This window comes from Geotrypetes seraphini, chromosome 8 (genome assembly GCF_902459505.1).
Source record: "Geotrypetes seraphini chromosome 8, aGeoSer1.1, whole genome shotgun sequence".
Classification (NCBI taxonomy): Eukaryota; Metazoa; Chordata; class Amphibia; order Gymnophiona; family Dermophiidae; genus Geotrypetes; species Geotrypetes seraphini.
The window spans coordinates 108,113,992-108,326,178 of NC_047091.1; the positions used below are offsets into that span (position 1 = coordinate 108,113,992).

At 45.7% G+C, this 212,187-nt stretch overlaps 2 protein-coding genes across 5 annotated transcripts; one reads left to right on the plus strand and one right to left on the minus strand.

Annotated features, from left to right (window-relative positions):
* Nucleotides 1–665: 665 nt before the first annotated feature.
* On the minus strand, nucleotides 666–86,172 carry HDGFL2 (HDGF like 2). 3 transcript variants are annotated; one of them, XR_004540430.1, is made up of 17 exons: nucleotides 85,926–86,172; nucleotides 84,560–84,636; nucleotides 84,325–84,463; nucleotides 83,800–83,988; nucleotides 74,088–74,204; nucleotides 73,807–73,881; nucleotides 72,989–73,124; nucleotides 72,602–72,677; nucleotides 71,789–72,092; nucleotides 70,308–70,405; nucleotides 69,891–69,961; nucleotides 33,260–33,330; nucleotides 32,535–32,636; nucleotides 25,085–25,295; nucleotides 8,228–8,357; nucleotides 7,046–7,156; nucleotides 666–1,052 (listed from the first exon to the last, which is right to left on the minus strand). XR_004540430.1 is itself a non-coding variant. In XM_033956254.1 (16 exons), the coding sequence occupies exons 1-16, from the start codon at nucleotides 85,995–85,997 to the stop codon at nucleotides 953–955; spliced, it is 1,962 nt and encodes a 653-aa protein (XP_033812145.1). In that variant the 5' UTR covers nucleotides 85,998–86,168; the 3' UTR covers nucleotides 666–952. The 3 variants fall into 3 exon arrangements, 2 of the variants coding, with proteins under 2 accessions (XP_033812145.1, XP_033812144.1); XM_033956254.1 differs by lacking the exon at nucleotides 7,046–7,156 and having other exon boundaries at nucleotides 71,789–72,086; nucleotides 85,926–86,168; XM_033956253.1 differs by lacking the exon at nucleotides 7,046–7,156 and having other exon boundaries at nucleotides 85,926–86,168.
* A 26,172-nt stretch (nucleotides 86,173–112,344) lies between these two features.
* On the plus strand, nucleotides 112,345–197,669 carry UBXN6 (UBX domain protein 6). 2 transcript variants are annotated; one of them, XM_033957216.1, is made up of 11 exons: nucleotides 112,372–112,929; nucleotides 122,691–122,854; nucleotides 122,982–123,043; nucleotides 123,424–123,555; nucleotides 139,884–139,981; nucleotides 155,359–155,434; nucleotides 155,513–155,597; nucleotides 165,164–165,383; nucleotides 184,440–184,570; nucleotides 191,014–191,159; nucleotides 196,196–197,669. In XM_033957216.1, exons 1-11 carry the CDS (start codon nucleotides 112,847–112,849, stop codon nucleotides 196,325–196,327), a joined length of 1,329 nt encoding a protein of 442 aa, XP_033813107.1. In that variant the 5' UTR covers nucleotides 112,372–112,846; the 3' UTR covers nucleotides 196,328–197,669. The 2 variants fall into 2 exon arrangements, with proteins under 2 accessions (XP_033813108.1, XP_033813107.1); XM_033957217.1 differs by lacking the exon at nucleotides 196,196–197,669 and having other exon boundaries at nucleotides 112,345–112,929; nucleotides 184,445–184,570; nucleotides 191,014–191,156.
* The last annotated feature ends 14,518 nt before the right edge of the window (nucleotides 197,670–212,187 follow it).

The window sequence follows — 212,187 nt, forward strand, 5'->3', positions numbered from 1 at the left end:
CCGGCAGAGAGATCGCGCGCTGACACTTGCTACACCTCTTGAAGCCTGTAGCAGGCCGGGACATAGACGGAAAAATAGCCGCCGCAAAGTCAAAGACCTCGGGCTGCGGCCGAGCGGCCTGTCCCGGAAAACGAACGGAAGAAGCAAAATTTTTTAAACTTAAATAATAGAAATAAAATAAAACAGTGATTCGTGAAGGAAAAAAACACAAACCACGGTTGAGAGAAGGCACAAAGTGAACGAAGTTAAATGCAGAGAGTCAAAGACGGACTTCTCGGCTACATGGAAAACTGAGAACTGAGGAGATGCGCCCTGTGCTGGGCGGGAAGGTACTCGCGCATGCGCAGTGTGGGTGACTCGAAACTTCGAGTTTCTTCAAGCAAGTCTGCTTGCGAGGCGTCCGCATCCGGGCTCCGTCGATGACATCACCCATATGTGAGAATACCTGCCTGCTTGTCCTGGGATAATTATTTTTCCACCTATAGTGGCCTCTGTTCATTCCAACTTTTGCCAAAACCACCACACAACATGGGAAAACAGTAGCTGTCGCCATGCAGATTTCATTGGATGAAAAGTAATGAGCACCACTTATTACCGTTTTAATTTTCTCACTCCTCTTCCATCCCCATTCATAGCTGACAAAGTGTTAGACAGAAAAACCTGTGTATTGTTTCATTAAAAAAACCTTTATATTTCATCACATGTTGGTTTCATAAGATATCAGGTGGAAAAAAACTCTGAATGAGAACAAACACAGACATCACAGAGCCTCAGAGAAAAAAAAAATAACACATTCTCTGCTTCCATAGGGTAGAGGAGAAGTGGAGAGGCCAATGCAGCTTCTTATATAGAAGTTGGTACAGTAGTTTTCTGAAGCACAGGGCCTAATGGAAAGCCCACAGCACAAAAACTTGGGCCTGGGGAATACAGCAGTAGTCAAGAGTTCAGCAGTTCAGCTCTTGAGGGTGGATTCTGACTCCATGTGGACAATTTCTGGATCCAGGTCTTGCCTGTCACTGCCTGACTTTTCCATCTCAGCATCAATTTGTGTGCTATAAAAAACAGAGAAGAAAAGTAAACTAAAAAATATTCTCATATTTCGTAATTAACTGCAGCAAGTTCCTCTTATCTGAATCAGAAGAGAATTCCAAATATGTGCTACTAAATAAACAAAATCTGAAGAATATAATTTTTTTAGACAAATACCTTTAGGATTTGGGAAATGTAATAAGAGGTCCCACAATCTCTTTGATCTAATAATATTTGAGAAACTAATCAAGTCAGACATGTATTTGGGAGCTTGGCCATAAAGAATGTTAAAGATCATAACACACAACTTAAATTTAATCTGTCTCTATCTTAGTTATACATTAGAGAATGACACGGGGAAAAAATCTGTCCCCGTCACCGGCCCACCATCCTCTGCACCGCCCCGTCACCGCCGTTCCCTTCACCGCCCCGTCACCGTCACCGCCATCCCTTTCACCGCCCCGTCACCGCCACTGCCATCCCATTCACCGCCCCGTCACCGTCCCCGCTGCATCCATATAAGCCTTAGTACTGTAATATTTAGCTTATTCCTTTCTTATAAATCAAAGTTCCTGCTGCTGAACTAGAGAAAGAGATGTTCAGCTGGCAGGGCTTTGTTTATAAATTTTTATCAACACAACTAATATACTATTTTATCCTAAAGCAAAAAATAAATAAATATAATTTTTTTTTCTACCTTTGTTGTCTGGTTTCTGCTTTCCACATCTTCTCATTGAATTCCTTCCATCCACTGTGTGTCTTCTCTCTGCGTCTTCCATTTGCTGTTACTGTGCCTCTCCCTTAACCCCCCCCCCCCAATTGGTCTAGCACCCATCTTCTTCCCTCCGCTCCCGCATAGTCTGGCATCTGTCTTCTTCCCACTCTGTCTTCCACATTTCCACCCTCTTTCAATGTCTGTTCTATTCCTTTCCACCACCACCCTTCCCTCCCTCCTTTACCATCTGTTCCTTTCTACTACCCTTCAGCTCCTCTCGCGTGGCCTATCTACCTTCCTTCCTCTTATTTTCATGGCACGTTACAATGTAATTTGTGCAAGCCACTGGAGCCTGCAAGCTCGGTCCCTGTCCCATCCCCACAAACCATCTCGCTTCTGTGCTCCTATTTTCTCCATTTCTAATATCTCCCCTATGTATCTGTCATTGCCCCCCCTTGTCCATATACCATCCCCATGGCATGTCCCCTTTATGTCTCTGTCCCTATGCCCCATGCACATAATTTCCCCTCTTTCTGTTACCTTCCTGTGTCCAGATTTCCCCTATCTTCCTCTTCCATACCAGTGTGTCTCTTCTTTTCAACCCCATCTAGCTTTTTTCCCTCTTTCTTCCCCCCCCCCTGCTTCTAGCATCTGGCTCACCTGCCAGTCCTTCCCTTTCTTTCCTGCTGTGGGTTTTTCTTTCCGACTTCATCCCCTTGGCCCAGAATCCTTTTCCCTTTCACTCCCTCCTTCCAATTTGAGCCGGGAACACTAGCGATCGCACGGTCCCCGCAGCCACTACCTGCCTGCCCAATCGATCCTAGTGTTTAGCCAGCTCTCTCCCTTCTCCTCACCTTAGTTTATAGGTTTTCTTTTTCGGCGACCTGCACGCGCGGCTGCTCAGTGTTCAATCTTCTGCTCTGCTGCAACTTCCTGTTTCCGGTTGCGTCAGAGCAGAAGATCGAAACTGAGCAGCAGCAGCGGGTGCGTGGCTCTCTGATAGCGTGCGGGTCGCCGAAAAAGAAAATCTACAAACTAAGGTGAGGAGAAGGGAGAGAGCTGGCTAAACACTAGAATCGATTGGGCAGGCGGGTGTGAGCTGCGGGGACCGCGCGATCCTTCATGCCTCACTGCGGGGACAAGACCATTCACCGCCCCGCGGGCGGTGAATGGCCTTGTCCCCGTAGCGACTGCTAGTTTTCTTCCCCGTTTTCGGCGGGTGACCCACGGCTAAAATGCGGTGGCCGCGGGTAAACCGCCACCGTGTCATTCTCTATTATACATTTTGGTGGAATTCGTTATACCACATTTACAAAATGGAAAGAGTAATTGCTTTGCAGAATGGGAATTATAACAATTTTAAAAAGATCTGGGGGCCATTGGCAAATTATTGTAATGATTAGACATCATTTTTCACTGATAGTATATTTATACATGGGGGGTGGGGGGATGGTATAAATTTCTTTTTAAAGGTTAATCATTTAATAAGTTTATAATACTTATATGATATGATATATTTGATTGAAATATTTAAGGGAAGGGTGGGTGGGGAGGGTTTAATTTATGTATTTATGATGACATTAGTAAGAAATTCAAGTGATGTGTCAAAATATTTAATGATATAATATTGCGCACTTGTTGTAAGATGATAAAATGAATAAAGAATTGGTAATCTGTGTCTCTATAGGCAGCCAGTGTAACTCAATAAGTAAACTTGTCTATTTTTTTTGGCAGAAAAAAAAAAATAATAAAATCGGTCTTGATGTTCTCAAAGGTCTCTTTTAGCAATAATTTGGAACTGCCCAAAGAAACTATATTACAATAAACTAATTGAGTCAGTACAAGACTGCAAAGCCAGAATGCAGAATGAAGGATCCAAATATGTTCTAACTCTTCTCAATTTTTTTAGTAATAACTATTTTTTGATCCCACATTGATTTATAATTCTGCAAAAAAAAAAAAAAAAAAAAGAGCCCATTAATGTTACCCCTATGGTCTTCACATTTCTCTTAAACTTAAAGTTGTAATTATTAAGTCAGAGATCTGAACAGCATGTTATTAAACTATTTACAAACATCACCCTGCATCTAGCTTCAACTTTCTTCACCCCCCACCCCAACCTCCCAAAATAATTTGGCCCTGCCGCCCCCTGTAAAACTGCATTATGTCCTTTCTTAGTAGAAAGCTGAATTTTATGAAAATAAAAGCACAATATGGCAACAATAAACAGTGCTTGTACTCCCTTTGTCAGATGTTTCCCCAACAAGCAGATGAAGACAGGGAAAACAGTTTTTCCAGCGATATCATCCGCATGCTAAAGCAGCACTGAAGCCTAGGTCTAGCCACTATAACAAATATCAAAGCTGAGGTAACCAAGCAAGGAAACCAACAACGACCATCTGACACCTGGAACCTCCTCCCCCTTCCACAAGCAGAATATGACCATTACAGCAAGAGAGAATCCCCTCTTTGACAGTTACCATCTTCCCTGGAGATTTCAGGACTAATCTATCAGAACTCAAAGAAAGAAAATTAACAGAGAATTATAGATTATGTTCTTACCTTCCTAATCTTCTTTCTTTTACAAGACATGGGATTCCATATGTTAGCTGTTACTTCCCACTAGTTGTGAATCTGCACTACATCCCGAATATCATGATCATAGGGAAAGAGTGGGATGCTGACTGTATCCCTCTAAGAAGAGGGTCCACCACATGAGGGGGTCATCAGAGGCCTCTTCAAAGTGTAAAAAAGAAGACACCTGAAGAATGAGCTCCTGCAACCCTTCGAGAAAAAAGCGTACAACATAAGCGTCCTCACCAACCGGCGCCTCAGAAAAATAATTTCTATTCCAAACATCAGACCCTCCAATGGATCTGGAAAATCCTCTCCAAGATCCAAGTCCCCAGAGGAAACAGATCAGCCATAAAAGAAACCTTGTCCCAAGACACCCGAGGCCACTTGGACGATGGCTGAGGGGGCCAGATAGAGGCAACCATAGCAGGAGACTGAACGGGTTGGCTGTGGAAGGGAAAGACCCCCCAAACTGAAGCAAGACCCCCAGCCGCCTGTAAATAAGCCTTGCACATGGCTAACATAAATCAAAACTCAACAACCCCAGTGGCAGTCTAGAAATCATAGAATGAGCAGAAGACACATTTAAGACCTGTTCCTGACTCTCTAAGGAAGGTTGCCTAAGGCAGTGGGAAATGGACACATTTCCTGCAAAACTGAGGGAAGCACCATTACTAAACTGGCACCTGAAATCAAACATGGCATCGAAGCCAAACTCGACCCTGCTGCTATAGAAACGCTGCTAGCAGCCCTAGCCACAGTGACAAGGGAATCCCCAGCCTCCTCAGCGGTCTGCAAGCCTGAATCTGCAAGACTGCCGGCAGCCGAGGAAACCCCAGCGTGGGCAGCGGTGAGGTCTGGGCGTCACCAGTGCCTCCCGCAGTGTGCACGCAAAGGGGAGCTGGACATGCCGACACTCAAAGCTAGTTATCCCTCAAGGCAGCTGGAACATTTTGTGCACCCGCCAGTCGCATCCACTGCTCAGCACCCACATAAAATGCACATGCTGCTTTTTTGAAGCACTCATACTGAATGCGTCAAAAACCCACATACATCAACACCGTACAAAAATGGCAGCTTCAGGACCACTTTATACTCCATTTATTTATTGTGTCTTTTTTTTTTTTTTTAAACTTCTCACAGCTCACCAACTGTCTCAAGTTAGAGCAGACCCCACCTGGAACTCTAAACTGTACTCAGTGCCAATATAGATGGCAAGGTGTATAGTTGAGGCTCCTCTAAACACAAAAAACCTGGGGAGGTGGGGGGAGGGACTCGACCCTTTTGAGTGTGGCATCCCCAAGGTCAGAAGGACCCCCAAAGGGTTCCCCCAAGCTTTATCCGGAGAGCTAAAGGGACCAGAAAAATTCCCTAACCAGATCCAACAGGCCCAAAAACAAACGGTACAGACTGCACAATCTTACCACTCCACCTGCTGGAGACTGAGAAAAGACTGATTGTAAGAGGGACTGCACAGCCCACTTATACTATAGCCAAAGGTTAGTGTCTCAGTCTCTACCTGCTGGCAGAGGAGCATAAACCCATCTGTTTCTTTGCTGGTCTGGAGGGACGGTAAGAACTGAAGATGATGGTTATACTTGCATAGGCATATCTGAGGAGTTAAGTTTACAAAAGTGGCCTTGGCTGCAGCCAACTCCATTTTACAATTGATACCGTACCCTCCTGTATGGCACCAGTAGCCATGACCTATTCTTTTAACAGTGGTGAGTTGTTTCTTCAGCTGCGGTAATACCGGGTGCATTTTTTGCTCCATCATCTTACTATACAGCACTACCTAACACACCTAGTTCTCTGAAACACTGGCTGTCCGCTTACATAGCCTTGACATCAACTATTATATGTTTTGGGTCAGCTTCAACTGTTGTCTGTATAGCTCTACTTATCACAACTACATAGTAACATAGTAAATGATGGCAGAAAAAGACTTGTGCGGCCCATCCAGTCTGCCCAACAAGGCAAACTCATAAGGTATGAAGTGATACTACATATGCATACTTGATCTTGATTTGTCCTCCCCTTTTTCAGGGCACAGACCTTAGAAGTCTGCCTGTTACTGGCCTATCTGTTCAGCAATAATCAGGGCAGACTTTAGAAGTCTGTCTGGCACTGCTATCATCTAATCACTGCTAAGCTTGTTTGGTTCCATGCCTTTCATACAGAATTCCCTAACTGCTTTTATGATGCTAGCTCAGCAGCCTTCTCTAGGACTCTGGCAATAGTTGTTGGCTGCATAGCTGTGGCAGCTTCGCCTGATTGAAGCTGAAAGAAAACATTGTGGCTCTCGATGGTACCTCCTTCAGTGGCACCTTGTGTCTATTCTGCTGCAGCTTTCTTAACAAGTACGCTTCCTTTGGACACTTGTTTGGTATCTTTCCAATCTTTCCTTTTGTGCAGACCTCCTCTTTTGGAGGTGTCTCAGGCTTGGTAGTTTAGCATGGCTTCTCATTGAGTCATAAGCCCTCGCCTTTTCATGTGTACATTGTCCATGAGCTACAGCCTTGCTGGTTATTCTGGGCCTATCGTCCTTTTTTCTGCTTTCCCCCTTTATCTCATCACTTCATCCATTGGTTTGTGCCTTGTGGATGTATAACATATTCAATGACATTAATTTCTGCTCTAGTCATTAGCCATCTTCATTGCTCTACATGATGGTTTTATTAAATACCTTTAGTGTTTCCATAATAGAGTAGGCTTACTCTTAGTTACCTTTGGAACGATCATTCACTGATGCTGCAGTTCGCTCCTTCTCCGTTTTTTTTCTTTGTCCCATCCTAATTGAGGCACTGTTTTGCCCCATCCCATTCATTCTGGACTGGTCTGGCATAGAAGTAATGGAAGGGAAAATTATGTTTTTTACCCGATAATTTTCTCTCTTTTAGCCATATTAGTGTTTTCTTCCTACAGGTAATAACTTCTGCTTTTCCTTTCCTTCACATGGATGCCTCGCATCTCCTGACTCGGTGAAATACCTGTGTGTCAGTTGAGTATCAGCCTCATTCTAAAATGTTAACAATATAGCCTTAGTTGGCTTTAGTCTTTTCCAATTGTCAGCTATAATTGTTATGAGCACCATTGCTTGGCTATTTGAAATACTGAACTTTCCTGGCTGCACAATACCCTTAAAGCTCTTGGGACTATTTTTTCTCTGTCTCCATCTGCTGGTAGATGGAAATAACCCATTCATTCCGGACTAGGCTGATATGATTAAAGAAAAGAAAATTATAACATATGAAATATAATTTTCCTATACATATATAAGTGTTCCTGAAAACATGCTACCCACTACACCTTTTCAACAGCAAGAAACTCTAAGGAGTCTAGGATGACTCATCGTGACCATTTCAGCTCGGCCAGTTTAGCGTGGCCGTTTCATCACTAAATCGGCCATGATGAATTGTCGTAAAATTACAATAGCTAGTCTCTTCTCCCCAAGTTGCCTACCACCATTCCCGCAGCCTTCCTTCTCCAGTGCCTCATCCCCTCAGTCACAACTTCTTCTTCTCTCAGGCATATTGCCTTCTAAACAGAAGATGTGTCTGGAATGCTGCAGGGCCTTGTTTGGAGGGGCAATGCTCCCCACACCCTCCACACTACAACCCCCACATCCCCCTAAACTACACCCGCTCCCCTCCTATGAGCAGATCCAGGCGTTCTCTCCAGGACAATTCAGTGCGGCTGCGATGAAACGTCCCACAATGATTCGTCCCATTCCGACTCTGAGATAGGTCTGGTTTTGTTGAGCTGAACTGGGGGAATCATTTCCAACACTCAGGATCCTCTCATTTCACCCCAACCCTTCAGAATGAATGTTTAATGAAAAATATCTGCATGCAGCTGTCTATTAACCCAGATTGGTATAACCCAAATATACAAGACTAAAATACTCACTCATTCTGTTTATCTTCAGTCGGCACCTCTCGCTTTACACTGCCCAAACTGTGGTCTTCTTCCCGGTCCTTGTCTTCGCCACTCTCGTTCTGCTGGGCTGCAGATTCACCATTCACTGGAGCAGAAACATCTATAAAGACAGAAATATGGTTTATACTGGTAGGTGGGCAGACAATGGAAGAATCATCACTTTTCCTCACTCCAGCAACAACAAGGCATGGAAAAAAAGAGAGAAAAATGTTATGTCCCATTTTTCTCCAAATCACTCCAGACCACTTCTCCTTCACTCCCATTCCACTCCCAAAGGAAGATACAGGATGAATCACCAACAGAAAGATAAGTCTCCTTCAAGATTATACTTCTGTACTATTCCTCCAGCTAGTAGGGAGGCTACTGCAGTTTCTGCCCTCTACCCTTCCAGGAATTAATGTCTCTCCTCTGAAACGCAGACAAAGCTGCAAGCTGAACCTAGAGGAAGGACCAGGCAGGGCCCCTATCCAGACCATTCTGCAAGAACTCCAAGATATGAGGCAAAGAAGCGCAAAGAGAAACTACACCACAAGTGGAACACCACTCCTCAAAGAGACATTAAATGCGCACATAAGTCCAATAGGAGAGATCCCAGCAAGAAAATGTCCCCACAGCTCGCTAACTATACCAGCCGAGCCACAGCCGCTGTCCTTCAATTCTCCCCAGCCCTAGAAAAATACTAGAACTCGAAGAAAAAACAAAATTTGCACGTGCAACACCTACAAGAACAACACAACAATAGACAGGGTGGGGTTCTATGCTGGTCTGCAGAGGCTAAAAGAAAATAAATTATCAGATAAGAACCTAATTTCTCCTTCTTTAGCAACTCTCCAGACCAGCATAGGCATCTTACAAGTGGGACGTACAAAAGCAGTCCCCGTCATGGGTGGGACCCCTGAAGGGCCACCACCAGAACACGCTTACCGAACACCGCATCCCGATAAGCCTGAATGTCCACACAGTAGTGTCTGACAAAGGAATGCAAGGAAGACCAAAAAGCAGCCTTACAAATATCCACTGGAGGCACTAGCGAAGTCTCAGCCCAAGAAGCCGCCTGACCCCTAGTGGAATGAGCCTTTAGAAATTCCAGAACAAGCTTTTTCTGAAGAAGGTAAAGTGGAAGCAATAGTCTCCTTGATCCAGCACGCCATGGAAGCGCCATCCCCCTTACGAGGACCCACTAAAAGGAGAAAGAGACAATCTGACTTTCTGAACTCCTGAGTTCTTTGGACATAAGAGTGAAGAACCTGAGAAACATCCAACTTGTGCAACTGATTCTGCTCTGCAGATCCATCCCAAGAACCCAACACCGGGAGGACCACTGACTGAGTGACATGAAAAGAAGAAACTACCTTAGGCAGAAAGGGAGAAACAGTCCACAAAATAGCCTGATCCCTAGAAAACTCCAGGAACAGAGACCTATAAGAGAAAGCCCGCAACTCAGAAACACATCTAGCAGAAGTAACTGCTATCAAAAAGACCACTTTAAGAGTAAGGTCCTTCAATGTGCAGGCCCCAAAGGCTCCAAGGGTAGGCGCACCAGCAAAGACAAGATCAGATTAAGATCCCAGGAAGGAAGAGACGGTCTAACGGGAGACTTGAACAACTTGGCTGCCTGCAAAAAATGAATATCAGGAATGGCAGTCAGACGCTGACCCCGTAATAACCCCCGAAAGGCTGACAAAGCTGCAAGCTGAACCCAAAGAGAAGACAAAGCCAGGCCCCTGTCCAGGCCATCCTGCAAGAACTCTAAGATGTTAGGCAGGGAAGTGCGAAAAGAGACCACTCCTCAAATGTACCCAAACCCACACATAAGCTCGAGAAGTGGAAAGTCTCCGGGACCCCAAAAGAGTACAGATGACCATCTAAATCTTATCCCTTCTTACCTAGGTGCTCCCTTTCAAGAGCCAAGCCATTAAGATAAAAGGGACCCGGATCGAACATGGGAATAGGACCCCGAGTCAGAAGGTCGAGTGAGAGAGGCAGAGGATCCATACCAGATGCCTCACCAGGTCCACTTACTACGGACGTCTGGGCCAATCCGGGGCCGCCAGAATCACAAGGCCCGGATGACGCACAATACGAAGAAGAACTTTGCCCACTAATGGTCGAGGGAACACGTACACCAGACTCTCCATTGACCATGGTTGGACCAGAGCATTCAAACCCTCAGCCTGACAGTCTCTGAGACGACAGAAGCGGGGTGTTTTGGCGTTGACACTCATGGCCATCAGGTCCATGAGGGGCTACCCCAAGCTTGCACTATCAACTAAAAAGCCACGTAACTTACTAGACACCACTCTCCTGGATCTAATACGTGACGACTTAGAAAGTCCGCTTGAACATTCTCCACTCCAGCTATGTGGGAGGTCGAGATATCCTGTAGATGAGACTCTGCCCAGACCATGAGCAGAGCCATTTCTTGCGCCACCAGAGTGCTCTTGGTGCCACCCTGACGACTAACATAGGCTACAGCTGTGGCATTGTCTGAAAGAACCCGAACTGACTTGCCCATCAAGAAGGATTGGAAGACTAACAGCGCCAGACGGATGGCTCTGGTTTCCAGAACATTGATCGACCAGATCGCCTCCTTTGTGGACCAGGTGCCCTGAGCTGAGTGACCGAGACACTGAGCTCCCCAACCAAGGAGACAGGCTTCCATGACCATCATCGTCCACTGTGGCTGATCCAGACTCACACCTTGGACTAGATGAGCGGTCTGGAGCCATCAACGAAGACTGCAGCGAGCCAAACCCTTCAGAGGAACAGGAAGATCCAGACTGTGCCTCTGGGGTGACGACCTCCGAAGAAAAGCATACTGAAGTGAACGCATGTGGGCCTGAGCCCACCTCACCACGTCGAGGGAATCTGCCATCGACCCCAAGACTTGGAGAAAATCCAGCGCCCGAGAACACCGGGACGGCATAAGCAGGCGAATTTGAGATTGCAATTTGCTTACCTGGGCTTCTGGGAGAAAGACCTTGCCTAAGGAGGTGTCGAAAAGAACTCCAAGGTGCTCCAGGTGCTGAGATGGGGGTCAACCAACTTTTGGAAAGGTTAACAACCCAGCCCAGCGACTGCAGAACTTCACCACCTAAGCTGTGACCCGAGTGCTCTCCTGCAACGGACTTCACTCGAACCAACCAGTCATCCAGGTAGGGATGAACTAGAACCCCCTCTTTGCACAATGCCGCCACGACTATCACCATAACTTTGGTGAACGTCCTCGGAGCTATGGCTAGACTGAAAGGAAGTGCACAGAACTAAAAGTGCTGATCCAAGATCGCAAAGCGAAGGAAATGCTGATGGGAGGTCCTGATTGGAACATGCAAGTAAGCCTCTGTCAAATCGAGAGTAGAGAGTTGCACGGGGACAGAAATCCCACCCGTCCCCGCCAAAGTCCCACCCGTCCCCGTGAGGACTCCCACCCGTCCCCGCGAGGAATTCCCTACGTCCCCGCCCGTCCCTGTGAGGAATCCCCTAAGTCCCCGCTCGTTAGTCCCTGTGAGGAATCCCCTACGTCCCCGCACATTAGTAGTATTGTTAAAACTACCTTCTATAGGTTGCGGAAAATTCGATCTATTTCTAAATTTCTTTGTCCCAAAGCACTTAATATTCTTATTCACTCTCTGGTGATGTCTAAAATCGATTATTGCAATTCATTATTTACAGGAATTGCTTTACAAGAAATTAAACGATTACAAATTATTCAAAATGCTTCTATCAAATTAATAACAAAATCTAAAAAATTTGATCATGTGACACCACTCCTTAAAAAGGCTCATTGGCTCCCAGTCATTCATAGAATTACGCATAAATTATGTACAATTATTTTTAAAACATTAGAAAATAAGACTCCAGCATTTTTATTTAGGTTACTTATCCCATATTCAGTTAAAAGAACCTTACGATCTAGTGAACGGAACCTTTTATCAATTCCCTCGCTAAAAATTATTAGTACAAGAAGACAATTTATCTTCTCATGTACAGCTCCCTAGATTTGGAATGCGCTTCCCATGTTTTTACAGGAGGAGAAGGTATTTGGGAAATTTAAAAGCGAATTAAAAACCTTTCTGTTTAAAGATGCATTTGCAACTTAATTAAATTTTATTATAAAATGTTATTTTAGTGAATTATTCTGCTTTTTTTTTATTTTTTTATTTTTCCAACTTCCTTTTGTATTTTCCCTGTATGTCCTTTCTTTACTATAAAAATGGATTTCATCCCCTTTTTCCTTTTGTTTATATTATAATTAATTAAGTGTATGTAATGTTTTTGTCTCCTTATGTATGTATATTTTATTGTACATCGCTTAGAAATCCGATTAAGCGATTGAACAAGCCAATTAATAAACTTGAAACTTAATTATGCTACTGAATTAAAGGCTCTGGTAGAAACCCATTTAAAAATAAGCAAAAAGACTTTATTAATTTGGAAATATTAATTGGGAAGAATACATACTTTGTAAACGGGTTTCTACCAGAGCCTCTAATGTTTATATATTTTTATCAACACAACTAATATACTACTTTATCCTGAAGCAAAAAAAAAAGAATTTTTTTCCTACCTTTGTTGCCTGGTTTCTGCTTTCTTCATGTTCTCACTCAATTCCTTCCATCCACTGTCTCTCTTCTCTCTGTGTCTTCCATTTGCTCTGTTACTGTGCCTCTTCCTTTCTCCCCCCTCCCAAATTGATCTGGCACCCATCTTCTTTCCTCCGCTCCCCCCATAGTCTGGCATCTCTGTCTTCTTCCCTGCCAGCGTCTTCTCCCCACTCTCTCTTCCCCATTTCCTTTCAGCGTCCTTCTCCCCCCTCTGTCTTCCCCATATCCTTTCAGTGTCCTTCTCCCCCCGTCTTCCCCATGTCTTTTCAGCGTCCTTCTCCCCCCCTCTGTCTTCCCCATGTCCTTTCAGTGTCCTCCCCCCTGTCTTCCCCATGTCCTTTCAGCGTCCTTCTTCCCCACCCCTCCTGTCTTCCCCATGTGCTTTCAGCGTCCTTCTCCCCCTCTGTCTTCCCCATGTGCTTTCAGTGTCCTCCCCCCCTGTCTTCCCCATGTCCTTTCAGCGTCCTTCTTCCCCACCCCTCCTGTCTTCCCCATGTGCTTTCAGCGTCCTTCTCCCCCTCTGTCTTCCCCATGTACTTTCAGCGGCCTTCTCCCCCCTCAGTTTTACCCATTTCTCTTAAGCGTCTTTTCTTCTCCACTCCACCTTTCCTCCCTTTCTCCCTCCCTGCCCCTTACCTTTGTGGCGCTTCCCCACCCGATCGACAACAGAACAGGCCTGGTCGGGCAAATCTCCCTATCCTGTAGCCTCGAATCTAAATTACCTTCTTACAGCAGCTGGAGTAGTGAAGCTGCTGTAAGAAGGTAATTTAGATTCGTGGCTACAGGGCAGGGAGGTTTGTCGGCCGGGCCTGTTGTCGGTCGATCGGGGGACCTGACCGGCTGTGCACATTCCCCGGGGCGGACCGCCCCCCCCCCCTCTTTCGTACGCACGCCATTGCCTTCTCCCTACCTGCCCTGCCGCACACAGCCGACCGGAAGTCTTCCTGATGTCAGCGCTGACGTCGGAGGAAGGGAGGGCTTTGCTTAAGCCCTCCCTCCGACGTCAGCGCTGACATCGGGAAGACTTCCGTTTGGCTGTGTGCTGCGACAGGGCAGGTAAGGAGGAGGAGACTATCCTTGCGGCTCGAGTGCACTGCGATCCAACCCCGCAGGAACCCCGCAACCCTAGGGGGCATCCCCACGGGATCCCCGTGACCCTAGGGGGCGTCCTCACGGGATCCCCGTGACCCAAAGGGGGAACCCGCGGGTCCCGCGGGATTCCCGTCATCCCCGTTCCCGTGCAGCTCTCTAATCGAGAGTCAGAAACTCCCCTGGCTAAACTGCCAGAATCACCGACCTCAGTGTCTCCATGCGAAAAGAAGGAACCATGAGAGCCCTGTTGACCCCCTTCAAATCTAAGATGGGTTGATAAGTCCCCTCTTTTTTGGGTACCACAAAGTAAATTGAGTACTTGTCGGAGAAACACTCCTGAGGAGGAATTAGAACAATCTTTGAAGGGTCTGACGAAAAGCCTGTTTCTTCCACGGTGCCTGACAAGGCGAAGCTAGAAAAAGATCTGGCAGGGAGTGAGCAAACTCCAGGGCATAACCGTCCCGAATCACTTCCAAGATCCACTGATCGGACATGATTTCTGCCTATCGTGGACAAAAATCGCAAGGCCGGGCACCCACCGGAATCAGAAGGAGCGCCAGCAAGTAGTCATTGGGCAGGATGGGGCGTAGTAGCAGCAAAGGGATTCCCAGCTCCTCGATGGGCCCCCCAAAAGGACTGCATGCACTGAAAGAAACGACCCCTGGAAAACCCAGAAAAGAAGGAAGCAGCTCCACACCCAGGGCGATATCTGCGGAACTCCCACAAATGTCCCTGAGCAGTGCCATTCCTAACAGCCAGGCGAGCACGGTCTTCAGGCAGGCGGGGCACTTTAGAGTCTGTCAGAATCTGAACAAACTTATCCAAAGACCTCCTAAAGGGAAATTTAGTAAGTTTAGTCTTGGACGCCACATCCACCGACCAAGCACAAAGCCACAAGGTGTGACGAGCAATCACCGCAAAAGCCATAGACTTCTCCTGTGAAGTGCTCATTGCTCCATATGCGACCTAACTAAAGAAAAGTGCCGGTTAGTTGAAAAATACAGTAAAATACATTAAATTTAAAGGGAAAGGAACTCTTCAGACCGGCACTTCCTCAGGATTTTTTTTTTTTTTTTAACACAGAACAGACTCCACTGGCTCTCAAAGCAGTATGCCTTGCTTGAATTATGGGAAAGGCTTACTGCTGAGGCACCTCTAAAAAAAAATGTTGGGGAGATGGAGGGACCCAGCATGAGACCCGCCGGGCTTGACACCACCGATGTCGGACGGACTCTGAAACAGGGCCCACCCAAGCTCAGTCCAGCACAAAAAAAAACGGGGACTAGGAGTCCTAAACAAAATCCAACAGCCCTACAGAAGGGAGATGGGTACAACTCACTCACACCTGCTGGAGACTGAGAGAAGACTGAGGGAATGAGAGGAAGTAACCTATTAAGTACAATTCCAAAGTTTTGCTCTGTCTCCACATGCTGGCCATGATGAGTTATAACTCGCTTGTAAGATGCCTATGCTGGTCTGGAGAGTTGCTAAAGAAGTCTATATTAATAACCAAGTTTGCAACTCCTCTCAACTGCCTGTTATCCATATGTATAGACCCATACTTTAACCATATGCATGTATAAACAACCAAAGCTTTTCCTCTGCTACTGCTTCCTATCCTGCATAGGTCATGATGAATTACCTATGCATCATCTTTCTTTCCCCCCCCCCCTCTGAGAGACAAAAAATCAGACTGGATTCTCTTGGGCTCCGCAGCATCCATGCACTTGTGTTTTGTACCTTCATTTCAGGAACCCCTGCAGTTACCCAGCCCTAGAGGACTCAGAAAAGGCTGAGTCCAAGACTCCTGCCTGTCTCTCGCATGCCCCATGGTATGAAGTACACAGATGCTCCTCTGCTGACCATCCAGCACAAAACTGGCAGAACAGGCTAAGTAATTTGTGCCAAAAATGGCCCATGGGGGCACTACAGTTCAAAAAATTCAGGGAAAGGGGATTTGGAGGGGGACCCTAGTTCTGTCCACAGAAACCTAAAAATAACTTTTTCTGAACCCCCCCTCCTCCCTGTTTTTCTCCATAGGGAATAAAGAGCTGTACTCACTGTACTTTGCTGGTGCCTACCTGTTGTCAGCTTTGCTTCAGCCTGACTGAGTGGAGAAGACTTTCTGCCTCAAAACCTTGTTGGAATAAATCCACAACTGGAGATCTTCGGGCTGCCAGTCGGACAGCCCCAACTTAGGACTCCACCCTCACCCTACTGATCCTCGCAGCACGATGAGGGTTGGCTCCCTGAAACTCAACGAGATTCACACAGGGGCCGCACAACCTGCACTCAAGCCTCTAATAAATTAGGTGAGCTGGTTCTCAAGGGAATGAACCCGAGCCTCGAAGAAGCCCAAAGCAGTCTGGCTCATCAGGTACACCTGAGGGTTTCCCTACAAGCTGCAGCCCACCCTTGTGGAGTCTGGGTCCTCTCCCAGACCGAATAGCCCCAAATATGGGGTCCTTTTGGCACCAAAGCCTAATGAAATGGAATAAAAATACCCGAAAATCATAAAAACTAAACAGAGCAGACCAGAACATACCTCAGTTTGCTTGCAAAAGGAAAAACTGAAAAGGGCACTATACTCCATTGGTGAAAGAGGAGGAGCTTAAAAATATGAATGACATCCTTCTGCAACAGTTCACAAGCATGGATTGATACCTAAAGTACAGACTCCTGTGTTTATGTAACAGAATTCCTACTATTGGTTTTAAAAGTATTTTCCTGTTACTTCAAGTGTTCCTTAAGTCTTTGTAATTTTTCATGGAGTAAAAAAAAAATCAATTCACTTGTAGCCGTTCTATACCATTCAGGATTTTGTAGACTTCAATCATATCTCCTCTCAGCCATCTTTTCAAAGCTGAAAAGCTCTTACCTCTAGTTTTTCCTCACATAAATAGGAGTTCTATTCCCGCTATCATCTTGTTCGCTCTTCTTTGAACCTTTTCTAATTCCGTTATATCATTTTTGTGATATGGCGACCAGAATTGAACACAATGCTTAAGGTGAGGTCACACTATGTAGTGATAAAGAGGCATTATAGCATTCTTAGTCTTATTTACTATCCCTTTTCTAATAATTAATAACATCTTGTTTGCTTTTCTGAGCCGCCACCGCACGTTGGGAGAAAGGTTTCAGTGTATTGTCTACGATGACACCTAGATCTCTCTCTTGGGTACTTAACCTAGCATCTGGTAATTATGATTTTGGTTATTGTTCCCAACCTGCATCACTTTTCAATTGTCCACATTAAATTTCATCTGCCATTTGGATGACCAGTCTTCGTTTCCTAGGTCTGCCTGCAATTTTTCACAGTCTTCATGCGTTTTAACAACTTTAAACAGTTTAGTGTCATCTACAATTGTAATCACTTCCCTCATTGTTCCAATTTCCAGATCATTTATAAATATGTTGGAAAAGTCTACCACTATATCTATAACAGACCACAACCTACTGCCATTTCAGGAAAATATTAAAGACATATCTGCTCTCTTTGTCATTCTCATGATTGCCATCCAAATGTAGATCCAGAATTAGAGAATGACACGGGGACAAATTTTTCCCCTTCCCACAAGTTTTGTTGCTGTCCCTGTCCTATTCCTATAAGCTCAGCCTTAACCTCACAAACTTCAAACACTTATGATTTTAAAGTGTTTGAGGCTTGTGCAGATGAGAATAGAGCTTGCAGGAATGGGGCATGGGGCAGGAAATATTTGGCCCCATGTCATTCTCTATCCAGAATTGCTCTGGAACTTCTGAAAAATCTTATCGTAAGCTGCAATGAATCCTTGTAGATATTTTGCAGGATTTAAGAAATTATATGTTATATTAAATCTGAATCAAAAAAACGAGGGTAATCAAATTATCAAAGGTGATATGTAATATATGCACTATCATTGATCACCTAAAAATATTTTATAAGTCTCAAAATATGTTCAATTCATAAAGGAGAAATTAGGTTCTTACCTGCTAATTTACTTTCTTTTAGCTTCTCCAGACCAGTAGAGGTTAACTTTACGAATGGGTATATATCTAATCATGACCAGCAGGTGGAGACTGAAAACAAAACTTTGGGACAGTATATCCTAGCCCCTCCTCTCTATTTCCCTCAGTCTGCCGAATAGCCAAGCAGAACCAAGAACTGGACAAAAAACAGAGAGAAAACACAATACTCCGAAAGGAGTAACAAATAACATACCCAAAAATGCTGTTGGAAAATGCAGAGGAGAAATTCCCGAAGGAAGAATGTCCCCACAGCTCGCCAGCTAAGCCAGCCGAGCCACAGCCGCTGTTCTTCAATTCTCCCCGGCCCTAGAAAAATACTAGAACCCGCAGCAAAAACCAAAAACTGCCCGCGCAACAGCCCCAACAACAACAACAACAGACAGGGTGGGGACCTCTACTGGTCTGGAGAAGCTAAAAGAAAGTAAATTAGCAGGTAAGAACCTAATTTCTCCTTCTTTAGCACTCTCCAGACCAGTAGAGGTTAACTTTACGAATGGGACGTACCAAAGCAGTCCCTCTCACGGGCGGGACCCCCGAAGGGCCGATACCAGTACACGCTCACCGAACACCGCGTCCCGACACGCCTGCACATCAACCCGATAATGACGAACAAAGGAATGCAAGGAGGACCAAACCGCAGCCTTACAAATATCCACTGGAGGCACGAGCGACGACTCAGCCCAAGAAGCCGCCTGACCCCGAGTGGAATGAGCCTTGAGAAACTCCGGAACAGGCTGCTGTTTCAGAAGATAAGCGGAAGCAATCGTCTCCTTGATCCAGCGCGCAATAGTAGCCTTAGAAGCGCCAGCTCCCCGACGAGGACCAGCCAGGAGGACAAAGAGATGATCGGACTTCCGGAATTCCTGGGTCCGCTGCACATAAGAGCGAAGGACCCGACCGACATCCAACTTGCGCAGCTGCCGTTGCTCAGAAGAGCCCTCCCGACCACCCAAGACCGGGAGAACCACCGATTGATAGACATGAAAAGGAGAAACAACCTTCGGCAGAAAGGAAGGAACAGGCCGCAAGACGACCCGCTCCCTAGAAAACTCCAAGAAGGGAGCCCTACAAGAGAAAGCCTGTAGCTCAGAAACACGCCTAGCAGACGTAATGGCCACCAAAAAGACCGCCTTCAAAGTAAGGTCCTTCAAAGAACAGACGTCCAAGGGCTCGAAAGGCGGACGCACCAAAACAGAGAGAACCAGATTAAGATCCCAAGAGGGAACCGAGGGCCGTAGGGGAGGCCTAAGCAACTTGGCCGCCCGCAAAAATCGAATCACATCAGGAAGAGCCGATAAACGCTGACCTGACACCAACCCTCGAAAGGCCGACAGGGCCGCAAGGTGAACCCGGAGAGAAGACCAAGCCAGGCCTCTATCCAGGCCATCCTGCAAGAACTCTAGAATGATAGGCAGAGAAGCGCGAAAAGAGGTCACTCCCCGCGCCCTACACCATTCCTCAAATAGACGCCAAACCCGCACATAAGCCCGAGAGGTAGAAAGCCTCCGGGACCCCAACAGTGTAGAGATCACCTTGTCTGAATATCCCTTCTTGCTAAGGCGACCCCTTTCAAGAGCCACGCCGTAAGACAGAAGGGAGACGGGTCGAACATGGGAATGGGACCCTGCATCAGAAGGTCGTCCGAGAGAGGCAGAGGAAGAGGATCCGTCACCAGGTGCCTCACCAGATCCGCATACCACGGACGGCGAGGCCAATCCGGCGCCACCAGCACCACCAAACTCGGATGGTGAACAATGCGAAGAAGTACTCTGCCCACCAGCGGCCAAGGAGGGAACACATACAACAGTCCCTCCGTTGGCCACTGCTGGACCAGAGCATCCAGACCCTCGGCCAGACCGTCCCCGCGACGACTGAAGAAGCGGGGCACTTTGGCATTGCCACCCGTGGCCATCAGGTCCATCAGGGGCTGCCCCCAAGCCTGCACTATCAACTGAAATGCCTCGGCGCCGAGACACCACTCTCCTGGATCTAGAAAGTGCCGACTGAGGAAGTCTGCCTGAACATTTTCTACTCCGGCTATATGAGAGGCCGAGAGGTCCAGCAGAGGGGACTCCGCCCAAACCATGAGCCGAGCCGCCTCCTGCGCCACAGGAGTGCTCTTGGTGCCCCCCTGACGATTGACATAAGCCACCGCCGTGGCATTGTCCGACAGGACTCTGACCGACTTGCCCAGCAAAAGGGAGTGGAAAGCTAACAGCGCCAGCCTGACCGCTCTGGTCTCCAACACGTTGATCGACCAGGAGGCCTCCTCCGCGGACCAGGTGCCCCGAGCTGAGAGGCCCATAAACTGAGCCCCCCAACCGAGGAGACTCGCATCCGTAAGGAGCACCGTCCACCGCGGGAGATCCAGACCCACCCCCTGAACCAGGTGAGGGGTCCGGAGCCACCAGCGCAGACTGCAGCGCGCCAAACCTCGCAGGGGAACCGGAACATCCAAATCTTGCCTCCGGGGAGACCACCTCCGGAGCAGAGCATACTGAAGAGGACGCATGTGGGCCCGCGCCCACCTCACCACGTCCAGGGACGCCGCCATTGACCCCAGGACTTGGAGGAAATCCTGCGCCCGAGGACCCCGGGACGCCAAAAGCAGGCGAATCTGAGATTGCAATTTGCTCACCCGGGCCTCTGGAAGGAAGACCTACCCCAAGGAGGTGTCGAACATAACCCCAAGGCACTCCAGACGCTGAGCCGGGACCAACCGACTCTTGGAAAGGTTGACCACCCAGCCCAGCGACCGGAGAAACTCCACCACCCGAGCCGTAACCCGGGAGCTCTCCTGCAACGACTTTGCCCGAATCAACCAGTCGTCCAGGTAGGGGTGAACCAGGATGCCCACCGACCGCAAGGCTGCCGCGACGACCACCATTACCTTGGTGAACGTCCGAGGAGCCGCGGCCAGACCAAAGGGAAGCGCACAGAACTGAAAGTGCCGCCCCAAGATCGCAAAGCGAAGGAAGCGCTGATGAGAGGCCCGAATTGGAACCTGCACGTAGGCCTCCGTCAGCTCGAGAGACGTAAGAAACTCCCCCGGCTGAACCGCCAGAATGACCGACCGCAGCGTTTCCATGCGGAAAGACGGAATCTTGAGAGCTCTGTTGATCCCTTTCAAATCCAGGATGGGCCGAAAGGTCCCCTCCTTTATGGCCACCACAAAGGGTCTGACGAAAAGCCTGCGTCTTCCATGGAGTCTGACATGGAGAAGCGAGAAAAAGGTCCGGCAGAGAGCGGGTGAACTCCAGAGCGTAACCGTCCCGCACCACCTCAAGGACCCACTGATCGGACGTGATCTCGGCCCATTTGGGGAAAAATTTGCGCAGCCGGGCCCCCCACCGGAACCAAAGGGGGCGCCGGCAAGGAGTCATTGCGCAGGACGGGAAGCGGGGGAACCGGCGGAGGGATTCCCTGCCCCCCGACGGGCCCCCCGAAAGGGCTGCATGCGCTGGAAGAACCGACCCCGGGAAAACCCCGGAGACTGGAAAGAAGCAGCCCCCACGCTCAGGGCGATACTTGCGAAATTCCCGCAAACGCCCCCGGGCCGCACCCCCCCGAGACGCCGGGCGGGCACGGTCCTCCGGCAGACGGGGAACTTTCGAGTCCGACAGAGTCTGAATCAACTTATCCAAGTCCTCTCCAAATAAAAACGACCCCCGAAAGGGAAATTTAGTAAGCTTAGTTTAGGACGCAGCATCCGCCGCCCAAGCGCGCAGCCACAACACACGCCTTGCGGCCACGCCAAAAGCCATAGACTTAGCCGAGATCCGCACCAAGTCATAGAGAGCATCTGAGAGGAATGAGGCCGCCATCTCAATCTTCGCTACCTCCTGATCCACCAGAGACCAGTCGTCAGACTCTCGATCCAAGACCCGCTCCGCCCACCGAAACACGGCGCGAGCGACCAGTCCCCCACAAATAGCCGCCTGGACCCCAAAGGCAGAGACCTGAAAATTTTGCTTAAGGATGTTCTCCAATTTGCGCTCCTCAGAGTCCCGCAAGGCAGAACCGCCCTCAACAGGCACGGTATGCCGCTTGGAAATTGCCGAGACCACCGCATCCACGACTGGTGAAGCTAACGTAGCCCGATCCCCTTCAGGAATGGGATACAGGCGAGCCATGCTGCGCGCCAGCCGAAACGGCGTCTCCGGCGTTTTCCACTGCTCCAGAATAATATCCCGAATATCCTGATGCATAGGAAAAGAGCGGGAAACGGAACGGATCCCCCGTAACAGGGGGTCCCCCACACGCGGAGTCCCCGGCGGCGCGTCCTCAAAACGCCAAACCGAAGAAACCTGCTGAATAAGGTCAGGCAGCTCATCTTTCTGAAAAAGGCGCACAACGGACGCCTCGTCACTGGAGAACGGGAAATCCGACAACCCGCCGCCAGCTTCCGTCCCCTCCAGAGGGTCCTGGAATTCCTCCAAAGGGTCCAGGTCCTCCTCCAGACCGACACGTTCCTCCGACCACAAATTCTCGTCCCACTACACCCGCGGACGCTTGGACAAGGGAGGCGGCGGAGGGGACGTCACGTCAGACGAGAGAGGCAAAGCCGCAGGGAGTGCGGAGGAAACCCCACCCCCCGAAACCCCCTGGGCGCAACCGGGACCCCCAGCCGCCTGAAAATAGGCTCTGCATAAAGAAAAGAAAAAATTCAGGGGAAAACCCCCCGAGGGTCCCAAGGGACTCCCTGCCACAGCAGGGGACCCAGCAGAACCTTGCCCCTGCATAGTCAAAACAGGGGGAAGGTCACCTGAGGTGGAAGACAAAATGGAGGGGCCAGACAGAGAAGATGGCGGTTTTCCCGCCAAAAAAGCTCCCTCCATAGCCTGAAGCGGCTGAGAAACCTGAATAGTCTCAGCCGCTAAAGCAGGCAAGCCGGCATCAGCTGTCAAAAAAATCAGCTGAGAGGGAATCCTCTAAAACCCGACCGTCGGCGGCTCGGGGATTCCCTCCGTGGGCGGACAGAGAAGACCGGGCTTCCCCACCGTTCCCTGCCGACTCGCGAGGCACCATCGGCGGGGAGCTCTGGGCGCCTGCAGCCGCTGCCGACGGAGCTCCACCACCTCACCGACCCAAACCGCCGAGTTCAGGCCGGCCGCGAGTGCCTCGCGGCTGGACTAAATTTGTGTCCTACTCCCCCGGAGAAGGGCACAATTGCTCCATAAGTGACCTAGCTAGAAAAAAGTGCCGGTTACATGAAAAAATACAGTAAAATACAGTTTTCTTAAAGGGAAACAACCCTTCAGACCAGCACTACCTCAGGATTTTTTTTTTTTTTACAGAACAGACTCCACAGGCTCTCGAAGCAATATGCCTTGCTTGATTTAGGGGGCAAGGCTTACTGCTGAGGCTCCTCTAAAAAAATGTGGGGAGGTGGAGGAAGTGGGGGGAGGGACCCCGCTCGTGACCCGCCGGGTTTGACACCCCCGAGGTCGGACGAACCCCCAAACAGAGTCCGCCCAAGCTCCGTCCGGCCAAAAACAGGGACAATAAACCCCATAAACAAATTCCAACAGCCCTACCAAGGGAGATGGGTACAGATCACTCAACACCTGCTGGAGACTGAAAGAAGACTGAGGGAAATAGAGAGGAGGGGCTAGGATATACTGTCCCAAAGTTTTGTTTTCAGTCTCCACCTGCTGGTCATGATTAGATATATACCCATTCGTAAAGTTAACCTCTACTGGTCTGGAGAGTGCTAAAGAATATGACTTATACAAAGTGAACATTCAGACCCACAACTTTATCCCAGTGAACAAAGATCACGGAGTAGCTGTGCAGAGAGACCATCATAATGTTCACAGTCTCACCCACCAGAACCAGTACAGAGCATACAATAAACCAAATCTGTGTAGAAAAAAACTGTAATAACTTATCTTGGTTTATGGTGGGAAACAATCAACAGCTGCTCCGGGCACCTCCTTAAAGTTACAACAACATGCAAACAGATTCACCGACCCCCCCCTCCCCCCCCCCGATCTTTGTTCACTGGGATAAAGTTGTGGGTCTGAATGTTCACTTTGTATAAGTCATATTTATGAATTGAACATATTTTGAGACTTATAAAATATTTTTAGGTGATCAATGATAGTGCATATTAAATCTGAATACAAAAATCCTCTAATAGAAACCCAGAAATATGGATAGCACTGCAAACGAACATACCACTTTCCAAAAACTGGAAAAGCAATCAATATCAATCAATATATAATTAATGTGGGGCCTCAATGCTGTAGTAAAAGCTATGGTGCGCTGTTACCAGTGCTCCTGGCTTACCATCTTTGAAAAGAGGCTAACTCTCAAGCCTCGTTGTGCACTATCACGGGCCCCACAGTGCACAATTAATAGTGAATAAATTTATTTATTGCACTTGCACTTTCTAATTCACTATTAATTGCGCACTGTGGGGCCCGTGATGGTGCACAATGAGGCTTGCGAGTTATCCTCGTTTCAAAGATGGTAAGCAAAATCTAGATATACCACCTTAACTGGCTCACCTTTATCTACATGTTTATTCACACCTTCAAAGAAATTCAGCAAATTGGTGAGGAAAGACTTCCCTTGGCTGAACCCATGCTGACTCTGACCCATTAAACCATGTGACAACTGTAGCCTTAAATACTACTCCTTTCTTCAATGCACCAAAATGAACGAAAAGCTTATTTGACTTTCAAAAATCTTTGGTCATTTCCAACTGCCCTGTGATTGCTTAAGGAAATGAGGTATATCAAATTCAGAACCGTAAACTTTAAAACAGCGTCACTCAGATATTTAATGTCCAAAAAGTTTCAAGGTAGAGAAATGATCTCCCTTAACTCTCCTCTGAAAGGAAGAAAGGTCCACTGACTGATTCAAATGGAATGGAGAGATCACTTTTGTTCAGAAGGATAGCACTGTCTGAAGAGAGTTCAATAAAAAAGTACGCCCTACAGCTCTAAAAATGCATGTAGCCATTTTCAATGATGGGAGAGATATGTGCTGAAGCTCTCCTTTGTTCACGTGTTTTCTCTGCACATGCAGAAAGTCAATGATATTAAGTCAATGAAAACCCTTTCACAGGAACTGTTGCTAGAGAATAGCTATGAGGGATTGCTGGTTTGTAGGTTACCTGCACTGGGCTCCTTCCTCTCTGTCTCATTCTCAGCTTCCTCTCCTGTCAGTTTCTCATCGTTCTTCTCAGCTTTGTCCTTCTCAGTCATGCTGTTTCTGTTTGTTTTCTGAAGTGGCCCCATCTTTGGTCCCAGGACACGGGATTTCAGGCGTGAGTAAACCTCAGCAGCCTTCTCCATCACATCCTTGTTGGCTTTGTAGCGACGAATCTGTTGCCGCAAGTGGACGGAAAAGCATGCACATACATTTAGACAGAAAGACAAATTAGGAACAAAGCAGAAATTTCATACTAGAAACTTTTCAAACACATTTGGTATGGAACCCAGCCCAGCTTATTTAGGTTTTAGATTTATTTTAGAAGCTTTCCACAATCTAAGTGGGTACATTCAGGTAAACAAGGTATTTCTTCAGTCAAGTGTGTTTATGATCTGTGGGTGAAGGGACTTTCTCAAGGTCAGTGGGGGAAGCTTGGTTTCCATGGTTCACAACTTGCTTCTCTTCCATTCAATACCTGAACATTATTGTATACGGGCTGTCCTGAGCTGCCAGCTCTTGAGAGCTGTGCAAAAGAAGGAGGCGATGACAATGCAGACTCTGGCCAGGAAGAAGTATGGTGGAGAGGCCATTAAGGGGTGTAGGATAATTTCCACTGCAGGTACTTTCCCTTTTTCATGACACAGTTATATAAAATCCTATTCTAACAGATTTATATTTCTGCTTTTTTGTGTACCGATTAGGGGTGTGCATTTGGTTCATTTGGGCACCTAAAAATGTAAAGTGCATGCACACCTATGAATCAACACACCTACAGAGAAATTAGTTCTTACCTGATAATTTCCTTTCTTTTAGTCCCCCAGACAGGCACAGATGAGTGGGTTATATCCCTCTACCAGCAGTTGGAGACTGACTTGAAGAATACCTACTGTATAACTAGGCTATGCAGTCCCCCTAAAGCCAGTCTGAATACCCAAGCAGGAATTCAGTTCAAAGTGTACATATGTATCCCTCTCAGTGCTGATGACTCCCTAGCTAACCTCTAGAACCAAATGCTCCTGTGTTCATAACCAAACATGAAACACACTATTTGTAAACAACTGTGTTAAATTTTGGAAAAATTAAAATAAAACCAATTACCAAGCTCTACGGCTTCAACTACCAAAAACACTTCCTGACCGATGAAGTTTCACTGAAAATACACACTAAGTTCCAAGACATGGGTGGGTCCTGTGCCTGTCTGGAGGGACTAAAAAAAGGAAATTATCAGGTATGAATTAATTTCTCCTTTATACTGTCCCTCCAAACAGGCACAGATGAGTGGGAAGTACAAGAGCAGTGACCATCAATGGTGGGATCCCACAAGCCCCAAACTCTGCCTCCTTTCTGGCCTGAGCATTGAGTCGATATTGATGTGCAAAGGTATGCAAGGATGACCAAATGGCATTCCGAAAGACACAACTCCTGAGTCCTATGTACATAAGCACACAACACCCAAACATCCAACTTATGCAGATGCTACTGCTCCACTGAACCATTTTCCTCTCCTAGCATTGAAAGCAAAACAGACTGACATGAAAAGCAGATGCCACTTTAGGCAGAAAGGGAGGGACCAGTTGCAAAATCACCCGCTCCTTAGTGAACACCAAAGACAGCTTGCAACATGAAAGCAACTGCAATTCCAAAATGTGCAGAGCAGAAGTGATAGAAAGACAATCTTCAAAAGTACAAGTGCTCCATGGGCTCAAAAGGCTCTGATACCAAAAACATCAACACCAGGTTAAAATCCCAAGAGGGGACCAAAGAATGAACCAAAGGATGAAGAACCAATGAATGAAACAACTGAACTGCTTGCAGGAAATGAGACACATCCAGGTAACAAGACAACCGCTTACCCTGAACAACACTCCGGAAGTCAGATAGAGCTGCTACCTGCATGCATAAAAATGACAATGCTAAATCTTTCTCCAAATCAACCTGTGAAAATTCCAAAATTTGAAGCAAAGATGCCCGACAAGGAGCAATTAGATGAGAATCAGACCAACCTTCAAAAATATGCCAAACACATATATACGCCATGGAAGAAAAATGCTTCCTGGAATCCAGAAGGGTCAAGATCACTCGACTAGAGTACAATACAATACAATTTTTATTTGTATAGCGCCAATACCTCTTCGAAGTTCACAGCAGTTCACAAACAATAAAGCAATCAAATATTAGGTGCTTAGAAAAATATCCCTAACTCTCCCATAGGCTCACAATCTTCTTGCACCCTTGTTTCTGCAAATGCGTCCCTCAAAACGGAGCTGCATCAAACATTCAAACTGGACCCTGGGACAGCAGATCCACCGAGACAAGGAATCCTGAGAGAAGACTCCACCTTCAGGTAAACTAGATCACTATACCACAGCTGGCAGGACCAATCTGACACAATTAGAACAACTAGACCACCGTGGCAAGCAATCCTGAGAAAAATTCAGCCTATCAACAGCCACAGAGAAAAGATATACAGCAGTCTAGTGGATGGTCAAGTCTGAGCTAAAGTTTCAAGGCCTACTGCCCGGGAGTCCTAACAACAACTGAATAACCATGGTGCTTTTGTATTGTTCGTTGTACCCATCAAGTCCATGACTAGAAACACCCACCTGCAGACTATCAGATGGAAGGCACTGTCTTCCAAGCAGAACTCCCCAGGACCCAACACTGCTGAAAAAAAAATTGGCTTGAAGATTTTCCACTTCTATGATATGAAACAATGGGTCGCGAGCTTGAGACCACTGACATGCAAGAGTCTATTGAGGAATCTTGAGACGAAGACTCTTAAACAGAGTAACATGCACCGTGGAGGCCGTGTGACCCAGGAGTACCATCAGACGTCTGACTAAGACTGATGGGAGAAGATAAGTCTGTTCGCAAAGCTGAATCAATGCTGAGGGAGAAACAGTCTGGAATAAAAAGGTGCGTAATAGAACTCAAAAAGCCGATGGAGTAAAAGTGTGACAAATGTTTATTAAGGAACAGTTGTAGGGAAAAAGACTTAAAGCAAATGGATGTCTTCGAAAAGGTACTGTATAAACATTGATGGAATAGTGGAAGACATGTTGCAAGAAAAAAACCTGGTTGATCCTGCTTCGAGGATAAAACATTGGAAGATTCCAACATGGTGGGAATCTAACTTACAGACTCTACACACCTGTTAGATCCCGCCATTTCACGTATAATTGTATCGAAACAACAGGAAAAAAAAGCCACCTTACAGGCTATAAAGGCACAGCGGCTAAAAAGTTTTTAGCCACTGTGCCTTTGGCTCATGCTCCACTATGCAAATTTTTTCCTGCTTCTACATCCCAGTACTACTACGAAGACTACTATGAATACTACGTTTTCAGATAAGTGTGATGCTATTGTGACATACTACAGAAGACAGTGATATTTAGTAATACTTTTCCACTTATCTTGGAGTTTTTGACCAAGGATGTGTCTGCCTGTCTCAAAGTTAGTATTTTGAGAGTAACTTGTCTATATGGGAAGTGATTTTTTTGTACCCCCTACTAGACATTGAGGTCTTTTCTCCATTTTTGATGTATGAATGTCTGTAGTGCTGGGTAGATATTTGGATGTAGTTTAGTTGTATACAGAGTCCTCCTTAGACCATGGATAAGTGGATTCAGCCCAATACATTCTAGATAGAGGAATGCATTGCGAGATATGATGAAATTCCTGTAGATGTTGAGAAAGAACATAAGAACATAAGAAACGCCTTCACCGGATCAGACCGAGGTCCATCTAGTCCGGTGCTCTGCACACGTGGCGGCCCATTTAGGTACTCCTTTTTGGAGACCCGACTTTACCGTATCCCTCAATATGATATGCAAGAAGGTGTGCGTCCAACTTGCGTTTGAATCCCATCACAAGAAGGCAATTTCCAAACAAGATGCTTCACATAGCATCAGATACAGAAATTGTGATGTGATACTCTGATCATTAAAATGGAGTACTAGTACAAGGGACAGTCAAATGTGCCCATAGTGCACTTTGCACGCGCTGGTGGCACTGAGGCATAGTGTCTCAATGGAGTAGAGTTGTTGCTGTTTTTTTAATCAACTCTACCACTAGTAACTGGTTATATATAAAGTAATTTGGAGACCCCGTAATGGTAAGGGGCATTTCCAAGCTCTGATGAAGAGAGTATCCCTCTGGAATGGCCTTTAGAATCCAGATATGGTTATCAGTTTCCAACAGGGATAATACAGTTGGAGCCGAGTGTAGGGGTATATTCTTTGTAAGCTTATTTTGCTACACAAGAAATAACAAAACATTTTTTCTCTTTTTATCTATAACAATGACTGCTTGTACTGGCTGTGGAATTTCCCTCCCCCCCCTCCCTGCTTGCCTATAAAATGAAACTTCGTTTTCCTCCGAAACGAAAAGTAGCTTTCCTCAGAAACTACACCCATATCTAGCTTGTGAATGCGCATGCACAAAGGGGCGGACTATAAATATATGCTTGTTTACTGAATAAACGGGACATCTCTTTGGATATGCAAACAGTCTGCATGTGTGTTTATTCTTTCTAAAGAGATCGTCCCCAGATGCATCTATACTACTGAAGACAGAGTATGTGTATGAGGCTGTAATTGGGACCAGAACCTTTTCACCGAGTAGGAATATTGGTTAGAAGGCAGAAGTTATGGAGAAGCTCAGTGTTTCAGCTGCTGCTCCATCTCATAGATTCTCGTCACCCTTTTAAGAAATTGAGGAGAAAGAGAGGAAATTGGAAAAGGAAACCTCCCCCTTTAAGACCAGCAAAGAAGAGGACTGCACAGACTCACCACCTCAACACCTGCTGGAGACAGAGCAGACTACCTTTAGGGGAACTGCACAACCTAATTATAGGTATTCTTCAAGTCAGTTTGTTCTCAGTCTCCCCCTGCTGGTAGAAGGATATAACCCACTCGTCTGTGACTGTGATTTCTACTCTTACAAAAGGTTCTAGAGTGTATAAAATGTACATAAAAAGAACAAATAAGTAAAACAGAGGAAGCGAATTGGTATATGGTGGATCAATTTTTGGTATGATTACTGGTAAGCATTGTCCCGTAATAACCCATTGTTGCCTATTAAATGCTTCTATCCCGGGATATTCTCCCCAGGAACATCAACTTGCAGGATTCCTATTTACAGTGGCATGCATGGCCTTAGCCTGCTGTTGGCGGTCTCCCAAGTTCCCTACTACACAACATCTGATATGCAGAATGGACTATGTCCAACTGATGTGCAAATTAGTAGCCACTAGAAGGCAAATGTTGGAATGTTGGCAAATCTGGAATATTTATGAAAAATGGAGACTTCCTTATAACAGTTACATTTGAATTGTGAAGATGGTATCTCCCTGGCCTCTCTGTCGATTGCACTGTATCTCTTCTGGGGGGTGGCTGTAGGATGGGGGGTTAGTGTTCAAAGGAGTTGGTTTGTCAAGCTTGTTGTATTTGCTGCAGTGTGTGTATTGGCTGATTTACATTTGGAGTCTTATGTTATTGTTCTTTTCCATATTCAATACATTTTTTTTTTTTAAAGTAAGTAAAACAGAGGAAAAAAATACCCAAACTGGGGAAAATTATTTTAAAATGAGCATGAACCAAACTTGTTTTTTAAACTTTATACCCTATACTGAGGAAATGTGTTAGCAGATTCACATAAACAAGTCACTCCTGGAATAGCTTCTCCCTTATAGCATCAACTACACTGTATTTAAAAAAAACAAACAAACCCAGGAGGCAGTGAGACCAAAAAAAGTCAAATCCCAGAAAAATAATCTGAAACTACAGTTGCATTACAACCTCAAATATAATTGGATGAGAGAAAGACATCAGAAGCCCTTGAAGAGATTAATAATAAAATATCTCAGCAGATTTTAGCTACTGCTGGGGAATTTGTGGAGGGTTTTTTTTTCTGATCAGTGATGCAGTCTGTTCTTTATCAGACAGAGTGTTTTGTCCTGGGGTCTTTTGTTTCTCCACATTTTTTTCATATTGTATATATATTTTTGCTTTCTTTGTGTAATTAAGTCCCCTATATATCCCTCAAGATAGTTGATTTCCATACAAAGATTGTCACTGCTTGTGTGTGGGCTGATATTTTGGATGTTCAGAAAAATAATTCTCCTATAACCATTTTTATATAGTCTTTCAAGTGCTCAAATTCCTACACAAACTCTGTGTACCTAGTAAGTACAATTTAAATCTTGATTCCAATTCAAAATATATCTCTATCATATAATCTGTGCTGGGTATAAAAACTATCAACATATAGTAACATAGTAAATGACAGCAGATAAAGACCTGAACTGTCCATCCCGTCTGCCCATTAGTTATTCTAATTAAAAATACATGATTAAATAAACTTGTCTTTTCTTTGATATTTCTGGGCCGCAGACTAAAGTCCACCTGGTATTGTCCTAGGTTCCAACTGCTAAAGTTGCCATCTAAGCTCACTCCAGCCTATCCAACCATCCTATTGTTTGCAGAATATCTACTGTAAAGCCTGGCCAGCAACATCCTCATGTTCCAATTTGTGGAATTCCCATTGATGCCCTCCCCAGCCCATCCTACACCGAATCACCATATATGGGAAACAAACCATACAAGTCTGTCCAATACCAACCTTAGTTCTTTAATTTATACCATTTGCTTTCAAAATAGAGATCCTCTGTTTAACTCCTGCGTTTTTGAATTCCATCACTGTTTTCCTTTCTACCACCTCCCCACGGGAGGGCATTCCAGGCATCCACCAACCTCTCCATGAAAAAAAAAAATTTCCCAATGTTACTCCTAAGTCTTCTTCCCTGTAACTTCAAGTTATGCCCTCTAGTTTTACCATTTTCCCTTCTCTGGAAAAGATTTGGTTCTATATTTTAATACCTTTTAAGTAAGCAAGAAAATCCCGGGCCACCATTTCACCGAACTTTCAGGATTCTTCAGGGGTGTAAACCAAATCCCTTCATTTTTTTTTGAACACTTTAATTAAACAAACATGTTTTTTGTTCCCAAACCTAGCTTCTCTTATTTGTCACAATCATTCAGCATGGCGTCTAGCTGCTGAAGAGACAGCTCCGTGTTTAGTACCCAGCACAGATTGGAATCAACATTTAAATTGCACTTACTAGGTTTACAAAGTTTGTGCAGGAAATTGAGTACATAAAAAACTATTTAAAAATGGCTCTAGTTCTTTTTATGACCAGTGAAAGATTAGTTTATTAATTTCTGCAAGGACTTCTGAGGTCTTTTTATCCCATCCAATTATATTTGGAATTATAATGCAACTGTAATTTCAGATCTTTTTCTGGGGTATGGCTTCCCTTTCCAAGATTCATTCAACTCAGAATTATGCCCACACAATCATAAGAGATGGTCTTGTTTGAAGAAAACAAAACAAAAAATTTGCTCCATGTATACCTTTTTTAATGTGGCCACCACATCTGTGTTCTTTTGCAGAATATGAGATGTAACCTGTAGATTTCCAAGCTCTTCTAGGGATGTCAGACACTTCTTGACATCCTTGTCAAAAAAGAAAACATTTAACTCAAAAGATGAAATGAAAGACAGCAACAACTCAGTCATCGGTGATCTTGACAGACCATGTGTTGAAGCTTAACTGCTATATTATATCGCCAAATAAACTCCAAATACTGAAGGTACAAAACTGCATTCTGCTATAAGCCACTCATGCAAGATTCCATAAGAATAGCTTTGCTGGGTCAGACCAATGGTTCATCTAGCCCAGTAGCCTGTCCTCACAGTGGCAAATTCAGGTCACTAGTACCTTGCAAAAACCCAAAGAATAGCAACATTCCATGCTACTAATCCAGGGCAACTTTTTCTGCGAAGTTTTAGTTCTCTTTCATCCTTTCGCAAGTCCTTGAAAACCATCCTGTTCACCAAACACTTTGGTAATTTATTCCTCTCCCACTTCTGCTATGTTACTATGTGCTTAATTTAATTACTGTTTCTATATTTTCATTATCTTACCTAACTATTGTAAACCGAGTCGAGCTTTCTTGGATTGAAGACTCGGTATATAAAACTAAGCATTAGATTAGATTAGATCTAATACCTACCACCTACCAAAAACAATTCTGCACTGCCTTCACTATCCCATCTAAACCTTCATTTGTACTCACAGGGTTATCAACCTTCAGTGCAAACTTGATCTCGCTGTGGAGTTTCTGCAGCTTCTCTTCCACAGATGGCTCTAGGGAATTATAAGACTGTTAAGCACTAGAGGCCAACCAAATTTTGCACCAAAACAGGATTAAAATCCAAGTTCAGGTTTCAGCTGAAAATGCCTGTGCATTTTTGACCGAAATCAAAACTCCCTACCCATCCTACCTGATCACCTGTAGCCCTCCCCACTAATAACATAACATCATGTTTCTTAACCGCGTAACCATAAGTTCATGTTCCATGCCTTTTCTCCATTTCAATTACTGACGATACTACTGCAAGAGATACTGGCAGCCATTTTGCGATTACTGCCTGTGCTGTTTTAATTACAAAATGGCTGCCAGGACTTTCCTTAGTAGTCTCAGCAGCCACCGAGACAAAGCAGTAGAATAGGGCAGGAAAGTGCAGTTGCTTACCTGTAACGGGGCTCTCCGTAGACAACAGGTGAATGCAGTCATACTTGTTGATGAAATCCTCTGACTGAGCCTTTGTGTCAGTGCTCTCCCCTAGCTATAGTAAGCCTTTTGGCTTACTGAGGATGTACAGGGACTACTGCCATCCGTGGCTTCTCCCCTTGATATTCAGTTTTGTTTCTAGCTGCAAAAGATATACATAGATATCATAGAGAGGAAGGTGAGAGAGTTAGGTGTGACTGCATTTCTTTGCTGTCTATGGAGAAAGTAAAGTTGCTTACCTGTAAAAGGTGTTCTTCATAGACAGCAGAGGAATGCAGCCACACTTGAAGGTCAAGTCCCTTGACTGAGCCTTAATGCCGGAAATCTCCCCTAGCTAGGTAAGCTTTTAAAAGCTTACTGGGCATGTGCAGGAGTCCCTACACTCACAGCCCCTCCCCTCAGCCTGTCAGTTTAGTCTCTAGCAAGAAAAAATGTGAGACAAGGGGACAGAGGGCGGGCAATTGTGGCTGCATTCCCCTGCTGTCTATGGAGAACACGTTACAGGTAAGCAACTTTGCTTTCTCCGTAAACAAATAGGGGACATGCAGACACACTTGAAAGTGAGTCCCAAGTTAAAAACAATGAAAAAGGGTGGTGGAAACATAATTACAGTAGAGAATGACACGGTGGCTGTTACTCGCAGCTAGCCGTGGGTAACCCGCCGAAACGGTGGGGAAAAAAAGTGGTTGCCGCAGGTACAGGGACAAGGCCATTCAACGCCCTGTGGAGCAGTGAATGGCCTTGTCTCCACAGTTAAGGGAGGAAACGTGCGCGGTCACCGAATGCACGCAGCCCCCTCCTGTTGTGGTCCATCCGATCACCTCCCTCCCTTCCCCTTACCTTCATGTCGATTTTTAATTTTCTTTCAAGCTGGAGCCTTGAAGTCACGTGTGGCTGCCGGAAAGTTCTCCTCTGATGCAACCGGAAACAGGAAGTTGCATCAGAGGAGAAGTTTCCGGCAGCTGCACACAACTTCAAGGCTCTGGCTGCTTGTTGAAAGAAAATTAAAAATCGGCATGAAGATAAGGGGAAGGAAGGGGGGGAGAATAGATTGGTGAAATGGAGTCTGTGTGTGTGTGGAGGCAGGGGTGGAGGTGGGCAGAGGTAGGAATTGTTAGGCACTGCCTGGACCACGCAAAGGGTGCTGAAGGGGGATGGAGAGGAACAGACACTGAAGGGAAATGGGGAAGAGAGAGTGGGGAGAAGATGGAAATGGGGAAGAGAAAGAGAGGAGAGAAGACGCTGAAGGGAAATGGGGAAGAGAGAGAAGGGAGAAAACGCTGAAGGAAAGTGGATGGGAGAGAGTGGAACAGACACTGAAGGAAAAGAATTGAATGAGGAAAGCAGAAACCAGACAACAAAGGTAGAAAATAAAATTTTCTATTTCTTTTCTTTTTGCTTTAGGATCTATATCAACAATGCGGAGCCAAGCAAGGTGACGCATGGCCACCGCAAAAGCAGAAACTCTGGAAGAGAGCTCAAAGGCATTGTATGTGGCTTGCAGCATGAAGAGTCGAAGTTGTGACTGAGTTCGAATAATCTGTTTGAATTCTGGAAGACACTGTTCCTCAAGAGCCGGATAAAAAACTTAGGAATTATTTTGAGAAAGTGATTAAAATAAGCAGTGAATATGTAATTGTAATTGAGAATTCTATTTGCCATCATGGAATTCTGATATAGTCTACGGCCAAACTTGTCCATGGTACGGCCCTCTCTGCCTGGAGGGACCACAGCGTAAAGCTTAGATGGTTGAGCTTTCTTTAATGAAGATTCCACAACCAAGGACTGGTGAGATAATTGGGATTTCTCAAAGTCCTTACAAGGTACGGTGCGATACCTGGATTCCAGCTTAGATGGTATGGCCGTAATAGAATATTCCATATTCCTGAGGAAAGTTTGCTTTAAGACAACCTAGTCATAGGAAGCCTCACTGTCTCCTTGGGTGGATGAGATAACTCCATGTCGGACAAGTACTCAAGAGTATACTTGGAATCTGAGTGGAGATCCAGCTGAAGAGCTTTCCCCATGTCAAAAACAAATCTCGCAAATGAGGCAGACTTCGAGGTAGATGGTCCCTCAGGAAAAGGAGAGCGAGACTTAGGAGCCACCAAATAGGAAGGAGAAGCCTCTCTGGAATATAGAGAAGGAGGCTCAGAATCCAGCAGCATAGTCACCGAGGAATCTCCACTACCTGTGACAGGAGGAGTCAAAGAGTGCTTGCATTCAAGAAGCCTCGATGGTGAAGTTCCCGTGGTCCGAGGAACAGAACGAGTCGAGGGAGGAGGAGAATGCTCCCTCGGAAGCGATCTCAATAGAGGAGTCTTCGACCTGGATGGACTTCGTGGAGAAGCAGCCAGTGTAAAAATTTTGCAAGACTGAGACTTATGTGTAGGTTTTGAAGAAGTCTCGATGGTCTTTGATAAACGAGGCATAGAAGACTCAGTATCCAGAGGAGGAGAGGTCTTTTGCTTGAGAAAAGACTCATGACTTCGCTTGGAAGCAAGATGCCTCAAATGCCTCGAGTGATGCCTCGATCGAGGTTCAGGAGACTCTGTTCCAGGAGGAGGCGAAGAGTCACTGGATGATAATCGACGAGACTTCCGAGGCTTGCCTCGAGGTGCTTCAACAGGAGGCTCAGGCTGGCTCATAGGAAGCACCGGGAAGCCGGGAAGAGTTGAGCCATAACCTAGGAAATCTGAGTGGTCAGAATGGCTTTCAACATGTTCTCGAACATAGGCACCGAGACAAAAGGATCAGGTCTCGAAGGTGCAGCAGTGCATTCCAAAGAGGGCGACCTCGAGGATGAGTATTCCCTATGTTTGGAGGCACGCTTAACTGGAGGTCTCAAAGAGGCTGGCACGTAGACACGGCCTGAGATGCCTGAGACTCTGGAGACTTCTTAGGAAGAGTACCTGAAGGAGAAACAGGAGACTTACCCACAGATGATGACTTGGAAGGAACAGCAGCCGAGGCCTTCGAGGCCAAAGTTGTCGTGGCCTTGGTCGAGGGTGTCAGAGTCGAGGTCTTGGAAATCGAGGCCGTCCCCGAAGTCGAAGTCGAGGCCCTCTCAGCAGACTGCTCCATAGTGCCAAATAGTTGAAGAATTTTAGCACAGCGTCTGCAAAGGCCTCGAGGTTGAAGGGTAGCACAGCGCGAACAAGTGTCGGGGCAATGTTCAGGACCCAGGCAAATAATACACCAATGATGAGGGTCGGTGATTGAAATTACCCTGCTGCACTGGCTACACTTTTTGAATCCTGTAAGAGGCCGGGACATAAAAAAAAGAAAAGGCCGACGAAGAACGAGGTTCAGCAGCCAGGCCTAGGCCGAAAGGCCGCCGGCCTAAAAAGAAACAAGAAAAAGTTTTTGTTTTTTAGAAAAGATAAAAGACAAAAGACACGCAGACACAGCGACTAAGGAAAAAATAACAAAGCTGCGGTGCGAGAAGGCAATGAAGAGCTGAAGTGAACAGGACTTCTCAGCTCCACGGAAAACATTGAACTGAGGTACCTCATAGGAGACGCGTGCCCTAACTCGGGCGGGAAGGCACTTGTAAGCTCTTGCAAAGATCTTCAAGCAAGTCTGCTTGCGAGACTGTCTGCTGCGGGGCTCCGTCGGTGACGTCACCCACCTGTTGAGAATATGCTTGTCCTGGGATAAAGTAGTATATTAGTTGTGTTGATAAACATTTATAAACAAAGCTCTGCCAGCTGAACATCTCTTTCTAATTCAGAAGCCAGAACTTTGATTTATAAAATGACTATTGTACAGAATATTGTTTCTTTTTATACTTTAATAAAATAAGTTCAGTATAAAACTATTTGAGGCTTGTGTGGATGGGATCAGATGGTTTGCAGGGATGGGGACCGAGCTCATGGGGACGGGACGGAGACCGAGCTCGCAGGGACAGGATGGGGACAAATTTTTTCCCTGTGTCATTCTCTAAATTACAGTGCGAACAGGTTCCATAAGACTGATTGGACAAATTGCACATCTTGAGCGAAATTCTAATCCAAGCAGTAGTGCTTTGTACCAAAGACCAGGTTGCAGCCTTGCAAATATCTTGGATATGAATGGATTTCAAATATGCAATTGTAGAAGCTGTAACTCTGACTTTATGAGCTCCATTTTACCAGATGAGTGCAGTTACACTTTTGTGTAGCAAAAGTTGATGCAATTTGCTATTCAAAAGGATAGAGCTCTTTTTGACGCTGGTTTTCCTAGGGTAGCTGAGTTGTAGGAAATGAAAAGCTTGTTTGTCTGCCTTAAGGGAGCAGTCATTTTGTGGTAAAAAAGCAATGCTCTTCTGCAGTCCAAGGTATGAATTGTTTGCTCCGCTGAAGAGGAGTAAGGAGAAAAAAAAACAAAGGCATAGTAATTGTTTGGTTGATATGAAAAACTGTGATGACTTTAGGAAGAAATTTGGGACAAGTTCATAAGTGTACTCTATTAGGAAAGAATTAGAGATACGGATAGTACGTTACCAGAGCTTGAAGTTCACTAACTCTTCTGGCTGAAGTTAAGGCTGTCACAAAAACTGTTTTCCAATAAAGAAAAGAAAATGAAGCATTGTACCATGCAACTACTATCAACAAAACAGTCCAGAAAGGTTACACATGACTGCGAAGGCTAAGACAAATCAGAAAATTCTTTGATAGAACACAATTCAGACTCCTGGTTCAGGCACTAATACTAGGCCTACTAGAATACTGCAATATCATATACCCTGCCCCACCACCATGATAAAACAACTACAAACAGTGCAAAACACAGCCCTCAGACTGATCTACTCACTGAAGAAGTTTGACCACATCACTGCCGCTTACCCACTACCGGTACAAGCAAGAACAATTTTTAAATTCTACTGCATGCTCTTCAAAACCCTACATGGCAATGGACCATCCTAACTGAACACTCGCCTAACTCGGAACAACTCTTCCAGATCAAGTAGAACTCAGACACCTTTCACCCACCCCCTAAAGACATTCAACGTAAAAAAATACACGACGGACTACTCACCACGCAAGTAGCAAAACTAGACAGCCACATCTCCAATTTACTGATTTCAGCACCAAACTACAGAATCTTCAGGAGGGAAATAAAAACTAGGTTGTTCAAGAAATACATCAAGACAAACTCCTGATACAACCAATATCCTCACTCCATCACCAGACTCCAGAATCTCTTCTTTTTGTAATCCGCCTAGAACCACAATGTATTGGCGGAATAAAAGAAATTAATGTAATGTTATGTAATCCCAATAGTTCAAAAGGGTTGTGCATTAAAATATCCAGCACTAAATTCAGGTCCCATGCTGGAGGAGGATCACTCACTGGAGGTCTAAGATTATTAAGACCTCTGATAAATTTTGAAACGAGTGGATGATGCAAAATTGGTTTGTTGTCCACAAAGGTATGGAAGGTTGAGATGGCTGCCAGATGAAAGTGGACTGAGTTAGATTTGAGGCCAGAATCTGACAAATGCAGCAGATATGATAAAATATATTTGACTGAACAAAAAAAAGAGGATGCTGCTGGTGTTTCTGTGACCAGATAGAAAAATTTGGAATGATAGGACTTTCTAGTAAAGGGTCATCTGGCTGCTAGAAGGACAGACTTCAATGGTTGAGATTAAGGGAAATATGTTAGGTTTGAGCTCTCAACTACCAGGCTGTCAAACTGAGATTGCGGAGATTGGGATGAAGTAACTGCCCATTCTGTTGAGATAGAAGAGATGGGTGGGTTCCCCAGGGGAATTGGGGGAAAGTCTAGAAGTTTCAGGAGTAGTGGATACAAAATCTGCCTGGGCCAATGGGAAGCAATGAGTATGACGTGAGCTGCATCCCTGGAGACTTTCTGAAGTACCTTGGAGATGAGAGGAACATATCTCTTGCTATGGCTTGAGGAGCTGGCCGAAGGGAACAGAACTGGCTGCATTTGGCATTGTGTTGAGAAGCAAAGAGATCCACTGAGGGAGTTTCCCAGAGATGAAAGATTTGGTTCAGGAAAGCTGGATGGAGAGACCACTTGTGAGGGTCGAGTTTCCTGCTCAGGGAGTCTGTGAGGATGCTGTGTTCTCCTGGAATGTAGACCGCTTGTAGATGGACCCATAGAGTCAGAGCATAGGTTCAGAGGCGGAGAGATCCCGAACCTCCCTGTTTGTTTACATAAAACATCGTCACTTGATTGTCTATCTGTATAAGAATGCGCTTACCAGAAAACCAAGGTCAGAAAGCTTAGAGCGCATAATACACTGCCCGTAGCTGGAGGTGATTGATGTGTAGGGATCACTCGCTGTTCGACCATTGGCCTTGTGTCCGCAAGTGGAGAGATGCGCTCCCCAGCCTTGATTGGAAGCATCCGTTGTTATAGTGAGAAGAGGTGGCAGAGGCTGAAAAGGGCAGCCCTCCTGTAGGAATGGAGAGGAAATCCATCAAAGGAAGGAATCTTGAATCTTTGCAGGTAATGAAATCATTTTGGAAAGAGAATGATGCCTTTGATCCCAGTGTAACTTTAGATGCCACTGTAAGTCTCATGTGAAGTCTGGCATTTGGCACCAGACTGAGCGAGGCTGCCATGTGCCCCAAGAGACTTAGAACAGTACAGGCTGGTAGGGCTGAAGATTGCCAGACGTGTTCTGATAGAGCAATAATGGACTGATTTCTGTCTCAAGGAAGATAGGCCCTTGCTGTAACGGTGTCTAGAAGTGCTCTGATGAACGTGAGGGAGCGAGTTGGAGTCAGCTTGGACTTTGGATGGTTGATGAGATTGCAATGTGTGGTCTGAATCGTAAGAAGTAACTGGTCCTTGGAATGGGGTACCAGAAGCCAGTCATCCAGGTATGGAAGGACCATATGGTGTGCTGCCACTACCGCAAGGCACTTTGTGAAAACTTGGAGCTGACGAAAGGCCAAAGAGCAGGAGTTTGTAATGGAAATGTTGACTCAGGAATATAAAGCATAGGAAATGCCAGTGGGAAGGATGAATAGGAATGTGAGTATATGCATCCTTGAGGTACAGGGCAGCTAGCCAATTGTATTGCTTCAACAGCGGTAGTAGAATTGTAAGAAGTGAAATCATTCTGAATTTTTCCTTCTTGAGGCAGGCATTGAATGGATGAAGATCTAGAATGCGACGGAGACCTTGTGTCTTTTAGGGGATAAGAAAGAACCTGAAATAGAAACCTTGGTTTATCTGAGTCTGGGGCACCTCCTCTATGGTATTGTTGTGTAGAAGGGAGACTTCTGCTGCAAGTTGAGGAATGTGAGAGTGTGGCACATTGGAAGGAGGAGGAGGGTGCAAGGGAATGGTCTCGAAAAGGAAATATCCCTGGGAAATGATGCGAAGGACCCATTGGTCTGTTGTTATGGCCTATCATGCTGAGGTGTAGATGCCTGTTTCCTATCTCTCGGGCGCTGCTTCTGGATAAGGAGTGGACTGTGATCTCTGTAGTGGAGGACGACTGTAAGGAACAAATCTACGTAGTGGATAGTATTGTTGAAAAAAGTGCTGATGGTAAGCTCTTCTATAAGAAAAAGAAGAAGGGCATCAAAATTGATGAGAATATTCAGAAGAGTGTGCTGAAAGTTCTCTACTTGTTGAGGAGTGTTCTCTAAGCTGAGATACTGTAGCTTGCACTTTTTCTCCAAAAAGACTGTCTACCAAACAGGGAGCATTTGCTAACCAGTTGTGCAAATCCTCACGAAGATCAGATATTCTGAGCCAAGCTGAACTTCTAGAAGCTATAGCTACCCCTGCTTTGTGAGACATCATGTCATAGGCATCATAGGTGGTTTTATAAGATGATAGGTGAATTCCTGAAGAGCAGGCATGGTTTCTGGAGAAGCTGCCTCTATCTGTTGTAGGATGGAGTGTTGAAAGTGGAGAATCTGAAGTTGGTGGAGCGAGCAACTATTCTAGAAGAAAGCACATATCCTTGATATACCCTACGACCTATGGAGTCCAGGAAATGAAGATCTTTCCCAGGAAGCGCACTTAATGGTGATTTTGATATCTTAGCTTTAAGAGCCGACTCCAAGACCATTGAGTGGTGAGGAAGCTGTTGAATGTCATTGACCAGGTGCCTTCTGGACCTTATACTTTAAATTCCAAGCGCTTAGAAGCCATGGAAACTGAAGGTCTTGTAAAACTTGATGTACTGGCAAGGAAATCAATTCTTTTACTGGGGTCCGACAAGACTCGAGAATAGCTTGAACATCATTACTACTCGTAAATATCGCTGCTTGATTAAGGCTTAACAATGAAGAGACTTTCTGTAGAAACTTTGGATAGGAATATTCTTCTGTTGGAAGGGAAGACTGGTCTAGAAGGTTTGGCTGAAATAGGCATGACCTCCTGAACTGACCAGTTTGGAGGCGAAGATCTTGTGCTGGTGAGGAACAGACTGGAGTGCATGGCCCCCAGGTTATATTTGGAGATTGATGAACAGGAACTGAAAGAAGAGGATCCTCTGAAAAAATATGGTCCATGCAGGCTAAGCACTGCTGGGGTTCCAGGACTGGAGGACTTTGAGGAGCAAGATGAAGTAAAACTGAACTTTATTGCATCAGACGTTGAAGGAGTAGGAAAAAATTGGAGACTGCTTGATTAGGATTTAAATCCTGTTGCAGAGTAGATGGAGAGGCTCTTTTAGCAGGAGGAGGATCCTGAGGGGAAGGTGGAGAAACCCTCCATTTGGATTTTGTCAAAGTTTTACCAATTTAGAAACATTTCCCTGAAGTAGCAAGAGACTTCTGCTTTTGGCCAGGAGAGGACCGCGAGGCCAAGACTGAGCCCACCGGAGCCTTCACTGAAGCCAAGGAGGAATTGGAATCCGCTTCTTTTTCTGTAGAATCCCTCACTATAAAGGCTGTCACTGTTGGCGGTGTTGAGATTTTTTTGTTGTAGTCCACCGATTGTGCCGGTTTCTTTTTTTTTTTTTCCACGCGGCATCAATGGCAGTTGGTTTCCCTCCCCTTGCGGTTCTGAAACAGGGCCCTGGGGGAAGGGAGCAAGTGACGTCGAAGTCTGCTTTGATTTCTTCGGCACTGCAGGCTGAGCCGTCGCTACGCTGGAACCACCATCCATTGCAGCTTTTTAGTCAGCTGCCAAGAAGCATCCTCTAGGTCCTAGTGCCTACCTGAAAATTGAAATTTAGCGCTCCAGAGAAGAAAACACTGTCCTGGCGAATCCAGGGAAGTTGTAAGAAATGCAGTGCTCTGTGCTGCGGAGAGGCGTCTGGCAGATTTACAGTAGAGTTTTTTTTTGTTGTTTTTTTTTAAATTTTTAGCTTCTCTCAGAGTTAAGTTGGTAAGCTTGCTTTCCTCTTTTTTTTTTTTTTTTAAGCACAGAAGAAAAAGCAATGTTACTTACCGTAACAGTTGTTATCCAGGTACAGCAGGCAGCTATTCTCACTAGTGGGTGATGTCATCCGACAGAGCCCCGATACGGACGTCTCACAAGCATGTCTTGCTTGAAGAAACTCAGAAGTTTCGAGATGCCCGCACCGCGCATGCGCCAGTGCCTTCCCGCCCGATGGTCTGGGCGTGTCTCCTCAGTTCAGGTAGCTAGCAGAGAAGCCAACCCAGGGGAGGTGGGTGGGAGGTGAGAATAGCTGCCTGCTGTCCCTGGATAACAACTGTTACGGTAAGTAACATTGCTTTATCCCAGGACAAGCAGGCAGGTATTCTCACTAGTGGGTGACCTCCAAGCTAACCTCAATGGGATGGTGGGAGAGTTGGCAACTTAGGAGAATAAATTTTGTAACACAGTTTGGCCAAACTGTCCATCCCTTCTGGAGAAAGTATCCAGACAATAATAAGAGGTGAATGTATGAACCGAGGACCAAGTGGCAGCCTTACAAATCTCCTCAATCGGTGTCGATCTGAGGAAGGCTACATAGGCCGCCATTGCTCTGACCTTATGGGCTGTGACCTTACAGGGAAGGGGTAATCCAGCCTGGGCATAGCAGAAAGAGATACAAGCTGCCATCCAGTTGGAGATGGTGCGCTTCGATACAGGTCGTCCCAACTTGTTTGGACCAAAGGAGACGAAAAGTTGAGGAGCAGTTCTGTGTGGCTTGGTGCGATCCAAGTAGAAAGCCAAAGAACGTTTACAGTCCAGAGTGTGATGAGCTGATTCTCCAGGATGAGAATGAGGCTTTGGAAAAAACACTGGAAGTACAATGGATTGGTTGAGATGAAATTCAGAGACCACTTTAGGTAGGAATTTCGGATGAGTGCGGAGGACCACCTTGTCATGATGGAATACATGTGAAAGGTGGGTCCGCCACCAAGGCCTGAAGCTCGCTGACCCTGCGAGCAGATGTGAGGGCCACCAGAAAAAACACTTTCCAAGTGAGAAACTTTAGTGGAGCCTTTCTCAGAGGCTCAAAGGGAGGTTTCAAAAGCTGAGAAAGGACAACATTGAGATCCCAAACCACTGGAGGCGTTTTGAGAGGAGGATTGACATGAAAAAGTCCTTTCATAAATCTGGAAACCACAGGATGAAAAGAGAGAGGTTTCCCTTGTAGAGGCTGATGGAAAGCTGCAATAGCACTCAGGTGGACTCGTATAGATGTAGACTTGAGACCAGACTGAGACAGGTGTAGAAGATAGTCCAATACAGAGGAAAGGGAGGCTCGCTGAGGCTCCTTAGAATTGGAAACACACCATCTAGTCCATTTTTGGGAGTAGCATTGACGAGTAGCAGGCTTCCTCGAAGCCTCCAAGACATCCCTCACCGCCTGGGAAAACTGGTGAGGAGTTACGTTGAGAGGAACCAAGCTGTCAGGTGGAGAGACTGCAGGTTGGGATGAAGCAGAGACCCCTGATGCTGAGTAAGCAGTGAAGGAAACACTGGAAGTAGGCACGGTTCCCTGCTGCTGAGTTGAAGCAGAAGGGAGAACCAAGGTTGTCTGGGCCACCGAGGAGCTATCAGAATCATGGTGGCATGGTCGGACTTCAGCTTGACCAGAGTCTTTTGAATGAGAGGAAATGGAGGAAACGCATAAAGAAAGCGATTCCCCCAATCCAGCAGAAAAGCATCTGCCTCGAGGCGATGAGGAGCGTAGATCCTGGAGCAAAATTGAGGCAGCTTAAAATTGTGGGGAGCCGCAAAGAGGTCTATCTGAGGAGTCCCCCACTGAGCGAAGATCTGATGAAGGGTCATGGAATGGAGTGTCCATTCGTGAGGCTGGAGAAGATGACTCAGGTTGTCTGCCAGGATATTGTTCTTCCCTTGAATGTAGACAGCTTTGAGGAAGGCGTTGTGACGAACCGCCCAATCCCAGACTCTGAGAGCTTCCTGGCAGAGGGAGGCCGAGCCCGTGCCCCCCTGCTTGTTGACATAATACATGGCGACCTGATTGTCGGTGCAAATGAGGACCACCATGTCGTGAAGCAGATGTTGAAAAGCTTGAAGAGCATTGAAGATGGCTCTGAGCTCCAGAAGATTGATTTGATGGAGTCGGTCCGCACTGGTCCAGAATCCCTGAGTGCGAAGCCCATCCAGATGCGCTCCCCAGGCATAGGTCGAGGAATCGGTTGTGAGAACCTTCTGGTGGGGAGGAGTGTGAAACAGCAAACCTCTGGATAGATTCGAAGAGGTCATCCACCAAAGTAGAGACTGCCGAAGAGCAGGAGTGACGATGATGTGTCGAGTCAACGGATCCGACACCCGAGTCCACTGAGAGGCCAGGTTCCACTGAGGAATTCTGAGATGGAGTCTTGCCAACGGCGTCACATGAACTGTAGAGGCCATGTGGCCCAGGAGGACCATCATGTGTCTCGCCGAGATGGACTGGCGAGAAGATACAGACTGGCAGAGATGAAGAAGAGCATCCATGCGCTGAGGAGGAAGGAATGCTCTGAGACGTATGGTATCCAGGACCGCCCCGATGAAGGGGAGCGACTGTGTAGGCTGTAGATGAGATTTGGGAAAGCTGATCTCGAATCCCAAGCTCTGCAGGAACAGAATCGTGGACAGGGTCGCCGAGATGACCCCTGAGGCCATGGGAGCCTTGATCAGCCAGTCGTCGAGGTAGGGGAATACCTGAAGACCTTGGTTCCAGAATGCCGCGGCCACTACTACCAGACACTTTGTGAAGTCTCTGGGGGACGAAGACAGGCCGAATGGAAGCACTCGATACTGTAGATGGAGATGTCCCACCCGAAATCTGAGGAATTTGCGAGAGGCCGGATGAATGGGAATATGAGTGTAGGCCTCCTTGAGATCCAGAGAGCATAACCAGTCGTTCTGCTCGAGGAGGGGGTAGAGAGAAGCAAGTGTCAGCATGCGAAACCTCTCTTTGACTAGGAATTTGTTGAGGACCCTGAGGTCCAAAATGGGTTGCAGGTCGCCAGTCTTCTTCGGAACAAGGAAGTACCGGGAGTAAAACCCCTGGTTCAGTTGGTCCGTCGGGACCGGCTCTACGGCACGAAGCCGGAACAAAGCCTGAGCTTCCTGAAGAAGAAGGGCGGTCTGTGTCAAGTTGGAAGGATACTCTCTTGGAGGGTGGTCCGGAGGGACCCGATGGAAATGAAGAGAGTATCCCTCCCTGACGATAGTAAGGACCCAGAGGTCGGTGGTTATGGCCTCCCAGCGATGATAAAAATGATGGAGGCGCCCTCCGATGGGAAAAACAGGGGGAGGCAGAACGAGGTTGGTTATGCCCTCGACGAGACAGTCAAAAAGGCTGAGTGGCCTTAGGGACAGCAGGCGACTGAGACTTTGGCTGATCCTTCTGAGGAGGCTGTCGCTTCGCCGGTTGCCTCGCAGGTGGAGCTTGCCTCGGCTGATAATGCCGCTGATAAATCAACGGCGGACGAGAGGGTCGAGACTGCTTCGGCCTAAGAATGGATTGGAAGGACTTTTCGTGATCAGACAACTTCTTCGTGACAGTCTCGATGGATTCGTCAAAAAGATCCGCCCCAGCACACGGGACGTTCACCAGGCGGTCCTGAAGATTTGGGTCCATGTCAATGGTCCGCAACCAGGCCAAACGACGCATCGCCACCGAGCAGGCCGCCACTCGGGCCGAGAGCTCGAACGCATCATAGGCAGATTGCATCAACTGAAGCCGAAGTTGGGACAGCGAAGCAACCACTTCCTCAAACTCAAACCGAGCCTGGGACTCGATGTATGGCGTGAATTTCCGAAGCACAGGCAGAAAAAAATTCCAAGTAGGCGGCAAAGTGGAAATTGTAATTCAGGACTCGGGACGTCATCATAGAATTCTGATAGATGCGTCGACCAAACTTATCCATGGTTCTGCCCTCGCGGCCTGGAGGCACTGAAGTATAGACCAGGCCAGGATGAGACTGCTTGAGCGAGGATTCGACCAGGAGGGACTGGTGAGAAAGCTGAGGACCCTCAAAGCCCTTATGATGCACCGTGCGGTACCGAGCATCCAATTTTCCAGGGATAGAGTAAGGAGACTCAAAGCACCTCATGAAGGTCTGGTCGAGGAGCTTGTGCAGAGGGAGGCGCAAGGACTCGGCTGGAAGACGAGGCAAGTGCATGGTATCGAGGTACTCCTTGGAGTATCGAGACCCAGCATCGAGGGTAATGTCCATGTCATCCGCCATCTGTCTGAGAAATGAGGAAAAAGACAGTTGGTCCGCCGTCGCCGGTTTACGAGAAGGACTAGAAGAAGACGAGGCTTCAGGCTCCATAGAGGCCTGTGAGCAACAGGGCGAGTAGAAAACCTCGCGGTCCTCGAACTCCGGGCCCGGAAGAGGAGACCCAGCCGAAGCAGCAAACCCCATCCGAGGCAATTTCTTCTGAGGCGAGACGGTCGAGTGTCGAGAGGAATGTCTGGATCGATGCCCCTCTCGATGCCTGGAAGGGGATCGAGCCCGTCTGTGAGAAACCTGGTCAGAAGCCTCCAAGGAGTAGATCGGACTCGAGGCCGTCGATCGTAGAGGCGGAAGAGTCGGTGCCTCCCCCAACGACGCCCAGGCTTGATAGGGGGTTCGGAAGAACTCGTCCTGCTTCCTGCTATGCCCAGGACTGGGAGGCCTTGAAGGTGGACGCCGCACTGCGTCATGGGGCAGAGTAACAGGTTCCAATGGAGGCAATTCGCTAAACGAAGCTTTCCTCGAGGGGATAGGCTCCAAGGGGGGCATATCACTAAGGGAGGCCTTCCTCGAGGGAATCGGTTCCAAAGGAGGCATAGCACTAACCGAGGACCTCCTCGAGGACCCGGACACCGCTCGCCGCTCCTCCTCGCCGAGCAACGAGGTCGTGCGGCGCGGCAGAGGAGGAGGGGGCGGCCCGCCCCTCGGAATCGGAACTGGGTGGTCACCTTGGATCGAGGCAATCAGCCGGGGTCCCATGGTGGTCGTGAGTTCCACAAACTGAGCCTCCAGAATGGACCGCAACGAAGCCGATATGGAGGGATCCGCACCAAAAGGGGGCCCTTCCGCACGGTCTCCGCGCTCTTTCGGTGCCGCGTGCTTCTGCTTGCCAGCCTTCGGCACTTTAAGCACCACCGGTGGAACTGTAGGGGTCGATACCTGCTCCGAGGAGACGGAGGAAGGCACCGGCGCCGAAGTCGAGGCCGAAACCAGCGTGAACGATGTGAGGTCGTGCGGCGCGGCGGAGGAGGAGGGGGCGGTCCGCCCCTCGGAACTGGGAGGTCATCCTGGATCGAGGCAATCAGCCTGGGACCCATGGTGTTCATGAGTTCCACAAACTGAGCCTCCAGAAGGGACTTCAACGAAGCCGATATGGAGGGATCTGCACCAAACGGGGGCCCTTCCGCACGGTCTCTGCGCTCTTTCAGTGCAGCGTGCTTCTGCTTGCCAGTCTTCGGCACTTTAAGCACCACCGGTGGAACTATGGGGGCCGGTACCTGTTCCCAGGAGACAGAGGAAGGCACCGGCGCCGAGGATGAGGCCGAAACCGGCGTGAATGAGGCTGGTTTCAGAAGGCCCGAAGCAGCCAGGGAGGCAGAGGGCTTCGCCGATGGAGTCGAAGCACCAATCGATGTCGAAGCTGAAGGATCCAACGAAGCTTCCATCTTGAACATGGACTCCCACAGCAGACAGCGGCGCTTAAACGCTCTCGCTGTCAAAGTGGAGCAAGGCCGGCACGATTTCGGGAAGTGATCCGGTCCCAGACACTGTAAGCAGCGTCGATGAGGGTCCGTGAGCGAAATCGCGCGCTGGCACTTGCTACACTTTTAAAAACCGGTGATCGGCCGGGACAGAGGCCGGAAAAGCTCCGCCGCAAGGTCGAAGGCGCGGGGCCCCAGCCACGCGGCCGACCCGGTGTTGGAAGAAAAAATGTTTTTTGTTTTTTTAAAAAGAAATCAAAGAAAGAAATTAATGCACAGGAGAGCCAAAATAACTCAACCCGCGGCAAAACAGAAGGCAAAAAACAGATTCAATGTGTGCAAAATTGAAGATAGACTTCTCAGCTCCGCGGAAGAAAAAGAACTGAGGAGACACGCCCGGACCATCGGGCGGGAAGGCACTGGCGCATGCGCGGTGCGGGCATCTCGAAACTTCTGAGTTTCTTCAAGCAAGACATGCTTGTGAGACGTCCGTATCGGGGCTCTGTGGGATGACATCACCCACTAGTGAGAATACCTGCCTGCTTGTCCTGGGATAAGTTGTAATTAGATAGAAAAGAAATTCTCTATGAAGAAAATCTGGAGAGCCGCAACCTGTCAGGAGCGGTTGGAAAAAACCTTACAGGCTGAGGGGATGGGCTGCAAGTGTAGGGACTCCTGCACATGCCCAGTAAGCTTTTAAAAGCTTACCTAGCTAGGGAAGAGCTCCGGCATTAAGGCTCAGTCAGAGGACTTCACCTTCAAGTGTGCCTGCATGTCCCGTTTGTCTACAGAGAACCCCCATTACAGGTAAGCAACTGCACTTTTTCCAGAGACAAGCAGGGATATGCAGTCACACTTGTTGGTGAGTCCCTAACAAAAAAGGGGTGGTGGTGATACAGTAAAGCACAGTTACTTACCGTAACAGGTGTTATCCAGGGACAGCAGGCAGATATTCTTGACTGATGGGTGACGGCACCGACGGAGCCCCGGTACGGACAATTTTAGAGTGATTGCACTCTAAGAACTTGGAAAGTTCTAGCAGGCCGCACCGCACACGCGCGAGTGCCTTCCCGCCCGACGGAGGCGCGCGGTCCCCAGTTAGGATAAGCCAGCTAAGAAGCCAACCCGGGGAGGTGGGTGGGACGCAAGAATATCTGCCTGCTGTCCCTGGATAACACCTGTTACGGTAAGTAACTGTGCTTTATCCCAGGACAAGCAGGCAGCGTATTCTTGACTGATGGGTGACCTCCAAGCTAACAAAAAGAGGGATGGTGGGAAGGTTGGCCATTAGGAAAACAAATTTTGCAAAACAGATTGGCCGAAGTGACCATCCCGTCTGGAGAATGCGTCCAGACAATAGTGAGATGTAAAAGTATGAACTGAGGACCAAGTAGCAGCCTTGCAGATTTCCTCAATAGGTGTGGAACAGAGGAAAGCCACAGAAGCTGCCATGGCTCGAACTCTATGGGCTGTGACAGAACCTTCCAGTGTCAGTCCGGTCTGAGCATAACAGAAAGAAATGCACGCTGCGAGCCAATTGGACAGCGTACGTTTAGAAACAGGATGTCCCAATTTATTCGGATCAAAGGACAGAAAGAGTTGAGGGAATGATCTGTGGGGCTTAGTACTGTCTAAATAGTAAGCTAAAGCCCGCTTACAGTCCAAAGTATGCAGAGCCTGTTCTCCCGAATGAGAGTGAGGTTTCGGAAAGAAGACAGGCAGAACAATGGATTGGTTGAGATGGAATTCAGAGACAACCTTAGGGAGAAACTTTGGATGTGTACGCAGAACCACCTTGTCATGATGAAAGACGGTAAAAGGTGGGTCTGCTACTAGTGCATGGAGCTCACTGACCCTCCTGGCAGAGGTGAGAACAATCAGGAAGAGAACCTTCCAAGTGAGAAATTTGAAAGAAGCCGTGGCCAAAGGTTCAAACGGAGGTTTCATTAAGGCTGAGAAAACCACATTAAGATCCCAGATCACAGGAGGTGCTTTAAGAGGTGGTTTCACATTGAAAAGACCTCGCATGAATCTGGAGACCAAGGGATGAGCTGAAAGGAGTTTCCCATGGACTGGCTAATGAAAGCAGCAATAGCACTGAGGTGGACTCTGATGGAAGTAGACTTGAGACCAGAGTCAGACAAAGAAAGAAGGTAATCCAACAAGGTCTCCACAGCAATGGACGTAGGATTATGATGATGAAGAAGACACCAGGAAGAAAACCGTGTCCACTTCTGATGGTAACATTGCAGAGTGGCAGGTTTCCTGGAGGCATCCAAAATAGAACGAACGGACTGAGACAAAAGAGTATCATTCGAGTCAGCCCGAGAGATACCAGGCTGTCAGGTGCAGAGACTGGAGGTTGGGATGCAGAAGGGTCTCCTGATGCTGTGTAAGCAGAGAAGGAAATTGTGGAAGTAGAATAGATTCCCTGGAACTGAGTTGAAGTAGAAGGGAGAACCAATGTTGCCTGGGCCACCGTGGTGCAATCAGAATCATGGTGGCCTGTTCCCTCTTGAGCTTGAACAAGGTCCGGAGCATGAGAGGCAGAGGAGGGGAAGCATACAGGAAGAGATTGGACCAATCCAGGAGAAATGCATCCGCTGCCAGATGGTGAGGAGAGGAGAGTCTGGAGCAGAAGTGGGGCAGCTGATGATTGTGAGGAGCTGCAAAGAGGTCTATCTGAGGAGTGCCCCACTGAGCGAAGATGGACTGTAGAGTGAAAGGATCGAGTATCCACTCGTGAGGCTGGAGAATTTTGCTGAGCTTGTCCGCTAAGGAATTCTGTTCTCCCTGAATGTAGATAGCTTTCAGGAATAGATGGTGATCTATGGCCCAAGCCCAAATCCTCTGGGCTTCCTGGCAGAAGAGGCGAGAGCCTGTCCCACCCTGCATGTTGATGTAGTACATCGCAACTTGATTGTCTGTGCACAGCAGGAGGACCTGAGGAAAGAGAAGATGTTGGAATGCCTTGAGGGCATAAAACATCGCTCTGAGTTCCAGGAAGTTGATGTGATGTTTCATTTCCTGGGCTGTCCAAAGTCCTTGAGTTTGGAATTCATTCAAATGAGCTCCCCAGGCATAAGGGGAGGCGTCGGTGGTGATGACAAGTTGATGAGGAGGTAGATGGAACAAAAGACCTCTGGAGAGATTTGAGGATATCAACCACCATTGTAGAGACTGACGAAGAGATGATGTGTCTTGAGCAAGGATCCGTCGCTTGGAACCACTGGGTCGCTAGGGTCCATTGAGGAGTGCGCAGGTGGAGACGTGCGAAGGGTGTGACATGAACTGTGGAGGCCATGTGACCCAAGAGTATCATCATTTGCTTGGCAGAGATGGAGCGTTGATGAAACACCTGCTGACACAGAGATTGGAGAGTGTGAAGACGGTTGGACGGCAGAAATGCTCTCATGAGGACTGTGTCCAGCACCGCTCCAATGAATTGAAGTCTCTGAGTGGGGATGAGATGAGATTTGGGTAGATTGATCTCGAACCCCAGAAGTTGTACAAACAGGATGGTCTGGTTGGTGGCCTGGAGTACTGTCTGAGAAGAAGTGGCCTTTATCAACCAATCGTCCAGGTAAGGAAACACCTGAAGGTGGTGGGAACGTAATCAGACATTTGGTGAACACTCTTGGAGAGGAGGCAAGACCGAAGGGTAGCACCTTGTATTGGTAATGACAATGGTTGATCATGAAGCGGAGGTACTGTCTGGAGGCCAGATTGACCGGTATGTGAGTGTATGCTTCTTTGAGATCTAGGGAACATAGCCAGTCGCCTTGATTGAGAAGAGGATAAAGAGTAGCCAGAGAAAGCATCTTGAATTTCTCTTTTACCAAGCATTTGTTGAGATCGCGAAGATCTAAAATGGGTCTGAGATCTCCTGTTTTTTTTGGGGACTAGAAAGTAACGGGAGTAGAATCCCTGCCCCTTTTGATCTAGAGGAACTTCCTCTATGGCGTTCAGAAGAAGGAGGGATTGAACCTCTTGAAGAAGGAGGGAAGACTGAGGAGTGTTCAAAGCAGACTCTCTTGGCAGACTTTGGGCAGGAAGAGTCTGGAAATTGAGAGAGTAGCCGTGGCGGATGATGTTGAGGACCCACTGATCCGAGGTGATGATTTCCCAACGGCTTATGAAATGAGTAAGGCGTCCTCCTATGGGCTGCGGAAGATGGGCAGAAGGAGGGAGACTGGCTTTGTCCTGGAGAACCAAGTCAAAAGGGTTGAGTTGATTTCTGTGAAGGGGGAGGTTTCACCTGCTGTTGCTGCTGTGCTGGTCTAGCAGCTTGCCTCTGTTGTTGCCTCTGACGCCTGGGTTGTTGCTGGGCCTGAGGTAAAGGACGAGCCACAAATCTACGTTGATAGGCCGATTGCTGGCGAAAAGGCCTGGTAGGTGGGGTCTTCTTCTTTGTCTTAAGGAGAGTATCCCATCGAGTCTCATGAGCTGAGAGTTTCTGAGTAGTGGAGTCCATGGATTCTCCAAACAGCTCATCCCCCAAACAAGGTGCATTGGCCAGTCGATCTTGATGATTGACATCGAGTTCTGAAACTCTGAGCCAGGCCAGTCGTCTCATAGCCACCGACATAGCCGTGGCCCTAGAGGTCAGCTCAAAGGTGTCATAGATTGATCTGACCATGAACTTGCACAGTTGTAAGAGCGATGAAGAAGTTTGGCGAAAGGCGGATCTTTTACGGTCAGGGAGGTATTTCTCAAAAGATGACAAAGTCTGAATGAGATGCTTAAGGTAAAAAGAAAAATGGAAAGCATAGTTCCCTGATCTATTTGCTAGCATCGCATTTTGATACAACCTCTTGCCAAACTTATCCATGGCCTTACCTTCTCTGCCAGGAGGGACAGAAGCGTATACACTAGCCCCCGTGGATTTCTTTAAAGTAGATTCCACCAGTAAAGACTCATGGGGGAGTTGCAGCTTGTCAAAGCCTGGAATAGGTATGACTTTATATAAGGAGTCCAGTTTGCGGGGAGCTCCTGGGATGGTCAAGGGTGTCTCAAGATTTTTGTAAAATGTCTCTCTTAATATGTCATGGAGAGGCAGTTTGAGAAATTCCCTTGGAGGCTGGTCAAAGTCCAGAGCATCTAGAAATGCCTTGGATTTTTTGGATTCAGCCTCCAAGGGAATAGAGAGAGAGTCACACATCTCTTTGAGAAAAGAGGTAAAAGAAGTTGAATCAGGTTTAGAGGAGAGATCTAACCCAGAAGGATCCTCTTCCCCTGATGAACACTCTCCCTCCGAAAGGAGAGGGTCCTCCGAATCACCCCACAGATCAGGGTCCCTCACCTGAAAACTGCGGTCCCGGGAGTCCGGTGTGGAGGGTTCTAGGTGTCGAGTTTTATGCATCGACTTACCAGACCTCTGTGAAATGGTACCGGGAGATGTTAAAGGCTGTGTCGGCGCCGAGGTTTGAACAGCCTGGTGTAAGGATCTCGGTTCCGGCGCTAAGACCGGCATTGATACCGAGGAAGTGGTATGCATCGGTACCGACAAGGTGGATGCCGATAAAGGAGGCTGCTCCACTGCCGGTACCAGCGGCTCAGACCAGACCGGGACTGGAAGGCTCGGTGTCAAAAGAGCAGGAAGCAGCTGTTGGAGTTGTTCTTTGAGCTGGACCTGCAGGACGGCGGCAATGCGCTCGTCCAGTGAAGGCACCGGTACCGCTTTTTTCTTCTGCGGTACCTTGGGTGCCGCTCTACACTCCGAAGAGGAACCCGATGTCGAGGGGCTAACCTCAATCGGAGCGGAGCGCTTCCTTGGGCGCCTCGAGGTCGGCAGGATTGGGCTCGCTGCCACTGAGACCGGTGGACGCTCCAGCAGGGAAGGCTTCTTAGCCGGCTTACCTGAGGGATGCGACGCCGGCGCGGTATCGCGCGGTGTCGATGAAGTAGGTGCCGACTGCGTCGGGGCCGAAGCCGGAACCGGTGCCGCTGAATCCGACATCTCAGTACCAAATAATAATCGCTGTTGGATTTGTCGATTTTTTAAAGTTCTCTTTTTAAGTGGCACAGCGGGTGCAGGTGGACGCTCGATGGTCAGGACCAAGACACTGTAGACACCAGTTGTGCGGGTCTGTGAGTGAAATTGGTCGAGCGCACCGCTGGCACTTCTTAAACCCGGGTTGAGGGGGCATGAAGGTAAAAACGGCTTCAGCCAAATCGAAGGCCGAGGCCTCGATGGTGGCAACAGGCCCCGCTGGGGCGAAACCGAAAAAATGAAAGAAAAAACAAATTAAGTTTTTTTTTTTAACAAAGAAAAGAAAATAAAATGAGGGAAACAATATTTCCCAACGAGTTTACGCGAGTGGGAAGGCGAAAGAGAAAAAAGTTTTCAACAGCCGTTGAAAAGTGCGTCTTCTTAGCTCCGCGGAAACTAAGAAACTGGGGACCGCGCGCCTCCGTCGGGCGGGAAGGCACTCGCGCGTGCGCGGTGCGGCCTGCTAGAACTTTCCAAGTTCTTAGAGTGCAATCACTCTAAAATTGTCCGTACCAGGGCTCCGTCGGTGCCGTCACCCATCAGTCAAGAATATGCTGCCTGCTTGTCCTGGGATAAAGAGCACTGATGACAGAATGTCGAAAGTGTTAAAAAAATGAAGGCATTTGGAAACGTGTTTGGGTCCAAGTCAGAAAGGTCAGGTGAAGATTAGGATGTCCCGTATCAGGTTCTAACTGTGGTGGACCTCTAAAGAAACTGTTGCCTGGAAGTGATGTATGCGATTATTGTGTGAAGAAGTAGTTGACCTGTTTAAGAGGAATAGAACGTTACCTGAATGGTAAAGCAAAATGGAAAACAACAGTGGAATTTGTGTTTTCCATTATGAGGTGCTATTTTATCAGGCCATCAGTGCTGATCTATGCACAGTTATTTCTTGTTCATGGTTCATTGCAGCCTAGGATGATTTAGTTTTGCCATTTTACAACAATGTGATTTGTGGCTCCCCAAGAAGGCTGTCCTGTAATTTAATGAACAGCTGAAAAGTTGACATCTTGCCTTTACAGCATACTAGTGTCTATGTCAACTCAGATCCAGTGGCTGCCGAGAAGTAGGTGGGTCAGCAGTGCCTTTTCAATATGTTATTACATTCCCTTGGAGAAGAGGAATATGTCTCCAGTGGAGCAGCAAGGATAGGTGGCGTCCCCCCGCGCCCTGCTCTCTGTTCCCCCCCCCCCCGCACTTTCTATGCCACTACGCCATACTCACGCCCATCCTTCCCACCCCGTACCTTATTAAATCTTTGCCAGCGCGAGAAGCTTCTTCAGCCTGCTGCTTCCGCTGGCTTTACTGGCGTCACTTCCTGGCCCCGCGACTCAGAAGTAATTTCAGAGGGAGCCAGGCTGACGCAAGCAGAAGGCTAGAGTAGTTGCTCACACTGGCAAAGATTTTAAAGATGTAAGTGAGGAGGGGGGGTTAGGGAGAATGCAATTGTGGTGGGAGGGGTGGAGATGTGCCAACGCCCCCACCAAGATAGTACCTAGGGCGGTCTGCATCCCCCCCTTTAATATGCCACTGTATGTCTCAGTATTACAGCTCTATCAGAATTGTAGAGCTGGTATTGACAGGTGCGACTTCCATGTGATGACCACAAGCGTGTTAGTAATGCTGTGAACAGATGTGATCATAGATAGCATTTGCACATGTGGCTCAAACCAGTGCTGTGAAATTAACTGTATATGTATGGTATGCAGGTTTTTTGTGGGTTGAGTAGTTGAGCATTCTGGGAAAGCAGTGGCTGCTGTTACTGAGGTCTACATGTGCTACAGCAATCGCTTGTAATGCGCCAGTTGCCACAATCTATTATTTTTTTTCAAAGTAGTGGTTGTTATTTAAGCAAGCTTTGAGTGCTTTTTTTTTTAAGTAGATAGCACCATCTAACCCAGTGGTCTCAAACTCGCAGCCCATCAGGTACTATTTTGAGGCCCTTGATATGGTACCATTTTTCTAGAATGTTGCCCACCTCACTGCTGTAACCTCACGCAAGCGCTTTCCTGCATCTGTACGCGATTGTGAGGTGGAGTGGAGAGGACAATCACGTACATCTGTACATGATTGTCCTGAGGCCCCACCTGGAATACTGTGTGCAATTCTGGAGGCCGCATTACCGTAAGGATGTGCTGAGACTGGAGTCGGTCCAGAGAATGGCCACCCGGATGGTTTCGGGACTCAAGGATCTCCCGTACGAGGAACGGTTGGATAAGTTGCAGCTGTACTCACTCGAGGAACGCAGAGAGAGGGGTGACATGATCGAGACATTCAAGTATCTCACGGGCCGCATCAAGGTGGAAGAAGATATCTTCTTTTTCAAGTGTCCCGCGGCAACAAGGGGGCATCTGAGGAAAATCAGGGGCAGGAAACTGCACGGGGACACCAGGAAATTCTTTTTCACTGAAAGGGTGGTTGATCGCTGGAATAGTCTTCCATTTCAGGTTATTGAGGCCAGCAGCGTGCCTGATTTTAAGGCCAAATGGGATAGACACAGGGGATCTATTCACAGAGAAAGGTAGGGGAGGGTCATTGGGGTGGGCAGACTAGATGGGCCGTGGCCCTTATCTGCTGTCTGTTTCTATGTTTCTATGTCCTCTCCACTCCATCTTACAATCGCGTATAGTAAGGTAACCACTGGAGGCATAGCAGCTTGTGTGAGTGTATGTAATCTCGTGAAATTCGGCACCTCTCCTGGTGGTGACTGCTCCATGTAAGATGGTGGTTGTGTCCGGTGCTGGAAGAGATGAGACTTGAAGGTGGTTGCGAACACAACCACTGGACACTTAAGGCACAAGTTTTCCAGGCAGAAGTTAGATATTGATTCTCCCCTCTACAAAAAAGCCTAGAGGAGTACACCAAAATCTTGTCTCTTGCAGCTGATAGTTTAGAATCTAAATCACAATTTTGTGTGAGGTAAAACTCTTTACAGTTTATAAATCTTTCCTTAATTTGCGTCTGATAATTTCAGCTATGCACAGCTGAAAGCAGTGCAACACGCAGAAAGTGAAAAACTATCTAAACTTCACTTTCTGCATGTTGCACTGCTTTCAGCTGTGTAAAGCTCAAATTATCAGAAGCAATTAAGGAAAGATTTATAAACTATAACGAGTTTTACCTCATGCAAAGTTGTCATTTCTTTAATAAGACATTAATTACTTTTTCTGCAGCCCTCAATACCTACAAATCCAAAATGTGGCCCTGCAAAGGGTTTGAGTTTGAGACTGCTGATCTAACCCATCTGTTTATTTGTAACATTGGTTGTTTAGATGTTTGTTTTTAAGACCCGTTTACTCCACTGTGAGAAAAGGAGAAATTAGGTTCTTACCTGCTAATTTACTTTCTTTTAGCTTCTCCAGACCAGTAGAGGTTAACTTTACGAATGGGTATATATCTAATCATGACCAGCAGGTGGAGACTGAAAACAAAACTTTGGGACAGTATATCCTAGCCCCTCCTCTCTATTTCCCTCAGTCTGCCGAATAGCCAAGCAGAACCAAGAACTGGAAAACAACAGAGAGAAAAAACAATACTCCGAAAGGAGTAACAAATAACATACCCAAAATGCTGTTGGAAAATGCAGAGGAGAAATTCCCGAAGGAAGAATGTCCCCACAGCTCGCCAGCTAAGCCAGCCGAGCCACAGCCGCTGTTCTTCAATTCTCCCCGGCCCTAGAAAAATACTAGAACCCGCAGCAAAAACCAAAAAACTGCCCGCGCAACAGCCCCAACAACAACAACAACAGACAGGGTGGGGACCTCTACTGGTCTGGAGAAGCTAAAAGAAAGTAAATTAGCAGGTAAGAACCTAATTTCTCCTTCTTTAGCACTCTCCAGACCAGTAGAGGTTAACTTTACGAATGGGACGTACCAAAGCAGTCCCTCTCACGGGCGGGACCCCCGAAGGGCCGATACCAGTACACGCTCACCGAACACCGCGTCCCGACGCGCCTGCACATCAACCCGATAATGACGAACAAAGGAATGCAAGGAAGACCAAACCGCAGCCTTACAAATATCCACTGGAGGCACGAGCGACGACTCAGCCCAAGAAGCCGCCTGACCCCGAGTGGAATGAGCCTTGAGAAACTCCGGAACAGGCTGCTGTTTCAGAAGATAAGCGGAAGCAATCGTCTCCTTGATCCAGCGCGCAATAGTAGCCTTAGAAGCGCCAGCTCCCCGACGAGGACCCGCCAGGAGGACAAAGAGATGATCGGACTTCCGGAATTCCTGGGTCCGCTGCACATAAGAGCGAAGGACCCGACCGACATCCAACTTGCGCAGCTGCCGTTGCTCAGAAGAGCCCTCCCGACCACCCAAGACCGGGAGAACCACCGATTGATTGACATGAAAAGGAGAAACAACCTACGGCAGAAAGGAAGGAACAGGCCGCAAGACGACCCGCTCCCTAGAAAACTCCAAGAAGGGAGCCCTACAAGAGAAAGCCTGCAGCTCAGAAACACGCCTAGCAGAAGTAATGGCCACCAAAAAGACCGCCTTCAAAGTAAGGTCCTTCAAAGAACAGTCGTCCAAGGGCTCGAAAGGCGGACGCACCAAAACAGAGAGAACCAGATTAAGATCCCAAGAGGGAACCGAGGGCCGTAGGGGAGGCCTAAGCAACTTGGCCGCCCGCAAAAACCGAATCACATCAGGAAGAGCCGATAAACGCTGACCTGACACCAACCCTCGAAAAGCCGACAGGGCCGCAAGATGAACCCGGAGAGAAGACCAAGCCAGGCCTCTATCCAGGCCATCCTGCAAGAACTCCAGAATGTTAGGCAGAGAAGCGCGAAAAGAGGTCACTCCCCGCGCCCGACACCATTCCTCAAAGAGACGCCAAACCCGCACATAAGCCCGAGAGGTAGAAAGCCTCCGGGACCCCAACAGTGTAGAGATCACCTTGTCTGAATATCCCTTCTTGCTAAGGCGACCCCTTTCAAGAGCCACGCCGTAAGACAGAAGGGAGACGGGTCGAACATGGGAATGGGACCCTGCATCAGAAGGTCGTCCGAGAGAGGCAGAGGAAGAGGATCCGCTACCAGGTGCCTCACCAGATCCGCATACCACGGACGGCGAGGCCAATCCGGCGCCACCAGCACCACCAAACCCGGATGGTGAACAATGCGAAGAAGCACTCTGCCCACCAGCGGCCAAGGAGGGAACACATACAACAGCCCCTCCGTTGGCCACTGCTGGACCAGAGCATCCAGACCCTCGGCCAGACCGTCCCTGCGACGACTGAAGAAGCGGGGCACTTTGGCGTTGCCACCCGTGGCCATCAGGTCCATCAGGGGCTGCCCCCAAGCCTGCACTATCAACTGAAACGCCTCGGCGCCGAGACACCACTCTCCTGGATCTAGGAAGTGACGACTGAGGAAGTCTGCCTGAACATTTTCTACTCCGGCTATATGAGAGGCCGAGAGGTCCAGCAGATGGGATTCCGCCCAAACCATGAGCAGAGCCGCCTCCTGCGCCACCTGAGTGCTCTTGGTGCCCCCCTGACGATTGACATAAGCCACCGCCGTGGCATTGTCCGACAGCACTCTGACCGACTTGCCCAGCAACAGGGAGTGGAAAGCCAACAGCGCCAGACGGACCGCTCTGGTCTCCAACACGTTGATCGACCAGGCGGCCTCCTCCGCGGACCAGGTGCCCTGAGCTGAGTGACCCAAACACTGAGCCCCCCAACCCAGGAGACTCGCCTCCGTCAGGAGCACCGTCCACTGCGGGAGATCCAGACCCACCCCCTGAACTAGGTGAGGGGTCTGGAGCCACCAACGTAGACTGCAGCGCGCCAAGCCTCGCAGGGGAACCGGAACATCCATCCCGTGCCTCTGGGGAGACCACCTCCGGAGCAGAGCATACTGGAGAGGACGCATGTGGGCCCGCGCCCACCTCACCACGTCCAGGGACGCCGCCATCGACCCCAAGACCTGGAGGAAATCTCGCGCCCGAGGACACCGGGACGCCAAAAGCAGGCGAATCTGAGATTGCAATTTGCTCACCCGGCCCTCTGGGAGGAAGACCTTCCCCAAGGAGGTGTCGAACAGCACCCCTAGGTACTCCAGACGCTGAGCCGGGACCAACCGACTCTTGGAAAGGTTGACCACCCAGCCCAGCGACCGGAGAAACTCCACCACCCGAGCAGTAACCCGGGAGCTTTCCTGCAACGACTTTGCCCGAATTAACCAGTCGTCCAGGTAGGGGTGTACCAGGATGCCCTCCGACCGCAAGGCTGCCGCGACAACCACCATCACCTTGGTGAACGTCCGAGGAGCCGTGGCCAGCCCAAAGGGAAGCGCACAGAACTGAAAGTGCCGACCCAAGATCGCAAAGCGCAGGAAACGCTGATGAGAGGCCCGAATGGGAACATGCAAGTAGGCCTCCGTCAGATCGAGAGAAGTGAGAAACTCCCCCGGCTGAACCGCCAGAATGACCGACCGCAGAGTTTCCATACGGAAAGAGGGAATCTTGAGAGCCCTGTTGACCCCTTTTAAATCGAGGATGGGCCGAAAGGTCCCCTCCTTTTTGGGCACCACAAAGTAAATGGAGTACCTGCCCGTGCCCCACTCCGGAGGGGGCACCGGAACAACTGCCCTGAGATCTAGCAAGCGCTGAAGGGTCTGGCGAAAAGCCTGCGTCTTCCCCGGAGTCTGACACGGAGAAGCGAGGAAAAAATCCGGCAGAGAGCGGGCGAACTCCAGGGCATAACCGTCCCGCACCACCTCCAGGACCCACCGATCGGACGTGATCTCGGCCCATTTGGGGAAAAATTCACGCAGCCGAGCCCCCACCGGAACCAAAGGGGGCGCCGGCAAGGCGTCATTGTGCAGGACGGGAAGCGGGGGAACCGGCGGAGGGATTCCCTGCCCCCCGACGGGCCCCCCGAAAGGGCTGCATGCGCTGGAAGAACCGACCCCGGGAAAATCCCGGAGACTGGAAAGAAGCAGCCCCACGCCCAGGGCGATACTTGCGAAAATCCCGCAAACGCCCCCGGGCCGCACCCCCCCGAGACGCCGGGCGGGCACGGTCCTCCGGCAGACGGGGAACTTTCGAGTCCGACAGAGTCTGAATCAACTTATCCAAGTCCTCTCCAAACAAAAACGACCCCCGAAAGGGAAATTTAGTAAGCTTAGCTTTGGACGCAGCATCCGCCGCCCAAGCGCGCAGCCACAACACACGCCTTGCGGCCACGCCAAAAGCCATAGACTTAGCCGATATCCGCACCAAGTCATATAGAGCATCTGAGAGGAATGAGGCCGCCATCTCAATCTTCGCAACCTCCTGATCCACCAGAGACCAGTCGTCAGACTCTCGATCCAAGACCCGCTCCGCCCACCGAAACACGGCGCGAGCGACCAGTCCCCCACAAATAGCCGCCTGGACCCCAAAGGCAGAGACCTGAAAATTTTGCTTAAGGATGCTCTCCAATTTGCGCTCCTCAGGGTCCCGCAAGGCAGAACCGCCCTCAACAGGCACGGTATGCCGCTTGGAAATTGCCGAGACCACCGCATCCACGACTGGCGAAGCTAACGTAGCCCGATCCCCTTCAGGAATGGGATACAGGCGAGCCATGCTGCGCGCCAGCCGAAACGGCGTCTCCGGCGTTTTCCACTGCTCCAGAATAATATCCCGAATATCCTGATGCATAGGAAAAGAGCGGGAAACGGAACGGATCCCCCGTAACAGGGGGTCCCCCACACGCGGAGTCTCCGGCGGCGCGTCCTCAAAACGCAAAACCGAAGAAACCTGTTGAATAAGGTCAGGCAGCTCATCTTTCTGAAAAAGGCGCACCACGGACGCCTCGTCACTGGAGAACGGGAAATCCGACAACCCGCCGCCAGCTTCCGTCCCCTCCAGAGAGTCCTGGAACTCCTCAGAAGGGTCCAGGTCCTCCTCCAGACCGACCCGTTCCTCCGACCACAAATTCTCGTCCCACGACACCCGCGGACGCTTGGACAAGGGAGGCGGCGGAGGGGACGTCACGCCAGACGAAAGAGGCAAAGCCGCAGGGAGCGCGGAGGAAAACCCACCCCCCGAAACCCCCTGGGCGCAACCGGGACCCCCAGCCGCCTGAAAATAGGCTCTGCATAAAGAAAAGAAAAATTCAGGAGAAAAACCCCCCGAGGGTCCCAAGGGACTCCCTGCCACAGCAGGGGACCCAGCAGAACCTTGCCCCTGCATAGTCAAAACAGGGGGAAGGTCACCTGAGGTGGAAGACAAAATGGAGGGGCCAGACAGAGAAGATGGCGGTTTTCCCGCCAAAAAAGCTCCCTCCATAGCCTGAAGCGGCTGAGAAACCTGAATAGTCTCAGCCGCTAAAGCAGGCAAGCCGGCATCAGCTGTCAAAAAATCAGCTGAGAGGGAATCCTCTAAAACCCGACCGTCGGCGGTTTGGGGAATCCCTCCGTGGGCGGACGGAGAAGACCGGGCTTCCCCACCGTTCCCTGCCGACTCGCGAGGCACCATCGGCGGGGAGCTCTGGGCGCCTGCAGCCGCTGCCGACGGAGCTCCTCCACCGCACCGGCCTGAACACCGCTTGCACAGGCCGGCCGCGAGTGCCTCGCGTCTGGAGCACAATGAGCACTTTTTCCCTTTAGAAGTGCTCATTGCTCCATACGCGACCTAGCTGCAAAAAAGTGCCGGTTAGTTGAAAAAATACAGTAAAATACAGTTTTCTTAAAGGGATACAACCCTCCAGACCAGCACTACCTCAGGATTTTTTATTTTTTTTTTACAGAACAGACTCCACAGGCTCTCGAAGCAATATGCCTTGCTTGATTTAGGGGGCAAGGCTTACTGCTGAGGCTCCTCTAAAAAAATGTGGGGAGGTGGAGGAAGTGGGGGGAGGGACCCCGCTCGTGACCCGCCGGGTTTGACACCCCCGAGGTCGGACGAACCCCCAAACAGAGTCCGTCCAAGCTCCGTCCGGCTAAAAACAGGGACAATAAACCCCCTAAACAAATTCCAACAGCCCTACCAAGGGAGATGGGTACAGATCACTCAACACCTGCTGGAGACTGAAAGAAGACTGAGGGAAATAGAGAGGAGGGGCTAGGATATACTGTCCCAAAGTTTTGTTTTCAGTCTCCACCTGCTGGTCATGATTAGATATATACCCATTCGTAAAGTTAACCTCTACTGGTCTGGAGAGTGCTAAAGAACTGGGGGCTGACAACTTACCTGTTGGAATAACTTATTAATAGAGCAAAGTACAAAGTAGATGAAGGTACGGCTCACTGCTTCTACCCAACAGGGAAAATTAATAAAGGACATTGTTGTAGAACATACACATTCCGGAACCTGAATTGTTCTTGGAAATGTTCTTAGTACTGGTTTTTCTGACCAGATATGATCAGGGCACAAGCCGTAGAAGTCTGGTTGGTACTGTCTTTGATTCTGTATCGTGTTATCATCTAATCACCCTTAAGATAGATTGGTTCACTTGATGCTGTACAGGATCCCTGTGCCTATGGTATGATGCTATCTCAGCAGTTGAGATGAGGTCTGTGGCAGTAGGTACTGGTGCATGGAGCTAGCGTTACATCGAAAGTTGTTTTTTTTTTGTGGTTTTATATTTTTTGCTTCATTCTGGCTCAAGATGGTACATCTTTCAGTAGTACTTCTTCCTCCGTATTCACGGTTTCAATTATTCACGGTTTTTAGCTTGCTGGTTCCTCCCTCAAAATTACATCAGCTTGCATAGAGAAATCGTAGATTCCAAGCATTTACAGAGAAAATTGCCGATTCCCAGCACTTTCTTCACCGTGTTTTGCCTCTCCTTCAGGAACAGGCCAGGTCTCCCACCATGCTATTCGCGGTTTCACCATATTCACAATGGTTTTTAATAGAAAACAGCGAATAACATATGAAAAAGTTATTTGTGGTTTTTCTGTATTTGCGGTTCTGTTAATCCCCTTTCACAGCAAATATGGAGGGAGAAGTGTATGTTATTGTAGGGTTTTTATTTTTATGAGCACATTGCATTTGGAAACTTGCTTGGTGTCTTTTTAGTGTTATATTTTTATGCAGATGCTCCTTGGAAGTATTTAAGATTTGGTAGGTTAGCATGGGTCTTCTTGAAACAACAACAATTTATTATTTCTATAGTGCTACCAGAGGCATGCAGCACTACACATGGTACATGCAAGAAATGGTCCCTGCTCAGAAAAGCTTACTATCTAATTATGACAGACACACAGGAGTCAGATATTTAGTGACCATAGTAGAATGGTAAAATTATGGTCATACCTGTTAATTTTCTTTCCTTTAGAAGCAGCAGATGAATCCAGAGACTAGTGGGTATAGCTCACATCGACCAGCAGGTGGAGATAGAGAACTGATTAACAGTTGGCCTTAAAGCCTGGTGTTCTTTCTGTTTATTCAGTTATGCACTTTGCCCAAGCATCCCGAAAGGAGAATGAGCAGCCACAAACTCCATTCCAGTAAAAAATGTGTCTTTCTCTTCTGAATCCCATTGATATTTTCTCGTTTGACGTTTCTTGTGTTTTTTTTTTTTTTTTTTTTTCAGACATGAAATAATACACTTACCAACCATAGCCCCGGCTAACCTAATGACCTAAACACCCTACACACAGCCCGTGCACTTGGGGAGGGGCTCTGGATTCATCTGCTGCTTCTAAAGGAAAGAAAATTAACAGGTATGACCATAATTTTACCTTCCATAGCAAAGCAGCAGATGAATCCAGAGACTAGTGGGATGTAGCAAAGCAAACTCAAACTGGGTGGGACGCCAATGCCGCCTCTGCCAGCACTGCCGCGCCAAAACTCGCCTCTGAACGGGCTGCTACATCTAACCGATAATGCTTTGAAAAAGTATTCCCTGATGACCAAGTGGCCGCCCGGCAAATCTCCTCTAATGACATCCCCCCGGACTCCGCCCAAGATGTAGCCAAAGCCCGAGTGGAATGAGCATGAAGGTGCTCCGGTACCTTCTTCCCTGACAACACATATGCCGAAGCAATAGCGTCCTTGACCCAACGCGCAATGGACGCTTTAGACGCCGCCATCCCTTTGTTTTTACCCGCGAACGCGACAAAGAGATGGTCCGACCGGCGAAAAGCATTCGTCACCTCCAAATAATGGAGAAGCATACGGCGGACATCCAGGAGCCGTACCGACAAAAACGCTTCCCCCAATCCTCCTTCCTGAAGGATGGCAGAAACAGACTCTGGTTCACATGAAAGGACGAAATAACCTTAGGCAGGAAGGACGGCACCGTACGCACCGTCACCCCAGCCTCCGAGAAACGCAAAAAGGGTTCCCTGCAAGAAAGCGCTTGCAGCTCTGATATTCGCCTTGCTGAAGCCATCGCCACCAAAAAAACTGTTTTTAGTGTGACATCTTTCAAAGTGGCCGCTGATAGGGGCTCAAAAGGTGCCCCCTGCAATTTCCCAAGGACGAGTTTAAGGTTCCAAACGCGACCCCACTTGAGAAGAAAAGAAAACACTCACCCGGTCAGCCGCTTACCCCCGAAGCCAGGCAATCATTGGTAAGTGTACTGTATGCCGAGTGAAGCACAGCACGGCTCAGTACAAGCAGGAAGGCCTCTTTTTTTTTAAACTGGAATGAAGAAGCCAGCCACTCCTGCACCTGGAAAGGAACCCCTCTATCCAACGGAGGGGAGGGTGGAGCAGGGACCTGGGAGGGCCCAGGTGTACCTCCCAAAGCCGGCACCAAACAGCCAGGCACCCCCACCTACTGAAGAGAACTAGTCTCAACAGAGGAATCCTACCGGAACACCACTTCAATCTATCCTGCAGCAGGCAGAGACCAGGAGCTAGAAGGATAGCTCCAACCCTGCTGGGAGATAGAGCAAAACTGAATAAACAGAAAGAACACCAGGCTTTAAGGCCAACTGTTAATCAGTTCTCTATCTCCACCTGCTGGTCGATGTGAGCTATACCCACTAGTCTCTGGATTCATCTGCTGCTTTGCTATGGAAGTGAAGGCAGGTGGTTACTTTACTGATGTTTTCAAAGGGAATGGAAAGTAGAGCAGGTACTGAAATTGCCTTTGCTCAAACTTAATGTGCGTAGCAAAAAGAGATACCATTCCCAGCCATGTGGAGAAGGTTCTTCTGATGCAATTCTGGGGGGATCGCATGACAGGAACTGATGAAAAGTAGTATTTTAAGGTTTTGGCTGATTCAAGTAACAAGCTAAAGCTGAGATCCTTGGGAGGTACTTCAGATGAATCCAAAGCTGAGATCCTTGGGAGGTACTTCAGATGAATCCAAAGATCATGGTAGAAAGTTGTAGAATGTGAATCTGACACCACCTTTTGAGTCTTGTCATATAGATGTAAAAGATATGAGAATGAAACTTTCTAAGTGAAAGCTTGAAAAATGAGATTGAAAGTGATTGAACAGAAGATTCCATCGGATGGGAAAAGTACAACATCAGGGTCTCAAACCATTGTGGGAAGCCAGAGAGGCTGGTTGGAATGAAGAAGGGCACACATGAATTTAAAAGCTAAAAGATGAACAGACAATTGAGTTCTGTCTAATGATGTATGGAAAGTGTTGATAGCATTGAGGGACTCTGATCAAAGAAGGTGGAAGAGTAGAGGTGGAAAAGGTGCAGAAGAAAATCATACATCAATGGTAGAAGGTAAGTTATCAGATTCAGCGAGCGAGAGGTACATGTAAACCATTCTGAGCTCCCCTGGAAGAACACAGAAAACTAAATAAATAGTTCAAGGGAAGGGAAAAAGCATTAGGATTTGTATACCGCCTTTTTGCAGTCATATAAGCACACTCAAGTGGGTAACACAATCAATGAAATGTAGCTGGGACAGGGGTAGATGAAGTGACTTGCACAGGAGCAATACAGAGTTTTAACTCACAACCCCAGGGTGCTGAGGGTGTAGCTTTCACTACTACACCATAAAGGAATCCAATCCAATTAAAAAGATAGGAGTGCCGAGTGAAAAGTTTCTTAGAAGTGCCAAATGAAAAGTTTCTTAGAAGTTCCACTGATAGCTGGAACTAGTGCAGATAGAGGGTAAGCTACTATGGCATAGAAGAAGTGGTTTGAGTTAAGCTACCCCTTTGGTTATCTGAATGGATTGTTAAGTAGTCATATTGAATCTACCTAATTGCTGTGCTAAAAGGTAGCATTCTATCTTTGGTATGAGGTGATGTTGTTAACCTTCAAATGGAAGGAGAATGGAATATTGATAGAGAAGGTCTTGGTATGAAGTTATCAGTACTGTAAGAGCTAATCTAGTGGGGTCCAGGAGACTTAGCTCTGCTCATAGAGGAACTTTGTTGATGTGTTATAAACATATATATATTTATGGAATTTGAAGTTATAGAGGGTTGTGGAAGATGAGTATGTTGACATTCCGGGTTAGGGATTGATATAAGGAAATTGGTTGTAAGAGAACAAGGTCTTTTACTGGTGTATTATTCTGAACTGCTTAATTTTGTTTGTCTGCTCATAATAGTTAGAAGAGGAAGCAGAGTACTTGGAAAGAGTCTGAAGTAAAAATGACTCGTCTTTGTGAGCCTGCAGGAGAAGTCATTGCAGGTTTGGTTTGGTGAAAGCAGGGATCCCTTTTGCTGGCTTTTCCCCAGATGAGGTCTCCACCCTCTCATCAACAAAGCTAGGTGAAGGAGGGCAGTAGGAAATGAGATTGAAAGGTCTCTTGGTTGCACTCCCCCTAACATGCCTAAACTGAGCCCATGGTTGAGGGGAGGAAGAATGCTATTGATGAGGGTGCTAACCTTTCTTTGAAGAATACTGGTGTTTTGAAGCGAAAGAGAAACAAAGCATGGCCTTCAAGAGTCCTCCTAGGCTGTAGTTAGCTTCTATGACATGGGAAAGAACCAAGAGGCCAAGACTTGGCTCATGGGAGCCTTCCCTGTTTGTGCTTAGGCGGTGTTAGTGAAGATGATTCACCTCTCCCAGAGGGCCAAAGCAGGACCCTGGAGGGAGGAAGTGGTAATTCACCTCTAGGCCGAAACAGGACCTTGGGAGGAGGGAGAAAGAGGAGTGGTAACCTCATTTGTTGTTCTCTGCTGTGGCAGCTGCTTCCTATGATTGCCCGCCATTTCTAGTGTTTTTTCTTTGTCCATCGATGTCAGGGACTGTCTGCTTCTCTTCCTCAGTGATGCCAAAAAAGGGCCCTGGGGGGAGAGAGTGAGAGGCACAGTCTATGGCCTCAATGATGCCAGGTTAGCAGTGGTGTGAAGAACCGCTGTCCATCATATCGGGCTCCAGGAGCGTTGAAATGAACCTCACAGTTCTAAAGGTAGTTGGTTTTGACACTAAAATAAAAATTGCCAGCTCTAAGCTGTTTCTGCGTTTGTTAGTTTGATTTGTTTTAAGTAATTATTGACTTCTCTTCTTCTGGGGGTGGGGTGGGGTTTCAGTGTTTATTGAATGGGGACTTAAATGTAAGTAGTGGATAAATTTCTAATTAATTTTTTTTTGTGAATAAGAGAGAGGGGAAAACTGAGACCTAACAGGAGTGGCAGAAAAAAAACCTGAATATCATGGGGAGGAGCCACAGATGGCAGGAGTCCCTGCACATACTCAGTAAGCCAAAAGGCTTATTTTAGCTAGGGGACAGCACCATCACACAGGCTCAGTCAGAGGACTTCACCAACAAGTGTGATTACATATTCCCTTCTTGTCTCTGTAGAATGAGTGGTATTCATTCCTGCCCCCAGAGAGGCCACTAGACTACCAGGGCTTGCTAAGGTAGGCCTGAGAAGGGCCTATGGGATGGTTAGATGGTATGGCGGCAGTTTGTTTCTACTGAAACCGAGAAACCAATTTTGGCTGCGATTTGGTTTCAGAGGAAATCAAAACCCCTGAGCTCTAACCACCAATCCCACAATGCTTCACACAGGTGCACCAATTACAGACAACACTGTTGAGTGTCAGGAAAAATGGAATGCCTTGAACTTTATAGTGGCATTGTTGTCAACAGATGTATACTTAGAATAGTATGGTACCAGTCATGCTGTAATTGTGCCTGTTCCTCAATACTTTCCTACCCAAGCGAACCTGCTTCTCTCTATTCAGCCCACCATGCATCACCTCTCTCTCACCTTTCTTTTTTTCAACTCTCTTGTCAGAAACTGGGTCAGGCTTTTTCCTTGCTTTATCCACCTTTGGAGGTCTGAAAAACAAAGAACATCACAGAGGCATCAGCAAGAGAGAAAGGAGTCTCCTTCTTTTGTACTCTCCTCAATCCATCTTTGGAGGTTCACTAAACCCCAGCCCTACCTTTTCATTTTCCCACCATCTGGATCAGAATTTCCCGGCTCTACTTCTATTTCAATGCAGCCCTGATCTATCCTCCATGCTCTGCATATGCCTGCCTCCACCCCATGTCTGTGTCGGAGAATCCATGACCTTCCAATTGGTTTCTCTCACTCACTCCCACCTCCGCCTCCAGGGGAATGTGTACTGCTAGGATTTCTCTCAGCAACCCTTGCTCTCACCATGTTCAGTAGATCCCTGACCTGCTTCTGGTCTTTTCCCCCTCAGCACGGCCTCTCTTTTCCTTCTGATTTGGTTTCCTTGATGACTCGGACTGCTGCTTCTTCACTGGCTTCTTCACCTTAAAACATACAAAATGACAAGTGACACAAAGTAACTTTCGACAAATTTGAAACCTATTCTCTCTTTTAATGGACAACTCTGCTGGCAAATCAAGATCACCAGTGTCAGATGCAAAAGCATGCCAGCTGAGTACTGGAAAAGAAGCTTCCTCTAAGACAGAGATTTTCAACTTTTCTTGTCTCATGGCACACTTAGCACTGAAACTGTCAAGGCACACCCCCACACATGGTCTAGTATTTTATCTCCCATACTCCCTTCTATACATGGTCCAGCATTTTACCTTCTTTACCTCCCTCCATGATCTAGCATTTTATCTTCTCTTCCGCCTCACCCCCAACAAAAAGTCCAGCATCTCTCCCTCCTGCTCCCTCTCCAGTCAGTAACCAGGCATGTTCACCTTCTCTCTCTCGATATCTTCCCCATGTGAACCTCTTAAAAGTTTTCTGGTGTCCAGCAGTTGGCAGCAGAGAGCAGCAATTCATACAGCCTTCTCGCACTAACTCCAGAGCCTTCTCTATGATGCTTTCCCATCTATGCAGAAGCAGGAAGTTATATCACAGAGAAGGCTCTGGGGTTGGCACGAGTAGGCCATATGAATCGCTGCTTGCTGCCACCAACTTCTAGAGACAAAAAAATGCACTCTATTCTGGCACAAACTAAACTGAACTAACTCCCCTGGCACACCAGTTGGAAAACACTGCTTTAAGACCAAACATAATGGCAATAGTAACCCCTGCAGTAGCAGGCCGCCTCCACCTCTGCCTCCATATAGCTCAAACCTCTTAAATTAGTAATCCATCTACACTTCCCCCTCCCCATTCGCGGTTTCTCCATTTGTGGTTTCATATAATCACAATTTTTTTCTGGTGAGGGGGAATATAATAAAAGCAGTCTTAATTTTAAAATAACACATATTTTTTTCCTCTCTGCCGCCTTCCTGGCCTTACCTGGTGGTCTAGAGGGCTTTCGGGGCAGGAGCGAGCTTCCTAAGCTCCTGCCCCATGCAGATCGCCATGAGGAAATGGCTCTTGAGACTATGTTGGGAACTCCCTACAGCCATTTCCTCATGGCGATCTGCACGGGGCAGGAGCATAGGAAAATCGCTCCTGCCCCGAAAGCCCTCTAGACCACCAGGTAAGGCCGGGAAGGCGGCAGGGAGGGTCAGAGCCGGATAATCGCGGTTTTTTGCCATTCGCAGTCCGGCTCTGCCCGTAGCCCCGCGAATGACGAGGGAGAAGTATACAAGAAGACAATAGGATTTAAGTCACTTCTCTTCAGCATATAATGGTACAGCCAAATCACTGGACAGACAGAAGCATCTCTTCTTCAACCTATATTTTGGAGATCCGCCATACATCCCACATCCTCTCTTCCCTCACACCTGTTTCTCTATTTCTGAGTCCGAAGAAGAGGAAGATGGGTCTCTGGCTCGAGCCTTCTTCCCTTTCTTGGTAGGCACTGCCTCCTTCACGTCATCACCACTGTTGCTGTCACTATCACTGTCCTGCTCTTTTTCCATCTTTTCTCTTTTCTTCTTCTCCTCCTCCTCCCTCTCCTGCTCCCGCAATCTCCGGAGCTCCTCCTCCTGCTCCTTCTTCCGCCGTTCCTCTATTTCTCGACGTCGTTCCTCATCCCGTTTCTTCCACTCACTGATTCGGTCTACATCACTGTCACTGTCACTGTCACTGATGGGAAGAAAAGAAGTAACAAACACTAGAATCTGGAGTCTTTATAGGCTCTGATAGTTTGTAATGGATCAAAAGAAGAAACAGCCTAAGAGGAGGCAAATTATATTTCTTGGTAATGCCTAAAGAAAGGTGTTACGTGTTATGAAAACTCACGCATAAATCGCTGTTTTTTGATTAAGTCTGCTATCAGTCAAGCCTAAAAAGAATCCAGTTTTCTCCATGACAAAAAACATAGATATTAGAACTTGCAAACAAAAGTGAAACAGTTCTGTCTACAAGTAGTAGACAAGCACCTGCTATTCAGATGTTTCTATTACCTTCTGCACAAATTTATCTTCAATTTAAGATCATTGTAACAACAGAAGTTATCACATGCACAGAGGGATATTGGCAGGACACTGCTTTGCTATTTTAAGTCAACTGACTAACTAAAAAATTAACAATCCAGCTCCATATTGAAGAACTTTTTTCCCTCACCTGTTTAGGAGCTCTTCACCCACACCCACCTGTCACTGCTGGAACTGGTCGGCACCCTCTCTGGCTTTGGCTTCCTGCCGCGAGGCTTGGGAGGTGGCTTCTCGGCTGAAAGATACCAGGGTGCAATTTTCAGATGAAGTAATGAGAAACTGAAGAATCCGCAGGAGTGCTCTTAAAGTAAATAACTACAGGAAATATTTTTGTTTGAACTATAGAAAAAAAATTACTTCTTTGTAAAAATAATCTAAAAATGACTAACCAGGCTCTTTTTAGGTTCAAAATTAAAAGGATTCCCTCATCTAATTTTCAAGTATGTTTCTAGCACACTGACTGTGACCCCTAAATCTGAACATGGTGTAAGAGGGTAAATTAGAGGCCTATCAGCATCTAGATTAGGGGAGTACTTGCATTCATACCTGGCTTCCTGCTTTGGGGAGGTTTCTTCACAGGTTCATCAGAGTCCGAGTCAGAATCGGACTTTTTAACTTTTGGTGTCTCTTTTTCCTCATCAGAATCTGCCTTCGAATCGGAGTCAGACTCTGAATCCACTACCTATGAATAAAAGTGAGAGACAGGGGACAGTGCTGCCTAATGAAGCCATACAAATGTAATAAGAGGGACTGACATTCAGCCCCTAAGTCATCCTTGATAAATAGGGGAGGACAATCAGAGCAACTGCCATCGGCCCACATTTCTAGAGGTCCCTGCCTCCAACATCACTCAAGAGCACAGGGGCAGGTCAGATCAGTTGTGAGCTATGTGACTGAGATATTTGTGCAGATGCTAATCTGGAGGTACAGTTTGTCCTACTCCCTTTCTCAGAATCTCCAGTGGGAGTGGGGGATGAGGGGGCAGGGCCTAAGGTCACAGATTTCCTCCATTCCTCTCCCCCAAGTCAGCCCTGCCCAATCTAATTGTTCGAATGACATGTTTGAAGCTGGTATGAAGTATCAGGACTTCCCATCAATTTATCCTGCCCATTTCTTCCATAGCCTCACCCTGCATATTTTCTCCAATGCCAACAATTTTCTGTGCACAAGCAAATAGGACCATCATATTGGGTTTGTTTCATTATATTTCTACAGCTCAGTTCATTCAAGCATTCAGACTAGAAGTAACTAGCAAACTTCATTTTCTTTCCCCAGAATCAATCAGGACATTTATTTACTGACTGCCTTTATGAGAGATTCACACAAGGTGGTGTACAGCATGTCATCTTGATGTGCTTACCTACCTTCTTTTGTTTCCTTCTACCAGCAGTCACTTTTCGTGGACCTCGGGACACTGTTTTCTTCTCTGGAGTGAAGTCCTAGAAAGGAACAAAAGAGAGCATCACTAAATGAATGCCTCTCCTTTGTGTCAGGAGACTGGTAAGCACAGCAGATTTACAGTTGGTAAAATGGCCAACTTGTGTTTGTTAACTCTAGAGATTATGGTAAATGGGGAGGGAGACCCACCAAAATTCCAGCCTCTGTTTCTACTGAGGTCTCTGTCCAGCAAGAAGTGAGAACACACCTGGTCACTGTTTTTCTCTGACCCTGAGGAACTTTCTGAATTCTCTTCAGATGCAGAGAGGCTGTCTTCCTGATCCCCTTCACTAGACGACTTCCGTACACGTTTTGTCACTGGTGGCTGAAAATAAAGAAAACATCTGTGCCATGGCTGTAACATATTTGTTATAGATGAATATACTATTTACTTCTTTATAGCAGTGAGAACTGAATAAAGCAATACTGATTGGTTTCCAATAAAACATGGTACCTGTTCAATTTGTACGATGAAACCATCTTCAGAAAATCAAATTTGGAAGGAGAGTGTATCGGTTTCAAAGTTGATGGCCAAAATATAAACAACCTGCGCTATGCAGATGATACAATGCTCATCACCAGCAACAAAGAAGAAATGTTGTATCTACTGAGAAAAGTCAAAGCCAAAAGTTATAACATGGGATTAGAACTGAACATAAACAAGATGAAGATCATGAACACGGAAAACGATGAAGATTTTGAGCTTGAAGGCGACAGAATAGAAGTTGTAAAGGATTTCAATCTCCTGGGCTCTTTTGTAAACAAAGAAGCAACTAACAGGGAGGAAATACTCCACAGAATAGCACTTGGTTGCTCTTCAATGAAGGCTCTCGATAAAGTATTCAAAGGCAAGGAGATAACATTCCAAAAGAAGATCAGACTTGTCCATACACTCATTTTCTTAGTGGTCAGTTATGGATGCGAAAGCTGGACAATATGGAAACAAGACAGAAAGAAGATTGGCTCATTTGAGGATTTTAGGCATGCCATGGACTGCCAGAAAAACTAAAAAATCGATTCTGGAAGAGATCAAACCGGCTTTGTCACTCGAAGCCCAAATGATGAAGTTATAACTATTTGTTCATACCATCAGAAGAGAGAGATCACTAGAGAAGGACATCATGTTTGGGAAGATCAAAGGAATCAGGCGAAGGCTGATTATCTATTCTCCTTAACTGTATCTTGGCTATTTATATTGTAAGCTATTTCGAGCAGGGACTGTTTTCTTCTTCTTTGTGACTCTGTGCAGCGCTGCGTGCATCTGGTAGCGCTACAGAAATAATTAATAGTAGTAGTAGTAGAAGAAGGCAACCTGCAATCAGATGGCTTAACACGTTGAAAACAATTATGGGGATGACGCTGGAGGACTAGCACAAAACAGATTTATTTTTAGATCTGCAATTCATCAAGTTGCTAGGACTAGAGCATGAGTAGATGATACCTAACAACAACAGCAACAACAACATAGCAGAATTAGAAAAGGTACACAGAAGGACGATGAAAATGATAAAAGGGATGGGACGACTTCCCTATGAGGAAAAGCTAAAGCAGTTAGGGTTCTTCAGCCTAGAGAAGAGATGGCTCAGGGGAGATATGATATAAAATACTGAGTGGAATGGAACGGGTAGATATGAAGGAGAAATTAGGTTCTTACCTACTAATTTTCTTTCTTTTAGACTCTCCAGACAGAGAGAAGATTATACCAGACCAAGCCCCTGTCCAGGCCAGCCTGCAAGAACTCCAAGATGTTAGGCAAAGAGGCGTGAAAGGAAATCACTGCTCAAAAATACACCAAACACACCCATAAACCCAAGAAGTGAAAAGCCTCCAGGATCCCAAGAGAGTATAGATCACTTATCTGAATAACCTAGGTGTTCCCTCTCAAGAGCCAAGCCGCAAGACAAAAGGGACCAGAATCGAACATTGGAATTGGACCTTGAGTCAGAAGGTCATAAGAACATAAGAATAGCCTTCCTGGGTCAGACCAATGGTCCATCAAGCCCAGTAGCCCGTTCTCACGGTGGCCAATCCAAGTCATTAGTACCTGGCCAAAATCCAAGGTGTAGCAATATGCCATGCTACCAACAATACAGGGCAAGCAGTGGCTTCCACCATGTCTTTCTCAATAACAGACTATGGACTTTTCCTCTAGGAACTTGTCCAAACCTTTCTTAAAACCAGCTACGCTATCCGCTCTTACCACATCCTCTGGAAATGCGCCACAGCCTCTAAGAAGGCGAACAGGATGCTAGGTATTATCAAGAAAGGTATTACAACCAGAACGAAAGAAGTTATCCTGCCGTTGTATCGGGCGATGGTGCAATCGCATCTGGAGTACTGCGTCCAATATTGGTCGCCGTACCTTAAGAAGGATATGGCGATACTTGAGAAGGTTCAGAGGAGAGCAACGCGACTGGTAAAAGGTATGGAAAACCTTTCATACGCTGAAAGATTAGAGAAACTGGGGCTCTTTTCCCTGGAAAAGCGGAGACTTAGAGGGGACATTATAGAGACTTACAAGATCATGTAGGGCATAGAGAAAAGTGGAGAGGGACAGATTCTTCAAACTTTCAAAAACTACAAGAACGAGAGGGCAGTCAGAAAAATTAAAAGGGGACAGATTCAGAACCAATGCTAGGAAGTTCTTCTTCACCCAAAGGGTGGTGGACACCTGGAATGCACTTCCAGAGGGTGTGATAGGACAGAATACGGTATTGGGGTTCAAGAAGGGATTAGTTAATTTCCTGAAGGAAAAGGTGATAGAAGGGTATAGATAGAGGATTACTATACAGGTCCTGGACCTGATGGGCTGCCGTGTGAGCGGACTGCTGGGCATGATGGACCCCTGGTCTGACCCAGGAGAGGCACTGCTTATGTTCTTAACTATTCTCTGAGTGAAAAAAAATTTCCTCCTATTGGTTTTAAGAGCACTTCCCTGTAACTTCATCAAGTGTCCCCTAGTCTTTGTAATTTTTGACAGAGTGAAAAATTGATCCATTTGTACTCGCTTAACTCCACTCAGGATTTTGTAGACTTCAATCATATCTCCCCTCAGCCATCTCTTTTCCAAGCTGAAGAGCCCTAACCATTTTAGTCTTTCCTCATACAAGAGAAGTTCCATCCCCTTTACCATCTTGGTCGCTCTTCTTTGAACCTTTTCTAGTGTCATTATATCTTTCTTGAGATAAGGAGACCAGAATTGAATGCAATACTCCAGATGAGGTCGCACCATGGAGTGTTACAGCGGCATTATAACATTCTTAGTCTTGTTAACCATCCCTTTTTTAAATAATTCCCAGCATCCTGTTTGCTTTTTTTAGCCGCTGCCACACATTGAGCAGAAGGGTTCATCGTATTGTCTACAATGATACCCAGATCCTTTTCTTTTGCGCTAACTCCCAAGGTGCATCCGATAACTGTGATTCAGGTTATTCTTCCCAATACACAATAAATTCCATCTGCCACTTAGACGCCCAGTCTTCCATTTTCCTAAGGTCCACCTGCAATTTTTCACAATCCGCATGCATTTTAATAACTTTGAATAGTTTAGTGTCATCTGCAAATTTAATCACCTCGCTCGGGTGAAGGGGGCAGCGGAAGAGGATCTGCCATGAGATGATGAATCAGATCCGTGTACCACGGGCACCTGGGCCAGTCCGGGACCACCAGGGTCACGCAACCGTGGTGCCGAGCAATGCAAAGAACAACTCTGCCCACAATAAACCAGGAAGCCCTCCACCAGCCAAGGCTATACCAGAACAGCCCGGCATCGACTGAAGAACCAGAGCATTTTGGCACTGACATTCATGGCCATCAGGTCCATGACCAGGCGATCCCAAGTCCGCACAATCAACCCGAAGACTGCGGGACTGAGACACCATTCTTTTAGATCTAGCATGTGATGACTGAGGAAGTCTGCCTGGACATTCTGCACTCCTGCTATGTGGGAAGCCGATATGTCCAGAAGAGGAGTCTCTGCTAATACCGTGAGCAGAGCAGCCTCCTGCGCCACTAGACGACTCCTGGTACCCCCCTTACGATTGACGTAGGTCACCGTCGTGGCATTGTCCAAGAGAACCCAAACAGACTTGCCCATCAACAATGTCTGAAATGATAGCAGAATATGATCAACCAGTATGCCTCCTCAAGATGACCAGCTGCCCTGAGCTGAGCGACAAAGACTCTGAACTCCCCAGCCAAGGAGACTGGTGTCCGTGAAAAGCACGGTCCACTGAGGCTGACTCAGACTCACTCCCTGCACCAGATTGAAAGAATGGAGCCACCAACAGAGACTGCGATGAACCCACCACCGAAGAGGAACGGGAGAGTCCATATCGTGTAACTGGGGCGACCACCGCAGCAGAGCATACTGAAGTGGGACATGTGAGCCTGGGCCCACCAAACTACATCTAGGGACCTGGAGAAAATCCTGCCCCCGAAGAAACCAGGAAGCCATAAGAAGATGAATCTGCGATTGCAACTTGATCACTCAGGCCTCCGGCAGAAAGACCTACCCCAAACTGGTGTCGAAGAGACCCCAAGGTACTCCAGGTGCTGAGACGGAGCCAACCGTCTCTTGGACAGGTTGACTACCCTGATCAACCAGTCGTCCAGATATGGGTGAACTAGAGTGCCCTCTTTGCGCAAGGCCGCCACCACGACCACCATAATCTTTGTGAACATCCACAGAGCCATAGCCAGACCAAAAGAAAGTGCACAAAACTGATAGTGCCGTCCCAGGAACCGCTGATGGGAAGTGCGAATCAGAACATGCACGTAGGCCTTCTTCAGATCGAGAGAGGTCAGGAATTCCCCCAGTTGAACCGCCAGAATGACAGATCTCAAGGTATCCATGCAAAAAGATGGAACTCAGAAAGCCCTATTGACCCCCTTCAGATCCAAGATGGGCCAAAAAGTCCCCTCTTTCTTGGGCACCACGAAGTAAATAGAATACCGGCCAGTGCAACATTCCTGAGGAGGTACTGGAACTACAGCTTTGAGATTGAGCAGCCTTTGAATCATCTGGCAAAAGGTCTACTTCTTCCATTCTGCCTGGCAAGGAGAAACGAGAAAGTGATCTGGCAAGGCATGGGAAAACTCCAGAACAAAACCGCTCTGAATCACCTCCAGGACCCATTGATCCGTTTTGATCTCGGCCCACCCCTGGTAAAACTTCCGTAACTGTGCACCCACCAGTGCCAGGGGAGGCACCAGCAAGGAGTCATTAGGCAGGGCAGGTGGTGAGGGTATCGGTGGAAGGATCACCCCTCCCCCAGACAGGCCCCCCCGAAAGGACTGCATACGCTGAAAGTAACGGCCATTGGGAGACCCAGCGGCAGGAAAAGAAGCTGCCCCACGACCAGGGCAGTATCTGCAGAAATCTGCAAACACCCCCAAGCAACACCATCCTGTGTAGGCGGGCAGGCACGGTCTTCAGGAAGACGGGGCACCTTAGAGTCCATTAAGGTCTGAACCAACTTGTTCAAATCCTCGCCAAACAAGAAAGACCACCCCGACATGGAAATTTCATCAACTTAGCCTTAGATGCCGCATTCACTGACCAAGCCCGGAGCCACAGGATACAACAAGCGGCCACCTCGAGAGCCATGGACTTGGCCAAAGCTTGCAACAGATCATACATGGCCATACATGGCATTTGAGAGATAAAAAGCACCTATCTAAATTTTAGTTACTTCCTGTTCCACCAAGATTCCTGGTCAAGGACACACTCGGCCCACCGAAAATAAGTCCGAGCAACTAAACTGCTACACATCACCGCCTGGACCGCTAGGGCAAAGACATCAAAACTCTGCTTAAGAAGATACTCCAACCTACACTCCTCAGAATCTCTCAAAGCTGAGCCGCCCTCAACCAGCACCGTATGCCGTTTTGCGATGGCCGAAACCACCACGTCCACCACTGGCGACTTCAAGGTATCCCTATACCCCTCCAGGATGGGATACAGGCGAGCCATAGAGAACACAAAACGAAAAGGCTAATCTGGCATCTTCCACTGCACAAGTACAATTTCCCGAATATCCTGATGTATAGGAAAAGAGCGGGAGGCTGAGTGGATCCCCCAAAGCAAGGGGTCCACCACATGCAGGGGCTCCTTCACATCTTCTTCGAAGCGCAACACCAAGGAAACCTCAATAAGCTCCTGGAACTCTTCCCGCTGAAAGATGCGCACCACAGAAGCATCCTTGCCAGCTGGCGGAACTAAAAAACCTCCATCCTCCAGAGAGGATCCTGGAGGTACATCAAGTGGTCCAGGTCCTCATCAAGCGAAAACTGCTCCCCGTACAAAAAATCATTGTCCCAAGAGACCCTTGGCCACTTGGACGAAAGATGATAAGATGGGGATGAAACCGTTGCCGAGGGGGGCCGAACCAGAGTGGACACAGAGGAGGGAAAAACCCCGAGACCCCAGTGGCTGAATCAGGACTCCCGGCCACCTGAAGATAAGACTTGCACAAGGCCAAAACAAAATTAAGGGAAAATCCCCTGGCAGCCCAATGGGACTCACTGCCAAAGCAGAAGACTCAGCAGAAACCTGCCCTGTCTCTCCAATACAGGGTGAAGGTCACCCGAGGCTGCAGACAAGATGGACGCGCTTCACACCAAAATTGGCACTAATCCCACCAAGAAAACACCCCCGAGGCCTGAACCGCTCCAGGAGCTAAAGCAGGCAAGCCAGTAGCAGCTGTAAGGGAGTCCCCAGCTGCTTCCCTGACTGTTGGAGACTGAGAGAATTCCCTTGTGGGCGGTGAGGAAGCCCAGGTTTCCCCGCTGTCATTTGCTGGCATGCGAGGCACTCGTGAAGGGGATCCCTGGACGCCGGCACCCAAAGCCAACGAGGATTTCCCTTCACAGCGGCCGGCACACTGCGAGCACAGGCCAGCTGCATCGACCTCGTGTCTGGAGCACAATGAACACTTTTACCCTTTAAAAGTGCTCATTGCGCAATACACAACCTAGCTGAAATAAAAGGTGCCGGTTAAGAATAAAGATACACGTACACTAAATAGAGGGCTCTCTTTAGACCGGCACTGCCTCAGGATTTATTTTTTTCAGAACAGACTCCACTGGCTCTTCAAGATATATGCCTTGCCGGTATTGGTGGCAATTTACAGCTGAGGCACCTCTACAAAATTTGGGGAGGTGGAGGAAACAGAGGGAGGGACTCAACTCATGACTTGTCGAGTGTGACACCCCCGAGGTCAGACAGACCCCTGAAAGGGTCCCTCCAAGCTCAGTCCAGCACCAGACGGGGACAAGAAGGCCACTAAACAAATTCCAACAGTCCTACACTGACCAAGGGAAAACTAACAGCTTACCACACCTGCTGGAGACTGAGAACACACTAGTTATATTAGGGGGAAGCACAGTTACTTGTATTACAGACAAAAGTTTTGTCTCAAGTCTCTACCTGCAGGACATGATGAGCTATTACCCAGTGAACTGTGCTGGTCTGGAGAGATGCTAAAGAAAATAAGTTTTATTTTTCTATCCTGTATTTACAGGTAAGTTCAAGATGGATTACAACACTCCAAATGCAATAGTTCAGGCCCAGAGAGCTTACAATCTAAATGGGTACTAAAGGCAACAGGACATAAATAACTTGTCCAAGGTCACAAGGAGTGCTAGTGGGAGAAATGGGATTTGAAACCAGTCTTCCTGGTTCTCCAGTCTTTTGGTAGCTGGGAAGCTGAAGTGCTCAACATGCTAAGAGAAGTGATCTCAACTTAGCATTCCTACATAAAAAGATTTCTCATTATCTCACACAAGTTTATTATAGGAACTAGGGAGTTGTGTATATTATAGCTCTAGATCCATTGGCATCATTTGATGATTTATCAGGAGTGATACAAAACTCATGTAAAGAGAAAAAATAAATCCTGAATATTGGGAGGGCAGTTTTCAAAGTGTAATGTAGCCTGTTTGAAAATTACCTTCACCCAATCCACCTACAGAGCACATAGCCTTTCAAGATATGTGCGATATTAGCTGGGTTAACCCTTTCAGGACCAAGGGACATATTTGTCCCATAACTTTAAAATCCTATAAATTTTGATTGGGATAGTCTACAGTTCTAAATTTGATATGTACGGATTCCATATGATACTGCCTTTATGTAAACAAACTGGTTCCGACATTCATTCATTAGCGTCGTTGCCAGATTGACGAGAAGATTCACTTGCCACACTGTCCATAAGCCAGAAGTTTGATTTTTTTTTAAAAAAATAATGATATTTCACAAAAAAAATCAATTTTTTGGCATCTGCAAGACCTTTTTACCATAAAAATGTCGTCAAAACCACAAAAATTGGCCTACGATCCTTATGGTCCTGAAAGGGTTAACAAGAAATGCTCATAGGAGTATTTAAAGCTGGGTTTTACTAAGTAGAGTAAGAGCATTTTACCACAGGTTGATGAAGTAAATGCTCCGATGCTTATCTATCTAATATAATAAAACGCTAGGCCGCGCATGCGCACTCCCATCTGCGTGCACCCGTTTTCTGTGAGCTGTAGGGCACCGCAGGTAGGAGTGCGCATGCGCGAAGTTCTCTCTCTCCCTCCCCCCCCAGGCAGATGTCGACCGCGGTGGCCCGAGTCGGATGTCGACTGTGGTGGCTGCTGGCCGCAGCGGCTGTCGGCAGCTGCAGGCCGCCGCGGCCAAACCCGGACAGCATTTTAAAATAAGTTTATAAACGATGGCTTTTCAACCCCCCCACCACCACCACCGACACCGCCGACGCCGCAATACCTTTTAAAACCCTCCCTCCCAGCTTTGTGCTTAAGGCCTGGCTTCTTCGGGCAGCAGCAGTGTTTAAAATTCGATGCTATTGCCGCCTTTACGCCTTCCTCTCTGGCGGGTCCTGCCTACTTCATGTTTTCATGAAGTAGACAGGACCCGCCAGAGAGGAAGACCTGAAGCCGGCAACCGCAATTAATTATAAATACTGCTGCTACTGCTGCCCGATGAAGTTGAGGGAGGAAAGGGAGCAGAAGGGGAGAGAATGGTAGGGCATGGAGTTAAGGAGGAAGGTATGGGGAGGAGGAAAATACTGCACAGGGAAGTGGGGTGGGAGGGAAATGCTGCAGCACATGGAAATGGAGAGGCAGAAAAGGGGTTGATGGACAGGGGAAGAGGTGCTGATGGACAGGGGGAGCAGAAAAATGAAGACAGGCCTACTGCTGGACAGGGGGAGCAGAAAGGTGATGATGGACAGGGGGAGGTAAAACAAAGGGAGAAGGGCTTCTGCTGGATAAAGTGAGCAGTGATGGGGTGGTGGAGGACACAGGGGAGGTAAAAGGAAGGGAGAATGGACAGGGGGAGCAGGCAAGGGGTGGTAGTGGACAGCCAAGGAAAAAAAAAAAGAGACAGAAATACAGAAAGTGGCTAAGGAGAGAGAAAAAAAATAAAGACAGACACATATATTTTAGCACCCGTTAATGTAACGGGCTATAAGACTAGTAGGAAATAATAAGCACTGGAGCATTTACCTCACTAGCCTGCAGTAAAATGCTCTTATGCTGCTTAGTAAAAGGATGCTCCATGTTCACTAACACTTTATACCAGCTAATTTTCAAATAGCTAGAAAGGGCAAAAGATCTTCATAATTAGGCAGCCTCTTGAAAATTGTATCCAGCATGGCTAATCTGTGCAACTGCAGCAATTATAGACATCCTGCTGTAAATAAAACTGAATATAGATCTACTGAAATGCTATCAGACAATTAATCAGACAAAGATTTGGTTTAAGCACTGTCTTTGTGGTTGCAAACTTTTTTTTTAACCTGCAGAGTAAGCTGGAACAAGCCTCTTTCTTCATCCTCATATTTAAATAATCCATCAAACTGAGGGCTCTTCAAATAAGAGAGAGTTAGACTGTTTTAAAGACAACAAATAAACCATACCTTCAGGGCTGATGCTTTTCGCTTTGCTCCACTAGGCTCACTTCCCTTATCCGACTCATTGTCATCCTCATCACTGCTTTCCGCTTTCTTAGGTACTGGTGTGACTGCGACTATTCCTTCTTCTTCAGCCATGTCACTGCCCACCATGGGCTCGCTGTCAGGAACCTCACTGTCAGATGAGCTCACTTCCTAATGGCAGAAAGTTAACAAAGGAAACAGAATCACTAGTAAAGTTCAAGAGCAGTTCTTTTCTTTTAAGTAGGTGGCTAAATGAAGCTGGAAACAGGAAATAAAACATCCATAACAACAAAGAGAGAGAAGAGACAGAAGTGAGAATAAGGAAGAAAGACAAAGAAAAGCGTGGACAATGCAATAAGTGATTTTCAAAATTACATAAATACAAAGAGAAAGAATGACAACATTTAAAAAAAGGTGGGGTAGCAGATTGAACAATAAAAAGCAGTTAACAGAAGAACCAAGGAGAGATGCAAGTTTCCTATCTTTGCAAAGCAAAAACACACTCACTTGGGGAGCCGTGTAGCTGGCGTGGGGGTTATTCTGAATTTCCCATAATCCCTCATTAAAGCCTTTTCTCTTGTTTGGTTTGCCATACTTGTCTTTGTACTTGTCATAGAGAAACAGGTCTTTGTGTCCCAAGAAGGCTCTGGGAAAATTAAACACAGCCAAGACCACAGTGAGACTAGGAATGCTATACCTCAAAGATATGATATAGAGCAGCCTGCAAAAGACATGAACTTACGTTTCATGGGTGCCAAAAAAAAATATAGGGTACTTGTTGGGAGGAGGCTTCACTGCTCCATCAGCAATGTCATCAATCTAAAAGTAAAATAAATTAGTAAAATCTTCAGTAGAATTAACATTTTCTTTATTAATCATAATATAATAATAAACATTAACAAGAAAATGATTCAGACATACTGTTTTGAGATACAAGAAAATGTTTCTGTGTTGTCTCATAGCTAGGTTATTTTACCAGCAGGGCAAACTTCTTCATTAGCACCGGGACCATGAGCATCCACACAGCAGCACCCATCTTCTCCCCCCCCCAACCCACTGGTATCAGCACCAGGACTGTGAGTTTCCCCACAGTAGTGTTCTCCCCCATCATAAACAGGGCCTTAAGCTTCCTAATAGCAGTGTACTACCCACCTATATCAGTACTGGGGCCATGAGCTTCTCAGAGAATTGCCTCTCAGTATCAACACCAGGTCACAAGCTTCCTCACAGCACAGCCCCAAATCCATCAGCACCAGGGTTGTGAGCATAAGAACATAAGAATAACCTTACTGGGTCAGACCAATGGTCCATCTAGCCCAGTATGCTGTTTCCAGTCATGGCCAATCCAGGTCACAAGTACCTGGCTGTGGGCGGTGAGGGAAGCCCAGGCTTCCCCGCTGTCATTTGCTGGTGTGCGAGACACTCGTGAAGGGGATCCCTGGACACTGGCACTCAAAGCCAACAAGATTTCCCCTTCACAGCGGCAGCACACCGCGAGCATATCAGCTCCCTGAGCCGTGAGCTTCCTCACAGCGGTGCCCCCTCACCATATCAGCTTCCCGGGCTGTGAGCTTCCTCACAGCGGTGCCCTCTCGCCATATCAGCTTCCCAGGCTGTGAGCATCCTCACAGCAGTGCCCTCTCCCCATATCAGCTCCCCGGGCTGTGAGCTTCCTCACAGCGGTACCCTCTCCCCATATCAGCTCCCCGGGCTGTGAGCTTCCTCACAGCGGTGCCCTCTCGCCATATCAGCTTCCCGGGCTATGAGCATCCTCACAGCAGTGCCCTCTCCCCCATATCAGCTCCCTGGGCTGTGAGCTTCCTCACAGCGGTGCCCTCTCCCCATATCAGCTTCCCGGGCTGTGAGCATCTTCACAGCAGTGTCCTCTCCCCATATCAGCCCCAGGGCTGTGAGCTTCCTCACAGCACTACCCCCTCCCCATATCAGCCCCTGGGCCGTGAGCTTCCTCACAGAAGTACCCTTTTCCCCAATCAGTATTAGGGGCATGCACTTCCTCACAATTGTGTCCTACCCGTTCGCAAGAGGAGCCCTGCAAAACAAATCTTACTACAGCGGCCCCTCCTCCACCCTCCCAGTCCCCTTCTCACCCTCGCCGGCCAGTGCGGGTATCCCTTCATCTTGGCGAAGACTAGGTCTCCAGCTTTGAAGATGTGCGGCATGGTAGAGGCGATGCTGTGCGTGACTCTGACAAGCTCCTGAGCCGTGCGTGGTGCCGCCCGCTGCCAGCTCCCTCAAGGCTACACTCAGAAAAATAATAAAATTAATTTAAAAAAAAAAAAAATTAAAACGAACCCGCAGGCCGCACACACAGGCCCGCCGACGGGGACTACAAGCAACTGGTCCTGAGAAGACAGGAAGTCCCACCCCTCCCCCGGTCCCGCCGCTGCCCGCCCTCGCGCGTTTGTTGGCGGAGAGTCTGCCACTTCTCAGGGGTAGGTTGTCATTCAAGGGCTGGAGGGAGAGGGGCGGAACAAGAAGGAAGCAGTTGGTCAGAGGCGTGCGACTGGTGTTTTTGTTTAATCTAGTTACCCAAATCTGTTCTGCGAATCCTTAGAATCAGTATATGCACATTTTATTTCTGTATTTTCTTATAAACACTTGCAACCCCGAATGCTGTAAAAGTGCTATACATTTAGGTGCAGTAGGTATTTGAATATGCATTAAATATATTTATGCACATTCATAGTAGATATCCTGAACTGAGGTATGGGTAGTCCTGATCTAACTTTTCTTTACTGCAGCGGTGTGTAGGGTTTGTCTGAGATAGAATATAGATGGATGAATCAAAGGGGTACCGATAAAGTATAGGGCTGCATGTATGCAGTAAACATAATAACGAGTGGGGTGGAAGGGGGATGCATAGGATTTGCAAGCGGGGAATGTACAGTAAACGCGGAATGGGATAACATTCTGTTTTAAGAGGGTGAACAGAACTGAGAGCTATATGCTGGTGATGTCATCCGATGGCACAACGGATGGATAAGCGGTACTGCAGTTTAAAAAAGGACTAAAAGCCAGCCCCCTACCACAATGCCCACACCTTTCTTCTTCATTCTATTCTATCTGCCTTTGCAAAATGTTGAGTGTCTGACTCTCCTCCATTTTTTTTTGGGTTGGGGTCTGTTCAAAAGTGTATGCTTGTTGCTCTTCTTTCCATTTTCTTTCCCCATGTGGACACTACAAACTGGCTGTCAAGAAGATCTGCCCTTCTGAGGAATGTTTGCAGAACACACAGAATTCCAGCCATAGGGAAGCACATGAAAGGAAAGGGAACTAGGATGCACAGAATAGATTAAAAAAATTATATAAGGAAAGGGTTAAATAAGGACCATGTACATTTAACAGGAAGAAATAATATAAGACAATAATCCATGGGATAGTTGTGGGGGATGTAAGGGTAGCCAGGAAAACTGTTTACATTCTTGCCAGGATAAATCACATGTGGACTTCAGGAATTTCAATCAATTGGTCATTCATATGTAAAAGTGAGCTCATTGCTAAGAAGAACCCTCACTTGCTGTACTGAGTATGCAAGCAGAACATATAGTACTGAAATAATAGTGCTTCATCACACTATTTATTTATTTTAGTATTTATATTCTGCTTATAGCCTAAGCGGTTTACATTCAGGTACTCAAGCATTTTTCATATCTGTCCTGGCAGGCTCACAGTCTACCTAATGTATGGGGTGCATTCCAAACTGTCTTCTGTATTCACAACAAGCAATGTCCTGCATATATAGCAAAAAAAAAAAAAAAACTAATAATGTGTTACTTCAGGAACCATACTGATCAAAATCTGAAGCAGGGATGTATAAAGGGAGGTGCAGCACACAAAGCTGGACTAAGGTTATCTGAAGCTATATCAGCAAACAATCAGCTATGCACTTACCCTCATCCCTACCCCTACAAGGGTGGCTCTAAGACTCTACTTGTTCGACATCTACCCTTCTCTCCTGTAGTCCTACATCTCTCACATTTCTCCTTCCTCTCTCTAAACCCCCCCCCCCCCTCCAGTGGCCAGCAACTCCCCTTCTCTAAACTCTAAACCCCTAGGTGGCTAGCATCTCCCCTTTCCCTTTATAACCCCTCTCAAGATGCCCAGCTTCTCTCCCCCCCTTACACAGATAGTCAACAGCTCATATATCCTTCCCCAACCTCACCCCCACAGCCCCTTCTACCTCCTCTGGCCCAAAACCTACAAAAGATTGAGCCACTGTGTGGTCCATATAACTCAAGTGCTGCCATGTCCACTTCCCTTCGAAAGAAAGCCTTCCTTGGAGGTAGGCAAACAGCAGTGCTTCAGCGCAGCCTGTGCTTAGAGAACCTATGCAACACTCACTGTTCTTTATGCTTTGGACCGGAACAAGACTGTTTAGGAAGAGATAGGGGTTGTGGCCTCAGGATCTCTCATGTGCTAGAGCTATATTAACACTCCTCAAATTCTGCCATCTTAGTTGGATGCCTAGTCCACCTAATGGCAGGTCCAGCCCAGGCAATACAGAACAGTAGACTATGAACAAGATGGTTTACAGCAAGCACAGAAAAAAAGGTAAAATAAACAAATGCAGATTCCGTTACAACTAAAAAAACATTACACATCTTGTTGATACTATGATGTGCTAATTCAGAAGGCCTCTATACAAAAAGGCACAATAAGGTAGCATGGCTTATCCACTGGAAATTGTATAAATACTTATCATTGGTTTACAATTAAAATATTTAGAACAAAACCTTAAGAGAATTGTGGAGAATGAAGAGGTTATCATCACTTAGGTCATTCTGGTTCCAACTGACAAGAAGACTGATACAGTGGTAAAGGAGACCAATACAAGAAGAGCACTGTTAACAGAAGACATGTCTGTACCAAGTGACAATTCTGTACAACTCATGGTTATGCTGTTCTCCAGCTGGAGGATGCATAGACTAGATCAATACAGTTTTCTGCACAAGGTATCTGGAATATATCTGTTTAGCCAGTAATATTACAGAGTAGGAGATGATGAAAGCGAGTAGTGATTAAAATCCCTTATATGCATGCCCTAGGGTGACACATAGAGCTCACTCTTATGACTCAGACACTTGAGAGCAAATGATTTGGCCTGCAGAACTCTCCCCAGTAGGATCAACTTTCTCAGATTTGTGAAAGCAAAGCTAATTTTTCATTGCAGAGCATTTGATAAGCATAAGGAAAACATAACTTTCTAAAATGGGAATGAAGTAGCCTATTTAATAAATGAAGAAAGACTTTTCATTCAATATATGCATGAATTGCCAAAATTAATGTGCAGGTACTGCAAACCCTATGTTAACTGCTGGGAGCATTTCCAGTATCACTCTATACAATTTTTGGCAGAGAAGTCTTTGTCACCTGTTAATGACACTGCAGATAGTCCAGCATAGTTAGCTACACTTATTCAACTAGCACTAACTGCTCGCATTATCTGCTTTTAACAGTTTATGCACAGTGACATATGCACGTTTTATTTATTATTTAGATTTAGCTCACGCCTTTTCAGTAGTAGCTCAAGATGAATCAATGTTTCACAAGCACTTCATTGCCAGTCAGGTTTTCAGGATATCCAAAATGAATATGCATGAGATTTGTTTGCTTGCATTGCCTCTATTGTATAAAAATCCCTTTCATACATATTCATTGTGGATAAGTTACAGGGAAATACTTTTAAAACCAATAGGAGGAAAAAAAAAATTCAGTCAGAGAATTTTTAAGCTCTGGAACGCATTGCCAGAGGTTGTGGTAAGAGCGAATAGCATAGCTGGTTTTAAGAAAGGTTTGGACAATTTCCTGGAGGAAAAGTCCATAGTTTGTTATTGAGAAAGACATGGGGGAAGCCACTGCTTGCCCTGAATCGGTAGCATAGAATGTTGCTACTCCTTGGGTTTTGGCCAGGTACTAGGGACCTGGATTGGCCACTGTCAGAATGGGTTACTGGGCTTGATGGACCATTGGTCTGACCCAGTAAGGCTATTCTTATATTCTTATGATATTCAAAATTTACCTTACTAGAAAGGGAGTACTCCAGGACTGACGTGGGAAACACTGAGATTAATTACTTTCAGGTACACTTGATATTTCCCTGCCCCAGGTAGCATACTAGCTCTTCTGCCTCTGCTGAAGAAGCAGGCAAAAGCTTGGCTTTTCTCCCCAGCTCCTAATCAGAGCTGATTTTAGATATGCTGGGGCCCAGGACTGAAATTAAAGATGGGGCCCCCGATCCCCTCTCCTCCCCACCTACCATTACTACCACACATAAAACAACTGGAGGGGCATTTTCAATAGTGCATTTAAGTCCAACTTTGGATGTTTCCCACAAGACATCCAAAAGTCAAGGCAGGGAAACATCCATTTTCGAAACTGCTAGACGTACACATTTTTTTTTAATGACCTATTTGGACGTCTTAACCCTTAGGACATCTAACTTTATTGGCCATTTTTAAATACAAAAACGTCCATGTTCAAAATGTCCAAATCAAGTCCATTTGGATGTGGGAGGGACCAGCATCTAATGGATCGGCCACACAGACATCCCAGTAGAGCAGTGAGACTCCTTAGGGGGCACTGCTGTGACCTTCACATAAAGGATGCCAAGTACATATTTCGCCACAAACCCCTTTTTGGTGTATGGTGAGCCTTCTAAAACTCCCCCCAAAACTACTATACCCACCTGTCTACCACCCTTATGGTTGCAGATGTCACCTATATGGCAGAACAGTACGTTTTGGGTAGGTTTTGATGGGATCTCACTTTCCCCCATAAATGTAGTGGTTAGAGTGGCTTATGAACTTGAATCCTTCTCTCTATGGTTCACTAGCCCACAAACCAGGCTACTTAAGACATCTGTGTGCTGCTTTACTAGGCTTTCCCATACCAGGTACTGCTGTTCTAGAGACAGGTATGTACTGTTTCATGTACATCTTTGGGGGGCGAGAGGAGGTCAGTGACCACTGAGGGTATGTGGGGGCATAATTTAATCTCTCCAGTGGTCATCTGGTCAGTTTGGGTACTTTTATTGGCCCTTATTCGCTTTTAAAAACAGGTCTAAAGCCAAACGTCTAAATCAGTGTCTCGCAAACTTTCTCAAGCCAGGGCACACTAAAGGTAGTGGCCACGGCTTGAGGCACCCAGAAGTGCACAGACATCTTTCCCAGTCTCTGGCTGCAGTTCCTTCTGTCTGTGCTCTTAACTATGTATCCAGGGCCACCTTATCCATTTACTGTTTTCTCTCCTTCACTTTCTGCCATACATCCATCTGTGATCCAAACAGACCAGGGATTTTAAGTTACAATCCACTTGAGAGGAACTAATAAATTAAAAATGGAACAAAAGAACAAAATATCCCCCTCTCATCAATGCTTGGCAAGTCTCTCAAATTGTTATCACCAAATAACACTTAAAGTCTTTTAAAATATTAAGGGGCTCATAATCGAAAGAGAAAAACGTCCAAAAACCGGCCTAAGTCAGCACTTGGACGAACATTGTCAAAATACGTCCAAGTGCCGATATTGAAGAATACCCCAGTGGGAATTGATGGTTTGCTTGATCTTAAATGCGTTATGTGAATAGGGGAGAACACACACAATAGGCGTCTCTCTAGTCTTAGCTGCTGGAGTTAATAAGATGTCCCGCTGAGTATACAACGCTCTCTTGTATGACTTTTTAATTACAAAATTAGGATACCCCCATTCCTTGAAGCAATCATTTATCTCCTCAGCTCTCTCCATTAATTCTTGTAAAACCAACAAATGCGCTATTTTTACCAAAAATTATATCCGCTGAGGGGATAGCTCCATTTTCTGCAGATGATATTGTAGACAGGTTTGTATTGGCGAACATATCAGCAGGATCATCACACAAGTACTAGAAGCCCCACTAGTACAACACTGGATCGTTGTATGCGCGCATGCACCCTTCTGCTGGTTACGGATCACACAGGTAAGAGTGCGCATGCGCACTTAGCATTTTATTATAGTAGATGAGTCAAGATGACAGTTTTTGCATGCTAATTGTCATATAGCATGATGTTTGTTACGTGGGTTGTATGTGCCTGATGTCCCCATGTGATGACGTTGGTCCATCAGCTGTTATTTGAAAGAGATTCACAGCATTCTTTTTGCCATTAAAACTAGTGGAGGAAGGAAACCTGTGGGTTATATCTTTAAACCGCTTGGTATTTTTTGGTGAATGCCTTTTGTAAAGCTATGATTTTTGTTATGAAACTTAAAAGTCAGTGCATTCTAAATAAATGGACTTTTTAAAAAAATTTTGTGCTTCAGAGACAAAACCACCTTTGATATAATGTTTTGAATTAAGGTTTTGGTTCCCTGACGCAGGATCGAAATAGGCCACGTCGGAACCTGCAATTTAAGATAAGTTTGTTATTTTGAACTCCTAGCATTATGAGAACGTGATTGACTGTGGGTACACAGCATATTTAAATACTTGATATCAACTGAAATATATTGAATATGCAATGATTGGGTGGTGAGGCAACATTCTTGGGGTTCGCTCCTTGTTTTTGCCTCCATGTCTCTGAGCACATGTTTCATTATAAGTTGATATGATCTTAAAAAAAAAAAAACAACAGCTGAGCATAGTAGAGTGATTTTACATCAGTTTTGCTATATCAGGAAGTTGAAAAGATTAGCTTTTTATATTAGTTTTGTTTGCAGTGTGCAGTGCATCAGGCCTTTCACATACATACACAATTTTGAAAAAAATACGTCTTTTAATATTTAAAAAAGCCTTTAAGTGTTATTTGGTGATACCATAACATAACATAATTTTATTCTTATATACCGCCATAATCAAACAATTTCTAGGCGGTTTACACAGAAGAAGGCTGGATAATCAGTGAAATACAGATAATTAAAATACAAGTTTCTTAAATATGTTCAATGTAAAATTTTGTTAACAGTAATATCCACATTTAGGAAATGAATTTATCAAACAACGCTGACTTAATTACTTTTCGAAATGCACCATAAAACAGCATAACTCCACCAATACAATTACCCCACCAGGACTGCTGCTTACTTGCTTGAAATGCAAGAGTCCTATCCAAAAAGTCTTGTATCTGCAGCTAGTAATTTTTAGATAAGCAAATAGATTGGAATTCCTAGTTATCCTCATTGATTTGTATAACACAAAATGAAATAAAAGGTAAGTTGGGGCAAATCCCCAAACCAGCTTAAAACAGATGCAAGATAATTTGAATAGTACTCGTGCCTCCACCGGGAGCCAATGTAGCAGTCTGTAGCAAGGACTAATATGGTAATTTTTCTTCAACCTAAATATAAATCGGAAAGCCGTATACTGTACTATTCTCAATTTTCTCAGGATTTTCTTTGGAGCTCCCAAATAAACAATATTGCAGTAATTCAGTATGGATAAGACTAGTGCCTGCAGGAATAGTCTAAAGGATAGAGGATCGAGGATAGATTTGAGAGACTTGCCCAGCATTGATGAGAAGGGGGTATTTTGTTCTTTTAATACATCCATCTTTAGCATTAACTTTTAACATTAGACTTTCTTCCATTTTTTTGCTTTCTTCTCAAAATCTACTTTTCCATGCCTTCCCTTCCCATCTATCTATGTATACCATCTCCTCCCTCTTTCTTCTCCCCTACTCCCATTTCCTCTTATCTCTTTCCTGTCGCACCCATTGCTGTACACCATCTCCTTCCTCTGTCTCCCCTTCTCCTCCATCCCTATGCACCATCTCAGTCCTCTCCCATGGTCAGACATCTCTGTCTTCGCCCTTCCCCCTCATATGGTCTAGCATCTTTCTCCTCTCCTTCCCATAGCCTAGAATCGTTCTCCTCTCCCATGATTTGACATCTCTGTCTCCTTCTCTCCCTCCTCCCGAGGTCTATCATATCTCCCCTCTCCTTTCTACGGTCTGGCATCTCCTCTCTCCACTCCTTTCCTTCCATTCTGTGGTCTAGCATTTCTCTCTCTCTCCCCTTCCCATTTCCAGTGGTCTGACATCTCTCCCTTCTTTGGGTCATCTCTCCTCCCTTCCTCCTCTCCACCACTATGATGTCTAACAATTCTCCCTCTTTCTTCCTTTCCCCATAAACATCTCTCTTTCCCTTTCACGCCACATACCTATGTCCAACAATTCTCAGTTCCTTTTCCCTCCCCCACCGGCAGCATTTCTTTCTCTCCCTTCCCACTACTCCACCTGTGCAGCATCTCTCTTTTCCTCCTTTCCTAACCACCCCCAAGCCTGTTCATTTGTCCTGTCCCAACCCTCTCCCAGTATGTGCAGTATCTGTCATTCCCAACTCCCTGAGTAACTGCCTTCCCAACCCCCTGCACCCAGCCTCTCCCTGCCAGGCTCCAAGTACCCAGCCACCTCTCCTCCCTCCTCCATCAGTCTCTGCACCCAACCCCCTACTCCTCCTCTGCCAGGCTCTGCACCCAGCCACCTCCTCTGTCAGACTCTGCACCTAGTCCCCTCTCCTTACATCTCCCCCGCCAGACTCTGCAACTAGCCCTCTTCCCTTTCTCCCTCCCCTGTCAGGCTCTGCACCCAGAACCCTTCTTTCCCTCCCTCCCCTGTCAGACTCTGCACTCAGCCCCATCCCCTCCCCTGTCAAACTCTGCACCCAGCCCCACCCCCTCCTCTGCCAGGCTCTGCACCCAACATGATCTGATCGGAGGATGATTGGCATAGAGGTTAGTGAATCGGGTCAGTACACGATCGCAAACACGCCCTAGAAACCTAAGCCTGGAACAAACTTATCTTTTCTTTTTCCCTACTGCTGGTAATTCCTGAAAGGAGTATGTTTTGTTTTCATACTTTTGAATTCAACTTTAAAAGACTGGGTTTTTTTTCTCTGCTAGCTCAGCATTGATTAGCCACACAGGTGAAAACTCAAGGGCTGCTAGAAGCCAGGACTGAGATAAGCTCACTCCTGCTGGGAAAGGAATGAGACTAGTATTTGCAGTAAAGCTTAAGTGCTGGAAATTGAAGTTGTGCAGGAGAGCACAAACACAAACAATCCGGAAAGACTGTTTAAAGTTCTGGGGTTTTTTCTTCTATGCCTGCTGAGGCACTTATATATTGTGGAGCATTCTGACACTGTTTGAATCTTGTTTTTCTTCTTGTCTCACAAATTGCTTTTGTGAGACATTTTGGTTTTTGTTTCTCATAAATAAATTTTTGGAAAGTGGTTGTGCACTGTTGTCTCTCTGGTCTCCCAAAAATCCCTGTGCAGCTCATAATGGCCCATAGGATAACATGACCATTTATTTTTTTCATCAAAATGGGACATCTATTAATATTCAATCCCGCCCCCAACCCCGCCCTAGCCACACCCCCAATCCCACCCTAGCCCCACCCCAGCTCCGCCCCCAATTTCTTCCATTCATTTTTATGTACACATAATATCTTATTAATTAATAATGGTAACCATAAAATTTTTTTAAAAACCACAAAGCACACTATACGCAGAAAAAATGTTAATTATTTATATTTGGGGGGTCACCTTACCATAGGAGCCAAATTCCTGTCACAGGTAGCTCAAAGCCCATTGCTCTGAAGGTGCCTATGACAACATCTCAGCAGTAGTGCCTCAGGGTTGTGCACTGCAACTCTTTTTAACATCTTTATAATTCCTTTGTATATCTTGTTAGGGACTATTGGGATTGATTATAGGATCTACTAGTCTTTTAGCCCGTTACATTAATGGGTGCTAGAATATATGTCTGTCTGTCTTTCTGTCTCCCTCCCTGCCCCTGTGGCTTTCTTCCTTTCTTTCTGTCTCCCTCCCGCTGTCTTTTTACTTTCTCCCTCCCTCCTGCTGTCTGTCTGACTTTCTTTCTATCTGTCTCTCTCTCTCTGTCCCCTATGCAGCAGCAGCATTTCTCTCCCCCTCCCCCACTTCCCTGTGCAGCAGCCACAGCAGCATTCCCTCTCCCTCCATTTCCCTGTGCAGCAGCATTTCACTCTCCCCACCCCTTCCCTGTGCAACAGCAGCAGTATTTCCCTCCCCCTACACGTCCCTGTGTATCAGCAGCAGCATTTCCCCCTACCCCCTTCCCGCGGTCTGGCCTCCTCCCTTAGTCCCTTGCCGCCCCCCTTCCCTTTCTGTGGTCTGGCCGGCTCCCTTAGTCCCTTGCTGGAGTTTATTTTTAAGTTTAAAGGTGCCGCCGCGGCTCCTCTCACGATCACCGCCTGCGTCGGAAGCCTTCTCCAATGCAGGTGTGGCAGCGGCAGATTTTAAACTTAAAAATAAACTTTGGCCAGCTGAAAGGGAGCCAGCAAGACCGCACATCACCTTGGGGGTCTGCGAGAGAGGGACCGTTGTATGCACGCATGCGCACTCCTGCCGGCCACGGACCTACGGATCATGCAGGTAAGTGTGCACATGCACGCTTAGCGTTTTATTATAGTAGATGCCAGTGTTCTTCAATGCAAGGCCCCCCTAGAGATCTCTGGAGTGGCCCTCATTGTCATTCTGATTTTTCCCCAATATTCTCTGCTTCTGTATCCAAGCTTAGGTCAGAAAGTGGGAAGTGGATAGGAGGAAGAGCTATATACTTGAAGGATATTTCTCAATAGAAAAAGAGAATAAATTTGGAAACATCCACCCCCAATAAAAAGTTTGAAGGCAGGCTGGAAGTGATGGACACACCCTAGCAGCTCTCCTTCAGCTCATTTGAATGCCAAGCAACCCAATATAAAAATTAGTGACCACTGATCTATGTGGATGACATCCAGTATATCTTTAAAATGCAATACAATACTCCCCCAATATTTGTGGGGGTTCCGTTCCAGGAACCCCCGCGAATACTGAAAAACTGAATACGGTTTTAGCAGGGGAGACTGGAGAGAGCAGCTGGAGAGGCAGGAGAGGGCAGCCAGAGTGCCGGCGAGGGCAGGAAATCACTTGTGGTATGCTCTAACCGCCTCTTCCTGTACTAAAGTCAGGCCTCACCAATCAGGAGCTGTGGGTCAAAGCAGCTCCTGATTGGTGAGGCCCGACTTTAGTACAGGAAGAGGTGGTCAGAGCATACCGCGAGTGATTTCCTGCCCGGTCATTCGCGGTCAGAAAGTACTGCGAATGACTGGGACCGCAGACCGCAAATTTGCGGGGGAGCACAGTAACTGAATACAAAGACCACTGTCTGAATGTTTATTTTTTTGCAAATAATAAACCATTGGTTAAAAAGTAACATACTAAAATTGACCCTTAGTTCCACAGGAGATGCATCTCTGTTGTTTAAGTCCTAGATATATTTTATGTGGATTATCCAATTGTACATTTTTAAATAAAGCCTGCATCTTGAACATCACTATCTCCACAGAGCTGTTCATTTTCACATACTAAAATTGAACATGAATAAGATGCAATTGATGCTATTAAGTACTTATCCCATTCCATAATTTTCTAAATCATGTTCGATTGAAGATACTGAACTTTATTTTCTCCAGAAAATAAACTTTTTGGTGTAACATTATTAATCGCTTACTATGCAGGAATATATACATAAAACAGTTGGATCGATTTATACAAAACTTTGAAGATGCAGCAAGTTCTGGGAGGCCTCAAATGATGTCAGCTCCTGAAATTGCTGACCATATCCATGACCTAATTTTGGCAGATCAGCAAATATCATCTAAAACAATTGCTGAGACACTACAGATATCCAGGGAACTTGCTGGTCATATTAATCCATGAGCAGCTGGGTATGAAGAAGCTGTCAGCCAAGTGGGTGCCCAAATGTTTGAATGCTGATGAGAAATGTTAAGTGGACACTTCCAAGATGATGTTGCAGCATTTTCAGCAAGCTGGTGCCAATTTTTTTGGAACCACTAGTTACTGTTGATGAAACATGGTTATACTACTATGATCCTGAGACAAAACAACAGTCCATGCAATGGCAGCACTCAATTTCTTCAAGGCCAAGGAAATTCAAGACCCAAAAGTCAGCAGGAAAGGTGATGGCCAATGTTTTGGGATCAAAAAGATGTTGATATGACTGACTATCTTCTAAGGGGCCAAACAGTTAGGGGTAAATTCTCTATTACTGCGTTTAACTTAGGCATGCTTTAGACGTCCGAAGTAAGTGAATAATTACGGAGTTAAGGGTCTTAATTAGTGTTAATTGGGAAATAAATGGCACATAGACGTCCCTAAAAGGTAGTTGACGGACTGACGTCTATAGAAAGCATAGTCGCGTCTCCAAATCTGGACGTGGGCGTGCCGTGGGCGTGACGAATGGAGATGCTAGATAGGCGCTACCTGAGCGGCGGACTGCGTCTAAATATCGTGTATTATGTAGGCGTAAGAAACCCTGGTCTAACTTGGATTTCAATGCCGTTTCAACATTCGTAATTGCGGCTCTTTGTTAGACGCGAGGCAGACGTCTGCTGTGTTTTTTCATCAATAATTCCAATAGTGAGTTTGAATAGGTAATTTTCATCTTTTCTCTGTCCTAATAAATATAATGACACCATATCAATGGAACACATTATATTGCATGGATAACAAACCACATTTCTGCCCAAACAATAATATAATTTACACATGGCTTTTACAACCCCCTTTTTTTTCTCAACAAACAGCTCTGCAATCGGCTCTCTTTTGAAAGCAAAGAAAAAACAGCACACATTATCAGCACTTAAAAAGAGAATAAACAGATACACACCTTAACATTCAGCTTCCCTCATTGCAAAATGGAGGTCTTCAGTTGCACAAAACTGACCTCATTGTGACCTCATCAATCTGCACCTTCAAAATAGTATGCCACAATTAAAAGATGTGTAGAACTCACAACCTATGGATGTGAATTAGAAGCACAGGCTCCTAACACATAGAGCTACAGCTGCTTCTACTTAGGTCCATCTCACCACCCTTTCATATCATACTTGACTGAGCTGCCTATGCCTCAAATAAGTTTAAGCAAAGGAATGCCTAAAGATTTGGAAGGTTTTCAAGTAGAAAACAAATATTAAATATGTATTAAAGAATTGCAGCACAAATGACGCTGATCGGTAAGGGCAAAAAAAACACTTTTCCGGGTATGAGTAATAGAGCACATTAACCAGGTGATCCACAAATGTCATCTTGCTGGCAGAGGAAAGGTTTCCTCTCATCACTGCTTAGGATGTCCGAGCCATGGTAAGTTGAAAATAGGTTTGCCTGGAAAGGGAAATGTGCACCTTACAAATGGCAAAGTCCACCATGTAGACCCTGTTATAAGAGCTAATAGGAAAAAACTAGGACCTTATTAAAATGAGCAAAGGTGGGAGTCGAACCAGGGAGTTTCAGAGGTCAGAGGTCGGAACAGGAGTATTATCGTGTTGAGCTAGAAATGCTTTCTTGTGCTTATAGCAGTTTTGATTTGCTTATACCGCTTCTTATAGGCAGTTAATTCTGCTAGGAGACAAAACACTGCAGTTGTATATTATTGTTTCTTCACGATTTCAGAAATGTATACTTTACCATGATAAAAACTAACAAAGTATGCCATGTTTAAAGGAGAAATATAAGATGAGTTGAACTCAAATTCTTAGCATGGAAGGGGGGAAAAGTTTATTTTTCTGCTACACAGCAAAGTTGTACAGTAATGTTATATTCAACTCCTATAAGAAGTGGAAAGCATCATCAAGGTGCACCTGGAAGGTAGATATGCCACAAGTAAAATACAGGCTGGGATTTGAACCCTCAAAGCCCAGAAGATTGGTAGAGTGCCTTTACTCACTGAGCTACAGCACCTTTTGCTCCAATGTCTCTGGCTCCCTTGTCATATCATATCTTAGTGAAGTGCTAAGGGAAAAGGAGTTTAGCTATAATCTCATAGTAGGCTGAGACAAAAGAGTGGTAGCTCAATGGTTAAAAGCGCTGCTTTCACTGAGCCCCAAACCCATATTCCCAAGTATGGTTGAATACATGTGAGGTGGAGCTCCATTTTTCTAATGTCCAACCCAGACCATGCTCACACGCTAATCTTCATTCTAAGCACCTTCACTTTTGTTTCCTTGCATCCTAACAGTTCTCAGAAGTGGTGGAATTTGCTGTTTCTCCTCAGCATTCTGCAGCCACAGGTGCATGAGATACTTTCATTTGCTCCTAACTACAAGCCATTCTAGTAGGAATGTGTTTCTTTTGATGCAATATAGGCATTGGCCAACTGCTACGAGTTAAATCAAACTTCAGAGGGCTTGGACAGGTGTTGAAGAATTATCCAGTTAGGGGGGGATGTTTTTGGTGGGGGAGGGTGTTCAGCATGAGAGAGAACATGTTGCATTAAATATTAGACAATGGCTGCACATAATAAAAGCTGAAGCAAAATATTGATATGTAAAGGCAAGGCTAAAGAGTTACCAGGTGTCCTGGCTGAGAAATGAATATAAACTATTTGCTAACCTTACTCAAGACTTGAACCCCTGATGTATGGAAGATGAAAAGCAATGCCTTAAGGCATAGAGCTATAGAGGTAACTTTGTTTAGAACATAGAGCTTCGTATTAAAGCTTAGAGATGTGAAGGAAATGACTACAACGTCACTACAGCTGTATATGGCAAAACGACATCCAATGCACATCCAATTAGATTTGAATCCTAACGGTTCCTATGACGTCAGACGCTAATTAGGCGTGCTTAGTATATAGAAAGCTTTGGCACAGCCATTTTTCCTATGTAAGACCCCCTCATGTGAGTTGGTGTTTGTGGTGTTCCGTTTCCTCAATGATGAAACTTTGTGCTATGACTTGCCTGTTCTCCTTTATACTCCCTTCTGCCTTTGACACTCCTCCCCACCCCCATTATCTGTATTTCTTTAGTTTATGGATTTTTCTGGGTGTTGGTGTGAGGGATTGTTGAGGACTTAGGTTTTGTGTTAAGTGTGGAGGGGAATCAATTGTTAGGGAAAAGAAGGGGCCAGGTCAGGTTACACACAGATGCCCACACCCACCACTCTCCCTGCTTTCATAATGTCATGGTCTGCCCCACCTCCATTTTCCATATTAGCAGAGTACACCAAAAAGAAAGAGCAGAGGGGGCCTACAACTTTCAATTAACTCCAAGTGGAATGGATGGGAACCTGTGTTTAAATATGGGAAATATGTCATCAACCAAGGCAGCTACTGCACCAAATGGGATACATATTAATGAGATTCTTAAGTTGAATGCAGGAGAGGTGTCTAGAAATGGCCAGACTTGGGGGAGGGGGGAGAGATATGCTGGATAGTAGTCTGGAATGAGAAAAGATAAAAGCAAGAGGTGGAGGATGTCATGGAGGCAAGGAGAGATTAGGGATGCAAGGGTATTTGCAAACAGAAAGGGTGAAAGGTTGACACTGGGGATGGAAGGAGGTTAGGGAGAAACACTAGGTTTTGAGGTGGAATGGAGAGATGGCATGTAGGTTCCAGCCCTCCCCTCCCCTCCACTGGTATGCATCAAGGAAAATAACAGAAAAGAGAGGGACAGATGTTGATGCATAGGGAGCTAGGTTGTGAAAGGTGGGATAAGAGGATTGTAAGGGATAGCCCTAATGAGCATGCATGAGAGACCTGCATCTAATGGAGGTGTCAGCCATCAAATCTACCACTATGCATATCCATTAGGAGTATCCTCAAACCCTAACTGGCCTAGTGGTCGTTCATGACACTGTTGGGACATACCTCTGTAAACCATATGATACAGCAATGTAGCTCCGTGAAGCACCTAACGAATACAATATAAGCTGAAACACAAACACACTGTCAGCTATATATGTTTCATTTATTTGATGGATTTTATGGTAAAACATAAATCCATTGACTTGCTGTTGTACATAATAGATGGAAATATGCATAATATAGGATGCAACCACAAAAAACAAAAGGGAACAAGCCTGAAGAAGTATTTAATACCTTATTTAACTCAGATGGTGCTCAAAATCCACAGATGGAATAGAAAAAACTCAGGATGGGGAACAAACCCCTAAAGAGATTGGTAATTGAAAGTGCTTCATTCTGTTTAGCATGTCCATAACATAGGTGAGTATTCAATGATTCAAAAAAATATAGTTTCAAAAAGTGCAAGCAAACTTAACTTCAAAGTCCATACAGCGATGGTCCGGCAGGGTTCTGACACGTTTCGCCAAGGAGGCTTCTTCAGAGAACCCGCTGTGCTGTGTGCAATTCAAAATTAAATGCTTCCTGGTTCAAAGGAAGAAGTCTTTCATTTCCTGTGACAAAGATGAAGTCAGGCAAATGTCCAGGCTGCCAATAGATGGCACAGGTTGCACCTTAAGATGAAGTCAGGCAAATGTCCAGGCTGCCAACAGATGGCACGGGTTGCACCTTAAGATGAAGTCAGGCAAATGTCCAAGCTGCCAACAGATGGCACAGGTTGCACTGCTTGCAATTGGAGTGGTGAATGAAGGTAGCAACATGGCTCCTGGAGAGCTACAGATCCTTGGAAGGGTGTAATAGTTATTATCCAACTATGATGCCCTCGATGGGAGTTGAAGCTGATGAAGATTGGCACTCAGGCCAGGAGGCTATCTGGATGAAAGATCTGCAGTGACTGAACCGTGATATAGAGGCTGTGGCATGTACATGCAGAGGAGATCCAGCGGAGCACCAGGGTCAATGCGGCATGATTGTCCTGGGAGTGTTCAGAGGACATAGTGGGTCCTAATGGGGGTCCTTTCCTTTTCCCTTTCCCCGGCCATGGGTGGCCGGGGGGGAATCCTGCCTGGTGGGGGCCTGGCTGGAGGAGGTCTGGGAGGTGGATTGAGCTCCAGGATCCCCATGGGAGGCAGTCTGGGTGATGAGCTGGGGGAGAAGGTGTGAAAGAATGCCACACATGTCCTCCAGAGCACGACGTGTCCCTGCCTGCTCTTCCAGCATTGCAGCCTGCAGAGCACGTGTTGCAGCCTGCTCAGCCACCAGGGAGGCCAAGTGCTGGTTCATGACATGTGTGGCTTCTTTTATCTCAGCCACCTCCCTGATGAGCAATGTTTGTCTATGGTGGATGTGGTCACCCACCCCCACCAATTGACAGGCGAGCTCATCAGGGGGGGCCTCCAGCTCATCACCCTGATGGAAATCCTCCTCCCCCAGGGTTCCGACCTCACCCAACTCTTCTTCCCCCTCCAACTCTTCCCCCTCCTCTACTGCCCTGTTGTCATCGTGGGGATGAAGGGGGGGCACCGGTGCAGGTTGCAAATGACTGTTCTGAGGAGGAGGGGTGGCGTATGATGTGCCAGCCACTGCTTCCTCCTCCTCCTCCTCCTCCTCATCCCCTTCATCCCTATCAGCAGCAGAAGGAGGATGGGACGCCTCTGCAAAAAGACAAGAAAATACACATTGGTATTAGTTGAAAGCGGTAACATCTGAGAACATCATTTGAATTGCATCGCAGGTCACAATACTGTACATCTGGTCATTTACAAGGTATTATGCAGGCTAACATATGGAACATTAGCAACTTATTCCACATGTTAGGCTTCCAAGAGTATCAAAACAGGCAATGGCTTTTATTGTATTACTATGAATTGCATTGGTTGTATAGTACTGTTGTAGTTTAGAAAGATATAAATATGAGTTAAAACACCAACAAGTCAATGGCTTCTATGTAAAGTGATTTTACCTTGGTGCCCCAGGGAAGTATCAATGGCTCCCACAACAGGTGTTATTCCAGGACCCACTATGTCCATCATCTCACTCTCAAGGACAGTCAGTTGGAGGTTGCCGCAAGGACCCTGCGCATCAATCAGTTCCTGCTTCTGCCGGACCTCTCTCCGCAGGGCACGCCACCGTTTTTTCAGAGCCTCTATATCACGGCCCTGATGGTGTACAGCATCTATGTCACTGCAGATTCTTCTCCAGATAGCATGCTGGCCTTCTATCCCAATCCTATCAGCTTCCCTCCCAAAGAGGGAATCATAGTTGGCCCCGACTTGGGCCACAAGGATCTGCAACTCTCCATGCAAAAAATTCGATTTTCGTTTTGGAGCCATGTTGCAAGGTGTAGCCATCTTTTCAGGCTACTTGTAGAACACGTTCAAACACACCCCCATAGAACACCCAATGAAGTGTGATGGGCGTGGTTAGGAAGCGGGACAAGCAACCGCACCCGAACGGCGCCCAATAGGCATAGAGAAAATTTTCCCGCCATGCTGACGTCAGACGCTACCTAGGCGTGCATGGGTATAAGAAGGTCCAGGTGAGCAGTGTTTCCTTTCTATTCTGTCCTATTGCTTATGCAGATGTTTGAGACTTTACTCTGTCTTAGTCTTTTACATTTTTTTTCCTATCTCTGCCTCCCATTTCTCTCTATTCCACAGAGCCATTAACAAGCTACATGTCATTCTAATATGTTGTTTTATCTTTTCTAGAAGCAGCTCAGATAGTAAGTCCAGGTGAGAATGATATTTTGTAAGCTACTTAGGTGTCCTTATGATAGAACTAAAGAACTTAACCAGCAAAAACTGACTTCTCTTTATGGGCTTTCATTGTGTGCTATTGTTTATAATAGTTATTTTATTTCTGATATCTCCTACTCTCCATTCCACAGGGCTGACAAAAATGACTGAGAAGACTGATAAAGACCATGCTGGTAGAAATTTTGCTGGTAGAAAAATGGATATGTAAGTAAAATGGATGTGTTCACACATCTGAGAGGGTTTACTCATAGAGCTAAAGTTAATTCTTTGTAGAATCAAATTACAGGCAAGTTAAAATCAGGTGAGGATGGTTCTGTGTACTAACTCATTGATAAGAATAGGTCGGGTGTGTTGGGGGGGGGGGAAACACCGCCATTCAGTGGACATCCAATCAGTGTACATGGTTCAGGTGGAAAACTCCTAATGAGTGCCTAATGGCTGCCATTTTTAATAAGGAGTCTAAAGGTATGTTAGCACCTCTGTTACTTCTAGGTGTGTGTTCTGCCACAACTTCAGTGTTTAATTTTGGAGACATAGGTCTTTGTTAACAGTTTTTCTCTATTCTTCATTTCAGGTTAACTATGCTCATCACCTATGTGTTTGCCAGAGAGAGACCAGACGAGCAGCTCAGCACACCAGCTTGCACCTAGCCAAACAGTTGTGGGTGAGAATGATATATGGTAACCTTTATTTGCTTACTCTACTATTCTTCACTTGAGTCACTCTTCTGATGAGTGAAATAAATGTTCACAAAGCTAACATGTTTCACACTTCTATTGTTCTCTTCACATAGGTATCCTTGATGACTTTCAGGAACAATAGTAAATTGATAATGTTGGCCTCATAGAACACCATGGCACGCATTCCTGCTGTTATATGCACACAAACTTTTTGTTTTCAGTTAGTCTATTCCCTCACATGAGTTCTAAACAGTAGCAGTGGAGGATTACAGGTGATATTAACCCACACCATCAGCGAGTTAAGGCTATACCACGGTGACATCTAAGCAGCTCAACATAAATGAGGTTAACACATTGCATCAGGGAAGGGAGGACAGATATGGACCTTGGGGGTTGAACCCCCCTGTTTGTGAATCTTGTGTAAACCAGCTTCTCCTCTTTTCTGTTTTCAGGTGTCTTAGACAGGCAACTGTAGTTGTTCCTGCAGTATTGTCAGATGGAGTTTTGTATTAATGAGAGCAGTGCAGCTGTGAGCATCTTTGTGGTTTCCACACCTGCTTAACAAAATAGTGCCGCTCAAGAACCAGGAGGATAGATTGAGGTATCTGGCCTTTACTTCCATCACCTTCAGTGAAAGGAAGAAAAACCCACATATCTCATTTGGATTCTCCTGGTGTGGAGCCAACTCTTACTAGCAGTAACCCTATTCCTCAACAACAAATCTACCACAGTGACTTATATTCTCTTCCTTATGTAGCCATTTACTTTGGAACAGGGACTGGCTTACTTTGCACATCATAGCTGAGATGTCATCATCTACTTACAGTTGTATATACCCTTGCATTCACTTGCTTCTTTCCTAGATTCTGCAATGATTTGACATCAGCGTGGCTAGCAGGTAATAGAATGAATGACAGACCCCAATAAAGATTGTCAAACTTTCTATATGTCACCTTGTTATATTGAAAAGGGCCCATTCAGCAGTCCCTCCTGAACCCCTATCTACCTTGGACTCTGTCCACTAAACTGCTGATGCTACAAGGTTAAAACCACACAGGAAAGTTTAAACCATAAACAATTTTTTTATTAAAATATAAAACTTTTAAAAATTTAAACTTTTGTAAAAACTATTTACATATAACACATAACGCAGGGAAAGAGGGTGGGTGCCCCCCAAGAGCAGCTTGAGCTACCTCAGGCGAGGGGGGCGGAAGAGGTGCAGTCATTCAGAGGGTGTATGGCTGCTGGCACCATGCCCTCTTTTGGCTACCAGCCGCAAGAGGGCATGTTCCATCCTCTCCACACACCCTCTCAATACCTGCACCTCCTCCAAGAGGGCAGAGTACGGCTCCATCTCCCTGCCCGCCCACTCCTGAGGCTGTTCGGGCTGCTCCTGGGGGGGGAACAGCAAGGAAAGGGGGTGGGATGGGATCAGGAAGGGCAGGAGAGTGAGGGGAAGGGCTATGGGTGGGGGAAGGGGAAGGTCCAACAGGGGATGGTGGTGGGGCAGGCGGTGGGGGTCCAGGGGGTAGTGGTGGGGCAGGCAATCCAGGGGGCAGTGGTGGGGCAGGCGGTGGAGGTCCAGGGGGCAGTGGTGGGGCAGGCGGTGTGGGTGGTCCTGAGGGCTGCCAGGGAGAATAATCTCCCCTCCTCCTCCTCCCCCTCTCCTTCTTCTTCCCTCTCCTCTTCCTCCTCCTCCTCCGCAGAGGACCAGGGTGGGGCTCCCTCCATTAGCTGCGGTGCCTCCTGAGGGGGTGCCTGCGCTGCTGCTTGACAAGAGAGAAATAGGATACAGTCAGATATGTCCACAACACTTTTGAACATGACATTCTTTACTACGTTATTTTCTTCAAATGCTAATAACAGGATGCAAAGCATCTACTCCACTGTAAACATCAAAATGTAGGGTAAGTAAGTGAGGCAAGTAGAACACCATAAAACCATTGTGACATGATATCACAATAGCAGCTTTACTGCAGATTTTATGATTAAGAATGGTTTACAGCTACTCAAGCATTTTCATCTATTTATTCTGGTAGGCTGATCACAAAGAAACACATGCTGGACTCATTACTCACCGGCTTCAGCGCGCAATTCCTCCATCACCCCCTCAAGGAAGGCCAGCTCCTGGCGCCTCAGCAGCCGACCCCTTTTCCTGAGATCCTCAACCTGGATAATAGAGAGAGAGAGAAAGAACAGAGAGGGAGGGATATGATGAGTGCCATCTAGCACTGTGGCATAACATGTTAACTTAAGTATTGATCTCTATAAGCACATAAAAATGGAGTATGCTGCCCTCCAAGAGCCCCTATCCGCTTTGCTGCCTGCCTCCACCCCCTTCTGCCACATGTTTTACATGAATGTATTCACGTACTCCAGCATTTTCCCCTTTCTGTGCTGGAGGCATTGCTATCTCTCTACTGTACCTGGGACAGTGGGGGGGGGGGGGGGGAGGGGGTTGAGGTGACATGGCCAGTATCACAAGGAGGAGTGTGGGATTGAACTCACAACCCCAGGGTGCTGAGGCTGTAGCCTATCAGCACTGCCCCACATTACAGCATGTCCTGGTGAGCTTACAATCATGCAGCAGGGGCAATAAAATAGTTTGGTCAGAAGGAGCAGCGTGGCTTGAAACCCCTGACGTCAGGGTACTGATGCTGTCACTTTAAACGTCATGCCACTATCTCCCTAGACCAGCAGATTGATACAGGAAAGATGTAGGTACTTGAATTGACATAGCAGCACTTTAATATATTTGTTTTCCTTTGGCAAAGTTGATTTCAAGATGTTTCTATTACAAATGCGATGCTCGTGACCCAAAAATTAGTTGTGTGCATGTTGTGAATGGAATAGATGCCTTATAGGAGCTGAATTTGTCATTAGAAATCCTACTTCTGCTCCTTTGGGATGTGCTTTAATTTCAATATTCAATGTAAAAGATTTATTATGCACAATTGTAGTTTTTAAAAGGAATCAAGATTTACCCACAAAAACATGACCAATTTGATTGAGACAGGTTTCCATCATCATTACATTTTACATGATTATTTGTGAGGGCCTGACTTGGAATACTTACTTCCCTGGGACATGAGGCTCTTCTGTTATACCGCCGGGTCAGGCGGGTCCAGGAGTCCCTGAACTGAAGGTATGACCTGCGATGGCCTGCCACTCTAAAATAATGGTGTTCATGTGGCAGGAATAGCCTGGCCAGCAGCCTGGAATCCTCGGTGGAGAAATTTGGCTGTCTCCTGGCTGCCATTTTAGAGGAAATAATTGCGTATGAAGAACGGGCGATTCTATGACGTCACAACGCAAAAAAACGCGATGACGTCTTTTGTGCCGCTTGGGCGTGCTTGCAGCGGCCGTTCCGCTCTACATTAATACTGTTGATTACATCCTCAACCACGCTGATATCGCTGTTATACAAAAAAGTATAGCAGAACGCTTAGAAGCTTACCATGTAAACCTAATGAAACCACCTCCCCCAAACACAATGACAAGTTATAAATGAAGATTGGGAAGTAATAGGCATAATCTCAGGAGGTTCACATATTTTAGCTTAGCTATGCATGTTTGGGTGGGTGGAAAAAAAAAAAGAATATTATGTCTTTGGTAACCTTAGTCAGGAATTGAACCCCTGACCTTTGGAAGATACATGCAGTGCTTTTAAGCACTGAGCTATGTTGGGGATTTGGGAATGGGAGTCTCCAGAAATGGCTTTAGGTACAAGCTTTGACAAGGGGCAATCATTGCAAGTATCTACAGGTGTATTTGATCTGAGAACACCCAATGAACGTCCAAAACGATTTCAAAATTCTAACGGCTTCTATGACGTTAGATGCTACTTTATGGTTAGGGTTAGGGCTAGAGTTAAGTAGCTCAGTGAGTAAAAGCGCTGTACCAATCATCCGTAGGTTGTGAGTTCAACTCCAGGCTTGTCTTTTACTTGTGGCATATCTACCTTCCAGAAGCACCTTGATTATAACATGAGGGGTTTATGCTGCAGGAGCGTGTTGTTGGGGTGTTGCAGGGGTGTCTAGGATGACAGAGAACAGTCACTTGCATTTTCAACAACGCATTTGAATTTCTTAATACGAAACCTTAGTGAGCCGGGGGAGGAAGGTCACCGCAGCCTCGCGCCTCAGATGAAAAGGTTAATTTTTTAGGGACCGTGTAAGCTGATCTGGGACAGTCTTCAGCGACTCGGAGCCCTCCTCCTGGCTGGGCAGAAGGAGGAGGCTTTGGCGGTGATGATTTTGGTGGTGAGTGAAGGCGGGAGGGGGGAGTCGCCTGGCTGCTTGCTTCTGCACTCCTGCTGGCCACAGACCTACTGATCACAGAGCAGAGATCACAGAAGCACGCAGGTATGTGCGCATGCGCGGCTAGGGTTTTATTATATAGGATATACACCTATCGCATCTCATTTTCATCACAAACACATTAGCGAGACTATACACAATACATTACAAAGTTGAGCTTGGGTTTGATAAAATAAACAGCATAATTTTGACTCTGTATTACATTTATTGAACCATACTTAAGAATATGGGTGTTGCATCCGTGACAACGGTGCTTTACACCATTGAGCTACCAGTCTTTTGCCTCAACTGACTGTGATATGATAGCTAAGTAGAGTATACTTTAGCACATCACTAAGGTATGCTATGACAGGGGAACCAGAGACACAGGTGTAAAAGGTGGTGTAGGTCAGTGAGTAAAAGCACTATATCGATCATCCGTAGGTTGTGAGTTCAACTCCTGGCTTGTCTTTTACTTGTGGCATATCTACCTTCCAGGTGCACCTTGATGATGTCACAATGAGGTCAGCATTGTGCTGCTGGCTACTTCCTCTTCATGTGAACTAGAAGCCACATTCAGGTCTGATCTGTGTTTTGATTCTGTTTCTAAGTTGGGCCAGTGTAAGTTATGGGATTTACCTTTGTTCTGAAGAATGAGCTGATTGTAGGAATGTTTTAAGACCAGGAGAGTGTTCTTTCGAGCAAGATATCACTTCTAAACTATCCTCTCTGAAATAATGTCTCTGGGAAATCGAGAGAAAGCTTATTGGATGACTTAGGGTGCCTTTCCTGCCAGTCTTTGTGGAACTTAAACGAAGTTTATAAGAAGTCTATATGGTGTTCAAAGTCCTATCCTTTCCACTTCTAATAGGAGGTGAGTATGACATTCCTGTACAGCTTTCTGTGTAGCATACATCTACCGGTTCCCACCTTCCATACTGATAATGTAAGTTCAACACCCACTCGGTACATTTCATCTTCTAGTTCTCCTTTGAAACATAACATATTTTTTTTCCTTGTATTAATGGTAAACTGTACAATTCTGATATCCTAGAGGAAAAAGATACAACACAGCAGTGTTCTCTGTCTGCCATTCCCTACCTCACTGATATTGCCAGATCAACTAATATATAGTTTACAAAATGGTATACTGTGTTTTGGTTATCTTTTTCATCATCCTATACTTAGAAATGCTGAATGACTGATAATAAATCAGTAAAGAGTATAAAAAAGTATAATCTAAAAAAAACCAAACAAAAAAAACCCAAAAAAACATCGTACCGACGTCTATCGGGCGTCTAGGAAGGGTCCATTGCAGACGTCTCAATGACGTTTCAGAAACCTGCATCTATCTTGCGCCAAGCAGTTGTAGAGACGTCTACCGCACGCCTAAGCACCGTTTGATTGACACTTCCGTTTTCCGGACGTCTAAAGCACGCCTAAGTTAGACGTACTAATAGAGAATTTACCCCTTAATGCAGAATACTACTATAACTTGCTGTGCCGTTGAAATAAAAAAGGAGAGGGAAGCTGTAGAAAGTTCTCTTTTTGAAAGACAATGCACCGACACACAAAGCTGGCAAAATGATGGATGTTTTGACGCAGTTGGGGTTTCAATGAATACTCACCAGATCTTGCTCCATCTATTTTGTGTTTCAAACCTTAAAAAGAGTTTGAAAGGGTAGCAATTTTCAAGTGATTTGAAGGTGATTGCAACAGTGAAGCAGTATTTCAGTGACCAGATAAGATTTTTTTTTTTTTTTGAAGGTTACAGAAACTTCAGACATGATGTGCCAAATGTGTTCAACTTAGGGGTAAATATGTCGAATAACTTGTAAGTCTAATGGCTCGTCAAAACTTTTCAGCACCCCCTCGTAAGTCCACATTTATACACTTAATTTTAGGCATGGGCATTTACACAAGCCAAATGGCTGGTGTAAATTCTCATGCTTACTATAGGCTTTTAAATGCGTAAATACAAGTATTCTATAACTTGCACATGCAATTGCCAGACACGCTCATGAGCCTTTGCAGTTGTGTGCTCTGGAATCTGTACACACTATTTATAGAATACTAACTAGAGGCAGTTACATGGTAACTGCTAATTACTGCCAATTAACATTGGTTAAATCTAATAATTGGTCATTAACTGATTAGCAGCTTGTTGTGAGAAATAACAGAATAATCATTAATACATTTGTTGCAGAATGTAATACCCTATAAATCACAGTAGAGGGAATTTGTTTTAACACTGTGTGCATATAGCAGTAAGAATTATTGCTGCATCAGGAGAAGGGAGGGAGGTATTCCTGGCATAGTCCTTGTAACTGTGTGAACACAATGCCTACAGTCAGTGAACATGGAATCTGATGAACTAACCATAAGGGCTTTTGTTCAAGTAACCAGCCTGAGGACGTAGCATAAGGGGTGAGCATGTGAGGGGAGGAGTAAGTGCCCAAATATGGGCAATTGTAAATAGGGTTGGAGGTCTAGGAATAACAGTAATGGGAGAAGTAATTAGGGGTGGAGAGAAAGTAGTTAAGAAATAATCTGATAGGTTGTGAACTGTCATTGCTCCATCCAAATGGAGCGTGCAGGCAGGAGGGACTAAGAAACGTTTGGACTAACTATATAATGAATGGATGTATTGAAAACTCCGTGTGCCTACTTTGTTATATATCTATGCAATTTGGACACCCTTTCTGGCAAGGAAGAAAATAAAAGATATTCTGCTTTACCATAAGACTTTCTGGAATTTCTTAGTGAGCTGTGTCTTCGTTCCATACATTGTTAAGTTACATGCATAACTGATTCTATTCTTTAAATTGTCAAGCAGCTGTGGTAGGCTAGTCACAAAATTGGGTACACTTTATAGCATAGGCCGGGGGTAGGTGACATCTATTGTCCCAGGCCCTTAGTTATGAAAGTCCGAGTAAAGAGCATTTAAAAGAAGACTTAACTCATTATTTATTGTTCGTTTACTGTTTGAGGACTTACTTTAGTGTTGCCACAGCAAAGCGGTTTATAGGCTTAAAAACAAATGGGAAAAGAACACAAACATGGGGAAAGAGGCCTCAGTTCTGAGAGAAGATTCCCTTGCTTAGGTAGTTGCCAAATAAGCAAAAGAGGTGACACAGAGCTGTATTTGACAGGGAAAACTGGCAACAAATAATTCAGCGTTGAAAACTGCTCTTTTTACCGCAGACTTCATATCAACGTTGATATTAATGAAAGCCTTCAAGCCCCACAAAAAAAGGAAGTGACAGAAGAAAACAGACTATGACATCATCAGCCGGCAGGCTGATCTAGTGTTAAAGAGATCAGTTCTGTCTTTGCCCAGCCTCCGCTGACAGAAACTCATTTAAACTGAAATCCGAAACTCTGGGAAAAGTTAGTTTCTTTTCCATCAATGCGTAGGGCTGGAAGAAAGAAGGACGGAAACAATAATTGCGCGAGCGAATCAGTGTGGCGCTTACTCTCGAAGACGCACAGCATTCGACTGCGTCACTTCCGGCTCAGGGGCATCTCTTCCGGTTGCTTGTAGCTTGTTGCTGAGTGGGTGGCCTTTGGCAGCTAGTGGCTTGGTTGTTGTCTTTGCGGCCGTGTTGCAGCAGTCTGAGACATGAAGAAATTTTTCCAAGGAATGAAAGCCGACATGAAATTTAAAACCGCCGGGCCGGGTCACAAACTGACGGAGGACACGAGGTGAGGGTGCTGGGACGAGAGTGTGATAGGGTGTTTTGCTCGTTTATGACTTAGCTGTTTGTAGGTATCAAAGAGGAGTTTATTTAAATTAACAATCGTAAATAAATGGGAGCGCTGATTTGGGGGTGTTTAGGAGAGGAGAAGGAAGGTATCTACAGTGGAGATGTGGGTGGGGATTTCTCCTTTGCGATTCTCTTTAAATTCTTAATATGTGTACTATAATACAATTATATACTTTTCCATTTACAGTCTTTTCTAATGCTAGCTATGTTGCTAAGGTGTGATATGTTACTATAATTCATGAAAATTTATGTAATATTAATATGTTGTTTTTTTAGGATGATGTAGTAAGTACTGTCTGCTTGGTAAGGATGAGTGGTGCAGCTGGGATTGAATGTGCCTTAGGTGGAAACATTAAGATAGGCCCTATAAGACATCCTATATGTACAGTGTAGACAGATTTTGCAGTTTTGTTTTATTCCTGTTTTAATATATATGGTTGCTATTGATATTTGGAAATGTTATGGATTTTTTTATTGTACAGGCAGTCCCTGGGATAAGAATGTTCTTAAGTTGAATTTGTATGTAACTCAAATCATGTGAGAATCTCTGTATTTATGTTCTCTTGTACACACAGTATATAAAAACATTAAAGAAACAGCCCTTTTCTCCCTCTCAGCTCTCTCTTCCCCGTGTAGCTCTACCTTATTCCTCTCCCACCATCGTGTTCAATAATTCTCTTTCCCTCCCTATGCCCAACAATTCTCCTCTTTCTTCATTTCCCCATGTTTACCATCTTTTTTCCTTCTTACTCAGACACCCATGCCCAACAATTCTCCCATTCTATTCCCTCCCCACCTCAGCATTTCTTTCCCTCACTCCCTTCATTCTTCCATCCTATGTCTCAAGTTCATGCTTCCTTCCCTTCCACCCTCCATTTTGTGTCCCAAGTTCATGCCCCCTCCCTCATTCTTTCCTTCCATCCATCCTTTGTCCGAAGTTTGTGCTCCTTCCCTTCCTTCTGTGTTCCAGTGCACCTCTCCTCTCTCATGTTTCAAAGTGCTTCCTCCCTCCATTCTGTGTCCCAAGTTTCTCTTCACAAAGCTGCGGACAGTGGCTCACAGCTGACCCAGAAGCCTTCACTCTAATATCGGAGGGAAGGCTTCCTGGTTAGCTGTGGGCCGCGTGTAAGATCCGCTGCTTGTGGCTTTATGAAGAGAAACAAGTGTGGCTGGAAGGGAGGAGGAGAGAGCAGAACAGGTACCTGTGGGAGGGAGGCATGAACTTTGGACACGGGAGGGAGAGGGGCTCGTTGAGGGAGAGAGAGGACCCCTGTTCATAACTACAAGTCCGACCTAAGTTGAACGTTCGTATCCGGGGACTGTCTGTAATCCACTCATCTCCAAATTCCATAATATGCTCTCCCTTCCGGTTCTGTACCCGCTGCTGGACGAGGGGGATGGATGTGCTCCCTTGACCTGAAGGAGGCTTATACCCATGTTCCGGTGCATCCTGCCTTCCGCAAATTCCTGCGTTTCCAGGTGGGGGAGTTGCACCTACAATACCGGGTCCTCCCCTTTGGATTGGCTTCGTCCCCTCGAGTCTTCATGAAGTGCTTGGTGGTTGTCACAGCAGCCCTGCGGTCCCGGGGCCTTCAGGTTTTTCCCTACCTGGACGATTGGCTGATCAAGGCACCGTCCAGGGAGGGGGTTATCTTGGCGACCCAACAGACTATCATCTTTCTTCAGCGTCTGGGGTTCGAGGTGAATTTTCCAAAATCCCAGTTGTGCCCCTCTCAATCTCTACAGTTCATCGGGGCCGTGCTGGACACGGTTCGCTTCCGTTCGTTCCTTCCTCCTCCTCGATTGGAGACTCTTGTCCGCATGAGTTGGCAGGTTTCGCTGCTGCCCTCGGTCTCGGCAAAACGCCTGATGATTCTGCTGGGTCATATGGCTTCTACAGTCCATGTCACGCCGTTTGTCCACTTACATCTGCGGATCCCTCAGTGGACGTTGGCCTCTCAGTGGCATCAAGACCGTGACCCGATCTCCAGTCCCGTGATGGTGACTCCCTCTTTGAGAAGCTCGCTCCGTTGGTGGACCAACTCTTCCTATCTTTCCAGGGGTTTGCTCTTTCTCGCCCATCCGCACCACAAGGTCCTAACCACGGACTCCTCAGAGTACGCTTGGGGGGCTCATCTCGACGGTCTGCGCACTTAGGGAATGTGGTCGGCGGAGGACCGTCGTTGTCACATCAACGTTTTGGAGCTTCGAGCCATTTTCCTGGCTGCTCGGGCCTTCTGCCACCTGCTTCATGATCAGGTAGTTCTAGTCCTGACGGGCAACCAGGTGGCGATGTATTATGTGAACAAACAAGGGGGGACAGGCTCTTGGTCCCTGTGCCAGGCGGTCCTTCGCCTCTGGGAGTGGGCAATTTCCCAAAACATCTTCCTTCGGACAAACTCAGCCGCCTTCTCCAGCCGCACGAGTGGTCGCTGCACTCTTGAGTCCTGCACCAGGTGTTCGACCGGTGGGGGACTCCTCAAATAGATCTGTTCGCCTCCCCCGGTGAATCACAAACTGCCTCTCTATTGCTCTCGGATGTATTCCCCAGATCGTCTCGAGGCCGACGCCTTCCTTCTCGATTGGGGAGGGAAGTTCCTCTATGCGTTTCCTCCTTTTCCTCTGATCCTGAGGACGCTGGTACATCTCAAGTCTGTACGGGCCACTCTGATTCTAATTGCCCCTTGTTGGCCCCGCCAGCTGTGGTTCTCCCTGCTTCTTCAACTCAGTGTCAGGGAACCTCTTCTTCTGCCTGTTTTTCCCTCTCTGCTGTCTCAGAGTCGGGGTTCTCTTTTGCATCCCAATCTTCAGTCCTTACATCTGACAGCTTGGTTTCTCTCCCCCTGACTTCTGTTTCCTTATCTCAGTCTGTCTGGGAGGTTTTGGAGGCTTCTCGCAAGGTCTCGACTCGGCTTTACTACTCCCAAAAATGGACCAGATTCTCCTCTTGGTGTTCCTCTCATCATCTGGACCCGGTGTCGGTTCCTGTGGCTTCGGTCCTGGAATATTTGCTTCATTTGTCTCATTCTGGTCTGAAGACAACTTCTATTCGGGTGCATCTTAGTGCAATTGCTGCTTTTCATCAGCATCTTGAGGGAAAGTCACTGTCTCTTCATCCTTTAGTTTCTCGTTTCATGAGGGGTCTCTTGAACGTCCATCCTCCCCTTAAGCCTCCTCCTGTGGTTTGGGACCTTAATGTGGTTCTGGCTCAACTTATGAAACCCCCGTTTGAGCCTATGGATAAATCTCATCTCAAGTTTCTGACTTGGAAGGTGATCTTTCTGCTTGCGCTTACTTCCGCTCGACGGATTAGTGATCTGCAGGCCTTGGTAGCGGATCCAACCTTTACTGTATTTTATCATGACAAGGTGGTTCTCCGCACTCATCCTAAATTTTTGCCTAAGGTTGTGTCTGATTTCCACCTCAATCAGTCCATTGTTCTTCCGGTGTTTTTTCCCAAGCCCCACCCTCATCCCGGCGAAGTGGCGCTTCATACGCTTGACTGTAAAAGGGCATTGGCTTTTTATCTTCAACGCACTCAGTATCATCGGACGGTACCTCAATTGTTTTTGTCCTTCGATCCTAATCGGTTAGGACGTCCTGTTTCCAAGCGCACCTTGTCCAACTGGTTAGCTGCTTGTATTTCTTTTTGCTACGCTCAGGCTGGTCTCGTGCTGCATGGTCGAGTCACGGGGCATAAGGTCCGAGCTATGGCAGCTTCTGTTGCTTTCCTACGGTCTACGCCTGTTGAGGACATCTGTAAGGCTGCCACGTGGTCTTCGGTTCACACTTTCACCTCCCACTACTGTCTGGATACTCTGTCCAGGAGCGATGGCCGGTTTGGCCAGTCGGTGTTGCGTAATCTGTTTGCTTAAATTGCCATCCTCCCACCTGCCCTTTTTTGCTTGGCTTGGAGGTCACCCACATGTGAGAATATGCTGCCTGCTTGTCCTGGGATAAAGCACAGTTACTTACCGTAACAGGTGTTATCCAGGGACAGCAAGCAGATATTCTCACAACCCGCCCTCCTCCCCGGGGATGGCTTATTTGCTGGCTATGGAACTGAGGACCATGAGGTGGGGATGCGCCTTCTAGTGGGCAAGAAGGCATGCACATGCGTGGTGCAGCATAGCAAGCTTGAAACTTCTTCAAGTTTACTTGAAAAGCTGTCCGCGTCGGGGCTCCGTGGATGACGTCACCCACATGTGAGAATATCTGCCTGCTGTCCCTGGATAACACCTGTTATGGTCAGTAACTGTGCTTTCTATACTGCCCACCTGCCCCTTGGAACAATTCCTCCGAACTCGTCTTTGAAACCATAACAAACGCCTTCCTCAGATTTCAAAGATTATTGATCATCGGAGACATCAATCTCCACCTCGACGATGTCTCCAGCAATGATGCATCCGAATTTAATAGCTTCCTCTCCACTTTAGGCTTTCCCCCCCCACACTCTCCCCAACCCTCGAAAAAGGCCATACACTAGACCTCATCGGCTTTCTAGATCTTACTACTCACAAAACCTCAACCAACGACATTCGTTGGGTCCGACCACTACCTAAGGGCCTTCTGCCTCCCCATCTTCATGTCGCATCTCGGGCCCCCATCCTGCACCTCAAATTCTATTACCTTCCGTAAAAAAATCTCGAGCAACCTGTTCTGGAGCAATTTCCTTGACAAATATTCCCCCATCTCCAAACCTGCTGAACCAGAAACTAACTGGCAAAACTGGGTCGCCCTCTCCGAGTCCACCTTCCACTCCCTCGCCCCTCTCTCCACTAAAACCATTTCCTACTCCCAAAAGGCCCCTTGGTACCTCCCATACCACAAAGAACTGAAGCAGAAATGCCGTGCTCTGGAACAAAAATTGAAAAAATCGAAATCCCCTACAGACAAACTCTCCTGGAGGGTCAACATCAAAGTCTACAATACCGTTCTAAAAAAAGCAAGAAAAAACTTCTACGGAGACAAAATCTCTAAATCCAACAATCAAAGTTGCACATTGTTTAACATTTGGCGTTCCTTAACCTCCAAAAATGACTCCATCCTTCCCTCCTCCCCCTCAGCTGACTCTCTAGAACAGTTCTTCAACAATAAGGTCTCCACCTTGAGGCGCTCCATCCCACCTGCAATCTCCTACAAATCCCTGATTCCAATCGACCCCAACCCACTCCTAACAGACTCCTATCCTATCCCAGCTGACAGATCCTGGTCTTCCTTCGAACTTGTTTCCGAATCCCTGGTCTATAATCTCTGCCTCAAACTGAAATCCTGTAACTGCACCTTGGATCCTATCCCCTCCTACCTTTACGAGAACACTCCCCCCCAGGTCATCTCATCTTTTACCATTCTCATAAACTTTGCCCTCCATTCGGGTCTCTTCTCCCCAGAAATGGGCCATATCTCCCTAACCCCACTACTGAAAAAACCTGAGCTAGACCCCGCTCTACCATCCAGCTAACATCCAATAGCTAACATTCCCCTTCTTCCCAAGATGCTAGAGTCCATATCCACTCAACTCTCCTCCTACTATGAGAAATTCACCATTCTTCAACCCTACCAATACGGCTTCCGTCCCAATTTCAGCACCGAATCCCTTCTGACCTCCTTAATCTCAAAAGTTCAATATCTCCATTCTCGCAACAAATTCGCCGTCCTTCTCCAATTCGACCTCTCTGCAGCTTTTGATGTCGTACATCATGATATTCTAATTTACCAACTCACTGAAACAGGCATCAACTCCACAGTCCTTGACTGGTTCTCGAAGTTCTTACGCTCCCGCTCCTACATAGTCAACATGAAGGGCACATCCTCCTCCCCCTGGAACCCGATCTGTGGAGTCCCGCAAGGCTCACCTCTCTCTCCTATCCTTTTCAACATTTATATGTCCTCCCTTAAACTCCTCCACCTCTTCCCCCTCGAAACACTCTACACCAGGGGTGCCCAACGCGTCGATCGCGAGTCGATCGCAGAGCCCATCCCGAGCTTTGTGATAGACTCGTGTTGCCGTCCCGATCTACCGGGCCTATCAGCCTTCCTCTCCCCGACGTCAAAGACGCTGATGCCGGGCATTAGGCTGTTTTTGTCATTTCGGGGAGGGGGGGGTGTGGTGGCGTGGCGGCGGCAGCAGCAACAGCCTGAAAAAGAAATCATCCTGGCCCGGGTCGGTGTCATACTCCGGAACTTCTACCTCTTCCAGCAGCCCTCTCCCTTCTACCTGCTTCCGGCCACACCCCCTGCTCCGCAGCTCTCTTCGGCAACTCATCAGCAGCGATCGACACAAGCTTCTGACGTCGGGGCCTACCCTCTGCGAGTCCCGCTTGTTTCAACTTCCTTTTTCTATAAAGGCGGGACTCGTACAGGGAAGGCCTCGAAGACGGCAGCTTGTCTTGATCACCGCTGCTGACGAGTTGCTTAAGAGACCGCTGAGCAGGGGGATTTTGCCAGGTACAGGTAGAAGGGAGAGGGCCAGATGCAGGACTCGTGGGTGAGGGAGCAGAAGAGAGAGAGAAAGAGAGAGAGAGGGGAGGGAAACAAAAGGAAATATTTCATGCTGGGCCGGAGTGGAGGGAAGGTGGAAAGATTCTGGCTACAGGGTGCATTAACAAAGGAAAAGGGGGGAAAGCTGAAAATGGAGATAGTGACACAAAGAAGGGAAAGAGTAAGCAGGACCTACTGAATAAGGATAGAGATACAGAGGGGACATGAAGAGGAGGTGAAATAGAGACATAGAAGTAATGCTGAAAAAGTGTGGGGGGGGAGATAAAGACATTGAAAGGGCAAATGGTGAACATGGGGTAAAGACAAGGATAGAGACAAATGAAGATTCTGAAAAAGTGGTGAGATAGGGATATAGGTGAGATGGACACAAAGAAAGGTGATGCTGGAAAATAGGTGGAATGGTAATTCTGACAGACACAGAAGGGAAATGCTGGATCAAGGAGAGATGGGGCTCAGGCTGGATGGAATGAGGAGAAATGCCTTGTTGGCCCGGAACTTCCTCTCCTACGTCAGAATTGACATCAGGGAGCGGAATGCTGGTCAGCGTGACGCTTCTGCAGGGAAAGCTTGGGACGGCGGTGGCTTGGGGGCTGTTCCCCGATGGCGGTGGCAGCAAACCGAGTGGCTTGGGGGAGGGCATGGAAAAAGAAAGAAAGGGGGCAGACAGGGAGACAGAAAGAAGGGGGAACAGGGAGACAGAAAGAAAAAGTTGGGGGAGAGAATGAGGTCTGGAGGAGAGGAAACATACAGGAGGCTGAAAGAAAGGAAGAAAGATTGGATGCACAGTCAGAAGAAGAAAGTGCAACCAGAGACTCATGAAATCACCAAACAGCAAAGGTAGGAAAAATGATTTTATTTTCAATTTAGTGATTAAAATGTGTCGGTTTTGAGAATTTATATCTGCTGTCTATATTTTGCACTATGGCTCCCTTTTACTAAACCACAATAGCGTTTTTTAGCGCAGGGAGCCTATGAGCATTGAGAGCAGCACGAGGCATTCAGCGTAACTCCCTGTGCTAAACCTACTATTGTGGTTTAGTAAAAAGGGAGGGGGTGTATTTGTCTATTTTTGTATTTTGTTACTGAGGTGACATTGTATAGAGTCATCTGCCGTGACCTCTTTGATAAAACCCGGAATATGAATAATTAACATTTTCTTTGCCTTTCAGTGTGCTTTGTGTTTTTTTTTAAATTTTATTGTTGGTAGATCATTTTGACTTAGTCATTATAAAAGTAGCTCGCAAGCCCATAAAGTGTGGGTACCCCTGCTCTACACTTACGCAGATGACATCTTTGTCCTCCTCGAGACGGACCGAACCCTCACAAACCTCTCGGCGAACATAACCTCATGCATATTGAACCTTCAATCCTGGGCTCACACTGTGCAGATGAAACTGAACTAATCTAAAACAAAACTTCTCTGGCTCGGCCCAAAACTGGACCAACTGCCCACCTCCATCTCACTGTCCTCGGGCCCCACTTTACATCTGGAATATTCAAGTAAAGTTCTGGGAGTCATCATTGACTCTACACTTTCCCTCAATGATCACTTCAGCTCCCTAGTAAAAAAATGTTTCTTCAGCCTCCACATGCTACGGAAAGTGAGATCCTGCTTCGCCGTCCTAGTACAATCCACCATCCTTTCCAGACTGGATTACTGCAACTCTATCTACCTAAGCCTAACAAAGAAAAACCTTCAAAGACTCCAGCGGATTCAGAATACCGCTGCCAAGCTTATCTTCTCAAAAAGCAAATTCGACCATGTCTCACCGCTTCTGTCCAAGCTCCACTGGCTGCCAATAATCTCCAGAGTCCACTTCAAATGTGCCTGCCTCACTTTCAAGATCCTACACGGCATCCTCCCTCCCCTCATCCCTCTCGCTTGGAACTCCTCCAACCCTAATTCCACCAGATCCACCCAAAAAATGAAACTTTCCTTTCCCTCGCTAAAAGGCGTTTCCCTTGTAGGAAAACTCGGCTCCTCTCTCCCTTTCAGAATCACTGAGCTCTGGAACAACCTTACCTCCCCTCTCAGGATTCAGAGCTCTCTCCAACTCTTCCGTAAACATCTGAAAACCTGGTTATTCTCAAAAATGTAACTCCTCCTCCCTCTCTGGTCATTTTAGTCCTCTAATTCTTTTCTCCTCTTTTTGCCCCCACTGGAGTTCCTTTCTACCCTAACTCTTGTTAACTGTGTCGAGCTTTACGAATGTAGAGATGATGCGGTATACAAACCTAAGGTTTAGATTAGATTAGATTAGATTAATAAAGTATGGAGTTACAGAGCTTTGAAATTTCTTATGTGTTAGTGCTAGTTGCACACAGCAGGTTGGTTCATTGATACGTCTGTGTTGCAATTTCATGCTAATGATTGTTCTTATTCATGAGTTACAGAGCAGAACAGAAATGTATGTTATTTCCGGGGAAGTTCCCAGTGTCCCTCCTTCTCTTTTCTCCTGATACAGTGGAGCTCAGTTGCTTTGGTATAAACTGAAGAGAGAGCTATTCTGAAAGATGTGATTGACACCCTTCTGCAAGTGGTTCGTGAGCATGGATTGATCACCTAATTTACGGACTCCTGTGTATATTAATAAACAAGATTATCTTGGAGAGAACCTAAACTTTCAGTAGTGGAGATAATGATGGTATTGTACTTTTCTTAAGTCAAAGACAAACAAGGAGGATTTCTAAGAGAGAGGCAGAAATAATTGATGATATGAATGGACAGACTGGATAGCTGTATGTTATAAAAATCTGCTGGAGGTTTAAAAAAAATCTGCTGTAATTTTCTGTTTAGTTGCAATAAATGGTGGTTCCTTTTTCAGGACCTAGGAGGTCTTGACAGAGAACAGTAGCAATATATAGAGCTTCATGTACTTTTTGATTTTTGTTCAAAATATTTAGCAAACTAATTTAAATCATCCTTAGGTTATGTTATTTTTAATCTTTTGTTCACCACATTGAACTTACGGTTTTGCAGTTTATAAATACGATGTTATGTTATGTTGTTGAATATTAGGAGCCACATTGGCTAATCTTAAATTTTCAGAGGTTCCATCAAGACACCAACTGACTACCTAATATATAGGTCTGCAGTGCCTAGAATTGCTGTGTTGTAGTAATTCATTCTCATGATTGCTCCTCAACTTGGTCTCATTTTCTTATGGGTTCTCATAGTCATGTTCTGTCTCCATTCAGGGATAAAGTCTCCAATGAGAAGCTGACAAGTGAGACCCCAAAACTCCGCTCAGCACCCAAAGATGGTGCTCAGGTTGCAGCTGCTGCTGCAGCTATGGCTAGGATGGAGCAGAACCAAGCCAAATGCAAGCCCCTTACATCCTATGATGTTATCAAAGCCCAAGGTAAGCATACTAAACCCATAAAATTTATTTTATACATATGAGTAAACAGTTGCATCCTAGTATTACTCTCTACTATGGTCTTTTCCAGGTTGGCTGTGATTAATGTAGTGTTTTGTTTTTTTGTTAGTGAAGAAGGAGCTTGAGGCAGAAGCAGCTGTACATGAGTCAGAAGCCTCTGTTGGTCACAAGGTAAAAACTGTACTTGAAGAGGTTTAGTGTGGGTCTCTCAGTAACTTAAGGTCTGAAAGTCTCAATCTCAAGAAAATATAGTACTGTATAAAGAAGACATGAAGTTTTTTAGTACATAAGTAATATCTCTATTGTGTAAGTGTTCAAAATACTTCAGGATTGAAACTTTCACAGTTCATTTGATCCTGTACTGGACTATTTCCCAGTAGGCTCTCCTTAATAATTCAAGGAGAAGCAGTGATTACAGGAAAAACAGTACAGTACTATTAAAATTGATTTAACTTATTTGTAGGTGGCCATTGAACTTTTGAGCTTTCTTTTGCCACCTTCTACAGAAATATTCTCTTCCCCTTAGGTACTGATTTCAACTCTTTCTTCAGGGTCCTGTGATGTCAGCTGAGAAACATCATGCTAATCTCTCAGTATCTGGTATTTACTTCAAATGCCCATTGACTGGAGCCACCTTGACAAAAGAACAGCGGGAAGCACACCTCAGAGAAGCAATTCTTCTTGTAAGCACATTATTGCAGACAATTATGTGATTATAATCTGTTCACCATGCTTTTTTCTTTCTTATGCTAACTCCAACTACACAGAATTCAAATAAACTTGGCTGCTTTACCTTTCCTGTTATGAATTAACTGTGTCGGAGGCAACTGAATTTTGGTCTTGGCTTTAGTGCCAAAACTGGCCCAAAATTGTATTTGGCCATATTTTAAATTTGGCTGAAAATGTCAGTGCATTTGTGGCTGAAACTGCCCTCCCCTCCACCAAAAGTAGTGACCATTCTCCATTCCTACCCTCCCCCTAACCAAAAGTGCTGCCCTCCCACCAACTTTAGGCCCTCCCCAGGCCTACCCTAGAAGCCGTGATGGTCTAGTTAGGGCAGGAGTTATCCCCAATTGCTCCTGCCCATGCTAGCTCTGCATTTAAAATGGCTGCTGCACCCTGGCCACTAGACTAGCAGGGCTTTTAAGGTACACCTGGGGAAAGCCTATGGGTGGTGGGAGGGCAGTGTTTTTGGTTGGAGGGGATCTTTCTGTCGGGAGTGGGGACATGCCATATCGGTTTCAGTTTTGGCCAAAACTGTGCGGGAAATTTTGGTCACAGATTCAGTTTGTCACTCTCTACTCTGTGTAGTGCAAGATCTAGAAATTTTACAATAAATTGGCCTTGTCTGGACTTGCTGCTAACAAAGGAAAGTCTGCTCATTTTTATTTCCTGTCAAGCGAATGGAATTTGGGGCATTTTGCAGTAGTTGAAAGTTGTTCATCATAAGTAGGTGTCTAGTGCAATAGGTGTGTCATTCTGGACAGTGGGGTATTCTTCCCATGCTCACAAGCTGTGCAGAAGGAATCCACTTCTGGTTTTCAACTCCACCTCCTTCTCCATAGGGTTCTGCTGCCCATTTCAGTTTTTCCTTCTGCACACAAGCCGGAAGGTGTATTTCTGATCTGCTCTATATATTTCTTTACTATTTTCGGTGGTTTTTTTCACGGCGTTCAGTGCTCCAGAGCTCCCCAGTGTGGCAGAAAGCTCTGCCTGCCTGGAGAAGAAGAAGACTGGTCTGAAGGCAGGTTAATCCCTTGGGGACCTGTTTGGCCAGCCTGCAGAAATCTTTGTGGAGCATGGGTCCATATCCCTAGTTGCTTAGCTCGCCTACTGAGTCACAGGGGTTTGAGGGTGGTCTATTAGGCATCTGCAGAAGGCTTTTCAGGGTGCCAGCTGTGATTTTGCCTCCCTCCCTTCGTGTGCGAGGTTCTGCAGGGAGTTGAGGGTCAGACTGACTTCGGTTGGACTGACAGCCTGAGGATTTTGGCGTTTGGAGGACAGGCTGATTGAAGTAAGGTCTTTTCTTTCAGATCCAGCTACAAGTTAGAGCTGAGGCAGGCTGCAGGATCTTCAAAGCAGATGGGACATTGCGTAAGGCTGTTATAGCCTATGGGCAAAATCAGAGGGAAGGGGGTTCAGAAAAATCTATTTTTGGAGGTTTCTGCCACATCCTATAGGGCCGTCCTTCTCTAAAATCCTGTTTTTCAGAGGTTTGGGGTTGTTTTTTTTAACTTTTAGTGAAGGGATTTTGGGGGTTTTGATTCTAAAATGCTGCCGCAGTGGTCATCTTAAATATTCAGATTTTTTTTTTTTTCAGTCTCCAGATCATTCAAATCACCTTGTTTTGTATTATTTAATATTAGTTTGGTGGAAGGGAAGGGGATAAATTTTATTTATTGAGAATGTTTGTGGAATTTCAAGTGATGTATTAGTTAAATTGTTGTTACTTTCTGTGCACTTGATGTTAAACATAAAATGAATAAAGAGTTTTGCCTCAAAATTGGCAGGGTTGGAGTCTTCAGGCTCTTTTATCCCTACTTCATGCCAGAATTGCTGGATGGCTGCCAGAGGAGCGCTCTTGTGCCACGTGCTGCATAGCACGTGAAGAAGAGGTGGAAGCGTCGGGCTTAGTCTCCTCTTTGATCTCTAGAGCTGAGGAACCTTTTGGGGGGCCTGTTTCCTCAGGAGAAAATCTTTCCTGGAGACACGGACCAGCGGCATACCTAAGTGTAAGAGCGGGGAAGCTTCAAAGCCCAAGAAACTTAAGGCGGAGTTACCTAAAAGAAACTCAGAGCTGCCTAAATTTGTTAATTTGATGTAGCGAGCCTCTTTGAATAGCAGAAATCCTCATAAAAGGTCTGGGGGCAAGCTAGGGATCGCGTAAGGGAGCTTGTGCCCCTAGGCCACATCAGGGTCATTGGCAGAAGCTGTCCAGGACCTTGGGGACCACTCTGACAGGGACTTGGAAAGCGAGTGATCAGTCCTTATGCCCTTGATGTTGCAGAGTGAGTCTTCCCTGCTGGGCGATATAGGATTGCAAGCGGAGCGAGTGCATAGGAAGCAGTAGGGACTCTCGAGGATACCACAGTATGCCAGCTGTTTAAGCCTTTGGTTCCTTTAGAGCTTATTACTGACTCCTTAAATGTATTCTTACTTTCTTTAAAGATTGTAGTTCACCCCTCTTCCCTTTGTATCGCTAATTACTTGTGTATATACATTGTATGTTTATTTGTATAAATTGTTTTATTTTTGCCGCCTCATTTTAAATTGTCATACGCATTGAAGTATTTGATATTGCGTGTACAACAAACTTTTAATAAACTTGAAACTCCCTGCAGGAGTTTCCCAACAGGCCCCTTCCACTCTGATTATCTTGAGCAAAGTACGAGCACAACCTATGTCTTTTCCCTGGCATCCTGATATATTTTAGTTGCGGAGCACTGGAATGCTCCTGAGGGTTCTCTAAAGGTAGTCAAAACAATGACAGGCTGGGTGAACATATGTTGACACTCCTGTGCCATAGGATACAGCCTAAAGGTGCATTCCTTAGTTGCTCGGGTAGTCAAGCGCATGTCCTACCAAGTGAGGGAGGCATGGTACTAAAGGATACACAGGATCACAGAGTGAATGTGGTCCTAAAAAGACAGTTCAAAGCTTTGGCCTTAGGGATCAAGGTAGCTGCAGCTGCCTCTTTTGTGCAATGCACTTGTCATACCAAGATGCATGGGCTCACTCTGGAAGAGGGCGAGCCTTTGCCCCAACTTTTGCTGGCAGGGGTGAATTAGCCAATGATTGCTATGACATCATCAGAGTCTTGGTCAAAGTCTCAGCTTATTCGATTTCAGCAGAAATCTCTGGATCATAATAATAATAATAATAATAACTTTATTTTTCTATACCGCCATAGTCAGGCGACTTCTAGGCGGTTTACATTGTAAGAAGGCTGGACATTCAGCGAATAACAAAAGGTCTTAATACAAAACAATAAGTCTACATACAATACAATACAAAATAGTACAGTACAATACAGTGAGTCTAAATACAATACAATAAAATAAGACTAGATACAATACCATGCAATGTGTCTAATACAATATAATAGTCTAATGGGAAACTAACGTGCTAATTGGAGTTCTATGGGTAATGAATACCTGAATACTTTAGAGCTTACATATGAGTAGGAGTTCTATGAGTAGAGGAAATCTGGATAGGTGAGGAGCTTCTTGAGAGGAAGAAAAAGGCGTTTAAGGGGAGGGGAGTCCTAGTGAGGGAGGGTCCTCGTGAGGAAGGGGACAGTTTTAGTCAACGAATTTAGCGAATAGGGCGGTTTTGATCAATTTACGGAAGGCACTGTAAGACAGATTGGGTTCGTTTATGTAGTTTTTCAGCCAAACTTGCTGTCTGCTTGCTTGGAACTTAAAGGTTCTGTCCAGGAATGATTTGTAGCTGCAGCCTGTAATCTTTGGGTATGCAAAGAAGTTATTGTTTCTGGTTGCTCGTGCGGGGTTGTGCAGGATGAAGTGAGTTTGCAGGTATGAAGGTGCTAGTCCCCAGGCTTGCCTGAAACAGGTGCATGCAAATTTGAATAGTATTCGCGCATCTATTGGAAGCCAATGCAGTTTTTTATAGTAGGGGCTGATGTGATTGTTTTTTCTTAGTCCGAAAATTAGGCGAACGGCGGTGTTTTGTATTAATCTCAGTTTTTTTATTGTTTTTAGTGGGATGCCCAGGTAGATGATGTTGCAGTAGTCAAGAATGAATAGGATCAGTGCCTGTACCAGCAACCTGAATGACGTCGGGTCAAAGTATTTTTTTATGGTCCTTAGTTTCCATAGCGTGTAAAAACATTTTTTCACTAGTGAGTTTGTGTGGTCAGTCATAGTTAGATGAGTGTCTAGGGTGATACCGAGTATTTTTATGTTTTTGGAAATTGGATATTCGTGATTGTTTATTTTTATCGATGTTCTCGTGATTTTGTCATTAGGACTAGCCAGAAAGACTTTTGTTTTCTCTGCGTTTAGTTTTAGTTTGAAATTAGTGGTCCATTTGTAAATTTCTGTCATTATGTTAGAGAGGTTGTCTACAATTTCTTTTGTGATGTCATTTATGGGGATTAGAATGGATATGTCGTCTGCGTAAATGTAGTGTATTAAGTTGAGTTTTTGTAGGAGGAGACCTAAGGAGGCAATGTAGATATTGAAAAGGGTGGGCGATAGGGGGGAACCTTGAGGTACGCCTGAAGGGTTTTTCCATGGTTTGGAGTAGTTTTCGTTGCTGATTACTTGGTAGGATCTGTTTATTAGGAATTCTTGGAACCATTTCTTTGCCTTTCCAGAGATTCCCATTACTTCAAGGCACAGCAGCATGATTTCATGGTCTACCAAGTCGAACGCGCTGCTGAGGTCTAATTGTAGGATCAGTGCGCTTTTGCCCTTGCTAAAGAGATCATAAAGGTGATTCAGTAAGGAGGCTAAGACAGTTTCTGTGTTGTATCCTTTCCTGAATCCTGATTGGTGTTCACTAAGGATGTTAAATTTATCCAGGTAGTTTACTAGTTGAAGGTTGACCAATCCTTCCTGTATCTTTGTGAAGAGGGGAATGCTTGCTATGGGTCTGAAATTGGATGTCAGAGCTGAAGAGGTTTTCCGATCTTTGGGGATTGGAGTGATTAGTATGTGACCCATTTTTTTGTTTAATGTTCCGCTTGTGAGGGCGGATGTTAGCCATGCGAATAGTTCCTTTTTAAATTCTGGAGGGGCAACTGTCATGATTTTTGGGGGACATGCGTCAAGTAGGCAGTTAGATTTGGTGTACTTATTGAATAAGTTTAGGAACTGATGCCAGTCAGGGTAGTCGAGGTGGTCCCATATCATGTCTACTCTGGTGTCTTGGTCATGGGGTTCGAGGTAATGAAGAGCATTTGTTGTGGTTGTGGGTAGAGTTGCTCTTAACTCCGCGATTTTATTTTTAAAGTAGTTGACTAGGGTTTGTGCCGATGGGGTGGGCTCATTGTCCTTTTTCAGTATTTGTGTTGTATCGGTTATTGTTTTTACTAGTTTGAACAATTCTTTGCTGTTTATTTTTGAGGTACCAATTTTTTTCGCATAATGCTTAGTGCGTTTTTCTTTGATCAGATTTTTGTATATTTTCATTTTTTGTTTCCAGTTTGTCTTGTCTGATTCTTTGTTTGTTTTTAGCCAGATTCTCTCCAATTTTCTTAGTTCCTGTTTGGTGGTTAGTAGTTCACTGTCAAACCATTCATTTGGCGGTCTATTTCTCTTTTTGTATGTTTTATATGGTGCTATTTGGTCTAGGAGTTCTTTGCTGTAAGTTTCCCATCTTGTAGGGAAATTCTGAATTTCTTTGGTTGTGGGATGTAACTCGTAGTGGGTCCAAAATTCGATTGGGTTAATAATGCCCCGGCTGGTTATTGTGTTCGTGTTGACGTTTTTGTGTTTTTGCTGTGTATTCTGTTTTAGCCAGTGTAGATTGAATTTGCCAATGTAGTGGTCTGACCAGATGCATTTTTCCCAGGGTCCTGGGTAATATTGTATTTTGGGATCTATTGTTTCTTTGTGGGAGAAGGTGATTAAGTCTAGTTTGTGTCCTTTTTCATGGGTTATTTCTGCGTCTGGGTTTGGAAAGTCCAGTGACATTAGGAAGTTGGCGATTTCAGTTATTTCTGGTTTAGTCTTTTGCTCTAGGTGAGTATTGATGTCTCCCAGAAGCAGGTTATAAGATCCTTTTAGGGTGGATAAGGTAAGGAATTCGGTGAATTCCTCTTTAGCGTTTGACCATTTTTTTGGTGGGATATAGAACAAAGTTGTAATTAATGATTCTTCTAACTGTGTGTTAGTGATTTTGCAAGTTAGTATTTCAAGGTTTTCTGACGATTTGGAGTCGATCTTGATGTAGTTGAAGTGTTCTTTTAGGATGATCGCAAGTCCTCCTCCTTTTTTCCAGTTTCTTGATAGTGGGATGATTTTGTATCCCTGAGGTAGGATTTCTTTCATGATAGTGTCAGTGTCGGAGTTCATCCATGTTTCTGTCAGAAACAGGCGGTCCGGTTTTGTTTGTAGTATCCAATCATATATTATGTGGGCTTTGTTTCTCACGGAACGGGTATTTAGGTAGTATCCCTTAATGTTTTCGTGACTGTTTGCTGTAGGGATTTCAGAATATGTTAGTTTTTTTGTGTTTCTGTTGCAGATCTTGTTCCTGTGAGGTTTGCGGGTGGTGTTTAGAACTGTGATCTGATGAAGGTCTTGTTTTGGCTGGTTGTGTAGGAGTTGGAGAGGGTTGGAGGGCTTAGTTAGTTTGACTGGCCTGAGCCAGGAGATAGGGTAGGTGTGCATAGGTTGGGGGGGTTTGTCTTCATTGCCCCAGCATTTAGAGCATAATAGGTATAGTATCCCTAATAGTAGTTGTTGTTTATTGAAGATTGCCATGTTGTGTGATAGGGTGTGCGGCTTGGGTTGTGAGGAGTGCCTGACTGGGTGAGGTAGTCAGCGAGCAATAGAAATGGGTAAAGGTAGAATGAAACTGGTTGAGTAGACAGTGTATTAGTGTGAGGAACTGAGTTGAAAAGGGGGAACAGGTTAGGTATGGGGATAGCTTGCGGAGTGTAAGTGGTTAAAGCTTATATCTGGGTAGGGGGGTAATCATACGGTATATAGTGGAAACAGGTTAAGTATAGGGGTAAGACAGCTGTGGCTGAGTGTACAAGTAGTACCCAGTCATACAGTAACAGACAGTAATTGGTTGTGCAGTAAAATAGACAGTGATTGGTCATGCAATAATTGGTCATGCATTAACTGCAGGCTATTCATGCAATAGTCGGTTACAACATGCGGTTACATATTATACCTAATGAACATGCGTTATCCGGCTGTACATGCTGGCAATACGTACTGAATCGGCAATATATATGGTTGTATATATAGACTAAACATGCAGATTCTAACTGTAAGGAGTACTTATTGTTTGTTCCGGATTTGGGCTTTTCGCTCAGTTGCTTAGCCGGCGCGCAGAGCGGCTGCGCGCCGTTCTCTCTGGCAGATAAATGGTATCGCCGAGGGGGGGGTGGAGCTGGCTCTCACGCCCGGATTAGAGGGGGCGGTTTCACTGTAGGCTCCGTGGAGGAGCCTACCCCGAGTCAATACTTTGCTGCCGATTGCAGCCGTGGGTGTACACCGAGGGTCTGAGTAGAAGCGGCCCGGATGAAACTGAAAGAAAAAAAAGGACTCTGCCGACTGCAGGCTCAGTTCTGGGCGCGCCGTTCTCCCAGTGCTGAAAACTCCCAGTGCTATCCCCGCTGGCTCGGGGGAGGGGCAGAGCGGTGCTCGCACGCCTCTCCCGAGCGGGCCGCTGAGGCAGAAGTCGGCCCGCTGCTGCAAGCTCTCTTTTTTCTCTCCCTGCTGGATCAGGGGGAGGGGCAGAGCGGTGCTCGCACGCCTCTCCCGAGCGGGCTGCCGAGGTAGAAGTCGGCCCGCTGCTGCAAGCTCTCTTTTTTCTCTCCCTGCTGGATCAGGGGGAGGGGCGGAGCGGTGCTCGCACGCCTCTCCCGAGCGGGCTGCCGAGGTAGAAGTCGGCCCGCTGCTGCAAGCTCTCTTTTTTCTCTCCCTGCTGGATCAGGGGGAGGGGCGGAGCGGTGCTCGCACGCCTCTCCCGAGCGGGCTGCCGAGGTAGAAGTCGGCCCGCTGCTGCAAGCTCTCTTTTTTTCTCTCCCTGCTGGATCAGGGGGAGGGGCGGAGCGGTGCCCGCACGCCTCTCCCAAGCGGGCTGCCGAGGTAGAAGTCGGCCCGCTGCTGCAAGCTCTCTTTTTTTCTCTCCCTGCTGGATCAGGGGGAGGGGCGGAGCGGTGCTCGCACGCCTCTCCCGAGCGGGCTGCCGAGGTAGAAGTCGGCCCGCTGCTGCAAGCTCTCTTTTTTCTCTCCCTGCTGGATCAGGGGGAGGGGCGGAGCGGTGCTCGCACGCCTCTCCCGAGCGGGCTGCTGAGGTAGAAGTCGGCCCGCTGCTGCAAGCTCTCTTTTTTCTCTCCCTGCTGGATCAGGGGGAGGGGCGGAGCGGTGCTCGCACGCCTCTCCCGAGCGGGCTGCCGAGGTAGAAGTCTGGCAGAGGGCGAGCCTTTGCCCCAACTTTTGCTGGCAGGGGTGAATTAGCCAATGATTGCTATGACATCATCAGAGTCTTGGTCAAAGTCTCAGCTTATTCGATTTCAGCAGAAATCTCTGGATCAGGCAGTGGGCAGGGGATTCCTCCTCCAAAGCTACTATTTGCAGACTTCCTTTCAAAGGACAGATGTTGTTCGGAAAGGGTCTGGATGATCTGATGGCTAGCGTGGCAGATCGCCAACCAAATTCTGTGCCTGATAGCAGACACACAGCCTCTAGATGTTCTGACGGTCTAATTTTCCTAATTACAGGTGCTTTTGTCGGTACTCTGGTGGCGTCTCATCTCTGAGATCAGGGCCTAGGTAAAGCCAAACCACAGGTTCTCGCTCCATTTCATTCTCCAAGAAGGCACAATGGTGCCAAGTCCGAAGTCTTCCACTTGAAGATAGGAGGAGTATGCGGAGACCTGGGAGCAGATCTCATCAGACCGCTGGGTGCTGGAGATCATTCGGGGAGAGTATAATCTTAAGTTTGCCCTTCCTCTAACAGGCTAGTTTGTGGCCTCTCCGGTGGGGCACCCAGAAAAATCATGCAGAGTCTTAGTAACTTGTAGAAATTCAGGCCATAGAGCCTTGTAGAAATTCAGGCCATAGAGCCAGTGCTACAAAAAGAATTGGGCTCAGGCAGATACTGCTTATACTTCATAGTTCCCAAGAAAGGCTCAGAAGATTGGAGACCCATTCTGGATCTTGCACACATCGAGGCCCTGAAGGTTCCACGCTTTTGCATGCAAACCATACAGTTATTCCAGTGGTGGCTTCAGGGAATTTCTAGCTTTCCTAGACCTGAAGGAAGCCTACCTCCACATTCCTATATTTCTGGAATACAGTAAATTCCTGAAATTCTATGTGCTAGATAGACATTATCAGTTCTCGGCACTCTCCTATGGATTAGCAATAGCACCCTGCACGTGATGATGGTGGTAGCAGCGCATCTCTACAGGGAGGGTTATATTCCGAGGCTCTCTTTCATCGATGTTTGTCGCGGCCATGTGCAGCTGATTGTGCAGGTGCCGGTTTATAGCAGTGCGCATGAGATGGGACATGTTTGTTCCGGCGCTGTGGGAAGCACCGCACCGTTCTTCTAATTATTATCTGAGTCTGATTTTCTTTCTATGCAGGCCGCGGCAGGGTAAATTTTGCGGAGCTTGAATCCGACTAAAGTAAATTCCTGAGATTCTATGTGCTAGAGAGACATTATAAGTTCTCGGCGCTCTCCTATGGATTAACAATAGCACCCTGCACATGATGATGGTGGTAGCAGCAGCGCATCTCTAGAGGGAGGGTTATAAGTGCACCCATATCTGGACTACTGTCTAATCAGGGCTCCGTCGTTCTCGGAAGGAGAACAAGCAGTGGCTCAAGTGGTCCAGGTCTTATAGAGCCTCAGCTGGATAGTGAATTTTTAAAAGAGCCAACTGGTTCCATTCCATTCCCTGGAATACCTGGGAGTGCTATTTAACACAGTAGAAGGCTCAGTTTATCTTCCAGAAGCACACAGACAGAAGCTTTGCACCCAGATAATGGAACTGATGGCCAAGAACATATGAATATAAGAATTGCCATACTGGGACAAACTGAAGGTCCATCAAGCCCAATATCCTGTTTCCAACAGTAGCTAACCCAGATCCCAAGTAGTTAAACAGATTTTATGCTGCTTAACCTAGGAATAAGTAGTGGATTTCCCCAAGCCATTTCAATAATGTCCTATGGACTTCTCTTTTAGGAAATTATCCAAACCTTTTTTAAACCCTGCTAAGCCAAGCCAGCTTCCGTCTGCTTGGCACCATCTTCAAGTGCTGGGCTCTATGGCGGCCACTATAGATGTAATCACTTGGGCAAAGGCTCACATGTACCCTCTCCAAATGTGCTAGAAACATAGAAACATAGAAAGATGACGACAGAAAAGGGCTATAGCCCATCAAGTCTGCCCACACTATTTACCCACCCTCTTAAGTCTACTGACCCCCTGAAGTATAATTGTAATTATACTGTCCCTCTACTGACCCGCTCATTCAAGTCCTAGTGACCCTATCCCTTGGCATGACCTCGTAGGGATCCCACATAGGTATCCCATTTGTTCTTGAAGTCTGGGATGCTGCGTGCCTTGACCACCTGCACTGGAAGCTTGTTCCATTGCTCAATCACTCTCTCCGTGAAGAAGTACTTCCTGGTGTCTCCACGAAACTTCCCTCCCCTGAGCTTGAGCGGATGTCCTCTTGTGGTCGAGGGTCCCTTGAGAAGAAAGATATCATCTTCCACCTCCACCTGTCCCGTGATGTACTTAAATGTCTCAATCATGTCTCCCCTCTCCCTACGCTCTTCGAGAGTGTAGAGCTGCAATTTACTCAGTCTTTCTTCGTACGGGAGACCCTTTAGCCCCGAGACCATCCTGGTGGCCATCCGCTGAACCGATTCAATTCTGAGCACATCCTTACGGTAATGTGGCCTCCAGAATTGCATACAGTATTCCAGATGAGGTCTCACCATGGCTCTGTACAATGGCATCATGACTTCAGGTTTCCTGTTGACGAAGCTTCTCTTGATACAACCTATCATCTGCCATGCTTTAGATGAAGCCTTCTCCACTTGAGTGGCTGCTTTCATGTCAGCACTGATGATTACTCCTAAATCTCGTTCTGCCATAGTCCTGGTTAAAGTTTCTCCATTCAGGGTGTAAGTTCTGCAAGGATTTCCGTTACCGAGATGCATGACCTTACATTTCTTGGCGTTGAAGCCCAGCTGCCAGATCAAGGACCAACTTTCCAAAGTATGCAGGTCCTGCTCCATAGCATTCTGTAGATTATAGCCGTTTACTATATTGCATAGTTTGGCGTCATCAGCGAATAAGGTTACCTTGCCTTGAAGCCCTTGAGTCAGATCCCCAATGAATATGTTGAAGAGGAGTGGGCCCAGGACTGAACCCTGTGGCACTCCGCTAGTCACCTCCGACATTTTAGAGAGGGTACCGTTAACCACCACCCTCTGAAGTCTGCCACTAAGCCAATCTTTAACCCATGCAGTTAGAGTCTCTCCTAATCCCATCGATTTCATCTTGTTCAGCAGCCTGCGGTGTGGGACGCTGTCAAACGCTTTGCTGAAGTCCAGGTACACGACGTCCAAAGACTCTCCTGAGTCCAGTCTTCTTGTTACCCAGTCAAAGAAGCTGATTAGATTGGACTGGCATGACCTACCCTTGGTGAATCCATGTTGGCTGGGATCCCGGAGATCTTCCTCGTTCAGGATCGTATCTAATTTATACTTAATTAGTGTTTCCATGAGTTTACACACTATTGAGGTGAGGCTTACCGGTCTATAGTTCGCAGCCTCAGCCTTGCAACCCTTTTTATGTAAAGGAACGACGTTGGCTGTTTACCAGTCCAACTGAACTTTCCCCGTACTTAGTGAGAGATTGAAGAGCACTGCCAACGGTTCCGCCAGAACATCTCTCAATTCTCTGAGCACTCTTGGGTGTAAATTGTCTGGTCCCATGGCCTTGTTTACCTTTAGCCTTGCCAGTTCGTTGTAGACATCCCCAGGTGTGAACTCAAAATTCTGAAACGGGTCATCCACGTCTTGTTTTATCATCAACTGTGGTCGGTGTCCCGGTGCTTCGCAGGTGAAGACTGAGCAGAAATATTCATTTAGTAGTTCTGCTTTTTCTGAATCTGCCACCGCGTAGTTTCCGTCCGGTTGTCTAAGGCGTACTATACCGTCTGTGTTCCTTTTCCTATCACTGATATACCTAAAGAAGGATTTGTCCCCTTTTTTAATGTTTTTTGCCAGAGTTTCTTCCACTCGAAGTTTGGCCTCCCTAACTGCTGTTTTGACCGCTGCAGATCTGGTCTTATATTCTACTTTAGTTTCTCTTCTCTGCGTACGTTTGTAGGAAAGAAATGCTTTTTTCTTCTCCTTAATGAGTTGCGAGATCTCTTCAGTGAACCATTGGGGTTTGTTGTTTCTTTGCCGTTTATCTACCGATTTTATGTAGCGATTAGTTGCTTCGTGTATGGATGATTTCAGGTATGACCACATAGTTTCCACATTGCCGGTCTCTGCTTGGTCCTGCAGCGTCTGATGAACGAAATCTCCCATGCGTGCGAAGTCGGTGCCCTGGAATTTGAGCACCTTTGTTTTTGTAATTGATTTAGGGGATCCTTTCCCAAGGTTGAACCATACCATGTTATGGTCGCTGGAGGCTAGCGTATCTCCCACCGAGACTTCTGAGACGCTTTCCCCGTTGGTGAGTACCAGGTCTAGGATCGCCTGGGCCCTAGTGGGCTCCGTTACCATCTGTCTGAGATGTACTCCTTTTATGGAGGTCAAAAGCCTCCTGCTGCTGCTGGTTGTTGCTGAAAATGTGTTCCAGTCTGCATCAGGCATGTTGAAGTCCCCTAGCAGTACAGTGTCGCCCCGTAGAGTTATATGCTACTATCTCAGTGGTCTCCACAAATAGACTCCCTTCAAATGACTCTCCCGTGGACTCTGGAATCCCACCGTAGTATGGGTTGATGGCCTCATCTACAGTCATTATTGTCGGGCATGCCCCTCAGGATAACTTATTTGGCTGGGGAGGCCATTGCAATGGACGCCCAGTACAGGGGTGGTGATCAGTCTTCTGGAGAAAGTGGCCCATCAACAGACTGGAGTTCAAACCATTCATCTGGCGTTATAGAAGCTGGAGAGGAGTCTGGAAGGACAGGCGATCTGAGTTTTCTCAGATAGTGCTACAGTGGTGGTATATTTAAGTCACCAAGGCGGCATCAAGAGTGGGCAGCTGAGCCTGGAAGCCCACTTATTGCTCCAATGAGCAGAGCTACACCTACGGTAATCTCTGCAACACATGTAGTGGGAGTGGATAATGTCAAGGCTGATTACCTCACCAGGCAAACCTTAGACCCAGGAGAATGGATGTTATCTGCAACAGCATTCCAGTCCATCATTCTTTGATGGGGTCAGCAAAATTTTGATCCGATGGCTTTAAGGCAAGGAACAAGAAGGTAGACTGTTTCTTCCAACCATGGCCAAAGAGCAAATTCTTGTATGTTTCTTCCATGGCCCATAATAGGGTGAATACTTCACAGAATAGCAAACCACCCTGGGAGAGTGGTCCTTGTAACACCGGATTGGCCACACAGGCCATGGTATACGGACCTAGTGCGTCTTCAGAGGGACAGGCGTCTCAGACTGTAGGTGTAGTTCAGTTTTCTATCTCGAGGGCCCAGTTGTCATAGAAGATCAAGATTGCTTTGAACTTACGGCATGGCTCCTAAGCCAGCGGTATTAGAGTACATAAGTTACTCAGAGGTATTCATTGCTATTCTCCTCAGAGCCAAGAAGCCTCCGTTTACACTAAGGCATAGGAGACTATTCAACACTGGTGCATGAAGGAGAAGGTAGAGCCATGTAGTGCTCTATCTCGGTGGTGTTAACATTCCTCCAAGCAGGTCCTGACAAAAGTCTCGTGGTGGCGTCTCTTAGGGTCTAACTGGTGGGCCTCTCGTGCTTCAGAGCCCGTGAATGCAAAGCTCCCCTGGCTTCTCATCCTGACATAGCCAGATTCAAAAAAGAGGCACTGAGGTTCAGATCACCCGTAAAACAATTGTTTTCATTGTGGAACCTTTAATGTGGTTTTTTGCAAGTCTTCAGTCAGGCTACATATGAGCCTATTCAGGAGGCATTCTCGGTGGATCTTACTATCAAGACCCTTTTCCTTGTGGCCATTACATCAGCAAGGAGAGCTTAGAGCTTCAGACCCTTTTGTGCAGGGAGCCGTTCTTCAGGATCAAGGAGGTGGGAGTGTCCCTTGTACATGGTTCCGTCCTTTTTGCTGAAAGTCATTTCAGTGTTTTGTCAATCAAGAGGTAAGATTATCAGTATTCCAGACCAAAGAGTCAAAGAAAAAAGACCATATTCTGAGAAAGCTGGATATGAGGAGTGTCCTATTTTATTTAGAGGTCGCCAATGAGTTCCAAATGTCTGATCATCTGTTGTGCTTACCAATCAGGCTAGACACGATAGACTGGCCTCTAAAGCTACCATTTCAAGATGGATATGAATGACCATCTCATCAGCATATATTACCTGTGGCAAGCAATTGCCAGTGTCCTTCAATGCACATTCCACAAAAAACATAGCCTCTTTGTGGCCAGATGCTTGGGTGATTGCACCTGGAGAGATTTGTAGGGTAGCCACCTGGTCCACTCTGCACATATTCTAGAGTGGACGTGGCAGCATGGGAGGACACCGTCTTTGGGTCCTCAGTGTTGTTACAAGCAGTCACAGAGGTCCTGCCCTAGATTTCTGGGACTGCTTTTTTTACGTCCCTGCTGTTCAGAATGACACGCCTATTGCACTAGAAAAAGAGATTAGGTTCTTACCTTGCTGATGTCATTCTGGAACCCTGCTTTGTCACTTATTTCTCTGCCTGCCTATTGTCTCAATCAGAAAGTTAGAGCCAAAACTGAGATTTTGATGATAGACTTCAAAGGTATGAAGAATAATCTATTGCTATAATACATTGGGGGAATGTTTGAGCTTCATAAATGTTTCTGATTGGTATGATTATTTCGATGTTTTGATTGTTCAAATAAAATGTTTAACATGTTTGTTATACTTTCAGAGCAGAACAGATTTATAGTGTGTGGAGTCTCCCCATACCCCTCCTTCTTATCTGTTCTTTTTTTTTTTTAAATTCTTTATTCATTTTAAAATCTTCCAGCAAGTATACAGGGATATAGCATTAATAACAACAATATAACACTTTAAATTGTTTCTATTGTAATCATAATAACATAAAAATTATAACCCGTCCCACCCACCCTTCCTCAATGAATACAATCAAACATATCATAAAAATAAACTAAACACATTATTTAGTAAAGTTTCCATAACCACCCCCTTCCCCCCTATATGTAAATATATCTATCAAAGGAAAATGATGTTTACACATTACAATATCTTTCCAATGGCCCCCAGATCTTTATAAAATTATTATAATTCCCTTTCTGCAAAGCAATTGCTCTTTCCATCTTAAAAATATGACATAGTGAATTCCACCAAAACATATAATTAAGATTAGTATAATTTTCCAATTATTAGTAATATTCTGAATAGCAACCCTTGTCATGATTAATAAAAGTTTATGTGATGATATTTGACTTTTTTTCTTCATAGACATGCCGAACAGAATAGTATCATAAGATAATGCAACATGGTTTTCTAATAGACAATTTACTTGGGTTCAAATTGAATTCCCAAAAATCTTAATACAGGGACAATAGTAAAGTAAATGATCCAAAGTCCCCGCTTCTAGATTACAATGCCAGCATCTATTAGACTTAGAGCTATCTAACTTTTGTAAATGAACAGGGGTCCAAAACGCTCTATGCAACAGAAAGAACCAAGTTTGCCTCATAGATGCAGACACTACATCTCATTCTCCAAGACCAAATTCGTGGCCATTGAGATGCAGAAATTTGCTTCTTATCTGTTCTTATATAGGGCTATTGCCTGCTTTGGTACAAAATGAAGGGGGGCAGCAGAGCCCTCTGGAAAAGGAGGTGGAGTTGAAAACTTGGAGTGGATGCCTTCTGCACAGCTTGCGAGCATGAAGAGAATACCCTACTGTCCATAATGACACACCTATTTACTAGAAAAGATATTAGCAAGGTAAGAACCTAATTGTTCTCTTCTGTAAAACAAAAGCACTGATATGTTGCATTTTCATGTTTCAGAAAACAACACATAAAACTAAAGAATGTTTTTGTAGTTTGTTTTTATTAGTCACTTCTGAAAGCTGCATTTTCTTCTTCATCCTTGGTTTGCTTTTTCCAGCATTTCTCCAAAGATCCTGTAACTGCTTCCATCATGCAGATTCACACATTTAACAGAGACCGAGAGAAAGTGAAAATTGGAACAGAGACCATAGCGAAGTAGGTGCTGTGAAAAGACAATACATTTCAGAGTCCAAAAAGGGGTAGAACCTGAGTGTTCTGTATTTTTAGTACCATTTATATAATTTGCTCTGGAGCTAATACCTTTCATCAAACAGGAATGTTATATGCCTATTTTGGCATACTAAGTTGACTGGGTCTGTCATACCAGATTGTGATAGCAATACCAAAATAGTAAGAGATAATGGCTCCAATATAAATTAACTGAAAATGTAACTATAGATTTCACAAAGAACTTTTTTTTTCCTTCGTGTTCCACTTATTCATTTGCATTTAGTAGTACAGTACAGGAGAAAAAGTCTAGCCAGTGATTTAGCCACAGTGATTTAGCCAGTGATTTAGCTGACTGATCATGCTTGAACATTTATTATTGCAAGTTTACCAGCCGTGCTGTAAAGGAGAGGATACAACTTGACAGGTTGAAAATTTCTTTTCTTTTTTTTTAAATCTTTATTCCTTTATAAAACTTATACAAGCGCAAGCAAGTATACAATCAGAATATACACATATCAGCACTTATCTACAGACAACTATTAACCAAACTATTTTTCTCCCCCCCCCATCCTCTCTGGATGTGCGTAAGGACAGACAGGTTGAAAGTTTCAAAAGTAATCAGATAGCTGGTAACAGTCTGATTTAATTGTTTAAAAATGTCATTAAAAATGCTTTATTGCATGATGTTTTGACCTGGGCATGGGATGAATCATTACAAAAATAGTGTAATAGTTAGCAAACCATGCACAGAAAGCTGATGTGAGAGACAGTGTAATTTTCAGTGTTTACCTGGAACAAAACCTACACAGCAGAGTAGATTGTTGGTCTTGAAAATGATACAGCCCCCTCCCCCCCCACTAAACGTTTGTGTGCTGTTTTCATAATGCATAATCCATTAGTAACATAGTAACATGGTAGATGACGGCAGATAAAGACCCGAATGGTCCATCCAGTCTGCCCAACCTGATTCAATTTAAATTTTTTTTTTTTTAAATTTTTTTCTTCTTAGCTATTTCTGGGCAAGAATCCAAAGCTTTACCCGGTACTGTGCTTGGGTTCCAACTGCTGAAATCTCTGTTAAGACTTAGTCCATCCCATCTACACCCTCCCAGCCATTGAAGCCCTCCCCTGCCCATCCTCCACCAAACGGCCATACACAGACACAGACCGTGCAAGTCTGCCCAGTAAATGGCCTAGTTCAATATTTAATATTATGTTCTGATTCTAAATCTTCTGTGTTCATCCCACGCTTCTTTGAACTCAGTCACAGTTTTACTCTCCATCACCTCTCTCGGGAGCGCATTCCAGGCATCCACTACCCTCTCCGTAAAGTAGAATTTCCTAACATTGCCCCTGAATCTACCACCCCTCAACCTCAAATTATGTCCTCTGGTTTTACCATTTTCCTTTCTCTGGAAAAGATTTTGTTCTACGTTAATACCCTTCAAGTATTTGAACGTCTGAATCATATCTCCCCTGTCTCTCCTTTCCTCAAGGGTATACATATTCAGGAAGCCCTGAATATGTATACCCTAGAGGAAAGGAGAGACAGGGGAGATGCTTAAAGGGGATTGCTTAAAGGAGGCATTCTGATCAGGAATAGAGAATAACCCATGCAGACTGTATTTTCAAAACTATTCATGTAATTTTACCTGAATGAAACAGCAAAGCTATCTATAGCAAGGTGTTCTCTGAGGACAGCAGGCCGAGGATTCTCACACAAGTTGGTGAAGTCCCAGAAGGATCCCCAATTGCAGTCTGTCCTTGATTGCCCATCAGTTTATTTTTAGCAGGCTTAGCATATTTGGTGGACACCCTCTACAATCTTCTTTTTATGTCAACTTAGCAGATGGCCTTTAACAATAACATTTATTCAAAAAACATTCACCAACAAGAAAGAATGTACAAATATTCTATATCCAAAACAACATCCAATATAATATGGTACACAACAAAAAAGGAGAAAAGACCTCAGTGTCTAATAGGGGTTCCAAACAAACTACCCACATAGACAAGCCAGTCTCAAAAACTCAAGTTTGAGACAAGCAGACACATCCTCGGTCAAAAACTCCAAGATAAGTGGTATTATATTATAAACAAAATACAGTCTTTCAATATCCTCACTTATCTGAAAATGTGGCATTCCAAAGGTTCTTTGACATAGTGCTGGAACGTAGAAGCAGGAAAAAACCGGCACAGTGGAGCATAGATCAACAGCACAGCAGCTAAACAATCATCACCGCTGGCATAAAAAATTCCACTGAGGTCTTTTCTCCTTTTTTGTTGTCTTTAACAATAACAGCCAGGTGTTTTTTTTATGGCTTAAGTGTTGGGTAGCTGATACAGTTTCCAAGCTGCCTTTTAGAGGTAAGCTACTTTTTGACAATGATATAGAAAAGCTGGTTAAAGTTTTAGGAGATAAATCAACACTTCCCAGATGATGAACCTAAGCTCTTCTTCCTTCTAACCAGTCTTACTTCAGGTTCAGAGATGTAATGTATTAGCTAGGCTAATCTTTTACCTTTTAGAGGCCTTGTTTTCAGCAGAAATAGTCATTTCAAAGGGATAAGTGGAATAGGTCATTCTGCCTATTCCTCCAGCACCTGTGCCTTGCAGTGATGATGTACAGGCCCACTCTTTGTTCATTTTGATAGGCAGTTTACTATTTTTCGAGGAGTGGACCAGATAACATCAGATTGGTGGGTTGTTTAGGTCATTGAGTAGGGTTACAAACTAAAATTTTGTTTGCACTTGCATATTTTTTTTGGTCTCCCTCCAAAGCAGTACTAAAGGGTTAAGCAGTGCTTTCAACCTTAGATGCTCTCCAGCAGTTGGAAGCAGTATTTCCAGTCCCAAAATATGAATGGGGAACAGGAAGATATTACATTTACTTTTTAGTTTCCAGAAAGAGAGTGCATTTTGATTGGTCTTGGACCTCAAACATGTCAACCATGTCCAGAGTCTGAAAACATAAAAACATAATGGCAGATAAAGGCCAAATGGCTCATCTAGTCTGCCTATCCGCAGTAACCATTAACTCTCTCTGAGAGATCCCACGTGCCTATCCCAGGCCCTCTTTGAATTCAGACACAGTCTGTCTCCACCACCTCTTCTGGGAGACTGTCCCATGCATCTGCCACCCTTTCTGTAAAAAAGTATTTCTTTAGATTACTCCGGAGCCTATCACCTCTTAACTTCATTCTATGCCTTCTCATTGCAGAGTTTCCTTTCAAATTAAAGAGACTCAATTCATGCGCATTTACATTACGTAGGTATTTAAACATCTCTATCATATCTCCCCTCTCCCGCCTTTCCTCCAAAGTATACAGATTGAGATCTTTAATTCTGTCCCCATACACCTTATGATGATGACCACATACCATTTTAGTAACATAGCCTCTGTTCAACCAGGCAAGTATCTTGCTTTTCTGGAAGCTTCCACATTTCAGTCTGGCTTTCTCATTTGTACTCTCTATGTATCACAATTCTCAGACAGCATTTTCAGTTTCAAGTGATGCCTTTTGGGCTTTTTATTGTGGCCAGAACTTTATCCAAGAATATGATTTTGGTTGCGGCCTTTCTCTGCCATGAGAGTATTTGAGGGCATTTAAGTTCACCCTTACCTACCTGGGCCACTTCAACAAAAGCTGTATTACCTTTATGTTATGGTATGTCTGTACTATGAATACTGCAATATCAACTATGCTATGTCCGCCAAGTCTGTACTTCCATTTAAATCTTGTACTGTCCAAACTGTGAATATTCTCTTGTAACCCATTCTGGGCTCCTTTGGGGGGATGGGCTAAATAAATAAATGAATGAATGAATAAATAAATAAATGATTACAGTGTTCTCCCCAGAAATTTTTTCCAGCCGGGTGGCATGAAAAAGTAGCTGGGTGGGGCAGGATGGGAAAATTTGGTGGTAGGGAAAATTTAGGGCTCCTTTTACTAAGCTGAAATAGCGTTTTTAGCGCATGCAAAATTGCTGTGCTACACGGCTAGAACTAATGCCAGCTCAATGCTGGCGTTATCGTCTAGCACGTGCGGCAATTCTGCGCAAGCTAAGCGCGCGGTAAAACCGCTATCGCAGCTTAGTAAAAGGAACCCTAAATGTGTACTATTTGAATTGGCTAATTATTATTGGTTATTTTCCAATGCTCAATATGACTGCCTTTCTTAAGGTTTGACACTTGTTCCATAATTTTTTATTAAATTTAAGAAGTATCCAATTCTAGAAGTGAATAATTAAGTTCAAACAATTTTTATTGATGCATACAACAACAAATACAACATTAAAACTTGTATAACAATGATGATGCATCAAATATAATAATATGATGAACATATTGATGTGGTCAATATTACATACAATACCAAGGTGCTTAGTATAATAATGAGAAATATTCCAGTATAATAATCTTGATACACTCCAAATTCATAAGGAGGAATGAGATACGCGATCCTCAGAGGGTCAAAAGCCCAAAAGTTCAAATGGGTAACAACCCATAGAACCCAATCTTCATGGGATCCAAATGTATCTTCTTTATTATATTATTCTTTTTATACTTAATCTTCTATCCAAAAATAGATCATAAATAATTTTTACTTAGCTTGTATTTAATTCATAACAGGGAGCGCCTCCACCAACATGTCCATGTTTCAGACACTTTCCTCAGGGTCGAGGCTCCCAAAACATACCTACAAAACATTTGAATATCAAACATTACTCCTCGGCTGTAAATGATTCAATTTTAGTAATTTTTGATTATACATCGTTTAACCAAATGATAACATGTCTAATCAAGACAATTTAAAATCGTGGGCAACTTACTCATGCACACGGTAGAACTCGCTCCATTCGAGAAAATTTCATAGTGAATCGGGAGCGTCTGATGTCAGTTCCGGTATTTAAACCCTAGACTAGCTTACTCAGCAACTCTCATACCGGAAGCGGTCAGGATACCAAAAGGACACGTTATTCCATTCAAACTAAAGACATCCAGTCAATTTCCTCGTTTAACCCATTGGGTGATAAAGCATTCAATTCAAATATCCATCTTTGCTCCTTGATGTTAAGAGCTTTTTTATAATTATTGATCGAGTAACAACAGGGAAGGAGGGTGGGAATTATAAAAAAGCTCTTAACATCAAGGAGCAAAGATGGATATTTGAATTGAATGCTTTATCACCCAATGGGTTAAACGAGGAAATTGACTGGATGTCTTTAGTTTGAATGGAATAACGTGTCCTTTTGGTATCCTGACCGCTTCCGGTATGAGAGTTGCTGAGTAAGCTAGTCTAGGGTTTAAATACCGGAACTGACATCAGACGCTCCCGATTCACTATGAAATTTTCTGGAATGGAGCGAGTTCTACTGTGTGCATGAGTAAGTTGCCCACGATTTTAAATTGTCTTGATTAGACATGTTATCATTTGGTTAAACGATGTATAATCAAAAATTACTAAAATTGAATCATTTACAGCCGAGGAGTAATGTTTGATATTCAAATGTTTTGTAGGTATGTTTTGGGAGCCTCGACCCTGAGGAAAGTGTCTGAAACATGGACATGTTGGTGGAGGCGCTCCCTGTTATGAATTAAATACAAGCTAAGTAAAAATTATTTATGATCTATTTTTGGATAGAAGATTAAGTATAAAAAGAATAATATAATAAAGAAGATACATTTGGATCCCATGAAGATTGGGTTCTATGGGTTGTTACCCATTTGAACTTTTGGGCTTTTGACCCTCTGAGGATCGTGTATCTCATTCCTCCTTATGAATTTGGAGTGTATCAAGATTATTATACTGGAATATTTCTCTTTGGGACAATTTATGCATATATATTGATTCCAGTCTTTGTATAGCCATTCATTCAAGGACTCTAATATAATAATGAGGCATCGAGTAAAATACATCCCATATAAACCTAGAAAATACCTTCATCCCCCATCAAACCCCACTCAATCTATGTATGACTACATGTTTTAAATCATTTAATACCCTCTACCATCCCTCCCCAAACCCTCCCTTCCCTTCCCCTTTCAAAGGTACTCTCCTTCATCCCCCATCAAACCTCAACAGGACTACATGTTTGAATCTATTTAATACCCTCTACCTTCCCTCCCTTCCCTTCCCCTTCCAATGATACTCTCTATCCCTTCTCAATCTCAGTTAGGACACCCATCTTAGGAAATAAGGCTTGCAAATATGGATCCCATATTTGCATAAACAACATCTTTTGCTTCCTCATACTTCCAGCATCTCTAGCTTCCCAGATGGCCAACTGATGCAACTGGTTTTGCCAATGCCAAAACTTTGGAGGGTCAGGTATCGTCCAATATTGAAGAATACATTTTATCCCAGGACAAGCAGGCAGCATATTCTCACATGTGGGTGACGTCATCCACGGAGCCCCGATGCGGACAGCTTTTCAAGCAAACTTGATTGAAGATTTCAAGTTTGCTAGTGCTGCACCACGCATGTGTGTGCCTTCCTGATCCACTAGAGGGCGCATCCCCTCCTCATGGTCTTCAGTTCTTAGTTTTCCGCGGAGCCAGAAAGCCCTGTCTCTCTTCTCTGCGTTCTTATAAGTGCCTTTCTAGCACCGCGGCTTCTTTATTTTATTAGGGAGTCGCTGTGCGTTTGTTGATTGATCGTGTATTTCTTTGTTTCAAAAAAAAAAATAAAAAAAAAAGGACTTGTGCCTCGACGTCGACTGAGGCTGGGGGCCTCATTGTCGGCTGGAGATCTGTGCCTCGTCGTTGCCGAGGCTTCGTGTCTTGCCGTCGACTGGAGCTTTGTGACTTGACGTCGCTTGGGGCTTTGCCCTTTGGTTGGCGGTGGCCTTGTGTCTCGATGTCGACTGTGGCTTGGTGCCGCAACGTCGCTGGGGGCTTTATATCTCGGCAGCGGCTGAGGCTTTGGGCCTCAGCGTCGACTGCGGGTTTGCGCCCCGTTATCGACGGGGGCTTAGTGTCTCGACGTCGTCTGGGGCTCTGCCTTGGCGTCTCCGGCTCCTGTTCGAAAGGGTTCCCCGCTTTCTCTTCGGTTCATTCCGGGCAGCCGTGACGGAATCTTGTAGTATGGAGTTTGGTTGCCTGGAGGAGACTCTCTCCCTGCTCCAGCTCTATTGCTCCTGCCATGCGTTATCTCGCTTGGCGCAGAGTGTGGCTGTGGATCCGAACCTCCAGGATTGTCTCACCACTTTTACTTGCGTGAGTTCTGCGCTTCTTGAGGCCTCTCTTGCGGTGGCCACTAACCGCCTCTCAGAACGCGACCGATCCTTCGCCTATCGGGACGCCTTCAGCTGAATCCCGTCTACCTTGGTGGTTTGGACTCCTTCTCCAGAGGGGCCCTCCGGATACCTTTCTTGTGTTCTCGGCCTCCTTCGCAGCAGCCGCAATAGCTGCAGCAGCGCCGGGTTATGGTCCAGTCGCCGGCTTCGGCGACTCCTGGCCATCTTTTTGACTATTCTCGCATAGCCTCCGGGCTGCTCTCCTACTGGGATTCCTCCCCTCCCTTCGGGAGGGGTGTCTCCGTGTCTACGCACCGGGAGTATAGCCTCGCTTCTGTCGGTTGGGCATTCCTATCCTCCCATCTGCGTCTGGTCCAGGCCCTTCGTGACCTGCACTAGTTCTAGTCCGGGAGTGGTTCAGACTCTGCCCGCCCCAGTCTCGGGAGTCTGTCGGGGCGGACCTGGACCCAGTTTGTCTGTGCTCCTTCTTGTCTCGGCCTCAGGGGGTGGCCCTTGTTTGTTTATGCTGGAAGGTGGCCCCTCTGTCCTCGGTCCGCCTCCGGTCTTTTCTGCCTCGGCAGGCCGCCTGTCTGCGCTTGAGTCAGCTGGTGTCTCCGCAGTCTTCGGCCTCGGCCGAGCTGATGCTGATCCTTTTGGGATCATGGGTCTCCACGGTTCATGTCCCGATGTTCGCCTGGTTTCATCTTCGTGTTCCCCGCTGGACCCGAGCATCTCAGTGGTGGCAGGATCGGGATCCTGCTTCCAAGCACATTGTGGTGCCTCCCTCCTTGACACGCTTGTTTCGTTGGTGTGCCACCTCTTCGTATCCCCGCATCAGAAGGTTCTGCCGATGGACTCCTCGGCATAGGCTTAGGGGTGCGCCTTGATGGCCTTCGGACTCAGGGTCTTTGGTCGGGTGCGGGCCGTCGCAGCCGCATCAATCTGCTGGAGCTCCGGGCCATTTATAATGCCAGGGTGGATTTTCGTTATTGGTTGCAAGATTGCGGGGTCCTGGTGCGTCCCGACATCCCGGTGGCGATGTATTCTGTGACCAAGCCAGGGTGTACAGGTTCCCTGTTACTTTGCAGGGGAGCCCTTCGTCATTGGCAGGGGGCGTTACACCACTACTTATTTCTTTGGGCGGTGTATTTCCGGGGCGAGCAGCATTGTCTGGTGGACACGTTGAGTCGCCCTTCTCGGCCGCATGAATGGTCGCTCCATTCTCAGACTCTGCGGCATGTGGTTGTTCGGTGGGGAACCCCACAGGTAGTTCTGTTCGCTTCACCCCTCACTCACTGGTTGCCTCGATATTGCTCGAGGATGTTCTCCCGGGTTCGCATCGAGGTGGATGCTTTCCTTCTCGATTGGATGGGCAGGTTCCTCTATGCGTTCCCTCCCTTTATTCTGATTCTCAGATCTTTGATGCACCTCCTGTCGGGCTGCGCCACCATGATCTTGCTGGCTTCTCTGTGGCCCTGACAGCTGTGGTTCTCCCTGCTCCTTCAGCGTGTCAGGGAGCCTCTGCTTCTACCTATGTTCCCTTCTCTGCTGTCTCAGTGTTGAGGTTTCTGTTGCCTCCCAATTTGCAGTCTCTACACTTATTACATTACATTACATAAGTGATTTCTATTCCGCTTGTGCCTTGCGGTTCTAAGCGGATTACAAGTTAGAAGACTGGACATTTCCAGTAGCATTGCAGTACATATAAACAAGAATGCGTTAAGTTACAATTGTTGTTCTGGACTTTTCCAGGATAAATTGGTAGTAGATAGTAGATAGTGATAGGTTGTTTAGACGAATAGAGATAATATTGTCCGGATTCTGTTGTTTAGACGAGTAGAGATAATACTGTTCGGATTCGGGTGTTGCTGGTGGTGGTGTTTGGGTAGTCATGAGAGCATTATCTTAAACTTTTGTGAGGTTATGATGATGGGAAGTGTTTTTTGAAGAGATGAGTTTTATCAGCTTGGTTCCTCGCAACATGCCTCCCTCCTTCTGTTTCTCTCAGTCGGTGGGGATATTCTCGAGGCTTCTCGTATGGGCTCCACTCGGCAATGATTTTCCCAGAAATGCTCCTGATTTGCTGCGTGGTGTGCTGAGCACTGCATGGATCCACTCTCTGTCTCCTTCCCTTCAGTGCTGGATTTTCTGTTCCACTTGTCTCGGTCTGGTCTCAAATCGACATCTATCCGAGTCCACCTCTGTGCGATTGCTGCCTTTCCTTGGCCGCTGGATGGGAAGCTGCTCTCCGTCCATCCGACGGTTTCCTGCTTTCTGAAGGGTCTCTTCAATGTTCATCCTCCGCTCAAGCCCCCTCCGGTGGTTTGGGATCTTAGGGTGGTCCAGGCTCAATTGGTGAAACCTCCGTTTGAACCCATTGATAACGCTCTTTTGATCTGTTTCACCTGGCGGGTGGTATTCCTGGTTGGTCTCACGTCTGTTCGTAGAGTCCGTGAGCTGCAACCTCTGGTTGCGGACCCGTCTTCTGCTGTATTTTATCAGGACGCAGTTGTCCTGCGTACTCATTACAAGTTCTTGCCCAAGAAGGTTTCGGACTTTCATCTCAATTGTTCCATTGTTATTCCGGTCTTTTTTCCGAAGCCCCACTCTCATCCTGGCGTGGTGGCGCTTCATACGATTGACTGTAAGAGGGCGTTGGCTTTTTATCTTCAACGCACTCAGTCTCATCGGACGGTTCCTCAATTGTTTTTGTCCTTCGACCCTACTCGGGTGGGACGCCCTGTTTCCCAGCGCACCTCGTCCAACTGGTTGGCTGCTGGTTTGCTACGCTCAGGCTGGTCTCGCGCTGCATGGTCGAGTCCCGGGACATAGAGTCCGAGCGATGGTGGCTTCTGTAGCTTTCCTCAGGTCAACGCCTATCGAGGAGATTTGCAAGGCTGCCACTTGGTCTTCGGTTCATTCTTTCACCTCCCACTACTGTCTGGATACTCTGTCCAGGAGCGACGGCCGGTTTGGCCAGTCGGTTTTGCGTAATCTGTTTTCTTGAATTGCCAACTTCCCTCCGTCCCTTTTTGGTTAGCTTGGAGGTCACCCACATGTGAGAATATGCTGCCTGCTTGTCCTGGGATAAAGCACAGTTACTTACCGTAACAGGTGTTATCCAGGGACAGCAGGCAGATATTCTCACAACCCGCCCGCCTCCCCAAGGTTGGCTTCTTTGCTAGCTATCTAAACTGAAGACCATGAGGAGGGGATGCGCCCTCTAGTGGATCAGGAAGGCACACACATGCGTGGTGCAGCACTAGCAAACTTGAAATCTTCAATCAAGTTTGCTTGAAAAGCTGTCCGCATCGGGGCTCCGTGGATGACGTCACCCACATGTGAGAATATCTGCCTGCTGTCCCTGGATAACACCTGTTACGGTAAGTAACTGTGCTTTTTGGCCAGTAGACTCATTTTCCTACACAGCGTCCTATGCCCCTTAGGCAAATGACAAAAAGCTTCTGGCAAATCCAAAATAAAATGGGATGGAGAGTAGCGCAAAGATCTTCCAATTAACTCAGATATATTCCCTCTTTCAAATGGTATAGACCAGCGTCTCTCAAACTTTTTTAACTCCGGAACACTAAATGGAGCAAATGTTTTTTTTGTGGCACACTAAATGCAGCAAATGTTTTTCATGGCTGGAAAAAATTTCTGGGGAGAACACTGTAGCCATTAGTTTTCAAGGTCCAATCACGTCAAAGAATGATGCTTATCTGGGCAGTTGTTTAATAAAAAGAATGGATAAGATAACATGAAAAGTGAAATTGTCATGAATCAGAGGGATACATACCCTGTAGGTCCTAAAAGCAGGCTTGTGGATTAGATATAAGGCAGTGGTGTACCTAGCATATGTGACACCCGAGGCCCATCATTTTTTGACACCCCCCCATCTGTATGAAAAACAATCCACACATCACACAAGAGTGTACCTAGGAAAAGGCAGCATCTTACATACTGCAGTGAGCAGTACATCAATACACCCATTGTAAAACTAAACAAGCCAGACTAGTATAGATCAATCCTACACAGTCAATCCTAACTGAAAACCATGTCTTTCGAACACACAGAACATAGAAAACACCTTCGCCTAGTATGGAATATGTAATCACAAACTAACCCCTCTCCCTTTTATAAAGCTGTAATGTGGTTTTTAGCCATGGTGGTAACAGCTCAGACTCTCATAGAATTCTGAGCAATTACCACCATGGCCGGTGCTAAAAAAATGCTCTACAGTTTTGTAAAAGGGGGGATTAAATAGAAAAACGTAGACAAAGGTTAAATTGAACCACCAAGAAGCTGGACTGCATACAATGCAACACCACAGAAACAATGATGCATCTCCCCTAAAGCAAAAAAATAAATAAATATAATTTTTTTCTACATTGTCTTCTCTGGTTTCTGCTACTTCTATAGTCTTCCTTTCATCCACTGTCTACCCTCTCTCTGCCCCTTCTATATGGAATCTTTTCTCCTTGTATTCCCCTTCCATCTCTCCCTTCACCCCTATTATTCTGGCATCCATCTTCTTCCCTTCCCTCCTCCAATGGTCTGGCATCTCTCTCCTCTTCTTCCCTTCCCACCCCCATGGTCTGGCATTTCACTCTCTCCTCTCCCTTCCCCCCACTTCCATCAGCATCTGCCCCCTTTCTTTCCCTCCAACCCAATTCCATCTGTTATCCTTCCCCCTTATGTCGCTCTCTCCTTTCCCTGCACACCAATTACATCAGCATCTGCCCCCTTTCTCTCCCTCCATCACCCTTCCATACCACCCTGACCCCCCTTTTTCTCCCTCCACTACCCTTCTATGCTCCTCTCTCCCTCCAAACCAGCAAGGTCCCATGATGACTGCTTCTGTTGCCTCTGGAAGATGTAAGTGACGTTGGAGGAGATGGGCCGTCAGACGCAGAAAGTTGCGGCAAGGTTCCGCAATGACTGCAGCTGCCGGTCCACCCCTTCCAACGTCACTTACATCTTCCAGAGGCAGAGGCGGCAAATGCAGTCATCGCGGGACCTTCCTGCACTTCAGTGCAGCTGCCGACTCTGCTTCGGAATAAGTACGGCAGCCACGCTGAGGTGCAGGTGCCATTTAGAGCAGCTTGAAAGGTTCTGGATCCAGCCAGCTGTGTACCCCCCCTAGGGTTGGCACCTGGGGCAGTCTGCCACTGTATGAGGGGACAAAAAATAATAAAAAGAATGGATAACTTGACCGATTTAGACATGTCATACAATTATAACCACAAAAATATGTCATAAAATGTAATTCTAAACTAGAATTGAATGGACTTCAGGACCCAAGGCAGGTCTGATTGATTTCTTTGACTTGGTGACCAAACAGTTGGATATGGGAGGGAATCTAGTTATGGTGTACTTAGATTTTAGCAAAGCCTTTGATTCTGTTCCACATAGGCGTTTGATAAATAAATTGAGTGCCCTTGTATAGGACCTAAAGAGACAGATTGGATTAAAAACTGGTAAAATGGAAGGAGACAGATGGTAGTGGTAAATGGAGTTTGCTCAGAGGACAAGGATGTTTTTAACGGAGTGTCACAGATAATCTGTCCTTGGGCTAACTCTTTTTAACATCTTTGTGAGTGATATTGCAGAAGGGCTGTCCAGTAAAGTTTGTCTTATTGCAGGTGATTCCAAACTCTGTAATAGGGTAGCTACTCTGGAGGGTGTGGATGATATAAGGTGGGTTCTAGCAAAGCTTGAAGAATGGTCAAGTAATTGGCAGCTAAGATTTAATTCTAAAAAAATCCCTGGTCATGAACTTAGTATGCTAACATTCAAGAAAACAGTATAGAATAGGGGACAAAGTACTTCTGTGTATGAAAGAAGAGTGGGACAGTGTGATTGTGTCAGATGATCTTAAGTAGAAAAAGAGGTAGAAAGGTTGATGGTCAAAACCAGGAGGATGCTCGAGTGGATAAGGAAAGGAATGGCCAGTAGGAAAAATGAAGTGCTAGTTACATTGTATAAGTCTCTGGTGAGACCCCCATACCTTCAAAAAGATATAAATAGGATGGAGTCAGTCCAGAGGGCCACTACAAAAGTGGTTAGTGCTCTTTGTCATAAAGCGTATGGGGACAAGCTTATAGACCTCAATGTGTATACTCTGGAAGAAAGACAGGAGAGAGAGGATATGATTAAGACATTTATCTCCATGGCATTAATGTACAGGAGGTGAGCCTTTTTCAAATGAAGGAAAAATCCCAAATAAGAGGGCATAGGATGAAATTGAGAGGCGATAGACTCAGGAGTAATCTGAGGAAATATTATCTTTTTTCAGAAAGGGTGGTAGATGTGTGGAATATTTTCCTGGTACGGGTGGTGGAGACAAAGACTGTCTGAACTCAAGAAAGGTACGTGGGATCTTGTGTGGAGAGGAGGAGATAATGGATGCTGTGGATGAGCAGACTGGATGGACCATTTAGCTTTTATCTGCCATCATGTTTTTATGTTTCTATCTTAGCTTTTCTCCAAAACAATTCTAAGAAAGATTTAGCCTTGAATCCCTTGAAAATCCAGTTAGCGACTCTTGCTTGCTTTAGAGGCCACTTTCAAAATTCTTCTCAGGCAGTGTGCTTGGACATTGTCTGCCTTTTGAGAGGAATGAATCAATTAAAACCTTCCTTTTGTTTGTATTTTTCCAGAATAGACTCTTAATTTAGTACTTAGATCACTCCAGAAAGTTTCATTTGAGGCTCTTAAGTAGCTAATTTAAAGGATCGTACCTTGAAATCAGTTATTCTAATAGCTATTGCATCTGCTAAGAGGGTCTCAGAAATTCAAACACTTTCTTGTAGAGACCCATTTCTTCATTTTATGAAAACCAGAGGTTCTATCAATTCTTCTGAAAGATAGTTTTCACGTTTCACCTAAGCTGCCATTAATGTACTTTTCCCAAGCTTTCTTGAATTCAGGTACACTTTTTTGTCTTCATCACCTCTGCCAGGAGGCTGTTCCAAGCATTCACCACCTTTTCTGTGAAAATATATTTTCTGTGGTTATTTCTGAATCTGTCCTGTTTCACTTATACCTATGGCCCTCTCTTTCCAGAGTTTCCTTTCAATTTCAACCTTCATCTTCATTTCTCTCTTTTTTTTTTTACAAAGAAGAATATGGAGGAGATTGTAATTCCTTGAAATTATTGGATATTAGGTATTCACTCCCTAAGGTAACTTGAAGTCGCAAATGACTTTCATCGCTTGGATCACCCCTTTATCTTTTTTGCTGATTCAAAAAAAAGTTTGCCTTGCTGCTAAGGTTGCCATCACTCTTTGGTTAAAAGCAATTATTTCCTCATTATATATTCTTGTGAGCAAACTGCCCCCAGCTCTTTCAAAACACATTCTACCAGAGGTCTTACTGAATCATGGATAGAATCACAAGCAAAATCTTTGGAAGAAATTTGCAGATGGTCCTCAAGACATTATAGATTGGATGTCTCAACCAGGTTGGAATCTTCCTTTGAGGCTTCAGTGTTTTTAGCAGGGGCTTCAGTTTTCCACCCAACTTGAGGACTGCTTTAATACATCTCACAATTTTTTTGGACTAATCTATTTTTGATGCTAAGGAAGGAGAAATAAGATCTTGCCTGCTAATTTTTTCTTTTTGTCCCAACTGATCAATCTAGAAACCTGCTCTTTTCTGTTCTTAGTGGTATATTTGCCTCTCCAGTCTTCTCTGTTCAGATACATTTCATCAGTTCAGCTGTTCTAGATTTGAAGATTTCTTGGATAAAATTTTCATGTTTCTAATTTGTTCAAATTTCATTGCTTTGTTATATGTCTAACTGATAGTAGATAAGCATCACATACAATTTCTGGACTGATCTGTTAGGACCAAAGGAAAGAAAACTAGCAGGTAAGATCTAATTTATCCTTGTGACATACTTCGGGTTCCCTGAATAAGGGAAGAGAGTTTTAAAAAGACCAAATAAATTCATTTATGGATCCTAGCAAGCTGAATTAATGTCTTAGGACAAATAAATATCACATGGTATAAGTTTTGCAACATCATAATAATGCTTCCATACATGTCCTATCTAAATTACTTGAGACACAGCTGAAAGGCATCTGTACCATGTAAAATAACTTCTGTTTGCTGATTTTCAGGTACTTGGAGAATATCTGTAATCACCCTGATGACGTGAAATACCAAAAAATCAAGCTTTCAAATCGAATTTTCCAGGTAAAATTCAATTCATAGGTTGCTTACAGGTGGTTCAAGGGCATTGGATCTTATAATGTGTTTGTTTTCCATTCCTAGGAAAGGGTAAGCTGTCTTGAGGGAGCCAAAGAATTTCTTCAGGCCATTGGGTTTGAGGAAAAAACATTACCTCTTTCAGAACAAGGTAAGACAGAATGCCATGGCTTTAGGAATTGAACTGGGATTAGAGGTGATCTACTTCTGAAGAAATTGTGTAGCATTGTTAGATGAAAGCTGAAAATACTAGTGGTGTAATAGTATGCTATTCATTCTCAATCTAACCTAATTACAGCCAAAATACAAATGCACTTGTAGGTCAGCAAGAGGAATTTAAACTGTATTCGGAAATGGATGGGGAGCCAATGAAGCGATTTGAGGAGAGGGGTAATGTGAGAATAGAGGCTCTCATGGAATATGAGTCGTGCAGCAGCATTTTGAATGAATTGATGAGGTGAGAGACAGGTGCGTGGGAGGCCCGAGAGAAGTACATTGCAGTAGTCTAAGTGAGAGGGGACAAGAGCGTGAACAAGGGTTTGGTTGCATATTCAGAGAGAAGAGGATGGATTTTGGTAACGTTATAGAGGAGGAAGCGATAGGATTTGGAGGTCTGTTGGATCTGAACAGAGAAGGAGAGAGAGGAGTCAAAGATCACCCCAAGGTTGCGAGCCGACAAGACAGGGAGGAGGATAGTGTTATCCACTGAGATAGAGAGGGGGAAGCAGGTTTGTGGGGAAAGATAAGGAGTTCAGCTTTAGCCATATTCAGTTTGAGATGGTGGTGAGACATCCAAGTGGCAATGATGAACAGGCATATCTAAATTACAATTTCCTCCACCCTTAATAGAATGGCAGAGGTTACAGAAACACTTCTGTGCTTGTCATATTCCACAGCTATCCGAGGTCTGACAATTAAGTTCACAAACTCATCCTAGAAAAAGTGCTACATACTTCATTGCTGAATATCGCTATGGTCACCTTCGAAGTACTCCCCTTGGGAAGCTAGTGCCTAGTCCACCCTTCAAAGCAATTTTGGAATTCTTTTTCTGGAATACGCATCAGAGCTGTCATCATATCATGCTTGGATGTCCTGAATGTCATCAAAATGTCTTCCTTTCAATATTTCCTTTATCTTCGGGTACAGAAAAAAGTCATTGGGGGCCATATCAGGTGAGTAGGGAGGGTGTTCCAATACAGTTATTTGTTGTCTGGTTAAAACTCCCTCATAGACAGTTCCGTGTGAGCTGGTGCATTGTAGTGATTCAAGATCTATAAGTTGTTAGCAAAAAGTTCAGGTCGTTTTCATCTAACTTTTTCAAGTTTATTTAAAATTTGATACAAACACTTATAAAAAATTTATAAGCAGTGTACATAATAAAATAGGGGCAAATAGTAAACTTGGTTAACTGTTTGTCCAGTTGGTACAAATTCATAATGAACAATCCCCCTGATGTAAAAAAAAAAAAAAAAAAATTAGCAACATCGATTTGACTCTTGATTTGGACAGGTGGAACTTTTTTAGTCGTGGAGAATTGGCTGACTTTGTGCACTTTGACTCTTTGTTTCATGGTCGTATTGGTACACCTATGTTTCATCACCAGTGATAATGTGGCCCAAAACATCATCTTGCCTCTCCAAAAGGTCTTTGCAAACTTCGACTTTCCTTTGCTTTTGTTCATTGGTGAGCTCTTTTAAGCCCATTTTTGCACACACCTTTCTCATGCCAAGATTTTCAGTTAAGATTTTCCTGTTTCTCTATTGATGTTTACTTGGTCTACTATGCTTCTCAGTCAGCCGACGATTTTGACGCACAATTTTTGCAATGTTTTCATCGGTTCTGCATGTTACTGGCCGCCCTGACCTTTCTTCATCAGTAATGCTTTCTCTCCCCTCAGAAAATCATTTAATCCATTTGTACTCTGCCATTTTCTTCATGGCATTATCCCTATAAACTTGGAGTAGCATATCCCTGATTTCACTTCCATTCTTGCCAAGTTGAACAAGAAATTTAATGTTTGTTTGCTCTTATTCAAGCTCTGACATTCTTTCGACAGCACACAAGAACACGCAACAACAATAATGAATGCCACTCAGCAAACCACCACCCACGTCAGTACGAACACAGCTGTGAGACACTGATATACCAAGGTTATGAAATCTTACCGAGTTGGTTGTACAGTGCTGCCAACATACTGTGACAGAGACCCTGCAACCCCAGAGCTGGAACCCCAGGAATATGAACCTAGTCCTACCAGTAGCCCAGGAAGGGAAAGTTATCCCAGGACAAGCAGGCAGCATATTCTTGACTGATGGGTGACGGCACCGACGGAGCCCCGGTACGGACAATTTTAGAGTGATTGCACTCTAAGAACTTTAGAAAGTTCTAGCTAGGCAGCACCGCGCGTGCGCGAGTGCCTTCCCGCCCGACAGAGGCGCGCGGTCCCCAGTTTCTTAGTTTCCGCGGAGCTAAGAAGACGCGTGTTCCAACTGCTGTTGGAAAATTTTTTTCACATTTTTTCTCGCCTTCCCGCTCGCGCGTTATTTTCTTGTCGTGATTTATTCACCTTATTGTTTTCTTTCTTTAAAAAAAAAAAAAAAAAAAAGAAGTCCATTTTTTTCGACTTTTTTCCGGTCGGCCCTGGCGGGGCCTGTTGGCACCATTGAAGCCTCGGGCTTCGATTTTGCTATGGCCGTTTTTCCCTTCATGCCCCCTTCACCGGGTTTTAAGAAGTGTCAGCGGTGTGCACGTCCTATTTTTCTTTCCGACCCGCACAAGTGGTGCCTTCAGTGTCTGGGTCCGGACCATAGAGCAGAAACGTGCACCCGCTGCAGTTCTCTCCAAAAGAGAACTCTAAAGAATCGCAAAATTCAACAGCAAATTCTTTTCGGTGCCGCCATGGAAGTTCCCCCGGCATCGACACCGACATCTTCTTCCAAATCGGCACCGGTGACTTCGACACCGCAAGATCCATCCCCGGTGTCGCACCCTATGGGTAAGCCGGCTAAGAAGCCATCCCCTACTGTCCTTGGCACGCCAGTCGAACAAGCAGTGAGCCAAGTCCTGCAGACTGTGCGCCGGCCCCGTAAACGCTCCGCTCCTATTGAAGTCACTGCCTCTTCATCGGCATCGACTTCTCCGGAGCGTCGAGCTGCACCGCAGGTACCGAGCAAGAAAAAAGCGGTACCGGTGCCATCGGGACCGTCTTTGGATGAGAGAATAGCATCCATCCTTCAGGTCCAGCTTAAGGAGCAGTTACAACACTTGCTCCCGGCTCTGCTGACTCCGAGCCTTCCAGTGTCGGTACCTACTGAGCCTTCGGTGCCGATTGTCGAACAGCCTGTTTTATCGGCATCGACGTTGTCGGCACTGCAAAAATCTGTTTCTATGCCTGTTCTCTCGGCGGAACCGAAGTCTCCTCGACGCACTGCTTACTCGACTTTGGAACCGGTACCGTTCTCTGACACCCGTACTGCTGTACAATCACCCGGTACGGTGTCCATGAGGTCTGGTAAATCGGTATGCAAAACCAAGCACACCGAACCTTCTACCCCACTTTCTCAGGGCCGTCTTTCATCGGTACGGGACCCTGATTTGTGGGATGATTCTGATGACCCCCTCGGTACCGAGGTAGATTATTCCTCGGAGGAGGATGTTACATCGGTGCAAGATCCTGCTGGTAAGCCAGAGCACTCGTCCTTCACCAAGTTTCTTAAGGAGATGTCGGACACCCTTTCCATTCCTCTAGAGTCTGACTCTAAAAAATCCAAGGCATTTCTTGATGCTTTGGATTTTGACCAGCCTCCGAAAGAATTTTTGAAGTTACTCCTCCATGATAACTTGAGGGAAACTTTTTACAAAAATTTGGAAACTCCTCTCACCGTTCCAGGAGCCCCTAGGAAGCTGGAATCATTTTACAAAGTGATTCCTATTCCAGGGTTTGACAAACCCCAGCTGCCCCATGAATCTCTGCTGGTGGAGTCCACCCTCAAGAAATCGGCAGGCTCTAGTGTTTATGCCTCTGTCCCTCCTGGCAGAGAGGGGAAGGCCATGGATAAATTTGGTAAAAGACTTTACCAAAATGCAATGCTGGCCAACCGTTCAGGTAATTATGCGTTTCACTTTTCTTTTTACCTGAAACATTTGATTCAGCAAGTCTCTTCTTTTCAAAAGTATCTTCCTGACCGTAAGCTTCCTGCATTCCAACAATGCACTTCCAGTCTCCTGCATCTCAGGAAGTTTATGGTCCGGTCCATCTATGATACTTTTGAACTCACATCCCGAGCCATGGCTATGTCTGTAGCGATGAGACGTTTGGCATGGCTCAGAGTCTCCGACCTTGATGTGAACCACCAGGACCGCCTTGCCAATGCTCCCTGCCTGGGTGATGAGCTCTTTGGAGAATCTATGGATACCACCACTCAAAAGCTCTCTGCCCATGAGACGAGGTGGGATACCTTGCTGAAAAATAAAAAGAAGCCTCCTCCTCCTCGTCCATTTAGACAGCAGCCATCATATCAGAGGCGGTTTTCTGCTCGGCCAGTTCAGCCTCAACCTCCACAACCTCGGAGGCAGCGGCAACAGCACCAACAAGCACGTCAGCAACAGCCGCCTACCATAAAGCCTGTCACTCAGACTAAGCCGACTCAGCCCTTTTGACTCCCTTCTCCTGGGCATTGCCAGTCTCCCTCCCTCCTGAACTCTTCCACAGCCCATAGGAAGTCGATTAACCATTTTTCACTCTCGATGGGAGGTCATCACCACCGACCAGTGGGTGCTCTCGATCATAGCCCATGGTTACTCCCTCAATTTTCAGACTCCTCCACCATTAAGCCTGCCAAAAGAGTCTGCTTCCAACAAGTCTCAGTCCCTCCTTCTCGCTCAAGAGGTTCAATCCCTCCTTCTTCTCAGTGCCATCGAAGAAGTTCCTCAAGATCAGCGAGGTCAGGGATTTTACTCCAGGTACTTTCTAGTTCCCAAAAAGACTGGAGACCTCAGACCCATCTTAGATCTCAGAGATCTCAACAAATGTTTGGTCAAGGAGAAGTTCAAAATGCTCTCTCTTGCCACCCTCTACCCTCTTCTCGCTCAGGGCGACTGGCTATGCTCCCTCGATCTCAAAGAGGCTTACACATATATTCCTATCCATCTAATGTCCAGGCAATATCTGCGCTTTCTCATCAATCAACATCATTATCAGTACAAGGTGCTACCCTTCGGCCTGGCCTCCTCTCCCAGGGTATTCACCAAATGTCTGATTGTGGTAGCGGCCTATCTCCACTCTCACAACTTTCAAGTCTTCCCTTATCTGGACGACTGGTTGATCAAAGCTTATTCCCCTCAGGCGGTTCTGCTTGCCACCAATCAGACTATTCACTTCCTTCGACTGTTAGGGTTCGAAATCAATCTACCCAAGTCTCACCTCATTCCGACCCAGCGACTTCAATTTATTGGAGCCGTTCTGGACACTGTTCTGATGAGGGCGTTTCTTCCATCCAACCGCCTTCACGCCATCCTCCATCTCTGTCAGCAGGTGTTTCAACAGATTACCATCTCTGCAAATCACATGATGGTGCTATTGGGGCACATGGCTTCGACAGTACATGTCACCCCCTTCGCACGTCTCCACCTGCGTACTCCTCAATGGACCTTAGCGAACCAATGGTCCCAGGCGACGGATCCTTGTTCACAACACATATCTGTGACCTCGTCTCTTCGACAGTCACTTCTTTGGTGGTTGACATCTTCAAATCTATCCAGAGGTCTGCTGTTCCATCTACCTCCGCACCAACTAGTCATCACCACAGATTCCTCCCCCTACGCCTGGGGAGCTCACTTGAATGATTTCCAAACTCAGGGGTTTTGGACTGCCCAGGAAAAGAAACACCACATCAATTTCCTGGAACTCCGAGCGATGTTTTATGCCCTCAAGGCGTTTCAACATCTTCTCTTTCCTCAAGTACTACTCATTTGCACAGACAATCAAGTTGCAATGTACTACATCAACAAACAGGGAGGAACGGGCTCTCGCCTGTTGTGTCAGGAAGCCCAACGGATTTGGTCTTGGGCGACAGCTCGTCACTTATTCCTGAAGGCTGTCTACATTCAAGGGGAACGGAATTTCTTAGCGGACAATCTCAGCAGAATTCTCCAACCTCACGAATGGACTCTCGATCCCGCGACTCTTCAGTCCATTTTCGCTCAATGGGGCACTCCTCAAGTGGACCTTTTTGCAGCTCCCCACAACCATCAGCTGCCCCTGTTTTGCTCCAGACTCTCCTCTCCTCACCGTCTGGCGCCTGATGCATTTCTCCTGGATTGGACCAGTCTCTTCCTATATGCATTTCCCCCTTTACCGCTCATGCTGCGGACATTGTTCAAGCTCAAAAGGGAACAAGCCACCATGATTCTCATCGCTCCACAGTGGCCCAGGCAACATTGGTTCTCCCTTCTACTTCAACTCAGTTCCAGGGAACCCATACCTCTTCCACTGTTTCCTTCTCTGCTTACTCAGCATCAACAGTCCCTTCTGCATCCCAACCTGCAGTCTCTGCACCTGACAGCTTGGTTTCTCTCGGGCTGACTTCGGCTCATTCTCTCCTTTCTCAGCCTGTCCGTTCTATCATTGATGCTTCCAGGAAACCGGCCACTCTTCAGTGTTATCAACAGAAGTGGTATCGGTTTTCTTCCTGGTGCCTCTTACATCACCATAATCCCATGTCTCTAGCAGTGGGACTGGTGTTGGACTATCTTCTTTCCTTGTCTGACTCTGGCCTTAAATCTACTTCTATCAGAGTTCATCTTAGTGCCATTGCTGCTTTTCATGAGCCGGTTCATGGAAAACCCCTCTCGGCTCATCCTTTAGTTTCTAGATTTATGAGGGGCCTTTTCAATGTGAAACCATCTTTCAAGCCCCCTCCTGTGGTTTGGGATCTCAATGTGGTTCTTTCCGCTTTAATGAAACCTCCTTTTGAACCTTTGGCCACAGCACATTTCAAATTTCTCACTTGGAAAGTGGTCTTCCTCATAGCTCTCTCTTCTGCCAGGAGGGTCAGTGAGTTGCATGCACTAGTGGCTGATCCACCTTTCACTGTTTTTCACCATGATAAGGTGGTTCTACGTACACATCCAAAGTTTCTCCCTAAGGTTGTGTCTGACTTTCATCTTAATCAGTCCATCGTCCTACCTGTTTTTTTTCCAAAGCCTCATTCTCTTCCAGGTGAACAGGCTTTGCATACCTTGGACTGTAAACGTGCTCTGGCTTACTATCTTGAACGCATCAAACCTCACAGATCATCTCCTCAATTGTTTTTGTCATTTGATCCTAACAAGTTGGGTAATCCTGTATCTAAACGCACCCTATCCAATTGGCTTGCTGCTTGCGTTTCCTTTTGTTATGCTCAGTCGGGCCTGACACTGGAAGGTTCTGTCACGGGCCACAAGGTTAGAGCTATGGCAGCGTCTGTAGCTTTCCTCCGTTCAACTTCCATTGAGGAAATCTGCAAGGCTGCTACTTGGTCCTCAGTTCATACTTTCACATCGCATTATTGTCTGGATGCATTCTCCAGACGGGATGGACATTTCGGCCAATCTGTTTTACAAAATTTGTTTTCTTAATGGCTAACCTTCCCTCCATCCCTCTTTTTGTTAGCTTGGAGGTCACCCATCAGTCAAGAATATGCTGCCTGCTTGTCCTGGGATAAAGCACAGTTACTTACCGTAACAGGTGTTATCCAGGGACAGCAGGCAGATATTCTTGCGTCCCACCCACCTCCCCGGGTTGGCTTCTTAGCTGGCTTATCTTAACTGGGGACCGCGCGCCTCTGTCGGGCGGGAAGGCACTCGCGCACGCGTGGTGCGGCCTAGCTAGAACTTTCTAAAGTTCTTAGAGTGCAATCACTCTAAAATTGTCCGTACCGGGGCTCCGTCGGTGCCGTCACCCATCAGTCAAGAATATCTGCCTGCTGTCCCTGGATAACACCTGTTATCCAGTTACGGTAAGTAACTGTGCTGTTTAGAACCCCCAAGAGAAAGTCAGAGACAAATTAAAAGTCACAGATACAAAGCTGTCCCTTTAAAGCCTGCAAAAGCTAAGTCCTAGTTTAAGAGTGCAGGTCCCTTTAAATCTCAAAGCCTGAGAGAGGGGGTGGGGCCCTGCAGCACTGGCTTTAGAGAGAAACTTTCCTTGTCAGAACAGACACATCACCTGGCCCAGAAGGAAGAAGGCAGTTCAGAAAGGGAACTGCTGAGCTGCTGAGAAAACTGCTGGTGAGAGAAAATGAGCAGGTAGAACTTTCTGATGTTGAAATGCAGGAAGTGGAATGTCCAGGGGATAATTGGGATCAAGAAGAGGAAGTAATGGAATGGTAGCCAGACTCGGAGACGCTGGAAAATTCAGAGGAAATCATGGATTGAATAGTACTCGGTGGTAATGGGAACTGTAAGTAGCTGTAACAAGTGTTTGTGGGTATTTTTTTTTTCTTCTGATAAAAGTTACTGCTTGGGGATAAACACTAGAGACTGAAGCTGATGTGGTTTTTCTTCTTTATTTGGCTGAATGGGGGCAAAACTAACTTTGTGTTTGTGACATAAAGCCCAGGGACTGAAACTTGTGCTCCCTGTTTTCTTATGCCAAACCTTTTTGGGATTCTTTGTTTTCTTAAAAGAACTGTGCTCTGTGGAAAAGCTAAGGGCAAGGACTATGGAGTGTTGGTAGCCTCATACTTTTGAGAGGGTGGAAAGATCAGTGGGAATCGTCTCCACCTCCTTGAGTGGGCTTGTATTTTCACCTGGCACAAAGCCCTGCCTTGCTAAGGTCAGAGCTAAAAGAGAGCATTTTTTTTCTTGCTACATTTTGCTTTGCTTGTCAGTGCTTCTCCAGGAAGGGAGGGGCTTAGTGCTCAAACTGGGAATTAAGAAAAGGAGCAGCACTGGAATGAACTCTGTTGTTTAAGCACTGTTTGCATTGTGTGCAGATGAGCTTTAAAGGGGAGTCCTAAGCAGGATATTTGCACTCTGTTGTCAAGAACAGGGGAATGGACTGAGACTCCTGAGCCAGGCTCAGGCCCCAAAGAAATTTTGTTTTGTAAAGCATGTGGGACAATATAATTGTGTGCTGAAAACTGCTTGTGCTTTTTTTTTCCTTTTGTGTGTTTTGAAAATTCTGACAATTGCCATTCTGTGAGAAAAGGACAGAGAGAAAGATTGTTGAGGTTTTTTTATTTTCTAATAAAACCAGCCTTGTTTTCTTTTCCAAGAGACTTGGTGTGCATTGGGCGAAAAGAAATTCTAAGTAAGACCAATTCATCATTCTTGCCTTGTGACCCTACACAGGCATTTTCTTTGCCTGTTGCAGGACCTTGTCACAGTACGCATGCATGGAGGCAAGTTTTCAAACGCAACTATCAGACCTTGTAATGTATGTTCCTTTCACGATAAAGGTTAAAGTCGTTAAAGTCTGTCTTCCAAAAATCAGATCTCAAGTTAGTTTAGCAATGCAGTATCATAGTAAAAGAGGAAGGATGAGATTGCACACTAATGTAAGATCTTCTTATCAGCTGTTATATACATCCCAATATCTATGCTGCTCAAAGTATCTCTCCCTGATTCTACAGTTCTTCGTTCATAAAACAATGGCTGATATTTGTGTACAGGTACCATCTATATGCCCCATCATGTTTAGAGGAGGGGAAATAAGTAGCTTTGATTGTGTTGCAGAGACAACAGAGGACTTTTATATGCTGAAGGAGGAAGTTTTGGCAAACCTGGACCAACTCAATCAACATAAAGAGAGACTGTTGAATGCAGAGGCAGTTAAAGCAAAACTGGATCGACAGCCTTGTGTATTTCTGCCTTCAGCACAGGCATCCCAGTTTGAGCTCCCTGATGACTTCTACAATCTCACTATTGATGAGATAAAACGTGAACAGAAACAAAAGTGAGTGGGCTATATCTTGAAGAGTCAATTAGTGAGGATATTATAGATTTAGGAAATGGTGAGAATCAGGAGCATAACACTATTAAATCTTGAAACCGATTACTTAGGAAATTTTATAGCTTAAAGGACAAGTTGTCTTGGAAACATGCAAGGTGGCCAGTGAGCTATATAATCCTTACAGAAGCAGTGTAAGGTATGATAATCCAATCTCTATCTGTAGCTACATTACATTCTCTAACCAGCAGGATGAATCTACTACACAAGTGGGGGATATCGGATAGTGGTGATACAATGCTTGACTTCCTACTTAGCTGTTACCTTACCAGCTTTTGTATTTGTATTTTTGTGCCCCTGATAAGAAAATAAAGTTGCTTACCTATGGTGGGTGTTCTCCAAAGACAGCAGTAGCCTCACTGGTTGATAATGTCACAAACAAAGCCAACATGCTGAAGCTGTCACCTAGTTAATGACATGTTTCAGTAGGTAGTGGGCTAGAAGAGGTGTTTGATATCAGAATGTCGCATAGCTGGTAGGTTCAGTAGTTAATGGGATAGCATGGCTGCATTTCCTTGCTGTCTATGGATAACATCCATTGCAAGTAAGAAACTTCACTTTTAGCAGCCGTACCAGTTGGTGATTTTCCTAGCTGTGAGTCCTCTATGAACATAAGAACAGCCATATTGGGTCAGACCAATGTCCATCTAGCCCAACAGTCCAACAGTGGCCAACCCAGGTCACAGTAACTGGCAGAAATCTAAATAGTTGCAAAACTCCATGCTCCCGATCCAGGATAGGCAGTAGTTCCCCCTAGAGAATGACACGGTGGCGGTTTACCCGCGGCTCCTGCGTTTAGACGCGGGTAACACGCCAAAAACGGGGAATGAAAATTAGCAGCCTCTGCGGGGACGGGGACAAGGCCATCACCGCCCCGTGGAGTGGTGAATGGTCTTGTCACCGCAGTGAGGCATAAAGGATCGTGCGGTCCCCGCAGCGCCCACCCGCACGCCGGCTCGATCGTTTAACCAGCTTCCTCGCTCCACCTCACCTTAGTTTACCGGCTTTCTTTTTCGGCGACCGGAACGCTTTCAAAAGAGCCGTGCACGCGCGGCTGCTCAGTATTCAATCTTCTGCTCTGACCCAACCGGAAACAGGAAGTTGCAGAAGATTGAATTTTGAGCAGCCGCGCGTGCCGGTCGCCGATAAAGAAAACCGGCAAACTAAGGAGAGCAGTAGCATACCAAAGGGGGGGGGCGCGGGAGGGGCGAAAAAGGTAATGGCGCCAGGCCTTGGCAGACCGCTTCTCCCCCCTCCCAGCCGAACCCCTGCTGACCCTCCTTTCTCTCCCCCCCAAGTGAACCTTTCCGACCCTCCCAGCGGAAGCAGCAAACCTCCCTCCAGTAGCGTCGGCTTTCTCCTCCATCTGCCGCATCACTGATGACGTCATCAGTGACGCGGCAGAGGGAGGAGAAAGCCGCGAAGGAGGTTTGCTGCTCTCGCTGGGAGGGTCGGAAAGGTTCACTGAGGGGGGGAGATAGAAGGGTCAGCGGGGGTTCGGCTGGGAGGGGGGAGAAGCGGTCTGGCTTCAGGCCTTGTTCTCTGCCGGGTCCTGCCTACTTCCTGTTTTCATGAAGACAGGACCCGACAGAGAGGAAGGCCTGAAGCGGGCAACAGCAGTGAATTGTGAATGCTGCTGCTGCCTGATGAAGTTCAGGACATCGGGGAAGGAGCAGGGAGAAATCGGCTGCTGGCTTGGGGGTGAGGGTAGGGAAAGAATCGTGGAAGTGGAGAAAGTGGCACGATGGCTTTGTGGGGGCTAGGGGGAGAGAGAAAGAAAGGAAAAAATAAAGAGGGGGGGCCAGGGGAAGAGAGAAAGAAAGGCAGAAATAAAGAGGGGTCAGGGGGAGAGAGAAAGAAAGGCAGAAAGAAAGAGGGGGTCAAGAGGGAGAGAAAGAAAGGTAGAAAGAAAGAGGAGGGCCAGGGGGAGAGAGAAATAAAGAGGCCAGGGGAAGAGAGAAAGAAGGGCAGAAATAAAGAGGGGGTCAAGGGGGAGAGAAAGAAAGGCAGAAAGAAAGAGGAGGGCCAGGGGGAGAGAGAAATAAAGAGGGAGGCCAGGGGGAGAGAGAAAGAAAGGCAGAAATAAAGAGGGGGGCCAGGGGGAGAGAGAAAGAAAGGCAGAAATAAAGAGGGGAGCCAGGGGGAGAGAGAAAGAAAGAGGGGGGGGGGGGCAGGAGAAGAAAGAAGAAGGACCAGAGACTCATGAAATCACTAGACAAAAAGGTAGGAAAAATTATTTTATTTTCAACTTAGTGATCAAAATGTGTCCGTTTTGAGAATTTATATCTGCTGTCTATATTTTGCACTATGGCCCCCTTTTACTTAAACGCAATAGCGGTTTTTAGCGCAGGGAGCCTATGAGCGTCGAGAGCAGCGTGGGGCATTCAGCGCAGCTCCCTTAGCTAAAAACCGCTATCGCAGTTTAGTAAAAAGGGAGGGGGAATATTTGTCTATTTTTGTATAGTTGTTACTGAGGTGACATTGCATAAAGTCATCTGCCTTGACCTCTTTGAAAACCCGCGGAATATAAATGATAATTAACATTTTCTCTGCGTACAGTGTGCTTTGTGTTTTTAAAATTTTATTGTTGGTAGATCATTTTGACTTGGCCACAAAGGTAAGGGGAGGGGAGCTGCTGAAAGACATCTAGTAATCCTTGCAGGCTTGACTGTGCAGGGAATTATTTTTGTAAAATCATGTTTTGTTATGTGACTGGCATTATCTAGACTAGTGATGGCTAACCTTTTTGAGCCCGAGTGCCCAAACTGCCGCACAAAACCAAAGAATTTCCTCAAAGTGCCAGCACGTCAATTAAACCTTAATAACAAGATTTTAGTATCTAAAAACTCTTTATAAAGTTGCCTGAACTATGTAACATCATTTTTAAAGGTTGGAATCTTTGTATTGTCAGAGAATCAATTTGATTCACAATCCTTTGGTTTTCATTTCAATTTATTGGCAATTTATAATGTTTTAATTATGTCATTCAATTTAATGAATTTAGGAAGAATTTGATTCAGTTACACAATATATTTTAAATGTATTATTCACATAACATGTCAAATGTATCCTGAGTAAAAAAAAAAGATAAACTTCTTAAAACTGTGTCAAGACTCGGTGTGTATTCCCAAAGAGTCTATACATGTTTTTTTGTAATATTTACAATCAAATTAGAAAATAGTTAAATCATTACATTTCTAATAATATGATGTAAAGAAAACAAAAGAGCTTTCAATTAAACCAACCGTTTTTATTGGAAATTCCAGATTGGAATACAACAGGGCCATGTAAAGTCCCTTTTTTAAATAACATCTTTAAATAATATTTAAATAACTTAGAAAGTGTCTTAACTGCAAACTGAAAACACTGCTTCATGTAAACATATGCATTGGGCATGCTCTGAAAAAAATTAATGTGATTTTTGTTGTTGCATGCATGCTGATAACTTGTCAATCCTTGGCTCATAGTGCGTTAATTTCAGAGCAACACATGCAGCACTCATGTCATCCGTTAATCTGTTTCTAGCATCAGATTTTATATGATTCAAAGCCGAAAACAGCTGCTCACAAGCATAGGATGACCCAAACAAAGTAAGAAGAGCAATCCCAAGTGCTTTCATGGACTTAAAATTGTCTGGCAGAGAATTCCACGCTTTTAGGATTTCATTTTCAGAACTGCTAGCAGTGATTTCATTTGTCACCCTTTCACACTCAATACGTTCAAGAGCCACACGCAGGTCATTGAATTTACTTTTTCAGATAGAGCTTTCTTGAAATTCCAGTAGCTCCATTTCCAAATTTTGAATATCCAACCACTGTAAGCAGGAAAGATCAAGATCTTCAAATGTGGACTTTTCTGGGGAAGTTATAAATGAAAGGGTTGTCTCCATCTTACGGAACTGAGAAAATCTTTTACTAAAATTCTCCTTTGCTTCGGCTACAATGGTGGAATATGCTTTGTGGATTTCCTGGTGTTTTTTATGACTGTCCACAAATGTTGTAGAATTATCCAAATGTATTTTTAGGTTGGGAAAATATTTTAGCTGTCCACTCTCAAGGTCTTTTTCAAAAACATGCAATTTTCTCTCAAAAGTTTTGATGTCACTAAACATGCTTTCTGCTGTTTTTCCCATGCCTTTTTTTGTTTAGTACATTAAAGTGGTTAGTAAAATCTGTAAAGAACATGAGGTTGGTAAGCCAGGCCATGTTGGTGAGTTGAGGATAGTCTTCCCCCTTTTCGTTCATAAATAGCCTAACTTCTTCCAAGCAGGCCTCAAATCTCTCTAACACTCGTCCTCTGCTCAGCCACCGGACATTATTGTACATCAGTAAAGTGTTATATTGTACCTGAACCTCATCAAGAAGGGCTTGAAATTGTCGAAAATTAAGAGCACACGCCATGATGAAGTTCACCATTTTTGTTACATCTTTGAGGACATCGTCAAGTTTTTTGCTGCTTTCTTTGGCGCAGAGAGCCTCTTGATGTATTATGCAGTGAAATTGAATCAGTGGATGTTTTGCTTCCTTAGCAAAGAAATGAATGAATCCTGATGTTGTCCCCACCATGCTAGGTGCTCCATCGCTAGTAACTGAAACCACTTTTTCTGGACTTATGTCTAGTGATGAAAAAGCCTCCATCACAGCATTGTGGATATCTATCCCTTGTGTTCTTCCAGGCAAAGACAGCAGTTTTACCAGCTCTTCTCTCATGATGTCACCAGTAGCATAACGCAAAATGAGCGCTAGTCTTGCATGGTTAGTAATATCTGTACTTTCATCCAAGCACATGCAGTAGAAGGGTGCTTTTTGTAAGTCGCAAGTAAGCTGTTGACTAACATCAGCAGCCATTCGCAGAACCCTATCTTTTGCAGTATTTCTGCTTAGCGGCATCTCAGAGATGCGCTGCACAATTTTATCCTTGTTTTGGAAATCATGGAAGAGTGAATTACTCCCAGCCAAAATTGCCTTTTTGATAAAATCTCCATCAGAGAGGGGCTTACCATGTTTTGCCATGCACAGTGAAATTTGAAAGCTGGCAACTGTAAGATGATTAGTTTTTGAAAGATAGTTGCTAAAACTAAGAGACTGGGAGTGATATTTCTTTAATTTTCCTACAAGGAACTCTTTTCTTTGAGCTAAACCAAGTTCAGCAACACTGTTATGGTTGGTGTCAAAGTGACGTTTGACACTTGATGTGCGAGACACAACACTTTCATTACACATAATACACAATGCTTTCCCACTGCGTTCAATCACTCCATATGACCTCTTGGAATGGTCTTCCACTATCTGTTTTTGCTTTTTTTGCTGTACTCATTTTCTTTGTTCAAGACTTCAAGTCTACAAAAAGATAAAATTTGTATAAAAAAAAAAATCTAATGAAGTGCTGTATACAAATCCGTCCCCATAAAAAAATATGTGATTGGGGAATTTTACTAATTGTAGACATCCGTTTTGGTCAAAAAATATACTGTCCGGGTGAAAACCGGACTTGTGCAACCTGAGTGTATGGGCTCATTATTGGAGCCTTTGTTATTTTATTATGATGTTTATAAAAGCACTGTGAAGGGCCACATATACACTTTACTGTTTTTTGCTATATTGAGTTTGCCATAAGGTACAGCGCAGAGGATTAGTGTGTTGGTTGTTCACAGAGAGCCCACCCTCCTCTCAGCTTATTGAACTTCTCTATGCAATCATCATAAGCAGCTTTTTTATTTCCTCAAATTTAGCATGTCCCCCATGGAAGATACAGAGGTTTTTACAGAGGAGCACATTTATTAGACACATTAACATCCCCCCATATCCTCACCTCTCTAGCATGGGAGCACTAGGAACTGTTCCTGATTATAGATGTCACATGTGGAGTCACACTACAGCCTCACTGAGTTCCTGTGACAGACTCAGTGTGAAGCTTCTCTTCCTCCCCCCACTTCCCCCTCACACACTGCCTGGCTCATAGGACACTAAGGGGAAGACAGGCAGGCTAAACATCCACTCACAGGACTGCAGCCAGCACAGGAGGATGGGCCACGGCCCACCGGGACAATGCCCGGTCCTCCCAATGGCCAGTCCGGCCCTGTTGCCAGGTGAGCTGCAAAGCAGACACCGGCACACTCGCCTCCCGCCGCGCCGCATATCTTAATTGCGGACTAGAGAGTTGCACGGGGCCAGAAATCCCACCCGTCCCCGCCAAAGTCTCACCCGTCCCCGTGAGGAATCCCACCCGTCCCTGTGAGGAATCCCTCCGTCCCCACCCGTCCCCGCGAGGAATGTCCTCCGTCCCTGCCTGTCCCCGTGAGGAATCCCCTCTGTCCCCGCCCGTCCCCGTAAGGAATCCCCTCTGTCCCCGCCCGTCCCTATAAACTTCAGAAATAGTTATTTCATTTAATTATGCTCTGGTAGAAACCCATTTACAAATAAGCAAAAAGACTTTATTAATTTGGAAATATTAATTGGGAAGAATACACACTTTGTAAACGGGTTTCTACCAGAGCCTCTTTTGTTTATAAATTTTTATCAACACAACTAATATACTACTTTATCCTGAAGCAAAAAAAAAGAAATAGAATTCTTTTCCTACCTTTGTTGCCTGGTTTCTGCTTTCCTCATGTTCTCATTCAGTTCCTTCCATCCACTGTCTCTCTTCCTTCTGCGTCTTCCATTTGCTCTGTTACTGTGCCTCTCCCTTTCTCCCCCCTTCCAAATTGGTCTGGCATCCATCTTCTTCCCTCCGCTCCCCCCATAGTCTGGCATCTCTATCTTCTTCCCTGCCAGCGTCTTCTCCCCACTCTCTCTTCCCCATTTCCTTTCAGCATCCTTCTCCCCCCCCCCATCTTCCCCATGTCCTGTCAGCGTCCTTCTCCACCCCCCCTTCTTCCCCATGGCCTTTCAGCGTCCTTCTCCACCCCCCATCTTCCCCATGTCCTTTCAGCGTCCTTCTCCACCCCTTTGTCTTCCCCATGTGCTTTCAGCATCCTTCTCCCCCCCCCCATCTTCCCCATGTCCTGTCAGCGTCCTTCTCCCCCTTCTGTCTTCCACAAATGCTTTCAGTGTCCTTCCCCCCCCAACCCGTCTTCCCCATGGCCTTTCAGCATCCTTTTCCACCCCTTTGTCTTCCCCAGTGCTTTCAGCGTCCTTCTCCCCCCTCCTTCTCTCCCGCCCCGTGTGCAGCACAGCCGGCCAGGTCCCCTTACTTTTGTGGCGCTAACCCGACCGACCGACAACAGCCCCGGTCTGACAAACCTCCCTGCCCTTAACCGCGAATCTAAATTTCCTTCTTACAGCTGCTGTAAGAAGGTAATTTAGATTCGCGGTTAAGGGCAGGGAGGTTTGTCGGACCAGGGCTGTTGTCGGTCGGTCGGGATAGCGCCACAAAAGTAAGGGGACCTGGCCGGCTGTGCTGCACACGGGGCGGGGTGGACCGCCCCCTCCCTTGGTAGTCACTTGAGCTGCGAGGCTACTCCTCCTTACCTACCCTGCCTGCAGCACAGAGCCGAACGGAAGTCTTCCTGACGTCAGCGCTGACGTCGAAATGAGGGAGGGCTTTGTTTAAGCCCTCCCTCCCCTCCGACGTCAGCGCTGACGTCGGGAAGACTTCCGTTCGGCTCTGTGCTGCAAGTAGAGCAGGTAGGGAGAAAAGCCGCGCGACTTAGTACATCCAGCCCCGCAGGAACCCCGCGACCCTCGGAGGCATCCCCACGGGATCCCCGCGACCCTAGGGGGCGTCCCATGCAGCTCTCTATTGTGGACCTTCCCACGTGCCAGCTGCAAGGCCTTCGCGTGCCACAGCTGGCACGCGTGCCATAGGTTCGCCATCGCTGATCTAGACTTTAATTTCTATGAATGAATAGAATGAAAATGATATAAAATTACTTGCTTGCGGGGACCGCATGTTCCGGCTCACACAAGGAAGGAGGGGTGAAAGGGGAAAAGTTTCTCTTCCTTGGAAATAGATTCTGAAGTGACCTCATGAAAGAAGATCAGCACCAAATGTACAAGAAATCCCTTAAACAATGTCAAAAGAGCCCAAAATAGAAAACTGCTACTGCCTTGAGACTCCATTATTGAAGGAATCAACTTGAAATCACAGAAGAGACAGGAAAAGGTTAAATGCCTCATGGAATCCTCAGGTACAAAACACAAACCAAATTGTGAATGAAATCAGAGCAGACAGTAAGAATTATAAAATTGATGTCATTATCCATCTGGAAAAAAAGGCGTACTAGAAATAATGCCTCAGCAATACAATTTTCAGAAGTTCTATTTGCTCATGGTAAGGGAAAAGAGAGACTGCTAGTGATGGTGGGGGGACTGATAGAAGATATGAAAGAAGGGTGGTAGAAAGGAACAGATGGTAAAGGAGGGAGGGAAGGGTGGTGGTGGAAAGGAATAGAACAGACATTGAAAGAGGGTAGAGAGGAACAGACCCTGAAAGGAAATGTGGAAGGCAGAGTGGGGAGAAGACGCTGGAAGGGAAGAAGACAGATGCCAGACTATGGGGGAGCGGAGGGAAGAAGATGGGTGCTAGATGGTGACGGTGACGGGGCGGTGAATGGGATGGCAGTGGCGGTGACGGGGCGGTGAAAGGGCGGTGAAGGGAACGGCGGTGATGGGGCGGTGCAGAGGATGGTGGGCCGGGGATGGTGCAGTGACGGGGACAGATTTTTTCCCCGTGTCATTCTCTAGTTCCCCCCATGTCTGTCTCAATGGCACACTATGGACTTTTCCCCAGGAACTTGTCGAAACCTTTTTTTAACTGCTATAACCACATCCTCTGGCAACAAGTTCCAGAGCTTATCTATTCTTTGAGTAAAAAAATATTTCCTCCTATTGTTTTTAAAAGTATTCTCATGTAATTTCATTGAGGGTCCCCTGGTTTTTGTACTTTGTGAAAGGGTGAAAAATTGATTCACTTTTACCTCTTCTACACCACTCAGGATTTTGTAAACCTCAAGTCATATCTCCCCTCAGCCATCTCTTTTCCAAGCTGAAGAGAGGAGTTCCATCCCCTTTATCATTTTGGTTGCTCTTTGAACCTTTTTTTTTTTCTTTTTAATTCCACCATATCTTGTTTGAGATACAGTGACCAGAACTGAGTGCAGTACTCAAAGTAAGGATGTACCATGGAGCGATACAGAGCCATTTTAATAATCTCTGTCTTATCATCCCTTTCCTAATAATACCCAGATTTTTTTCTTGGTGTGCTGACTCCTAAGGTAGACCCTAGCATCAGGTAACTATAATTTGGATTATTCTTCCCAATGTGCATCACTTTACAATTTTCCACATTAAATTTCATCTGCCATTTGGATGCCCAGTCATCCACTTTCCTAAGGTCTTCCTGCAATTTTTCACAGTCCTCATGTGTTTTGACAACTTTGAATAGTTTTATGTCATCTGCAAGTTTAATTACCTCACTTAAGAACATAAGAATTGCCACACTTGGACAGACTGAAGGCCCATCAAGCCCAGTATCTTGTTTCCAACAGTGGCCAACCCATAAATATGTTAAATAGCACTGGTCCCAATACAAATCCCTGCAGCATGCCACTATTTACCCTCCTCCATGAAGAAAATTGGCCATTTAACCCCTACCCTTTTTTCTAATCCACAACAGAACATTGTCTCCTATCCTGTGACTCTAATTTTATTAGGGGTCTCTCATGAAGAACTTTGTCAAAACCTTTCTGAAAATCTAGATACACCTTCAAAGAAATGAAACAATTTGGTGAGGCAAGACTATCCTTGACTGAACCCATGCTGACTCTGTTTTATTAAACCATGTTTGTGTTCTGTAATTTTATTTTTTATAATTGTTTCCTCTGTTTTGCCCAGCATTCTGTCTCTGCTGGCCTATCCTCCTTGCGTGTCCCTTTTGCTCCTTGATGATCCAATAGGTCCATGGATTCCCTCATAGGTTTTTTGTTTCTTTTGTACTTGAAAATGTTGTTACTAGTTTTTGTCTTTTTGACAAGTTTCTCTTCATATTCTTTTTTAGCCTTTATCATTCTGTTACGCTTCTTCCAGATTCCATACGCAAGGTATTCAATCCCTTTCCACAATCTGGGAGTTGCAGAAATACAAACATTTTTCTGAGCATGTGCTTCTCCTATCTTAGAGAGTGAGTTAGAGCCCCCTACAGTTTCAATTTCTTCAAGTAATCAGTGTAGAATTCTTTTGCTTTTTTTTTTTTTTTTTCGGATTTTGTTTCTTTTTGCTGTTTTCGGTGCCGTTTAGGTGCGAATTCAGGGCTATCTTGGATTTTAATCGATCTTTTTTCAAAGTTTTAGTTCTGCCTCAAAACCCCTTGATTTGATAAAATCATTTGGGATGGACTCCCCAGCCCCTAATCTGTTGAATGTGTACCTTGATTGCGCCGGATTGGTGCCGGATCTGCGATCGTATACTGCGTGCCTGGGGGAGGGGGTGGGAGCTTCTGGCTTTGCCTCTTTTGGGTCCTACAGAGTTGGGGAGCCGGCCTGGGTTTGTGATTTTGGGGAAATATCTCGCCCAGAGGCCATTCTGGAGTTTGACGCCAAATGCCTACGTTCCAAGTCTGGGGACTCTTTTGGCATGGTCAGGCTAGTCAGCAGGGCCCTGCAGTGCATATGGTGTGAATTGTCACCAAACGGTTTTTCGGCGGGAAAGTATATTCTTCGGACCCAGCTCGTTGGACCCAGCCGGTGGGTGCATCTGTTTATTCTAGACCAGTTGCGCCAGTGGCAGAGGTTCCTTTTCTCATCTGGCTATGACTGAGCTCGATTATATTGTGCCATACAGATATTATGCTTCTTTTGTGTCCCGACACTGCTTTTATTTTGGATCCGGCCGATACCCTTGCTGGGACTGGTCAACCTGGTTGCCCTGAGAGTTTGGATTTGGATGAGGACCCCTCCATCAGGTCTTTTCAGCATGGCTTTGTTCACCTTTTTATTGCTGGGGTTCTGCAAGAGCAAATAACCCCTCTTTTTCTATCTACAGCTTCTTGGTCTGGTTACAGGACAATAGGATGCCAAGGCTGCTCTTTCCGGCTTTCAAGCTATGTCTAAGCTTTCTCTGCTGGCTCCTGCTTTCAGCAGTTTTAATAATAATAACTTTATTCTTCTATACCGCCATAGTCGTTAGACTTCTAGGCGGTTTACATTGAAGAGGGCTAGACAGTCAGCGAGTTACAGTATGCAGAGATAAGAGAAATACAGTATGCAGAATCTTAAAAAATACAATAGTTTACAATGAAGAGAGCTGGACAGTCAGCGAGTAACAATATGCAGAGATAAGGGAAATACAGCATGCAGAATAAATTATTGTCTTATTCGCAGGAGTGGACATGTTTGAAATATTAGAAATTGATTTAGAGGATTGAGTAGATACTTTTTAGTTGATATTTGTGTTGAATAAGGCAGTTTTTATGGCTTTTCTAAAGGTGTCATAAGTCAGTCTTGCTCCATTAATGTAGTTGTCTAACCCAGTGTTTTTCAACCGCTGTTCCGCGGCACACTAGTGTGCCGCGAGATGTTGCCTGGTGTGCCGCAGGGCCGCTGGGCCCGGAGCTGACAGGGGGCCCGAGGCAGGGGCGCCAGTAGCTCGCCAAGGCAAAGTGAGTCGATCACCCAGGACTCACTTTGTCTTGGCGATCTAATCTATCGAGCCGATAAGTCTTCTTCTCCCCGACGTCAATTCTGCAGTCGGAGAGGAAGTTCGGGCCAGCCAATCGCTGCCTGGCTGGGCGGAACTTCCTCTCCGATTGCAGAATTGACGTCGGGGAGAGGAAGACTGATCGGCCCGAAGCAGGGAGAGCATGCGTCGGCGTCGGCTTTGGGGCCTGTTATCCATTGGTGGGTCCTGTTCCCCGATGGCAGCGGCAGTGGCAGTGGCTTGGGGAACGGCAGGGAGAAAGAAAGAAAGGGGGCAGGCAGGGAAACAGAAGGAAAGAAGAAAAAAAAGAAAGAAAGGTCAGGGAGAGAGGAAGAAAAAGTTGGGGGAGGGAATGAGGTGTGGAGGAGAGAAAGCATACAGGCTGATAGAAGGGAAGAAAGATTGGATGCACAGTCAGAAGAAGAAAGTGCAACCAGAAATCACCAGACAAGGTAGGAAAAATGATTTTATTTTAAATTTAGCAAAGTGGAGGCAGTATTACCACAGTTTTCAAAGGAATTTGCCCAAATAACTTAATAGTTAACTGGGTAAATTCCCAGAGATGAAACTTCCCTTCACTTACTATGCACAGTTCTGAATTTATATCTGCTGTCTATATTTTACAATATGGTCACCTTTTACTAAACCGCAATAGTGGTTTTTAGCGCAGGGAGCCTATGAGCGTCAAGAGCAGCGCTGGACATTCAGCGCAGCTCCCTGCGCTAAAAACTGCTATTGTGGTTTAATAAAAAGGATGGAGGGTATATTTGTCTATTTTTGTATGCTATAAAAACCAAATACAGAGAGAGACTGAGAGCTGTTGACGAAGAGCTACGTGTGTGTCTTTCTTCGATTCCAGCCAGAATATCAGCTTTGTGTTCAGCCAAACAGGCCCAGGTTTTGCACTGAATAAAGTATTTTATAATTTTTATTTCGTAATAAAGTAATTATAAAATACTTTCTTTGTGTTTATTTGATTCCTATTCAAGAGAATTACTTTATATATAATCAATATAGGCAGAGAGTTAAATTTTTTAACATTTTCTAATGGTGGTGTGCCTCGTGATTTTTTTCATGAAACAAGTGTGCCTTTGCCCAAAAAAGGTTGAAAAACACTGGTCTAACCAGTGTTGTTGTTTGTTTGCTTGATACATAAAAGTTCTATCCAGAAAGGTTTTGTATTTGCAGCCGGTAATGCTTGGGTATACAAATAGATTGCTGTTTCTGGTTTGTCTTGTAGGGCTGTGAGGTAGCAGGTAGGTAGGAGCTAGTCCTCAGATCAGCTTGAAACATATGCAAGAGAACTTGAATATTATTCGCGCCTCCATTGGCAGCCAGTGAAGCAGTTTGTAGTAGGGGCTAACATGGTCGCTTTTTTTCAGTCCAAATATCAAATGGACCGCTGTGTTTTGAACAATTCTAAGTTTCCTCACTGTTTTTTTTGGGTATACCCATATATACGATATTGCAATAGTCCAGTGTAGAAAGCACTAGTGATTGCACTAGTAGTCTAAATGATAATGGGTCAAAGTATTTTTTGATGGTCTTTAGCTTCCATAATGTCAGGAAACACTTTTTTACCACTATGTTTGTGTGTTCAACCATTGTCAAATGTGTGTCTAATGTGACTCCCAAAATTTTTATTGTTTTGGTAATCGGGTAATTGCAATCTTTTACACATAACGTTGTTATGGTGATTTTGTCTGTTGGGCTTGCAAGGAAGACTTTTGTTTTTTCTGTGTTTAGTTTCAGTTTGAAGTTTACAGTCCACTGTTCTATTTCGGTCATAATATGAGAAATGTATTCTGAGGTCTCGTTTGTTATGTTGTTCACTGGGATTAAAATGGAAATGTCATCTGCATATATGTAGTAGTTTAGGTTTGCCCTAAGGTAGATTCTGCCATGGTGCAGGATATCCGGTACATGGACCGCTCTAGTGTTGGAGGAGTAGTGTTTAAGGACTCCCAGGATTGCACAGAGGTGGTTTTATTTATATATATATTTTAAAAAAAAACCACCAAACCACCCCACCTTTTTAAAGTGGCTTTTCAAGTTGCCTGTCACGTGAGATTGTGCAGGGTGCCCTCTGTGGAAGTGGAGGTCTGTCCCCAGCTAGTGCTGGACGGTGTGGATTATATGGCAGACACCCTTTCTAATCTCATTCAAGTTCTTACTGCTTATGCGATGTCTGCATGTCGGTCTCTTTCGTTCTGTTTATTTGGCTGGGGGTCAGCTTCTTTTTGGGACAGGTCTGGATGACCTCAGGGCCGGTGTTGCTGATCGCCACCCTAAGTCTCTCCCTGTGCACAAGTCTCGCTGCACTTTGAGAGGGGACGGTAGTAATTTTCGTCCCTCACACTGTTTTCGTGAGAGATCCTCAGGCTCTTCCTCCCAGAAATATTTCCAGGGATATGGTCCCCGTGACAACTCTTCCATTCCAGCTGTCTCCATACATCTGGATCCCGGGCAGCTACTGCTCCTAAAAAGCTCTCCAGAGGGCCGCCTTGCTCAGTTTTACTAGGAGTGGGCTCGCCTGTTCTTGGAAAAATGGGTGCTGGACAGCATTCAGAAGGGGCACAAGATTGCTTTCTTTTGCCTGCCTCTGGCTTGTTATTGGACTCGCTGGCAGGTCATCCGAACAAGGTCCACGCTACTTTTGCAGTGTCTCTTGGACATCCGAGCACTAGAACACATTCCTGAACACAAATTAAGCTTTGGCAGATACTCTTTATACTTCATCATGCCAAAGTACGACTCGGAGGACTGGAGGCCCATTCTAGATCTCAAGTCGATCACTCGCTTCCTGCGGATTCCTTATTTCTGAATGGATGTCTAAACTGGGCCTAACTTTAGACGCGCTTTGCAGAATCAGGGCCCAAGTGTTTATTTCAGTAGGATTTAGCATACCCTAGATTATTCATATTTGACTTGAAATTACTGTTTGGCCCAAATACGAATAATGCAGTTAGGAGACTATTTGGGGCCAAATTGAATCAAATACAAATATTTGGTACAGCCCTATTCTTAACATTCATGATAAGACAGTTTAGGAGGACAGGTAACACCTAGCATTCAGAAGACTCATGGGCAAGCTGATGACTTCCCCCCCCCCTTTTTTTTTTGAATGATAAAAAAAATTCACTTAGGCCTAGGTGATGAAAACAAGATAAGACCCCTCATACATTTCCAACTTCTCACAGTTCTCTGACCATGAAGGCAGCAGCAGTTGGTAAAAGTCCCTATGTGTGGTTTTCTAGGAAGCAAGAAAGAGCAGACCTGTGAATGCTCATCCATTCACAGACCTCATGCTAACTGCCAGTACTGGCTATAGGTTTAAAGTGGAGGTCTAGAGCTAAAAGGAGCACCTTCATGTCTGTGACTCTATTTGGGGTTCTAGCACATGGTTTGGAAACTATTGGGTCAGTGTGTTTTGAATAGTGTCACCTACTTGTGTGTCAGATTTATATTGCTGTCTAATAAGAATCTCCATTGTAGGTAAGCACAGATAAATAGGAGGACTAATATGTATTTTTCTGCCCCTATTTCTGTCTACACTGTTGAGGCTCTATTGTATTTATTATATTTGATATATCACTTGTACATGAGTATTAAGGGGTTTATAAAACTAAATACGTTAGGCACTTTGGACTTCACTCTCTGTCCCGAACAAGCCACAATCTAAACTAAAGCGCCTAAGAGAAAAAGAACATCATTCAAATATTGAAAGATAAAAATAGAAGATGAGAAGGAAGAAGTTGCAGTCAGAGTGTGACCAGTTGTAAGATCTTTCCTTATCCAAGATGGATTGTTTTAGAGAGGGATAAAGCTGTTGCATGAGCATTCCAAGTAGTACTGACTTGATACACAGTTCAGACACAAGAGAAGCTCACATTCCAACTTTGTTTCCCCCCCAGTGAGAGGTTGTAAACTGAAAAAACACCATGAACATCTTCTCTCGCACCAAGCAGCATCATGGGGTAAAGACCTAGAACAATTGCTTTCGCCCACTACTTATGAGGAATTTAGGAAACGTCTGAAAACACACCTGTTCCTAAAGTATCTAGACAACTGATCCTCTCTTCTCTCTCCCCTCTATAGCGATTAACTTGTTCTATTGATCACTCTCTCCTCAAAAATGGATTTCCTGTCCTATTAACCCTCTTTCTTCCTCCCCTCTTAAAGTCAATCAATTTGTACCTTTGCTTAATCTTTGTAAACCGCATAGAACTTCACGGTATTGCGGTATATAAGCTGTTATTATTATTATTCAGTTAAACCTGCATGCATTCTCTTGGTTTTCTGTTCTTGGTTTTCTATTCTAAGAAAGATATACCAGTTAATATCTGGTATGACAAGGAATTAACAGAACTAAAAAAGATGGAAAAAGTCTGAATTAAATCCGGTAAGGATGAAGACAAGATCCAATAGAGAACAAAAGTTAAAGAATATAAAACTAAGATCAAGGAGAAACTAAGTAAATACTACCTGCAAAGAATTGGCGAAGTAAAAACCAACAATAAAGACCTGTTCAAACTGGTCAATACTCTGTTTGAAGTTAATTAAAAAAAAAAAACGAACAAATATGGAATGCCCTCCAACTGCTGATAAACTGGCAGACTTTTTCAAAAACAAAGCACACTATGAGCCAGTTTTTGGGGCCAGACTAACGACATGCTAAATTTAACTAGACCAGTTGATAATATTAGAGTACATATGATCTGGGACCAATTTGCCACCCCTGATTGGAACTTTTTTCCTAAACTGTTTTCTAAATATACGAAAAAGCACTGTCGATTAGACAACTGCCCTAGCAACGTACTGAATAATGCACCCTTTTCTTTCAGAGCAAACCTTTTCAAATGGGTCATTTTCCAATTGCAAAAAGGTCGATTTGGGCAGGAACTAGGACAAATTATAGTCACACCCATTATAAAAAAAACCCAAATTAATCAACTAAACAACCTTCTTTAGCTTAGGTACCAGTGCCCTGATTCTCCAACTAGCTCTAAGTAGTGCCTTCGATCTGGTAGATCATGATCTACTGTTGGGCTGCTTGAATTCAATTGGAATCACGGGTAATGTACACAAATGATTCCAGGGCTTCCCGGAAAACAGATCTTATCAAGTATACAGTGCAGGTAAATACTCTCCCCTATGGACAAATTCCTGTGGAGTCCCGCAAGGCTGTCAACTATCACTAACGCTGTTCAATATATATTTAGTCCATTTGGCTAATTTACTACAAAGTCTCAATGTGATATTCTACATCTGCTCTGATGATATCACTATACTAATACCACTACAATCATTCTCAACAGAACTAAGTATCCTAATCTCAAATATTCTGGGAAAAATAAAACAATGGATATTGCAGTCAAAATTGAAACTCAACCCTGAGAAAACTAAGATCTTTCTTGCTAGCCCCAATGACAAACTCAGGGAAACCTCCATTCAACTCAGTGGTCAAAATTTTGAGATAGCAAGTCACATCAAAATCTTGGGACTTACTCTAGACCGACACCTAATGTTCGAGAAACACACTGACCAACTGACTAAAAAATGCTTAGCTATTTTATGGAAACTAAGAACCATAAAAAAATATTTTGACATGGAGTCCTTTAGGATACTAGTTCAATCCACCATCCTGTCTACCTTAGACTATTGTAATATCACATACCTAGGGTTAACCAAGAAAATATTGCTAAGACTTCGTCTGGTTCAAAATGCGACTGTTCATCTGATTTTTGGATTTAAAAAGTTTGACCATGTAAGCTCTTTTTACGTGCAACTTCATTGGCTCCCTTTCAAAACTAGTTATTTTTAAATTCATAAAAACATAAGAACATAAGAATTGCCGCTGCTGAGTCAGACCAGTGGTCCATCCTGTCCAGCAGTCCACTCACGCGGCGGCCCCCAGGTCAAAGAACAGTGCTCTAAATAAGTCCAGCCTCACCTGCGTACATCCCAGTTTAGCAGGAACTTGTCCAGCTTAGTCTTGAAACCCTGGAGGGTGTTTTCCCCTACAACAGACTCCGGAAGAGCATTCCAACTCTCCATCACTCTCTGGGTGAAGAAGAACTTCCTTACGTTTGTACGGAATCTGTCCCCTTTCAACTTTAGAGAGTGCCCTCTCGTTCTCCCTACCTTGGAGAGTGTGAACAGTCTGTCTTTGTCTACTAAGTCTATTCCCTTAAGTATTTTGAATTTGATCATGTCTCCTCTCAGTCTCCTCTTTTCAAGGGAGAAGAGGCCCAGTTTCTCCAATCTCTCACTGTATGGCAACTCCTCCAGCCCCTTAACTATTTTAGTCGCTCTTCTCTGGACTCTTTCGAGTAGTACCATGTCCTTCTTCATGTATGGTGACCAGTGCTGGATGCAGTACTCCAGCTGAGGGTGCATCATGACCCGGTACAGTGGCATGATAACCTCTGATCTGTTCGTGATCTTCTTTATCATTCCTTGCATTCTGTTTGCCCTTTTTGCCACTGCAGCGCATTGTGCAGACGGCTTTATTGACTTGTCGATCAGAACTCCCAAGTGTCTTTCCTGGGAGGTCTCTCCAAGTACCGCCCCGGACATCCTGTATTTGTGCATGAGATTTTTGTTACCGACATGCATCACTTTACACTTATCCATGTTGAACCTCATTTGCCTTGTCAATGCCCATTTCTCGAGCTTGATTAAGTCACGTTGCAGATCTTCGCAATTCCCCTGTGTCTTCACTACTCTGATTAACTTTGTATCGTCCGCAAATTTAATCACCTCACTCGTCATACCAATGTCCAGATTATTTATAAAGATGTTGAAGAGCATGGGTCCAAGCACCAAGCCCTGCGGCACCCCGCTGGTGACACTCTTCCAGTCTGAGCATTGTCCATTTACCCCCACTCTGTTTCCTATGCTCCAGCCAGTTTTTAATCCACGGTTCCATTTGTTATAAAGCACTCTTTGGACTACTACCATCATATTTATCCACCCAACTAAAATTATTCTCATCAAATAACACAAGAAACTTGGGTATGTTTATGTACTCCGCTCTGAAAGCCTGTTGTTTTAAAAGTTTCTTAGACAAAACTCTGTCTTTTCAAGCTGGGAAAATGAACTCTTGGCTGTGTTCTCTAATTGCCCAATCACAATGTTACCTTGAATTCAGAAAATTGATAAAAACCTATTTGGTAAATTTATGTGATGATTTCACATTATATTACATTGTATTGCATCATATTGTATTTCACTGTATTGTATTCCACTGAATTCTACTGTATTTTGTGTCTTCGCTGATATGTCTCAGTTCTCTTGCTGTGAACTGCTCGGAACTTCCGGTTGGGCGGTATATGAGAAAATAAATTATTATTATTTATCAAAGAACAGAAGCAGTAGAAAGGAATGCGATGTTAAGAACAAAAGCCATGAGGGAGAAAGAGCAACAGAGAGAGATGCAAAAATACAACTATACTCTGCTAAGAATTCGACTTCCAGATGGACTCATTTTACAAGGTAAAATAAACTTGAAATGCACATTCATTATGACATGATAAAGGGCATATCCACATGATTCAACAGTAGTGGATTCATGTACAGTATTTGTGTATAGATAGAGGAGGTGTATTTGGGGCATGAGGTGGTCATATAGCACAGTTTCTTACTGTAACAGGTGTTGTTCAGAGACAGCAGGCAGATATTCTCAGATGTGGTGTCTTATCATGTGGGTGACGTGACAGTGAAAAGTGCACTGGCACTTTAAGAAATCAAAAGCTTTTAGACTGCCTGCTACCGCGCATGCGCAAGTGCCTTCCTGCCCAACGAGAGCTCGCGGTATCTCTTGTATGTGGTGAGCGTGTTGTTGGGGCAGTGGCTCACTTAGGAGAGGAGAGAGGTGAAGTTGCGCATGCTCATTCAGGATGGCGGCCGGTTTAGATGGGAACCGGGAGTGTGCTGACGAACGGCAGAGGCATCGCCGAAGCAGGAGGGCAGCCGCATGGGGACCCCGAGGCAAGGAAGGCACCACTTTCGAATCGCTGTGAAGCACCCGCAGGCAGGTACTCACCCCTGGGCCACCATTGCAAACTTCAGTTGTGGAACGAATCTTCTGAGTTTACATTAAAGACTATGAGGAATTTTGCTTTGCAAAACGAGCATTTTGGATTACGAGCATGATCCTGGAACGGATTATGCTCGTAAACCAAGGTACCACTGTGGTGAGTCAGAGACCAAAGTTTGAAGTTCACTGACTCAATGAGCATAAGTGACAACGATCAAGAACAACATTTTCCAAATGAAGAATTTAAGATGAATAGACACTAGTGGCTCAAATGGAGGTTTCATTAACTTGGCCATGACCACATTAAGATCCCAGACAACTGAAGGCAGTTTCAGTAGAGGTTTGGAGTTAACAAGTTCTTTCATAAACCTCGAAACCAGAGAATGAGTTGCCAGAGGTTTATCATTGATAGGAGTAAGGAAAGCACTAATAGCACTGAGGTAGACTCTGACCAAAATGTTTTGAGACCAGATATAGAAAGATGAAGAAGGTAATCAAGAACTGAAGGAAGTGAAAGGATGAAAGTTCTTGGTGATGGAGAGCACCAGGAAGTAAAACGTGTCCACTTCTGATGATAGCTTTCTAATGGCTTGAACAGGATCAGAGAAATAAAAATCTGATTAAACTACACTAAAAGATATCAAGCTTTCAAGTGTAAAGATTGCAGATTGGGATGTAACATAGATCCATGACTCTGAGTAGAGATGGAAAAATCTGTAGTGGAGTTGGATCCTTGACAGTCAGTCGAAGTAGAAAGGAGAACCAAGGTTGTTTAGGCCACCAAGGAGCTTATCAGGACATGGTGGCCTATTCTCTCTTCAGTTTGACCAGGGTATTCAGAATAAGAGGAATATAGGAATTTGTTTGTCCAATCCAGAAAGAATGCATCTGCCTCGAGATGCTGCGGCGAGTATTGCCTGTAACAAAATTGAGGCAGCTTATGATTCGAGGGGAGATGCACATAGGTCTTATCTGAGGAGTTCCCCATAACTGGAAATGTAACAGAGTACTCTGGAATTGAGAATTCACTTGTGTGGCTGGAGGGATATGCTGAGCTTGTCGGCTATAACATTTGTTTCCCTTGAACATATATAGCCTTTAGAAATATGTTGTGTTGGGCTTCTTGACAAAAAAAGAGCCTGTACCGCCCTGTTTGTTGATGTAATACATCGCGACTTGGTTGTCTGTTCAGACTGGTACGACGTGGTTGGACAGAGCATCTTGAAATATGATGAGACAATCTGAATGGCTTTTAGTTCCAGCAAGTTGATGTATAATGATTTCTCTTGCGAGTTCCTTAACCCTTGCGTTTTGAGACTGTCCAGGTGAACCCCCCCAAGCATACATGGATGTATCTGTTGTAAGAACTTTTTGATGTGAAGGAACCTGGAATAGAAGCCCCTTAAAAAGATTGACTGTGTTCATCCACCACTGAAGAGACTTTTGAAGTGGTGAAGTAACATTGATCTTCTTGTATAAAGGGTTTAAAGCTTGAGACCACTGAGATACCAGAGACCATTGAGGCAACCTGAGATGTAGGCGAGTGAATGGGGTAACATGGACTGGGGACGTCATGTAGCCTATGAGTCGCATCATCTGGCAGTGTTTGCAGAGTGGAGATTTGATTGCAAAGATGAATGATACTGTCTTGTCTCTGTTGAGGAAGATAAGCCCGTAACTGATTTGTGTCCAGTATGGCTCCTATAAATTGGAGACGTTGAGAGGGTTGTAGTTGAGACTTTGGAAAATTGATTTTGAACCCCAGCTATTGAAGAAATTCTATGGTCAGTTTTGTTGCTAAGCAAACTGCTTGTGGCTTTGATTATCCAATTGTCCAGATAGGGAAACACTTGGTAACCATAATAAGATCGAAGTGTCAGACTGCCAGACATTTTGTGAAAACTATTGAAGAGGACGCTAAGCCGAAGGGAAGAACCTTGTATTGATAATGTTGATGAGCTATTCTGAATCGCAGAAACTTACTGTGATTTGGATGAATGGAAATGTGCGTATAAGCCTCTTTGAGGTCTAGAGAGCATAGCCATTCATTTTGATCTAGAAGAGGATATAATGTCTCCAGAGACAACATGCAAAATTTTTCCCTGATGAGATACTTGGTGAGATTTCGGAGGTTGAGAACTGGACGTATACCTCCCGTCTTCTTTGGAATTAGAAAATACCTGGAGTAAAACCCTCAATTTTTCTGGGTAAGAGGAACCTCCTCTATGACATTGAGTTGAAGTAGAGCGTCTTTTTCCTGAAGAAGGACATGTAGGAGAGGACTCCCTTGAAGGGTAATTTGGAGGAATGGATTTGAAATGAAGAGAGTACCCCTCCTTTATGACTCTTAAATCCCATATATCGGTGGTAATGAGAGTCCATGGTGGGTAAAATGCTTGAAGACAATCTCCAATGGGAAGAGGACATAAGAACATAAGCAGTGCCTCCGCTGGGTCAGACCATAGGTCCATCCTGTCCGTCAGTCCGCTCCCGCGGCGGCCCAAACAGGTCACGACCTGTCTGAATCACCAGAAGGGGCTCCCTTGCCACCTTGGTTTTTCATTGAAGTCCTATCTTCCCATCGTAGTCCTAACCCTCCGGTCTTGCACATGCACGACCTGTTGGGTTTCTATACTTATTACCTGGTTAGCTTTCTATACCTGTGTTACATCCCAGCACCTCTCTCAGTATCCCACGATCCCTTTATCCCTCAGGAATCCGTCCAATCCCTGTTTGAATCCCTGTACCGTACTCTGCCTGATCAGGAAGAGGCTGTAAAGGTGTTACATGGATTATGCTCTCTAGAAGTAGGTCAAAAGGACCGAGCTGGTTTCGGAGAAGTAGATGGTTGCTGCTTTTGAGATTTTTGTCTCTGTCTCTTTTGAGGCGGTGGTTTGGCTGAAGAAGAAGCAGTATATATTGTCTCTTATAAGAAAAGGAAGATGACTTCTGAGCAGGTTTGTTAGATTGGGGCTTCTTGGTTTTATTAAGAGTGTTCCAACTCTACTCATGTAGAGTTAATTTCTGTGTGGCGGACTCCACCTTCTCACCAGAAAGCTATTCCCCTACACATGGTATATTGGCTAGTCTGTCTTTAGATTGATATCCATGTCAGATGCTCACAACCATGTTAAACGCCTCTTAGCTATGGCCATAGCTGAAGCTCTGGATGTCAGCTCAAATGCGTTAAACGAAGTATGAGCCATATACTTCCTTGTTCTTGTTGAAGCATGAGTAATATGCTTGAACTCAGGAAGATGAGCTAGAGGAACGTACTGTTCAAATACTGATATTTTCCTTGCTAACTGTTTGAAATAAAAGGATATGAAAAAATTGTAATTCAATAGCATTGAATTTTGATACAAGCGCCGACCAAATTTGTCCATGGTTCTGCCTTCAAGTCCTGGAGGAGCTGTGGCATGGACTCTGGAACTAGATGTCTTCTTTAGGGTAGATTCTACCAGCAATGATTGATGTTGGAGTTGTGGTTTATCAAACCCTGGGCAAGAAATAATCCTATAGAGAGAATCCAACTTCCTGGGAGCAGTGGTCACTGACAGAGGAGTCTCCCAATTCTTCAGAAGAGACTCTTTTAACATAGTATGAAGAGGTAATTTCAAAAGTTTTTTGGGAGGTTCATCACGATCTAATGCCTTCAGTAATTCAGTTCTGGGTTCAATATCTACTTCAAATTTTACAGGAAACTCTTTACCTGATGTACTTGGTAAAAGAAAAACCTTCAGGAAGGAATCTTCTCCTAGGCAGTGGGGGAGACAGTTCTGAAGCTATGCCATAAGATTCAGGAGCTGACAAATCGTCCCCCCACTCTGAGCCTCTCTGATCTGGTATTAAATCTGAATCTGACCAAGGTTTGTGGATTCGTTATGATGATGGTACCGACCTGATGATAGTGAATGAAAGGGATCGTCAGTACTGCGATGATCTGATCGATGTACGCTTTGAAGTATAATACTTAGACTGGGGAACGTTGACGTTTAGATGATAAACATCGATGTCTCGACGAAGAATGTTAACGTTTTGATGAAGTTTCTCGATGTCCCGAGAAAGACCTTCAATGTCTCAATGTAGAATCCCGATGAGTTGAGAGACGTCGATGCCTCGATGTAGAATCTTGATGTGAAGATGTGCGTCGATGCTTCAATGATGATTGATGCTCCGATGAAGACGGAGTGAGAGCATTGATGTCCTCTGGATACAGAATGACACTCTAAAGATGAGCGTCAATATCGACTTGAAGAAAGCTGATGCAAAGCAGAGTGACGTTTAGAGGCAGAATCCGAAGCAGTACCCTGTGGCCTATGAGAACTACGCTCGGGCTGGGTTGGTACTGATGAGTACAGTACAGACACTGGCATGGAGATTAGTTTGAATATGTCCCTCAGTCTCTCAGCGCAGAAAGTCATCAAGTTTGGATCAGAAATCCTGTACTGATACCTGAGACTAAGCGGGTATCAATGGTACTTCAGGATGTCTGGGGGTGGAAGACCTTGAAGAGGATGCGTGTCCTGTAGGAGACACCACCTGTACAGAAGGAGAGCATTGATGTTGAGGTTTGTCCTGCATTGAGGCCTGCAATGCTGGTTGGGAAGTAGTGGGCTTCTTAGCAGGCTTCCCGAATGCATGGATGTCCTATGTATAAGTTGAAGGAGGGACTGGTGGTACCGATGACAAAGATTTATCAGGCATACTGCTACCGAAATTTTCCTGCTGAAGCCACCGCACCTTAAGTGAATGTTTTTGAAGGGTAGAACAACAATACAGGATTCCACCCAATGTTCAGGCCCAAGACACTAGATACAGTTGTGTGGGTCAGTAATAGAATTATGCCACTGACGCCACTTCTTAAACTCCGTCAACGGTTTCGACATGGATAGGAAAACTTGATCAGCTAAGTTAAACTCAATTTTGAAGAGAAAAGAAAAAAATTAGCCGTATCAAAACGTTAAACCACCTGGCCTCAAAGAGGAATGAGGAAACCAAATTAAGTCTTTTTTTAATTTTTTTTTTTACTCACAAAGTGAATAATATCCAACGGAACAAAATAATAAAGGAAAATTAACTTTCAAAAGGAACACGCTGTTGGAAAGCAACGCAGTACCAGGAAACAACTTCACTCCGTGGAAAATGAAGAAATGAGGTACCTTGTTGGGTGAGAAGGCACTTGCGCATGCACGGTAGTGGGCAGTCTAAAAGCTTTTGATTTCCTAAAGTGCCATGCACTTTTCACTGTTCGTATTGGGTTCTGTGGATGACGTCACCCACATGTGAGAATATACTGCCTGCTTGTCCTAGGATAAACTCCCCTACCTCTTTGCACTGTCCACCGTGTATGGCCACTATTACCTCTTCTTCACATTTTACTTCTAAGGATCTTTGGAAGACAAAGCCAGGCTTTCTACTAATCCTGCTACTTACATTGTACTGGCTTCTGATTCACTTCTAATCTATGACTCTATAAAGGTAAATATGTCAGAGATCAGGAGTGGATATAGACACAGTAGGTGCTCCTCTGCTATAGTGAATCACAGTTAAAATGGACTTGCTATTCACAACTTAGTGACACTGCTATTCACAACTTAGTGACATCATGCACTGCTGTTCATGGTGTCCATAATGAAAATGAAAATGTAAGTGGCTGTACTGTCCTAGGTTAGATTTTGGAAGCCATGTTTTTAGGTAACTCGTTTGCAGCTGCACTTCTTAAGCTGTTTTCATTAAATATTAATGAAAATCACTAAGCATATTTTTTTTCTGAGTCGTATTAGGAAAAGTGTAGAAAGGCATTCATCTTTGGTTAAGAGTCAGGATTATGTAAACTGCTTTTTCATCAGGAAGGACTATTCATTTCAACTTGATTTTTCTTTCCTCTTGATATCAGGAACCTTTTATGCTCGTGAGAGAATGTCTGCCCTCTTTGATTTTGTTAGGAAGTCACTACAGAATGACTGGTTGCCTTTTGAGATGCTAGCCCCAGGTGGGCACACACTGGATGATGAGACACTGGCATTCAATGAGTGTGGACTGGTAAGTGAAACATGCTCTATGGGGGTTAAATGAAGAATAATGCCTTCACCTCCATAACTTTTGTTTAAATAAAGTTTCTGAAATGAGTAATAAATGAAAATAATGCTTGAAACATGCTCTTTAATGACATCAACTTTTCTTGTGTGAGGTTTATCTGTTACTGTCATGGGTTGTCTACTTCATTTTTGATCACACAAATTAGCCTTCCCAGTCCATACTCTTTGCATTTTTTGGCCCAGTGATACACAATATTCAGATCAACAAAATCATCACCATAAACCTACAGGTGGTGGTAAATTTCAGTTCCTGTACAAACAGCATACAATTCCTTACAGATGGGCTCTATACCATAATTCACGAGTTGGATGGCAGAAGATGTCAAATCATTTTTTTTCAGCTCCAGCTCCTTGTCTCTTTGGGCAGTGTTCTCTTTCTCTTCGGTCTTAACTTCTGCAAGTGAGCTGAGGTGTCTCTTCATTTGCTCTGCATTGAGTTTCTTATTTTTGGATTAAATCTGATTTTTTTTGTGAGGCTTTTCCATGTTAAGAGACTCCCAGTAGTCCTAGATCAGCTCTGCCTGGGAGAGGATCCAGATGTTGGAGTCAGCAGCCAGGAGAGCAACCCTTCTGAAAGAGTAACTGCCTTGACCAGCCTGTAATATCATTTGGAAGCTCAGGAATAGGTCATCTGGGAGTGGAGCTCACTCATGCAGAGATCAGGTGCTGGAGCGCAGGTTGAATTGACCCAGTGACTGGTCGGGAGGCTTAGCAGTGGTTGGCTGTGTCCCCCCACTGAATTTATTTATTTAGATTTCTATCCCGTTCTCCCGGGAGCTCAGAACGGGTTACAATTGACATTCACAGTAAAGTTACAGGACAAAAAAAATTATAGGCATTCGAAGAAGAGGCAGGGGAGGGGATGTAGAGAGAGAAGGGGAGGAGGGAAGGGGAGCGGTAGGGGAGCAAGGTGTCAGAGGAAGGGGAGCAGGGAACAGGAGAGGGAGGAGAGAAGAGAAAGGAAGGGGAGATAGGAGGAGGTGGTCCATTAACACTGTTCAATTGAAGAGATGGGTTCTTCAGTGTTTTCCAAAAGGTCATCAGTGAGTCTTGTGATCTTATCTGGGCAGGCAATTGATTCCAAAGATGTGGGATGAAGTGGCTGTGTGAGCATTTATGAGCTGTTTCCATTTGGAGGGATCTTCCTGGAGGGATGTATAGTCGTTTCTCTGCTTGAGAGCGGAGTAGGCAGGCGGGAGTGTGAGTTTAGATGTGATGTAGGCAGATGTGATGTAGGCAGGGGTGATGAGGTGGAATCTCTTGTAGGCCATGACAAGGGCTTTGAACACACAGCGTTTGTTAACTGGAAGCCAGTGTTCTGCACGGAGGGCTGGGGAAATGGGGTCGTGGTAATCCAGGTCATGTAGGAGGCACATCACAGAGTTCTGGACTTGCTGGAGGTGCTTGAGTCCTTTGACAGTGATTCCATTTAAAATGGAGTTACAATAGTCCATTCCGGAGAGTACATAGGTATAGAGGAGTTGAGCTAGTTCAGGTTTAGTAATATATGGTTTGATCCTTTTTAGCTGATGCAGATAGTAGAAGGAGATAGAGACCACTTGTGAAATATGGGCTGAGAGGGACAGGTGGCCATCCAGTACCACCCCAAGGTTGCACACTTGGTCGTTTGCTGACAAGAGTGCGGAATCCCAAGATAGTATTGGGCAGGTGAAATTAGTGTTCTTCTTTCTGATCCATAGAAGTTCAGTTTTGGCAGCATTCAGCTGGAGTTTGTTGTCTGTCATCCAATTCTTCATATCGGTGAGGCAGTGTTGAAGGTTGGTGAGTTGGTAGATTAGTGTTTACCTAGCGGGAGGAGAAGCTGAATGTTGTCCACATAGGAGTGGGTTTTAATGTTGTATTTTTAGGCAATATCGATAACTGGTCTAATGTATAGGTTGAAGAGGAGTGGGAACAGCAGGGCACCCTGGGGGACTCCATATTTGATGTGTTTGGGTTCTGATTTGTTTGGGCCTACTAGTACTGATTAAGTTCTCTGTTGAAGGAAGGAAGTGAACCATTGAAGTACAGAGCCCTTGATTCCTAGGTTGGTGAGCTTGTGCAGTAGGAGCTGGTGGTCAATAGTGTCAAAGGCAGCATTTAGGTCTAGCAGTACTAGCAGGGCATCACTACCTTTGTCTAGTATTGACCAGCGGTCACTGATGATGTCTAGAAGAACTGCTTCTGTGCTGTGGCCAGCTCAGAAGCCAGATTAAAAAGGGGAGAGGGTGTTTTGTTCTGATATGAATGGGAGTAGCCAATGGAGTACTGTCCTTTCCAGAATTTTGGATACAAATGGGAGGTTGAAGACTGGTCACAAGTTCTGGTCGTTTGGATCGAGACTAGGTTTCTTGAGAGTGGATTTTATAATAACCGTTTTCCAACTGAGTGAGACCCTGTGGGAGCGAAGTGGGGTTGAAGGTTTCAGGCTCTGTGAACCTGAATAAAAGGGAGTGTGAAGAAACAAGCTGCTGGAGCCATCCTTGTTTGGCGGAGGCAGAAAATCCTCCTTCATGTCAAGCTATATTGAGAAGCTGATGCAGGCACAGCGTATGGCAGTTCTGTGATTATTTATTTATTATTTATTTTTTAAATTTCTATACTGTTTTTTCCAAACGGTTTACAAAAAAAATTACATACATAAAATATTATAAAAATCAGAACAAAGTAGGAACAAAAACAGACAGATTCAATCTTTACATAAGGCCAATTGCTCAAAGAAATGCATCTACAAATAGTTGTGTTTTTAACATTTTCCTGTCTCTACATTTTTGAATTTGACCAACAAGGCTATTCCACAACTTAACTCCTGCACATATAAAAGTCATGGCATTCGTTTCCACATATTTAGGATTAGCCTTCGTTTTCAGCAATGCTGAACTTTCAAAGCGCAATGATCTTAACTGTTGATACTCAGACATCAAACTGTTAAAAAATTAATGAATCGTACCATATAAAAATTGGTGACATAACATAATTGCTTTGTATTGAATTCTAACTGGTAGTCAATGCAGTTGTCAGAGATATGGAGTAATAAGCTCATCTTGATGTCCACTCCCTCCTGCGACCGGAGATCCCCCCCCCCCCCCCCGTGCCTTTCAAGGAAGTTGGGAGGTCTGCACGGGAATGAGGATCACTGATATCATCCCCCCCAGGTTTCACAAAACGCCCATGGGGATCCCCTCCCTAGGTCCATTGGTCTCCCACGGGGAAGGATGCTGATTTTCTGGGGTTCCCACTGAAATGCCGGCCTACCTTTCTTCAATGTTCCCTCTAAGCTTTTTCGATCCCTCAGCACATAGTTGCTGATTGCCACTCAGAAGGAAGAGCTCTGCACATCCATCAATCAGGAAGACATTGGAGCTTGGTGGCTAATCAGGAGCACTATCTTCTAGAAGTGCTCCTGATTGGCCATCAAGCTCCAGCTCTTTCTCCCAGATTGGTGGATGTACAGAGCTCTCCCAGTAGTGAGACTTGGCATGAGACCTCCCCTAAAAGAATTTCATTGGCTCAAGCCTGCCACCACTCACTGCATCTGTGCAGAGGAGCACAGGAGAGACTGGGCAGAATAACTGTGCAGACTACCCTGCATTAAGCTGCTTCAGCCCAGCAGGTACCTACATTAAATATGTAAGTTAAAAAAAAAAAAAAAAAAGAGCAGAAGGGAGAGAATTGCTGTACTGAGCATCTTCTTTCTGTTCATCAAATTCTGCCTAAATCTGGGAGTGGGTGTTTGGTGGCAGATGGAGTGGGCATCCCTCTTGCCATTCTTTTCTCGCTGGGGGGGGTGTGTGTTGGCGTGGCAGGAAGGAATGGGCATCCTTCATGCTGATTTTTGCTAACGTGGGGGGGGGTGGGGGATTCCCAGTGCCGCATTTGTTGGGGGTTGACATTTTTTTTTAATGAGACAGATATTTTGCATGTGTAACACACGCACAATATCTGTGCCATAAAAAAACCCAACCCAAAACAGGCAGATTAGTCAGTAACAGTTATAGACAGGTCTAGAGCTGTTATTTTTTTCAGATCGCTAATATATATTTTTTGTACATATCCAAACGATGTTAGTGTATCAATTGATTTGCTAGTTTGCATGGGTTTTAGCTAATTTGCATAGCTGGATCACAAAGTAGGCAATTGAGGGGAAAACACATGGTGAGTTCTGGCATCGGGTCAGCAAATGCAATCATTTATAAAACTGTCAAAACAGGTTTAGCGACGAAGTGCATCTGAGCCTGGGACAATTTAGGGTCCGATTCCATTCCACTAGTCTCCTTTAACAGAAATTCTGTCATGACAGGTTGCTTAAATTGTTCCGAGGACTCATTGCATGCTTCCATTTCAGAAGCAATACTAAAACAGCCTCTTCACACAGACATTTCTCACCAACTGATGTGAAGGAAGAGTTTCCATAGAACGAGTGCATGCGTGTAATGTGTCAACACTTTCATCTGTTGCATTTAATGAGGTGGAGGTGTTACTTTTCATTTAACCCTCATAATAGCGTTGAAAGATTGTTATTGACCAATCAAGAATTTTCAGGGAAGGGTAATTGAAAGAATTTTCTCACAGTGTGATTCTCAATTTTGTCCATTTTTTATAAAGTGGAGCAGTTGTTCACTTTAAAAGGCTGACATGACAAAACTAGACATCAGACTGACTTAAAAATCTAGCCATAGACATTTGTCAGTGCCATCTGTCAGACAGCTAATAGGATTGTGATGCTAATCTTGCTCTTTTTTGGTCAGGCTGGAAACATTTCAATTGACCCTCGTAAATGAGGAAATGTGCATGCTAAGCCTGGAATAATTATGCGTGATGAAATAATGAATGTTGTCTGCAGATTTGTGCAAGCTGCTGTCAGTCTTCAACTGTACAGGCCACTTGCTTCTTTATCAGTTTTAACCCAAGCATTATTCTGTGAGGAATAAAGTTTCACAACTTAAAATGTAAGTATCTCTTTCAATTCACGTATTTCAGGTGCCTGCTGCCCTCCTGACCTTCCAATGGGACCCAGCTGTCATGGCTGACGTAGAAGCAGCAGGAACCCAGGCTGGTGCTGGAAGCATATTGAAGCCAGAACTCCTTGCTGATATCCAGACACTACCCTGAAGTCGAATACAGGCAGATGCTACTTGTTTGCTTAAATTTCCATTGCTGTAATCTAGCTGCCAACACTAGAACCTGTACTGGTGCCTGTAGGCTAAGGGGTAAAAGGGTTCTACCTTTTTATGTGCTGCTGTTGAATTAAAGTCAGACATATGAGGAGCACTGTGTGCTGGTTTTGCAGTGCACCAAGCTGAGTCCAAATATTGCTTTTTCTAGGAGCATCTATCCTGATTTTCCTTAGTAAGCAAGAGAGCAATGAAAGGCTTCCAGCTATGACAATTGCTCCAGGTATCTCAAATCTGAAACAAATGGATGAAGTTCCTGTCTAATAGCATTGCACTAATGAAGACATTGGCTCATTTCCTGGCCTTAGTAGTACTAGCTATAAGTTTAATTCATTATCGCACAACTGAATTATCTGCTCTGCCTTTATTTATAGAGGTTATGGATCATGGACAGTTCTCCTTTGTGGTGAAATTTAGGAGTGTGAGAAGAACAAGGTATAATGTATCCGAAGAACTCTTATAACTTGTAGCAAATAAAGGACAATAGAATCTAGAGGAGACCATCTTGACAGAACAATAAAAGCAGATCTATAGGATGCTTTTCATTTGCTACTTGCTTTAGAAGTAATGCATAAATATTTCTGAATATATTTTTATTTAATTTAAATGTTGAGTTATATTTCAATATTAGAAATGTAAACTGAAACTTGGTTGATATTAACTGAAAAAAAGCTGGCAGCAGAATATGCACATTGGCAGTATAAAAGATTTTTAAATACAATTTATGAGTACTGATGAATTTCTGTTTAACCTTGGACCCTTTTCTAGTAGGAGAGCCTGGAATTGGGAATAGCAGTTACAAAGAGGTTGTAGGCAAAGTTAAAAATAAAAAGCAAGTGCTTGAACAATTTAGGAGCAAAGTTGTTGAAATCTATTTGTTGCAAGAGTAACCATATGGAGTGCTAGTCCAGTATCACGTTCAATAAAATCTATCACAACTTGTTTTCCCTTTATTTCCATCAATCCAAGTGGACTAAAGTAGCAACCACAATTATTTGCATTGTCAGTCACTAGCTTGGTATTTGCATTTTCTTTTACAATCCCACTTTATTCCAGGACCAGTGGGTTATTTCCCTCTACCCATCAGGACTTTGTAGGAAGTCTCAAAATTTCAGAGACTTAAACCCCTCTCCCTCATTCCTCATCACTGTGCCAGTGCTTCAGTCGTTCTTCCTACAAGCCATGCTGTAGGAGTTAATCTTTTCTGCTCATGTTTAATTTTGCGTATTTTTTGTAGTTTGCATTCGCGGTTTTCACCCTCTTTGCAATGGAGGTTCCCTGCAGGGGCATCCTTGACTGTGGGAGATTAATAATAATAATAATAATAATAACAACAATTTATATACCGCAGGACTGTGAAGTTCTATGCGTTTTACTTTGATTAGAAATGTTACAGATTGAATGGAATAAACAAAGTACAGACTTAGTGATTGATAGTTCTAGAGATCGTTTGTTCAGGACTAAGATTGGTTGGTTTCCTAAGTATTTCAGGAACAGATGTGTTTTTAGGCATTTCCTGAATTCCCCATAGGTAGTAGGCACGAGCAATTGTTCAAGGTCTTTACCCCATAGTGCTGCTTGATGTGCGAAAAGATGTTGGTGATGACTTTTAAATTTACAATCTCTAACCAGTGGAGAAACAAAGTTCGGGGTGAGCTTCACTTGTGTCTGTTGGTTATGAAAGAGAAAAGGTCTGTTATATATTTAGGGGCTAAGCCATAAAGTACCTTGAAGCAAAACCAACCAAACTTGAATTTCACACGTGCCTCCATCGGCAGCCAGTGTAAAAGTCGATAGGAAGATGTTAACGTGATCAAACTTCTTCAGTCCACAAAGTAGTCTAACCGCTGCATTTTGAACTAGTTGCAATTGCCGCATATTCTTCTGGGGGAGTGCCAAGTAGGCGATGTTACAATAATCGAGTTGACTCAGTATAAGGGATTGTATCAGAATTCAAAATGATAAGACATCGAAGTAAGCTGTGATGGACCGAAGCTTCCAGAAAGGGTGAGAGATTTTTCTGATCAAGGAGTCTACCTGGTCTTTCATGGTCAAGTTCTGGTCCAGTGTTACTCCCAATATCTGTCCGCTCCCTCAAAACTGAAACTGCCCGCAAACGCTTCTACTCACATTTCATACCCAAACTTTGGCACACAATCCCTCCATCTGTCAGATCACTAGATGGACTCTGGAACTTCAGGAAGGCCGTGAAAACCTTCCTCTTTACTAACCCAGCGCCTTAAAGTCATTCACCCTGAAATGCCACCCAGTCAACTCACCTTTGTCACTTAATTTCACCAGATGCTACTTAGTACATATGTTTTATTGTCATGTCTATATTGTAATTTATATAAACTGTCATCTATATTGTAATTTATGTAAAATGTCATCTCTGCTCTGTCTGGATTATTATGGATGTACTTTGTAACCCGTTCTGGGCTCTTTTGGGAGGACGGGCTAAAAATTGAATAAATAAATGGGATAACTAAGGTTATTGATGCACATTGGTGCTTTAGTGTCAAGTGGGTATGGCGATGCTATGAAAAATTTTGTTTTCTCAGAGTTTAGTTTTAGTCTGAATTCAGTCATCCATTGCTCCATCCGATTTAGTACTTCTGTTGCTTTGGGGGTGACTAATGAGACAGAGTTGGTGAATGGGATAATTATCGTGAAGTTGTCAGCATAGCTAAAAAGTTTTATCCCCAGCTGGGACAGTTGTGCACCCAATGAGGACATGTAAACATTGAAGAGCAAAGGGGATAGCGGTGATCCTTGTGGCACACCAGATGGATTGCTCCATGCGTCAGAGAGATCGTGATTAAAACGGACTTGGTAGGTGCGTGATATAAGGAAACCTCGAAACCAGTTCAGTACCTCTCCTCTGATTCCAATTGCGTCTAGGCATTGTAACAGTTTTCCATGGTCCACCAAGTCAAAGGTAGAACTCATGTCAAATTGCATGATTAGAGCATTGAGGCCCTTACTGAGGTGTTCTCTTTTTGTCCGTGGGTGTGTCTTAGATTTTAGCCGAGTCCAAATTAGATTGAAATAATAAGTGAAATGGTCGGACCAGATATCATGACACCAAGTACCGTCCGAGAGAGAGATAAGAGAGTTTATGATCTCCTTTATGGACATCGCTACCACATCTAGATAATGGCCTTTATCCCAGGACAAGCAGGCAGCATATTCTTGACTGATGGGTGACGGCACCGACGGAGCCCCGGTACGGACAATTTTAGAGTGATTGCACTCTAAGAACTTAGAAAGTTCTAGTTTGGCTGCACCGCGCGTGCGCGAGTGCCTTCCCGCCCGACGAAGGCGCGCGGTCCCCAGTTTCTTAGTTTCCGCGGAGCTAAGAAGACGCGTGTTTCCAACGGCTGTTGGAAAATTTTTTTCATTGTTACTTGCCTTCCCGCTCGCGCGTTCTTTTTCTTTGAGAATTGTTCTCTTTCTTATTTTATTGAGTTTGTGTTTAAAAAAAAAAAAAAAAAATCACTTTTTTTCGATTTTTTTCGGTCGGCCCCGGCGGGGCCTGTTGGCACCATCGAAGCCTCGGGCTTCGATTTTGCTACGGCCGTTTTTCCCTTCATGCCCCCTTCACCGGGTTTTAAAAAGTGTCAGCGGTGTGCGCGCCCTATATCATTATCCGACCCGCACAAGTGGTGCCTGCAGTGTCTGGGTCCGGACCATAGGGCAGAAACGTGCACCCGCTGTAGTTCTCTTCAAAAGAGAACTTTAAAAAATCGGCAAATACAACAGCGGATCCTTTTCGGTACCGCTATGGAAGTTCCACCGGTATCGACTCCTGCAACTTCCTCCAAATCGACACCGGTAGTGTCGGCACCGCAAGATCCATCGCCGGTGTCGCACCCCGTAGGTAAGCTGGCTAAGAAGCCTTCTCCTACTGTTCTCGAGCCGCCAGTCGAGCATGCAGTGAGCCAAGTCCTGCAGACTGCGCGCCGGCCCCGTAAGCGCTCCGCTCCCATTGAAGTTACTGCCTCTTCATCGGCATCGACTTCGCCTGAGCGTCGAGCTGCACCGCAGGTACCGAGCAAGAAAAAAGCGGTACCGGTGCCATCGGGTCCGACTCTGGATGAGCGTATTGCCTCCATCCTACAGGTCCAACTTAAGGAGCAACTGCAACAATTGCTCCCGGCTCTACTGACTCCGAACCTTCCAGTGTCTGTACCTACTGAGCCTTCGGTGCCGATTGTCGACCAGCCTCTTTTATCGGCATCGACATTATCGGCACCGCAAAAATCTATATCTATGCCTGTTCTGTCGTCAGAGCCGAAGTCTCTTCGGCGTACTGCTTACTCGGCTTCTGATCCGGTACCGTTCTCTGACACCCGTACCACTGTGCAGTCACCAGGTGCGGTATCGACACGTTCAGGGAAATCGGTACGCAAGACCAAGCATACCAAATCCTCCACTCCCCTTTCTCAGGGCCGTCTTCAATCGGTACGGGACCCTGACTTGGATGACTCTGACGATCCCCTCGGTACCGAGGAAGATTATTCGTCCGATGAGGATGATCCATCGGTGCAGGATCCTGCTAGTAAGCCAGAGCACTCCTCCTTCACCAAGTTCCTAAAGGAGATGTCAGACACCCTTTCAATTCCTCTAGAGTCTGACTCTAAAAAATCCAAGGCATTTCTCGATGCTTTGGATTTTGACCAATCTCCCAAAGAGTTTTTGAAGTTACCCCTCCATGACATCTTGAGGGAAACTTTTTACAAAAATTTGGAGACTCCTCTAACAATTCCAGGAGCCCCTAGGAAACTGGAATCACTTTATAAAGTGATTCCTATTCCAGGGTTTGACAAACACCAACTTCCCCATGAGTCTCTGCTGGTGGAGTCGACCCTGAAGAAATCTACGGGAGCTAGTGTATATGCCTCTGTCCCTCCTGGCAGAGAGGGCAAGGCCATGGATAAATTTGGGAAACGTCTTTACCAAAATGCGATGTTGGCCAACCGTTCAGGTAATTACGCGTTTCACTTCTCTTTTTACCTGAAACATCTCATCCAACAGGTGGCCTCTTTTCAAAAGTATATTCCGGACCGTAAACTTCCTGCATTTCAACAATGCACCTCCAGCCTTTTGCAACTCAGGAAGTTTATGGTCCGTTCAATTTATGATACTTTTGAACTGACATCACGGGCCACTGCTATGTCTGTAGCAATGAGACGGTTGGCATGGCTCCGAGTCTCAGACCTGGATGTGAACCACCAGGACCGGCTTGCCAATGTGCCCTGCCTAGGGGATGAGCTGTTTGGGGAGTCCATGGATACCACCACGCAAAAGCTTTCTGCCCATGAAACACGGTGGGACACCTTGTTGAAAAATAAGAAGAAGCCTCCTCCTCCTCGTCCATTTAGACAACAACCATCGTATCAGAGGAGGTTTTCTGCTCGGCCGGTTCAGCCTCATCCTCCTCAACCTCGGAGGCAACGCCAACAGCACCAACAGGCTCGTCAGCAACAGCCGCCTACCGTAAAGCCTGCCCCTCAAACTAAGCCGACGCAGCCCTTTTGACTCCCTTCTCTAGGGCATTGCCAGTCTTCCTCCCTCCTGTCCTCTTCCACAGCCCATAGGAGGTCGACTTCACGTTTTTCTCTCTCGATGGGAAGTAATCACCACCGACCAGTGGGTACTCTCGATCATAGCCCACGGCTACTCCCTAAACTTCCAGACTCCTCCGCCGTTAGGCCTACCAAAAGAGTCTGCTTCCAACAAGTCTCAGTCCCTCCTTCTCGCTCAAGAGGTTCAATCCCTCCTTCTTCTCAACGCCATTGAAGAAGTTCCTCAAGATCAGCGAGGCCAGGGATTTTACTCCCGGTACTTTCTAGTACCCCAAAAGACCGGAGACCTCAGACCAATATTAGATCTCAGAGATCTCAACAAATGTTTGGTCAAGGAGAAGTTCAAAATGTTATCTCTTGCCACCCTATACCCTCTTCTCTCTCAGGGCGACTGGCTATGCTCCCTCGATCTCAAGGAGGCGTACACACACATTCCTATCCATCTGACATCCAGGCAATATCTACGCTTTCTCATCAACCAACATCATTATCAGTACAAGGTGTTACCCTTCGGCCTGGCCTCCTCTCCCAGGGTGTTCACCAAATGTCTGATTGTGGTTGCGGCCTATCTCCGCTCTCACAACTTTCAAATCTTCCCTTATCTGGACGACTGGCTGATCAAGGCTCATTCTCCTCAGGTGGTTCAGCTTGCCACCAATCAGACCATTCACTTCCTTCGACTGTTGGGGTTCGAAATCAATCTACCCAAGTCGCACCTCATTCCAACTCAGCGACTTCAATTCATTCTGGACACTATTCGGATGAGGGCGTTTCTTCCACCAAACCGCCTTCACACCATCCTTTATCTCTGTCAGCAGGTGTTTCAGCAAACTTCCATCTCTGCAAATCACATGATGGTGCTCTTGGGACACATGGCCTCCACAGTACATGTCACACCCTTCGCACGTCTCCACCTGCGTACTCCTCAATGGACCTTAGCAACCCAGTGGTCCCAAGCGACGGATCCTTGTTCACAACACATATCTGTGACCTCGTCTCTTCGACAGTCGCTTCTTTGGTGGTTGACATCCTCAAATCTATCCAGAGGTCTGCTATTCCATCTACCTCCTCATCAACTAGTCATCACCATGGATTCCTCCCCCTATGCCTGGGGAGCTCACTTGAACGAGTTCCAAACTCAGGGGTTTTGGACTACCCAGGAAAAGAAACACCACATCAATTTCCTGGAACTCCGAGCGATGTTTTATGCCCTCAAGGCATTTCAACATCTTCTCTTCCCTCAGGTATTACTCATTTGCACAGACAATCAAGTTGCAATGTACTACATCAACAAACAGGGAGGGACGGGCTCCCGCCTGTTGTGTCAGGAAGCCCAAAGGATTTGGTCTTGGGCGACAGCTCGTCACTTATTCCTGAAGGCTGTCTACATTCAAGGGGAACAGAATTCCTTAGCAGACAATCTCAGCAGAATTCTTCAACCTCACGAATGGTCTCTCGATCCCATGACTCTTCAGTCCATTTCCGCTCAATTGGGCACTCCTCAAGTGGACCTTTTTGCAGCTCCCCACAACCATCAACTGCCCCTGTTTTGCTCCAGACTCTACTCTCCTCACCGTCTGGCGCCCGATGCATTTCTCCTGGATTGGACCAGTCTCTTCCTATATGCATTTCCCCCTCTACCTCTCCTGCTGCGGACACTGTTCAAGCTCAAGAGGGAACGGGCCACCATGATTCTCATCGCTCCACGATGGCCCAGGCAACATTGGTTCTCCCTTCTACTTCAACTCAGTTCCAGGGAACCCATACCTCTTCCACTGTTTCCTTCTCTGCTTACTCAGCATCAACAGTCCCTTCTGCATCCCAACCTGCAGTCTCTGCACCTGACAGCTTGGTTTCTCTCGGGCTGACTTCGGCTCATCCACTCCTTTCTCAGCCTGTCCGTTCTATCATTGATGCTTCCAGGAAACCGGCCACTCTCCAGTGTTATCAACAGATGTGGTCTCGGTTTTCTTCCTGGTGCCTCTTACATCACCATAATCCCTTGTCTCTAGCAGTGGGACTGGTGTTGGACTATCTTCTTTCATTATCTGACTCTGGTCTTAAATCTACTTCTATCAGAGTTCACCTTAGTGCAATTGCTGCTTTTCATGAGCCGGTCCATGGAAAACCCCTCTCGGCTCATCCTTTGGTTTCTAGGTTCATGAGGGGCCTTTTCAATGTGAAACCATCTCTTAGGCCCCCTCCTGTAGTCTGGGATCTCAATGTGGTTCTTTCTGCTTTAATGAAGCCTCCTTTTGAACCTTTGGCCACAGCGCATTTCAAATTTCTTACTTGGAAAGTGGTCTTCCTTATAGCTCTCACTTCTGCCAGGAGGGTCAGTGAGCTGCATGCACTAGTGGCCGATCCACCTTTCACTGTTTTTCACCATGATAAGGTGGTCCTCCGTACACATCCAAAGTTTCTCCCTAAGGTTGTGTCTGACTTTCATCTTAACCAATCCATTGTCCTACCTATATTTTTTCCAAAGCCTCATTCTAATCCAGGTGAACAGGCTTTGCATACCTTGGATTGTAAACGTGCTCTGGCTTACTATCTTGAACGCACCAAACCTCACAGATCATCTCCTCAACTGTTTTTGTCCTTTGATCCTAACAAGTTGGGTCATCCTGTCCAACTGGCTTGCTGCTTGCGTTTCATTCTGTTATGCTCAGTCGGGCCGGACACTGGAAGGTTCTGTCACGGGCCACAAGATTAGAGCTATGGCAGCGTCTGTTGCTTTCCTCCGTTCCACTTCCATTGAGGAAATCTGCAAGGCTGCTACTTGGTCCTCAGTTCATACTTTTACATCTCACTATTGTCTGGATGCATTCTCCAGACGGGATGGACACTTCGGCCAATCTGTTTTACAAAATTTGTTTTCCTAATGGCCAACCTTCCCTCCGTCCCTCTTTTTGTTAGCTTGGAGGTCACCCATCAGTCAAGAATATGCTGCCTGCTTGTCCTGGGATAAAGCACAGTTACTTACCATAACAGGTGTTATCCAGGGACAGCAGGCAGATATTCTTGCGTCCCTCCCACCTCCCCGGGTTGGCTTCTTAGCTGGCTTATCCTAACTGGGGACCGCGCGCCTTCGTCGGGCGGGAAGGCACTCGCGCATGCGCGGTGCGGCCTAACTAGAACTTTCTAAGTTCTTAGAGTGCAATCACTCTAAAATTGTCCGTACCGGGTCTCCGTCGGTGCCGTCACCCATCAGTCAAGAATATCTGCCTGCTGTCCCTGGATAACACCTGTTACGGTAAGTAACTGTGCTTTTTCATGCGTTTGAGTGGGTGAAGGGAGATTGTAATTGAGTAAAGAAAGAAAGTTTTTAAAGCCTTTCGCTTCTGGATTGTCTTTCATCTAGATGTAAGTTTTTGTCTCTTGCGATTAGATTGTGTGATGAAGTGATTGAGATATGTAGAACAAATTCGTAGAAGTCCTCTCTAGCTTTTGGCCACCTTTTTGGCGGAACATAGAATAGTATACAAGAAAGGGAGTCTTCTAGTTCTTTATTGCTAATTTTACAGGCTAATATTTCTAATTGATTGGTCATTTTGGAATCCAATAGTTCAACTACAAATCCTTCCTTAGCGACAATCGCTAATCCTCCCCCCTCTTCTTCCTTCCCGATTTAGCATGTGGATTTTAAAATTATCTGGTATAAGATTGGGTATAGGCGGAATAGAAGTCCTTAATGTAATGTAAGATCATTTATTATTGGGTCAGCTTCAGACAGAAGCCACGTTTCCGTTAGGAAAAGACAGGCTATTTGCTTGTTGACGATCCAATCTTTAATTAAGAATGCTTTGTTCCTAACAGATCTGGTGTTAAAATATGCACAGGGGAAGTAGATGTGATAGGTTTGGTGGATGTAGTGGTTCTGATAGGTTTTATTTCCCTTATCCTTTTATTTTTTGGGGTACGTTGATGTCTTCCATTGCTTGAGATTACTTTGATATGGTTTGCTCTGTCTGTCTGTTGGTTAATTATAAACCTAATCTAATCTAATCTAATCTAATCTAAACCTTAAGTTTATATACCGCATCATCTCCATGAGAATGGAGCTCGACACGGTTTACAAGAACTTAAAATAGTGGGTAGAGAAAAAGAAAAAGGATTACATGAACTTATGTGTAGAAGGGGGCAGAGAAAGAGCTACAATTTGCTGAAAAGCCAGGTTTTCAGTTTTTTGCAGAATATTCTGAAAAACAGACTGGCTTGGGGCTCCCCCATAACTGTGTTGAGAGGAATACACTTAATGGTGGAGGAAAGACAGAATGTTCTCTTTTTTCAATCTAATATAGAGTCTGAAATATTGGGGGGGAAGAGAGGGGATATTCTTTCATCCCCCTTAGCCAGGTCTTGTGCCCTTTCCCCCTAAAACTTAGTTTTACAGGTGATTTTTGAATCACATTGATGCATTGTGGGTTAGGACATGGCTATGCATTCTGTTCATACACTCCTATATTTTGGTGTAATGTTTCTAGTTATATCTTAAGTGTGTGTGTGGGGGGGTTGTTTTTGTAAGACCACAATAGACATGATTTTCATTGCCCTTTGAAACTGCTGGGGTGTATTGTTCCCCAGCTGAAGATCAGGATCCTAAGTGCGGTGGCGAAAATAGGGTGCCTATACCCAGTGGTGGCAGAGAGCATGGGACATGTGAGTCAAATGTTCATAGGCCCTGCCCCTTTCTCCCGTATTGGTTTTCTGTGAAGCTGGAAACGAGTGTGGAGAACTGCCACCACTGTTGCCTTGATGCTATTAGTAAGTTTGAAGAGTTGAGGTATGTTGTTTTAATTGTATAAATGCATTTGTATTTGCCAACTCAGCCATGCTCCTGGTGCAGCTTCCTATCTGTGGAAAAGGAGAGGGGGGGGGTGCTTGGCCTCTTGTCCACCCATTTTGGCTTGTTGGGGTGGGTAATGATCTTGTGTTCGCCTAGCCAGTGGTTGTTCATGTGTTGGAGTGAGGGTATATTTGTAAAGGAGTGCAGTGCAGCTCTGGATTTTTTTTTTTTTTGGGGGGGGCTCCTCTTCCTCCCTTTCCACGGGTGGGGTGGTACGGTGGGGCACTGTGTGAGCCTCCTGGACCAGACACGTGTGATCTCTCAAGGAGATAGTGGATACAGTTGAGGGGGGGTCATTTGGCCTTTATCTCCCATGATAGTTCTATGAATTGTGAGGGGGGGCGATTTGCTTCCCCCTCTCCTCCTTTTTTCATGAGGTGGTGCTGGGTGTTATCTATCCTGGGGGTGGTGGCGATTGCTGTGAGCTACGACCACGTTCTCTCCTCTGGGCTGGGTGTTTTGTTGTGGAGCATGTTGTCGTTGGAGTCGTCGTCCTCCCGACCTCCAGATGGGGACGAGCCTTCCCTTCCACGGAGTATTGGGGGTTTAAAGGCGCCCGGGAGGGCTTCGGCAGCATCTGTTAATCATATTCGGGCGGGGCGGGTTTTCTTTCTGTATTTTTTTTTTTTTTTTGGTTGATGGAAATCTCGGGGGAAGGCTGGCGTTGCTTTGGTCGGGGACAGAGGCCACCGAACTCCAGAGCGGCTTCAGGTGGCGGCGGCGGCGGGGCGGGTTCCACCGTCCCAGGGAGGTTTTGCTGCGGCGTTTACTGGGTATGGCGACTTTGTTGTCGGCGCTGCCACGTTACAAAATGGCGCCTCTGCTTCCTCGGACAGTGCGGAGAGAAGAACTAATGGGTAAACCTAATGGGTAAATCAAGATAATGGGATGAGTGTAGCTGTGGATAGTGACTTAACATCCTTAATGTTATTGCATATTAAATAGATTAGTGGGATCAGTAGGAGATGCATGCTTGTAGGTTAAACTGACTCCTTCTTGTCCTAATGGCTATTTGGTGTTTCTGTTACTTCCTGTTTCTAGGATAATTAATTAGTAGTGAATCAAATAGCTCTAGATTAGATTCAATAACAACAGATGAATTAACAGTTAAATTAGTTAAATAGTAGAAAGTCAGATATCTGGTATCGGTGCTGATTTTAAGTTTCCCCACTGGTTCGGGGGAGGGGCGGATTAATTTGCTTGCCTGCAGGATCGGGCTCCTGCTTCTCTCTCCTGCCCACTGGTATCGGTGCTGATTTTTAGGTTTCCCCGCTGGTTCGGGGGAGGGGAGGATCACTTGCTTCTCTTCTCTACTGCGATGGTTCTTCAATGAAGATCGATCCACCGAAGGTAGCAGTGGCCTCCGTACCACTCCCTTTGGAGAAAGTCTGTTTCTAGGGGGTTCTCTGTTTATCAGTAATCCCCCTGGACAAGCTTGCACAGCAGAACATGGCTCAGGGACTGTTCCCTTGGGAGCTAGCTCACCCCAGGTTTGTCCGCTAGTGGGTAGAGTGCAGGCTGAGTGGTTCCATGGAGGAGCGCTCGGGAACAGAGCCAGACTGCGTTCCTCCATCAGGCGTCTGCACGGCGTGTCTGAATGTGGCGGAGGTCTCTAGCCTTGGTGGTCAGGCCAGTGGGACAGTCAGAAGATTTGAAATCCAGATCTCTAGTTCACTGAAGCAAAGGATCTCCCTGTGAGTTGTTTTTAGCTCTGTCTGCAATGTCTCTCATTCAGTACATCAAAGTGAGTATAGGCTAATAGCCTAAATCAGTGATTTTTTTATTTTTTTGGGGGGGTGTGGGGTCTTAAAAAGGGGTTTTTGGATGGTTTCTCTGCATGCCTGTTTTGGGTGGTTTCTCTGCATGCCCACCTCTAAAATCTCAAAATCGCCATTTTTTTGAGGGTTCCTGTTTCCTGGGCTGTTTTTCTTCAGAATTGGCACCCACGGTGGTCATCGGGGATTTTTCCTGATTTGAATTTAAATATATTTTTCATACTTCTAAGCTTCATTTTTGCAAGAAAACTTCATAGATGGCCTCCCCAGGACAGGATGAGATGGATTAATAACATAAGAGATGCTGCTGCTGGGTCAGATCAGTGGTCCATCGCGCCCAGCAGTCCGCTCACTTGGCGGCCCTTTTGGTCAAAGACCAGTGCCCTAACTGGGACTAAAGTAACCAAAACAATGGACTTGGAAACACTTGGTAACTGAGACTAGCCTTACCAGCGTACGACCTTGTTCAGTAGGAACTTGTCTAACTTTGTCTTGAATCCCTGGAGATTGTTTTCCCCTATGATAGCCTCCAGGAGAATGTTCCAGTTTTCCACCACTCTCTGGGTGAAGAAGAACTTCCTTACGTTTGTATGGAATCTATCCCCTTTCAATTTTAAAGAGTGCCCTCTTGTTCTTCCTACCTTGGATAGGGTGAACAACCTGTCCTTATCTACTAAGTCTATCCCCTTCAGCATCTTGAATGTTTCAATCATATCCCCTCTCAATCTCCTCTGTTCTAGGGAGAAGAGGCCCAGTTTCTCTAATCTGTCACTGTATGGCAGCTCCTCCAACCCCTTAACCATCTTAGTTGCTCTTCTCTGGACCCTTTTGAGTATTAATATGTCCTTCTTCATGTACGGCAACCAGTGCTGGACGCAGTACTCCAGGTGAGGGCGCACCATGGCCCGGTACAGCGACATGATAACCTTCTCTTACCGGTTCGTGATCCCCTTCTTAATCATTCCTAGCATTCTGTTTGCCCTTTTCGCCGCCACCGCACATTGTGTGGATGGCTTAATCGACTTGTCGATCAGAACTCCCAAGTCCCTTTCCTGGGAGGTCTCTCCAAGTACCGCCCCGGACATCCTGTATTATCCCAGGACAAGCAGGCAGGTATTCTCACTAGTGGGTGATGTCATCAGACAGAGCCCCGGTACGGACGTCTCACAAGCACGTGTTGCTTGTAGAAACTTAAAGTTTCTAGATGCCCGCACCGCGCATGCGCCGGTGCCTTCCTACCCGGAGATCCGGGCGTGTCTCCTCAGTTCTTTCTTTTCCGCGGAGCTGAGAAGTTCAACTTCTTCATGCGCTAGCTGAATTCAGTTAAATTTGCCTTCCTTGTCCGCGTTTTCGTTTCTTTTAATTACAGTTAACAGTCCTTTTCTTTTTCAGTAAAAAAAAAAAAAAAAAAAGAGAAGATTATTTCCTCCGGCGGGTCGAACGGGCCGGCCACGTGGCTCAGGCCCACGGGCTTCGACCTCGCGGCGGAGATTTTCCGGCCTATGTCCCGGCCAATCACCGGTTTTAAAAAGTGCAGCAAGTGCCAACGCGCGATTTCACTCACGGACCCTCACTGGCGCTGTTTGCAGTGTTTGGGCCCTGACCACATCCCGAAATCGTGCGGGCCTTGCTCTACCCTTACGGCACGCTCATTCAAGCGGCGTTGCCTATTGTGGGAATCGATGTTCAAGATGGACGCAGCTAAGGATCCCTCAGCCTCCACTTCATCTGATACCTCCCCGGTTCGGGCGAAACCGGCATCGACTCCTCCTGCATCGAGTGCGGTGAAACCGGCATCGCTCGCCCCGACACCATCCACGAGCTCGACGTCGGTGCCTGCCCCGGTCTCCTCGGTTCAGGTACCTCTTCCTTCCACAGTGCCACCAATGGTCATCAAAGTGCCGAAAGCTACTAAGCAGAAGCACTCGACCTCGAAGGAGCGCGATGCCCGTGCAGGAGGACCCCCTTTCGGTGCGGATCCCTCCCTATCGGCTTCGCTTCGGTCCGTGCTGGAAGCTCAATTCGTTGAGCTCATGCAGACCATCGGACCCGGGCTCATCGCTGCCATACAGGGTGACCTCCCGGTACCGGTCCAAAGGGGCGGTCCGCCCCCTTCCCCTCCCCCACACCGTTCGACCTCGACAACCGACGAGGACGAACGAGGGAGGGCGGCGATACCCACGCGGCAAGCCTCGCTTACCGACATGCCGCCATTAGAACCCATTACGCCTCCGCGCCAACATGGGACCAGACCTCCGATCGATACTCGAAGCCCTGGGCATAGTCAGGAAGAGTTCCTCCGTACTCCTTACCAGACTTGGGTAGCATCGCAGGAACCCGCATCGCAAACCCAGTGGCGATCCACTGCTTCCAGCCCTATCCACTTGGGGGCCTCGGGAGACCATGCGATGCACAGACGATCCCGATCCCCGTCCCGCCACCGAGACGGGCACCGATCGAGACACTCATCCTGGCACTCCTCACGCCATTCGGAGGTGTCACCGCAGAAAAAACTGCAACGTAGGGGATACTCCTCATCAGAGGCGTCCCCTCCGAGGGGCCCGGAGTACGAGGAGACACCGGTGCCCGATTCTCCTTGTCACTCCCCGATGTCCACGGACCTGGAGGCCTCCTCCTCCGCCAGCCCGTCCCACAGACCGACGCTGGCGGAACAATTGTCCTTCTCATCATTCCTCCGACAAATGGCGGATGATCTGGATGTGACCCTTGACACGGGCTCCCGATACTCCAAAGAGTATCTGGACACCATGCATTTACCTAACCCTCCAACGGAGTCGCTTCGGCTCCCCCTGCATAAATTACTGGACCAGACCTTCATGCAGTGCTTCGAAACGCCGTATTCCATACCGGCGATCCCCAGTAAACTCGATGCTCGATACCGCATCGTGCACCATAAAGGGTTCGAGGGCCCTCAACTCTCCCACCAATCCCTGCTGGTCGAGTCCTCCCTAAAACGCTCTCATCCCTCCCAGGTCTACGCCTCTGTACCGCCGGGCCGAGAGGGGAGAACGATGGACAAATTTGGTAGAAAATTCTACCAAAACTCCATGATGGCGTCACGGGTGCTAAACTACAACTTCTTTTTCTCTTCCTATCTGGAGTTCTTCTTGCCGGTGCTCCGCAAGTTCACTCCGTTCATAGACAACCAAGCTCGATTCGAGTTCGAGGAAGTGGTAGCCTCCCTCTCCCAATTACGCCTCCAGCTGATGCAATCCTCCTTCGATGCATTCGAACTCTCGGCACGCGCCGCCGCAAGCGCGGTAGCTATGCGTCGCCTGGCATGGCTCCGTACCATCGATATGGACCCCAACCTACAGGACAGACTCGCCAACGTACCATGTGCTGGAGCTGACCTGTTCGATGAGTCTATCGAAACTGTTACCAAAAAGCTGTCGGATCATGAAAAATCCTTTCAATCCATCCTGCGGCCCAAACCCAAACCTCAACAGTCTCGACCTTCCAGGCCACCCCTGATTTACCAGCGGCGTTACATGCCCAGACAAACGCCTGCTGCGAGGCAGCCTGCGAAGAGACAACCTCCCCAGAAGTCTCAGCAAAAACCTCA

Coding starts and splice junctions, on each gene's coding strand:
- UBXN6 (XM_033957216.1), top strand. CDS start 112,847: ATGAAGAAATTTTTCCAAGGAATGAAAGCCGACATGAAATTTAAAACC. Junction 165,384..184,439: donor AAACGTGAACAGAAACAAAA/GTGAGTGGGCTA, acceptor TATTTATCAAAG/AACAGAAGCAGTAGAAAGGA. Junction 191,160..196,195: donor CATTCAATGAGTGTGGACTG/GTAAGTGAAACA, acceptor CACGTATTTCAG/GTGCCTGCTGCCCTCCTGAC.
- HDGFL2 (XM_033956253.1), bottom strand. CDS start 85,997: ATGCCGCACATCTTCAAAGCTGGAGACCTAGTCTTCGCCAAGATGAAG. Junction 73,125..73,806: donor GTAGAAGGAAACAAAAGAAG/GTAGGTAAGCAC, acceptor TTTTATTCATAG/GTAGTGGATTCAGAGTCTGA. Junction 72,678..72,988: donor TCCCCAAAGCAGGAAGCCAG/GTATGAATGCAA, acceptor GGTATCTTTCAG/CCGAGAAGCCACCTCCCAAG.